A 288,358-nucleotide genomic window follows, 5' to 3' on the forward strand; every position below is an offset into this window, starting at 1 on the left:
TAAGGGTGACCCTTTAGATCAGCAAAGGAGAGAGTCTGTTTTGCTAGGGAGCTTTTGGTGAGCTCAGAAGCTCCTGGGACTTTAGGGGCCAGTTCACAGAGGCGAGAAAGCATTTTAAAAGGCAGCAGCACAGAAAGAGTTAATGCACCCCCCCACACCCCTTCCAAAAAAGAAGAGTGTCCAGCAGAAGGTCCTGTTTACTGTAGTTTCCCCAAGTCAGTCAAGTATTCAGGGACATGGGTTTCCATGGTAATGGGGCCTGTTCTTCAGCCAGCTGCAGATTAGCTCACTGGAAAGGAGTCAGGATGGGTCAGGCTAGGGAAGGGTGGGAAGAAAGTCACAGGGGGGGGAAGGGGTGGAATTAACGTCACGAGCTTGAAGAGATAGTCACAAAATCAGGAAAGAGGGGGGAAAGTAACAGAAGAATCTAGGGGAAATAAGCTCCACAAAAGCCAATAGGGGCAGGAAAAGGCTCTGTGCAAGAAACTGCTCTCCTGCTTGTGACTGGGGAGTGGTTGAGAATGGAAACTGATCTGTATGGAGCGGGAACGTGGGGCTTTCGAGTGAAAGGAAAAATCCTTTAGAGTGGATTGTAAGTAACTCTGCTAACAAAAGAGGGGGCGAGCCAGGGAGCCATGCATCCAGATGTTGCTGCTGCTGCTGCTGCCAGGCTGGAACTGGAGTTCCCCAAAATGAGAACTGAAGGTAAACGAGCTGCAGCCCAGCTACTGCCACTGAGAAAGGTAGGACTGGGGATGCCAGTGACAAAACTCCTCTGAAATTAGGCTTTGGGGTGGGGAAGGGGAAAGAGAGGGGATGGGGAGGAAGGGCCTGGTGTGGGGAGAGGATGGTGAGATAGAGGGGGAGCAGTTTGGGGATCCATTCTGCGCATGGCGTTGGAGCTTTGGAACAAACTTGTCAAAGCAGCTGCATTGATCAGGGTGTGGGGAGGAGGGAATATTGTAATTAGCTCCAATTGGTCCAACTGGTCATTGACAAAACAGATTGCAGTGCCCTTTTTTTTTTTTTTCAAGGGAGAAAATGCAATGATGCTAATAAAAAGGGGTCAACAGCCAGAGCCCAGGGTCTTGCTCACAGGTAGTTTGTGGGGAATCAGTAATACAGAGAGTAAAGCAGCCCCCCATCTCACCACTCTCTTTTCCACCTATAGTTGCCGTGCAGGGCTCCCAGGAATTTAGATCATGCCGCAGACTTACACATAAGAGTTTTCTTTCCTTTTTAGGGATCATTTAATGTTTTAAGGAGCCAGATGGAGGCTCAGTCTAGCGGGGCTGGAGCTGTTTAATGTCACTGCAACATAAGGCTAATGATATATGCACGTACACATACACGTCTCTAACTCGACCCTTTGATTTGGCTGGGAGAAGTATTTGCATTAGCCTCTTGGTTTATTTATTTTTTCCCAGCAATGAAACATAAATGGTTAAAGTTCTCTCCATTTCCCCCTCCCCCCAGCCCAAAGAATTAATTATCTGGAAAGCGCAGCTATCTAGAGAACTGACTGATTTCACACACTGCACTGCAGGAATGGGGTGGAGGCTGTGAGGAAAGATGATTAATTTTGGAAGGGAGCAAAGGTCTGTGAGGCTGATTTTCTTGTTGCTTGCGCCTATGTAAACCAGGAACAACTCAGTGGAAGTCCATCAGTTACAGCAACTCGGTGTTTGTGTGTGTGAAAGGGGGACAAGTCTCCCAAACATTTCAACATAGTTATCAATTGTAAAAGAATTGGTGTTGCAGCAAAGAGGAACAGACTGTTCCCTAAATCATTTTGAAAGTCCAGGTTGAAAGCAAAACAAAATATCAAAACCACTTGGGGGCAGCGGGGGGGGGGGGGGGGGATATGTTGGATGAAAAGATTGTGTAATGTTGCTGTCTTTCCCATCACACTTCAAAAGCACGCTCTCCTTCATAACAGACCATCATTAGAATTCCTGACAATGGAGAAGTAAATAATAATAATGAAAACAATTTCCCCAGCTCAACGACAGTTAGTCTCCCTTGGATGGAGAAATTGTAAGTATTCCATTGCCTTTATAATGCTTTTACATTTCCAGCAGCACGTTCCCAAGTGGAAAAACTGACAGGCACATTTTTCCTCTAAATTATAGGGGGGAGAGCAGTGATAAATAGAAAAGAAATAAAAAACGTTGTTGGGCTGTGTGTTGTAATAATGGCTGATCTTCACTCTGCTGCTTTAAGACCCATTCTGGAGTCAAAGCAAACTCTTTGCAAGTGATAAACACCCATTTTTTCATGGTTTGTGTGTATAAAAACATCTTCTGTATTTTCCACAGTATGCATCCGATGAAGTGAGCTGTAGCTCACGAAAGCTTATGCTCAAATAAATTGGCTAGTCTCTAAGGTGCCACAAGTACTCCTTTTCTCTTTGCAAGGAAACAACATTGTTGGGTTTTTTTGTTCTTAGTACAAGGAAAAGTTGTTTTAATTTCTGCTGATATACAGGAAAGAGACAATAGGACTTTTGCTTTCTCGTGGCTGGAGATTTTAGATAAAGGTGTGATTTAAAGGGGTAAAGCTGAGGGACTTGAGAAATTAGGTAAAAGCAGCAACGTGCAAACTGGTTTTGAGTATCACCCGAGGGAAGAGAAATGCAAAAAACTCAGGAAATTTTTGTCTGCTCAATTTTTTTTTATCTAAATATTTGCTTCTGATTTATGAGATAGAAAACAAAGGTGGTAAGCATATTCCCTCATAAGAACAGCCATATTGGGTCAGACCAGTGGTCCATCTAGCCCAGTATCCTAGAGACCAGTGCCAGATGGTTCAGATGGAATGAAATGAACCAGGCTATTTCAAATAATCCATCCCCTGTTGTACAGTCCCAGTTTATGTCAGTTCCTTAGCTCTGTACCGGTCTGCAGTGTACTTTTAATTCAGCATTTTCTTAACAAAAGCAAATTTCAAAAGAATATTGAGATCCAAAACCAGTCCCTTGTAGGTCACTGGTTTGAATGTAGCCCAGATAAGCTGTGACTCTCAATAGTAGCTATTTCATTATCGTTCAGTGAGACCTATGTGAAATAAATTGCTAGTCTCAGTCCAGTTCCCAGTGGACCAGTGTCTAGTCACAAAACCCACTACTGGACTGGCATTCGGCACAGGCATGGAATATTGAATAGACATGGGCACATAACTAGTTTAATTTCTCACCCCTAGAGGTTGCCCCTATTTCAGGGCTGAGGGCAAAGTGGGGAGCTTGCTTGGCAGCTATCAATGGTCTTTTCCTACTAAACAGGAGACTTCACTCTCTGGTGCTTTCAATCCTGCGCCTTTGTCTCGCACTAATCTGACTGTAAAAAATAACACAGTGATCACAATAAAATGCTCAATGAGCTAATTCTTAGGATGGAATCCTGGCCCCATTGAAGTCAATGGCAAAATTACCTCATGGGGTCAGGATTTCACTCATAATTTTTAGTTTGATTGGCTTTTTATTTCTTGGATTGCTTGAAATGTCCTTATTTGATTTACTATAGATGGAGCTATCAACACTAACTATATTAAGTGGCTCAGTAAACATGGCATCTGGTTTCTACCCTCGATGGTGACCCTGAGAGAACTCACCTGACCTTAGAAGGATGCTCAAATCATCTCCGTGTCATAGCGTCTTTAGATAATGAACATTAATTAATTAGCCATAGGGCTCAGTGGGAACAACAGCTGGGAGGGGAGTGGGAGAGAATTGACAGCTGTCTTTGATCCTCTGTTCTTGTGTTGTGAAATGCTTTATGAGGAACAAAATTTGTGAGGTGGCACGGCCTGTCAGACCCAGAGCTTCTGGTTCTATCTGTTACTCTAAGCTGTGGGGTGCCCAGATGCCACAGGGAGGGGTGCTATACAAGAACCTTAATAGAATCTAGGCATTTATACTGTGCTCATCACCATAGTACCTGAGTCTGATAGCTGGGAGCAGCATCTTCCCACCAGTACTTGTAGCACAAGGGAACAGACTATAGGCTTCTTTTACCTCCTAATCATAAACACTAAATAGGCCTTGCTTGGTGGCCTGGTGGTTAGTACTTTGCATGGCATTTCACAAGACCACAGTTTAATTGCTGGTCAGGTTGGCAGAGTCTAGAGACAGTACTTGACCCTGGGCAAAGCTTAGTAACTTGTGGCTCTATAGCAGCTCTCGCTATTAACGCAGGGGTATTGCTAGGCTCTTGAGACAGAGGCATCTAGGCTGCAAGACCTCAGCTGGGAGGAAGGCAGCATGGCCTTGGCGCTATGCAGCTCTGGTTCAATTCCCTGACACCAATAGCCTGCCCACAAATAGAAGGTCCCAGCCCGGCTCTCACCAGCCTCGTTACACTTTGCAGGGTGACAGGTGGCTCTGAGAGTAGGGGAGAGATGGAAGGGGGATCCTGAGGGCTCCAACAGGAATGCAAAGGTTCCAGGAACATGTGTTTACCTTCTCATCCAGTTGTGTATAATCCTGGGATAATATCTGTGAATGGACTGTGGTTCATTGCTGCACAATGATCTACATGCTTCTGGCACAGAGTTTTCTAACAAAGCTTGCGGGCTGCATTTCTGAACCACACGAAATTGAGTAACACCAAGTCAAACCAGCGCTTAGCTGTGTCGGAGTGGAATGTTTTCCCTTGACACTGAGAGCCTCTCATTGTAATCTTAGTTGTCATCATCATTATATCATTTGTGTTTTCACATCTGGTCTTGGCAATAATGAATTTAAAAAATTATACAAAATCTTGGTATGTCAGTAGGTCCTGACCATCATTGTTTAGTCTTTCAATATCTGAAAGTATTTAACTGAGGTGAAACCAAAAGATCTCCAGGACAACAGGCAGCTCTTAGAGGGACTGAAGAATAAGAACTGAGAACAAAGAGCGCTAGAGTGACCACAGAGGGAATAAACTAAGCTGCAGGTTTATAGCCCAAGCGGTAGCGCTTTTTGATGTCTCACACTGGTCCTTGGCTTTGCGCTCCGTGCTGACGAGGCCGTGTTAGAGATGGCCTTCTTCAAACTGAGATCTTAAAACAAGGTCCTTTCTGCCTGTTTGTAGTAGCTGTTGAAGATCCCATGGGACTGCTTGTGAAGTCAGGGGTAAACTCTGTGTCCCAAACATCATTCTCTGTCTCAGTTAAACAGATTCTAATGACAGCTGCGTCATTACAACTATCTAGCTCACTGCCCTGTATAGTGCTTTGGGATACCCAGGCTATACAGGGCATGGTGTGATGCTGACTATTCTGTTAAAAAGAGAGGGGCAATTGCATCCTCTGTATAGTGTTGACAGCATGCTCAATGCTATATGTAAAGGAAAATATGTTTCCTTCTCTGAAGAACTTACAGCCTAAATGAATAGGCAACATAAGATGCACTGGGAGACCCAGAGGATGATGCTAGCTTCCTTCTTACCTTTCCACCATGCCTGCCACATTAGTCAGTCCACGATTTTGGTATTAAAAAATAGAGAACAAACATAGATTACTTAAGGCACTGATTTTTGGAGGTGCTGCACACTTCCAACTCAAGCTGAAGTCAATAGGAACTGGGGGTGAGGAACTCTGAAAATCAGGCCATGATGGCACATAACTTATTTATGTAGATCAGAACTGAGGTCTCGTTGTGCTAGGCACTGTACAAACACAGAGGCAGACATAATTCCTGTCCCAAAGATTTTGCAAACTAAGAAGTACTTCAATCTGATTTGGGGCCCAGAAAGCCAGCTGGTTAAATACGGGTGATACGATGGGGTATTTTGAAATAACCTGAAGGATGTCACGCCCTCTTCGGCTCCCTGTGGATATGTTGCCATGTGCTTGTGTGGTTTCTGTTTCTTCTTTTGTAGCAGTTGGCACTTTCTGTCTTTCCTGAATGGTTGTGGAACAAAAGGAAAACATCACCCTGCCAGATGGAGGCCCAACTGGGAAGAGATAATTCTCCTTGTCCCACCCTTTGTGAAATCCAGGGCTGTTGGGAGGGGATCTAGCTGGGAGGTTTCTTCAAGTTCATTCAGTGGTGGGAGCAGGTTAATTCAGATGCTGAGAGGGGCTCTCAGCTAGTCAGGACCTGGCTATTAGCTCGTCAGGACAACATTTCTTAGTGTAAGGATTTAAGTTTTAGTGGTTGTTACAGCTTTTGACGGAATCCCAATTGCTGGCTTGAGGAGGGGTGGTGTTTGCATTAAAGAGTGAAAGTTGCCATAAGATTTGTCATTAACCAGCTTGTCAGTTTCCTAAGGACTGAAAGTCTACCCTTGGGGGGTGATGACCCTCAGGAGCTGGGCATTCTCTCCTCTCTTTGACAGCCTATTGTTACACAACTCTGATGAACTGAAAAATAAACCAGCCTCGATATTCACTAGATGCTGCCAAACTAGGAGGATACAAGATGGGCACTACTTTGTCTGTAATGAGATCCAGGGAGAGGTGGTATTTTTCCCGTAGAAAATGAGAGTGAATGGGTCAGGGCATACTGGTTCAGCACACATGGAGTTTTGCTTGTGGGATTTTTTTGTTTGTTTGCTTGTTTGTTTGTTTTGCATATATAAATAGTTCTAACTGTATATGTAAATAGCTGGAAGGTGACAGCTGGGATTAAACTGGATTCATCTACATGCTATTCCTTGTGCCTAGAGAAGTGCAAATGAGTTCAGTTTCATTCTAGTCGCTAGCGATTGGCTTTTTGTGTACCACACTATTCAATCCATGTTTTTTCTGTAGAGCCTGTGGCCATAGTATCTAAATAGTGGCTTCAGCAGGAGCTGAGGGTTATTGCCACCTCTGGAAATCAGGTCTTTTTTGTTTAGGTGCCCAGATCTAGATTTAGGCACCTAAGTTTGGAAATTCTGACCCAGATATGTGTGGCTAGTGGCATTAAAGGGATAGTCTGTTCCTGTAAAAGCCTGGTTTCTCAACTGAGGGGTCATGGCATTATGTCAGGGTGGCAACCTCCCTGCCCTTTCCATATTCCTAAACAGGAAGGGGGTTCTGGTTAGATCCCAGCTAGATATGAGAGGGTCCAGTATGGAACAGGTTGAGAACCTCCTCTGAAGTGTGTCTCACTGAGAGCTTCATAGAGAGACAGCCACGCTATGAAGTCATTTAGACAGGTATTTAATGCAAGGGCAAACCATCCAAGGCCCTGTCAGCACTGTGACTGAAACCACAATGGCCACAGCCGTGTGTATAGCATGGCTCTAGCATGCTTTCCCTGACTGTTGCAGACAAGGATTCTTTTCCTCTGCGAGAACCCTGGTGCATAGTCCAGAACAGTGGTGCTCTGGGATATCCCCAAGCTTTCTCCAACATGAGCGTAGCTATACACATCTCTCAACCAACCATGGCTCCAGTGTGGAACAAAACATGTGTGACCAAGACCCAAAGTTAGGGACACCAGAAATGATTCATGCCGGAAGTTTGTCACTCCTTCCTGTAGGGTAGGAAATATTTTTCGATAGTCTCTCTTTCATCCTTTCTGACGTAAATAATTTTCCATAACAAAATGGACTTGGACTCTAGGGCAATTTAAACAAATGGCATCCCTTGGATTTGAGATAGAGGCAGTTGTAATGCAATCCTCATTTAAAAAAATAAATAAAAAGCTCTTAGGTTAGGGAAGCCAGGCTAGAATCAGCCCAATTTCAACCCGGGGAGTTAAAAGAGTAGTCAGCAGTGTGGCATGACCACTGAAGTTCACTTTAGACTGATTAAGTTTGTTAAGAGAAAGGATTAAACAGTGAGAGCTTGATTCTCATTTACACCAAGGCCCCTTCACACTGCGAATCAGGCCCAAGTGTTACCTAGTGTGTTTAGTTCCTGAAAAGGTCTGTTAAAACATGACCTTTGCCATAGTGGTACGTGTGTATGCTGTGATTACCTCCCAAAGGGGTGGAGGATGCTAAGGCATGTGGGTGTTAGGGTGACCAGATGTCCCAATTTTATAGGGACAGTCTCGATATTTGGGGCTTTGTCTTATATAGGTGCCTACTACCCCTCACCCCTTGCCCTGATTTTTCACCCTTGATGTGTGGTCACCTTAATGGGTGTGCACATTGGAGCAGTTGGAGGGGAGAGAGGAGAAGCAGTAATCAGTGGGCAAGCTGCTGTGCTCAATGGAGACTGAGGGGGTTAGCGCCGGATCTCGCTCTAACTGATTCTCAGGCTCTCCTAACAGCTGTGGAAGGCCTTGCTCCGTTCTGTTCTCATGTGCTGGGAAGCAGCAATGTTTATGTGATGAAAGGGAACAGAAGATGGCTTTTCTTGACTGCTGCCTTTACGCGTACACACACTGGCCCTACGCCAGCCATGATGGAAACTCTCTCCTCCCGAGCAGAGAGAGATTGGTGGGGGGAAGGGAGAGGGGGCAGGGAAAGAGAGGCCCACAAGCAGAGGAACCAGAGGAAGTGAAAATAAAACCTCAAACCCAAGCACAGATCAGACAGTAACAGCTGCGCCAGAGTTCTCCAACGGGCCTTTTCTCACGTCAGTGGCTTCAGATACCCCTTCAACAATAACTCACTTTCAGCAGCAGGTAAGTTCAGTGTGGGATGCTGGCCCTTTAAATATATGAGATGGAAAACCAAAGTAAAAGCCAAAACGAGGCTAACAGGGATTGTAAATTAAGCTGTTGGAGGCCTTGTCTGCACTGGCTACAGTGGGCCCCATAAACTGGCATGGGTTTAGCACTGCTGGTAGTAGCGTTGGTGGAAGATGTAGTGTAGACAAGTGTCAGACATTTTTACCATGGTCTCCACTATAACTTCACCGTCACTAACACTGGGTGGAGCTGCAACCAGAGGTGAATTAATGATCTATTGTTTACCAGAGTAGATACAGCCAGTAAAAACAGAGAGTTAGAAATCTGACTTGGGAGAGACAGGGAGAGGGTTCCTCTCTCCACCAGTCAGAAATACACCCCCAGCCATGGCCTCCCCTCACAACCACCCTGCTATGGCCTCTCCTACTCTTCAACCAGCAACCCAACCGTGTGACTCACCAGCTGACAGTGCAATACGTCCCCCTCCTGCCTGATCTGGTGCCCCACTCTCCCTGCCAGGCTCCCCCACCAACTTCAGTGATGCCAGCTGGGTCCCTCAGCTGGTGCTGCGTTGGCAGCTTTCTGGCTGGGGCTGCAGCAGGAGTGGTGCTGGTAGCTATGCAGCCCAGTTCCCTAGAAGAAACACCGCTTGTTAGGGGGAAATAGAACTGTTTGGCCAAGTTACAAACCTGGGAGCCGAAAATTAGGAACATAGACCCAAACAATGACACCTACATAAAAGTGGCCTGGTTTTCAGAAGTGCTGAGCGAGCACCCATGAATCCCCAGGAAGTCAACGGGAACTCTGGGCGTTCAGCGCTTTTGAGAATCAGGTCACACTCATATAGGACCATTAATATAGATGTCAGCGCCGGTCGTTAGGTACCCAGGTTTGAAAAGTTTGCCCTTGGTTTGAAGATCTAGTGCCCGGCTCATCTTCATGGCTTCTCTTCATGAGAGAAGGCTGGTGTTTCCCTCCCCACAATCACAATGTACGCTTCCTGGGGGCTGCTTCACAGCAGTTGCCTTTGCTGTAGTACCTGCAGCGGAGCTGATGCATTGTAACGGAGAGATTAGTCCCGCCTACAGTGACTACCACAGCACCACAGCTCTCTTTCGAATCGGCCGTAGTGAGTGTGAGTGTGGAAGGGATGGCTCGGTGCCAAGCAGATGCATTAGTATTGTCTTCGTGGGGTCACAAGCGCAGAGCCTGCCAGCTGACTGAGTTCATCATTACAAGGAGGTGAATTCAGTATTGTTCAGGGTTTTGGTGTGATGGTTTAAAAAGCGAGATCCTGTCTGCTCTGCCTGGATTGGAGATTTGCAGTGAGATCTAGGGTTTGACTAGAATGACATAATAGACTTGTAGGTCAGAAGGTGCCACTACCTTTATCTTACCTCCTTTTAACACAGACCATACTAATGGGATGTTAAATATGCTTCTACACATTTAAGGACAGTCATACTTAAAACTGTGTCCTCTGGTTGTGGTTCTTGCCTGCTCTTAATATTGTGTTGTTAGTTAACTCCTGTTATAACCCAGTGTTATTTCCCAGTGTAGACAAGCCTTTCATAAGACTAGGATTTTGTCCTAGGGCATTTAGCTAAACTGTTCCTGCTCCCTACACTTCCACAACACTGCAGGATAGTTTCTCTGAGCCTGATGGCGACATTTCTGCACTCCTGTGTGGAAGTGGTATGGAGACCATTGCTCCAGGGTGCAGGTTGCATTTGTTGAGCTTTCAGTTATCAGCCTGAGGTTTGACTCAGGTGTGTACTATCTGCAGGACCAGAAGAGTACAGTGTTCTGAAAGAATGGGGCTGCCATTGCAGCATCTGCACGGTAGAGTTTCCAAACTCTACAGTGGAGTTTGCAATGAAGCTTCCATCTGTTTCCCATCCCAGGCAAGCCATCTTTGCCTGACCAGGGTCAGGGCTCCACACAGGAATTTCCAGTCAGTGCTCAGCATGGACCTTATGCAGTTCCCACTGAAATTAATGGGAGCCTTTGTATTAGCTTCAGAGAGGACCTGGACTGGGCATTGTGGCCTCAATTCTGCAAAGGCTCTTTATTTTTATTATTTGTACTATTGTAGCGCCTAGGAGTCTTGCTCAGGGGACAGGCCCCCATGGTGCTGGGCACTGGACAAACACAGAACAAAAAGAATGTCTCTGCCCCAAAGGGCTTACAATCCAAGTATGAGACAACAGATGGATACAGACAGATCAACGGAGCAGTACAAGGAAAGGATGACAGTATTGGTCAGCACGGCAGGCAGTGATCTCAGCACTTCAGCAGCCTACCCATTGTTATGTTTTTTGTAGGCTCATGGAGAAGGAGAGTTTTAAGAAGGATCGATTGTTTTTGTGGCTGTTTATGGGGAACTTCTCCCAAGCATGAGGGGCAGCATTGGAGAAAGCACAAACATGCTTGATGGAAAATGTAACAAATGGATGGTGGAAGCTGGCATTGTGGGCTGATCTGAGGTGGGAGTTGACTTTTTGATACTGAATAAGAGATGACAGGTAGGGTGGGGATAGGTCATGAAGGGCCTTGAAAATGAAGAGAAGTAGCTTATGTTACTCATGCATGTTACATATGCAAGTAACCCCACGGATGTGTGGAGTTCAGCATATGCCTAGCTTGCCTGTTGGATTGTGATTTATTAATGTAAATCCTCATCGCCTTATATATGAATCAATGGAATTTTTATTTGTAATGTTCTTTGTCATGTTTGGGCTTCTTTAACTGTTTTTTTAAACCAAATTAGTGAATAGTTTGTGTATGATTTATCTATAAGAGCTTTTCAAGAAAATAGTGATTAAGGCAGATGTAGAAATAGCATTTCAGAAGGTTTTTCTTTCTTTCTTTCTTTCTTTCTTTCTTTCTTTCTTTCTTTCTTTCTTTCTTTCTTTCTTTCTTTCTTTCTTTCTTCTATTAAAGCTTTATCTTTAACATTAAATGTAAATATTATTTTAAAGAACATTATTAGAAGGTTGTAGGTTTTATTATTTAAAAATATGAAATGAGGAGTTTAAGGTTAAAAGTGAACATCTGAAAGTCAGACAACTAAAATGCTGTATCAATATTTAAATAAAAATTCAGAGATCAAATTTAAGCCAGGACCAAAATGTTCACTCATGGGTGGCTATAGGCAAGACGCATCTCACTTCACCCTCCCCAAATGTCAGAATTGTATGTTCTAGTTGTAAAAATGTAAGCAAAAGATTGTGTTGTAATTCACATGTATAGGGAAGACTCAAATCCTTTCATGTCATAACTAGGCTCAGATTCAGCAAAGTGCTTAAGCATGGGCTTAACTTTAAGTTTGAGTTGGAGGCAATGGGATTACTCACATGTTCAGAATTAAGCACATGCTTAAGTACTTGCTGAACTGGGACTCAAGTGATTTTCTAGCTAGAGTTGGTTGCAGGAACTTCGATGGAGCTATATTCCATTGGAATATGTGGTTCTGTCAAAATCAAAACGTTTCGCAAGATCAGGTCTATGTTGCTGGAATTTAATTTAGAGGGAAGAAAAGGGCGTGTGGGGGGTGGCGGGGGAGAGGGAAGCTCAGACAATGTTAAAACATCTTATTCCAGCTTTTTTTAAAAATAACTAATATAATACCACCCACAAAAAAGTCAAAATCAAATCAAAATGTCAAAACAAAACATTTTGAATGACCTGAAAATGTTGTTTTAAAAATTTTCCTTCACAGCGAATTTCTATATTTTGGGTTTTGCTCTGTTCAGAATGAAGCTAAATTTTAAAATCTCACAATCCTTTACAAAGTAGAATTCCCATTCTCTGCCCAGCTCTAGTTCTAGCCTGCAACTCTGAGGGGTTCAAGACACGGCTGGCGTTGGAACCTTAATTGAGGATTTCCAGACTGTGGCATTTAGATTTGAGCTGCAGTGTTCTGCTTTCCTGACTGTTAAATGTTTGACTCTTTTAAAATACCAGCAGTGTTCTAATCACTTTGTGTTAAATTAATAGATATTTGCAAGCATAACTAAGGTGTGTGGGCTTGAGGCTTTTCTTGGTTTTGTCTGGGAATATAGCCAGTGAAGTGCTTTGGGGAGTAGAGTATTCAGATCTATGGCACTGGTTCAGGAAAACACTTCAGCTCATGTTTAACTTTAAGTATATACTTAAGTCCATTCCTATTTAGCAAAGCACTTTGGCCACTAATTCAGGAAAGCACATAATCAAGTACTGAACTTTAAACACAGGCTTAAGTCCTATGGAAGCCAATGGGAATTAAGCATGTGCTTAAAGTTAAGCACCTGCTTAAGTTCATTCCTGAATAAGGATGGACTTAAGCATGTGCTCAGGTCCTTTGTTGAATCCGCACATGTGTGCATTTCCACACTAGAGACATGCAGGAATGTTGCCCTCCTCTTAATATCCTGTGAGATTCTTTGCCAAGGTTGTGCTGACGAGCCACGTTACCACAAGCAGTTCAGGCGAGATGTGCTAACAGTGCTGGTATTTTGCTCGCACTGTGTATGACCTGCACATGTGAATGATTAAGTCAACCCATCAGAGTGTCCTACTGAGAGAGAAAAAAACGCTGAGCTTGCTTTGGGGAAGGGGTGGATAACATGCCCTCTGCATCTTTTGCTGAAAGGTTTCCCACTGCACAGATGTGAAGCTGTTGAGAGTCCATTGCCATAAAGCCACACAGAAGAGCAGAGTGAGGAGAATGCACCTGTCTTTTTCACAATGCAACAATGCAGGAGGCTTGGTGGGTCGTAATGCTGGAGGTTTTATTTTCATGGCAAAAAGTGCCAATTTTTGTGGAGCAAAACTGCAAATTTCACAGCGCAACATTAGGACTCATAAACACATATCTTAATACCCAGTATGAACCCAACAAAACTTTATAAGATACTACAGATGCTCCAGCACATACCTTGAGAAGGGATGAAAAATTTCCACTCACTTTTTCAGTTCTTGGAGATTTACTTTGAAAAGGTCTAAAAATCAAAAGATCGGGGGCATGTAATTCATTCAAAAGTGCATCACATTTCAAGGGTTAAACATCTAGAAATATGATTTCTTCTAGGAGTGAAGTGTTGGGTTATTCAGAGCACTGAGTTGCATGTTAGCAAGTGTAAATGCCTCCCCCAAATTGAGAAGGCTTTCTCTTCACACACGTTATGTTCTGCTTTTATACTGCAGAGTCAAAATCTGGCCAAAATAGACCCCATAGGTCTGATCCAAAGCCTACTGAATTCAATGCAAGCCTTTCCATTGATTTCAACAGGCTTTGGATCAGGCCCTAATTGAGAATCTGCTTTTGTCTGCCTTGCCACTTTAGGTTGTGAATTCTCAAAAGTGCTGAGAAGCGGCTTTGGGGTGATCAGTTTTGTTCTAAATTACACTGAGGGGTCATGCACTTTGTAGCGCGTAGGCCAAGCTTCCTGCACACAGCAGGGCTCCATGTTGCTAGGCTCAGCAGATAGCCAGGGCTTCATGTGTTCCCCCTTTTCTCCCTTTTGTTTTCCAATTTTACCCCAAATCAATAGGGTTCTGGTCACTGATGCCAAGAACATTCCCTGAAATGTTGAGATTGATTGGATGCTGTATTCGTACGTTACTGTGTTACAGACAGACAGACATACTGACTGATAAATGGAGAAATGCCTTCAAATTCAGCGCAAGGCCTTCACAAGCTTGACCAATAAGAATCCCTCCACCAAGATGGCTGCAACATTCCAGTCCTGCTAAGCACAGAGTAGGTGCATAGAGTCCCACCACCGGGAAACCAAGACTCAGTGGCTGTGTCTGCATTAGAATATTTTCCCTAAGATTTCCCACTGGTGCATTACAATCAATGACAGCAATAGTGGCACTAGTGTAGACATAGTTCTAGTTGGTTACTGGCGTTGAGTGATCCAAACATCTAGCTCCAAGCAATCCTAGATAATACAGTACTAAAAATAGTGGTGGTTAACTCCCACCATTGCTGTCACTGTTGGGCTACACAGCGGAAAATTTGAGGTAGAAAGAAAATCTAGTGTAGACCAGTGCAGTGAGGGGCCACTGGCTATTCTTGTTACATTCCTTAGCTGCCCAAAGATGCCAGGCAGCTGGGAGCTTCTCAAGAAAAAATGGGATTGGCTTTAATAGCCACAAATTTAAGCAAAAGATGCCAGCATTTCAGGAGCTGTTCTGTTTTTCACACTAGTAAATTCTGGGGTGCCTAATACCCAGCTTGTGTAAGAGTTTCTTACAACAGTGGGGAGAGATTACTTTTCTGAGCTTGAACAGTCTGGGGACTTTCTCAGAGACAAAGAACTCATTCCTCATGCACACCAGGGTTTTTCAGTGCAGACAGCAGTCACTGAGGAAATAAGAATCCCAGATCTCATGTACATACAACTGGAGCTAATTCAACAAGGTTAGGCTTCCACTCAAACTCTCATTTTTTTCGGGCTCTCTGTGAAGGATCTGCTCTTTAAGAAATCAAGCATGATCTTGAACTATGTTAGACTTTCTTTTTCCCTTAATAAAAGACATGTAGAAAATAGTCTCCAGAAATGGCTGGCACACAGATGTACACCAACCCTATTCTTCTTTCATGTAAGGACTTCTAGAATTAAGTTCGCATTATATTTTCCCTCTTTCTTTCCCCGCTTGTGGACAATCCTTTCTATGGAAGATGATTTTGGTATGATTTATAATGAATTAATTTAATCTGGAATAAAACAGAATGTTGTACTATGTGACTTTTCTTAAACAACTCCCTCAAAGAGCCAACAAAAATTGGTGATCTATTAGAAGTGGAGGACATTGGCTTGAATATGGAGTGGCCAATAGAGGCCAGGGTCAGTTCCTCAGCTGATGTAAAATGCCATAGCTCTGTTTGACTGCAGTTGAGTTACAACTATCTAAACAAGTTGATAATCTGGTTCCCAAGATGGTTTGCCATTTGAAAGACATTTCATGACCCATGTGAAATGAACTGGAGACAACCTGTGATTCTATTTCAAACATATTTCCATTGCTACGCTGACTTATATTCCCACACAAAGTACTCTGTAAACACAATTTTATGAGTATCTTAATAATACATTTGACATGGAAACTTCTTAATCCTACCGTAAAGTACAATATTATGAGAAACATCAATGAATATATTGTCAGAGTAAAGGTTGATTTCTTATTTATACTTCTATGTAAGTGTATAGCTCTTGGATGAAATGTTGGTGAAAGAAGTGATTTCTCAAGTTTGTGAAGTGGGTTTGCCTGAAGTTTTTCTATGTTTTTAACGTTCCTTTTAATTAGGAATTGACTTAGCTCCATGTTAACACAATTTGTGATGGTGGAAATTCTCTCCTCCTTTTTGTTTGGGATTGTAAATGTTAATGCAATTAATGTTAATGTTAATATAAATGTTAAAGGAAGCTGACGACAGATTTTCATTAAGTAAATACTGTCACATGTGAATGTTTATTACTTATGGAGGAGCTGGCAGGAGGAATGCATATTTAAATGCTAAACATATTTCTTACCAGCCAAGAAGTAGATCAAGTGTAAAATTACAAAAGCACTTTTGGGGACTCCTCTAGTGAAAAGAAGATGACAGGGGAATTTCCTCTTAGGTCTAGTCTACTAATAGTTCCTGTATAGACAATATCCTCAAAATCATCTTTATTTGCCACCACAGATAACTTAAACAACACAGTGCCGAAATAGAGTTTAACCATAGTTCCTTCCTGTTAAAGTGCATCGTTATGATGAGAAATGGATCTCCAAATTAGATGGACTATTACGTAATCTTGTGAATGCTGTTGAGAGTGTGTGCTCTTGTGGAAACCACTGTCTAGGCCGACAGACCTGGGACTGAACTGGGGACCTCAGAGCATGACTGCTACAGTTTGAGCTAAACCGCTGCACCTGGGGGTTATGAAAGGCTCCCATCCTCTGTGGATTGGTTATAGAGGGGGACCTGACATACACTGGAGAGGGGAAGGATTGTAAAGGTAATCTGTCTCCCATCCTAGACAGATTGTGTTTATCTCTCAGAGAGACCTGCGTGGGCTGTCTGGTTAACATGTTGGTAACACTTGTGGTACTTGTGATGTCAACAAGACATTATTAAATTGAACTGAGTGCAGTGTGTGTGGCAAGGGTATGCTCTGCCCCTGCCTCTTTTCAGCCAAGCAAACTCTTTGGAGACCTTCTTCAGGCAAAGACCCGGTGATTGATTTACAGAGTTCATTCCCACCACCTATACAGATTGTGGCAGCAGCTTGAACAGTATGCTGGGGCTCTAAGGCTCCTGAGCCCTGCAGGGGAGACATCCCGTGTCCTTGGCTCTACCAGCCTACAGCTCTTCCGTTTTCTCTCTCCCCACTTGGCACTTCCTTCCTGAGTCACTGAGGTAATTAGGCTGGGGAGAGTTAAAAGCTATCTTCAATCTACCAATTTAGCAGAGTTCCCATATTCAGGTATACGGCACCACTGATTGAAGTCACAATGATCAGAGTGCTGGATCAACTGCTGTTGTCAAGCACTCTGTCACCCCGTGCTCCTTTCTCTGGGAATTCCTGTCAGCATGAGGGAACAACTGCTTGAATGTGGATGCCTGATTGGGCAAGAGGGACATTAAAAACTAAGGGTGCAATGCTAGCTCCATTGAAATCAAGGGAGAAGTGAGGCAGTGGTGATTTAGAGGATGATGCCTGGAGCAATCAGTGGATCTGGGAGCTTTGGAGTCCCTACAAGGGACTTGACTTCAGAAGAGTTCTGCTTTGACATTTTGTCCTGGACCCTGTAAATCCTGACTACAATGTTGGTGAAATGCATTCTATGTTAGCTTCACTGTAGCAAATGCCTTCCCCATGCACAGTAAAATATCTTTGGGCCTGATTCAGAGCATATGGGGTGAAGGATGACCTCATGGGTAGGACATTGGAATACAAGATTGGATGTCTTTATAAAAAATGTACTGTAGCTCATGCACAAGATATGGGCTTGATGCAGGAATTACCGGGTGAAATTCTCTGGCTTGTGTTATGCAAGGGGTCAGACTAGAAGATGGTCATAATGGTCCCTTCTGACTTTAAAATCTATTAATCTATAAATTGTGAGCAAAATGTGTTTGTCAAATGGCTTGGCATAAATAACAGTAAACGCAAAAATGAAAGTTAATACTTTACTGTGTACATCTGAAATTCAGCACATCTCCCTGACTGGAGAAGTGATCAATATCTACATACTTGGTAAGTCTCAAGTTTCAAAGTTTTCAGAAATGAGGGACTCAACGAAACATTCCAACAGAAAAGCAAAAAGATTTCCAAATGAGTCATTTAAAATGTTTCTGGCTTTTAATTTATTTCACGGAATCACTTAAAAACCTTCACAGAAATTAAATCTGGATCCTCTTACTAAATGATGTGCATTTGGAAAGGAAATATTTTTCTTTGCTAATAAATCAATGGAATAAGTCTCCACTTTAACACTATTTTGCAATGCAGCCTTAATGATGGAATCATGACCAATGGCTCCATAACAGTTTGTAGTGCATTTGTGAGATTTGACAAGCAATTTGGAGTCAGCTGGGATATAAATGTCAAGAATACCATTATTTTGTATCTTTTCTTCAATTTGCTCTCATCTTGGCTGCCTCTCGTCTGCTCGCATGCCAGTTAATGTGAGAAATTAAGAAAACAAATAAACAAACCCTCTTGAACATAGAAACTTTTTCCATTTAAATACACACACACAAACCCAGGCCTCTCCTCGTAAAAGTCTTTCAAGAAGGGGAGGATGTGTGTGTCAGGTAATTCTGTATCACTCCAAACCTTGATGATCTTGTGACAGGGCATCGGACTGCACAGAGACACACATTGGAATGTGCATTCAGATTGCAAAGGAATCCGAATCAGCCTGACTAATTTGATGCTTGTTTTACTTAGGGTAAAATTTCAGAAGCAATTAACCTAAGTCCTATTTTCAAAGGTGACTTAGGCACTTTGAAGCATTGATTGTCAACAAGACTTAGGCTTCTAAGAATCTGATTTTTAAAGGTATTTAGGCACCGAAAGATGTAGATAGGTGCTTAGTGGAATGTTCAAATGTGCCAAAGTGTCTACAGCCCATTGAAATCATTGGGAAATCAATGGGACCTAAGTACTTTTGAAAACCCCATTAGGCACTTTAAAAATCTGGCTCTAAATCACGTTTGAAAATAGGACTTAAGCTAATAAGTCATTTAGTCACTTCTGAAAATTTTACCCTTGAGGTTTTTTATTTTATTTTATTTTTGCCTCCAAAGGTCTTTTCGCAGGGCAAAAGAACATGAGACATGGTCCTCTTGCTGTATGTCCACCATCCACTTACTAAACACCATGAGAAGCTCAGCTCTTTCATTATTTTGTCCCTATAAATTGCTGTGTGGTTCTCAAGCTATAAAAAAGTCAGTGAAAAATGTAAACACAAGCAACACAAATGCTACATCTCCTACACATGCAAGTGCACGCTTCACTGCAGGCGGAGAAAAGAGATTAAAGGCACTTTGTCTAAACTGTTTTTTGTTCAAATTGCCAAAGATCAGTGAAGGGCTCTACTGAGAGGAATTTCGAGGCATCTGAACAGTTGGATGTCAGATCCCAGAATCTTTTATTGTTTTGTTTTTAGCAGTGGTAGCATTTGCAGCTGCAGGTGGTAGAATTTGTATTTCCACAGGCCACCGTCTTCCTGACACTAGCTCTGTATTTCAAGGTCTCTGCTGAAATCCTCCAATAGAAACGTATACTTCCTTTGGAATTACTGCTCTCTCTCTCTCTCTCTCTCTGTGTATGTGTACATGCATGAGAGAGAGAGAGAGAGAGAGAGAGAGAATTGAAAGGGGGAAGCAGGAGAGGAAAGACTCTTTTTCCCAAGTGTTCTACTTAGACTCTTTTCTTTCTTTCTTTCTTTCTTTTATTGGCCATCAGTGCAATGACCCACTTAACCACATCATCTCAGCTTGCTCCCTCCCCCACACTTCCTTTACCCTTGCAGTGCACAGGCTCTCATATTTCCTCCCTCGTGTAGGGCGGATGGCGGCTCTCTGAGCTACATTCCTTCTATTACAAAAGAAAGGGAAAAATTTCTCTTCATGCAGGCAGACAGTCGACTGTTTCCTGGCAGCTCCAGTACAATATCCTTTTTCTATTGTCTTGACAAACCTACAAACACAGCAGCTTTCCCCCTTTAAAAATAAATAAATTCAAGTCCTTTCTGCAGAGCAATCTGTTTGGGCTTCTTCCAAACAAGGATGATGTGTGACCCTGTGGCTGATATCCTGGTTGGTTATCTCCTGGCGCTGGTCTCCTTTTAAGAAAGTTGAATTAAGGGGGTGCAGCACATATTGTTCCCTGCTCTGGGAAGCAGCATCTTTCTTAATTCTGCTACGTGGATGTGTGAGAGCTGACACTATGGGGACTGAACCAGAGATCTCTGGAGCTAAACTAATAGGCTGTTATGGCTTGAGCTAAAGTAGTTCTGTAGTAGAGCTTCTGTAGTTGGTTGCTGTCATAGCTCCAGCCTCCTATCCTCTGTGAATTGGCACAGAGGGGTACCTGTAACACAGTCTCATTACTGGGCTACAGATGGAGCCCAGATCCCAGGGTGATGAGCACCTCATGAGGGTGTTTATTAAATCTTGCTGGGAAGGAGAATGATTCAATGCTCAGTGCACTGCAGGGTAAAGGCGGCAACAGGAGAAATTAGATGAGGTTAGGGTTGTCTTCACTTTTCCCACCACTTACTCCCTGGTGATAATTTGTTTTTATCGCTTTGGAGAGGAGTTGGCATCCTCCACATTTTTGTTTCTTTATTTCACTTCTTTATTGAAGACAATCTGCCCTTCTAACCAGGGAGTTCTTTGTGGGGGGTCATTCGTCAACAAACTTGACCTGCCCGGAAGGGGTCACTCAAAGTCCCATCTGGACTGGAAACAGGGCTCAAGTCACACCACAGTGCTCCGGAACGCTGTGGTGCTGTTACTTACGAGTGATGGTTCCAGAAGCACATTCTAGCTGTTCTTCGTCTTAGGACTCACACATTGCCTGGAATAATATGGTGTTACCTAACCCATGTCCAGAACAGAGTCAAATATGGTTCATGGTTTGATCACCATCTTACAAACTGAGTTTACTCATCCTTATTGAAAAACTAGGCCCTCTACCTCACCCAGGATGACCTGACTTTCTCTTACGGCTGCACCCCTCATAAATTATGCAGACCATCCCAAAACGTCATTGTCCTGATTTTCAAGGGTATGGATGAGCATTCCTAACTCCAGCTGCAGCCAGTGGGAGCTGCTAGTGCTCAACGCTTCTGAAAACCAAGCGCCATGGCAATAAAACCTCTGTCCCATCCCATGCTCTCAGCCCCTAACCCTGCCACCTATTAGACTGAAAAAAAAAACATTTCTGGACCTGTGAAACCATTTTATTGGTCTTATCTCATATTTCCAGCTGAAAGGTCAGGCTCCCTCAGTAACATGAGGTCGACTCTCCAGGCCTTTTAGGAAGAGAGAAATACATGTTAGTAATCTGCAATTTAGCTAAGGCCCCATTTCAGCAATGCACATAAGCACTTAAGATCCAGTGAAGTCAATTGTCTTAAGTATGTGACTAAAGCTAAGGATGTTCTTAAGGGCTTTGCTGAAATCAGGCCTAAAGTAGCTTTGCCATATATAGTAATGTTGTGATTTGGAGCTCTGATATTTTGGGAGTCACCTGTGTGTTGCCTAATCTATAGCTTATGTATTAATTATAGTGATTACTTAAGAATTCCCAGATATTACTTTGAGGGTTGACAGGTTCTTGTCCGAAGATCAGGCCCAGTATTATTAAAATAACGATATAGTTGGGAACCCTGATGTGCACAGCTGCAACACTCACGCTATAGGAACTCTTCTATATTTACAAAGTCACAAACCCTCTAACTCAGTAGGGTAGATAGAGAGACTACAGAATGTACATTTGAACATCCATATGCTCATACCATCCCTTGCAGGACAACCTGAAATTTACCCATTGTCTTCCTCATCACCATCATCTTCCTCCTCATCGCCAGTGGCCATCATTCTGGCACCTCCCAAGAGCTACATGTCTCTCTCCCACTGCCAACAGGCTGGGATGTAACTTTTATAATACATTATGCTGACACCATGTCTAATGCATATTCAGTAGGGGTTTCTCCCCTCTTCCTTATTTGTATTTCCTCATTCTACTAATGTTGAGGTGTCCTTCTTGTATAGATTAGTATATTAAGGATTTCAACTAAATATCATATACGTCCATTTGTTGCCCTAGCACTTATGGTTGGATGTTCTTTCCAAAAGCTGGTATTAACTTATGGTTTTATGGTTGGCTGATGTCATTATGCACAAAATTCCCTGTTACGCTCTATTTCCAGTTCCTCAAAACTCAAGGGTTACTGTTGAGCTGTTTATCTATGCCAACGTTCATAGGCCTCAAGTCTCATGCTAACTTCTGAAGCCAATGCCTTACAGGATACAGGCCTGTAGGTTACTGCTGAATATAATAAAGGCAGAATATAATGAAGGCAAGGCAGTGAATATAATAAAGGCAAGCTAGCCCTATGGGCTACAGCGCTAGAGCTGAACAATAGCCTTATGCCAATGTAAAAAGACCTTGCAAGTTCTCTAATGATACTCAAGTTGCTAGCCCAGATGCTTCACAAGGTATCAGACCTTAAAACAGTCACTGTTCCAGAGCTGAATATGGCCCATTCTACACGTTAAGGGAGTATAACTACGGGGGAAAATTCTGCATTTTGAGGGAGAATTAAGAAAACCTTTTTAGTGGCAGGTTGTTTTCTGTACTGTCAAATATTTGGGTTCCTTTTAAACATAACCATAATGGTTTCTAATGGTTGGTATTTTTTTCAATAACTACCATGTTTTTGGATATTTGTTTATTTTTTCTGTTATTCTGAAATTACTGGCATGAAATTCTGGCCCGACTGAAGTCAATGGCAAAACTCCCGTCTACTTCAATAAAGTGTGGATTTCACCCAGATATTTCCTCTAAACTTTAACTCAGTCTTAAAGTTAACAAGATTTTCAAATTTAGGTGTTTAAAGTTGGGTGCCTACATTCATTTATAGATACCGATGTGGCCTGCTTTTCATAGGCGCTGATCAGTCAAAGTCAATTTTGTAAAGTGTGTGTGTGTGTATGTACACAATTAATAAATACACACAGACACTGTCTGTGTCTTGCCTAATGATCTGAGCACAGGCCTTGTAGTCAGACACCCCTGAGTTCTATTCCTGATTCTCTGTGTGCTCTAAGTCACATAACCTGTCTGCAACTCAGTTTCTCCATCCATAAAATGGATAATGGTACTTATCCTACCACGCGTGGATTTTGTCAGGTTTATACATCACTTTGAATAGGAAAAGTGCTCTGTGTTGTTACTGTTGGTTCATTAGGTATGATCATGTGGCATCCTGCTGTGAAATGCAGTGTGAAGCTGGAAATGGAGTGCTTCCATGTGACACTTCAGGGACATCCATTGCATAAATTCACTGACTTTTTATGTATATGACTTGGAGTTAGAAATCTACAATTAAGATCCTGCTGAAATGTAATGACAGGAGTTCTGCTCCGAGTTTCTTGAATCGACTTGGTCAGCAGAAGCCAGGAGCGCTATGCAGCTGGCACATTCAGCTCTTGGAAGGAGATGAATGCTTTCCATTGCTATCAAGTAAATGCACTGAGACAATGCTTAGAAAAGCACTGTGGGTTTCTACAGCTTGCAGGTATGAGGGTCACCACAGCATCGGGACTGTTATTCTGAATGGGTGAGGGAAGGAAATGAAGGTGACTCAGAGAAGCCCCTTCAATGTAGTTCTGAGGGTCAGCTATTGCTGACTATGGGCCTGATAAAAGCCCATTGTGGTCAATGGAACTCTTACCCTGTACTTCAATAAGCTTTGAATCAGGCCATAAATATCCTGTGATCAAGTGTCAGGGACCTCATATCATCCCATCCTTTATAAAACCCATTTCTGTCTCCTAACTGGTCCCTTGGTCCTTTGTGACCAAGATTATTAACCATGCTTTGCACCATAGAAGGGCACCATTGGGTCCCTAGAGTCAGCATTTCCTACCCACTGAGCGCTCCTGCTCCATAAGGGGAGTTTGCCACTTGGTTCTTCCTCCCATCTCCTTCGCGCCAGGCTCTGCCACCTTTAGAGCACTGGGAGAGTATATCCGTGCCCTGGAGACTTCCTCTCTGTTTCTCTGTGATTTGACGCAATCTAGGTCAAACTGCTGTTTGAGATCCCAGAGGAAATTAATTCTCTGACCTGTATGTGCACATGCATAACAAGAAGATTCATTTGAGCATTGAGAACCTGCATGCAGGCCACGCAGTGGACTTTGTGTGTGCGATTTCTTTTTCCCCTAAAGGGAAATAGCCTTTAAATAGAGTACAGGGTGGGGTGGAAGGGGTTTGAATTCAAGTTCCCAACTTTCAGCTCAGCCCTATTCGTGATCTTCCTGTTAGTATTTTGTCTTCCTGGCATCCTTCCTCTTCTTTATATATTGTTTGCTGGGTGTTGCCTTCTGTATGTTATATTTGCACTGTAGAACACTTTGAAGTTTGAAAGCACTATATAAATGCTATGTATTGTTGTTGAGTCTTATGGACCTGAATAAGAAATTGATGTGGTTTAGATGTCTTCAAATGTAAATGACTGGGCAGGGGGGAGAGGGAACCTTTTTGTGGGCATCTTAGAAGAGAAACTGGGGATTGTCCCTCCTATAATCTTTAGGTCTTTATACTCCTTGGGCAACAGTTTCTGCAAACTGGCAGGTGAAGAGCTCTGGCATCATTCTGGTGATGTGAGATTATTATTATTGTTATTTGTATTATTGTAGCATGTAGGAACCCAGTCATGGACCATGACCCCATTGTGCTAGGTGCTGTACAAACACAGAACACAAATGACAATCCCTGCCCCCAAAGTCTTGTAATCTGAGATATTGCCTTATCCCCTACCATGCTGGTGGCTGGCACTCCATTCCAGGTTACAAATGGCTAAGGTTCATTGTACAGTGAACATCTCTAAAACCACAAGGTCGTATGTGGGATTTGCTTTGTTTATAGCACCATAAACAGTGTAGCAAAGAGGAAGCCCTGAAAGGCTTATTGTGGTTGTTTGATCATGTTTGTGAATAGAAGCTCCGTGATGTCATTAGATACAGTGACTAAACTGTTTAATGTCTGGTTCTCCCATGGCTTACCTAATTAGAATTGTCCTACAGCTTTCAGGAATGTGTTTAGAAATCTGCAGAAGGTGAGTACCTACTCTGATAGCAGAGTGGGCAGATTAACACCAGGTCTGCTTCCACCTTCTCCACAATAAGTTTTGCTCATTTTCCTCTGAAAGATTTCTCTATCCTTTAGGGATAAAGGTAGACAACGGTGGTGGTGTTTCGGGATGTGAAGACATACCCACTAGGAATTGGGCTAAAACCAGATTAACTATTTCATCTAGGCAGCCGAACAGATGGTGGTGACTTCTAGCCATGTGACCTGGATTGGAATAGAATCAATGCCCAAAAGCAATCCTCCTACCAATCCCAATACCCTTGTCTTGCAAAAGGGAACCTTGCCATGATTGAGTAGTGTGGGATGGCAAGGGAGTGAGAACGTTTATTAGTCAGTCTTTTACTCCAGCCCTTAGCTTATCATCACCACAAATGAACCCCCAATACAGACACACATCTCTCAGTGGTTCATTGTCAGTATGCTTGCTGCTGGCTCACAAGGAGGTGGGGTTGTGGAAAAGCCTATGCTGTCTAAGATGATTGTTACTTGTTTCCATATACTACGGGGCTAAATTTTCAAAAGCTAACAGTGGAATTGGCGTACCTTTTTTGGGAGCCCTTTCCAGGACTGCTTTGAGGGCCCTGACTTTTCAGGAGGTGGGTGCTCAGCACTTTGTGAAAATTACCCCCCTGTTAAGATATCTCAAGTTGGGCACGCAAAATCACTAGTCCGTTTTGAAATGCTAAACCCTGGTTTCCCTAAAGCATCCAGCATCAGTAAAGAGAAGCATATGCTTTATCTTACTACTGTGTTTTGAGTGGGAGGTTGGGGAGAAAGGAAAGAAAGGAAAACTTAAATTAGAAGAAAACCAAACAGCGACTGCTGGTGACAGATGATTACAGCTCATTTCCAGGCTGTTTCCTGCATGCCAATGATAGATCAGTAAACAAACGCCTTGTTGCAAACACAAAGCAGGCAGGAACTCTGTTTGGAAGAGAGAGGTCCGGGCAGGTCTCACTCTGCCTGGCAGCAGGAAGTCACTGTCACATGACCCTGGGAATCGTAAGGCCATGTGCATGTGGGAGATATGTGGAGCGCCTTCTGTCCTGAGACTTTGCATCCTTCCCACAGTCCAGTCAACAGGTTTGAGAGCTTCTTCCCCTTCTTCTTTCCTCCCCTCCCGCTTCTGGTGGCATTCTTTTCCCTGATGTGTTATGAAATGGTATCAGATGGCTGCTTTGTTCCCCCAAACAATGGCAAAGATTTCTGAGTGCATTGTCAAACTGGCACTTGACATCTTGCCTCCCTTCTTGTCAATCTATGGACCATGATGGCCTGGTGTCCCTGTTCACAGAGTAGTGGAGTGCGCCCGAGCTCAGGCCTCTGTGGTCCCACACGTGACAGAGTCTTCTTTGGGTTTTGTTTTATAAAGAAAGTAATCATAATGCCCAGGGTGTGGCGCGGGCCAAAAGCAGCCCCTGTCCCCTCCCCCGGACCTCTCACCCAGGGCAGGTGGAGGACCCAGGCTCCCTACAGTGGCCCGCGCAGCTCTCCCTGACCTGGCTTCAGTGGGGGGGGCCTCGAAGCCGCAGCCTGGCCATGATAAGAGCCGCGGGGGACCTTCCACCTGCCCGCAGTGTGGGGGTCCCACCGAGAGCAGCCCCAGGCTGTGTCCCTGCCCCATAGCTCCTACCCCCAAGGCAGGTGGAGGGTAGGGTTGCCAGATGTCCAGTTTTCGACTGGAATGCCTGGTTGAAAAGGGACCTTGGTGGCTCCCTTTAAAAGTCTGTTTGGCGCAGCGGGGCTAAGGCAGGCTCCCTGGCTGCCGTGGCTCCACGTGGCTCCCAGAAGCAGCAGCATACACCCCCTCCGGCTCCTTTGCGTACGGGAAGGCAGGGGGCTCCACATGCTGCCCCCGCCCCAAGTGCTGGTTCCACAGCTCCCATTAGCCGGGAACTGTAGCTAATGGGAGCTGCAGGGGTGGCACCTGCACATGGGGCAGTGCACAGAGCCGCCTGGCCATGCCTCTGCCTAGGAGTGGAGGGTGGACATGCTGCTGCTTCTGGGAGCTGCTTGAAATAAGCGCCACCCAGAGCCTTCACCCCTGACCCCCTCCTGCACCCCAACCCCCTGCCCCAGCCCTGATCTCCCTCCTGCCCTCTGAACCCTTGATCCCAGCCCGAAGCACCCTCCTGCATCCCAAACCCCTCATCCCCAACCGCACCCTAGAGCCTTCACCCCCCAGACAGAGCCCTCACCCATCCCGCACCCCACCCCCGTGCCCCAGCCCCCTCCTACCCCCCAAATCCCTCATTTCCTGTCCCACACCAGATCCTGCACCGCCAGCCGGAGCCCTGCCCCCCACACACACCCCAACCCCCTGCCCCAGCCCAGAGCCCCCTCCCTCATTTCTGGCCCCATCCCAGAACCTGCACCCCCATCCCAGAGCCTGTACCTGCTCCCACACCCCAACCCCCTGCCTCAGCCTGGAGTCCCCTCCCATACTCTAAACCCCTCGGCTCCACTCCCCAGCCCGGAGCACCCTCCTACACCTCCTCATTCCCAGCCCCACCCCAGAGTCTGCACCCCCTGCCAGAGCCCTCATCCCCCTCCCGCACCTGAACTGCCTGCCCCAGCCCAGAGCCCCCTCCTGCCCTCCGAACCCCTCAGCCCCAGCCCAGAGCCCCCTCCTGCCCTCCGAACCCCTCAGCCCCAGCCTGGAGCCCCCTCCTGTACCCCAAATCCCTCATCCCTGGCCCCACCCTGGAGCCTACACCCCCAGACAGAGGCCTCTCCCCTCCCCTACCCCAACCCCTGAGCCAGCCCGGTGAAAATGAGAGAGTAAGTGAGGATGGGGAGAGCAAGCGACAGAGGGAGGCAGGATGGAGTGAATGGGGGTGGGGCTTCTGAGGATGGGTGGGGAAGGGGCCAGGCAAGGGTGTTCGGTTTTGTGTGGGTAGAAAGTTGGCAACCCTAGTGGAGGGGCCATGCCACAGCTGCCCACGCAGCTCTTACCATGGCCAGGCTGCAACTCTGATGTCCCCCCCACCCCCCGGCTGAAGGCGGGTGGGGAGGAGCCGCATGGGCAGCTGTGGTGAGCCAGCGTTCAGTCGTGGACCCTCCACCGGCCTTGGGCCATGTGGGGAGCCTGGGGTTGGGGACACAGGCCTGGGGCTTCCCAGAGCCCCCTGCACCGCAGGCAGGTGGAGGGTCCACACGTGTGTCTCCCACAACTGTCTGGGCTCCCTGGCTGGGCTCCATGCTGGCCTGGCCGGGTGAAAGAGGAGGGGAAGGGTCCGCCCTGGTGAAATGTGGGAGGGCCATGGGCTCCTGCCCCGCCCTGTTCCAGCACCACTGCCTGGGTGCCTACCTCTGCCTACCCTCTGCCTCCCCCCCCCCGTTATTTTCCACTCCCTGCTACAGGCCCGTGTGGCCAGGGAGCGATGTGCTGCTCTAGCCACAGGTTCAAGTCCCAAATATGCATGGGGCATTATACTCTCAGCTCTATCTCTGTGGCTAGAAGTGAACCCTCCTGCCTAGAGCAGCCCCGCTCACATGGTCACAGACTAGTGTCCCTCAGCTCCTAAGCAGGAGCAGTGCAGAAAGCAGCTACGAACAGGAGTCTCTCCTGGCTTTAGTGGGAGGCTGAACAGGTCTGCACCCTCCTCCTTCCCACCGCCAGTGATGATCCATTTCTTCTTCAGCCTCTCCTCCCACCTCCCACAGTGGCTAGTTTAGCAGTGTGCTTGGATCAGACGTATGACCCATGTTGACCACTACCACCCATGTTGACCGCTACTGCCCATCTGCCCACATCTGAATGCTAGCTGATGGACACAGCGGCAAAGCAAGGACAGAAACATGCATGGAATTAAGTGGCAGGCTGCAACTTTTATTAAACTTGAATGTAGGGGAGAGCCACAACCTGCCCATCACCACTACTCACCTATATCAGGCATTTAACTGGTTCCAGTGCGGGGATTACAGGGCTCCTTACCATATAACCCATAACTGGCGCCAGGGTTACAGAGCTCTTTACCATATAATCCATAATGCGGGGTGTTTCTCCTCAGCCTACCCCCCAGGACTCTGTTCTCTGTGAGTCCTAGCACTCGCCTCCCCCCGAGGGGGACAGAGGGTGCAGGAGGGTGGGGACCTCAGCCCACGAGGGCCACAAGGTCTGACCGTGGCCCACAAAGACCACAAGGTTTCATCCTATCATATGAGCCCAAGGCCAATCACCAAAATCCCAGGTCTTTCACCTCTGGGAACCATTCATTTTATTCTTTTAACCTCACTGGAAACCAGCTGCATGTTGTAACAAGTAAGCAGCACCATCCCAGTACCTCCGTTAGGTACTAAACACCTTGTAGATGCTGCAAGGAAGGCAAAAAACTCCCTGGTCCTCTGCCAATTGGCCCATGGGAGAAAAAATTCCTTCCTGACCCCTACACAGGCTAGACCCACAGCATCTGTCAGGCCGGATTCCCCTTCCTAGTTTAGGTGGGCAGGGTGGGCTGCGGGAATGGAGCCAAAAGAGGCTCCGGATGGTGATTGAATGAAGTGGTTATATATACCCCAGCCTGTATTATTATTCATAATGTGGTAGCTCCTAAGAGCGCCAGTCATAGACTAGGACTCCATTGTGCTAGGTGCTGTACAAACACAGCACAAAGAGATGGTCCCTGCCCCAGTGAACTTACTATCTAAGTGCAGAATAATCTCTGTTACAGCTTTGCAGAAATCTACTCACCCACTTGCCTGAGTGAGTCATTCTGTGGACAGAAGAATGAATGAGCTTTAGTTTTTCGTTATCCTTAAACATATCCCCTAATGAGTGGGTGAATAGATTTTGCTCCTTGGGCTGGTCAATTTTCCTGAAAATTTTGCAAGATTGCTCTGTCATTAGAAATGAATTGGGTGTTGTTCCAGCTACTAATGAGGAAGAGAAGCCCTGGGGCTTATTGCCTTGGAAAGAGATGACACGGTTTGTAATGAGTAACCCTGAACCTGGACTCATTGAGATGATCCAGAGTTCACTCTGTCTTACAGAATTTTGCCTGGGTGGGGTGAGAGCAGGGAAAGAAAACTCAGAAAAGAACAAGACTGAATTATTTCTATTTCTCTCTCTCTCTTTTCTTTAAAAGTATGTAGACCATGGAAATGAGAAATACTTTGTATATGTTCATTCTCTTGCAAAAGTCCTAGGAACTACTAACTTTACTGATGCGATTGGTCTTGCTGCCAAACTCCAGCCGTGGCAGGGGAGCATCTGATAGACCAGCCAAGTGGATAGACTCCAGAGGCTTTCAGGGTTTCAAAGTATTGTGTAAGAGACAATGAACTCCTTCCTGTCATTGAAATGCTTTTCAGTGGCTACAGATAATGCCCTCCTGAGAAGTCCTGACACTGCCTTGTGGGGTGGTTGGGCTCTTAAAGAGCCAGAGTTGGTTTTCAGGACAAGAGAAAAAGGAGAACATCTGTTGCACTGACTGTGTTGCAAGGGTGCGACAAGAGGATAGATTGACACCCCTACCCCACAAAGAATAGAAATCACCATGCAAAGAATAGTGGGCAGTGACCAAAACAACTTCTGCCATTTAAAGACCTTAGGCCAGGGATGCATTTCACCCTGACACCCTTGATTTCAGTGCATATAGCTCAGGGATGAATTTCCCCCCTTAAATTCCCAAGGGAGATCAGTAACACTCTATAATGACCCACTAGAGTGAGAATACACCAGGTGAGCAGGAACCTGAGCACAAAGTGACCATGGGGCCTACAGTAGTTTAATCAATAAACCTGGGTCTCAGTTGGGTACCAGTCCAAGAAAGCTGCCGATTCAGTGGCTTCATAAACCATGGGGCTGTTCATTCTCTGGATCAGACAGATTATTTTTAAAGCCCTTTTTAACTGTCTCCTGAGAGAAGACACATACCCAAGTGTTAGAACAATAATGTTTAGCTTTTATGTAGTGTTTTGCCTGTTCAAATCACTGTACAGCCATTGACTAGTTGTTATTACTAATCATGTTTATTATGGCAGTGCCTATGGGACCAGTTGAGACAGAAGTCCCACTGTGCTCAGCACTGTACAAACACAGAGTAATAGACAGCCCAGGCCCCAAAGACTACCTAATTCTCACAGCACTCTTGGGAGGTAGGTGGATTAAAATGATCATCACCATTTTACAGAAGGGGAAATGGAGGCAGAGAGATGAAGTGACTTGCTGCTATTATCCTACTAGATTTTCAGGGGCAGGTTGTGTGTGTGTGCTTGGAGAGAGGAGGGCCAGGGGAAGTTTGTCATGTTGGAACAGACAGTGTTACCTGTCACAGTTCAGGGCAACGGCACCTGTGTTCCCCCTCAGGAGTCCAGCCAAGGCACCCACTCTCAGGCCTCCAGCTCCCCAGCAGTTGCCTTTTTGGATGGAGACCTGTATCTCTGCCCTGTCTGACTGGGGTATTTGCAGGCTGAACAGTTCCCTGCCATCACTGTGGTATTCCCAGCTCAGACAAGCTGCCCTAGCATACCTGCTTGCTTTCTCTTTGGAGACAGTTAACAGCGTGACTGCCCATAGTTATAGATACCACACAGCTCTTCTTATGAGAGCCTATATTATTATTATGGTAAAAGCACTGTCGAGAAAACGTGTTTAAAACAATAGACAAACCTACCTGCTTGTCAATAAACGTACCAGACATTATCCTAACAAGGGCTCTGACAGGAGCAGTCCTTCTATACGCTAGCCGAGGAGTTTCCTTTGTAGTCACAAGTTCATTACAGCTTCAGCTTGGTACAGTAACTCCTCACTTAAAGTCGTCCTGGTTAACGTTGTTTCATTGTTACCTGGCTGATCAATTAGAGAACATGCTCGTTTAAAGTGGCGCAATGCTCCCTTATAACGTCGTTTGGCAGCCGCCTGCTTTGTCCACTGCTTGCAGAAAGAGCAGCCCGTTGCAGCAAGCTGGTGGGGGCTTGGAAGCAGGGTGGACCAGCAGCCCCCCCATCAGCTCCCCGTTCCCCTAAGTTCCCTGTGCGGCAGCCATCCAGCAGGCTATCAGTTGCCGGCAGTTCAGCTGTCCCTCCCCCCACTGTCTTGTGCTGCTCCTGCCCTCTGCCTTGGAGCTGCTCCTGGGAGTCTCCTGTGCGGGGGGAGGGAAGAAGGGAGCTAATGTCAGGGCGTCCCCCTCCCCCCTGGTCCTGCACCCCGCTTACCCCATTTCCGTAGAGTGGTTGCGGGGAGGGGGGAGACACACGACAGGGCTCAGGACAGAGGGAGCTTCCTGGAAGCAGCTGCCATCTCAGCTTGCTGATCTACTTAAAAAGGCAATGTACTTAGAGTGGGGTCAGAGTACTTAAAGGAGCAGTGCACATCTCTGTCTCTCAGACACACGGTGTGTGTCTCTGTCTCTGTCTGCCGTGCTGTCTCCCCTCCTTCCATTCGTGCTGCCTTGTAGAGTGGGAGGCTACATTAACAACAATGAATTAACCCTTGAGGGCTCAGCCGATTGCTAGTTCGTCATTTAGCAATAAGGCAGTCCCTGGGAAATATCCCACCCTCTGACTTCACCACCTCAACCAAGCTTCACAATCCTCATCGCTGTGTACCAGTATTAAATTGTTTGTTTAAAACTTATATTGTGTGAGTGTGTGTGTATATATATATATATAATATAGTCTTTTGTCTAGTGCAAAAGTTTCCCTGGAACCTAACCCCACCCATTTACATTAATTCTTATGGGGAAATTGGATTTGCTTAACATCATTTGGCTTAAAGTCGCATTTTTCAGGAACATAACTATAAAGTTAAGTGAGGAGTTACTGTACAAGTACCCAGTTTTATGGGGTCTCAGTAGGCCCCGTCCTTCCAACCCCACCATAAAGATTGGGGCCCTCCATGCACCAGAGTCCTGACTGTCTGCTGGACGAGGAAGAAGGCTCCGAGTCATTTTAAAACTAGACTGTTTATCCAAAGCCCCTTGCGCTGACTGTTGGTCACGGGAGAATCCCATTTGAACTAGTATATGGCACATCTCTGCGTGGGGGGGAGGGGCACTTCAAAGGGCTGATAACAGAGGCAGTACGTTAGCATCCCCCTTTTCCTAGAGACGGTTCATACAGTGCCCCCTAACACATACACAACTGCATTTTAATACAATGGAACCCGCAAAGTACTAACCCTGATTCAATCAGATTTAGCTTAATTCAGTAAAGTTTATCTTCATTCCATAAGCTTTGGTCAGGATCCTACAGGCTATTGTCAATCTGTCACAATACAGTACCTCTGATCATTGAAGTGTTGCTTTGACTTCCCCCAGGTGACCTGTCGCCATGCCAGGTGCTGACACAATGACAGCTAGCAAGGCAGCCGACGTGAGCAGCAAGTCTGAAAACGGTGTCTGCAACTCCATTGAGAGGTGAAAAGTCCTAAATTCTTGTTTTTCTTTTTCCCAAGGGCGGGGAGTGGAGAGGGAGTCATTACTTTCCATTGGTGCTCTCTCTCATAGCCTAAAACATGCCTCTAGCGTCAATATGCCTCAGCCGGTGTCTCTAGGCCATCAGGTTGTACGTTTAAATCCTACATCCTGATGGAAGTCTAATAACATGTGATGATACCACAGTGCACTAGTAGACATGGGGTGGGGGTCCACCCCATTAGAGGTGTCATCCTTTGTCCAAAAGGCTACACGAAAGTCTCTGCTCCCACTGAAATAGGCAGACGTTACAGGAGCATGAGACTTGGGGACAATGCTATCCTGGTTAGTATCTCCCTTCCCTTCGGTAACCGCAGATGCCAATGTCCGAGTCTGGGTGTTAGCTCTGGCTGGGCGCATAGTGGCTGCCAGGTTTGCTTACATGCTCACTGCACTACCAGCACTTCACCCCATTTACATGAATCCAGGAATTTATAGAATTAAACTAAACTGGGGTAAGTGCGTCTATGTTGGTTTAATAGGAGGGGGTCGCACTTCTGTAGCGAAATAGTTTTAAAATTGATCTACTTACACTAGTGCCATCTTTCTAGCATAGACAAGCCCTTATTGTTTTGCAAAGAGCTTTGGGTTTGAAAAGATTATGTTATAAATGTAAATGTCTTCCCAGCTGGGGCTTCATGGATGTTGATAAAAGCACTTTGAGATCCTTGGGTGACAGGTGCTGGGTGAAGTACATGTTTGTTTGATGCAGCCAGGTGTCATGTAATTAATTGGTTTTTATCCCTTGCCATGACAAGTTTCATTTAGGTGGTGTGCTCTGTGGGGCAGGAACTCTCTGTGTGTTGTGTGTCTGTACAATGGGAGCCTAATCCCTTTGTCGGTCCCCTAGATGTTACAGCTGTGCAACGGATGAATAATAATAATAAACATGAAAGTGCAATGTTATTTTGTTAATGGACGCTCTGGAAAAACTTGGAAGGTGAAATTATTGGAGGAGAGGATCACTATGGGTGAGGTTCTTTCTTCTGTTTCATAGATCTCCAGGCAAGAAGGGGCTGCTGTGATCATCTAGCCTGACTGCCTGTGTAGCACAAGCCATAGAATTTCATCCAGTGGCTCCTTCATCTAGCTCAATACCTTCTGGTTGAACTAGCTCTTATATTTTAGCACAACATCCAGCCTTGATTTAAAGACTCCAAATGACGTATTTACCACGTCCCTTGAAAATCATTTGCATTGGTTAATTTCCCTCCTTTTATTTCTAGTTTGAATTTTGGTAACTTCAGCTGCCAGCAACTGGAACTTGTTATGCCTTGTCTTGATGATTAAGCCAAATAATCTATTTAGAAAGGAGTTACTGGGTAGACTTTAGAGGAATACCTACTGTGTCCTAAGTCTACACGTCTGTTTGATAATCATGCGCTACCTACTAAATCTTAAGTAAACCAGAGTCCATTTTGACTTTTATTTTGATGCACCTGTCTTATGCACTAAGTAAAAAACCATACTATTCTATTTTAAATGCATACAAAAATACAAATTGACCTGTTCTCAGTATGAACACTCCTAATTTTCAAAAACTATAATCCCACCCACTCTCACCCCATTCCACTCCCTCAGAGAAAGCCTGGAATAATAGACAGGTCTTGCATCAAATTGGACTCTGTCATAGCAAGAGAGAGACGGAGTGCATTCCAGAATCCAGGATCCTCTCCTGAGAATGCTCTTCAGCAGCCCCCATCTTTGAGCATCCCTGCTAACCTCACTCGCTTCAATAGAGCATATGGAGCTGGTGTACTGATGACCAAATGATCAGGAAAAGTGAATTTTTCTTCTCTTTTGTCTTTGCTGTATAGGGTCAAGCTTGCAAGTAAAAATAATACAAACACTGTGAAGGAATTACAAAGACTTTGGTTTGGGTCTTCAAGTGAAAATTATTCTGAAGGTGCAAGTTTCACTCTGAGTCTAGGACCTAAAGCTGAACACGTTTTTTCTGTGGTGACAAGCCCATTGAAATCACTGGAGAACTTGATGCTGGATCCAAGGCTAGACTGCTTTCAGCAGAACATGCTGAGTCCCAAAATGATTATCAGTGACCCATCTGTGGATCTTAATGTCAAGGAGAGCAGCAAAATTATAAGGAGGCAGATAGGGGGCACTCAGAATTTACAGTCAGCTGGGAAAGTCAGTTTGAGGAATAAGCCCTTCAGTATCAAGGACAAGATTTCTGAATGGGAAGGGAAAAAGGAAACACCTTCTCCTCTGGTCAGTCAGAAGGAGGAAGAGCAAGGAGTTAAAGAGGAGCGCAAGATGCCATGTGCGGTGGAGAAGATGAGTGGGGAAGTTTTGGGGCCTAGGAAAGTGGACACCAAGAGGCTTATAACCTGGGAGTTGGAATGCAAAGGGACAGGCAAAGAGAATGAAAGGAGAGTGGGCACTTCAAAGGGCATGGGGCAGGGAACAGAGAGGAAAGTGGAAATGCAGGAGAAGGAAGAGGAGGTTGATTCCAGTGTTGGAAAATGCAAGGAGGTGAAAGGTGGTAAGTGGGAGGTCCAGAAAGAGAACCTTTCAGTACTGACTCAGGTCAAGAAACTGGAGCAGGCCTTGAAGGAAGGATCAGCAGAATTGCAGCCACAGATGCCAGGTACTTATTATTCCCCACACTGTCTGCAGGAGAAGGCAGATGAGGGACAAACCTTCCCAGAGGACCAGGAAGGTGTATGTGGCTCTGAACTCAATAAGAGGCTCCTCAGCTTAGACTCAGAAATCTGTGAGCCCATTTTTGGGACTCTGGAAGAGGTAAAAGCATCTCAAGTGAAATGCAAGGATCACAGCATAGAGAATGTGTACACAGAACCAGGGATACCGGAGAAGAAACCCTTCATCAACCCACTTCCAAAGCCCAGGCGGACTTTCAAACACGAGGGAGAAGAGGGATGGATTCCAGCAGCTAGAAATAAGAGAAACTTGCCCCCTCTGCCATCTATACCTCCTCCCCCTCTCCCTTCTTCTCCTCCCCCATCAGCTGTTAGCAGAAGACTATGGAATGGGAAACATAAGAATAATGCTGACCACAGGTATTCTCACTTTACTATTCTAATGCTGGTACAGGAGTTATTGATTAATTTGCTGGTGGTGTACAGTTCTGCTTCTAAAAAGGGCCTCCACAAAAGTGGCATCATCGGGGTCTATGTTTATTGGGTCTCAACCTTGTAAGTAAAAGGATGTCTTTCTGACTATCTGCTCCCTAAATTCACGCTGGGCTCTGAAAGTGCAGCAGTGTTCTTTCCGTCTCAGCAATGTCAGTGATCACGAGCCTGCAGGATATATTCTGCTCTGTTACACCTGTGCAAACACTGAAGGCCAATAGGTGTCCACAGGTGTAATGACTTTGACATGGAGATCCTATGATAGTAACAGTGAGTGAGAATGAATAATTCCAGCTTGACTCTCCAATCCCAGGACGAGTTAATGATGTTGCCAGTTTAAAGACAAAACAAAACAACCTTTTTTGCTTGCAGAATGAGCACAGCTGATCAGAAACCCCTGAGAGATGGTAAGGGAGGGGACCTTGCAATGCCATTTTTACCCTGTCACTTTTCAGAGTAGAGCTGCCCTTTCTGCTCAAGTCTGTTCCTTGTTTACTCAGGTTTTGCTGGAGGTGGCTCCTCACCCCATCCCCTTTTGTAAATCCAAATATTTGAGTGGGGGTGTGAGGGGGAACCTGACTTATAAATGTACTGTCCTTTTTGAGCCTATCCTCTGCAGTGGAGCTACCCTAAAAATAAAAATTCCTGACTTCATGTGGACTGGGAGAGACTTTACACCTCTCTGGGCTCGGCTGACTAGGATGCTCCACTGCTTTCCCTTCTCATTCAAGGTAGCGTATTGCTCTCCTGCACCACTCATAGGAGGCCTGATTTCTGACAACTCTTACCCATGTTGAGTAGTGATCAGTGGGACAGCTTGTGGAGGAAGACACGACTTAGGGTATATCTAGACCGCAGTCGGAGGCGTGACTGCAGCACAGGTAGCCATGTCCACACTAACTTACCTGCGCTAGTGTGGCTGGGGCGACACAGGCTTAGGGCGAGCTAGCAGGGCGAGTCGGTACCCGGGGTCCGCGGCGGGCTTGGACAGTCCACCCTGAAGACTGTGCTGCTCCAGCTACACTGCTATTTTTAGCTGTGCTAACGCAGGTATGTCTACCTGTGATGCAGGCAGGCCTCAGATTGCCCTGTAAACATGCCCTCGGCATTGCAGATCTTTTACATCTTCAGCGTGTGTTAGAATCATTATACAGTAAATGAACCATTGCAACCCTGACATTTGCTGACCAGCCCCAGTCTGGTAAAAACTGATTGTCATGTCGACATTGCTTTATACATTGTACGGGATGGATCTGTGAGGCACTGGCTCCCCTGTAGCTCATGTTGCTGACTGAGTGACTTGCTGGAGGCTAGTGAACGATATTGAATTATTGGACTTGTACAGTCTGTTTATCTCTATCACTCTCCATCCAATTTCTCCCCCTCCTCTTCCTCCCCCCCCTCCCCGAATGGCACAGGAAGTCCTATGAGTTTGAAGACTTGCTGCAGTCGTCGTCCGAGAATGGCCGGGTGGATTGGTACGCTCAGACCAAGCTGGCCCTCACACGCACTTTATCTGAGGAAAACGTCTATGAAGATATTCTGGGTAGGCGCTTCAAGAGGGGGATGGGGAGGGGTTGGACAACTAAAAAGACTTGGGGACCATCGATGAAAACGTGTCACAGTCCAAGGGCTCACCTAGAAGAGTGTATTTATTAGGCAAGAGCATACAGAGGTGTATCACACACAAAATATCAGCCAGCAGGAAGAAAAATATTGTGTGAATGGGTGGCCATGAAATTAAAAAATTGGGTCCCACAATCCCTGGGTTCGTGTTTGTGGCACCGTGATTTATTCCACCCTTCAGTGTTAGTGCAGGTGCCTGGGGATGGCTGAGATTCCATCAGCTCCATTCCCAGGAATCGGAGTAGCGGCCGTGTTAGTCTGTATTCGCAAAAAGAACAGACGTTCTCGTGGCACCTTAGAGACTAACAAATTTATCTGAGCATAAAGCTTTCCTGAGCTACAGCTCACTTCATCGGATGCATTCTACTGAATGCATCCGATGAAGTGAGCTGTAGCTCACGAAATCTTATGCTCAGATAAATTTGTTAGTCTCTAAGGTGCCACGAGTACTCCTTTTCTTTATTCCCAGGAATGTTAACTTATTATCCTACGCTTACATACACAGTGTTTTCCAGAACATAGAGCAGAACACATCCCGTGTGCTGAAGAGCTTTGAGTCTAGCTGTCGCAGAGCTAGAGTTAAATGAACCTCTTGGCAGAGTTTAGCTGGAGAGGAAGGAAATCAGTGCTGTTGTATCCTACAGAGGTGGGTCACGTTGTTTGGGGTGGGAGAGAGAGCCACAGGAACCAGCAGGGCATTGCCATTTTGATCCTAGCAAACTCTCATGGTGTTTGGTTAGAGAGGTCTCGCAAAGGTTACACATCCCCTGGGGGTTTGCTACAGATGTCCTGATTTTATAGGGACAGTGCCAATTTTGGGGTCTTTTTCTTATATAGGCTCCTATTACCCCCCACCCCCTGTCCCGATTGATTTTTCACCTTTGCTGTCTGGTCACCCTAGTTACAGACAAGGTGGAGATGCCCTGTCCTTCCCCCAATCAGAAGAGATTGGCATTAGTTGTAAATTTTAAAGCTGCCTGCCTCTTTTGCAAGAGTTAGGGGGCCCTTATGTGCCCTCTTTCCCCTTTGGGGCCAAAGGACAGGGGATGCCCTAACAGCTGCTGGTCAAAGCCACTATGTAAGTATGACCCTTCCAGCTGGAATAACAGGGATCACATTCCAGGGTTAAAGCACTGGCAAATCCCTCCATTCCTAAACAGCCACGCCTCTCTCCCCAAGGTGGCAAAGAACTCCCATGCCATGCTGAAATTCCTATTCTCTCTACCTTTTGATTGAAAAGGATAGCGGGAAGGATAATAGTTGGCAAGTGGGACACACTTGGGTTTTTGTTTGCTTTCTGTGTGCTTAGGCTCTGCCGGGCTTTGTCTGGAGTTAATGATCTTTAATTGACCCCTGCAGTCCTGGTGTGGTTGCCATGGAATCTGGAGGAGGAGAGGGCTGACGGGGATGGCTCCAGGAAAGCTACAATTTTGTATTTCATAAAAGCACAGACTGGGAGACGTTATAAAGGATACACAGCTCTAGCTGTGCATGGTGAGCGGGGTGTTTGGAATGATTCAGTCTGTCATTCTGCCACAGGGTGCTAGTGATGACCCTCGGATGATAATATGTACGAAACAGAGCACACACAGACACACACACACACACACTGGAGCTGTCAGGATTAGAACTTCCCCTTTTCTATATGTCTCCCAGCGTGGATAAACAGACCCCTGCTAGTGCACTAATAATAGCAATGTGAGTGGTGGCATAGGCTAGCTGCATGAGCACAAGCCCTCTGGGCCTTCTAGGTCTGAGCTCAGGTGACTAGCTCTTGCCACAATGTCCACACTGCTATTTTTAGCATGCTAGCTCGAGCAGAGCTAATGCGTGTCTGTCTAGCCAGGCTGGGAGGCATACTTAGATTGTCTCCCACCATGGCTCTCCTGTCTTGCTCAGCATTGTTTATGCAAAGCACTGGAATTCAGTGTAGGACGGACAAGAGGCCGGGTTTGCATGTAGTAGTGGGGGAAACCTGGCTGCCTCCCAGACCAATTCAGAGCAGACATAGTGCCAAAGTTTCTGCAAACAGCGCTGGCAGCAGGAGGAGAGCTGCAGTGTTCCCCTTGTCCTGAGTGCTAATTCTCACTGCTCCTGTCTCTCCAGTGTGTTAAATACTGATCCGATAATTACAATTGGAATAATTCACATCCTTGAAAAACCTACACCTAAACTAAGTTCTCTAGTTCCGGGGCAGTGTGTGGTTCTAGAACATTTGCATGCAGCTTTCTTTGGCAGACAAGAGTACTTTTACCTCCCTCACCTTGGTGAGTCCAGACAGTGGGTCACTCATAGACTCATGGAGTGTCATAGGAGAAGAGGTTGAAAAGGTCTTGTGGTGTTGTGTCCTTGTCTGATGACTTCAGCTGCGTTCCCCCCTCCCCATTGACCTCTGGCAGGGCAGGCTGTTGCGCAGCCAAACAGGAAATACAAACCATGTACAAAAAAAGAAAAGGAGGACTCGTGGCACCTTAGAGACTAACCCATTTATCTGAGCATGAGCTTTGGTGAGCTACAGCTCGCTTCCTCGGACGCATGAACCATATACAGGATCCAAAGCTAAGCCGCAGAGCCTGCCCCAGCATTACTGACCTCCTATTTTCATTCTCAGCTGGGTGTGTACGAGAATGCGAGAAAGAAGGTTGCTTTGCACTCATGGCTCTCTGTTGTGGTGCCATGACGGGATGCATAAGGAAAGGGAAGGCTCATAATAAATTGCCTGCCCATTCAGACACTTGGGCCTACATTTTCCATCACTGATTTTAAGTACCCAGACTGAGACACCGAAGGCCTGTTCTCTCAGAGGCGCTGAGTATCTTCAGCTTGCTTTCAAGTTACCTGGAGTTGTGGGTGCTCAGCATTTCTGAAAAATTAGGCACTAGCTGTCTCAAGGTGGGCACCTACAAATCAAGGCACCCCAAATTAGCAGCATGAGGCTTATGCACCACTTAAACCCACTTAAACAATATTTGGAAGGCTTACATGGGACTTAGATGGAGCACAGACCTTTAATTCAGAGAGAACCGGGAATCAGAAGAATGAAGACAAAGGATATTAAGGGCCATGGTGTATGAAAACCTTATGACTTCTCCATTGACAGGGAAATGGACTGGAGGACTTAATGGGTCTGTTCCATCTCTAACTTCTGTGACATAATTCTATGGCTGGACACATCCTCATCAGGATTTGGATGCAATCCAGTAAGCAGCTGGACTCCCAGAGCTGGAGAGAGGGAAAGGATGGCAAGAACTTTTGAGAACAGTTTTTTTTTTTTAACCTCCAGATGTGGGGGGTGGGAGAAAGAAAGCCACAGGATCCCAGCAGAGATTTTGTGGGACTCCTCCAGGATTTTCTGCATTTCTTACCTATAACGTGTGGCTCTTTGCTGCAGATCCACCATCGAAGGAAAACCCCTATGAAGACATTGAGTTGAACAGCCGCTGCCTGGGGAAGAAATGTGTCCTGACTTTCCCAGCATCCCCCACCTCCTCTGTACCTGGCACACCCACGAAGGTATCCTAGTTCAACCAGCATGACTTGTGTCCAGTTCCCAAAAGGCTTTGGGTGAAATCCTCCTCTCATTGAGGCCAGTGAAGTTTTACTATTGATTTTAATGGGGCCAGGATTTCACCTTTTAGGTTTTAGCTACTATTGAGGGGAGGTGCAATAGCGAGAATAGAGAGCCACGGGCACAAGAATTCCCATGTTCACCCTTTGGTACAGTTTCTTGTTTTCATTTTTCTCATATTGGGGTTAACTCCTAAACAGTATATCAGGAGCATGCATCTGGAACTCGCTCAATAATCCGTCATAAGATGTAAGGGTTTGTAATTGTCAGGGCTACATTAAGATTTTATGCGAGAAGGGTGTGATACTAGACATCATGTTTTGTTTTGGACAAAATCCTGTTTTGATCCATTTTCTCTGTAAATATGTGTTCCCAGTGAAGCCTCCCCATCATGCAAGCAGTTTTGGGGAGAGCAAACAGATCACAAAAGGAAGAGCAGCTGTTTGAGCTGAACCAAGATGGTAACTCATATATGGACAGACATGCGAAGGGCTGTGGTAGTGCAGTGGGCTCGTGTTGGCCTTTCACCTCTGGAAACCTGGAGTCAGATTTTTACTAGATTCCAAGGGAAAAAGAGGTGTGCTCTGATCTAGTCTCTACACGTGTCCAGCACAGAACTGATTATAGACCTCTGTTGCAAAATTTGGATCCAGGACTGAATTCTCCTGAGATTCAGGGGTGTTTGCATTTGGGGTGTTGGTTTGGGCCCATGGCTACAGAGGATCCACACCAGATGGCAGTCTCCGTTTCAGTCTAATGGAACCCCAGAACTGGAGAGCAGGGTGGGGTTCCGGTTTAGAGTTGAGGACCATTGGCAGAGCTACGAGGAGGAAGTTTTACCCATACTGGGCTGCTTTGTATTTTGCTCAGCCCTGCACTTTTAGCCCCACAATTTTGTGAGTGCTACATTCACTCACAATATTTAAATACAGGGAAAGGCCATTTACTGCTGCAGTGTAAGGTAGCCTCCTCCTCTTTAAAGTGGCACTGGAATGCTCTGCCAGTCAAGGCCCAGCAATCTGATCGGTATCCATGGGCAATATGTAATCCATTTTTGCAGCTGTTAAGAATTGTGAAGTGAAGCATCTATTGCCCCATCCATTAGGAAGGTCCTGTTGGATTTCTGTTGATAAGTTTGGTTAAAGGTAGCAACCAGCTCCCTGTGGTTTCACTGGGAGGCGCTTACTAAAATTCCTTGCTAGGTAAGACAGCCTTAACAAGTGCACCCTTGAGGTCCTACTTTCTTGGGGACTCCCCCATCTCATGCAAGCGCTGCAACTCTCAGTCTGGCGCTGTCTTTCTCTTTAGCAATGAGACCAGAGGAGGAGGTAAATATATTGTCTGAGCCCCTTTCTTTACGCTTGTGATCCAGCGAAGGGCATCCGGGCTGTCTGCCTCCTGTGTCTTTCCAGTTGCTACTTGTTCTACCCTTAGACCAGGGGTTCTCACAACACATTTTTTACTCTTGCTGGTGGCTGCTCTGACAATTTTTCCTAAAATACTTAATTAACTTTAGGAAAAACAAATAAACATATATACATCCAAATCATTGTAATTTATTTATGTAGGGTGGTGGGTTTTTTTGCAGACTCAATCATAAAAATAATGTACAGTTGTCTCTATTTTTTATTGGATCTAAACAGAATAGAAACACAAATAAGATGCTTTGCACATTCTTGTTTTGTTTTTGTTGTTTGGCTTTTTGGTTGCTTTTTAAAAAAGACTTGATAGCTAGTAAGTCTGCTGCTGCGAAAAGTAATATTTGTTTTTTTGTTAATATAATTTTTTACAGCATCCCAGCTAGCTAGTCAGTCTGTTGTGAAAAGTGATATTAACAAACATCCAAATATCAATTTTCACAGCAGACTTACTCAGCCCTGGCAAGCCAGAAGCCCTGGATGGGAGGGAGGCAGCAGGGTCCAGGAACGATGTGGGGAAGGATGGGCGACCGGTGAGGCAGCAGGGGCCAGGGGTGATGCAGGGTGTGTGTATGTGAGCCGAGGGCCAGCACCTCCGCCGCATGGACGGAGTCCAGAGCCAGAACCCAAAGACCCATGACCGGATCCTGCCGCCCTCCACCCCAGGGCTGAAGTCAAAACTCACTGCCCTAGCAAAGTGGGGAACTCACTGGTTGCCTGCTCCTCTGGCATTTGTGGCTCCAGCTGGTGGCCCTGGGGGAGGCTCCACTGCCTTGCTGCCCCATCCCCACTGTCCAAGAGGATGTCGTGGCTGCAAGAAAAGCCCCTGGTGGCTGCGGTGGCCGCATTTGAGAAACGCTGCCTTACACTGTCCAGGCTGCCTCAGGCTCAGACCATGTGACAGTAGAGGATCAGACTAGTAACAAATAATGTCGATAGCGGGGGTATAAACTCAATTTTCCTTACCAATGGGCTATCCAAGCTGTAGAAATTGTTATTAGGGCTGATTTAAATTTTTTCAAAATGTTGACACCTTTCCCCCCCTCCCCCCAAATATTTCTGTTTTTCAACCAGCTTCTAGAGTGATTGAGATTTTTAGAAAATGTGAAATTGCAATGAAATGTTCTTATGAAAATGTGTCTGCATTTTTTGATCAGCTCCTTAACCCCCAGAGATAAACCGCAGTGTGGATGTATAGCTAATCTCTTCATCACAGGTATTTGGGATGGAATTCACACTTGTGCAGAGGGCACATACAAGGACCCATCCACCTCTTAAGTCGCACTCAAGCTCTCAAAATGGGACTGAACTATTGCATAGGCCTTGTGCTGGCCCTCTGCATGGGGATGAATTTCATCCTTATGGAGCCCCTGTCAAGGTAGTATCTAGGAGCTGAAATAACACAGTTATACTGCTACATGGTTCTTAACACAAAACGTTGCTGTCAGCGTTGGTCAGGAGAAATGTGCTCTTAACACGCTGTGTGGTAGCCAGCATAGTTTCAACTATAGCATGAACCTTACTGGACCCAAATCATGGTAGTGCCCTGCCCCGTCCCATTCCCCCAACCCAGAACTGACTAGGAGTGTCGGAGAGGCCTCCCCACCCTGAAGACCCATCATAAATAAATTGAATCATTGGGTTGATAGAAGAAGCAGTGGAGACCAGTCTCCAAAGGAGAAGCTTCTTCACCCTCTTGGAAGCCGTGAAAAGGGAGACGGCTCATTCTTGCCCCCAATTCCTCCCTCCCTGGAAGGTGTTCCATTCCTGGGAGAGGAGGGCCGAGTAAGCACTTCAGGACAGAGATTGTCTCTGTGGGTGTACAGCACCCAACACAATGAAGAACTGATCCTGCTCTGGTCCTCTGGGTGCTGCTGTACTATTAAGAAGGAGAATGCAATAGAAGTTGTAACCGAGCGTCATTGCACTGAAAAGCAGCTTGCTCGGATTTAACCAGAGAGCTGAATTTGAAATCCATTTGAATTGACAGACCATTAGCTTGTTATCTAAACAGCACTGGCCTAACTCTGTGCCTGTTGAATCAATGGCAGAACTCCCATTGACTCCAAATGGGAACAGAATTAGGCCAACGCTGAGTGCGTTTGAAAATCCCGCTATCACAGGAGTGAGTTGAACTTGGACCCCTTAAAGGTCCAAGCTCACCCTGTGACATACCGACAGGAGAAATTGTAGGCACTGGCCAACTCTGACAACGTAAAAGTAAGCTGCACCTTCATACCCACACATAGGTTCCTCTAGTTTTGCTAAATAGAAAAGTTATAAATAGGGGAGGGATCATAACTGATGAGGAGAGAATCCTCCATGACTTCCCCCTGTATTCTCTCCTCTACCTCCTCTTCACGCTTCCCCCGAAGTGTCATTTCACAATGGCCCTATCTCTCTGGAGCTTCTCCCAGGAGCTGCTCCCTAGGATATCTGAGGCACTCCCTCCCCCTGAGTGTGCTGCTTTGGCACTACTCCCAGCTCCTTTGGGCTGGGGAATTTAGAATCTGAACATGGATACTGTAATATACCAGCCTTCTGGGCTGCCACTGGACTTAACCAACCACTTACTGATGGGGTTAGGAAGAAACTAACTTCCATTGCTGGCCATGATGGGGTTTCTTGCACCTTCCTCTGAAATATTGTCTTTAATTGACTTGCATGGTAGTCCTGTGGAAACTGTGACAGCCATGCAAATTTCTTGGTCCTATGAGAATCTGCTAAGCATACTGGTAAGCCGCATCTGCCTGTGTGCTAGCCATGTGCTCCAGCTCACCTAATTGAAATGAGTGCTGTCACAATGTTTCCTTGCGAAGTATATGGGGTGGAGTGCTGTGTTAATTTATTTCCTCTCCTCCATTCTGTCTCCCTCCCCAGTTGCTTTCCAAACCCATTTTCTTTCGACAAAACTCAGAGCGGCGGAGTTTCAAACTGCTGGACATACGGAAACTGAGCCGTGACGGTACTGGGTCCCCTTCCAAAATCAGCCCTCCCTCTACCCCCAGCAGCCCAGATGATACATTCTTCTCCCTGGGAGATGCTCAGAATGGCAAGAGGAGAAGGAAGATTCCCAAGGTAACTTCAGGGATTTTTTCCTCACTTACTCTGGCTTCTCATGTGTTGTTACATTGATAAGGATGATTTTTTTGTGCAATTTCCAGTGTCATGCCCATAACATTTAGGAAGAGTTCTGGGCTATGACTTGATTTCCATTAACCTTTCACAGTTAGTACTAAACATTTTTTACATCCCACCACCCTTTTTCTCATGGGAAAAGGGGTCCAAAGATCTCTGCAAGGTCTAAAGCAGTGGTTCTCAACCAGGCTCTCAATCAGAACTACATGTATCCCTGGGGGTACAGAGAGGTCTTCCAGGGGGTACATCAATTCCTGTAGATATTGGTCTAGTTTTACAACAGGTACATAAAAAGCACAAGTGAAGTCAGTACAAACTAAAATTTCATACAGACAATGACTTTATACTGCTTTATATACTATGGAAGTACAATATTTATATTCCAATTGATTTATTTTATAATTATGTGGTAAAAATTAGAAAGAAAGCAATTTTTCCATTATAGTGTGGTGTGACACTTGTATTTTTATGTCTGATTTTGTAAACAAGTAATTAAGTGTCATGAAACTTGAGGTACACAAGACAAATCAGATTCCTGAAAGGAGTACAGTAGTCTGGAAAGGTTGAGAGCCACTGGTCTAAAGAATGTATTTTTTCTCTCTGACATGTCCCACACTACTGTGAGGGATAAAACAAGTAAAAAAAAAATTCAGAATTAAAAATTTCAACTAGATTTTTTTTAATGAAATTCAAATGTTGATAGAAAATGGACGAATTTTTTGCAAAGATTACATCTTGGTTTCCAGCCATGTTTAGTGAAGGACATGGAGAGCAGTGGATCCTATGAAGGGCCACGTGTCCAATAGTTGTTACTTGGTGATAATATATATTTTCTTTCAAGATATTATTCAATCACTAGATGTCTCAATGTGCTGTAAGAGTTCCAAGCAGGGGTGTGATCCCACATAAACAAAGGAGACAAAGCTGGAACTCAAGCTGTGTAGAATCCTTTGTTTGTCTGTAGTTATTGGTGTTTTCTTTAACAACACTTCCTGTTTAAGATTGACTGTGATTTCACATATCATGACACTATTTTAGATTTAGATCAGGGAGTAGTTGGGTTCAATTCAATTGAGGCTGTGGATCACATATTGAATGCTTTCAAAACATGGTTATTTTTCCTGCTCTTAGCAAAGCTCTGGCAAAGGTTAGCAGTGCTAGGCTGTAACTGTGTCTCTGAGCAGACATTTTTCCTTTGGGAAAATGTGTGCTTGTGTGTATTTATGTCTTCTCATCCGTACAAATCTAATTTTGCATGCCTGTGTTGTACATATTGGGTCTTCACAATGTTTGTGTTCATGCCTAAAAAGAGATGCAGATTTTTCCCATGTGCCTGCTTAGCGTGCTTGTGTGTGTGTGTGTGTGAGAGAGAGAGAGAGAGCATTCACATTTCAGGATGTGCATGTGTGTACACAAGTTCACATCAAGTGTCATGGATGGGGAAGTTAAGGGGTGTGAACTTATTGGTGAGTATAGTGTTATGTGCCCTGGAATAAGATTTACTATGTACTTGATGTTGGTACCAACATGAGAACCAGGACAGACAGCTCGAGATGTGAAATAAATGATCTATCCTAAAGGCTTTTGTTTAAAGCATTTCTGACCAAATTTGTACTAAGTCAGTAAGTCCAGCATCTCTTTATCATTGTCGAATACACGATGGTTGTTCTCCAAGGTCACTCATAGGTGTATATGTACAAGCGTAGTAACAAACCCAAACTATTAACATAAAGCATTTCTGCTTCTTGTGGCCCCTTCTTTTGCCTCCCCCAAGATCCCACCTGCACTATATGTTGTGTCATGTTAGGCATCCATTTCATATTTAAAAATGTCAATAATTGAGCTGTGCCGCTGGGATGGATGGGATGGGATTTGTTTGAAATTGTTTTTTAAAACTCTCTGAGCTGGATCTTACGGTCTACCTGCGTGTAAGTTGCATTCTGCTACCTAGTTGCCATCCCACACCCAGGGAATGCTTTGGGCCAAGGTAGATCAGCCTCAGGTGCTCTATACACCCTAGGAGCCACTGGCGTTAGATGACAGCAAGCTCTGATCATGCCCCATTCATTCTACTCCCAGGACACCAACTGGACCAACTGACTGACAGGAGCCACCTGGCCTTGAACTGGCTATACTGACTTCAAACCATCTGGGGATGTCCCTACACAAGGGGAACCCCCATTTGCCCTGTGAGGGTCATTCTCTGCCTGCAGTGTAAAGAGGGATGATGGGCTGACCCCGTGAATCTACAGCCCTGACTAGTCTACAAAAGAGACTGTAATAAAAGACTTTTTTTACTCATTTTAACAGTGGCTTCAGTTAGCACTGATTTCCCCCCATGTGGAAAATGTTTAAAGCATCTGTCATAAATATAAAGGGAAGGGTAACCACCTTTCTGTATACGGTGCTATAAAATCCGTCCTGGCCAGAGGCAAAACCCTTTCACCTGTAAAGGGTTAAGAAGCTAAGAAAACCTCGCTGGCACCTGACCCAAAATGACCAATGAGAGGACAAGATACTTTCAAATCTGGAGCGGGGCGGGAACAAAGGGTTCTGTCTGTCTGTGTGATGCTTTTGCCAGGAACAGATCAGAAATGCAAGCCTTCCAACTCCTGTTAAGTTAGTAAGTAATCTAGCTAGAAAATGCATTAGATTTTGTTTTGTTTAATGGCTGGTAAAATAAGCTGTGCTGGAGGGAATGTATATTCCTGTTTTTGTGCCTTTTTGTAACTTAAGGTTTTGCCTAGAGGGATTCTCTATGTTTCGAATCTGATTACCCTGTAAGGTATTTACCACCCTGATTTTACAGAGGTGATTCTTTTACCTTTTCTTTAATTAAAATTCTTCTTTTAAGAACCTGATTGATTTTTCATTGTTCTTAAGAGCCAAGGGTTTGGTTCTGTGTTCACCTGTACCAGTTGGTGAGGATTATTATCAAGCCTTCCCCAGGAAAGGGAGTGTAGGGCTTGGGGGGATATTTGGGTGGAAGATGTCTCCAAGTGGTATCTTTCACTATTCTTTGTTTAAAACGCTTGGTGGTGGCAGCATACTGTTCAAGGACAAGGCAAAGTTTGTACCTTGGGGAAGTTTTTAACCTAAGCTGGTAAGAATAAGCTTAGGGGGTCTTTCATGCAGGTCCCCACATCTGTACCTTAGAGTTCAGAGTAGGGAAGGAACCTTAACAGTGTCTAAAGCATTTTTTTGAATAAGGTTCTCAGTAACCTAAGTAGGTTTTCAAATCTTCAGTAGGTCTCTAACATGCTTTCTGTAAGAGGTGTTGAGAACAGTTCAACCATAATCTTTACTGGTGATCTGTTGTTCTCGAATCCACTAGAGTGGGGAGGGCTGGTCCAGGGGATGGCTCAGAGGGACTCATAGTCAACAAAGGGTAGACAGGGTCACAGTGTTTATGGTACCTATAGGGTCTAATGGTGGGAAGGCTGTTGACCAGTATTAGGAAACTAAAAATTCCCTCCAGAACAAAAACATTTTCATCTCCCTTATTGGGGAAAGGGCACTAACCCTGTTTTCTGTCTCCTGCTTGCTGAGCAGCTGGTATTGAAAATCAATGCCATTTATGAGGCCCGAAGGGGAAAGAAACGCGTCAAGAGGCTGTCCCAGTCTACAGAGAGCAATTCAGGGAAAGGTAAATGAACATGGACCAAAGCATGTTGCTGCTGAATCTTTCTGAGAGTTTCTGCCTGGCTTGAATTTTTTACTGTGATGTACAGTGTGTTTTCTAATACTTTGTCTGGTTCAGTGTAAAAAGAGTGGCTGGGGCTTCCTTTATGAATAGGGTCCTACTAAATTCATGGTCCATTTTGGTCAATTTAACGATCATAGGAATTTAAAAATCATAAATTTTATGATTCCAGCTATTTAAATCTGAAATGTCATGGTGTTGTAATTGTAGGGGTCTTGACCCAAAAAGGAGTTGTGGGGGGGGGGTATTAGCCCCCTTACTTCTGCACGGCTGCTGGCGGGGCGCTGCCTTTAGAGTTGGTCACTCGGCCAACAGCTGCCACTCTCTGGCTGCCCAGCTCTGAAGGCAGTGCAAAATTAAAGGTGGCAATACCGTGACCCCCCCCCCTTAAAATAACCTTGCAACCCCCTGAAAGTCCTTTTTGGGTCAGGACCCCCAATTTGAGAAATGCTAGTCTCCTTCATGAAATCTGTGTAGTATAGGGTAAAAGCACACAACAGACCAAATTTCACAGTCCCTGACACGTTTTTCATGGCCGTGAATTTGGTAGGGCCCTTTTCATGAAGCTAAAGGCTAGTCCACTATCTAAGGCTATGTCTACACTGCACACCCTACAGTGGCACAGCTGTGCCAATACAGCAGTGCCACTGTAAGGTCTCCTGTGTAGCCACTGTTTGTTGACAGGAGAGAGCTCTCCTGCCAACAAAATAAAACCAGCCCCAACAAGGGGCAGCAGCTTTGTCGGCGGGAGAGCATCTCCTGCCAACATAGCACTAGCCACACCAGCGCTTTTTGTCAGTAAAACTTTTGTCAGCCGGGAGGGTGTTTTTTTCACACCCCGACCGACAACATTTTACTGATGAAAAGGTAGTGTAGACATAGCCTAGGAGCTTTTACTGTAAGGACATTTCCCCCCGACTCAGTTTTATTCCATTATTCCTAATGGTAACCTCATGGGTTGCACTGAACAATTCCTCCCCTTCTTGGTGTTTCTTTCTCACAGATGCTTGTAGATGTTTGTCATGATATATATAAAAGCTTGTGTTTCGGGTTTTAAAACAATCTCTTTTAGGGATTAGGAAGAGACCTTAATGGGGGCAGATTACTCCACATTGACCTGCTGTGGGGGTTTCTTGCACCTTCCTCTAATGCATCTGGTTCTGGACACTGTCTGAGGCAAAATACTGGACTAGACAGACCATGCATCTGATCCAGAATGGCAATTAACTGTGTTCCCCCATCCCTCAAGTTATTGTGTAGCAAGAGAAGCATGTTAGATCCACATTTTGCTCTTGGTTACATCCATACAACCAACTGAATGTCCATTGAAAATTTCTGGATTTTTCCATTCGCTCTATACACATAATTGCTTTTGTTGCTCTTTTCTGAATGCCCTCTAATGGACAGGAAGGTATCAAGAATGGTGAGCTAAGGCTCCATTGTCATGGGCACCCCTGGGAAGAAAGAGCCCTTGTGTGCAATACATTCTGCCTCCTTAAGTGGTTAAGTCTGGTTTTATTCTGCCATCCATAAGAAGTGCACTGTTTTTAGACAGTCTTTATTTCATGTTTCCTGGTAGTTACAGATGAGAACAGTGAATCGGACAGTGACACCGAAGAGAAACTGAAAGGTAAGAAAAGTTTGCCCTGCCCACACACATGGGAGATGGTTACTCACAAACTTGCACTTGATTTCCAGGGGTATATTAGCTCTTTCCTCTTCTCTTTGAGGCACTTAGAGAAGAGACTCATTTCTATTCAGAAAAGAGAGAAGTCAAAGGCCACAGAACCGCAGGAGAAGCTTAGTTTGAGACACATGAAAGCCCGAAACCAACCGAGAGCCCGTTCCAACTCCCACAGAAGTCAATGGGAGTTTCTAAACTGACTGTCATGGGAGTTGGCCTGGTCACTGAGGCAGTTCAGAAGAGGTTTCAATAAGTAAAGGGTCACAAATGTGTGAAGAAGGCTGCCAGAGGCAGCATGGCAATGTGACAGCATAAGCATCGTCCAAAGGGCGTATTGCACAATCACTTGAGGAGCAAACTATTGCAGTGTAGGCACTCTGGGTAGCTCAGTAAAGAGATTGAGCTGCACTACATGCTCTGCTGTGAAACTCCTGTGTGTCTACGTGAGGTTGTTTGCTCAGCCCCAGAGGAACTATGTGTTGTATCAGGGATTCCTCCAGAATCTCCTTGAATTCCCTGCCCTGGTTATCACTCCAGCACTGTGACACTGTGATTATGTTTGGATTTATAGCCGTAATTAGAAACCAGCCGAAACTGGCATTTGAAATCTAAGCTCCTCCAACTATAAGGGTTTTCAGATTCCTGTGCAGAGATACAACCCTAGCCCTGTGGTTTGGGGAACAGGGCAGTCAGATCCTGGTGCAGGGCAGGGGTACGCAGGTGGCATTCCTGCTCTGTTTCTCACACAATGCACTAGTACTGGAGATGACCTAACCTTACCCCTTTTGGGGGTTGCCTTAATAGAAAAATTAAAACAAACATAAACGTCACCCTGAGCATCCTCCTGAATTTAGCTGTTAGCAGGGTTTTTCCCTGCAGCATCCTTCTGTCCCTGACTCAACTTACCTCTGCGTCAGAAGGTATGTCTACACTGCAATTAGACACCTGCGGCTGGCCCATGTCAGCTGACTTGGGCTTGCAGGGATTGGGCTAAGGGACTTTTAAATTGAGGTGTAGATGTTCACGCTCAGTCTGCAGTCCTCCTACCTTGCAGGGTCCTAGAGCCCAGGCTCCAACTCCAGCCTGATCCCAAGCGTCTACGCCACCATTAAACAGCCTCTTAGCCCAAGCCCCACAAGTCCAAGTCAGCTGGCATGGGCCCGATGCGGGTTTTTAATTACAGCCCTTTTCTGTTCCTGGACTGGAGTTAATATGAACTGTCTGGTCTGGCTGCCAGGGTGAATCAGCTCAATAGGCCTGTATCTCTGTGCAGGGTCCTAGCACCTGACCGCTTATCACAGGCCGGTTACCCACTTTGCAGTTAGCTGAAATCTAGTGAGGACAGCTCATGAGACTTTTGTTTGAACCTGAATTAGAGCCCTGATTGGGCCTCAAACCTACTTTTAATCCAGATCAGGGTTCAGACACCACCTCTTTGGCTCATATGTTCCAAGACAATGTGAGAACAATTCTACTGAAATACTATATAGCCATTGCCCAATCACTACACCAAAATCTTCCAGTAAAAAATGTTTGTGTGTTACCACTGTATCACGGTGCTAGAGTGGTAAAAACTACACTAGCTCTGTGTTACCATGTGTTCATGTTCTGAAAAAGATTGTAATTCTACACATGAGTGGACATTCCATGTGTTCAACAAGAGCAAATTTTGGGACTTTCTTCTCCTTGTTTCAACAGTTCTTTCTTCCATTGCTAGTTTGCTTTTCCTATTCATGGAAAGTGCATATCTTTGGAGATGGAATCTGCCTGTTTTAAGAATCCAGAAGGGAGGATTTTGCTTTCCCATGAGTAGGAGCCAGTTAGTGCTGCTGCAGGGAAAGACTCCAGCACTGGGAAGCTGGTAGAGCCTTTTCCTAGTGACGGAGTCTTTAGCTGCGGCGAGGAAAAGCTCTGGAAGGGGGCAGGCAGCAGCCTTTCCCCACTGCCTCTCCCCTGCCAGATTCTTTCCCCAGCAACCGGGAGGCAGTGGGGCACTATGCTGCTAAAAATACAGTAACTCCTCACTTAACGTTGTCGTTATGTTTCTGAAAAATGCAACTTTAAGTGAAACGATGTTAAACGAATCCAATTTTCCCCATAAGATTTAATGTAAATGCGGGGGGTTAAGTTCCAAGCAAATGTTTTGGGGGCAGACAAAAGGCATTATATACTGTACTGTACTGTGATGGGGAGGTGCCCCTGGCTTACCCCACACAGGCACAGCCTGCTGCAGGCAAGGACGCTAGGAAGCACCTTGCACAGCAGCAGCGGCAGCTTCCCCCCAGAAGAACAGGCGCCGACTTTGCAGGGGGATGCTCCAGGCCTGCCTCTTCCCATCACAGTTCCACTCCAGGCTCACCTCTTCCCATCCCCACTCCACCTCCTCTCTGGAGCCCGACGCGTCGCCGCTCCTCCCGCTCCCTCCCAGAAAGTCCTAAGCGCCGCCAAACAGCTGTTTGGCAGTGGGGGAAGCGCTGGGAAGGAGGCGGAGAAGAGGAACTTGTGCAATGCTCCCTTGTAAAGTCACTGCTCTTCCACAGAATCTTACAAGCAATGGACAGAGGAGGCAGCCAAACGACGTTATAAAGGAGCATTGTACAACTTTAAACGAGCATGTTCTCTAATGGAGCAGCGACATAACTTCGAAACAACGTTAAGCGGGAGGACGTTACGTTAGGAGTTACTGTAGCGGTGTAGATGGGGAGGCACTGCTTGAGTGAGTGGAGAGGCATGTAGTGTATGTTCTCACATACATACCCACAGCCTTCAGGCATGTCTGAACCGACTCTCCTAAGCTGTGGCTCATCGTTTTATTCTTCTGTTTATACCTGTGCTAGGGGGACTATGCACGTATGTACACTACATGCCACCAAAAGAAGGGTGCAGTGTACATGCATTCTTGGGGGCGCGGGTGGCATTTTCAGAAGCACTCAGCCTACTCTGCTCATGTTGAAGACAGTAGTAAAAGTCCCATTAGCTTCAGAGGGAGCAGATTTAGGCCAGTGCTGAGTGTTTTTGAAAACCCCGGCCTTAGACAATAAAGAGCCTTAACCCCCCCCCCACACACACACACACCTGTAGCCAGGCCCTGACTGGTGCAGGTGGGATGGGGATAAAAGATGATTATAAGCTATATTTCCAGTCCCCTTATAGCCTCACCAGACATTTTTTCACTTCCTGGTGTAACTTAGACGAGCCATAGGACTGCTGTCAGTTGTATTCAGCTGGAATCTATGAGCAGCACAAAGCAACCTAATGGGGGGCCAAGGATCTGGCCCAAGGCATTCATATAAGCCTTCTTGGGCAGAGCTCTTGTTTGCATTCACTTTATTTGGTGCTGATCAGTTTCCAGTACACCATCATGGATTGCCCCTGTCAAACTTGGGGGCATCACTCTGCCCCCCAGCAGCGCAGGGTGCCTGGCTGTGAAGTGCTCTGCAGTCTCATCTTGCAGTTTACTTTTACGGGGGGAGGGGGCATTTTTGGAGATTTACTTTGAACCTAACTATAAAACTACAGGGGAAAAATGTTCCGAGGGAATCTTGTCTAGCCTCTCTCCAGTGGGTGGCTTTTCATTACTTTCCCGATTGGAGTGTTTATTGTCCCATAGTTTGTACATTGTGGTAGTCTCAGACTGCTCGTCAGTTTTGTCCTTTTCCCAGTATCTTTGGGTGAACTTGGCTCTTGTTTTAAAAAATAAAAGTAATTGGAGCTCTGATTAGCTTCAGGCATAGTATGGGCTGGCATCAGGCAACCTTTTTCACTCATCCCTCTGCCAATGCATTTCATTCCTGGCCTACAGCTTCCCCCATCACACCATTACAGCCCTGGGGCCATGACATTACTCAGCCTGTCTTCTGACCTACAGTATCCCCAGCTACTCTAGTTCTGGGCTTCAAGTGCTGCCAGTGGCCTCTATCCATCAGTCACACGTGCTGGCTTTGACATGTAGATGAATGGACGAGGATGACCCCAGGAACTCTCTCTTTCACTTGCTACCCAATTTGGGTCTCCCCGTCTGAAAAGCCTACCTATTAAATCATTGTGCCACCTAGACCCCATAGGTTGCAATTTGGGCACCCACCCTCTTCTCCCCTCCTCCCGTGTGCTTTTGGCCAGTGCTACACACCTGTGTTGAAACAGTGCTCAGATTACATACTGTCTAAGCCATTACAGCTTTTCCTTGGAAGCTGTATCGCACAACTTCCAAATGTTTCTGCCTCTCACTCAGCCCTTGGGAAAGGAAACACACTGCAGTCACGGTGAGCTCACAAGAGGTCATTCCAAAGCATGGTGGGAGCTCTATCCAAAGTCCAATATCAAATGACTCTCTCTCTCGCTCTCTCTCTCTCTCTCTCACTCTTTGTAGCTCACAGCCAACGGCTGGTGCATGTTAAGTCCCGCCTGAAGCAAGCCCCGCGGTATCAAACCTTGGAGCGGGACTTGATCGAGTACCAAGAGAGGCAGCTGTTTGAGTACTTCGTCGTGGTATCGCTGCACAAGAAACAGGCTGGGGCTGCATATGTCCCTGAAGTCACCCAGCAGTTTCCATTAAAGGTTCGGTGCCTGGGCAAAGGCCTACTGGTGTAGCAGTGTTATCATTTAGGCTCTTCAGCCCCATCTGGAACCCACTGCCCTCCTGGCTAGCATGCTGCAGAACGCATGTTTAAACAGGAGACCCTCGGGGGAAGTTAGAGCTCTCATGTTAGCCCATAATGTAATGCAGGATAATCCCCTGCTGTGCCATCGTTTAATAGGACAGAGGATTTGGAGGTTGCCCTGCCCTCCATGAACTTCGTGATGTTCTCGAATGCAGATGGAGCAGCTGTGTGGATTCTTCACTGCCCAGGAAGAAAGTGTGTAAAAAATTCTTCCACCACTTATCTCGGTAAAAGGGAAGCAACCTGGTATTGCTAGGAGAGACCAGCGGCTGTGATTCTCAGGGTGAAGAAAACGGTCATTGCAGGGAGAGCAAAGCTATTCCTAGCAGGTCTCTCTTGGCAGGAGGCATGAGACACAGGGCCAGCCGAAAACGTGTGGCAGTGCATTTTCCAACATGGTGTAACAAGAGTTTGCTGTGGGCTTTATTCTGCACACACGTCCCCGCACAGATAGCCTCCCCCCTTTACTGAGCTCTTAGCTATATCACAGCAGGGAAGAGAGACCCAGCAGGGACAGACAAATGCAAAAGTAGAGTTTGGTGCGGAGTGTGTGAGGGGAATTGCTTAAAAAAACGCCTCAGGACAGGTGAGCTAAGTAGAGCAGCAATTTTAATATCTTCCAGGCAAAAGCTTAGTCTCTGTCACCGCCTCTCCATTTATCACAGGACAAATACTCGAAGCTGTTCCATCCCCACGTGACTAATTGAAAACATGCCCTCCTTCTCTTCTCCACTAGCTTGAGCGTTCCTTCAAATTCATGCGAGAGGCAGAGGATCAGTTGAAAGCCATTCCCCAGTTTTGCTTCCCTGATGCCAAGGACTGGGCGCCCATCTACCAATTTGTCAGGTAGGCGGGTGTCTTCCTCCCCCATGAGAGCTGGGTTTGTACATATCATTCACTTAGCCATGGGAGCTATTACGGCAAAGAGAGAGAAACCCAGGGGAGGCGGAGACACTCCTGGAGAGTCCAGAAGGGAACAGCGTGAGAGGGGAAAGGTGGAGATATGAAAGGAGTAAAGTGTTCTCTGGGCGGTGGAGTGGGTGTGTGTACGGTGTGTTTCCTAATGTGACCGTTTTTTTTTTCTTCATCTTCTTGTCTCTGTTCTCCCTACTGCAGTGAGACCTTCTCCTTTGTCCTGACTGGTGAGGACGGGAGTAGACGGTTTGGATATTGTAGAAGGCTACTGGTAACTATTCACCATTCTGTTCCCTAAAAGGGTCCAAAGGGGGAACCCTCCTCTGTTGTGTTTGTCTTGCTGTCGCCAACTGAAGGTGGGGCGTGGCTTCCGCTGTTCGATTCAGCGAAGAAGCAAAAGGCACAGAAGAGGGGACTCTCCAGCTTTCTGCTTCCCTCTGCTCTGTTTAAGGTTCCTCTTCAGAATCCATCCCCTCACTCCAAAATACAGCCCCTTTTCGCGTTTCTCATGGTTTCACAAGGAGAGCTTCTTCTGTTTCACCAGCCAGCCCCTGAGGGACCAGGCCCCAAGCAGCCCAGAGAATGCAGCCGCGTGCGCTCTGCCTCGGTTGAACTAACTGCCTTTTTTTGGTTGTGTTTGTGTTTCTCTCTTGAAAGCCCAGTGGGAAAGGGCAGCGTCTCCCTGAGGTTTACTGCATCGTGAGCCGCCTTGGGTGCTTCAACCTCTTCTCTAAGGTGAGGGGGAAAGGAGGGACAGAACCTGCGCTGTGGGCAGCGATGAAGCTGAAAGCAAAATCAAGGCTAGACGAATGAGGTTCAGTAAAGTGGAGGGCTCAGACTTGAGACTGGAAGACGGCACTGGGGGCGGGAACACGCACTAATTACATGAACTTTGCAAACAGACTATGAAAAAGCAAATTGCATGAAAATATGGACCAGCAAACATTGGCTTGTCCCTTTAATAAAATGACCAGAGCAAAGAAATTCCAAGATAAAGGATGAAATCCTGGTTCCACTGAAGACAGTGGGTTTTACCATTGACTTCAGTGGAGCAAGGATTTCACCCAAGGTTTCTACTCTAGTCTCTCTTGCTCACTCCATAGTATTCTGATACTGCATATTTGGGCTCCACACAAGCTGGGGTAAGGAGGGTATGTAAATGCGGTTGTATTTTATTCTCTGTCTCCCTCTCGCCTCCTGTTTATACATCTGTGTCTTCATGTTCTTTCTTCCAGATCTTGGACGAGGTTGAGAAAAGACGGGGGATTTCCCCTGCTTTGGTGCAGCCTCTCATGAGGAGTGTCATGGAGGCTCCTTTCCCTGCGCTGGGCCGGACCATCACAGTCAAGAACTTCCTACCAGGCTCAGGGACTGAAGTAAGGACACCACCAGAGCTGGAGGAAGATGGGATGATAGGACAGGCCAGCAAGCACCTGCTGGAATAATAAGTCAGGCCTACACCTGTAGTGCAAGGTTGTGGGAATGTGCAAATTCCTGTGAAGTGGAGGCTCAAGTTTAGAGTCAAAGGGATTGGTTCTCAGTTCCTCTGTTCTTGAGTGTGGGGCAGGTGTCTTCAAAAATCCTACATGCTCCTGGGGCTGTTCAGGGCCACTAATGGCTCTAGTCCTCTGTGGTCTGCCTCTTCCCATGACTCAGCCCTCTAGCCAGGTCACTTTAAAGTCTCTCCCTTTCCAGGATATGAGAGTCCCACTGTCCTCTGCCTTTCTAACAAGATCTTCAGCCCCAAGTCTTGGCCTTGTTGTTCTCACCCTTCTTTCAGGGCATTCCACTCTCTTTATCCCCTTCTCATGGGCCAGGATTTCTCAGGGCTCTCCTCTGGTTCCCCTAATACAAATCCCAAACTAAAGGGGTACAAAGTCAAATCAATTCCTGCCCTCCTTGGGCTTCACATTTATCCCTCTCTGCTGCTCTGGTCCTCCACTGAGCACTTCCTAGAACTCTTTCCATGGTAGAGTCCAAATCCTGCCCTTCTATCAGGGCTTACCACTGAAGCCTGCTCCACTCCCAGTGGCTGTTTTATCTCTCTCCTGGCTTCTGCCAGAGCTCTCTGTTTAGAAGAGGATCGCAGCGCCAACTCTCCAACCCTAGGCTTCTTCCTTGAGCCTTTTCACTCTGTAGTCCCAGAGAGTGATTGCAGACTCTCTCCCTGCAGCCCCCTCCTCCTTCATCGTTTTGGGTTTTGTGGCACAGCAGAGTCACTTTCTGTGTGTCTGACTGCCATGCACTGGGCTTTGGAGGTAGATTATGACTTAAAGTCTGTCACCTTTCCCAGTATTCTTAAAGAACTGCAAAATAGCTTTTTTAATTGGGCCCCCATTTTCCTTGTATTCTGGACAGGAGTGGCAAAGAAAAATTTCTTATTTATATGGAAAACTCAGAACCCTTAGTATATCTCCTTTCACTGGTACAGTTTTTACAATTCCATGAGAGATGATCCATCATTTGCTGGACCATACATGTTTCACATAGTCCATCCTTTTGTTTGTGTATTGGAAATAAGTTACTGTTTCATCCACAAAGACCTGTTAACATTTTGAATAAAGCCATTTTGCTCTTAGAATCATAGAAGCGCAGGACTGGAAGGGACCTCGAGAGATCAGCTCGTCCAGTCCGCTGCACTCATGGCAGGACTGAGAATGTTCATCTCAGGGCCTTGGACTATATCAACATTTTCAACGACTGGGCATAATTCACGGAATTTTTTCCCTTTTATTTCATGTGCTCACAATTCTTGCCACTCCTTCCTTAGTTCATTTTTGATTAAGTGCTTAAATTCCAGTTTGCTTAATGGGATCTCTAGGTCAACTTGTACGGCCTTAATAGCATTTTTTGTCTCTTTGCCAGTTCATTGCCAGCTAGCCCTACATGTGCCAGGATCCATGCTCTTATTATAGTCACATACAATTGGGCCAATTCAGCTGTTAGCAGTAATATTTCATTACATATATTGTTTCTGCTGTCAGGCTTGCCATTATGTAGTGTCTGCAGTCCTGATAAGGTATCAGACAGGGTGGCCATGAGAGCTGGCCGCAAAGCTAGAGCACAAGTTAGTGCCAGCAAGACCCCTATTAGCTCAGCCAGAGATAAAGGTCATGAGTCTGATGGCTTTCTTCTGTCTGAATGTGGGCGCCCAGAAAGCTATTCCCACTCTACCCGTTCCTTCCTCTATGGAGCCATCAGTATGCATCTGACAATAGTGTCCCCACTTATCACAGATACATTGATTTGCTATATCTTGTATATTAATCATTCTTCTCCTTTTGTTCATCGTATAGTTCCATATCTATCTCAAGGAGGTGGTTCTCCAGAGATAGAGTATTTTCCCAGAGCTAGAGATTTTGGCCTCTTTTTTAAGCCTTTATTTTCACAGAGATCCTTTATCCACTTCCTTACCCTACTTACTGAGGAATTTTGAGTTTTTGTCCTACCTACTCTCCACTTAATTCCCTAATTAATACATATTAGCTTAGTGTTATCTTCACTGTTACCTAGTACTTTGGCCCTAAAGGCTAAGCCTCAGAGCTTCATTTTGAGAGTGATAGGCATTTCTCCAGCTGCTATCTGCGTTACATACAGAGGCGAGGTAATGAAAGCCCTGCATGCAGTATGCAATGCCTGTACTTGCATACAGTCTAGTTTTCTCAGATTTGTTTTCGATGCTGACCTAAAGGCCTAGCAGCCATACTCAATAATAGGTCTGATTATCGTCCACCATTTTCTTAGTAAGTTTCTCCCTTTGCACTTACCTATAATGTTTTCAATATGGTCCTGTCCCGGGGTTCACAAGTCACTGCTAGAGGCGCCTCCTCCTGGCCGGTTTGGGGATTAGCTCTTTTGGCCAGAGGCCTCTTCTTATGGTTTCTCAGCCTGTAATCTCACTCTGTCACCCTGAGGCCCTTCTCTTACTCCTCAGCAGCCGCAGCGCCTTGTCTTCATGGCTTGCATCTCTGGCCAAGTCACAACAGTCCTCCCCTTCTGTGGTTCTATCACAGTCTTCCACAGCATCCCAGGCAGTCCTTAAGTCCACTGCCCTGGCTAAGTAACTCCCTCAGTGACGGGGATGGATAGTTCCGGATGGTCCTCAAGATCACTGCCCAGAGTGGGCCACTAATTCAGTGGCTGGTAGGGGAACCCAGGTCCACTCTCTACCCTGGGTTCCAGTCCAGGGGCCCTATCTCTGGCAGCCAAGATCTGTACTACCCCAAACCTTCCTACATCTCTCTTGGAGTACTTCGTGCATTGCCTCTCCCAAGCTTTCATTCTCCACCCTTCTAGCCGAACCCTTTTCCTCGGGGTCTGCTAGACAAATCCTTCCTCTAGGGTCTAAATCTCTTGCTCTCCCTTGTCCCATGAAGAGTGACTGAAGCCCTCTTCCTGGCAGCACCCCCTTCCACTACCAGCTCCCTGGTTTTATAGAAGACCGGCCTGTTCCTGCACAGGTGAGCTTCCCTTAATTAGGGCTTTCCTCTCAGCTGAAATGTCCCCTGGTCTGCAGCTTAACAGGTTAATTGGCCCACCTGGCCTATGTTAACCACTTCAGGGCAAGTGGAGGAAGCACACTTCATCACAGGTCCCTCCAGGTGAGCTTGTTATCAAATATCATACCTAAGAATTTGACCTTTTTCACTATATTTATCTGTTGGTCATATATTTATATAATTTCTGAATCTTCCATGTTGTGCAGATCATTCATTTAGTTTTGTCAGTGGAGAGCTTGAAGCCCCACCTATTTCCCTGTTCTTTATTCCCACAAAGTGCATCACTGATTCCTTTGGAGTCCCAGGTTTCTGCTTGTGGTCCATATGGCCTGGTCATCAGCAAATCATCTGATGTCTATCCCTGCACTCGTTTCCTTTGGAAGGTCATTAATCATGATGTTAAAAAGGGCTGGGCTAATGACAGTCCCCTGTAGAGTTCAATTTGTAATGGAACATACAGTGGAAAAGGCTTTCCCTACCCGGACCCATGTAGTTCTTTGGGTAGGAGATCCCTTGTCCATTTGTATATTCTTCCTACAGTACCCAGATGGTTGCCACTTTATATAATAGTCTCTCTCTCCGTAACACATTGCAGGTTTTTTCTGTGTCCAGGAAGATTACTATCATGTATTCTTTCGGTTTTTGTGCTTCTGTGTCTATCGATGTCAGTTGCACCCCTGCCATCTGAACCCACATTATGTTCCCTCTGTGAGCCTATTTCCTTCTGAGTGTGCTACTCATCTCTCCATCCCCAGTCTTTCCTGGTTTTGGCAAACCATGCTGTGAGAGCAATGGGTCTGTATGCCTCAGGTCTAGAGTGCCTCTTGCCAGGGTTCCTCACTGAGGCAATAAGCTCATGTTTCCAGTCCCTAGATATTTCCCCTTTTCTCCGTATGCTATTCTGTCATTTTAGTATTATACTCAGGCTTTCATTGCCTAGGTATTGGAGCAGTTCAAAGCTTACTAGCCCCCTTCTGCTACAAGCTTCCTCTCTTTATGTGAGCCAGCCTGTTCCTGCCCAGCCCTGGGCTTCGTGATCAGTTAAGCCTGGCTCTCCCTCCAGGTGTAGCCTGCTATGTTAATTGGCCACTCAGGCGCACATTAACCCATTCAGCGTTGTGTGGGAGTGAGCCTTGCTTAGGCCTGAGAGTAAATTTAAGTGGCCTCAGGGTCTCTGGGAAACCCATATAGAATATCTGTAGTGGAGCATGCCCAGCCACACCCTCAGTCTGCCGCCTACACCAGAGAGCTTCACTGCACAGGGGTTATTCTTAGGGGGCTGTTTCTGCCCACTTTAAGGCCCTTTAAGCTGCCACAACAGCACATAGGGGCCTTTGCCTATCTGAGAACCAGGTCCAAAGTCGAGGGTGGGTCATGTGATGTACTGTGGAAGAATAGGCCAGGTGCTTTGAAGCTGGTTACAGAGGAGGAAAAATGGTCTCGTGGTTACAGAACTGGCCTGGGACATGGGTGACCTGGCTTGAATTCCCTGCTGTCACAGACTTCCTGTGTGACTTGGGCAAGTCACTTTGTGCCTCAGTTCCCCCTCTGTAACATGGGGGTGATAATACTGCCCTATCTCACAGGGGTGTTCTGAGGAGAAATACACTAATGGCAGTGAAGTGCTATGGTGAGGACTGTATACGTAGATAGAAGCAAAGAAAGTAGTCTGTGTTGTAACTGATACCAGAGAGGACAGTCTACAAGTTAGACCTTGCTCCCCTCTCCTTCCCGTCCAGATTCTCATAGTGAAAGTGATCCTGGCTGTCTGAACTGGATGAAGAATTAGAAACATCCCCTGCCTCCATCCTTCTCCCTGTGCCGTACAGAGTGCTGCCCAAAATCCATTCCTGATGGGAACAAAATTCCACTCCCTGGGACTGCTCCATGTCAAAAGACTACGCATAAAAGTCTGCTTGGGCATCACACCCGTGGAGAGGGAGCTCCCTGTGCCTAATTCAGTGGGAGAAGCTGCAATGGATTTCTGCACCCACCTGGAATGGACTCTGGATAAAGCCCCTGGGAGAGTTCAATCTGAACCGTTCCTGTGGCCTACTAGAATATAGGACCTTGCCCAAATTGAACTCCTGGTTCTACTTGTTATTAGCCCTGTCTGCTGACCCTCATGTTGGGAGAACCTATCAGTCTATGATAGCCTTCTGCTTCAGACCTCCTCACCATCACTGCTCAAGAAGGGTGGGGAAAATATGGTGAGAAACCAGTGCTGGCCTTCAGCTTCATTTGCAGGCTGCATTCGTGGCTCCTGCGGAAAGACTAATTCTCCAGGCGTGCCACTCACTAACATAAAGTCTCCTTTAGCCCCAGCAGCAACACTGTTTCTTTTGGTTGAGAGGGTCCCTGGTTGAAGTCCTTGGGGAGTCTAGCCCCTTGCCTGTCAGTGCACTGATTGAGGCCGTGACCTGTGTTTTGCTTCCTTCTGGCAGGTAATTGAGCTGCGGCGGCCTCTGGACTCGAGACTTGAACATGTTGATTTTGAGTCCCTGTTCTCCTCTCTCAGCGTCCGACACCTGAGCCGAGTGTTTGCATCCCTGCTTCTGGAGAGAAGAGTGATCTTTATAGCAGACAAACTCAGGTACCCACCTTTGCATCTTTCTCTTGTGTTCTTTTAAACCAAATGTTAGTTAAGGAGAGACTGAGAAGGGAGTACTGGCCCCTCTGTGTTGTTCTTTTGTTCTTCTCTGTTATTTCCCAGCAAGTACAGCCAGTGCTCCCAAAGGGCAGGAGCTCTGACGAGGTGACACACCCTCTACTGGACATGCTGCGAGAAACCAAACTCCTCAGCCCAGCTCAAATAAATAAATTCGTTAGTCTCTAAGGTGCCACAAGTCCTCCTTTTCCTTCTGCGGATACAGACTAACACGGCTGCTTCTCTGAAGCCCAGCTCTGGAGCTTGCAAAAACTGAGCTTCCTCTGGTGCACAAAGGAAACCAAGTTCCCTTTACTCAGAATCTCACCGAGGCAGAGCTCCTTGCAATAAGAAAGCAGAACCCCTCCTATTGCTTGGGAGGGAAACAATGTTCCCTTTTCAGCCATGCTCTGGCAGGCACAGGATCCAAGCCCGGGGTGGGGGGCAGTAGAGAGGGAACTCAGTGACTCTTAGCCCTTTCGCTGAGGTTCTCAGATTCTGTTGACTAATTTTTTAATATTGGTTCTTGAGATTTGGGGTTTAAACTGATTCACTCCCACAAGTTCAGCACAGGGGTCCAGGTCTCTTTAAGATTTTATGCAGCTGGTGCCTGGCAGCTATCCAGCCCTTAAGCACTTGAGGATTCAGAGAGAAGAGTTCTCAAAGCTCAGTGACGGAAAAGCTACAGATGAGTAATGACACTTATGAGCGTGATCAGGTTTCAGCAGGCGTACAATACCCCCAAGCTGTCTGTTTTCACAGATCCCAGCCAGCCAGGCTACAGCCCTGGGACTGGGGGAGGGAAGGCAAGCAGAGAGGCCCCTTTTATAGGGAGCAAAGGAACAAGTCGCCCTGCAGGGGTCCAGGGATTTGTAAGGGCAGAGCTCATACAAAGTCATCAAACCAATGGGGAGGCTGGGTGGGTTGTAGCATACAGGCTGCAGCTCCCCACTTTCACTCCTTTACTGCTGCTTTGGGTCAAGGAGGGGAGGATCTATTCGGTTACATTTGCTTGACATGTTACATACATAGATTTTTTTTCATATCCTCTTAAAAGTACATCAATATGCAAAGCATGAAAGCACTGATGCTGCCCTTTACCTGAGACAATCCTATATTTCCCATGTCTAAACTACACAGATAACTTTGGTAATCTTTATAATGACAAGATTTTCTCTGGGAGGTTTTTCCTCTGATACAGGATAAGCGCAGCATTATGACTGGATTCATTAGGGACAGAGGCATAGATTAACCTTTACATGATGATAGCCAGTGAGAATATGTGATGCCATGCAAGGATTTTATTGGTATAAGTTTGGAGTCAGTACATTGTTAGGCAGATCGCCCCAAATGAGTGCCAGTAAAACCCTTATATCATATTGCACCATCATGTGGCATGTCCAAAATACATGTGTTGTAGAAAATATTGCAAAAATGTTTTCTATTAGTATTCTTCTGACAGTAAAGCCAGGTGCCTTAGTACTGAGTCCAACTGTCCAAGCCTTGGAGAAGGAGAGAAAGTATTAAAAATTGTAGAAACCTCTAAAAATGATATACAATAACTTTCCTATACATAAAGGTTTTAAGGTCCAGTGTCTATGAATCTACAAGGGCTGGAATCAAGTACTATGTGCCGTGTTGCCAACACTCATGCTTTTATTGTGAATCTTGTTATATTTGTTATTTCTCTTAGAGCCCCATCTCCTGGAGTCAGTTATTTCACGAAAATCTCAGCTTTCTTTTTTTGCCATCAGCTTAAAATAAGTTTCGAACCCACATAGTTGTGGCGACAAGTTTGAAAGCATGACCCAAGAGTGCCTTAAAGGCTCAGAAACCAAAAGTCAAAGAAAATAACCCAACTGTAATATTCAAAACAAAAAATCCATGGTTTTTAAAGCCGATCTCATGATTTTGGGGACCTGACTCATGATTTTGGAACATTTGGCATTGGCAACACTGTAGTGTATCACAATGGGAAGCTGAGAATCTTCTCCATCCATTGGTGGAAAGCTCCTGTTCCTATCAGTGATGGCTTTTGAGATATTGGACTTCAAATCTATCACTGATTCAAGGCTGACTGTCACTTGTCCTGGAACAGGGGACAAGGAAATTGCCAAGTATTAAATAGTGTTTACTTTGGGAATGGGAATTGCACGTTTTGGGGGAAAGAAAACAAACATTTATCTGGCAAATAGATTTTTTTTTAAAAGTAGAAAAAACAGCTGTTTGAAGCTGCTCAGGGGGTTGGAATGCTAGTAGGAGTCCAGGAGGGATGGATTAATGGTCAGAGTGCAGGTGAAGTGGTGAAAAGTGCATGATAAATTGCATTTATCGTACACCACTCTAATTTGTCATGTGGATGTTATCACTGTGTTTATCTGTACGTGTACTTGTTTGTGAGGGTGTGTATGTATATATTAATATATATATAGAGAGAGAGAGAGAGAAATGATACACACATAGTTTATTTATGTGTTTTAATTGTTACAAAATCTGAAGTCTCTGTGAAAGGAAGTGGAAAGGACTCTTGCCAAGTACTGTCTGAATTATTAAATGTTTTCAAGCTGAGCCAAAAACACATCTAACAAGTGTAAAGCAAGTGAAATGCTTTTGTCTTTTCCATCTTTGGAATGAATATTGAGTGTTTTTTAAAAATCTGTTAATCCAAAGCTTGGCAGTGGACAAAGAGAGAATTTGGTTGTTAGTTTTATTCCCTCATGCCATAGCAACAAGAATAAACATTCCCTTTCAACCCAAAAAATGACTACCCCAAAAAGTGTTTCTTTACTGAGATCATCTTTCCCCAGCTTTGCTCAGGCCTGTACAGGCCTTCATGCGGGTAGGGGAAACACCAGTACTTAAGGTCTGCTATGTGACACAAATGGATTAGACTATCTTTGTAGTGAGATATTGTTTTCAAATCAAAGTGCCAGAGTGACAGTCCTGGACATTAAAGACCAAGATTTGCACAAACAGATGTCTCAGAGTCAGACTCCTTAAATCCAACCTAAATAGGTGGCCTGATTTCTCCAAAGTATTAAGAATGTGGCAGTTCCATTGGGCTGAGTGGAAGCTGCTGGGTACTCAGTACTTTAGAGATCAGAACACTTATTCAAGAGCCTAAATATGGATTTAGGAACCTATCTTTAAGGCACGATAGGTTTTGAAAATCTTGGTCTAAAGTCCTGTGAGGGCCTGGAGGTTGCCCTGGTGTGCCCCCTTTTGGTCAGACATGGCTCAGGCATGGCAACCCCGTCTCACGTCCCTTCCGCTGGGTTATAATCAAGTCCAGACGGATCTTTTTAATCAAAGACCACGCTCCTTGCAAGGGTCTCATTTATTAGTGACGGCCACAAGCACAAGTAGAAGCTCATTCAGGTACACCCAGGGATATTTGTTGCCTTGAGCTTAGTCCAACTAGCCGTCTCTGGCTCCTTCCTTCAGGAGACTCTTCATTCCTGTGCCAGAAAATTGCCTCTGGTCCAGCAACCCTTCTTGGTTCATTCTCAGGGTTACCCCTTTTCAGTCCTTCCTTAAGCTGGAATCCTCAGCTCTCCTCCTGGGAATTGGGCTGTATGAGTTAATTCCATCCTTTCCCCTCACCTAGGAGCCTCACCAGCTCTCCTCGCTGGAGCTGGGCTCTATTAGTCTGATTTTGTGGTCCTTCCTAAGCAGGATTCCTCAGCTGTCCTCTCTGGAATGGAGTCACGGATTAACCAGCTGTGAGACCTTTACCAGCTTCACCCCCTGCTGGACCAGCCTTTCCCTACTGGTGTCACCTACTGTCCACTCTGCTATGAGAAAGGAGGGGGCTTTTATGCTGTTCCCCTTCTTTCAGCTCATCCCAATTGGGTGCGGGAGAGGGGAGCCTTGCCTCATTCTCTCTGCAAGGCTTCTTGCTCTGTGTCCTTAAAGAAACAGTAATGGGATTTCATCCCGAACGCTTTTTACTCCTGGGACCACTTCCTCTCTCAGCGTGTCTCCCAAGTCCCTGTATATATAATCAGACCTTTCATCCTCTTAAAGAACTAGGCCATGTGATGGGGTGGGTTGACCATTAGGCACCACTACCCTTAAAGGACAGATTACCTGGTCACAAGTCCTATAGATCCCTGCTGGGGACTGCAGCTGTGTCAACAATGCTTCGGGATCAATAGTATCAAAGGCAGATTTAAAGAATCAGCATGGACACTTGATTTTGATCATCACCAATAGGAGACGACAAACTGACAAGAGCAGCAAATGCTCCATGCTGTACCTAGGTCTAAAATCAGACTGATCAGGACCCATGCCATCTGAGCACTCTGGAGTTGCTTTTCTCTCTTCTCCCTAACCTCAGCCTGAAGGAGATTAGAGAACAGATGATAGCTGATAGGATTCCCAGCCTAGAGAGTATGTGCCTAAAAATCATCTCAGCATGACATGCTGCTAATTTGCCACGCCAAAGGGAGGCATTGACAGTCTCCACAAATAACGGACCCTTGTCTTCCTGCTAGATTTAAATCGTTCTAAAGCTTCCATTTTGCAGTTGAAAGGCTGAAGTTCCCTGAATGCATCCAGTACCACAGCGAGCAATATTGGCTGAAACTCAAGCAGAGGAGACTCTACACTTGTATTCTCCCCCACCCCCCTACTCCCCAAAGCAGCGTCTCTGCACTCCTGAATGCTGATGGATCGGAAGCTAAGCAATCTGATCCACAAAGTAGACTGACAATTCCACAATGGGAGAAATGAGCGCAGATGACCAGGATTAACCTGGGAGAGTTCTGGTGACCAGGACTTCAGAGATGCTATGGTGAAAGGGAAGGAAACCTTCTTTGCTTCCTGAACAGTCACAGCATACAACTTCAAAACAAAATTTTGTCATAACCAACGCAACTGGGTCTGTGACCTCCACCAGCTGTCCTCCCAAGCGTCTTCCCTCCCACTTCCTCTGTCACATGCCCTCTGTATTCCACTATGACTTGCAAGCAGGGGAAGAGGGAATGGAGAGTCACTGTAATGCTGGTAGAGGACAAAATGTTTTAATATCCCACTAGCCCTCAGGTAGAGTAATGTTTTGGCTGCACAGTGTTCTTCCTTAGAGCTGTCTGGAACCAGACCAGTTAGTTCCATTAGTCACTAAGGCCAACCTTTCACATCAGTTCCTATCCCTGGATGGAGGAGCTGGCTGTGCCCTGAAAATGAAGGAGGCAGAGGTTGGTTCACGACAAAGATATAACCTCTACCCTTGCCACCTGCATTCCAGCTCAAAAAAAGGAGCTCCAACGCTATTCTCAGAATAATCCCATAACGCTACTGGCAATTGGTGACCGTGCTTCCACACAGACACTGCTATTATTTCTGCAGGTTATAAAATTGGGGAGGTGAAAAATATGCTAGGAAACAAAGGAGGAGGAGGAGGAAACCCCTGCTTTTCAGTCTCGGATAATGTTGGCCACAAAATGTGTGAGGGAAAGCAAAATCTCCTAAAAGGAGACAGTTTTAAAGGGATACAGTCAAGCTGATTTTCACATGGGAGGCATACTCTTGTTACAAGTTTGCTGTAAATGAACGCAATCGAAGAACGTTTATTTTTCACGTTGTTTGCCTTGTGCAATTGACAGGACTCTGTGGAGAGTCAGTATCAGTATCTGTGGTTGGTGCAGGACTTGCTGGTGAGAGCAGAAGCAAAATGCAAGTGGAGGTGAAGGGGCAGCAGCCTGGAATGTGCACAGAGAGCAAGAATGGGACGGGAACATGCTTTAGTGGTTAGGCTTCTGCACCCTTCTAAAAATCAGCTGGAGAGTAGAGCCCTCTGCCCTTTTTTAAAGGACCTTTTAAAAATCCAGGAGACTGTATTTAAAGTGCGCTCCATCAGAAATGTCAATTTTTTTTTACAGCTGACAGTTAGAAACAAATAAAGTTGACAGTGTCCCTTTAAGCAAGGAAATGAAAATCTGGGACTCTTCTATAAAGAGAGACTTCCTCTATGTGTAAGTCCCTTGAAGTAATTCCCTAGTATATTCTCTTCACCTGTTAGAGTCACAGGTAAAGCCTAAAGAATAACAAAAACCTAGCGCTTATATAGCACTTTTCATCAGTAGATCTCAAAGCGCTTTACAAAGGAGGGCAGTACCGCTATCCCCATGTTAAACTGAAGTGTTAAATGGATTCCTCTCTCTGCCCTAGGATCAGAATTCACTTATCCCCTGGCTGGCATGCACCTCTGTATAAACTGCTCAGAGCGCTTCTTCACCTGGTCACAGTGATGTCCCAACAGCAGAAGTCACACTCTGCCAAATTGAATTTATCGAGTGAAAAGCAGCCAAAACCTGTAGCCCAACCATGATATTCTCCTAAACCCACTCTAGTGTCATGCTGGAGGGACTCAAATTTACCAGATATAACTGGAGCAAAAAATCAAGCCTCACTTTCTGAGCAAGCACAAGACCACATCGACCAAACCCTCTTCTCTCTCTCTCATTACAAGTCAGCAACAGCTGCCAGAGCCACATTTCTCACTGTAAATTCCACCCATGGAGTTTAATACAAGCCAGCTGTGAGTGCTTTCCTGGCCATGTGATTCCTTCAGGCCAGACTAGCCTTTCTACCCTCCCCCATTCTTTCAAGAGCTGGATGCTAGTAAAACCGAAATGACGTTATGTACACAGCTTGTTATGGCGAGCCTCCCCATCCCCTGACATGCACAAACACTTCCAAACCCAGAACAGATGAGTAACCAATGTCCCACAGTGTGCTCTGCATAGCCCCGTGAAACTGACCGCACGCCCCGCCCACCTCTCCTTCCAGCGCTCAGAAGAGTTCTCTGGCCAAACCTTCTTGGAAGTCGTTTGTGAAGAAACTTTCAGCAAAGTCGCTGGTAGCATTTGAATGGGGAAAGCATGAACTGTATCTCCCCTACCCCAGCTCCTCAGGGTATGTCTGTACTGCAATTAGGAGGTATGATTTCAGCACTGTAGGCATCTAGCTAGATCAAAGCTATCCGGAGTAACAATAGTGATGTAGCTACTGCGGTATGGCATGGCTGGTCACTTGCGCACATGCTCCAGGTCCTGGATGGGGTTGCACTCAGGAGGTAGCCCATGCCACTGTCCAGCTGCCACGGTTACCCTGCTCTTGTTACTGAAGCTGGTTTTGATCCAGCTACATAAAGGCAACTCAAGTATGTCTACCCTGTATACAATCACACCTCCCAATTGCGGTGTAGACATACTCGCAATCTAGTCCCTCCCCTCCATCCTCTTGGGTCAGCCTGGACTTTTGAGGCCCTGTCCTGAGCAGGACCTGTGTGGTAGTGTCATATTTTGTCCTGGTTTCTATTGAGTATTTAGTCTGTTTTCTCTGAACAGTTCATTATATGTGCATTGATACCCTTTTCCCCTGCAGCCTTGTTCTTCGCTGAGGTGTCAGAAAGAGAAGATGGTGTTAATTAAAAGAGTGTCATTGGGCTGGGAGAGAATTAAACATCAAGACAAGCTGTGCCTTCAATATTGTATCTCTGCTCTCTAAAGAAAGCAAAGTTGCACTGTTAGCCACTTCTGCGTGTCCTTGTCAAGCATGTATAAGTATAAGTAGGGGCATAGCGAGCAGATCAAGGGACATGATCGTCCCCCTCTATTCGACATTGGTGAGGCCTCATCTGGAGTACTGTGTCCAGTTTTGGGCCCCACACTACAAGAAGGATGTGGATAAATTGGAGAGAGTCCAGCGAAGGGCAACAAAAATGATCAGGGGTCTGGAACACATGACTTATGAGGAGAGGCTGAGAGAACTGGGATTGTTTAGTCTGCAGAAGAGAAGAATGAGGGGGGATTTGATAGCTGCTTTCAACTACCTGAGAGGTGGTTCCAGAGAGGATGGTTCTAGACTATTCTCAGTGGTAGAAGAGGACAGGACAAGGAGTAATGGTCTCAAGTTGCAGTGGGGGAGGTTTAGGTTGGATATTAGGAAAAACTTTTTCACTAGGAGGGTGGTGAAACACTGGAATGCGTTACATAGGGAGGTGGTAGAATCTCCTTCCTTAGAAGTTTTTAAGGTCCGGCTTGACAAAGCCCTGGCTGGGATGATTTAATTGGGGATGGGTCCTGCTTTGAGCAGAGGGTTGGACTAGATGACCTCCTGAGGTCCCTTCCAACCCTGATATTCTATGATTCTATGCACAGCAGCCACTGGAGGCAGTGGAAAACTGCCCCGTGTCATGTGACAGAGGAATAGCTTCCTGTAATCCTGACCCATTCCATGTGTCTTTAGACCAGGAAATAAAAACTGGGGACAAGAGTTTTGAAAATGACTCGTGACTGTGGGTGCCCAGCTTGAGACACCTGAAAGGAGCCTGATTTTCAGCAAGTGCTGAGTGCTCACCCTCTGCCTTGCCTCTACTGCTGTGTGCTTTGTGTTGTCTTTTAGCACCCTGTCGAAGTGTTGCCATGCCATGGTGGCACTCCTCTACCCCTTCACCTGGCAGCACACCTACATCCCAGTGTTGCCGCCTTCCATGATTGACATTGTGTGCTCACCAACCCCCTTCCTGATTGGCCTGCTCACCAGCTCACTGCCCCGCCTCAAGGAGCTACCCGTGGAAGAGGTGAGACATGAACTCAGATGAAATGGTTGTTTTTAAAAGCCACAGGCGTTGGCTGCACTGTGTTGTCTTCTCACCCAGAAGGGTTTGCCTCTTAGACTTAGATTGTGTCACTGTTTTAAGGCAGGGTGGCATTGTAACTACCTGTGGCTGCAGAAATACAGCTATCCCAGTTGTCAGTGAACTGCATCATGAATAAAACCCGTAACCTTTGGCTCCAAGACATACAGGCTGCTACCTAGTGAGCACGGACTTTGCTGCAGCTGGTAGGGGGAACTGACATAATGACCTTCATTTTTCCTTCCTGTCCCACAGGGAGTTGGGAGAAGGGCTCCAGTGGTGATTTTGCTGGTGGGCTTTATTATTAAAAGTTTTGTTACAGTTATAGTGCTGCCAGGACAGTGCGGAGAGTCAATTGCTCAGTCTGTTATGTATGAATTGTTCTTTTTAGAGATTGTCCAGGGCCTGGGATGGTTGTAGTTAGTACGGTTTCAGAGTAACAGCCGCGTTAGTCTGTATTCGCAAAAAGAAAAGGAGTACTTGTGGCACCTTAGAGACTAACCAATTTATTTGAGCATAAGCTTTCGTGAGCTGCTGTAGCTCACGAAAGCTTATGCTCAAATAAAGTGGTTAGTCTCTAAGGTGCCACAAGTACTCCTTTTCTTTTTGTAGTTAGTACAGGCGTCTGTCTGACTGGCTGTATCAATCTGTTGTCTCTTGTCTTATACTTAGATTACAAGCTCTTTGGAGAAGGACTGTGTTTTAGTTCTGTTTGTACAGCACCTAGCACAATGTGGTCTGGTCTGTGACTGGGGCTCTTAGGTGCTCCCAAATTACAAATGAATAATAATTATAAGCAGACCTGTAAATAAATGAATAACTCTGAACAGTGGTGTGCCAGGGCAAACACACACACACAGCGTGACAGATCATAACATTTTCAGCCTCACATCCAAAGTGTTCCTAGACTCCAGTGCAGGAAAAACCTTTGGTGGGCTACAACCTTCTGCCCATTAGTGGCACTGATGGTGGTAAGGTGTTAAGGGAAATAATCTTTTAAAGACAAGCTAAGATCAGCGACTCTGTTTTTCTCCCCACTTCACACCTGCTCTATAACTACCAACACTGTTCATACAGAGCTGATCTTTGCAAAGTCATACTAAGCAATTACTTCCAATATTCCTGTGGCAATGAATTCCACAGATTACATATGATGTGTTTAGTTTTTTTTAAATTGCATTGCTTTGTTTTGTGCGATAGGGTAAATACTAAGTAGGAGTTAATGATAAAGCCCCATATTATTTTGGTCCCTCACTCATCATTGGCTGTGTAAAATAGTCTGTGGCTTCTTTGTAAAGCTTTTCGCTTAGACAATAGATCTGACTGTGTTCTAGTCTAAGGTTTTGGGATATGTGGGGGAGAAGTGAAGGGAGGAGGGTTAGGGAAGGCCAGCTTCTTTCAGTTCAAGCTGTCATTTTGTGGCTTGTGGTGAAGTGGTCAGAAAACCACAACAGGGGCCCTGCTGTTGACCAGTGTTTTATATCTCTTCCTGCTGCTGTGGTTCTGTGAGAGGGGAGGAGTTTTCCTGGAGAGCCAGGAAGGCTTGGGATAATCTCTGGTAACAGGAAATAACAATTCCCCATTCTCTCTTTGGTAGGTCCTTGTGGTTGACCTTGTTAATAACCGGTTCCTCAGACAGGTGAGTAGAGCTGTCCCATATGGGGCTTTTTTCTCCCACTTCCTCCATCTCCTTGCCTTGACCTGTATTTGCTTATTCTGCTTGCCCAGGCTGGGAGGCAGGATTTGATGGCAGGGGCTGTTTAACAGTAATGTCACAGTGCTTTGTGCTTAGGTAGCACCTCAAAGAATCTCAAAGCACTTTACAAACATTTAACCCTCCATAATCCATGCGAAGTAGAGAAGCATTATCCCCTTTTAACTGATGGGAAACTGAGGCACAAGGCCTGCAGAAGTGTGTTGTCCAAAGCCACAGAGTGAGTCACAGCCAAAGCTGGAAATAGACCCCCAGAGTCTCGACACTGTCCTTTGCTCTAAGCACTGGTCACCACTACCTTCTAGCGTAATATCTGCACCTTCCAGTGAAGATTGGTTTTAGTAGATCTTTCATTTTCTGTCTTCATTGGTCCCTCTCATGTTCCTCCCTGTCTAGTCCTTGCATTACTAGACCATAGTGGGAAGACAATAAATGGGAATCTGGACATCATTTTGCAGACAAATACGCCTCTTCTGATTCCCTTTGCCCTGGAGCAGAGGAGCACGAATTTTGGGGTGTCCTGGAACGTATTCCTAGACCCGGAAGCCAGGTGGTTTTGTTCGTTTTCTAAGCAGAATCCAACTCCTCTGAATCACAAGCGCAACCCACAGAATTCAGGCTAGGTCAGGAAATCAATTGTCTGGTTAAGACACTGGACTGGTCCAGGAGCACCGGGTTCAATTCCCATCTCTGCCACAGACTCCTTGTGAGACCTTGGGCAAGTTGCTTTTCTCTCAGGGCCATAGTTCCCCATCTATAAGTGGGGATAATAGCACTGCCCTACCTCACAGGGGTGATATGAGGTTAACGGCTGTTTCTTATCTTTCAATACAGTTTTCGTCTGTCAGCCGCTCTGGCTATAGAGCCCTCTTGCAGTGGCTAGACCGTGGCAAACCCCTCCCTTCTGACTCCCCACTCTCAATCTGTCTGTGCCTCTCTCTCAATCCTTACTGCTCAATCCGTCTGTGCCTCTCCCACTGCTCCCTGCATGTCACTGTACGGGGCTGGGAGGGGGTGAAAATCACCTAGCCATATGCAAGTCTCAGCCTAGCCGCTGTGCCTGCCTAGCTGCTTGCTGGCATTGTTTGGCTGACTCCTGCTCCTGATATTATCAGAGCAACACCATACCTCCAGCAAGGCAGTGGGGTCAGGGCCGGGAGACGGGCGACACGATCGCAGATCTAACAGCTGAAACGAAAGGTTACAAATCCGTCCAATGCGAGGTGGTAGCTGGGGGTGAGACACCCACTTTAGTGCTTATAGAAGGGATGGGCAGCCCCGAATGGAAGGCACTAGAGAAGCGCCGAGTATTGTCCTTCTTGCTCTCCTGGTTTCGTAACAGATAACCTTCCGTGTCCTTGCCCCGTCTCTCCCTGACTCCACCGGAGCTAGCTGAGGAGAAAAGCAGGTTCCCGGAGCCAGCACAAGCCCCACCCTGAGAAGGTCCCTGAGTGTGAGCTTGTGTTTTCTAGATGGAGGACGAGGACTCCATCCTGCCTCGGAAGCTGCAGGTGGCGCTAGAGCACATCCTGGAGCAGCGGCATGAGCTGGCTAGCGACAAGGAGGAGGGCTCTCTGAATGGCAGACACGGTACAGCCTGCAGCCTGTCTGCTCGTTTCCATCGGGTGGGCCCGGCGGCCCTTCAGTCACTTCCCCAAAAGGGACGGTTTTCATCCCCTGGCCCAGGTTTGAATGGAAGATGCAGTTCGGTGGCTAGAAACTAGCTGAGGCTTTGCTAAACTCTCCAGTGCGCTGGTGACCTTTGCTATGTGACTGACTTCCATGTGGTCTCCTTCAGCCTCCGCCCCATACATCCTCCCTACACACACCTGCCTTCTCCACAGCCAGGCTCCTTTGAGCTGAGGAGGTGGCTCTGGTGTCAGTCCTGGGAGTGCAACCTTCCCCTCCAGCCGGGCTGAGCCTGCCGCCTCCACAGCACCCCCAGCTCGGCAAAGCCTGCTGGACTCAAACAGCCCCTTGGAGAGGAGGTGGATGGGGGGACACACTGAGGTTCTGCACCTTGTGCATGTGCCACGCTGGATCACCTGCCAGGGTCCTACAGCCTACGTAGTGCTCCTGGGAGCAGCGGCAGGCCGCTCCTAGCCTTTTGGTGGAAAGTACGTGCTGAGGTGCTCTCTCTCCACAGCTGCTTCTCACTCTCAGACCCGTACAGGGCACAGTTCCTAAAGAGGCCGGCAGGGCTGGTAAGGTGGTGTGGAACCGCAGCCAGGAATGCAACTTCAAAGTAAACCAGTGTGCAGCCCCTGACTGCCCGGTGCATCCTCACAGTTCCACCATCAGCACCACCGTCACCTCATGGCTTTCTCTGCTTCTCTCCTCCTCCCCCGCCTCTTCCTTAGAATCCAGCCCCTTGAATGAAGTGGTGTCTGAAGCCTTCGTTCGTTTCTTTGTGGAGATCATGGGCCACTACTCCCTGTTCCTGACCCCCAGCGAGCGAGAGGAGCGGACCCTACAGCGGGAGGCCTTCCGCAAGTCTGTCTCTTCCAAGAGCCTTCGACGCTTCCTGGAGGTCTTCATGGAAACCCAGATGTTTGGGGGATTCATTCAGGAACGGGAGCTGCGGAAACAGGGGGTCAAAGGTTAGGGGCTCTTCTTCTTATTCCAGCGAGGCTTTTGGAATCTTTGCCATCCATCCCCTGGGAGTGGTGAGCAGCCAGCATCGTCCCCTGGAGCAGCACTGGCTGTAGCTCTGGGGTGAGGCCATGATGACCATGTGTTTTTGAAAGATTGCAGTGATCCCATCCCCCTTTGAGAGAGGTGTGGCCTGAGTATAGAACCAGGCACCGATAACTCCTGGGTTCCATTCCTAGCCTCTATCTCTGGTCTTGGATAAGTCACTTAAATTATCCCTGCCTCAGTTTCCCTATCTGTAACGCTGGGGGAACTACTACTTACCTCACAGTAGTGTTGTGAGGCTTAGTTCATGTTTGCAAAGTGTTTTGAAGTGATGAGCATTATTAATGAAAGCTGGGAAACAGTAGCAGTTTAGAGGTGCTTCTCTTAGCTTGTGAGCACCTTCTCATGATGTGTTAAGCAGCATAACTGTCTTCTGTCACATGTGGTTTCCCTCCCATTCTATCTTGAGTTTTTGTCAGGGATGCTACAGAACTAGCATTAGCTCCAGTGTATTGATATATAATGTATTTACTGTTGTTATGCCTCCTTCTGGGGATAGACATTTGAGAGAAGGGTGTCGAGGAGCTCATAACTACTGCCCCATGGCCTCTAAGGTTCCACTGACTTGAGGGGCCTGTCTCATCCGAACAGCTGGTCAGTGCTGGTTCAGCAAGCTCCTCTAAAGAGCTAATGACCAGTGGACATTGGAAATGGCAGAGGGATCAAAGAGCTTTTCCTAGAAGGTGAGAATGTGGCCCCCAAATGTTAATTCCTCAAATGGCCCCAGATTTTAGTCTCTGTACACTCCCTGTCAGAATTCTTTTGAAAAGATTCCTCCATTACCTCCACGAAGCAAAGATGATCAGTCTGGCTAGTCATGCCTGCATGAGGAAGCAGTGTGGTCTAGTGGATAGAGCACTGGACTGTGGCTCTGGAGACCAGGTCTGCCACTGGCCCGCTGGGTAACCTGGGGCAAGTCAGTGTCTGCTCTGTGAGCTGCAATTTCCTCCTCTGTAAAATGGGGATAGTGGGGATAGACTCATCTCCTTAGTAAAGTGCTTTTAGCTCTACTAATGAAGAGGTCAGTATTCTTGTTATATATTTGGAACCAAAAGGATTGTGGGGTTTTTTTTTGCCGCAGGTCTGTTTGAGGTACGTGCCCAGGAGTACCTGGAAACGCTCCCTACTGGGGAGCAGAGTGGAGTCAATAAATTCCTGAAAGGACTGGGTAAGATGCCAGAGCAACCATTGTCTTTTCACAGTGGTTGTGTTGCATGTTACTCTTAACACCAGCTCAGTGATTTGGCAACAAAGATGCTATTTTAGGTAGCGCCACTCTCCCGAGGGTTGTATCTGCCTTCCCCTGGTATGTTGCTGTGATGTGCCATGGGGCCTTCAGTCAGTGGTCAGGATTGGGCCATGTATTAACGTGCACGTATGTCAGTGGGACTGGGAGCTGCATTGCCGGGACCCTGAGCTCACTGCCTGACTCCCAAAGGAGGAAAGCTGGTCTTGTGGGCTAAGGCACTGGGATGGACTGGATCCCCACATGGGCAAGTCAGTTAATCGCCCTGTGCTTCCGCCACTCCCTGCTGAGGCGAGGATGAGGAGACTACCTCCCAGCCCTGTTGTGAAGATAAAGCTGTTAACAGCTGTAAGGTGCTCCGCTATAGCGCAGGCCATATAAGTACCTAGGGGGGACAGAGCGAAAAGAGGACTGGAAGTCCTTTGAAAGCACAACATTTAACTCCTGCCTAAGGGGGAAGGAAGGAGAAGGCTGTATCTTGTGTCCCTTTCAAATTGCCACTGGCTGGCTGACACATGCAGTGCTACTGTGCCTAGCTCCAGCAGGAGCCAATTCCTTCCTTTGGGGCGGGGGGGAGGGGAACTTGCTCTTGAACTAGATCCAGCATTGCTGGGGGAGAGGGGGCGGTGTGATTCCGAGGCAGCAGCTCTCCCTCCGTCCTTGCTCCAGTTGGCTCTGGGGGTGAGAGATGGAGCTCAGACTTTCTCCACTCTACATATCGCTGTGTAACGGCTGTTTTCCTCACTTCCTCTCCATCAGGTAGCAAAATGAAATTCCTCCACAAGAAATAAGAGTCACGCACGCCATCGTTCCATGGAATAGAAGGAGTTTACAATTCAGCAGAAACAAAATGAACTGTTACCAACCATTCCCACTTAGCCTGCTCCCAAGGGGGTAACAGCCCTGGATGCTGAGCGCTGGAGGCAGAAAGGCCAGGGTTTGCTCTTGTGTGCAAGTGGCCCCATGAGATGAACAGAGGGCGGTAGAGCAGCCTGGAGAGGTCTCTGGACTCCTACAGTAACATGCACTGGACCAAGCACTCTAAACTCTGCAGTAGCATTTTGCAGACCTCCAAATGGATTTGATTTCTTAGTTATTATACTTTTTGTTCTATTTATATTGGGGTTAGGAAAACTATTAACCATTGACACATGCCCTGCCTCCTTTCCGAGTGGCACTGCTGGATGTGATAATGGGGACTGGGGGGAAAGGCTGTATTACCCTGGCCTGAGAGCGAAGGAGGGGAGAAATAGAGGAAACATATGAAAACAGGTCTTGAGAAAACCGAGGACGCTGAGGACTGCAGGGATGCCAAAGGACACGGGCAGGGTGTGCTTACGAATGAGGAAAGGAGGTGGAGGGGGAACCACTAAACCTACTGATTTGCCAGCCAACTAATCGACCGCTATGCTCTGCAAGGCGGCTGTGTCAGCCTCGTGGAGAGGCCTTTCCTTGTATTGTCTAAGTTGAGAACCTTACACAGTGTAATTAAAAGTGAGTGGCATAAAAAGAAAACGAGTTGGGAATTATTGCTGAGAATTATAGATTTTTTTTTAACCCGCTGCTTCACTTATAGATTTTTTTTGTCTGCCTCATTTTGTATGTGGGTCAACAGGGCCATCTAGTGGTCAAATAGAATAGTTGTTTATCCGCCCACCCAGCCACCCACACACTCTGACGTTCCAGCACTCTTTCTGTTACAACTCTCTTATGTCTCTCACTTTCATATAATGCCCACCAAAGAGCTCTCCAACATGAGCCCTGCCCAGTGTACAGCTCTTAGAAACAGGCTTCCAGAAGTTCAAGTAGGTTTCCCTTTTCCAGACCCCAGCTTTGACTGGGGATCAGCTCAGGCTCAAAATATGCCTACTCAGCCAAGGCTAAAACTCTTCTGCTCTGATAAGACATGCAGTGTCTGTGGTAGTTAGCTTGTGATGCTGGTGAATTCCTGAATGGTTCTTGCATTCTACATGGGATCGGACTTCCATGTTCTGTGGAAAGTTACCATTTTTAATATGGGTGGTTAATTATTAAGTGTTACACAGTGTTTGATTGGCAGTGGTGGCCTGGCAGGACATGGCTGATGGCAAAGAAGGGGCACTGCCAATGGGTTCACCACCTCGGGCACACCTGGAGAGAACAGCCAACTGTGTCCAAGGCAAATTAAAAGTTTTAGGACTCACCCTTTGAAGGCAAGGTGTTGTGATGTTAGAATTTGTATTTCTTCATGTGGGTCACTGGTAAAAGCGGTTTCATGACCCCTTTAGTTCCTGGTCCACTAGAGTATAGCAACTTATTACTGCTCCCAGCTAACGAGGTGGCTCCTTTTGTGGATGTGGTAGAGATCTGTGCTGCAACATTGAAGGTTCTCTGTGCAAACCCTGCTGAGGCTTCCCCGTGCCGGTGCTGTGCGGGGCTTTGGCATGTGCAGGGCTTGGCTCCTCTTGGCCAGCACCCCGAACCAGAGGGTCTTGGGCTTTCCTGGGGCACCGGCCCCGCCAGAGGCAGTGGGGGATGGAAGGAGCCTGCTGGCCAGGCTGTTGGTGAGCTCAGTGCTCTGACCAGGGGCTGGTTCTTGGCACAGCGCTAGGAGCGGCATGCACGCCGCTGGAGGGGGGGAGGGCGGTAGGAGGAGCAGCAGGGCTGGGGGGATGAAGAGGAAAAGCAGGGAGAGGACAGCGAGAGGGGGAGCTTGTAAAGGGCCCATGTGTGGGCAGCAGAGGCGACACTTAACTGCCTGGCGCCTGCCCGCACTCACCAGCCACCCCAGCTTGCAGCGTGCATCAAGTGCCGGCCGGAAACAGGACAGGGGGTGGGGCCCTGCTGGCCGAGAGCCAGCACGCAGCGGGGGTTGGCTGACAGAGCAACTGGCCCTGTGCACGGCAACTTTGTCCTGCCACCAGCCTTGCACAACCACCCCCATTGTGGGCCACTGGACCCCACCACTCACCGCCGGTGGGCGGGCAACTGGCGAGCAGAGATCCGGCCAGCAGCAGGACCCACCAGTACTGATGGGGGGGTGGGGGGGGAGACAGAAAATACGGGACAGTTTGCCCGTTTTTAAGAAAAAGTCGGGACACCTGCAGGAGGGCTTAAATACAGGACTGTCCCTTTAAAAACAGGACGTCTGGTCACCCTACTGATGACTTTTGGGGCTGGGGGTTTATTACAGGTCCTCCCGTTCCCGGTCAGAACCCTGGGGATCTCCTCACTGTTTCCTTGTGCTTTACACCCGCCACCTATATGATCTCACATAAAACAGACCCAGGTAGGATTCCTTCCAGAGCTTGCACAAGAGCAAGGTACTGGATGGCTCAGTGTGAAACACTCTGTCTGTGGGTGTTAATCAGAGAGCTTCTGCAGCACTCTCACCCTCTGCTAGCCAGGGAAGCAAGCGTGTAGGCCCAGGAATCAAACCCAGGCCTCTAATGTGGCAATATAGAACATTAGGAGGACACTGTCAGACTTAAAACCATATTTTAAAAAAGAAATTGTTAGCAATGAAAGAACATTATGAAAGCGGGAGGTATTTTATAATCTAATTTGCTTTCACTGTTTCTAGTGTTTATTTTCTACATTACGCTCAGTTTGGACAATGAAAATAGACAAGCCATCTTCCCTTTTGTTTAGAGTTTGTTTAGGGTTTGGTTTAGGGTTTGTAGTTAATTTCATTTTTAGGCCCTAGCCCAATGCTGCAATGTCGGACTGCAAACACTGCTGGGGGAGTGGCAATACTTTTTAGCAAATTGTTTTCATTGGATATGCTTATTTGATGCAAAATGTTTCTATTGCTTTTTTTTTAAAAGATCAGTTTTTAAAAACCTACATTTGGGGTCTCATTTGACCCAAAGTGTCCCTTTAGCCATCAATGCAATGTTTGAAAACTTACAAGCTACAACTAGGGATATCAAGGGAGAAAAAATAAAATTAACTCCACCTGCACACACTGGACTAGGAGAGCTCTTTGGTGGGACCGAGTGGGAGAGTTTGTACATGACTTACGTGACTGCCTATTTTCACCTAGGATTTTGAACCTGGTCCCAAGTACCAGCCTAGCAGCTAAAAGAAGAAAAAACATGTTTAGCCTCACCACCACGAGGGGGAGCTGTGAAGAATGGGCAGGAGCCTGGTAGCTGCTTCCCGATCTTCTCCTTGCTCTGCTGGCTCCAGGCAGCAGCTGTTCCCCTCCTAATCATCTGCTGCAGTGAGCCATACTCCATCCTACCCTCTCTCTCCAGGTTGTGGGGGAGGGAAGCACAGGAGAATACAGGGCGTATAGCAAAGCAGATGTGTTGTGGGAATGTGGGGCTGTGCTCCCCCTCCACGGTTAGAAGTTCTTCCCTGTCTGGCATGAGAGCTCCCCTCTCTAGTTTGAGCATTGGCCTGCTAAACCCCGGGTTGTGAGTTCAATCCTTGAGGGGGGCCATTTGGAATCGGGGCAAAAATTGGGGATTGGTCCTGCTTTGAGCAGGGGGTTGGACTAGATGACCTCCTGAGGTCCTTTCCAATCCTGGTATTCTATGGTTCCTCCTTCAATATCTTTTCAACCCCTGTTCATGAAGACACCCAGATGAGGAGGGATGGGGAAGTCCTGAAGCTCACCTGCTCCCTGGAGAGAGCCCCAAGCTTTCCTTTGGGGAAAAAGGAGAGAAGCCCCACATCCACCCTCAGCGAGAAAGAGGGTGAGTGGAGATCTCCTGAGGATGCACGCAGGTAAGCGGAGCTTTAGGGATGGTGGAGTTTGGGGAAGGTGGATTATGGGGGAGGGGGACATCCCTAGAGTCAGAAAAGCATCCACATTCCTGAATATTCATCTGACACCCCTCCCCCAGACCATGGAAGGGCCTTGATAATACATATATTCAGCTTAAGAGCTGCCTACCTTTCACCAGAATCATGCATATGAAATTCCCCTCTCAGCACCTAGGGGACTGATGGCCTTTGATCCTTGTGTACTGGAGAGTTGTACCTGGAAAACGTCTTCAAATGTTGGCCCCTGTCTTAGAAGGAGCTGTGGTGGGTGCAAAGAGTGAGTGGTGGGCAGGGTGGACAAGTGCCTTTCAGAGAGATGGGTGATCATTTATTAGCTAATAGCTGTATGGTGCTTATCAATTTATATATTCACTGTGTTTGTACAGCGTGTAGTATAACTGGGCCTCCCTCCTGGTTGGCCTCTGGGCAATACCTCAGTATAAATGTGAGATAATCATAATATACAGGTATGATTATTATGGGGACAGTGGTAAATAGACAAACTTCCTTCAGGTCCTACGAGCTGCAAAGTGGAACCCTGGATGTCAGGAAGAGCTAGAGCAGCAGCAAAACAGGGTTTAAGACTCCCAAAGAGCCTTCCCCCGGGAGACTGGGTTTGCAGAGGTAGTTTAGTAACACTAAATATATCCAAAGTTATTGACTTTTTACCAAACTTGGTACAATACTATTTCATTTATCGGGGTCTCTCTCTCCAAATGCTTTACTGAGTTAGATGAGAAGTGGAAGACAGAAATTGAAGCAAGCGTAAGGCATATGTTTTTGGATGGTATAAAACGAGGGAGCGTTGAGGCCACAGAGAAACTGTTCCAGACAGTAGGAGTTGCAGAGGAGAAGGCTCTTGCATCAAATGCAGTAGGAATGTGAGAGGGAGCTGTTGCTAGATGTGAGAAGGGAATGGGCAGAGAACAGGCCCCCTGAGGTAGTCTGAAGCAAGACCATGAGGGGATTTAAAAACAAGGCAGGTGATTTTGAAGGGAATAGTGAGCCTGTGGGATTGTTTGAGGATGGGCATGATGTGGCTCTGCTTTGTTGTTCAAGTGAGAAGACTGTCATCAGCCTTCTGCATATGCTGGAATGGGGAGAGCTGGAATTAGAAGCCTGCAGTCCAGGCTCAAAGCTGCTAGAGGCTTGTCATCTTAATCACCCCCTCTGCTTTCGGTGCAGCTATTTTAGGGTGCCCGAATTGGGACGCTCGGCACCTGGCTCTCAGAAGTACTGTACACTCCGCTTAAACTCAGTGCTACTTAATTTCCAATTTTCCACAGAAGCCAGTAGTGACATCCACAAAAAATCAGTGGGGCCCGCTGCATAATGTAAGGTTAATTGTGTATAGGGGTTTTTGTTTTGTTTTGTTTTTTTAAACCTGTTTCCTTCCATCAATTACAAATTAAATTGAATGTGCTTTGTTCTTGAAGCGGGTAGAGAGGAGAACTCCACTGATCTTCTCTGTTCCATTCGTTATTTTATGCACCTCGATCGTGTAACAGCCCAGTTTCCAGTGGGCAAGTGCCAACATCACAAACCCCGCCGCTCATTTGTGGTTTGCTGGCTGCCTTGTCAGTAGCCTCAGCAGACAGGCTGATGGGGGCAAAAGGAGAATGGAGATTCAAACTCCCCTTTCTCTGCTAGGTGCCGTTCCTCCAGAACAGGGTTGAATCGATATCAACTGCTGCTGTCTCTGATCTGCAGATAATTTCTGTTTCTAGAGCTGTCAGCATAGCACCTTTCACCAGCATTAAATTCACTTAATTAATGTAAAATAATACAGCAAGTGGCAAGTATCATTTTGCTTTATTTAGAAGCTTTCCCATAGACCTGGACAAATCCATGCCCTGGGTCTTCATGTCAGATTCCACTTCCAAGTACTGTCACTTACAATCATTCTGTATAGGACAGATAAGCTACATATCTTCTACCTGCCATTTGAAAATCAATGACATTTGCAAGCAGTGACTTCTAGTGGGTTAGATGAATGGCTCACTTGAAGTCACTGATTTTGTTCTGTATTGCAAGAGATGCAAGCTGTCCACAATAATGCAATCAAACAAATAATCAGGAAAAAAAGTTAGAGACAACTGTGGGCTATAACATCATTTGCAACGGCCTGAAGAGAGTCCCCTGTTCATTATAAACCAAAGAAATCAAGCATTCTTGGGATTGTTTACAGTGTACTCATTTCTAGAGTCAACTACAGGGAGACCTCAACCATTTTAGTCCAAATATCCTGAAACCTTGTGTATGTTGACAGGTGGTGGGGTGGGGCTCAGAATCCAGATCTGTAATCAAAGTGTGTGACTACTGCAAGGACTTGACAGATATGAGCAATGTGTGAATGTACACACACAAAGCAGGGATGAGGCACTAGGAGTCCAATCCACTGTCCGCTGAAGTCGGTTGGAAAACTCTGACTTACTTAAGTGAGATTGGATCAAGATTATGGACCTTCTTCATCCCCAAGAACTCTCAGATTCTGGGACTTGTAAAGAGTAATTTTGGAAGCGATCAAAAGAACTTTGCAGCTACCAAAAATCTTGGTGGACTCCTGCTGTGGCGATTTCCACTGAAAAGTTTATCCTCACTAACCTAAAGCTGTTTCTCTATATTTAAAAAAAAAGGGTCAGGGAAATGTAGTGATAGATAAATGGGGAGAAACGAGTTTTTACAGGCCCCAGGCCAGCCAAACACTTACAGATGCAGTAAAGCACATGGCTAACCCACCCCTGTGCAGTGCAGTGTTCTATTCCCCTCTAGGGCCACATAGGGCGGTTGATGAACATGCTAGGGCATTGGTGAACAAATCTGGGTCTCTTAGAGCAGGTAACAGAGGCTCATGCTGTTAGACCCCCCAGGTCTCAAGTTATGTTTCCGCTCCCAATGGCACACCCAGAGTTGCTGCTAGACATCACAAATGCTTAGCTGAGTAAAGTACATTTGAAGTCAGTGGGACATAAGCACGTGCTTGGGTACTTTGCTGTACTGGAGCCAGAGTGGGGGAAGAACTAGGAAAGTTTCCAGACGTGTTCAAAATGCTAACTGCCTTCTAGATTCATGTTTATTTTGCAGATGGACATGCTGAAACTGGTGGTGTGAACCAGGCAGCTTTTAGCAAAACACCCCTGACAGCAGCCAGGATAAAGCAGGCCATAATTGACTCCTGGGGGGTTTCTGCATGACTGTGCGCCTGCAGAAAACGGCAGGGAAGCCGTGCGGAGGGTGGGGGTGGGACAACCATGGGCACAGGTTTTGGGGGGGAGGGGGATTACCCCCCCCCCAAACAGAGGTGAGGCATGGTGGGGGCACACAGGGTTATGTGCCACTGCCCCCCCCCCCATTTCTGCACAAGCAGAGCTGTCCAGCTGAAGGAGGCTGCCTCTGCACTCTGCTGCCTCTGCAGCTGAACGCCGCCTCCTGGGTCCTAGTGCAAGTTGTGCTCCCCTTCTGTGAGGTGGGCGCCTTCCTGTTTTCTCTGCAACAGTGAGTGCCAGTGGTGGGGCTGGGTAAGCGGAGGGGTGGGGGGGAAGAGGGAAGGGAGGGTGAGGTGGTGGGCAGAAGAGGCAGTTGGGGAAGGAAGGGGGTGGAATAGGGTTGGGGGAGGGGAATGTGGGAGTGAAGGGAGGGGGATGGAGAAGAAAAGGGGATAGAGGAATTGATGGGGGAAGTGGGAGCCCAGCAAGCAGCATCCCCTCGGCAGCAGCTGGGGCTCCCCCGTTACGCAAGCCCATCGAACCCTCACCTTAGGACAAGCCCTACCACTGACCCCTCCAATGAGCCTTCCACACCCCACTGAGCCCCAACCAACTGCACCTGGACCCTCACCCCATCAAGCCCCACTCTCCCAACACCCGCAGCCCACCACTAAGCCCCCCACACCCAGACCGCCCCCCCCCACTGAGCCCCAACCACCTTCACCTGGATCCCCTGCAGAGTCCCATTGTGCCTGCACCCAGATACCCACAACTAGCCCCTGTTTATCCTAATCTTACACTGAGCCTCCCGCACCCAGATTGCCCCACACAGAAACCTCTCAACCACCCCTGGATCCCCCCACACTAAGCCCCTCCACAATTGGATCCTGCTGGGTTGAGCCTGCCCACCCACACCTCGTGCGCCTGGTGCAGAGGGACCGGGCCCCAGGGTGTTTCTGGGGCTGGCCCAGCCCTTGCACTGTCAGGGTCAGGTGAAGCCTCACTGCCGAGTTCCTGTACGGGAGAGGTGGGGGCTTTCGGGTGATCTCCCACCTCAATGCAGCCAGTGGCCTGTGCTCCCCACTGCCATGCTGGAGCCACATTTATTTATTAACAAATATAATTTGCAGAATTTTAAGATATTGTGCACATAATTTTTATTTTTTTGGTGCAGAATGCCCTCAGGAGTAATAATTACAGCCATGTTCCTCTTACTTTGTGGCCTATGTTTAGCAAGACTAATGTAAATGTGCTCCTAAAGCCCAGGGGCTCAGTAGCCACTGAAATAGTTTCATTGGTAGACTTAAGGAAAGAGCTATTCAAATCTATGTACCATATGCAATGTTGAAGACTGTGAAAAGCAAGACTGTGAAATGTTTCTTGTATGGAATTCTTACAGCTTTGAAGTTTTTAGTTCAACATTTAAAATGAGAGCTATGAAGAAATACAGAAAGTTTGGGGCTCTAGGCTGCAGTACGACTTTTCTATCTTGGTATCGTGCTGTGTCATTCAAGGGTTAGCAGGATCAAGTACCTCAGGTGTTTTGTATGCATTGGTAGAATCCACCTACAGAGAAAAAAACACACACAAAGAAATAAGCATGATGAGGAATTGATTCGCTATAATCTCAGTTGTATTCCTCCTTCAGGCTTGGGGCTTGTATTGGTTTGTTTAGAGCTAACGGAGCTGCCAGTCAAAGAAACAGAAGCAGTCAATGTGTAAATAAGTTAAAATTTAAAAAATGAGCTCTAGTAACATCTATCCTTAATTAAACACCTATAGCAAATTCATATAGACAACATTTGTTTGCTTCTGTATTCATAATACTCAGCATTTCTATAATGTTTTCCATCCCCTAATCTCAATTTGCTTTACAATCAGTAATTAATTAAGCTTCCTACCATGCAGTAAGGTAGCTTTTATGTTCATTATGCAAATGAGGAAACTGATGCACAGAGCAGTTTCCCAAGTTCACACAAGACACCTGTGCAGATCTGGGAATAGAGCCAAAGTCTCCTGACTGCTACTCCAGTGTCTAAACCTCGAGACCATCTTTCCTCCTCACCTTGCTTACACTGACATGCTTAGCATCTTGTGATGGGATGGAGGGTCAGAGGACAAATCTGAGATCTTATTACAAATCTAAGGAAAGCAGCAGCATCTTTCCACAGATCTTTTTTAAAAAATTGATTTATATGGCACTAGGAATGTTTGGGGCCCTTACAGAATATATATGTGCTTCACAGGTCCCTGCCTGTGACAGGCTATGCAGATCTGGTCCAGGGGTTGATAGGGAAGGGGTTTCATGTTAAATAAAGGATTGCAGTTCTGCTGCCCTGAGTGCAGACACTTGCAAGGCGAGCAAGGTTGAGCCAGCTCTGGGGAATTAATCAATTCCCTCACTACCCTTTAATAAGGATATGCTGTGGGAAATTGAGCACTGAGTTTGCCAGTGAGAGTCAGGCTGTTTAGAGAGGCTGGGGGCTTAGGTCAGATCATGCCCTCATCCCCTCTGGAACTTGACTGAGAGGAGCTGGCCTTTAGATCTTTCTTTGGACTTGGTTGCAGCAAGCCAGGCCTTATGCCATCAGTTTAGCTGAGGAAACCCCTGTTTTGTGTTTGGCCTTCAAAGGGACAGGACACTCTTCACATGTACTTTTCTGTAAACACCACAAGGCTGTGCACAGTCCACTTAGCCAGGCAGAGTCTTCCTCTGCTCTGAAAGTATGTCTACACTTGGAGCTGGGGTGGGGGTGTTTCCCAGCTTGAGGAGACATACTTGTTCTAGCTCTGATCAAGCTAAGCTAGCTAAAAATCGCGTGGCTGCCAGCAGCGCAAGTGGTGGGATGGGCTAGCTGCCCTAAGTACTTAACCCATCCAAGAGGATAGGCATGTACTGGGGGTGGCTGCCTGCTGCGCTGCTGCAGCTATGCTCTATTTTTAGCGCACTAGCTCTGATCAAGCCTAGCTTGAGTATGTCTCCCCAAGCTCCAAGCGCAGACTTACTCTAGCTGACCTATTAAATTGCCCCCAAAAGACTGCCCTCTAAAGGCACAAGTCAGGACTGCACCACACACAACACTAAATCGCACAGGGTGAGGACTCAGCTTGAATAATCTAAGTTAAAGTCTAAAATGCAGCTACTTGGAGCTTGTCTACATGGGAGAGTTTTGCCATAGTATAGTTATACTAGTATAAACCCCTGTGTGTGGACACTCTTATTCCAGTATAGGAATGGCTTTTTGCTGTTTAGCTTAATCCCTTTCTAAGCGACACAAAGAAAAACTAAAAAAAGGTGCTCTTATGCTGGAATAAGACTGTCCACGTGGTGGTGTTATGTCCATGTAACTATACTGGTTTAAGTTCAGACCTTAGGTTACACAGAAAAATTGTTCCTACAGAAAACAGGTTTTAGAATATCCAAATTTTATTATGACAGTAGATAGATATGCTGTTTAAGGTCTCCCAATGTTGTTCCTATGACTTCACAAAGAACACTTACACTGGGATTCTGTTGGTCTTTTGATGTTCTGGACTAGAGTGTCCACACAGGGTTTTGCACTAGTTTCATTAAATCTGTTTAAAATCACTCCTATGGCTTGTCTACACTACAGATGCTACAGCAGCACAGCTATGGTGCTGCAGCTGTGCCACTGTAGCACCATAGCGTAGACACTTGCTGCAGTGATGGGAGGGTTTTTTCCGTCATTGTGATTAATTCACACCCTCAAGAGGTGGTAGCTAAGTTATTGGAAGAATTCTTCTGTCAAGCTAACGGTGTCTAGGCCAGGGCTTAGGTTGGTTTAGCTATGTCTGTCGGGGGTGGATTTTTCCCAACCCTGAGTGACGTAGCTGGGTTGACCTAAGTTTTAGGTGTAGACCAGGCCTTAGTATACTTCTGAGTGTAAACCAGGCTCAGGAAAAAAGGTGGTGGTCTGTTTGATTGGAGGGTTTTTTTTGTTTTTTGTTTTGTTTTACTTACCCCAGGGTAACTAACCCCATTTGAAACACCAATTAGCAGCTAAGGCTAAGCTAGATGCAGTGTAACACATTTACAATCATGTTAGCTAATGTAGCAGTCAGCCTGAGGAAAAAACTAGTATGTGATCCTAGTTAAAAGCTGTATCTTAGTGCACATAGGCTCAAGGGGGCTTAATGATGGTTGCACACGCCAGCTTAATTCTGGCATTTCCTAACTTGAGTGCTTAATTTTGCAACCCAAATCACTCAGGGCTTGTCTTCACTACAGAGTTAACGGAAGCTAGCTAGGGCCCCCCATTACTGCCCTGCCTGTAGCTCACTTGCTGAAGCTCGGAGGAGCTGCTATGTGCGACACGAGGAGAGGTTTTGAAAAAGTCCAGTGTGGCATTTTGGCATTGGGTTTTTTAAGTGACATGCGTAAAGCCCCTACCATCTGGTCATCTGTAATGGGCCCCTGACGCATTCATTGCTGCATTGGGCTGGCTGACATGGGAGCTGTACAGTACCTGTTTTCCTGGAAACAGCTTTCAAACCACACTTCCCCTGAGGCAGTTTGCAGGTGTAGAGGCCAAGGCAGCCATCACAGTCTGAGGGTTTCTGGCAGGTCTTAGCCTGAATCCCGGAACAGGAATACTGGAAGGAGAAAGAGAGAGAGGCTGTCACACCAACCCACTCCCTCTGCAACCAACTCCCAGCCCAAGTGATCCCCACACCCTCAAACTATACTGAACTTTAATTCAGGTTTCTAGTGGTTGCACTAGTAAGTGCACTGAATTCCCCACAGTTGAGGGGAGGGTTATCTCTAAACATAAACATTGCCTTTCTGCATAGGCCTGAGCCATGAAAGTGTGGATCCTGATCCAAATTTCATTTCCTCCTTCTACCCCCAGTATTTGGCTCCGAGGGTTTGGTTTGGCTTGCTCTAGCACTGAGGAACAGATAGGACATCGGGATCTAGAGTCAAATTCCAAAGCTCCCTTCACTCCAAAGTTTGGGGTTTCCACAGTTGGAGGTTTAGTTAAGACCCATCTCTGCACTTCAGGTTAATATTTAAACATTTTGAGGTGGAACTGAGCCCCTGATTCCTCCCTCCTCCTCCTTGGTGGTGCTCACTTTCTTCTTAAACTCTCTAATGTTGCAGGGTGAGGATTTCAGAGTCCTCAAAACCTGGATTGATCTGGGCCAGGACTGTCTTTTTGGTAAAGTGCGCATGGTGCCTAGTGCTGTGGGGCCTCTCGGAGCTACAGCAATGCAAATAATAATTCATCCAAATAAAGTTCTCCTCATCTCTAGGCATAGCTGCAAATCAATAATAGGGACCAATAAGGCTAGCGCCACATGGACTTCATAAAAAACCAGCGCCTTCCTGTTTTTAATTTAGCAAATTATATAACAGACCTATCTTGTGTAGGTGGCTTAGCTACTACCACATTTAATTACTTGCCCCAGGGCTGAAACATGACAGCAGCTTCTCTTAAAGCTAACTACTTTCCTGGCAGAGGCAAAAGGGTCGATTTTTCACAGGCACAAAGGGCAGGTGGGCTCCTAATATCGACCCTAAAGCCACTAAAGGGAGCTTCTGTTTAAAGCTGTACGGCTACTGTGCCATTACTAATTGTGGCTGGCTTCTAAACTGAGCTGCGCAAAGCCATTCAGTTCATTATTCAGTTTTATCCGTGTCAGTGAGTCAATCTCCAGGATTGCACTTGTGCTGGGCCATTGTCTCCAGCACTTGCAAGTTGACAGCAGTAGGATGTTTGGAAATTAGATGAGCTCAGAAGATCCACTTAATCTCTCCCAGGCAGCTGGAGGGATCTTTAATGAATCCAGGAGAAAATGAGCCAAGTTGCAAAGTTGACTGTGCAATAAGGTGATGAGCATTTGCTGCCTGTTCTGGGCTCCTCACTTTATTGTTCTTAAATGGTCTGGATGTACAATCTACATTAGCTAGGCCTTGGCTCTATTTAAGAGACAGAAAATGGTAGATTACAAGGATCTAGAAAGGTCTGGGGGCTTCAGTTCCCATTTTTATAAACAATATAACAAGCAAAAAAAAAAATTCTAAAAGCCATAACTCAAATGAGGCTGAAGGAAGGAGCATGGTGCTAGATCCCTGCTCTCTCCAAGAGGCGTAGCTCTCTTCCATCAATACTGTGCCTCCCAGCGCACCTCGCTATCTAGTACAGCCACATACCTTGTGCTGTGGTGTTGCTTTTTGTGATAAAACAGTGTGCCTATAGAGAGGAGTTATCATTCTCTCTCTCTCTCTCTCTCTCTATATATATATATATAACCTCATCCATTTGAAATTTGCTGGAATGAACCTGCAAGAAGAAACCACCCATTTCTCTATAGCGTTGAGCTCCGATGTAGAGAGCTAGGAGGAAGAAGTCTGAGTAGGCCTGGATGAACTGAAAATACTACATGTGGACACCCAGAGCAAGGATATGGACAATGAGCTGGTTTGATTAGATAAGAAACAGTCCCTTCCAGGAAGGAGGACATGCAATTGTGGGAGACATTGTTGATCAGCTCTCTCCTGGGCACCTGCCATTGAACTGGGGAGGGCAAAGGGGGAAAAGCAAAAGGTGCAGACAGGGGACTCTGGCTTGTACAGTTACCTCTACCACCCTTTAATATTTGCAATTACAACCCATGGCAGCTGGGTTTGTGCAGTCATTACCTAGACAAGGTTCAAGGAGATCCTTTCCTTATCGTATTTCTTGGTTTATCCATTTCTTCGTTCCCTTAAACAGTATCCTGTTTAAATGCAACTCTAATTTGACTTTGACTGTTAATACTGAGTAGGATAAGTTTGATCTATTGACAGACAGCAGAGGCTGTGTGTCACTGATGCCTCCTCCTCGTCGTGTTGGGAATTAGCTTGAGGCCAATGCCCACGTCCATGGTGTGCACACCAGCACTCTGTCTCTGCTTCTGACTATGGCTCCTCTCTCTGACTATGGCTCCCAAAACCACAGCATCCTCTCTTCAACTCAGCCCCCCAGTTAGGTCACCATCCACTTTTCCCCCCTTCTGGGATGTGGGGGAGAAGATTATCTCTGTCCAACAGTCCCAACACTTCCCCACTGGTGAGTGGGTGGGGGGAACTAGTCACTGCCCTGTCCAAGGTGCTTACAGTTCACTCAACCATCTAGGCACACAGTCCTTACTCCCTTGGCTCTCAGCAGCAACTGCCCCTACCCTGCAACTTTCTTTTATATGGACCTTCTGGGCCCTGATTGGCTGTCCCTCACAGTCCCTCTCCTATTGGCTGTGTCCCACACAGCCTCCCCAGGGCTCTGTTAACCCCTTCTCTGCCAATGTGGGATGGTGGCTCCATCACACTATGTCATAGGGTCTAAGGAGGAGCTGTGTTTCCAGCCTTATGATGAGGCACTGATGGAGGTCCATACTGGTATAAAGCTAACCCTGTCACTATAGATTGGCCAAGGCTGGATGACCCACATTACACAGATACCAAAGTTTAAAGTGGCCTGGGTGAAGCTGAGTGGCAGATGTGAGACCACTGTGGTGAGATGTGATGCAAGTCAGGTATTCAATGAGTCCATAGTAGCACCGCGATTGGAGATGGAGCTCAGCCCCCAGGGGCTACAGCCCCTATAAGCTACCTGCTCTGTCAAGATGCTATTTTTAAACTTAGATGCTTAAAGTTGATATTTAGCTGCCCAGGTCCAGGCACTTGTGTTTTGAAACTATGTTGGTGAATGGTACCAGCAACGGTGCCATAATTAGCGTGAGGTGAATTTTTTTCAACCAATAGTAAATTTGCCAAATAATGTTTTATTCAGGGCCCCAAAACTGTTCATGAATTTGGGGCAAAGTCAGTGAATAGTTTCAGCTGAAAAAAAAATTTAAAAATGTTGAAAATTTCCTTCTGACATTTTTCAAAATGAACTGTGTCAACATGTCATTTAGGAAATGTTGTTTTGAAGCGACATTCAAAACGTTTCATTCGACCTGAAGAAAATTTATGTTTTTGTCTTGTTTTGGCAAGGGAACACTGGGGGGAAAACCCCCGTTTTGGTTTAAAACAAACTGAATATTTTGAGGGGGATTTTTTTGGTTCAGCCACCAAACCGAAAAATCAAATTATTCACTCCGTTTTAATCATAACGCATTTGTTTAGATGGGAACTACTGGCCTGGGAATGAGATTTCTGTACACTTCTTCTTGCATTTCCAGCTTAGAACTGGGCTTGTCTGTTTATGCTGGACTCTAAGAACAGACAAGCTCTGCTGTGTCAGTGCTCTGCACCCATCCCTGGCTGACCTACAAGCCGGGAGTAGAGGTTCCTGACTGGCAAAGATAGGCCATCTCACACTCCTATCTGAGCTATGGCTGCTGTTTAGTATTAAAGTATTAATCTCCCCATCTCCCTAGAAATACTGAAAAAAAGCTGTAATTTGATTATGAGCTAGTGAATGACAGACCCAGATCTTCGGTGAGACCACTTTAAGCCCTGCAGACAGATTAACTAGACTGGATCACAACACTGTATGCGCACATACCACACAGACTAGGAGAACCACTTGATGGCTTTAGTTGATCGTTAGGCAGGCACAGAGACCCCCAAGAACTCTTTCGCTCTGACTCTCCCATACAAACCCTCAGTATGCTGGCTCCTTCAGGATGGGATGGCCGGGAGGACAACCATCAGCCATCCTATCCTGTTGTCTCTCCAGACCTTAATCATTGGTTTTTATTTCACCTTCTGATGAGATGAACCAGGGCCACCTCCCCACCACCCCAGAGGCAGCTGTTAGACAGGGACAGGTTCTGAGGTGGAAGCAAGACACAGGCTGGGGGCAGTGGTGTGGTGTTATACTCACAGTGTCAGTATTGAATTTCCCATGGCCTTCCAAGTGGTTGCTGGATGCTGGGCTCTTGCTCTTGGGGGGCTGCAGCTTGCTAGTGGCCTTCTGTTTACTGCTTTCTCGTTGTGGCTTGCTCAGCAGTTTGCTGTGGGACCTGGCTCAACTCCATCTTCTCCTGCCTTCTTCTGCACTCTGGCAGCAGGCTGACACCTCACTGAGCTGCCTTTTGGAGCTTTCTCTCCTCCATCTGATGGCTGAGGTGCTTTTCTCCCTCTCTCAGCCCCCACCTGCTTCTCTGGAGCTACCAACCCTTTCTCATCCCCAGCCTGAACCAGGAACGAGAGCTGCACCAAGAGGACAGCAATGGTGGTCACTGCATAAACCTTCATCCTTGGGCTCTGGCTTCCTCTCAGCTACTGTGTGTTCCTGTGCCCAGCCCAGGTGCTTGTAGGGAGGATCAGACCTGCCTCTTGCTCAGTGTTGGTGGCTGAAACCCTTTTATAAAGCAGAGATCTCCCTCCACCCCACCCCTCTTTCTGGGTGTCAATGACACTGAAATTCTAGCTTTCGTCTTATACCTGCAAACCTGGCTGCTACTGCTGGGAAACTCCCCCTCCCCCAAACTCTCTCATAGCCCTCCCATGAGCAACACCCCCTCCCTCTTTCCAAGGGTATCTGTGTGTGTCTAGTGTACTCTTTCCCAGTTGTGATCATGGCATATTTTGGCTAAACTATTTGCAGGCAGGATTGAGATAAATAAATGGATCTGCTGGCAAACTGTGCACATCAGGTGTGGGGAGGTGCATGAGAGGAAAGGGTTAATTTGGTCTCAAAGGCATGTTTTACAACCATACATTTTTAAATACCTTAGATGACTGATTATGCACTTTCACCACTGGGATGTTGGGGTGGGGGCATGTTTCTTTCACTGCTTCCAATGGAAAGACCCTTGGTACCCCCACTTTTTGGTTAGGCTGAGGTTGCCCCCTGAGTACACAAAGGTGGTGGGAAAAGGTGTTAGCTCGATGCGAACTGATGCGAGTATGTGTACACAAGTAGGGAATCACACCCCCAGCTCGTAGTGTAGACATAGCCTTAGTGAAAAATGAATGTTTCTGAGACTGTATAACAGGCAGAGAAGATTCCTGCTTTGTTTCCAGTGGTGCAAAACACAACCTCCAGTACTTACAGGTGAGAGAAAAGCTAGTCATCCACCTTAGCTGGCCTTGCTGCTGAATTTAGCCAATGAATTACGAACACCACCTGCTGGTTTTGAAGAGGAGGAAGGTTGGGCCACTGTAATACTGGAGGGCTAATGCTACACACACACACACCAACTGCTCTCTATCCATAAGGGTACCAGTGAAGGAGGTTTAATTGCACAGACGACCACCAGTCCATTGAACTCTGAAGCTGAACATTGAACAACCCCAACAAGCAGTGCTTAAAGTTGCAAGGTTGGGGGTTCTAGACCCAGTGGAGAAAAAATCGAGCTGGATCACTGAGGGGCACACACACACTTTAAGCATTGTCTTACCACAGCTGCTGCTCCCAGCTTATGTGAAACCTGCCACTTTTTTAAGACCACTTTAAGCACTGACAGCAAGTTCAGGCTGAAACCGCAATAGGGTATTTCGCTAACCATATACTTCCATCTAACTTGTAAAACCCCATGGGTGTCTTACAAGCATTTGGAACTGCAAGCACACGGACTTGCATAGTGGCTCTTGTGAGGTGAGCTAGGAACCGGGTTAAAATCATCACCTTCAGTGTCACTTGTGACCTGATCATTGTTTGAGTGGTGATACCCAGCCCCAGGTCCTCCGAGGTATTTAGGCTCCTGTGACACAGAGGCCCAGTAGTAGTTGACTGCTCTGTCTCAGCCTCATACACCTCTCACACCAGTTATATTTACATAAAAGGTGACATGCCATATATCATTTGAAATCTACTAACACACTGGTCATTAATGTCACTGTGAAATGTTTGTAACAACACTGTAGGTGAGATTATAGATCCTTTCTGATATTATGTCTTGGAGACTGAACAGACAAAGGAGATAAAACAGATCTTTTTTCCAAATGAAGGGAACAGAATATGGTGGCAGATGTCCCATTCAGGAAAGGGGGGGTCTGACTTGCTGCCTCCGGGTCAGCCAGTGGCTAACCCTCCTACAGCTTTATAAGTGGGGGGGATGTGATCCTGAGAGCACCCCAATGCCAGATGGAATAAACTTACTTTTCATAGGTTTGTTTGCTCAGTGGTCAGAGGATTAGCAACTTGCCAGAAGCTGAAGGACGGTATCTAATTTGTATTAATGGTACATTTTGTTACTGCCTCAGTAATAAAAAGCTGGATGCCAGAAGAGCCACAGGTAGAAGAATGGTCTTGTGGTTAAACACTGGGCTGGGAGCTGGTAAATCTTGGTTTGGTTCCCAGCTGTGCTACAGACTCACTGAGACCTTGGGAAATTCACTTAATCCCTGTGCCGCACATTTGCCATTTGTAATACAAGAACAGCGCTGCCCCACCTCAGCGAGGAGATGTGAGGTTATATTCATTTGTGTTTCGGAAGCACATGGACATTGCAGAGGGGCGATAGAAGTATCTAGATATTTAAGTCCCAACATACAATGCTCCACTTTGATCACTGGGCCATATCATAGAACTGTGTGCCAGTGGGTTGCTGTTTGGCAAGCCCATATGTAATAAGCATATTGTCTCAGATATCCATTGTTTTGCTGAAGTAGTGGCTGAGCAGGGCTGTTGAAAGGAGTTTGGCGTCTACCCTATGAAGATGGGAGGAAGAAATACAAGCTTTTTCAGGAAGGTGCAACCCAAGCTGTTTAAGCACCCTGTTTTTTTTTTTTTCTTTTTTTTTGCTTTCTGGGAGATATTGGCTGTGTGGCATTGGGGGATTGACAGTGGGGGGTGGAAATCTGAAGTAATGTTGCACTTCAGGTGTGGTTGGAATGGAACATCTGCTAGAGCTCTGGAGCATAAACTCTAATTCATCTTCCACACCTTCACCTCTGGCCAGCTCCTAGCCTTGACCTGTTCCAGGTTCACGCTGACAGTACTGATCTCCTGGGAGACGGGCTCGTATGAACGGAGGGAGAGGCAGGCAGAGAGCAGGCCCATCCGGACGCAGGTATCTGTGTCGTGCCCAGCAAGTAGCCCAGCGATTATCCCTGCCATTAAACTGGGAAGAGAAAGAAAAGACAGCTTCGGACATTGGGGAATGGTTTTGATTCTGCAGACCTTGCCATCCCAAAGAGACACTAAAGTATCTCTATTCACAAAACAAAGCTAAAAGCCAAGGGTCCCTACAGCAAATCAACCTACAAGCAACAGAAACTGGGATGGGGGAAAGGAGGATCTAACAAGGGGTCTGAGTATCCCTAAGGAAGACTGAAAGTCCCCTCTCTTGTCGTGTCCCAACCTCAGGACGCTGGGTCACAGACATTATCCTTTTAATGGAGAAAGATATCATGTCCTGGAGATGTCCCTTCCCAGGTTCCTGACAAGACTTTAAAACAGTGAGTGCCCCCTCATTTTATTCTATCCCAGCATGCTTTGGAAATAGAGTTGCCAACCCTCCAGGATTGTCCTGGAGTCTCCACGAATTAAAGATTAACCTTTAATTGAAGATTATGTCATGAGATGAAATCTCCAGGAATACGTCCAACCAAAACTGGCAGCTCTGTTTGGGAGGTTAGTCAGTGCGGCATGGCTACTCAGTGCAGATGTGACCAGTAGAGCTCAGAATATGTAGCACAGGTGCTGGAACTGGGGGTGCTGCTGCACCTCCTGGCTTCAAGTGGTTTCCATCATATCCAGGGTTTACAGTTTGGTTCAGTGGCTCTCAGCACCCCCACTATACAAATTGTTCCAGCACCCCTGATATGTAGCTCACTATTGAGCCTCAGTGCCTGAATTTAAGAAGCTCCCAGTATCATTGGGACGTAAAAAAGGAGACAGAACTTCCTTTAGAGACTCTAAGTAATGTTTCTTACCATAACAGAGGAGTTAACAGGAGAGATTCCTTCCTCTGTCATGCGCACAGCCAGGCTACTCCCAGTCTCCTGGGGTAGAGTGCCCTGCCTCTGAGATGTTTGTGAAATTGTTTTTAATTTTCTGAGACAAGGTGGGCGAGGTAATATCTTTTATCGAACCAACCTCGGTTTGTGAGAGAGACAAGCTTTGGAGCTACACAGAGCTCTTCTTCACATCTGGGAAAGGTACTCCCAGCATCACAGCCAAGTACAAGGTGGAGCAGACTGCTTAGTGTAAGGAGTTACCACATGTTGCAAGAGACCATTCAAAGATCTTTTCCCCTCTAGGCGTTTAACAATGGGGGTGGGGAATAGTTAGGATAAAGGTAGGGAATTGTTGGGAGTTAGAAGATAGGGGATGGGAGCATGAGCTTCTAAGCTTCCTGACTTGCTGGTGGCTGGTTCTATTGACTTCTGCTGCTGCATGTGAGACATTCTGGGTGATGTATTCAAGTTCTATCAAGGGGACCTGGGTATATGGATAGAAGCCTCTTTCTAGCATTTATACACATCTAAAGAAATAAGACAGAGGAAACAGCAGTGAAGATGAGGAAAAAGGAAAGACGAGGAAGAGAGAAGGTGATGGTGATCATAAGAAGAGAAAAGGGATGGTGATGTAAAGGAGATGGAGAGTGGGTAAGACTAATGGGAAGTTCTAGGAGGATGGAGGCGATGTTTAAAAAAAGCAGAGAGATAGCGCTAATATCAGGGGAGGGGCTTAGGGCTCTAAAACAGAGCTCCCACGTTGGCAAGGGGAGGGAGTCCTCTTCAGATAAAGTAGTCTTGTCAACTTTCAGCCAGCAGTTCATCTAAGGTCTCTGCAGGCTTCATCTGCCTAGTAAAGGTTACAGCAGCTGCAGGTGGCATTGTAGTGCTAGGGCCTCCTCGGGTCTGGGGAGCTGCACTTAGCTACCCTTGCCTTGTAGCTATGGGCCAGCAGAGATTTACACTCAGTACCAGCATGGCCTTCCACTCTGAAGAGCGGCTACTGCCGAGAGCTTCCAGGTGCTTCTCACTACATCCTAGGGGTGCGAAGGAAAAACTTCCATTTCTTACTTAGACGAATTACCTCAGTTTCTGCTTAACAAAAGGCACAGAACATTGTGGTTTGTGATGACCTTTCAATCTCTCAACAGCTCCTGAGACTTGGAATAAATATTTGGAGGGGATTATTCCTTAGCAGTGCTGTGTACGTGCATACACTGTTATGTTGTTACAGCAACCAGGGTGCAGGGAGCAAACAGCTTCCACAGACTGACAATGGACCCAGCCATCTGGGCAGGGATTCCAGAGAACCTTAAGATACAAATGAATTGCATGCTCCTCTTGAGCCAGTGCCCCTACCTACCCCCTTCCCTCCAGTGGCTCCTGCTGGGAGAGACTGAGACTGGAGTAGCTCTAAGCACCTTCCCCAAGCCACAGCTTTGGCACCATTAACTACAGCACAGTGAACCTTGATGGATCCGAGCACAGCATTTGGAAGGTGAAACTAACTGAGACATGAATGTGTTGGCTACTTCTGGTTAGATTCCATTGTTCAATCCCTTGAAACTGCTCACGGCCACCCTGTATGCCGTGAGTGTATGCAGCTTTGGTTTCTCAGCACATGTAGCCTGTGTGAGCACTGGTCTTAAAGGTCTCGCAAGGAGTCTGTTCTTGCATCCAGCACTGTATGAAAAAGAGGATTTCTGCAGAGTGAAGGAGCAGCCATGGGATAGCAGGAGAAGGAAATTACCTAAATTTCAGGAAACTGAAAGATTCTAAGAAATGCCAAATGGACTCAAAGAAACTGAGCTTCGTGAGAGCAGATCAATTTAAATTTAATAGGACTACAGTAATATAGGTACTAATGGGCCTGAACTTTCAGGGTCCTCTAGGAAGAAAAAGTTTAGTAGTCATCAGACATATCCTGGACAATGTCTGGCAGGGGAGCAGCTTAAAGCAAATAGGAAGCTTAGGTAAAATTTAGAAGAGAACAAATTATAAGCTATTAGGCCACGTATAACAATTATTCTGGAGGAGGCTAGGTCATTGTTCAATGTATCGTGCCCAGTTGTGATCACCCCACCTTCAATATGTGGCTGAGATTGAAAAAGTCTAGAGAAATGCAGTGCTGAGGGAAAGAGATATGGCAGGATTTACATATGAGGAGTGATCGGAAACACTGTGATTGTTTAGTCTGGAAAGGAGAAAGTAGAGGAGTGTTGACTGAGGTACTCAGAATTACTAATAGCTCACCTTAAGTGATCACTCTGGTTACAGTGTGTATGGTAACACCCATTGCTTCATGTTCTCTATGTATATAAATCTCCCCACTATATTTTCCACTGAATGCATCGCTGAAGTGAGCTGTAGCTCACAAAAGCTTATGCTCAAATAAATTTGTTAGTCTCTAAGGTGCCACAAGTCCTCCTTTTCTTTTTGCGAATACAGACTAACACGGCTGCTACTCTGACACCTGTCATTGTGCAAGGCACTGCATTTAGCTGTATGGAGTAAAAATCTATCAACTTCATGAAAAAACTCATACAGATACAGACAGACATCATCTTCCTTTCCAAATGCAAACGGATGGACATCGTACCAAAAGGACTGAAGGTAAAAAATCCATTACAATCTACATACCACACACTATGCTGACAGCTTGTGCCACACGCTCTCAAAGAAACTGAGGAATCACCTGATCAACATCCTCTACAGCAAACAGGGAAAGATTAAGAATGAGCTCTCAGAACTGGATACTCTCATAAAAAACCAACCTTCCACACAAACTTCCTCGTGGCTGGACTTTATAAAAACTAGACAAGCCATTTACAACACACACTTGCTTCTCTACAAAAGAAAAAGGACACTAAACTATCTAAACTACTACATGCCACAAGGGGCCACAACAGTGGTTCCCTTAACCCGCCCAGCAATATTGTTAATCTATCCAACTATACTCTTAGCCCAGCAGAAGAATCTGTCCTATTTCGGGGCCTCTCCTTCTGCCCCACCAGCCCCACGAACATGATACAGTTCTGTGGTGACCTAGAATCCTATTTTCAACGCCTCCAACTCAAGGAATATTTCCAACACACCTCTGAACAACATACTAACCCACAGAGAGCTTCCTACCAAGACTACAAAAAGAAGGATTCTGGGTGGACTCCTCCTGAAGGTCGAAACAACAGACTGGACTTCTGCATAGAGTGCTTCCGCCGACATGCACGGGATGAAATTGTGGAAAAGCAGCATCACTTGCTCCACAACCTCAGCCGTGCAGAACACAATGCCATCCACGGCCTCAGAAACAACTCTGACATCATAATCAAAGAGGCTGACAAAGGAGGTGCTGTCATCATGAATAGGTCAGAATATGAACAAGAGGCTGCTAGGCAGCTCTCCAACACCACTTTCTACAAGCCATTACCCTCTGATCGCACTGAGGGTTACCAAAAGAAACTACAGCATTTGCTCAAGAAACTCCCTGAAAAAGCACAAGAAAAAATCCGCACAGACACACCCCTGGAACCCCGACCTGGGGTATTCTATCTGCTACCCAAGATCCATAAACCTGGAAATCCTGGATGCCCCATCATCTCAGCAGGATTGTCTGGCTATGTAGACTCCCTCCTCAGGCCCTACGCTACCAGCACTCCCAGCTCCCTTCGAGACACCACTGACTTCCTGAGGAAACTACAATCCATCGGTGATCTTCCTGAAAACACCATCCTGGCCACTATGGATGTAGAAGCCCTCTACACCAACATTCCACACAAAGATGGACTACAAGCCGTCAGGAACAGTATCCCCGATAATGTCACAGCAAACCTGGTGGCTGAACTTTGATTTTGTCCTCCCCCATAACTATTTCACATTTGGGGACAATGTATACCTTCAAATCAGCGGCACTGCTATGGGTACCCGCATGGCCCCACAGTATGCCAACATTTTTATGGCTGACTCAGAACAACGCTTCCTCAGCTCTCGTCCCCAATGCCCCTACTCTACTTGCGCTACTTTAATGACATCTTCATCATCTGGACCCATGGAAAAGAAGCCCTTGAGGAATTCCACCATGATTTCAACAATTTCCATCCCACCATCAACCTCAGCCTGGATCCACTTCCTGGACACTACGGTGCTAATAAGCGATGGTCACATAAACACCACCCTATACCGGAAACCTACTGACCGCTATTCCTACCTACATGCCTCCAGCTTTCATCCAGATCCATTGTCTACAGCCAAGCTCTACGATACAACCGCATTTGCTCCAACCCCTCAGACAGAGACAAACACCTACAAGATCTCTATCAAGCATTCTTACAACTACAATACCCACTTGCCAAAGTGAAGAAACAGATTGACAGAGCCAGAACAGTACCCAGAAGTCACTTACTACAGGACAGGCCCAACAAAGAAAATAACAGAATGCCACTAGCCATCACCTTCAGCCCCCAACTAAAACCTCTCCAACGCATCATCAAGGATCTACAACCTATCCTGAAGGACGACCCATCACTTTCACAGATCTTGGGAGACAGGCCAGTCCTTGCTTACAGACAGCCCCCCAACCTGAAGCAAATACTCACCAGCAACCATGCAACACACAACAGAACCACTAACCCAGGAACCTATCCTTGCAGCAAAGCCCGTTGCCAACTGTGTCCACATATCTATTCAGGGGACACCATCATAGGGCCTAATTACATCAGCCACACTATCAGAGGCTCATTCACCTGCACATCTACCAATGTGATATATGCCATCATGTGCCAGCAATGCCCCTCTGCCACGTACATTGATCGTACTTTTCTATGTAAAAGAATAAATGGACACAAATCAGACGTCAAGAATTATAACATTCATAAACCAGTCGGAGAACACTTCAGTTTCTCTGGTCACTCGATTACAGACCTAAAAGTCGCAATATTACAACAAAAAGACTTCAAAAACAGACTCCAACAAGAGACTGCTGAATTGGAATTAATTTGCAAACTGGATACAATTAACTTAGGCTTGAATAGAGACTGGGAGTGGATGGGTCATTACACAAAGTAAAACTATTTCCCCATGTTTATCCCCCCCACCCCCCACTGTTCCTCAGATGTTCTTGTCAACTGCTGGAAATGGCCCACCTTGATTATCACTACAAAAGGTTCCACCACCCCCCTCCCTTCCCCCCCCCCCGCTCTCCTGCTGGTAATAGCTCACCCTACCTGATCACTCTCATTATAATGTGTATGGTAACACATGATTGTTCCATGTTCTCTATGTATATAAATCTCCCCACTGTATTTTCCACTGAATGCATCCGATGAAGTGAGCTGTAGCTCACGAAAGCTTAGGCTCAAATAAATTTGTTAGTCTCTAAGGTGCCACGAGTCCTCCTTTTCTTTTTGCAAATACAGACTAACATGGCTGCTACTCTGAAACCTAGAATTACTAAGGTTTCCATGAAACTAATCAGTCCCTTTTTATGCTGTCCTCTAGCATGAGAAAGGGGGAGGCTAATCACTCCTTTCAATTAGTGGCAAATAAATGTGGAAAAATCTGCCTCATACAGACTTCCCAGACAGTTCACTGCAGTAAAATATCAGTCATTGCAGCTTATGAAAAAAGGTCTGGATAATTATGTCTGGATAATTATGACTGTATCACATGTAGTTATACAAGACAAGGAGGATAATAAAGATGTCAGCTGATCACTATGGGGTCAGTAAGTAATGCCTGTCCCCTCCGACCCCAGTGTACAGCATTGCATCAATGATTAGGTAAGGTATGGTGAGAACTCAAAGCATAAGGTACCAGCCACTCCCACAGGCAGAAAACTGGACCTGATGAACTGAACTTATATGGCAACTCCTGCCTTTAAGGCACTTCCTGGCCTTTTAGCAAACCTTACAACGAAGGTTAAGTCTCACTTCCACTGGAGAGAAACTGATCCAGCTTTGGCTTAAGGTAGTTTACTTTATTTTGACTACTGCTGTAGTACTTCAATAGCCACTAACGTCAAGAAGTTTGACAGCCCAGCCCAGAGTAATTCAGAACTTGTGGCTGTACTGCTGGGACCTTGGATGCTGTAGCATATGTTCAAGACGGTTCTGGGAAAAGGAGGATGAGTGGCCAGATGGGCTTCAATCGATATTAAGCTGTTATGGGCAAATTCTTAGTATGCGTTGTGGAGAATGATGTCCCTTACTCCTTATTGGGTGGATTTAATGTTTAATTCCCAAGCAGAAGAGTGAAATCTGTCTTCATGGTAGTGTTAAAAATTCCAGATAGGAATTCAGCTGCAGAAAATAAAGAAATCCCATAACTGCATCTTTTCTCTGGGTAATTAGTAATATACCTGTCACCCGCTCCTGAGACATTCACTATCTCTTCCCTGGAGATGGGGATTGCTGGGTAGTGGGTGGCACACAGCTCGCCGGCAGCATTCTGTAGAGAGGGAGAGGAGGAGTGACATTACTGGGAATTCACCGAATTCTAGAAGCAATATTTGGACCTGGCTGATCTTGCCCACAGCTGCCTCAATACTTAGAGTCCAAATAATATTTTTTTACATTTTGAATCACATTCACTTTGTCTATGTTTGCGCCCTTTTGGGGTTCGCTTTCCACCAAGACTTCTGCAACTGAGAGCGTGTATGTTCGTGGAGAGTGTGTTTTAAACTTGCATTCTTAATTACTCAGGGAAAAGCACATTTTAAATGTGCTTTCTGTGATCACTCCACAGATATGAATCACTGTATCACAGGATGGTCCTTCCTGGAGCACTCTCCTGTGGCAAGCTACAGCATGACTGAGGCACCTGCCTCAGTTTCCCTTTCAGAGTCCCCAGTAACTCCTTGCAAGCTTATCCTCCAGTCCTTTGATTTATTACCAGAAACATATTTCAAATCATCCAAATGATAATGAAAGTACTATACATAGTCCATTTCTCACATCCCAGCACAGAGAGTCTTTACAAATCCAACGACATGGCACCCCACATACTACACTCCAGAGTTTTCCACCACACCTAGGCTTCTTGTCAGTCCTCCTCTGTCCTTCTGCTAAGAAAGCCACCCCAGCCCTTCCCACAAGAGTAAGTTCTACTCTCAGGGCTGGCTCCAGGCACCAGCGAAGGAAGCAGGTGCCTGGGGCGGGCAACAGAAAGGGGCGGCATTCCGTCAGTTATTGAGGCGGCACGGACAGGTCTTCGGCGGCACTTCGGCGGCAGCCCAATCGATTTTTTTTTTCGCCGCTTGAGGTGGCAAAAAAACTGGAGCTGGCCCTGCCTACTCTCCCCAGCAGGAACCCCCAGAGCCTTACCAGGGGAGCATCCCACACTTCCCCTGGCCCTCTCACTGCTTCCCTGGGGCCAGCTCTCCAGTGTGGAGGGGAGTAAGCCCTGCTGCTCTTCCCATCTTCAGCCCTCTCCAGTCCTGGGCTGCAGCTTAGACATCAGCAGGCAACTCCCACTGCTGCTCTCTGGCCTTCAGCCTTGGCCCTCTGGCTTGGGGACATGTGCCAGCCACCAAACCCCTCTTGCTGCTCTCCTGTCTAGCCTTTTCCCAGGAACCAACTACAGCTTCCTTCCAGGATCTTCCACCATCCCCCTGGTGTGTGGAAGCTCTCACCTGACCTTTTCCTGACTGACTCAGTCTGTGCTCTAAGACCTGGGCTCACCCAGTCTCCCTCCTCTTTCAGTTTCTCCTTGATCCTTTATAGTTAGGGCCCTACCAAATTCCATTTTGGTCAATTTCACAGTCATGGGATTTAAAAAAATCATAAATTTCATGATTTCAGCTATTTAAATCTGAAATTTCATTATGTTGAAATTGTAGGGGTCCTGACCCAAAAAGGAGTTGGGGGGGTCATAAAGTTATTGTAGGAGGGGTTGCGGTGCTGCTACCCTTACTTATGTGCTGCTACTGGTGGTGGCTCTGCCTCAGAGCTGGGCAGCTGGACAGCAGCGGCTGCTGGCTGGGAGCCCAGCTGCGAAGGCAGAAAAATCGCCAGCAGGAGCACAAAAGTAAGGGTGGCATGGTATGATATTGCCACCCTTACTTCTGCGCTGCTACTGGTGGGGTGCTGCCTGCAGAGCTGGGTGCTCAGCCAACAGCCACTACTCTCCAGCCTCCCAGCTCTGAAGGCAGCGCAGAAGGGTGGCAATGCTATGACCCCCCTAAAATAACCTTGCAACCCTGCTGCAAATCCCTTTGGGTAAGACCCCTAGTTTGAGAAAGGCTGGTCTTCCCTGTGAAATCTGTATAGTATAGGGTAAAGACACACAAAAGACCAGATTTCACAGAGGGAGAGCAGATTTCCCAGTCCAGGATGCATTTTTCATGGCCGTGAATTTGGTAGGGCACTATTTATAGTCCCAGGTGCTGCCTTGGCCTCTTAACTGGCCAAACTGAGAGCACCTGCTCTGGCACAGTGGACCTGGACCTGCCTCCTTTACCACCCTGTGACACCCAGTGGCATTGGAAAGGAAGGCTCAATTTCCATTATTAATCTGCGGAGCCAGCCAGTCCTCCAGGGTCAGGTATATGGATAGCAGCATTAACCTTGGTGAGAGAGGCTTGAAGAGTCACTACTATGCTGGTGCTCCCAGGCACAAGGGAATGAGAACTCCTTGCCACTCAGTTGGTCTTCCTGAGCCTCCTACCTGTTTGTGAGTTCCAGGGCACAGTGAGACACGCCCTTCCACTCTCCTGCCACACAAGAGGACTCCATGCATGCCGAGTGTCACCACCACACAGTGCAGTTGTGTCAGCAAGGGGCGGGTCAGGGTCATCGCAGTCCTGACAACATCCTCCAGCCTGGACGGCAGCTCTTTAGACAGCAATGGAAGAAAAGCCGTGACATCACTTCAGACCACAAAGCTGCTGACTTGAGCTTTCCATGTCACCGGGATGTTGGCCTATTTGTGAGTGGTTTTCAAGGTCTAGCTGGGAGTTTACAGTGCTCTCGGAAAACGCTGACAGCATGAGCACAGGCAGCCACAGAGCTGATATATTGTGCAAACTTCCCACTCACAGTTCCCCCCTGTGCTTCTCATTCCTGACCTGCAACACTCCCCATCCCTATTCCAGTTCTGGTCTTCCACGTAGCCTCTCCAATGCACCTCCACTCCGAAATGAGGATACCATCTCTCATGAGTTTACACCTGTGTGTGTGTGCAGGGGACAAAATAACTGTGTCTGTGTCTTAATGTCATTGCGTTGGTGTCCGCATAGGGCGATGTTTCATTTCCTATAGAGACAGCATCACAGTCTGAAGACAAATACCATCATACTGTGATGCTTCATTGGGACATCTGAAATAAACTAGTGATCCTATTTGCTTGGTTGGGCTTGTAGCGTGCATGACAAAAACAGTGACTCAAACTCTAGAATATGTAGCAATCCGAGACCTGCAGCAGTCTCTGCTGGACTAGTTTTTTGCCTTATCTGAGTCAAGTTTCTGAGCTTGCGAAGATTTTGTGAGGTGGTCTAGATGCCTCATTAGTTAACCACGGTCTTTAGGTTCAGTGCATTTATTTTAACACACACACACACACACACACACACACACAACCAAAGGGGGACTGAAATAGAAATTAATTAAAATACAAGTCTGTGTACTAACCATAGAAAATCCATGTTCTTTCAGGACACACAGAATGGTTACCAGCTCCTCTGCTTAGTGAACTGCAGCTTCTAAGCTAGTTCATCACTCCTCTGCCCAAAGCTGGCCTTCCCTGCTTCTTGGGCTTTGTAAAATCTCCAGCTGCTGTAGCTGTTTTGGTAACCTAAGTTAACTCTTCTGGAGGCAGTACTATGACAAACAGCTCTGCTGTTTCTAGAAGTGCTGGTTCAGCATAGTGAGGGACTTGCGGTCAGTGGAAGCAGTCAGTCTGGAATGGCGGCAGGGGTGGGGAAAACGCAGCTCCCTGTGCAGTGTCTAGGTTAATCTGAAAGTATTGCTCTCTCGCTACCACATCACTGTACTGTACCTGCCGGCACAGGGTGCCCGAGGGTCCGATTTATTGCCCTTAGTTCTCGCAGATTGGGGGAGATGTAGGTCAGCGCTCTCCAGCTGTCTGAAAGGAATGGCTTAGAAGCCTTGTTCTCATCTGTCGGCTCATAGCACACTTCAAAACAAAATTGTAGTTGGTTAGCCGATATAACAATCTCTCTGCTTCAGGACAGGCAGATATTTGGAATGCTCGCTGTGATTTTTACAATGTTTGGTATCTACACTTTATTTTAGTTAGCTATCTCCAATCTCCCTTTCTGCTGCAACAGTAATGATTCACCTGCTTCTGGCTCTGGGGTGATGTGATGAGAGGCAGATTCAGGAATGGGCATTTAGTTTGATAGACAGGCCAGTGAGCCAGCCAGCCAGCCAGCAGGAACTATCTTTGTAGTCTCTGCTCACTGGCTGAATCTAGAGAACTGTCTTCCCCTACAGAGCTTACTTCTGAAGAAGATGAGGGAACAATTCTGAAGTCTGAAGATGGGTTGTGAAGAGTCTTCAGCAAACCAAGAAGGGGCCAGTGTATTTCACAAGAAGCAGGGGGGCAAATCATTTTAAAAAATAGGTAAGTTAAAATGTATTGCTTTGCTGAATGCCACAAACCATGGGAGACATACAGCATACAAGTCTGTGCCTGCCTCAGCTTTCAGCTTAGCTTTTCAGTTCACCTTTAACCTTTGCTGGTTTTCTGTCAGTGCTGGGGCAGTATAGGTTACCCTTATAAAAATCTGATGTAGCTGCAGAATAAGAAAAACTAAAAATATATGAAAACATATTTCATATATTTTTTAAAAACCATGCGGGAGGAGGGGAATAACTTGAGATGCAAGATAGTGTTGGTGCGTTCAACTCTCAGTCTCTCATTGAAGTTAGCAGGAGCTGAGGGTGCTCAGCACCTTGCGGGTCATATTTCAAAACATGCACGATTATGCCCCAAGGGGTCCATTTGCAGTGAGTTCTCCTTACCTGCTACCTGGTGCTCTCTAGCAATTTCACAGACGTACTGAATGGTGGCAACTGGCACGTTCCCATCAATACATACCAATGGGGCCAAGCATAGACTCTCCTTGAACTTGCACACCTAGTGAAAATACAGAACACAGAACAGGGGCAGCTTGATCCAACTTGATCCAGCTTGACACGATTGGACAAGAATGAGATTTGCAAACCTAGCGCATCTTGCTGATAGACTCAGGTGGCTAGGATGTATTTGAAATATCAATTTTTGCTGAAACTCTTAGATGCAGGCTTGACGTGAACCAAGAAGAACATTTTCCGAGAAAAAGCAGGTTTTACAGGTTCTCAATTTTTTTCCTTCTCTTTCCCATCCTCCACTACCAAGCCTTGTACCAGACCAGCCTGTCCTCCTCACAGAGGAAGGTTGCTGGTGGCTCCCCCTCAAGATCTTTACTGCTGCTCCTATATCAACTGAAGGTCTCTAGGGAGCAAAATGAGATGCTTCCTCCCCTTTGAGGTCCAGTGGGGTGCCTCTGCAGGGCTCCCAAACTCTGCTAGGCCAGGGAACAAGGGACTACATCTCATTCTCAGATCCCCATATGTCAGTCCATTGCAGTACCAACACTAAATTGCAGGACTATCTTGGAGAGGAGCTATTAATACTTACAATGTGTCTCATAGTCAAGCCAGAATGATTAGAGAGGGCAGTTTATTCAGACCCTTGAAAATATTTTATTTCAACGGCAGCTAGACACCTAAATGCCTTTTGAGACCTGGCCCTTTTTCAATAACAGGTCTAAACCAAAACAATAGAAATAACTGGCCACATTCAGACCTGATCTAAACAAATGCACCGGGTCTGAATTCAGCCTAACATGTATCTCTCTGAAGCCTTGTGAAGGTATAAATAGAAGATAGGAGTACGAAGGAGACAAAAGACTGATCTGAGTTAGAAGAGGACATCCCAACATATAATGGTGACAGAGCCGTCAGTCTAGCACCAGATTCCTTTATCATAATGAGTACCTGCCACCCAAGAAATCCTACCAAATGCACTACCTGCATATGAAGCCTGTGCTGAATGTCAGAAGGAAAAGAGGTTAGCATTCAACCCATTTGGGGAGAGGAGCTAGCTAGAAATTGCCTGCACACTATGAAGGCCATGGAGAAATCACCAAAACCAGACCAACTTTCTAGCCAAGACTTTCAGAAGTGGGGTGCCTAAAGTTAGACTCCAAACGCCATACTTAGCCCATAGGAGCCTCTAAGTGCTCACTACCTTGGAAAATCAGACAACTTTTTAGGGGCCTGAATATGGACACAGGAGCCTAACTTTAAGCACTGTCTTAAGCCTTTCAGCTCCTATGTGTGTTGCACTGAACATATCCCACTCACAGGCCTTCAAACTCCAACATTCATACTTAACCCTCTATATTCCTGGATCTTCAAATCACTCCCCTTCTTTCTGTGTTTGTGTCTATTACTCCATTTGCAGGCCTTCAAATGCCCCCAATTTTTTATGCATAACCTGTTAACTGGCCTTTAAACATCCATCCAGGAAATCTTATTTCCCCTCTGCCTTTATCTCTCAGGTCTGAGGCTTTACCTCAATGCAATCATCTTTCCCTCCAGTGAGAACTGAACTGAGATTCTCTTCAGCATGCATCATCTTTGCTGCTCCCTAATTACCCAAAGGGGTCACAGGTGTGAAATCAAGTTTTCTCTCTCCCAGGGGCTGAAGATACTGCCTCTATGGTACTTCCAGATCTTGACCACTTGGGCGGTGAATGGCAGCAGAGAGCAGAGGGACTGATCACTTAAGTAAGCAGCCCAGTATTTCTTGTTACTCAGCTAGAAATATTAAGGTACGACATGTTCATTTTAGCTATCACAGTAGTCATCTCCCATAACCATGGCATCCCTGAGGCAGACGTGCAGAATTCAGAGACACTGTGATAATGTATGTCCCAGCCCTGTTGTGGCTCTTTGTGGCTGGCGTGACAACACGCTGCACAAATGGCTGCCACGTGCCGTCGACTTCCATCCCTACTCCAGCAGTCTCTCGCTCTCTCACATGTCTCTGCTAAATTTCCTTGAAGTAAACATCACCACAATGCAGCTTTCATCAGTAGCTAGGCTCAGAGTTTCCATTGGTTATTTTGCAAAGCTCCTGAGGATTAACCCATCATGTAATGGTTTTGTTTTCCTGTCTGATGCCAAGGTGTGGGGAGGGGAAAGGTGGAGATGGAAGTGGGAGCAGTGATCACTTTTTCCCCCTAGGAATTCTGAACCTCCTGGGGGTCCCGCTGATAAGTAAATTACACTTGCCTTCCAAATCACCATCAGTTGTTAAGTACAGGCTCTTGTTTGGTCAACAGTGGAATTAGTGGTGGAAGGGGGTAGGGCTGTGGGGGTTTGTTTGTTTGAATCCATCTTTAATCATCACTTCCGTTAGTGTCCTGAAACCTTCCCTAACCACCAGGCTGAGAAGCAGACTCTGTTTAGCTGTGTTTAAATAGCTCAGCATGTAGAAACAGAGAGGACGGGGGAGTAGAGAGAAGGTGATGGGACAGGAAAATGGGCTTTCGGGGCCTTATCCATGCTTCCTATTTTGGTTTCCAAAGGAGAAACACCATCTCCAGGTCGGTGGGCATGAAGTTACTGAGGGCTCAAAGGGGCCTTGAGAAATAGGCTGCCTTGGATTAGTTTTCGAGAAGTCTGTGGCACAGACGTTGTGGATAGGGCAGCATTGATGACCCTCAGTTGGGAAAAGAACGTTTTCTGTTTCCATCTGGCTAGCTGGAAATAAGTAGCTTTGGCTGGACAGCAGCTTGCTGCAGTGCCATTTCACTGACCCAAGTTTGAGACTACCCTTAGGCTTCCACAGGTTGATGCTGCTTTCAGTATGCCGCCACTTGCAATGTATAATTATGTTATCTAGGCATCCTCCACCCACAAGCACGTGCACTAGATACTTGCAACTGTCACACATCCAGGCTCCTCCTTATGAGTGAAGGACTACAGGTCAGAGGGAGTCCTTACATGTTGCTCCGTTATCTGCTGGTGGATGTCCATGTCTCCCAAGCCAAGGCTGAGCTCCCCGCTGCCTGTAATCACTGCACAGTAGGTGGCTGTACTGTGCCCCGCAAGCTGAAGGACTCCTGCCATGTCCTAAAACAGGAGGAAGAGTCATAAATGGAGTAAATTTTCCTTCTCTATCACACTCAGCTGACTTCAGGTTTCTCTTCCCCCAGCAGACAGCCTCATGGCAGCCCACCTATCTGTTCTCAGTTTCACTTCCTCCCTGTCTTGAGCTGAGCAACATCAGTGAGGAATCCCACAATACCCAGTGTGGACAGTACTGGTTGGTGGTTTGTTTTTAATGGGTGTAAGGCACCCAGGCTCCATAGAGATGAGTACCTAATACATTATTTAGTAAATGGAAGTGACAGATCTCTCCAATAGAGTTTGGTAAAGCCCTGCCTGCACCCTGCCCCCACCTCTTTCTGATGCTCTGCCTGAGGAAGGAAGGGGGTCTCCGACTTCTCGTATTTATATGGATGATAAGCCAGACACATCCCACTGATGCACAATACAGTCAGTAGGTTGAAGAAAGCCAGCTAGTTCCCTCCCAGTCCTGCCAGTTTTGGTCCAATGTTCTAATGCAAGCAAGTACCACTGAGCTATTATCCTAGGTAGACTTTTTCTGCCTGCATTCAGGAGAATGATGGCACAGGTTAGAGAGCTGTGTGCATTTAGATGATGTAGGGGATTATACACATGCAACTCTGGGGTTTCTGTACACCAAAGAAGTTCAATTATCATCTCTGTTCCTCTGAGGAACTGTCATTGCATGACCTACCATGTGGTGGCAGTAACGCAAGATGGACTCTGAATATTCATCCTTCCCCAGAGCTGAGATAAAGAGAGGGATCTTCCCCAGACGGCTTAAACAATCTAAAAACAAATGGCAAGGGAGCAAGATTATAATCCCAGCAGAGGACAGCATGCTTGAGCGCAAATTCCAGCCTGTGAAGGGTGAAACCTTTGAGCATTTGTAGGAAGGCTCTTCTTGGAAAAACCGGTGCCCTTCTCCCCATCTACCAGTCCCTTTCTAGTATGTCTTCAGCAGAACGCTCTATCAGGGCTCCCTGTGGCTGCCCATCAGTCTGTCTGGCATGGGGAAAAGACAAGTTTATATGCTGGTCTTCTGCCACAGAAACTTTTGGCTGTGTAGCTAGTTTGGTTTGGTAATGGGGGAAGTGGAAAGGTGGGCAGGGAAGAAACACCCGCAAATAACACCTTTCTTCCTTGGGATCCCACCTACAGAATTGCAACCCAGAGTTTCCCCCCATCATTTCTATGCATGGACTCTGTGGGTATGTCTACACATCATTTTGGAGTGAGCCTCCAAGCCTGGGTCGACAAACTCGGGGTAGTGCTTTAAACATGGCAGTGTAGACAGCACTTTGAAGATGCGGCTTGGATTCTGAAGCCTATGGAAGTGGATGGGCTTCAGAACCCAAGTTCCAGCGTGAGCTGCACCTTCAGAGCGCTGTCTACACAGCTATTTTCAGAGCACTAGCACAAGCCCCGCTAACCTGAATCTATCAACTCAGGCTGGGAGACTCACTCCAAAAAGCTGTGTAGACATACCCTATCACCGCTAGACTTCCTATTCCACTGCTCCAGCTGTACCTTGGACTAGAACTGACTCTGAGAGGAGAATGAGTTTCCCAAGCTATCACAAATATTTCACTTGCATGGACTTGTTTTTTAAAGCCCGTCCGTTCCTTGCTCTGAGGTGATGGCAGATTCACATTAGCAAGCTTTGGGGACTGACCACAAAGCTTAAACTCCAGGGTTCACAGATTCCAAGGCCAGAAGGAACCAATGTGACCATCTAGTCTGACCTCCTGTATAACACAGGCCAGAGAACTTCCCCAAAATAATTCCAGGAGCAGATCTTTTAGAAAAACATCCATTCTTGATCACAGTCTGTAAGTACCTATGTGGGGAACAAATATTTGGTAATGGGCTCTTCAATCTAGCAGAGAAAGGTATAACAGGATCCAATAGTTGTGAGTTGAAGCTAGATAAATTCAGACTGGAAATAAGGCATAAATGTTGAGTAGTGTGGGTAATTAACAATTGGAACAACTTACCAAAGGTTATGGTGGATTCTCCACCACTGATGATTTTTAAATCAAGTCACCCCTTAACCTTCTCTTTGATAAACTAAATAGATTGAGCTTGTTGAGTCTATCATTATAAGGCACATTTTCTAATCCTTTAATCATTCTCGTGGCTCTTCTCTGAACTGTCTCCAATTTATCAACATCCTTCTTGAATTGTGGATACCAGAACTTTGTACATAGTATTCCAGCAGCAGTCAAACCAATGCCAAAGGCAGAGGTGAAATAACTTCTCTGCTCCTACATGAGCTACATTAGGGTTTTTTCTGTAAACCTTCTCTCCTTTCCCCAAATTAACAACATTTCAAGCTCTGCTCATTACGGCACCAGTAAACCTGGGCTACTGGAGTGGTGCCAATAACTTTACAGCACATATCTTATGATGTCACCCTAATGATCACAGCCTTGAAGGTCCCTTTGTCTGCTTCTCCCACAAATATTTCCATGCTTGCCCTTTATGCGTGGAAATATCCTCCCTGAGTTAATCTCTAAAGCTACTGTGGCTCCTGTAGGAAGTCAGCTAATAACTGCTGCAAACCTGGTCAGCATTAATCAGGGAAGACTGATGTTTGTTGGTTTAATTCTGATTTGGAGCCATTGCACTGTGAAATAGTTACTGCATGTAATTACAAGACCTTATTTTCATTTCCCTTGCCTGCCCTCCAGCCCTCCCCTTCTATTTCTTGTAATGCCCACTTGTTGCATCTGGTTTCCTAATAGATTGTAAGCTCTTCAGGGGAGGGACTGTGTTTGTACAGTGTCTAGCACCGTGGGGCTCTGATCCTGATTGGGGCTTAGTCACTCCTGCAATACAAACAATACACAATAAACCATTACTTACATGACCCCACAAACAAAACCCACCACTAAGCACCTGCCAGGTTTCTCCCCACACCTCCAAAAGATTGGCTCACTTGCCCAGCATTTGTCTGTCCGCCAGCCTGCAAGAGTAAATCGGAAGTTAGTAGAGTTGGGAAAGTTGAATAGAACAGAGAGAATTTCTCTGAATATGTTTAAAGTGAACTGAATGCTTCTGAAATGGTAGGCTTGACACAGCTGTGGAGACTGATGTCCTCTAGCTTCAGAACAAAAAACAGTGCAAGCTTTCCTATCCTATTCACCTGCTTCAACTCTGAGCAGAAAGGACCACTTCGGGGGGTTGGTCGGAGGGCAGTTCATGCTCCTAGTTCATTGAATATTTTGGCCTTATGTGCTGAGATTACTTATAAGGATGCCAACTGTAGTGTTTTATGTGATCTGAACAGTTCTATACTAAGATAGTGACCAACTCAGACTAGAGTTGAACCACTGGGCCTTGGGCAAAAGGCCCTGTATTCCATTACCAGCCTCCAACCCATTCAGTCCCTCATTTAAGCAGTGTAGAAATATCATTCTTAAATCATTTAATAGATATTGATGTCTGCCTATGCTGTGCATCCTTCTCTCTGTCCCCGGAAGTGTCTGCTTCACAATCTACATATCCTTTCCCTCTCCATTCTCTTCCTAAATGTCTCTGTCCTCATAAATGCCCTTCTGTCCCATCTGTCTGGCTGCTGCTTTCTCTCTCCTCCTGCCCATTCCTTCAACTTTCTCTCGCTTTTTTTAAAGCGCTCTGTCAGTCTGTCACATACATGACCAGATTCTGGACTGTGGAACAAACTCTGCTTTCCCCCACCAGTACATTACCTCACCTGGCTCTTGCTGAGATGCAGCAGCCCCAGATTCTTCAGCTAGAAACAGGACAGGCTACTTGCCTCCCCTGACCTGGCAGGTGAAAGATCTCTCTCAAGTCAGTTGAGGTGTCATCGCTTATTATCAAAAGGTCTTAGAGCTCTTAGCGCATGAACCAGAGAAAGAACGTTTTTCTGTTCTGCAGTAGGCTTCTATCCAGGGAGGTCGTGAGGATTATCATTGCTCTGGAAATCCCAGAGATTAACATAAGGACATAAGAATGGCCATACTGGGTCAGACCAAAGATCCATCCAGCCCAGTATCCTGTCTACCGACAGTGACCAATGCCAGATGCCCCAGAGGGAGTGACCCTAACAGGTAATGATCTCTCTCCTGCCATCCATCTCCACGCTCTAACAAACAGAGGCTAGGGACACCATTCCTTACCCATCCTGGCTAATAGCCATTAATGGACTTAACCTCCGTGAGTTTATACAGTTCTCTTTTAAACCCTGTTATAGTCCCAGCCTTCACAACCTCCTCAGGCAACGAGTTCCACAGGTTGACTGTGCACTGAGTGAAGAAGAACTTCCTTTTATTTGTTTTAAACCTGCTACCCATTAATTTCATTTGGTAGCCCTTAGTTCTTATATTATGGGAACAAGTAAATAACTTTTCCTTATTCACTTTCTCCACACCACTCATGATTTTATAGACCTCTATCATATCCTCCCTTAGTCTCCTTTTTTCTAAGCTGAAAAGTCTTAGCCTCTTTAATCTCTCCTCATATGGGACCCATTCCAAACCCCTAATCATTTTAGTAAAAGATTTAGTAAACCTTTAGTAAAAGATTTAAAGGCAGGGAGGAATATTTTCCAAGCATAGGTTTAAACACGGGTGCCAAGTGCCAAAATGCGTCCCCAGCCAGCCCCCGGTAGGTGCCAGAGACGGGGGCAAAAGGGCCACTGCCCCCACCCCTTTTAAAAAACCTGAAATGCTCATAGCCAGGGGCACGATTTAGGTGGAAGGGCAGTTGCCCCCCGCCCAGTGATCCTGCATCCTGGGGAGTCCTGACTGAGGTGCAGTGTAGCTTCCCTGGGTTGCAAATAAACTGCATCCCTTTCCCCTTGAGCCGAGAGGACAGGCTGCAGCTGGTGCGCTAAACTGACCCCAGGGCTGCTCCAGAGCACTGCCCTCACTCGGAGAGTCATGACTGACCTCCCCACGTGGAACCCCATGTGCCTGCAGCATCTGCAATCATTCGAATCTCTGACTTAACAGAACAAACTAGAAGGGTCATGCTTTCATAAATATTTATGCCAACTGTACTGTAAATCTAAATGGGGAAACATTGTCTGCAAAGGCTCAGACAAAGAGGATGACCTGAAGGACTAATAGTCAGACTGCATGCAGCCCACAATGACGCAGAGACAGGCAGTTTGCTGTATATAAAAGTGAAATGAGCAATCGAGATCCAAGAGTCCTGAAGATACTCAGTCATCTTCATACCACCGTGTCTTTGCCACCTGAGAGAGAATTCCAGTGGAACACCGCCACCTATTTCGGCTACATAGCTGTTATCACTAACAAAATGAACTCACACAGCCTCCCAGTGGCTGCTGGAGATGCTTCCAGTCAGAGAAGTTACTAGACACATTTTCTGGCAATGCCATCGGAACCAAACTTTCTGATGTCACATAAGTAGCCTGAAAAATACCTTTGTAACAATCCTCACATTGGGTCATTTGCATGGATTGAATCTGGAGCATCAGCACCAAAAGCCAGGCCCCTACCACATGAACTATACATATAATGCCATTAGCTGGTATTACAAGTAGGGTTTTATCTTGTAAACGCCTATTAGTGCTACCAACTACCAGATTTACTCATTTAACTGGTAGAGGAGCAGTAGACTCATCCTCTATGTGGAGTAGTCATTAGAGAGGGACAAAACATAGCCCATGTGTTATACCTTTAGTATGTGGTTTAATACAAATCCAACTTACTGTATTCAAGGAAATATTTCCAAATACAGAAAGTAATATTATGGATTATTTCCCACTGCAGAATGCCACCTATTCACAATAGCAACTGTAGTTGTTGAGAAATGTATTGCTATGCTATAGCTCACAAAAGAATCTTACGATTTAAGGTGAGACTAGACAACATACAAGGAAAAGTGGGCTTTAGAAAAATCTACTACTCACAACATATAATTTCAAACTAAAATACAGACACAGAATAATTCCAGCCTTCCAGGAAAAATATCCCAACAGAAATCAAGGCCCCATTGTACTAAAAACTAGACAGGAGAGAAAGAAAGGCAGGAAGAAAGAATTACTATTATCCTCATTTTAGATCAAGGAAAATAAGCACAGAGAAATTAAGTTTGTGTCAGACTCCAGGAATTAAACTCTTATCTCCTGATTTCTAGGTCAGTGCTGTAATCACAAGGCTACCCTACCTTCCCAAGTTTTTAGTCACCTGCATTTCTGCCTGCTACTTATTTAGCAGTTCATGCTCTATTGCACTATGCATACTGGAAGCTGGAAAAAAGCCAGTAACAATAAATTGTTAATACTCTGGGGTTACTACCTGTTCTCATCATTTAGTTGTGTAACTGCCTATATAGTCTGTGAATCTAACAGCTTTCTCAGTTGTGTACAATTCTGTAACACACAGCGAAACAGTTATTTAAAAGGAAAGAAACTCTTGTCTTGTCCATAGCATATACCAAACAGCAAATGCTCATTTTGCCTAGCTGCAATGACCAACTCAGCAATGACCTAATCCTTTGGCATCTATTACATCTTTGTATCTTTTTTATATTTTGACCCCATTTTCAATAAAACTGTTTTATGGTACTATAAAAGAAAGTGCTGGCACTTCACTCCTGCAGGGAAATGGTGTCAGAATGCAGGGCCCATTGATGAGAGATTTACACTTTTTCAGTTGTTCTGGGCCAAGTCTAAAAGTGTTGCTCCTTTCCTCTGCCCCCCCCCCCCGCCCATAAGACTGGGATGTAAAAGTATTGTCCCTGAGAGCACCAGCATCGGATCTGGAAAACAGTCAAAACTTCACATATTCACAAATGTGCATTGAATGCTGTCCCAGAGATCATAGAACCTTATATAAGAGGACTCTTGTCCCCTTACTAAAACTCAATGGGGGTGTTTTGGTTGGCTAGCTCCCAGCACCAAAAGAAAGGGGAAGGATCTATGGGAAATGAGGACCCTGAGACTGACAGTCCCCAGGAACAATGGGGAGAGGCCAATGCTCCAGGTCAGCCTGATTGACAGGGTGGGCAGGCTAATCAGGGAGTCAGGAGGCAGCTGGGGGGAGAAGAGCCCGTCCTCTGTGTGAGCTGGATTTGCCTGGGTCAGACAGAGTGGGGCTGAGCTAAGGAGGTAGCACGGGCCCAAGCTGAGCTGGGGAGCAGAGCTGTTCCAGATCCGGGGGGGGCCAGAAAAACAGCCCAGGAAGCAGGTCAGTGCTGGGAGCAGAGTCACAGAAGCAGCCCACAGAGCAGACCTGTCCTGGGAGCAGAGCTGCAGCAACCAGAGCCAGAGGGGCCAGAGAAGCAGCCCAGGGAGCTGGAGGCAGAGTGGAGCTGGAGCTGGAGCAGTCTGGAGCTGGGTGCGGTGAGCAGCTAGGGAGAGCGAGGAGGATCCTGGGCAGCAGGCCCAGCCCAGGGAGACACCCCCAGCCAAGAGGCCTTGCAGGCCAGGCAGGGCAGGGGCTGGGAAGAAGGGTCCTGCCACCTAGAGCCTGAGGGTGTGTGGCCACCGCCAGAGCAAGTGTCTGACCGCAGCATCCCTGCAGCACAGCCAGGGCCTGGGTGGGAGGCCTGGTACTTGTAAGGAACAGACTGAACTTCCCTTACATTCCAGATATGCTGGTTGTGATGTCCCTGTGCCACAGAGCTGGGTTCTCTGTTTTGGTTTCACCTTTCCCATTTTTTCCTTATTTTTTTTAATTGATTGCTGTTTAATAAACTATATTTGCTTTTAACTGTATGTAATGACAGTGGGACAGGGAAGCATCCAGTGTAGAGAGAGCACCCCAGAGTGGGGACACCCTAGCCCCTGCCCTAAGTGACCACAACGAGGTTGGGGGGTCGAGCCCCCCAGGAATCCTGGGCCAAGCCTTCTTGGGTTTATGAGGACTCTGCCACACAGGAGAGTGGAAGGGGAGCCCTTGAGGTCAGGAAGGCCTCTGGGTAAAGGGAAAGTTCCCCATAAGAGCGGGACCATTCCCCTGCTTACACTTAGCTGATTAGTATAGAGAAACACACAACTGAGTCAAATCAAAATGGAAACATTTTATAACAAAGCACCTGGGTATCCCTTCAGTCTTTCTCCCCTCACCATTGACTGTTACCCCTCATTTACTATTGCCTCTGGCGTTGACCCACCTGGCCCATAGGTTAAATTTGTCAGCAGTACCTGTGAATTCCTGCTTGCTTTCAGCACTGCCAGGAGTAAAGAATTTCCCCCTCTGCTTCCCCTAATTGCTTGCCTATATGAATGCTGCAAGGTTTACACAGCCCCATTTGACAGCAGCTGATTTTCAAAGCACCAAGCTTGGCTATTTTTACTCTGACACCCACTGTCAGCAATAGATGTAGCCTCAAAAAATCCCACCAAGGAGTTAAAAGCCAGAGTGCCTGTCTGAGTGAGTCAAAGGCACTGCTTTGAAAACTCATCCCTATGTTAATGTTAAATCAACCTGCTCACAGCGTGAGCACACTGAAGAGCAAATAATCCATTTTACAGCAATCCCAGTTACATAGATTTCAAAACTGGCTCCAGTAAGAATATTGAAAGGTGCTCATGTAACCCACACACCTCCTGGGTGTGGCGTTCTGTCCCATCTAATGGCACCTAGACCACTTAGAGAGAGAGATAAAATGAATCTGCTCTACAGCCTTAGCTAACTGCCAGTTGGCTTTTAGCTCATGCGGTAGAGACTCATGCACCAAGCTCCAGAGATCCCAGCCTGCCTATGGGCGACCGGGGTCTGTCGACATTACAAGTGGGGGCTCATCCGGGATTTCAACTGGGAAGTCTCTGAAGCTCGGGATGTGCTTCCTCAGCTAAAGAACTATATAACCCACACACTGTCGGCGTTACAAGTGGGATTGACCTGGGGACCTCTGGAGCTTAATGCATGAACCTCTACTGCATAAGCTAAAAGCCAACTGGCTGTTAGCTAAGGCTGTAGAGCAGACTCATTTTCTCTCTCTCTAAGTGCTCTCGATGCCATTAGATGGGACAGAACACCACACCCAGGAGGTGTGTGGGTTACATTCACACTCCCTGTTCTTCAATCCCTACTTCATTCTTCTCATCACAGCAAACCCTTCAAATTCCTGGTTGTTCAGTCTCTTGAAACAGAGTGTGGCCACTACAATTCTTTTACCATCACTTTGTACATAGATCAGAGCATGTGAAGCTTTGTCGCCCCCCTAATGTTGGTCAGGAGTACAGCAATAGAGAGAAATTAAACAGAACATCTGTTTAAAGCAGCAGGTGATTACAGTTATGGAAAAACTAGCAACCTGCTTTCACAGCAAAAAGAGGTGACTCCATGTGGAACAGTTTCTGGATCTCCTTGGACAATTATGCAGGTGATACTCAGCTCTCTCTCTTTTTTGCTGAGCCCAGACAGAGCCTGTTTCCTTGTGTTTTTCTAAGATAGAAACTGGATAAAAACCTGCTCACTTGAGCTTATTTAAGACAAGACAGAGATGATGCTTGCTGGCAGGAGAAAGCATTTTGGGGAACTAAATAGGGACTATGATTTCATTGTTGTTGAGGGTCTTTATCCACCTCTTGTCAAGGTGGTATGCATTCTTGGAGGGAAGAATAGACTCTTCTCTGTTCCTGGATTTCCACGTACCATGGTAGCTGCATTGCCTCCCCCTGTATCTTTTTATCTGGCCAAAAAAATGTGGCCTTTCTGCGGCAGGCTAGATTACTTTCCTTTTCAAGTGCTCTATTTTGGGCTATCCTTGAGAGCCACTCAGAATCTACAACCAGTACAGAATGCAGCTGTCTTCTTGTTAAAAGGGACAGCATGATGAGAGTGCATCACACCAGTGCTCTGATATGAATCGGCAATGCAGAACAATGAGAGCTCTTTTAAAAATCTGGTCCTAAAAGCATAAATAGACTAGGGATCTTGTATTTTACAGATGGCTTCTTCCTCTGTGCCCTCTCACAGCTGCTGTCAGTAAGGCTATTTTTGTTGTCAGTTCGCAGTTAAAACTCCTGGGGACCAGAAACAGGGTGTTCTCAGCTCTAGAATTCGCTCTCAGTGATCTGGCATGGCCCACATCTTATCACTTTTGTGTTCATTATAACCTCTTTGTTCACATTCCCTAGCTATGAATGCTGGATTCCTCCAGCAATTACTCCCCTGCATAGGTGTGGAGAGCAGGATACCATATTTGAGAGCAGGATTTTGCCCCTAGTCCCTAATTCAGCAATCAGTGCATTGTAATTTAAACCAGGCCAACCAGGAGTCCCACTCAACCTCACTGTGGTAAATCCAGGAAAAACAGCTACAAAAAAGGGAGGGGTAGTAATTAGTCCCAGGGGATTAAAAAGCCTCTCCCTGTCCACTGAGGAGATAACCACAGGGAAATAAGGTTCAGCTGGAAAAGGGGTTGCTAGGGAGCTAATTAGGTTCAGCTGGCTCCAACTGGTGGAGAGCTTTTTAAACCCTTCCCCGCGTGGGAGTAGAGAGTGAGAGAAGGAGGGAAGCTGCCAGCAGGCTAAGGGCAGCAAGACACCAAACCCTTTGAGGAAGGGAGGCTACACTCCCCCGCCCCAGAAGGGAAGGAAAACAAACACAAGGGACTGATCAGGGAAAGGAATAACCGGACCCTGTGCTACCTGTAAGGATTTGCCTTGCCCAGGCCGGTGTCTCCACGGCTAAAAAGGACTGAGTCTGCTGAGGAGAACAAGGTACTTTGCCACACATGGTGTAAGCAGTGGGATAGTGAGTGAGTAAGGCTCGGTGGCAAGCCATCTCAGGGCAGGGTTTTAAAAAAAAAAATGGAGGATGTAGTGAAGGCATTGATACAGGCCACTGCGGCCCAACAAGAAGCTCCGAGGGTACAGATGGCGACCCAACAAGAGGCAGTATGTGTCCAACAGGAGACGAACCAATTACTGATGAACCAGGTGGCCCAAGATCGAGCCACCCTTACTGAAGTAGTAAACCAGTTGAAAGCCCTGACGCACAGACGCCAGGGGGCCCGGCCGCTGCAGGCAAGCAACTATTTACAGAAGATGACAACAGACAACGATATAGAAGGATATCTCTTCGCGTTTGAGAGAACGGCACTATGGGAGGCCTGGTCCCAAGACCAGTGGGCAGGGATCCTGGCTCCATTTCTGAGCGGGGAGGCCCAGAAGGCCTATTTCGACATGACCATGGAAGCAGCTATGGATTACTCCCAGCTGAAGGTGGAAATCTTGGCAAGGTCAGGCGTGACGCCAGCCATAAGGGCCCAACGCTTCCACGAGAGGAAATACCGGGACAACAAAGCGCCAACGTCCCAGTTTTTTTACTTAATTCACCTCGCCCGGAAGTGGCTCTGCCCCGAGACCCATGGGCTGGAAAAGGTAGTGGAAATTCTAGTGTTGGACAGGTACATGAGGGGGTTGCCGCCGGACATATGAGGATGGGTCCGTCAAAATGATCCCTCCTCCTATGATGAACTAGTTGCCCTCGTAGAGAGGCACTTAGCAGCCCAAGAACTTTCTCGGATCACCGGGGAAGGAAAGCACCAGAATCGGAGACAAGTCTCCATGCCGAGGCCCCGGTTTGTCCTAGCGCCAGGCCGGATAATGGAAGGGAGGAAGGAGGTGGAAGAGCAGCCGGCAGTCCCAGAAAGACTTGAGGACTGAGGGAGAAAGACTTGGGGGATAAAGCCCAGCAGCCCGAAAGATAGGGAGCTGCCCTGAGCAGGGTACCGATGTTACGCCTGTGGTGAATTAGGGCCTATCGCTGCCCAGTGCCCGAATCTAGAAAAGCCCATGTAATGCGAATTGGGAGATATAGGGGGACCATGTGATCTAATAGATCTAGTTGGGGTTGCGATGGTCCCTCATAGGTACACTAGACCCATTAAGATGAATGGTATAGAGAGCACCGCGTTAGTAGACTCGGGGAGTGTGATCACGTTGGTCTCGGGGAAGCTGGTAGGGCAGGACCAACTATCCCGGGCCAAGTGCTCAGGAATATCCTGTGTGCATGGGGATGTCAACTATTACCCAACCATCCCCATAAAAATAGAAGTTCGCAGAAACCCCGCTAAGGTGACGGTGGGAGTAGTTCTGAAACTCCCCTACCCAGTCCTTATCGGATGAGACTTCCCAGAATTTGATAGCCTTCTCTCCGGGGAGAACGTAGAAGAAAATAATGACTCTGGGACCCAGGGGGTGGCCCTGCTAGTTAACCCCACCCCCACCCCGGCCTTCCATGAATTTGACCAGGATTTGTTCTCCCTGCCGGGGAAGACTCGGAGGGAACGGAGGGAAGATAAAAGGAGGGGGACGAAGATCCTGACCCAATACCAGAAGTCTATGCTTGTAGGGGAAAGAGGTGGCTCAACCAACAGCGGGACTGGGCTGGCGATCCTATCGCCGAACTGGGTTCCCCAGGGGCTTTCCCCAAATGGGAGACTGAGGTAGACCCCTCCTGAGTTTGGACAAATGGGGATCGCACTCGGGAATTTTGGTCAGGATCAGGCCAATGATCCAATATACAACAATATTCATAAAGAAGTAGTTGAGGTAAATGGGGTCCCCGTGGAGGGGAAAGTTAAGGGCCCAGGGCCATGTTATGTGATTAAGAACGATCTGCTATACAGAGTAGTCTGGGTCCAAGAGCAAGTCGTAGAACAACTCTTGGTCCCACAGAAGCATCAGAGGGGCGTGATGGATCTGGCCCATAGCCATTTGTTCAGGGGCCACCTAGGGGTCAATAAGACTCTTGATCGGATCCTGCAGAGGTTATTTGGCCTGGCATTTATGCAGCGGTCCGACGATATTGTACATCCTATCCGGAATGCCAGATACATGGGCCCCGACCACACTAAAGGGCCCCTTTGGTACCTCTATCAATTATTGAGACCCCATTTGAGCTAATAGCTATAGACCTAGTAGGGCCATTGGAGAAGTCAGCCAGGGGCCATCAGTACATTCTGGTAATACTAGATTATGCTACCCAATACCTTGAGGCCGTACCCCTGCGGAATGCCCTAACCAAGACCATAGCCAAAGAATTAGTCCAGATTTTTTCCAGAGATATCCAAGGAGATCCTGACGGACCAAGGGACCCCCTTTGTGTCTAAGCTGATGAATGACCTATGTACAATGCTCCACATACGGACCCTCAGGACATGGGTCTACCATCCCCAGACCGATGGTCTTGTCGAACACTTCAATAGGACATTGAAGAACATGTTGCGGAAAGTGGTTAGTTGCGATGGGAAAGATTGGGACGCTCTGCTGCCCTACTCGCTGTTTGCCGTAAGGGAAGTACCCCAGGCTTCTACGGGATTCTCTCCCTTCAAGCTGTTATATGGTCGCCACCCCAGGGGCATACTGGACCTGGCTAAAGAAGGCTGGGAAGAACAGCCGAACCCAGAGAGAAATGTCATTGAACATGTGTTACAGATGAAAGACAGGATAGCCCAAGTTGCCCCCCTTGTACGCAAACACATGGAGAAGGCACAAGAGACACAACAGACATACTACAATCGCCAAGCGGCAACCCGGAAGTTCCAGGTGGGAGACCGGGTAATGGTGCTCATACCCACGGTGGAGAGCAAGCTCCTGGCCAGGTGGCAGGGGTGATACGAAATAATAGAAGCCTTAGGAGAAGTCGACTATAAGGTCCGACAGCCAGGCCGCTGGAAGCTGGAGCAGATCTACCATATAAATCTGCTGAAACCTTGGCAGGATAGAGAAGTTCCGGTGGTTGCGCTGGGGGCGCCATCCCCTAAAAGCAACCAGCCCGACCAGGTGGGGATATCTCCGGGGTTGACTCCAGAACAACGATCGGAAGTGATCAGCCTGATCAAACGCAACCAGGATGTGTTCTTGGAAAAGCCAGGCAGGACTACGGAGGTTCATCACCACATCCTCACAGAGCCTGGAGTGAAAGTGAACATCAAGCCATACCGGATCTCGGAGGCCAAAAGAGAGGCAATCAGGACACAGGTCCAGAAAATGCTGACCTTAGGAGTCACTGAAGAATCTCATAGCCAATGGTCAAGTCCCGTGGTATTAGTGCTTAAGCCTGATGGCAGTATGAGGTTCAGCAATGACTTCCGCAAGTTGAATGAGGTATCCCAATTTGATGCGTACCCTATACCCCGGATAGATGAGCTAATTGACAGACTGGGAAAAGCACGATTTATGTCTACCCTTGACCTGATCAAGGGCTATTGGCAGATCCCACTGGCCAAGGCCAACAAAGAAAAGACGGCCTTTGCAACTCCAGAAGGTCTGTATCAGTACACCGTCCTCCCCTTTGGGTTGCATGGTGCTCCCGCTACATTTCAACGGCTCATGGACAAGCTGTTGCGACCCCCTGGCAAGTACATGGCAGCCTATCTCGACGACGTCATTATATATAGCCCCGACTGGGAGATGCACTTGGAGAAGGTGGAAGCGGTTCTGGACACCCTGAGGAAGGCGGGGCTGACGGCGAATCCCTCCAAATGTTCGATCGGGTTAGCTGAGGCCAAGTACTTCGGGAAAATAGAGGGGAGGAGCATGGTGAAGCCCCAACTCAACAAGTTAGAAGTTATACAGAAGTTGCCCCGATCCCTCCGGAAAAAACAGGTCAGAGCCTTCTTGGGACTAGTGGGGTGCTATAGACGGTTCATTCCCCACTTCACCACCAGGGCATGCCCATTAGCAGACCTAACAAAAGCTAGGGGCCCAGACATAATAAATTGGTCTGCCGTAGCTGAAGGTGCTATTGTGGATCTGAAGACGGCCCTCTGCACAGACCCCGTACTTGTAGCCCCAGACTGGGGGAAGGAGTTTATCCTGCAAACCGATGCTTCTGAAGTAGGGTTGGGGGCGGTACTTTCACAAACGGTCAGAGGCGACTAACACCCCGTCCTCTTCCTCAGTAGAAAACTCCTGCCTAGGGAATGGAAGAACGCTGTAGTGGAAAAGGAATGCCTGGCGGTACAATAGGCCGTAGAAAGCCTACTCTACTATCTACTAGGACGGAGGTTTACCTTGTCACGGACCATGTCCCTCTGCAGTGGACGCACCAAAACAAAAGACAAAAATGCGAGAGTAACGAGCTCGTTCCTGTCGCTTCAACCCTTCCACTTCACAGTACAACATAGGTCTGGAATCCAACATGGCAATGCAGATGGCCTATCGAGAGTGCACTGCTTTCTGACTCAACTAGCCCAACCCCATAGTGTTGAGTGGGGCGGGGGTGGGAGGGGAGAGAATGTGGTAAACCCAAGAAAAACAGTGTGGTAAACCCAGGACAAACAGCTACAAAAAAGGGAGGGGTAGTAATTAGTCCGAGGGGATTAAATAGCCTCTCCCTGTCCACTGAGGAGATAACCATGGGGAAATAAGGTTCAGCTGGAAAAGGGGTTGCTAGGGAGCTAATTAGGTTCAGCTGGCTCCAACTGGTGGAGACCTTTTTAAACCGGTCCTGGCATGGGAGGAGAGAGGGAGAGAAGCTGCCAGTCGGCTAAGGGCAGCAAGACACCAAGGGAGGAAGGGAGGCTACACTCCTCCGCCCCAGAAGGGAAGGAAAACAAACACAAGGGACTGATCAGGGAAAGGAATAACCGAACCCTGTGCTACCTGCAAGGATTTGCCTTGCCCAAGCTGGTGTCTCCAAGGCTAAAAAGGACTGAGTCTCTTGAGGAGAACAAGGTACTTTGCCACACTCACATAAATGCATAACGCCATATTCAGCTGTACTGTACACTACCTCCCATCAGAAAACAAAAAAATAAAAAGTACATGTACACTTAAAAGGCAAGCAGGCATGCTTTGAAATGGAGATGACACAATTCTGCTCCAGACAAAACTCTTGAGACACCAAATAGATTTTAAAAGATACTTCCTTTAAAAAAAGCAAAAAAAAAAAAGCGAGAGAATGAGTTGCTGGGGACATTTACCACTTTATATTTTTTCTAAACTACAATTGATTTCCCATCCAAATCCAAGTTAGTTAAGCAGATTGGCTGTAACTGTAACACCGCAGCTTTTGTGAAAGGCTTCTTAAGATTTGTTTCTGCGCAGATAGGAGTTCCCCCTACGTAAATGTTCTCTAACCATACCCACATGCTTCCTATACACCCCCCCCATAACTGCATTATACACTCACTCGCCACGCTGTATTCTGTACAGTTTGACACACTGACATGCGCTATACACACAAACAAAAATAAACCTACCCTCAGTACTCTACACATAGACATTGGACCAGATTTTGGCTCCTGCTCCCATTGGTTTGTGCTGCCAACCATAGCGATGCAAAGGACAAAAAACTTCCTCTTGGGAAGTGCCTCTGTATAAGGGTTATCCTAGGGTGCTGCAGAAGTAGCTGTTCCATAACCTCACTTCTAGCATCTGGTACCAGGGATGTGGCTGGAGAAAAGGGGAGCCTGGCTGGGCAGCTCTGTGCATGAGCTGGTCTACTAGAACAGCCCCTTGGGATTGGGGGCAGCTGGATGTAAATTTGATCAGCCTTAACTTACACACATGGGTCAGAGCTGCCTCCAGAAGACAGCCCCTGAACATGAGGGCCACAAAGGTGGTATATTGCCACTTTTGTACCTCCTCTCCTGCCATGAAGTGCACTGAGATCAGCTTGGATGCAGGTCAGATTAGGTTATTGTGTGTGCCCACATACACACATTACACCAGAGGTAGTCAGTTATCTTTTGTCAAGGTCCCAATGTCTTGGTCAAGGTATAGTCAATGTCTAGACTTAAGAGAAAATAATTTTAAAAAACCCAATGATGATGATAATAAGTAAATAAAAATATTCCAGAGTCCATTCAGAAGCATCTGGTGGTCTGTATTTGACCCTCAGTCCGCCTATTATTGACTACCCCGTATTACACCAATACATGACACTGTACCCTCCCCAAATATAAAGGCACATTAGGCACCCACTCTGCACTTCCATATTCAGATACACCACACACACCCACACACACATTTTTTGGCTTGGAACTTGTGTGAAAGTAGTTGAGAATGGTAGTGTCTACGAGTGCTTTAGATATAGTACCTGTATGGTGGTATTCCTTGCCTTGGCTATGAAGTCCACGTTGATGCCTCCAATCACCACCTTAATGGGGGTGGGGTGGGGGGAGGAGAAAGTAGAGGAAAAAATTGGCCAGAAGAAGTGCTGAGTTTTGTTTGTTTTTCTCAAGCTCACTCTCCCACCAACCTATCAAAGTAGATGAAAATCATACTGTGAAGGCTTGATCTTATCTGGCTAGGCCAGACCAGACAGTCCTTCCACAGAGTGCCTTTGGAAAGAAAGGAAAATCTATTCTGAATTCTACCCTCTGAACTACTCCTCCTTACAGCTAGCCGCAGAAGAAGAATAAACTTCTTGAGGCATGCAGGGTATTAGACGCACACGTGTACACACAACACCAAAAGTACAAAGTTTCATTGGCATAGCTATGTTGGTTATGAGTGTGGAAAAAAATAATTTAAAAACCCCAAACAAACAGTGTAAATGCAACTTGGCTGACAGAACAGTGCTTCTGTCAGCCTAGCTAATGTTGTTTGAGGACGGGGTGTAGCTATGCCTGCAGAACTCTTTCTGCAAGTTTACACTGTGCCTACACTAGGGGGCTCTGCCAGCATAGCTATATTGGTCAAGGCTCTGTAGTGCAGACATGACTTTACTTTGCATTGACATCAACTAAGTTGACGTGTTGGGAAAGGTATATATGTGCTGGGAAGGGGAGAAATGTGAAAACAAGGTAGAACCTTAAAGGGATTTGTAGGAAACCCAAGCTGAATGTCCTAGGGATCCACTTTGATGACTAAGACCAATGCCTCTGCTAATCACTGAGGACTTTGGCTCAGAGAAGCTTTTAGAAAGAGGGAATGAAAATAAAGAATGAAGAGGATTTAAAAAGCACCTGAGGGAAATTAGAGAGTGAAGAAAGAGAGACTTTCCAGCTGTTTACAGCAGAATGGATGGTCCTTGCCCCACAGTGGATAGAGTTACCATGTTTTGGACACTGGCTGTGAACTTATCTATAATGCTATTTTTAAATAGGCACTATACACGGAAGAGCAGAGGACTCACAGGCCTAAGTGCAGTTACTTTCTCACACTGAGGCAGGTTGCCCTTCCCTGTGGCAGTCTGGATCTTGCACAGGGCCACAGCTATGCGGCTGCCCACTCTGGCATTGTTCTGGATCAGAGCGATGTCTGAATGGATATTCTTTTTTAAAGAAATGAACAGCAAGAAACTGTCCTGGGAGAAGCCTGTGTTGGAAATTCCCTTCCCTAAGGGGGAGAGAACAGGAAGTGGAGACTGGGACAACGAAACAGGGGGACCTCTTGGTCCTGATTCACCCCACTCTAGTTATTGTACATATGCCAGATTCCCCTAGTGCGTGGACACCTCACAGTCTTTAAAGGCATTTATCTTTACTATGCACCTCGGACGCAGGGAAACGCTATCAGATGGGGAGCCTAACAGTTAGGTGCCTAAATACCTTTGAGGATCTGGCCCTACGTGGCTTGCCTAAGATCACACAGGAAGTCTGTAGTGGACTAGGGAATTGAATCCATGTCTCCCAAGTGCACTTCCTAACTGCTGGGCCATCCTTTTTCCTCACCTGTACCAAGTAGACTTACACACTGATGTGCTGGCACTTAACTCTCACTTTGCATCAGTGTAACTGACTGAACAAAGCAGTGGGGAATCAGGCTCCCTATGCAGGGTGATTGACCACACTCCAGTACGCTCAAGCACAAATGCTACTCAAGTGACATATAATAATGATGCCCAGTCTTCTCTCTAAGACTGACAGAGCCTGGCAGCTTGGGTGTTTGGTGTACTGCCTGTCCTGAAAATTGCAGGGGAGCCTTGGCTTTAGAACTCTTCCTCTCTTTGCCAGTCACTAGTTCTTACAACAGAAGTTGAGGGAGACAGAGTGTTATTAACAAGCTTAACAACTATTTCTGTGCGTTCAACTGTTTTGAAATGCTAAAGTTTTTGTGCTTTCAAGTTTCCAGATTAGCAACAGTGATGGTATTTTGTGGTCAACCTGTACAATGACATTTTTTGGAGGGGATTGTGGAATATTTTTTTTTTTTTTTTTTAGTAAAAGGATACTGGAGTCCAGCGATTTTTCACTAGTCAGTTCATTCACCCTCTGTAACATAAAGGGAGTCAGCTCTTTCCCAATGATCCCTTTTGACCTGCAAACAAAAAAAAAAATGCCTTGTGATAGGAAGAAGTGAGCTAGCAGGGCATCAGAGTGGATGCACTGGTTACTAACAGATAATCTAGCTATATAACTGCATGCTGTCTAAGGCCCAGTAAACAAGCCTCAGTACACAGTACATAGAACTATACTGAAAATCATATCAAGGAGTCACCCAGACCTGAGATTAAGGACATAGTCTGCACTATATCCTTGTTGCAGTGTAGTCTGGAGAAATGATCACAGCAAGAATAGTCTGGGGCCCCTGAGATCTGCAACATAATCTAAGTATAGATTTTAAATTACTACTCATTTTTCAAAGCGAAGTAGTTAGAATGATATTTCTTCCTTCTACTTAGCTGCTAAAAATTTGTTCTGGGTTTCCCTCACCCCCAGAGAACAGTATTTTTCTGTACCTCCTTAGCTTGGGCTTAGGCGTTATTACTGATGTGCAGTGAAATTCACCTCTCTCTGCAGAAGAGGGTTCAAGTATTCCATAGATCTTGTTTTGGCCATCTGCACAAGGGTGAATTTCACACACAATTAATAGATGCAGGGAAAAGTGAAAGGGAGAGCTACTTTTTAAATCATTTTTGTTTTGAAATACAAATGTATTTACAGTTTCTTTGTCTGCTCATAAATTCTGATTTAGCAGAGGAGATGGAGATATTTAATTTTTTTTAAGGCAATGCTGTTCTCTTTTAAAATGCCCATCCCTGGTCTGTGCCAAGGCATTGATTACAAAAAATTAAAATTAATTTAAAAAAAATTAAATATCCCCAACTCCTCTCCTAAATCAGTGCTGGAGCCTCTTATGTGGTCACTATCACAGAGTGAATTAAGGACAAAGTTTGGAGTGTTTCTCACCGGGCGTTGCTCAGAGCTTCTTGGATGGCATTTTCAATGACCTGTCCTGAAGCAGCTTCCTCCTCAGGGCAGGGCACTGCAATCAGCACTCCACTGCCCATGCCCAGTGCCAAGGTGCTGGCTGAGAGAGGAGAGACAGCTGTTAGTTGTGTCTGTGTGAGCTGAGTAATCCAATCAAACTGTGAAGCACCAAGGCATAGGAGAGAGAGAGAGAGAGAGCGTACGCGCGCATAAGTGTGATGGAATGTTCCCTGACATCAAGGATTGAGCCAGTGATCTCCAGAGCTGAAAGCACAAGTCTCTGCCGACTGAGCTAAAGAAGAATCAGGCCTCGTAGCGGGGGGGGCTATAACACACACATCCTTTGTGGGTTAGGCACAGCTGGGGACATGTAAATTACAAGAGCCTGTAGGTTGTATGTGTAAAGTCTGATGCGGGGAGGGGAGGTCTGTGTATAAGTCAGGTATATGTGTGAGGAAAGCAGTGATTTGAAGACAACATTTTAAGAAGGTTTCAGAGTAGCAGCTGTGTTAGTCTGTATCTGCAAAAAGAAAAGGAGTACTTGTGGCACCTTAGAGACTAACCAATTTATTTGAGCATAAGCTTTCGTGAGCTACAACTGTATAAGCTTATGCTCAAACAAATTTTTTAGTCTCTAAGGTGCCACAAGTACTCCTATCTTAAGAAGGGGCTCCCTTGTTGTCTAGACCTGATTTGAGCAGGGTTAGACGAGTGGGTGGTGGTAACGTCTGTGCTCTGTCTACACTAGTGCTCCCACTGTTGCTGCCAATGGTTGTCCTGCAGCAGTGGGAGATTTCCCGAAAATGGCTAGTGTAGACATATTGCCTAAGCAGTTCCCCTGCCTGGCAGCTTGTCCTCACAGTGGCAGTGCTGGCAGGCAAGATTTCCTGTGGCCTTGATTGTGGGATGGTTGAGTGGGTGGGTAGCAGGTCCCTGCTGGCGGTGGGCTGGGTAGTCAGTTGGGGAATAAGTTCCTTCTGGTTTTTAAGGTGGGCAGGTCTCCCCTGGCCACTGGAGGTCCCTCCTAGCTGGTTTGTATGTAAGCAAGACGGTCTCCCCAATATGGTGAAGTATGAGGATGAGTGGGAGAACATGGCTCCACACCTGCACCTCATACCAGCTCTTCTGACTTCAGGCTGGGACTGGGCAGACACACAGTCTCTGGCCAGAATAATAGGTTGCTGTGGCCACAGGACTCCCATATAGTGCTGTAGCAGCTTGGCCTGTCTCCTCATCCACTGTCAGGGATGGTCTAGAAAATGTGTGGTCCTGTCTTGAGTGCAGGGACTAGATGATCTCTTGAGATCCCTTCCAATCCTACGATCCTATGATTCTATGACTGCTTATGGAAGTTTGGAGGGGCTGCAGGGACCATGTGGGGTCTCCCCAGTGACAGGGAACATAAGGAAGGAATTCCCTTTGCAGTAGCTGCAGTGATCGCAGCAATAGTGGTTGAATTCAGAGAGGGCTGAAGATTTTAACAAGCACAGCCAGCTTCATGCTCCTGGGCAGATTGCAAAACAATTTCTTGTCCCCTTATATGTAACCAGTTTCTTTCCAAAATTATACCATGCACAGGGCTACACTGAGGATTTTGGGGGAGAGTTAGAGAGATGATTCTTCAGGATATACCCAAACTAAACTCCAGAGCTGTGCTGAACCCAGATTTTTCATTCCAGGGGGAGTTTCACGATTTCAAAATTGTTTCATTCCAGAAGGGATTGAAAACAAAAAACATTCCCTACAAACAAATACTCCAAAAAAGAAAAAAAGTGTTTTGTTTTGATAAAGTGAAATAGTTTGTTTCTGATTTTGACTTTATGACTTTTTGTTTCAATTTTTTTATTTTCTATTAGACTTCATAAGAGAAAATCAAAAAAATTGAAACAAAAAGTCATTTTGAAACAGCAAATCAGAACGTTCTGTTTTGAAAAAATCGAAATGGCATGTTTCAACCTTATTGAAATGTTTTTTTTCTATTTTTGTCTCAAAACTAATTTTCATCAAAGGTGACATGATGCATTTCTACAAAACGTTTTGCTTTCAGCAAATCAATGGGAAAACATTCCATCGGAAAATTTCCAGAGCCTGCTCCAGAAGTGAAGACCGTGTGTGTGTGTGGTGGGGGGAAAATCTGTTTGTCTTCCCAACCTGCTCCAGAAGTAGAGACCAGCTGCATAGTGCCTTCAGCCCTAGCAATCAATTTGCACCAGCTTATGTTTTCAAGTCCATCTTTGCAATGAAAAGGGACAGAGACTTTTTTTTTTTTTTTGGTAGGGAAAGCTGTGATTCTTCTTCCTGAGGTCCAGAGGCCAGCTTTGTTAACAAGGGGCTCACCTGAAACCCCTCCAGATCCTCAGAGCAGGCAAACTGCATGTATGTGAGAGTGCCAGGGTGTGTGTAAATAATTCTATGCAACTCAGAGCATAGGTGCTGAAACTGGGGCTGCTGGGGGTGCTGCTTCACCCCCTGGCTTGAAGTGGTTTCCATCATACACAGGGTTTACAGTTTGCTTCAGTGGGTCTCAGCACCCCCACTATACCAGTTGTTCCAGCACCCTTGACTCAGCGCATATGTAACTTCTGCTTAGTTGGTTCCATCTAAAGGCTGAGGCTTTTTTTTCTGGCTGCTTCCAAAGCAAGGGGACAGGAAAGCTGTTCTTCTGGACAGCCTCCTCGCCAGGTGAAATTAACACAGAAAATAAATCATTAAGACAGAGCAATTTGTATGAACCTCTGCCTTCTGATCCAAATCTGAACTTCACAGCTTGGGCCTTTCACCACTGCAAACTCACCAATAAGTTTGGCAGCCTCCTCCTCATTCTGCACCTGACACGGTGCTTGGAAACCACTCTGGCGGGAGAAGAAGGCAGGGAATTCCCTTGATTCCCCAAAGGCAGCCACGCACACACCCTGAGTCTCCTACAACAGTGAAGATGAGATGAACAAATAATCAGCAGATGGAATGAAGAGCCACCAACAGTGGCTACTTTCCCACCTACCCAGCTAAGAATTGCTACACTGTAGAATAGAATTTGGTTAGTTTTACACATCCTCTTTTCTAGTCTAGATATTGCACAGTAATTTTCAAAGCAAAGAGTCAGATACGTAACTGTGGAGGAAAATGCAATGGCCTTAGAACCTGGCTTGGTGAGACAATGTTGGCAAGAACCGTGGGGCTATTGGGGATTGACTGGTTCTCTGCCTTCATTTTCAGCAGCCCACACAACAACTTGTGCTACCTACCAGGTATTCCAGCGTCCTACCAATGTCCAGAATAGACTTAACACCTGCGGAAACCACAGCAACTGCAGTGCGTCCTAGCTCGGTCAGGTCAGCACTCACATCCATAGCTGTTAAGGGACAAGTAGCCTTTGTGTTAGTGAGAGTTGCATTCCTAATCGTCATGCTCTCCTCCCTTGCTGGGGAGATGGAAGTGAAGAAGAATGTTGTGTCCAATTAAAATTGCAGTGCAAATTTTACATAAGAGGAATATAATTCTCTAAATTTGGACATTGGCCAGAACACGATGAGTGATACCCCTTCACTTGCAAAATGTGCTGTGGGATCTTTCTTGACCGTAAGGGATCATGGTCTTGGTTTTACATCTCATCCGAAAGGCAGCACTTTCAAACTGTGCTGGAGCACTTGGTTTAGTATTGACTCAGAAGGGAGAATGCCACTAAAAAGTCATATTCCTACAGCATCCTAGGTTGTCCTTTATGGGTCACCCATCCTAAGCACTGACCAGGGCCCAATCCTGCTTGCTTGCAAGAGAGTCTCACCTGAGTACAGAGAGCGAAGCATATTTATCAGTATCCCCAATAACTTCAGCTTCCCTGATAGTCTGTATCAGCATAGCTTGCTACTACAAAGGTTGCAGCCAGCTCCCATTGGACTGAATTACTGGCTAGCAAGCAACATCAAATGGTATACACACCATTCTGTGGATGGGAGAAAGGTCAAGAGAAGCTACCATCTCCCTTGGGAAATATAGGTGTTCCAGAGGAAGAAGTTGAGCCTTGTGGAGAGAAAGAATTGGAAAGAAAGGCAGGTGAAATATCAGAGGCCCTGACGACACTCATTCTGAAACCATGCTAGCATCAACTATGTGTCTACAGGCACGTTCCTGGTAGGGTTCTTGTAAGATTTCCCTGACCAGTGTAGTCAGGGATATTTTTCTGAGAAGTGTGCAAATTAAACTTTGTGCTATAGATACCAAGCATAGTGTGGTCAGAGCCTTAGTGTAGATTTATCCCCATCTTTGGAATGAGGCAGGGGGTGATTGTTCTACTCTTCCCAGCAGGAGAATACTGTGGGCCTATACAGACTAATCAGGAAAGAGAAAAAAGGTGGACATAAACAATGAAACTTTAACATTAATTCAACAACAAAGAGACAATATGAAGTGCAATGCTCCTCTTACTCTTCTCTCCTTCGCGATGGACCCCTCCAATTCCTCCTGTCACAAACACGGGGATTCCTGCTTTGTGTGCCACAATCATCGTCCCTGACACAGTGGTACCGCCAGACAAACCCTGTCATGGAACAGCCAGTCATAATCCACACACTATGTGACCAGGGGAACTGTATGTTCATGGACGAACTACCAGCAGTTGCAAAACATTCTGCTGTGCCCAGTTTGCGGGTAACAGAGTACTGCTACAGTATTCTTTTTAACAAACCCTCAGGGAAAACCAAGAACATTCATTTGCAGTAATAAACAATAAGGCCATATTCAGAGATGCTGAGTAAGGTGGAATACCTTAAATTCTCTTACGCAGCCTGACTCCTCAGGGCACTCAAATAGTACAGGGGGTGGGTGTGTGCAGTGTAAGGACTGGGATGGAAAAGTAAGTGCTGAGGAAACTTATTTTGATGTAACTGACACACTGCAGAGTGTCTTTAACTTCCACATTCTTGCACCTTGATGGTTGTTGCTTTTCTTGCTATAGGGGACACTAACAGGTAAGCTTGTGCTCTGGATAGCAGTAGTGATTACCTGGTTAATAAAAAGGTTAATGAGGCATGATTCTTACAAGAAAAGGAATGATTGTGACTGCTATGAGATAAGACACTGTTAGATATTGCTGTTGAGATATGGAGTAATGAAATGATGTGGCTCGCAAAGGGTAGCATTACGTGGATGCTGTTGCCAGAGGTATCAGGCCAAATGGAATCAGTGGGGCTGTGCCCATTCACACCAGCAGAGAATTTGATCCATCATTTCTCTGTCAGCCATCCTTTCTTGTCAGTGTTGCGATTCATGGGTACAATGGTCTCTAGATATTCATGCAGGCAGGTGCATTGATGTTGGGCTCCAGAGGTCAGCAGTAGACACATGAGCCATAATAACACCAGGAAGAGAAAGGAGAATCTCTCATCATGAATGGAGATGAAGTCTCTTTAGTCTTCCTGTATAGACTATTCAGATAGAGCATCTGTGTCACAAATCTTTGTCCAAGCTATTTGGAGGGAAGACAAGCAAGAAGCCCCAAATTCATGAGTTTATACTGTAAATATTTGTTTAAAAAATCTTATTAATGGTTGGTCACCAAGCTGAATCCAGTCCAGACAAATAACAACCTAAAGTCATTGCTGTCTTATTGCTGTTCATTGGCCTATGCAAAATGAGCAGATGGTCTCAGTCTGATTCCTACTGGACAATCATCCACATCATAAAAAAACAAAACAAAAAACCCACCATAATAATTGGCACCCTTGTTAACAGTCCCAGCAGAGGGGGCAAAGAATGAACTCCCCTTCATTCCTGGAAGTGTTCCCATGATCCCAGGATTAAGGCATGTTGGCAAGTCTTGTACTGCTGCCAATTTTGCAATGCGTGCTTTGCTGATAAACAGAAGATTTCAGGCACCGGGGTTTCAAACTGGCAATTCTCCTGAGCAGTTGAAGTCACTTCAACAGTTGTGTGCATGTTTAAAGTGTATGGCCTATCATTGTAGTTGCATTGACCATCATTTGCAGCACACCAGTGCTTTTTCACTATAGTGTGCATACTCTAAGCCAAGCCTCACTTTTCATGCTATGAGCCAGCAAAGAATGATTTCCTTGGGGAAATGGCTATTGAATTGTGGTTTCCTAGCTCTACTAGTGTGGAACCTAGTTAGGAACATGTTTTGTGAATATGTCATCTTAACAATAGAAAATTGTATATGACATCTCCAATACTCTGAGAAGTACTTTTCCCACCTGGCTTTAGGCTAGGGCAGCATAACATTGCTATAAAGAAAACTTGATGACAATGAATATCTACATACAGTACCTGGCTGAGAACGTAGGGAAGGTCCCTCCGAGATACCTTAACTAAATTTTTGCTCTTTGCCAGAAACTGAAGTTCCTCATCATTAAGGCCGATGTGGATCCTGCCATTTAAAATGCCCACGGTTGCAGGTACTGACCCATTTGTCCTTACAATCTCTTCCACCTCTCTAGCCATGCTGGAGTAATACAAACAGAGCAACAAAAAATAAAACAGAAAAGTGAACAGATGGGAAATACCTTCAGATCTCTTTGCCACCATGTTCCAGTTGCTACTTTATAGCATTCCCTCAACTTCTGCTAAATGGGGGTCCCCTCCTGCACCTAACAACTAACAGAAGTCTTTGGATCTCATTGCCAGAGTGCAGATCTTCCCCCGGCTCCCATTGCCAATGCTCAGTAGCTCTGAAAATCGGGCCCTTCATATGTTTAGTTTCCAGTGGGTGTCTGAAGGTTTGACCTGCCTGTCTGTGTTGCATAGATTAGAGATATGATTTGTGGTGGAGGTTTTTAATTATAGTCTTCCCTCCCTAATATGCAGCCATGTCTATTCTGTGGCCAGTGAGCAAAAAAGTGCTGTATGTCCCAAGTCACTTATCAGTTCTGACTTCATCCTAAAGGGTAAACCAGGGCAGGTGTGGGTGGAAGAGACTGAGAACTCTTCCTAAACTGTGACATAGATTATTTGTTTAAAAGTGGCTTTCCACATGGCAGAGCAAACAGGTGTGGATGGGATTTGTTTCCATTAACTTGATTTACTGTACCCTGCCAGCTCTTCTCTCCACCAAACAGCTGAATGTGAATATCATGGAGAAATGAAGGGCAATGATTTGGTATGTTAAGGAAGCAATTACAGATAATCTGGTATGTGTTTATATTAGGTACCTCCATGTCTGCCATGTTTTGTAAGACCTGAAGATGTAGAGGCCAAGTGCTGTCAGCTCCCTGAAAAGTGAGGGTATTTAGTGTAAATGATCCTCCTGAAGGATGGGATTGCTTTTTATAAAACATTTTGTATCAACTGGCTAATGAGTCACAGCTCATTCACCTTTACTGGATAGTTACCTATTCCAAGTCTTCATTAAACACTCAAATTCCTGCTCTCATACTGCTGACTTTAGATGTGGACAGTGACAGGCATGGGATACTAAAGCGCTGCAAGCTGGGGATTCGTCATCTTTGCAGGCTTTTTATTTACTGATTTGTGAGACTACTTCATTTTTTGTTGAGCAGAATGCAGATTTGGCAGGTCCTTCTGCCCCGCGGCTTCTGTACCTGCCCTAAACAGCCTCAAGCTGTCTTCTCACAAAACCAGAACTCACTGCATTCTGATCTCTAAGAAACAGCACCAGAGAAAAATAATGGCTGTGTAAGAAAGAAATAGAAAATTCAGTACAGTAACCTTCCTGTGCCGTGGCTCAGTAGCTAAGCAAAAGTATGGGAGATTGCTTACATTTTTGGCAGTGCCACTCAGGGGAATACTGATATAGAGGGTACCCACAAGTAAAGGGTTGGTTGCAGAGATGGGGTTCCTTGGCACAGTGCTGTCTTAGCATAGGCCAGCAAGAGAGTCCAGCAGAACATTGTAGTGGCATTTACAGTCAATGTTCTTACGGGTACAGATGAGCAGAGGTCATCACTGTATTCTAGTAACTTTTACATTATAAAAGATGTAGCCAAAGAAACTTATGAGTACTTGCAAGATCTCCACAAGCCATCCAGCCACAAATGCCAGAGATCTCTATCCAGACAAGGGAATGTCATCATTTGCTGCCACTTTGTGAAGAAGGCCAGGGATTTGATGCTACAGATGGATATGTATAGTACATGTAAATCTGGGGTTTGTCATGTAGTTCTGCTATCTTTGGAAGCCCAGATGCAACTGTTTTGTAACTGAGGTCATATTCTGCATGCGTGTCACACCCTCAGTTCCCACTAATTGTAGTGGCAGCTTTGGGTGTACCACAAATACAGAAACAGGCCCATAGATTATCAGACACAACCGTACAGTTTTGCTGCACTAGGGTCATCAAATCATCAAATCTACAACCTCAAATTCTGGGGATAGGGCATGCCATGTGTAATGATGGTGCTCTCCAAGGCTACGATCGGTCTGCCATCAGCCAGAGCTTCCGCCACAGAAGATGAAACCCTGAAATGAGTTCCTAGGAATAAAATATAGGAAAATCATTTATATTTTAAGGCGGCAATAGACTTCTTGATTTATCAAACTGATATACATTAGGCAGTGTGGGAATAACTATTCAGGGAGTTGGAGGATCACACTAAGATGAGCACACAACCTAATTTTTATGGGACAGTCCCAATTTTTGTGGATCTGTCCTGTGTCCTGCAAAGCCATTGCAAGAAGCAAAGCCTCCTGAAATGATTAAATCATTTGGGTAAGAAAAAAAAACGTTTATGCTTTGCAGCGTAGTTTCGTCCCATAATCAGAGTGTTTTTCTCTTCCTGCAGAATGATATGGGAAAGGTGGGAACACACCAGTATTTGGAATCCTGAACGCTCTGCCTCTCTTGAATATACCAAAAGCCCAACAAAATCACAAAGGGCTGAAAAGAGAGTTTTATTCCATATTTCCAATGGCATCAGATTGTAAAAAGAGCAAATGTAGAATTGTTTTGCATATGGTAAATTCAGTATGGAATTTACAGGATTTTTTTAAAGATAAATGGTTTAAAAAAATTATTCAGACTTTTCAAGTAAATATACTACTTAGTGCCACAAACCAGAAAAGAATTAATCATTTTGAGACCAATTTTAGGGGAAATTTTGAGAAGAGAATGCTGTGAATTTATTCTATATCAGCTCAGCACCTACAGCGCTCACCAAAGGCAGGAATTCAGATAGCCCAAGTTTAGATCTATGCCCAAGGTGTCATCAGATTTAGACAAACAATTTTATTAGGAGTAATGTAGAGCTTGAAGAGTGATTAGGATCCTTTTAACCCTAGTATTATTGTTTTTTGTATTGCACTAGCATGGAAGGGTCCCAGTCACGCCTCTCCTGAAATCTGAACTGTGAAGTCAATTGCCAATCAATTTCATATTGAACATTATGGGCCTCATTATCCTCTCCCTCCAATTTTACAGCTGTGTAACTCCAGGGACTTCAAGGAGCTAATCCCAATTTACACTGGTGTAAGTGGGAGGAGAACTGGGCTTTGCAAGTCTGCTGTGATTTGAGAAGGGTGTGCACATTAAAAGAGTGGAGCTGTCAGTGCTAAAAATATCACCACAGCCAAGATATTACAGTATCATGCACCGAAGTTCCCTTGCCCATATATTTTCCTATAAATGCCATAAAACAGAAGCTCTCTGTGAAATGAGTTTTAAAAGGCCTCGGGCTACCTTGGGTAAGCTGCCTCAACATTGTTCCCAGACGCTGCCAGTTCAGGATCCCGGCTGCATTCCGATCACAGGGACTCTTTCAGAGGACACTACTCACCATGCAGGAATCTTCTCATCTGAATGATTCTAGGAGCCACAGAAGCTGTTTGTCTTCCCAAGGTACAGGCCAGATTTCCAATCATGCTGTGTGGAGGGATGGCACAGGAGAGCAATGTCATGTCAAATGAAAGTAGTATAGAAGGCAGTGTTTCCCAAACTGCTTGTTAATCATGAACTGCAGCCTGACTCCCTGTGACCTCCAGACTGAGAAACCAAGTTGTATGTGTTGTAGAGGATGGCCTAACAGACAAAAAAATCCTAGGTATAGATGAACTGGGGTTTTGGGTGCCTTAAACAAGATGGTAAGCAGTATGGTAAAATGTGCAAAGAAACAAACCTGCAGACAAAGAGAAAGCCAGATGGCAGATAGTAAATATGGAGAGACAGACTAGCTTCCCCAGAAACCAGAGGTCTGACTAATCTCTTACTTTATGTAATCATTACGTACAAAGGTACAAAGAGCTGGAAATGGGGAGTTTCAATTCAACTCCAGCAATAGCTCCTTCAATCCTTCTCCAGAAGCTATTCTTTTCTCTGAACAACTTCTGTTAATGTCTGTGAAACTATTCCTGGGAGTCAGGAAGTCTTCCTGTGTGACCCAGGGCAAGTCTCTTAACCCTCTGGGTCTCAGTTTTCCAGCTGTGAAATGGTATAATACTTCCTTTGTCTGTCTTGTCCAGTTAGGCTATACATTCTTTAGGACAGGAAGTGTCTTTTTACTATGGGTTCATGCAGTGCCTAGCACAGTGAGGCCCTGTTCTCAGTGAGGCCCTGTTGGGACCTCTAGGCACTACTATAATAGAAGTAATTAATAATAATTAGTATTTACACATTCAATGATTTTTTCTAGAATCTCAGAAATCCACGTGTAAGGGAGAGGTGGGTCTGTTTGATACAAAGAGGGGGAATAGTTCTTATAGACATCCTCTCTCAAGCCACCAAACAGCAGTTGCCAAGAGAGATGAGACACTACTGACCTAAACAGTGGGCCAAACCCAGGTGTCCATACTCCTTTTTTAACCTGTCCTTACTAAAACAAAACCCCCATTTCATTAAATGTTTGGAATCAGATATGATCCATAGGTAGCAAAACCCCCCTTCTGTATATGTGCTCTTTATTAGATCTGTGCTAAACTCCAACAGTTTGGGCTCCCCAAGGGTTTGCACAAACTTTCTAGTTTTAGTTGTGTGAGCCTGCCACCCACAGGCCAAATTTCAGCCCTCGTGTAACTCCTTTGAAGATAGTTTGGTTGATATTGGGTCACTCGAGTTTCGTGCTGAGTTTCCAGTTTTAAACAAACCCACAAACCGAATGTGAAACATCAGCTGAAATTGCCACGTTGCACCTGTTTGTGGATCAAAACCAACTTGTTTCCACCCAAAACCCTACATTACCTCCAGTTTACTAGAAACTACTCAGCCAACATTCACTTAATATTCAGCCTAGGTTTCTGAGAGGTTTTTGAAACTTGGCAGATATTTTCGCAAACCCTGCCTGACCTTTTGGTTTTTGACAAAAGATATGGAGTTTCATTCCAAAAGTTTCACACAGTTCTAGTTCAAACTAGTTTTTTTCCAAGTAACCTTCCCCCACACCCTCCAAGCCAGAAGCCCTTTATTACGCACCATCAGCATTTGATTTCGTTAAGTGGTGGACTGGTATATTATCAGTCTCTTACCTCTGGGTTTCTGTCTGACATACATGGGCTGCTGTCTGCACTGAATTTTCACTCGAGCAGCTCTGCAGGGAGGTGGGACTTGCAGCAGAATTGGCTTGAGCTGTTCTACATTCCAGCCACATGAACATGTCTATCTATCATTAACAGCATAAGCAGCTGGGGCTGGTCCCTGCGTAGGGGATAGGAGAGGATTTTACAACTGGATGGGGATTTCTTTTGCTAACTCGGTGCCAAATATTTTTCCCTATTTTCACATTACTTTTTTCCCCACTTTTCATGTTCCTTTGTTCTTTGTACTAGGTTTTAAACATGAACTTAGTGCTGGTGAAAGCCACTAAAGAGAGATCCCTGGAGATTTAAGTTCTACTTCTTTGATCCACAGACAACAAAGAAAGTAGCAGTACAAGCTTCCTTTACAGCCCTGCCAACATGGGAGGTGTTGAACCCACCTTTGGAGGAGCGCAGGTAGTTCACTCTAAATGCCCATTCAGTCCTTGGAGGCTCTGCAAGGAATGCCGCTGGATTTAGTGCCAGGTTTGGTCATGCTTTTTCTGACGTGGATACCTGTCCCCTGGGACATTTACGGAGAACACAAGCTCATTTCACAAAGGCCACTGGATAGCTCTCAAACTATAATTACTTTCAGACGCTACTGATCTGAGCTGGACTCAGACTTGGACCTAGAAATGAAATGGTCTTTATCCCCTTTCCAAAAAAAAGCTTATATGTAGCTGTCTAAAACACAGTGTTTGCTTAGATGAATCAAATAAAAACCTCTAGAAAGAACTAAACAATTAAAATAAACAGTATGTCATATTTTCAAGAGATTATATCAAATTTAAGGTCAGGGTGGATCTCATAACTTCTACAAATGACTCCGGGTGACCTCTGAGTCAATCAGCAGTATGTCTTTATATGCATCCTTTCTTCCCTTAATCCATTCTGACACTGAAGGTGCAGATTTTTTTTCTTCCATCTCCTTTGTCTTGCTAAAGACAAAAGGCATAGTTAATGGTAGTCCCAGTGTCGCTGGCCACCCGTTGCATTTTCACACTGATAGTTCATCCATTTAATGTTGGTTTTTGTGTTAAGATTGTTTAAACCCACTCAAAAGAAGCTGAAAACTTTAAAATTCAGTGGGAATTTAAAATTCTGTCATAAGCAGGTGTAGCTCCCATTCATTTCAAGTGGAGTTGAACCCACTTACACTAGGAATTAGTTTGCCACACATATCTTACAGCCTGGGGCCCTGATCCTACCCTGAGCTCTGTGTGGGTGAGCACTTGCAGGGAGCCCCACTGAAATCAACTGGGATCTGTACAGTCAGAGGGGTCCACCCATGTAGTGCTCAGTAAATTTCACGTTAAACTTCCACTTTATAAAACAAGCAAACAAACAAAATCGAAACCTTTGGGAGGATACAAATATACAGTCACCCACACAAATTCTGCCCTACTGTACCTTCCTGAGAACAAGTGACTCTAAGTCAATCTTACTCATCTATATCACAGGTTCCTCTTATTAGCGACCACCGAAAGGACCTTAACAGAGTCCCATATGATCAATGATCCAATCCCGAGCTATTAGGGTAGAGGAGGTTCTACACAAGCTGCCTTATCTTTTTCTTCTGTGTACTTTTTTCTGAAGGGGATGCTAGTGTGCAACCTAGGGTAAAACATATGTTACAATCCATTACTTTTGTTGGCAGTCCTTTTATCTGACATGAATTATGATCTCATGGGATCCAGTACAGCCACAATCTTTCTGTGCAACTTCCATGCGTAACACAAAAGTAACTAAAGTAATCAGTAACCTATTATTTCTATACCAGAGTAATCAGTAATATGTAACTGATTCCACTGAAACCTAGTAATCAGTAAATCTTAGAAGATTATTTTGGAAAGTAACATTTATGCCTTGCAGTTACCCTTTCCAAATTGACCTTTCTACAGTTTTGCTAAGCACAGCATTAATTATAGCAGTAGTGTTTCCTTCTCCCTCCACTGTTTCAATAAAACACCTCAAGAAAACTGCATGCAAAGCATGCAAAAAATATGTACACAATCCAATTCTGACTTGTACACACTGCAAGGGAATTTATCTGCAGGGAAAGATAAGGGAAAGGTGCCCACAAATATAGTAAGTGGGGCTTTGCACATTTCTGGAATTAATGTCATCTTTTGGGGGGGGGGGGTATACATAGTACAAATGCTTTATTTTACTTTATTTTATTTTCAGGAAGGTCTTCTGGGAAACACTGCAGTACTGAAGAAACTTATCTGGGATATCACTTTATTTTTTAGAGACACCAGGTGGAGGTCATATCTTTTATTGGACCAACTTTTGTTGGGGAAAGAGACACACATTCAAGCTTACAAGGAGCTCTTCTTCAGGTCTGGGAAAGGTACTCAAAGTGTCACAGCCAAAATCTTTGCAGGCTACCATACAAATCAATTTGGTAATCAAGCTGCATACCCAGTTGTTGACCCCTGTTTTAGTAAATTGACACTTTTAGCCAAGGATAGCCCAGGCCGTTCTCATTCAGTGTGACCTCAGCATGCAGTTCACCATATCAGGAAATCCAAGTGTAACAGTTCCGAAGAAAATGCAGCCTTCGGTGTATGTTTTCTTCTGTTATTTTTCTCCCCAAACCAAATGAAAACCATTCTCTCTGTGGGTGTCAGGATTGCAGCTCAGCTCTGCAACTTAGCCATGTAGAGCACAGGTGTCACTATACTACCCTGGTCATGTGCTGGTAACCTTACACTTCTTGTAACCTTACACCCAAGATATCTGGAGTACATATTTTAGGTTTGCCATAACGAACATATGAACTTTCGTGAGCAATACACCAAGACCAGTTCTTCCCTCAGTTCAGTTTAAACCCATTAGGCTCCATAATCAGTGAAAGAGAATAAATGACTTTGATACTGAATACTCCCCCATATAAGAGGCAGACTGGCAGCAATGTTCTAGAGAGAACAGAAGCTTCTGGAATGGGGAATACAGTGAGTAATGTCAGAAGGACCAGAGATAGGGGCAGGAGTGGTGTGGGGAGTCCAAAATACGGTCACAGCTGGAGTCAGTCAAAGAGAGGAAAACTCACCGTCAGTTGGGAGCCAGCAGATCAGACTCTAAACCAGGGGTGGGCAAACTTTTTGGCCCGAGGGCCACATCCGGGTTGCGAAACTGTATGGGGGGCTGGGTAGGGAAGCCTGTGCCTCCCCAGCCTGGCCCCCACCCGCTATCCGCCCCCTCCCACTTCCCATCCCCTTACTGCCCCCCTCAGAACTCCCAACCCATCTAACCCCCCCTGCTCCTTGTCCCCTGACGGCCCCCTCCCAAGTCTCCGTGCCACTAACTGCCCCCTGGGACTCCACCTCCATCCAACCTCCCCTGCTCCCTGTTCCCTGACTGCCCTGAGCCCTATCTCCACCCCTTGACAAACCTCCCGGGACTCCCACGCCTATCCAACCACCGCCCCGCCTGCTCCCTCACCATGCCTCTCAAAGCAGTTGGAGCTCGCAGCCACGCCACCGCGCTGTCCGGCAGGAGCAGTGGGCCAGAGTGCTGGCAGCGCGGCGAGGTGAGGCTGTGGGGGAGGGGAGATGGGGGACAGCGGGGCAGGGGCCTGGGGCTAGCGTCCCTGGACGGGAGCTCAGGGGCCGGGTAGGATGGTCCCATGGGCCGGATGTGGCCGGCAGGCTGTAGTTTGCTCACCTCCGCTCTAAACTGAAGTAAGTTGTTTCCCAAAGCCTTAGGGAAAAGGAGTTTGTAGCTAGAACTGGCTGGAAATTTTCTGAGGTGTTTGTTGGAAAATGACAATTCATTGAAACCAAAATGTTTCACAGAAATTAGGGCTGTCAAGTGATTAAAAAAATTAATCGTGATTAATTGCGCGATTAATTGCACTTTTAAACAATAATAGAATGCCATTTATTTAAATATTTGTGGATGTTTTCTACATTTTCAAATATATTGATTTCAATTACAACACAGAATACAAAGTATATAATGCTCACTTAATATTTATTTTTGATTACAAGTATTTGAACTGTAAAAAAACAAAAAAATAGTATTTTGCAATACCTAATACCTAATACAAGTACTGCAGTGCAATCTCGTTATCATGAAAGTTGAACTTACAAATGTAGAATTATGTACCAAAAAAAACCTGCATTCAAAAATAAAACAACGTACAATTTTAGAGCCTTCAAGTCCATTCAGTCCTACTTCTTGTTCAGCCAATCGCTCAGACCAACAAGTTTGTTTACATTTACAGGAGATAATGCTGCCCACTTCTTGTTTACAGTGTCACCTGAAAGTGAGAACAAGCGTTCTCATGGCACCGTCGTAACTGGTGTCACAACATATTTACGTGCCAGATGTGGTAAAGATTCATATGTCCCTTTATACTTCAACCACCATTCCAGGGCGCATGTGTCCATGCTAATGACAGGTTCTACTCGATAACAATCCAAAGCAGAGTGTACTGATGCATGTTAATTTTCATTATCTGAGTCAGATGCCACCAGCAGAAGGTTGATTTTCTTTTTTGGTGGTTCGGGTTCTGTAGTTTCCGCATCGGAGTGTTGCTCTTTTAAGATTTCTGAAAGCATGCTCCACACCCCGGCCTGATCAGATTTTGGAAGGCACTTGAGATTCTTAAATCTTGTGTTGAGTGCTGTAGCTATCTTTAGAAATATCACATTGGTACCTTCTTTGCGTTCTGCCAAATCTGCAGTGAAAGTGTTCTTAAAATGAACCACATGTGCTGGGTCATCATCTGAGACTGCTATAACAGGAAATATATGTCAGAATGCAGGTAAATCAGAGCAGGGAACACACAATTCTCCCCCAACGAGTTCAGTCACAAATTTAATTAATGCATTATTTTTTAGATGAGCATTATCAGCATGGAAGCATGTCCTCTGGAATGGTGGCCAAAGCACAAAGGGGCAAATGAATGTTTAGCATATTTGGCACTTAAATACCTTGCAATGCCTGCTACAGAAGTAGGAGCGTTGCCAGAAGATCAAGGGAAGTGATTATTCCCCTCTATTCAGCACTGGTGAGGCCACATCTGAAGTATTGTGTCCAGTTTTGGGCCCCCTGCTACAGAAAGGATGTGGACAAATTGGAGAGTCCAGCGGAGGGCAACGAAAATGATTAGGGGGCTTGAGGACATGACTCATGAAAAGACGCTGTGGGAACTGCGCTTATTAAGTCTGCAGAAGAGAAGAGTGAGGGGGGATTTGATAGCAGCCTTCAACTACCTGAAGTGGGGCGTTCCAGAGAGGATGGAGCTAGGCTGTTCTCAGTGGTGGCAGATGACAGAACAAGGAGCAATGGTCTCAAGTTGCCATGGGGGAGGTCTAGGTTGGATATTAGGAAAAACTATTTCACTAGGAGTGTGGTGAAGCACTGGAATGGGTTACCTAGGGAAGTGGTGGAATCTCCATCCTTAGAGGTTTTAAAGGTCTGGCTTGACAAAGCCCCGTCTGCGATGATTTAGTTGGGGTTGGTCCTGCTTGAGCATGGGATTGGACTGGATGACCTGCTGAGGTCTCTTCCAACCCTAATCTTCTATGATTCTAAGAGGGCAGCATTATCTCCTGTAAATGTAAACAAACTTGTTTGTCTTAGCGATTGGCTGAACAAGGAGGAGGACTGAGTGAACTTGTAGGCTCTGAAATTTTACATTGTTTTGTTTTTGTACACTTTTTGATTTCAATGACAACACAGAATACAATATATATGAAAATGTAGAAAAACATCCAAAATATTTAATACATTTCAATTGGTATTCTATTGTTTAACAGTGTGATTAAAACTGTGATTAATCATGATTACTTTTTTAAATTGCAATTCATTTTTTTGAGTTAATTGCATGAGTTAACTGCGACCAATTGAAAGCTCTAACAGAAATGTTTTGATTCACTTCTGACGAAACACATGGAGGTGTCCATAGGTTTCCTGCTAGTTCACAAGGGCATCCAGGCGTGCAGGCTGCCCCAAGGTCAGGGATCCCAGTGATGCCAGATCTTCCAGGATCCCATTTCTGTGACAGAGAATCTGGAAGCCCAGGGAACCCCAGGTCCCAAGTTCCGAGGCTTCTGGCTCAGGCATGGCTTGCTGGGCTTCTGGGCTTCCAGCTCCCCATCAGTCCACGCAGCCAAAGACTAGGGAACTTAGAAGCCCCAGAAGCCATGACTGAGTCAGGAGCCTCAGAGCTTGCCTCCCTGGCTCAATTTTGTTTCAGAACTTTCAAAATGGAAAGTTTCTAACATTTCTAAATGATTTTTTTTCAGATTTTCCCTTCCACAAGAAATTCTGAAAATTCTACTTTTGGTTCAAAAGTGGACTGGATCTTTCTGCAGAATTTCTTACAGAATGTAAATTCCAACTTTCAACGAGCTCCAATAACAGGAGAAAAGGATTTTTAAAGCATGACTGTTTCACCTATAATCGTAGGTAGGCCTATCTTAACCCAGACTTCTAATCTCTGGGGTTTGAATGTCAGCAAGTTCCCCAACAGTCTCTGCTTTCCCCAACCGTACCCCCACCCCACCCCGCCGCCCTCAGGGATTCCTTTGGAATCCAGTATGAGTCCTTTGTTCTCCTATGTTTTCTGAGCCTGGTTAAACCAGTCAGGTGACTCAGTGGAGTGTTGGAATAGCAACATTAAAGTCAATCATCCTGGGACTTCACTGAGATGCTGTTATTTAGGCTATTGTCCTCCTTCCTGCCTGCATTTCCTGACCAACCTGCTATGGCACTGACTTTATATATGCATACAGCAGACATCACAATAAACCACTCAACATGTAACATTGATAAATCGTTACAGCCACTTCCAGATCTGTCACACACTCAACATTCATTTCCCTCTCCAGCTCAAAATTGACTGCCTTATTTTTAAAAACGTTCATTACCTAATGGACCTTGTATTTCTCTGAATCCTCCTCTGCTTCCTCTGCTCATTCAGCACTAAACTGTTATCTGCCCCTGTGGACAAACTCACCACTGTTGATGCAAGAGCCTTTCCTCTGCAGCTCCTACTATCTGGAACAGCTCCTCTGCATTTTTCCGTCTTACTAACTCCCCTCTTTTCAAATCTAATTTCAACGTGTTTTCTCCCTTGACTGTACCTCTTCTTTTCTCCTGCTATTGCTATGTAACTTTGTAACTGAATTGTTTTAACTCTGTACACACTTTGAGATACAACTTGCATGAAAGAAACTATGAAAATAAAGTAGCGTGGTACTGTATTATCATCAGATGACTAAAATAGAAAGGCTGGGTTAGAGGCCAGTTAATTTGGTCATTGTTGTTTTGAGGGAGTAAATTTAAATTTGACACCCTCCCAGTCCCAGATGGAGTATAAATCAGAGGTTGACAACTCAGCACAAATTTTAAACGATCTTCACCACAGAATAACTACAACCTGGTCCTGAACAAGGTATTTGACAGAAAGATGAAATGAGCAGTATTGCCAACCCTAAATAATAAAAAATCATAGGTCAGATGCAAAAAAATCTTGAGGCTTAAAGCAAAGAATACATTTAGGGGTTTTATTTGCTCCCTTTATTTATTTATTTTTTTAAAGGCCTTTAAGATACACTTGGGTCACATGTTTGAGCTTTTCACCACAGCTGTGAGGGCTATAACTTGGGTGGGGGGGCTAATGAAAACTGAGATTCTCAAATATTCATTTGTCTCCAGGAGCTGTGGCTTTTAAGTAAACCAAAAACTATTGCGAGATTCATAATAAAATTGCAAAGTTGGCAACACTGACATGGATAATATACATTGTTCTTCAAGTTCCTAATTACTGCAGTAGGGAAAGGACTTAAAAGAAAAAAGATAAAAATTTGAATAGCAATTGGCTGCCAGTGTGCTGAAAGTACTGCTTATCATGCTGACTAATATTGTCTCATTGTTTTCATGTACTCCCCCTGTTGATCTGTCTATATCCATCTCTTTTCTCTTGACTTGTACTTAGATTGTAAGTTTTTGGGAGCAGGGATTGTCTTTTTGTTCTCCGTTTGTACACACCTAGCACAATAGGGCCATTGTCCATGACTAGGGCCCCCGTGTGCTATGATAATACAAATAATAAATAATACCAAGACATGGATTGAGCAGAAAGGTTTACTTAGTGGCCACTCAGATTCTCTCTGGGATGGCTAATTTGCAAAGCATAATTGGGGTAAAAGAATTTATCTTCCCTGATTTAAGTATTTTCCTTCTTGCCCCTGCATATTTTTCAAATTATGAAATCTTTTCAAGTACATAAACAAAGTGCCCATATAACTGTATTGTTATAACCCGCATCCTCCTTCACCCTGTCCCTTCTGGTTTGTCACCTGGACTTCTTAGGTTACATCACTGTAAACTCTTTGTCGGGTGGACCATGCTTTCTTATATCATCTGTGAAGGACTTAGCACACATTTGGGCACTATAAAGCAATCATAGATTATAAGATTGCTTCTGGGTCTTAAATGAATGTGCTTATATGAATGTCTGTGGAAACAGAATTGCCAGTGCACATCTCAAAAATAAAACTTGGAAGTAAATAGACTCAGTAAATTTAACATATTTATTACAGACAGGAATTGGCATCCCCCGTATTTCAGCCTCTCCTGGAAAAAAACAAAAGCCTGTGGATTAAAATATCAATAATGTATCTGAAAAGAGCAAATGTCATTAAATTATTGAACTTCTATTCAAACTTTTTTTTTCTTTTAAGCCATTTCATACCTTTGACATATCCCCTTTGACATATCCAATTACTTATATAATATAAAAAGTCAAAGAAGGGTTCTGAAGCGGAACCATTCCGTTCCTAGGGATGCTAGGCAAATCCTCTTGCTGTTCTGAAGAGATTTGCCCAAGTTTCTGAATCTGCATAGACAAGGGGAGAGGTCAGGAAGCCTGCACATCACATGAGCTAACTCGAAGAGCAAGTTTATAAACCTTAAAGAAATGAAGATATCCATTGTCACTGTGGGCATTTCAAGGGTGTGTGTGAGGGAGATTGAGAACATTTCAGTTGTGTGCATGTCACTGAGGCCATTTCAGTTGTGTCTTGTGTAGGTGGACATTTTGTGTGTGACCAAGAATGTTTCACTGTGTGCAGGAATTTATTGCTCATGACAGCTTTACTGGCTTGCCGGCCCTGAAGGCCTCTATTTATGCCCTTGTATTTATACGTGTGGGCTTCCCAAATGGCTGGCCAGTGTGCCTCCCCAATTCTAGGGTGAGAGGATTGTGATGCTTCTGTTCCCATGGAGGCCGGGGCTTCCCTGATGCTGTGGGAGATCCCTGTCTCGCAGCTGCATGTGTGCCTGGCAATGTGGCATCTCCATACTGTGGTGTACAGCACCGTGCACAGAGCTGACCACTGGGGCCCCAGCAAACATAATGTGCTGGGCCTCAAACTGCCCTGCAGCTCCTGAGCCCAGCCACTGGGGCCACTCCCTGAAGCAGCCCCTAGCCACAGGCTCAGCCCCATCCTGCGGCTGCTGCTCTGGGGTCGGGTCAGGCGGCCACAGCCAGGCAGGCAGTGAGGGAGCTCGGGGCCCAGCAGGGGGAAGCAGGCTACGGAAATTGCCCAACCCCTTCGCTCTCTGGACTCCCGCGGCTTCCATTCTTCGGTCAAGTGGGCGTGGCCAAGTGACTCTAAGCGCCCCGCCCACCGAGCTGGTGACCGGGCCCCCGCAGCCTCGCACGTCGCGCTCCGGAGTGGGCGTTACTAACGAGCCTATCCACCAATCAGCGCTGTCCTTCCGAGTGGGCGGTACCACGGGGGTGTTCATCCCGAGTCTACGCCTTCCCGGCGGCCCCCCCCTCCAGCCCCAGCCGAACAAAGGGGCGGGGCCACGAGGGGTCCCCTGAGGCCCTCCCGGCTCGTCCCTTCGCCCTCCCTCCCCCCCCCGCCTGACCGGAAGGATGTGCTCCCGGAAGTTCCGGTGCCGTCGCTGTGTGGGATAAACAGTAATGGCGGAGGCTGCGGCTCCGGGAACAACAGCGGCAACACCGGGAGCAGCGGCCACGGCCTCCAGCCCCACAGCCGCGCCCCCCGCGCCGCCGCCGCCGGCCGCAGCGGGGTCGGGAGGAGGGGGCGGCTGGACCAAGCAGGTCACCTGCAGGTAACGCGCTGCTAGGGGAGCGGAGCGACACCGGCGACCCCTCGGGGCTGCTGCCCTTTCCCCGCCTGGGTCCCCCGGCGGCTGCAGCCCGGCCGGCTCCTTCCCAGTCCCTGCCCTCGCGTCGCCTCTGCCCGGACCTTCCCGGGCAGCGGTCTGGCCAGGGAGGCATCGTCTCCGTGTAGATTTGCACCCCCGTGGCTGTGCCCAGGAGGGGCCCCCGCCAGACCGGGCTCCGCCTCTAACCCAGCCGCTCCCACCCCTCCCGGCGCCGCCCCGGCCCGCTGTACAACTGTTCAAACTTTTTATGTTGTTGTGAAGAAGCTGGAGCTGCCTGCCCTCTGGGCGCTGCCGTGTGAACGAGAGGGAGGACTCGGATGTGGTCTCGGAGGCTGGGGGAGGGTGAGTTGTGTGGGGTTTTTTTTAAACGCCTCCCTCCCCTCCAACATCACAGTGACCCAGATTTGCCAAAGTGACTAGAGATTTTGCTGGTCCAATTGGAGATCTCTTAAAGAGGCCTGTTTTTTTTTTTTTTTTTTTTTTCGGAAAATGTTGAGCGTGCATGCAGTCTAAAAATCCGGCTCTTTTAAGATCTCTCAAGTTGGGCAACCAAAAATCAAAGCAATCCAAATGGCTAGATGTGATGAAAAATCTTAGCCAGTGTGTTTGGATTTTGTTCTTTTAAATCGGAGGCAGACCTTATCCTACCTCATTCAAGTTGGAGTGGTGGGAGAAAAGTAGGATTGCCCAAGCAGAAAATACCAGTTTATGTGAGATACATTTAATTTCAGCTTCTTCCAAATGGAAAATGCCGAAGGGTGGATAGAACTTGCTGCAGCAGATGGGTGGGGAAGGGTTGAGGGAGAGGGTGTTCTTCCTGGCTGCTGGCTTACCTTGTTCAACTGCAGGAATGACCTATTCTGAGGATCTTTTTAAAGTGTCTAGACAGGTATTTGCATGGAGAAATGACTGTAGTTGAGCCAATTGGCTGTTCGTGCTTAGACACCAGGAACTCTCTTGTTGTGTGGGATTATGTCCCACCAATGGTGGATGCACATAGCTGTCAGAACACAATGTGGAAGACCCACAGCGATGTTCCAAAGAAGATGATAAATTCAGGAAGTGTAAAATGTGAGAGCGTTACCTTCTCAGTTTCAGATATAAATAATGTAGCATTTACTAAAATATTGGATTTATGCCCAAAGTTTGACATTTAATAAACAAGGACACAGGAGAAAGCTACAAAAAAGTAGGGAGATTTCTCACTTTTGTAGTACATTATGTAGATCTTTAACACACTGTATGATTCTTTTATATAATTTTGCTTCCTTCAAGCTTATTTTATTTCTGCAGAACCATCAGAAATAACAGAGGTTTGACACATTCTGCTGAGACTTTCTCAGTGTACAGAAATCTGCAAATCATAAACTCTACAGGGCAAGATTGGCAGGTTGGGCCACTTTTGAACCTTATATTGGAGGGGTGTTTGCAAGTAGAAATAAATATGAAATATTGTTGTATTGATTCACAATAATTAAGCTAAAATCAGGTCATACTGCAATCTGCAATAATTCAAGTACTACAGTATCACACAGCAAACTGAAAATTCAAGCTAATATCTGGGCTCAGTTTCTTGGCATATAAATATGTCGGACATTGCAAAGGTAAAAAAGTATCCCTCTTTTGGATTAAGAGGTAGATCATGTCATTCTGCAATACCATATGTCTTGTCGCTTTGTACAGCAATTAAACAAAAGATTTGTGTGGCCATTCTCTAAGCTAGAAGACATGCAACATTGCAGTTGCTATCAGAGAGTGTAGCTTGGAGTATTTTGCCTGTTTATAACAATAGTTCTGTAAACGTACATAGAGCTTTACAAACCATAAAGATGCTTCAGGTTCCTGACCTGAAGAGTTTATAATCACATTCTGATAAGATATACAGGATGACAGTCCAGTCATGAGCAGGTCTATGAAAATTTTCTCTGCTCTTTAATCCTTAATGTTTTGTTTTGATAATCAGAATTGATATGAGTGGATGTTCTTCTAATTCTTATGCGAAGAGGAGAGAGAGGGGAGAAATATATTTCATTTCACAAGCTAATTTTTCAGTTTTGCTGACTTTAAAATCTGTCTAAGTGAAACATACAACACTTGTTTCATTAAAGAAGGGGTGTGACAATTCGACATATCACATTTTACTGTCACTTCTTTAACTATAAGTGGGATTACCAAAAAAACCTCACGGAAAACTGAAGAGTATTTTGACAGAGATAAATAATTTTCTGTCTTGAAAGTCAACTGCTGACTCTACTAGAAAACATTAAGTAATTATATCAGGCTTTTAGAAATTAGCAAGAGAAAAACTGTCAAGAGTTTGATCTAAACATTTAAATAAAATCCATTGTTTAGAAAGTAAAAATGTCAAGTTACATAAAGCATAATTAAGGAGCTGCTCATCTTGCAGGCAAAATCTGTGTTGAATTGCAATTAAAATGGACATATTTAATATACTATCGTAAAAATATTCCAAAACCACTTGGGGAGGTAAAATAGAGAAATATTCTTGGGAGGAAGTAGAAAGAACAAATTCTAGCTTTGAATCGCATACTACATGTCTTTTCTCCTGTATATCCTTCTAGTAGAGCAAATGCACCCTGAAATATTAAAACCATTATCTGAAAGTAATACAGTAGAATCTCAGACTTAAACACTTCCTGAGTGGAGGTTGTTCATAACTCTGAAATGTTCGTAACTCTGAACAAAGCACTATGGTTGATCTTTCAAAAGTTTCCAACTGAACATTGATATGATATAGCTTTGAAACTTTATTGTGCAGAAGAAAAAGGCTGCTTTTAATCATCTTAATTTATTTGAAACAAGCACAGAAATGGTTTCCTTACCTTGTCTTTATTTTTTTTAGTACTGTACAGTACTCGCTTTTTTCGTCGCTGCTGCTGCTGATTGCATACTTCTGGTTGCAAAATGAGATTTGTGGTTCACTGGTCAGTTCATAACTCTGGTGTTTGTAACTCTGTGGTTCTGCTGTAAGAAGCTAGCTAGGAAGCTGGCTGGCCATGTTTCAGATGTTTGCTCATTTGGATGTGGCCTGGAGTGTCCACAGCCTGCTATTATAAATGGTGTGGATATTTAGGATTGGATATCTCCATTCTGAGTGATGGTGAGCTGTAAAATGATGTGACTGTTTGGACAAGGAAAGCTAGGTCCTGTAAGAGAACTGACAAGCTGGAAAACTGGTCTATTTAAAATAGTGTGAGCCATGGTCATGCCTGGCACCTTGGAAGGTAAGAGATTGTCTCATTTGTGCTATTAGTGTAGATACTTTGGGGTGGAAGGAATCCCAAATTTGATAAGATTACATAGTGGGAAAACAGATTTTGAATTTTGGGGGAATATTGCAGCTGGCTGGTGCATTTTTGTACGTGTGGTGTTAGCATGGACCATTGGGTCTACTGTACTCTGTTCACAAGTGAAACTCCCATGAATCTCGAAGGCAGTAAACCACACTTATAGACTCAGTGTGGAGCTGTTGAATGTGAAGCAGCAGCAGGAGGAGAAATGGCTGAGAACTGTGCCTAGCTATGTACTAAGTAGACTGGAAGAGAAGAAAACAGTTTGTCTTCAGTACACAGAATGTAGCTGTCATAAATATAAAGGGAAGGGTAAACAACTTTAAAATCCCTCCTGGCCAGAGGAAAAACCCTTTCACCTGTAAAGGGTTAAGAAACTAGGATAACCTCGCTGTCACCTGACCAAAATGACCAATGAGGAGACAAGATACTTTCAAAGCTGGAGGGAGGGAGAAACAAAGGCTCTCTCTGTCTGTGTGATGCTTTTTCTGGGAACAGAAAAGGAATGGAGTCTTAGAACTTAGTAAGTAATCTAGCTAGATATGCGTTAGATTCTGTTTTGTTTAAATGGCTGATAAAATAGCTGTGCTGAATGGAATGGATATTCCTGTTTTTGTGTCTTTTTGTAACTTAAGGTTTTGTCTAGAGGGATTCTCTATATTATCCTGTAAGGTATTTACCATCCTGATTTTACAGAGGTGATTCTTTTACTTTTTCTTCTATTAAAATTTTTCTTTTAAGAACCTGATTTCTTTTTCATTGTTCTTAAGATCCAAGGCTTTGGGTCTGTGTTCACCTATGCAAATGGGTGAGGATTTTTATCAAACCTTCACCAGGAAAGGGGGTGTAGGGTTTGGGGAGGATTTTGGGGGAAATACATTTCCAAGCGGGCTCTTTCCCAGTTATATATCTGTTAGACGCTTGGTGGTGGCAGCAATAAAGTCCAAGGGAAAAAGGAAAATAGTTTGTACCTTGGAAGTTTTAACCTAAGCTGGTAAAAATAAGCTTAGGAGGTTTTCATGCTGGTCCCCACATCTGTACCCTAGAGTTCAGAGTGGGGAAGGAATCTTGACAGTAGCCTATTAATTTGTTTCAGAGTAACAGCTGTGTTAGTCTGTATTCGCAAAAAGAAAAGGAGGACTTGTGGCACCTTAGAGACTAACCAATTTATTTGAGCATGAGCTTTTGTGAACTACAGCTCACTTCATCGGATGCATACCGTGGAAACTGCAGCAGACTTTATATACACACAGAGATCATGAAACAATACCTCCTCCCACCCCACTGTCCTGCTGGTAATAGCTTATCTAAAGTGATCATCAAGTTGGGCCATTTCCAGCACAAATCCAGGTTTTCTCACCCTCCACGCCCTCCCCCGCTCCCCCCCCCCACACAAACTCACTCTCCTGCTGGTAATAGCCCATCCAAAGTGACCACTCTCCCTACAATGTGCATGGTAATCAAGGTGGGCCATGTCCAGCACAAATCCAGGCTCTCTCACCCCCCCTCCCTTTTTCCCAGGGATGGACACACACTCACTCACTCTCCTGCTGGTAGTAGCTCATCCAAACTGACCACTCTCCAAGTTTAAATCCAAGTTTAACCAGAACGTCTGGGGAGAGGGGGGGTAGGAAAAAACAAGGGGAAATAGGCTACCTTGCATAATGACTTAGCCACTCCCAGTCTCTATTTAAGCCTAAATTAATAGTATCCAATTTGCAAATGAATTCCAATTCAGCAGTTTCTCGCTGGAGTCTGGATTTGAAGTTTTTTTGTTTTAAGATAGCGACCTTCATGTCTGTGATTGCGTGACCAGAGAGATTGAAGTGTTCTCCGACTGGTTTATGAATGTTATAATTCTTGACATCTGATTTGTGTCCATTTATTCTTTCACGTAGAGACTGTCCAGTTTGACCAATGTACATGGCAGAGGGGCATTGCTGGCAAATGATGGCATATATCACATTGGTGGATGTGCAGGTGAACGAGCCTCTGATAGTGTGGCTGATATTATTAGGCCCTGTGATGGTGACCCCTGAATAGATACGTGGGCACAGTTGGCAACGGGCTTTGTTGCAAGGATAAGTTCCTGGGTTAGTGGTTCTGTTGTGTGGTATGTGGTTGTTGGTGAGTATTTGCTTCAGGTTGGGGGGCTGTCTGTAGGCAAGGACTGGCCTGTCTCCCAAGATTTGTGAGAGTGTTGGGTCATCCTTTAGGATAGGTTGTAGATCCTTAATAATGCGTTGGAGGGGTTTTAGTTGGGGGCTGAAGGTGACGGCTAGTGGCGTTCTGTTATTTTCTTTGTTAGGCCTGTCCTGTAGTAGGTAACTTCTGGGAACTTGGCTGTAGATGATGGATCGTGTGGTGTGGTCAGGGTGAAAGCTGGAGGCATGTAGGTAGGAATAGCGGTCAGTAGGAAAAGAAGCCCTTGAGGAATTCCACCATGATTTCAACAACTTCCATCCCACCATCAACCTCAGCCTGGTCCAGTCCACACAAGAGATCCACTTCCTGGACACTACAGTGCTAATAAACGATGGTCACATAAACACCACCCTATACCGGAAACCTACTGACCGCTATTCCTACCTACATGCCTCCAGCTTTCACCCTGACCACACCACACGATCCATCATCTACAGCCAAGCTCTGCGATACAACCGCATTTGCTCCAACCCCTCAGACAGAGACAAACACCTACAAGATCTCTGTCAAGCTTTCTTACAACTACAATACCCACCTGCGGAAGTGAAGAAACAGATTGATAGAGCCAGAAGAGTTCCCAGAAGTTACCTACTACAGGACAGGCCTAACAAAGAAAATAACAGAACGCCACTAGCCGTCACCTTCAGCCCCCAACTAAAACCCCTCCAACGCATCATTAAGGATCTACAAGCTATCCTGAAGGATGACCCAACACTCACAAATCTTGGGAGACAGGCCAGTCCTTGCCTACAGACAGCCCCCCAACCTGAAGCAAATACTCACCAGCAACCACACAACAGAACCACTAACCCAGGAACTTATCCTTGCAACAAAGCCCGTTGCCAACTGTGCCCACGTATCTATTCAGGGGGTCACCATCACAGGGCCTAATAATATCAGCCACACTATCAGAGGCTCGTTCACCTGCACATCCACCAAAGTGATATATGCCATCATGTGCCAGCAATGCCCCTCTGCCATGTACATTGGTCAAACTGGACAGTCTCTACGTGAAAGAATAAATGGACACAAATCAGATGTCAAGAATTATAACATTCATAAACCAGTCGGAGAACACTTCAATCTCTCTGGTCACGCAATCACAGACATGAAGGTCGCTATCTTAAAACAAAAAAACTTCAAATCCAGACTCCAGCGAGAAACTGCTGAATTGGAATTCATTTGCAAATTGGATACTATTAATTTAGGCTTAAATAGAGACTGGGAGTGGCTAAGTCATTATGCAAGGTAGCCTATTTCCCCTTGTTTTTTCCTACCCCCCCCCTCCCCCAGACGTTCTGGTTAAACTTGGAGAGTGGTCAGTTTGGATGAGCTATTGCCAGCAGGAGAGTGAGTGTTTGTGTGTGTGTGTGTGTGTGTGTGTGTGTGTTTTGTTTTTTGGAGGGGAGTGAGGGAGTGAGAGAACCTGGATTTGTGCAGGAAATGGCCCACCTTGATTATCATGCACATTGTGTAGAGAGTGGTCACTTTGGATGGGCTATTACCAGCAGGAGAGTGAGTTTGTGTGTGTGGTGGGGTGGAGGGTGAGAGCCTGGATTTGTGCTGGAAATGGCCCAACTTGATGATCACTTTAGATAAGCTATTACCAGCAGGACAGTGGGGTGGGAGGAGATATTGTTTCATGATCTCTGTGTGTATATAAAGTCTGCTGCAGTTTCCACGGTATGCATCCGATGAAATGAGCTGTAGCTCACAAAAGCTCATGCTCAAATAAATTGGTTAGTCTCTAAGGTGCCACAAGTACTCCTTTTCTTTCTATTAATTTGTGAAGACCAAGCTGGTTACATTAAATTAAATAAACTAGTGATCTGGTGTATGTTCGTTTTTGTTGCAGTTCGCTCAGATGAATGGATGAGTTATCTAGTCCTGTCATTTTGAAAGCACCTACTACCATGGTACTTAAGTATCATACCTATCAGTGTCAATATTGCTCAGCCTAATGACCATACATAGTTACTTGTATGTAAAGGTATTCAAGCCCACAGAATTTTGCTGAGTGTAGTAGAATAGACATGGAATTATAAAATTTATCAGACGTATGCAACCCCAAGTTAATAGTAGGCTGTCAAATTGCTCTTTGATAACTGCTAACCTGATGTGCACTAATGCAAGCTTTGCAGAAAAACTGTGATATTAGCTGTGGAGCCAAAGAGTGATGGGGAGGAATTCATTCTGTTTCAGTAACTTTCTAGTTACCTGGTGGTGGTGGTGGTTGGTTTTTTTTCTGGTGAATTTCTTGAGTCTGACGGATTCAATCGACTTGAAGCACTGATTTTAAAGCTAACTGTACGTTGCAGTTCCGAGCTGTTGTGAACGTGTGAAAAGAATAGTTTGCCTAAGTTCAATTTGCTACTAGGGTTCAGTAGTAGAGAATTTTTGTTGCCGTTGCTTTGAGAGGTTTTTATTGTACCTTGTTAATTGGGGTAAAAAGGCTTGGTTCTTGCTATGAAGTTTTATTTTGGTTCTAGTAAAACAAGCCTGAATCTTACCATGAAATGTGACAGGACATAATAGTCTTCCTAAATAAAGATGATTACTGGCTTGTCTCAAGAAGCAGCTTGTTTGATCTTAAATCTTAAATACTCATGAGAAATGCTTCTCCTACCCTGGACGTCCAGAGCAAGTAGTTTGCTCTGACAGATGTTTTAATCTCTTGCATCGTGTTGAAGAGCTTAACTTCAGATGGATATCAGCTATTCGGCAGATGTTCTCAGTCCGTGGTACAAAGTGTAATATTGAAACGAAGACGGGAAGATTCTTGAGGTTTTAATATTTTGAGATTAGGGAGCAGGAGGAGGAAGAAACAAGGTTGAAATATTCTAGATGAGTTGTCAGTGTTGTCAGCAACGCTCTTCAGTCGCGTATGAGACTTTGGGATGGTTATCCACAGAGATTCAAGAGTTGTGTATAGGGAATTCTCCCTCTACTTTGCAGCTTGTGGTAAAGGCTTCCAGTTGTTGCTTTGGAATTTGTAGTGGAACTGCATCTATCTTAACATCTTCTCTGTGTAAGACCATATGCCCTGTAGATCTGTGTTCTTTTTGATGTTAGGTAGTCACTAAAATGCTTATGGGTGGAAATGAAAGGAATAATGGTTACTGTGACACACTGTACCTCAGAATGACACCCTGTAACCCCCATATCAACCACATATGAATGATGAATATTTCATACAAAGCATGCCATGTGAGTTATTGTATGAAAGGTCATGATCTGCTGAAACCTGTTGTTCTGTCTAAATATGTTTATCACTAGTGTGTATACAATTATGAGATTGTGCTGTATTGTTACTGATATACACTGTAAGTTTGCTAGTGGCACACAAAGGATCCCTAGCTAGTGGGTGTTGACCGCCCATTAAAACTGTATGACTCAACTATGCAAGTACCACATAATGGGAACTGCACTGTGACCTGGGGGCTGCTTGTTCACTGTGACTCAGCAAAGCCCACCAGGACATGCCTGGCCTAGTGTCTGCCAGGCACATGGGCCAAGGGTATAAAATAAAGAACTGTTGCAGCGTGAGGCGGCCTTTCTCCACCTATGCTGGAAACAACAGGGATGCCGAGAAGATGAAGATCGTCTGAGGAGACTGGTCCAGGCTTCAGGAGGGAAGGCTGTGCATTAGACACTTTAACATGCAGGGGGGTGAGAACATTGCTTGATCTAAATACTGTCTGGTATGATAAGGTTTACTGTTTAGATTGTGCACTTATTTTTATTTGGTAACCATCTCTGTCCTTTCATGTCTACCACTTAAAATCTATCTTTCTGTAGTTAATAAACCTGTTCTATATTTTATCTAAAACAGTGTATTTTGCTTGAAGTGCTTGGGAAACCTTTACTCAGTGTACAAAAGCTGGTGCGTGTCCTCTCCACATCGAGGGAGGTATGGGCTAGGTAATAAACTTACACTGGTCAGGTTTCTGACCAGGGCAAGATGGTACAGCTCTGGGGTCCTAGGCTGGGGAGCTGGGTGAATTGGCTGGTGCCTCTCTATATTGTTAGTTCATGAGTGGCTGGAAGAAGTATTCCTGGAACTCAACTGGGTGGATGTCTATGTACGTTCAGTACCTGGAGAGGTTCGCAGCTTGTTGCGCATCACAATGTGAGAGGGAGCCCAGGTTGGGAGGACAGAGGCTTCAGCGGTCCCACAGTTCAGGTTGCATCATGGGGATCCCGTCACAGTTGCACTTCAAGTTTTGTTGGATAATCAGCTGCACCCAAATCATTCTAGAGGGGGAGCGCCACAGCAATTTTGTCTTGGGAAGAGATTGAATTGTGCCCGCATTAGTATTGTTTGTTATGCCATCAGCAGCCAGGGGCTTGTTCTTGCAAGATGCTCAGTTCTTTGGCTCCAGTCACAACGCAATTAAGCACCTGCTTAACTTTAAGCATGAGACTAATCCATCTTGCAGGATCAAGTTCTAGATCACAAGTGGGATAGGAATTTTTTAAAATAAATACATAAATAAATTTAGTTGGATGCCTTCCATAAACAACTTGTTCTTTGACTCTGAGAATTTAAATTACCTCTTAGGCACGCCAAGGAAAACTGATCTGCCACTTGACTAGAACTAATCAAATAGAGGATGCTTTAGACATGCTCCAATCCTTTGAAGTTTTCAGTAAAACTTTCTCTTAGCTATAGAATATTTCTTAAACCCAAATATTTGGAGCAACTTCCTTTCTTAGTAATAGTGTGACTCTGTCACCCGACAAATACTCTGCCTGAATTCTTGTATGTTTTTTCAAGCAGGTTTCTATTGTACTACTCTGTGCTGATTTTTTTGAGGTGGGGCAGTTAAAGCCTCTATTATAGATTCCCTAACTAGCCATAGGTATGAAGAATTTCCTAACTTTAAATGACAGGTTTCAGAGTAACAGCTGTGTTAGTCTGTATTCGCAAAAAGAACAGGAGTACTTGCGGCACCTTAGAGACTAACCAATTTATTTGAGCATAAGCTTTCGTGAGCTACAGCTCACTTCTGTATTTTCCACAGTATGCATCCGATGAAGTCAGCTGTAGCTCACGAAAGCTTATGCTCAAATAAATTGGTTAGTCTCTAAGGTGCCACAATACTCCTGTTCTTTTTGCTAACTTTAAATGACATTGTTTCATCGAAAAAGGTGGAAAGTGCCTAGAATGGTGGACGAAATATTCATGTCACTTGGGTATGAAATGATCACTCATCTGAGTTTTCACCTCTCCTTTGAATGTATGATTTGTTAATCTGTTAAATACTCAGCCATGGTATATTACAAGTGTGGTGTCCATTAGATGATTGTGGGGAGGCAAGGTGAACAGGGTGAAGAACCTTAGTTTGTCCCTTTTATTCCATTTCTGCGGCTCTTCCGCTTATGTATTTCTGGAACCAAGACTGAAGGAACACTGAAGGGGTTAAAATTATGTATTAACTGATGATTTGACCAATTATCAGAAACAGAAACTTACTGTGGAGTTTCTTCTTGTTGGTGGTAATACTACAAGCAGTGCACCATAAATCGAGGGGTACTTTTTTTGTGCAAAAAGTAGAATTTCTTAATGAGTCCCATGAAATGTTTCTCTTAATCTCAGTTTACAAGAAATATGGCAGAGTCTGTCAAACCATATGATAGGAATATAGAAACAAATATTAACTGTACTAAGAGCTATTGTCACTTAAACTGCACCATTTTTATATTTATAATTTTTGTCCTCAACTTTTCTTTTTCTGGAAAACTACCACCATTTGTTAATATCTTCCAACACTTTCACAGTGCAATATGAATATTGGTCCTGTTGCTCCTTTTATTTTGAGGCATCCCAACTTAATCATTAGATAAGGATATGTATTGCGGTGTCTCAAACTTCTAAATTTTCCTGTCCTTTTTTCCATAAGCAGACTGGAGGACTTGAATGAAATTGATATGATGGCTTCCTAGATCACTGTCAGTAGTTTGCACAAAGTGTTCTGTATGTTAAGAACAAACAATTTTCCATTTCTACCTTGAGTAAATTCTTGCATACCCTGTTGGTAGTTCTTGAGGGGAATGGAGTAGAACAAATCTAGCATTCGCTCTTTTTAATAACAGCAGCATTGACTGCTGTTTGGCTGCTTCCTTAGACAGTGTAAGACTTGCAGAAGAATGACAACTTTTTGGGGGGGGAAACAGATGGACAATTGTTAGATGAATGACTTGGTATCTTGGTAATAAATTATAATATCTAGATTTTATTAGTTACATATCTGTATTTGAATATAGTTTTTCTTTGTGAATAACATATAACCCTCCCATTCAGGAATTAATTGTAGCTTCTGAATAAAGAGAACTCCTAAAACAACTGTATTTTAAGACTGTTTTTACTGAGTATCCTGATCCTTCCATGAAATGCTGTCTTCCTGAAAGGAGAATACTAGCCTTTATTAAACTCATTTTGTTTTTCTTTTATTTTTAGAAGGATAACTCTTTCAAAGAGTGTTCAAATGACTATAGTAGATTTCTAATTGACCTGGATTCTTTGATTTAGGAATTGTAATGTTAACTTCAAATGTATTTGTATGTTCTCAGATTTCTTTATTGGTTTCCCCCCCCCCCTCCCAACAGATTACTAACTCAATTGCTTTGATCCTAGTGAAGTCTTGTATTGCTACCTATAAAAATTATATGAACTGGCTCATAATGTCTTTTGAATGACCTGTATACACATACACATCTCAATTCACCATTTTTGCTGAGAACTTAGACCGTTTATTTATGGCTTAGAAGCAGCTGCCTAGCTAGCAGAGGGAACTCTGTTTAACTAATGAATTCTGTCCCTGGTATCTGTTACTGGAGTACAGTGAAGTGGCCATGGAGCCTGGTTAGCTTGTTACATTTTTCTATTTGTTTCAGATTAAGTTATTTTTTTCAGGTGGATAAAAGAATGGAAGAAAAATATTTCAGTTAAAACATAGATAGTATGTCTGGAAATAAAATGAGAGGTTTTTTTAGTTCATATCAAGCGAGTAAGTTTCTCTGAGTCCCAGGACACTAAACAAATACAAATGAGCATGATCTGACAGCTTTGTGTGGCTTTTTGAGATTAAAGATTGGCACAGTCCCCAGGTAGCATCTTAAAAATGTCAAAAGGTGCTAATAACAATTGTATACGTATTTTCTCCTTAGTTGGCATTTGGGCATCCTCTGAAGAGGAAATAGATCCATTTTCACAGGGCCCACATAGAGGTCAACATCACTGAAGTGAAAAGGGTGGAGGCAGTGGCCGAATAAACAAAATGGAGCTATTTGGAGACAAAATGCAGTACACACTAAATTCAGAACTGATATACTTGAACAGACAAATCTATTAGAAAGACATTACAAATCCATGGAAAGGAAATGTTGCATATTGACTTGACTAATAGTTGTACTATTGATAAAAACATTTGATGTATAACAGGAGTTACTGGAAAAGCAAATAGAAACTTAGAATTCAAGACTATGATTATCTGCACTCAAAGGTGACCACTTTTTTGGAACAGTGGGTTACAAACATACTTGTTCTCCTCTCAGGTGAGCTTTAAGTTAGAGTTAAGGTTGTAAATAATTCAATTAAGTGAAAATCTTCAATAGAATACTTCAGTCTTATATCCAGGCAATTCACAGTTGGTTACACTTAAAATTTAAAAAATTGAAAATGGAAGTAGAGTACAAATAGGAATGATAGAGTAGGTCATATTGGTGAAGAGGTCATGCTGGTAAAGGAGTGGCATTATGCTTAAAAAAAAAAAGGTCGATTAAAATCTTAAATGAATTAAACTGTACCATACAATCTCTGTGGATAGAAATTTCACGCTTGAATAATATGATTATAGCAGTAGGATTATACTACAGATCATCTGATCAGGATGGTGACAGTGGCTGTGAAATGCTAAGGGAGGTTAAAGAGGCTACAAAACCAGAAAATGATATTATAATTGGTGATTTCAACTATCCGTATATTGACTGACAGTCACCTCGGGCATGATGCAGAGATAAAATTTCTAGACACCATAAATGATTGCTTCTTGGAGCAACTAGTCCTAGAACTCACAAGGGGCGAGGCAATTCTTGATTTAGTCCTAAATGGAGCACAGGATCTAGTGCAAGAGGTAACTGTAGCTGAACAGCTCGGTTATAGTGACCATAATATAATTAAATTTTGCTTAGCATCCTTTTGGGGAGGCACTACCAAAAAACCTCACCACAATGACATTTAACTTTAAAAGGGGGAACTATACAAGTATGAGGACACTAGATAGGCAGAAATTAAAAAGAGCAGTCACAAGGATAAAATGCCTGCAAGCAGCATGGAGACTGCTTAAATGCATAATAGCGGCTCAGACTAAATGTATACCCCAAATCAAAAAGATGGTAGGAGGACCAAAAGAATGCCGCCATGGCTAAACAGCTGCATAATGGAGGCCATTAGAGGCAAAAAAGCATCCTTTAAAATTCAGAAGTCAAATTCTAGTGAGGCTAACATTCACAAACTCTGGCAGGTTAGGTGTAAAAATATAATAAGGCAGGCCAATAAAGAATATGAGAGGCAGCTTGCCAAAGACACACAAACTAACATTAAGATTTTTTTTTTTAATTTTCTTTTAAATACCTCAGAAATAGGAAGCCTGGAAAACAGGCAGTGGGGGCCACTAGATGACCAAAGTGTTACGGGAGTGCTCAAGGAGAACAAGGCCATTGCAAAGAAGCTAAATGAATTCTTTGCTTCAGTCTCCACTGCAGAGGATATGAGAGAGGTACCCACATAGAGCTATCCTTTTTGGGTGACACATCTAAAATGCTGTCCAGCAATGATGTGCCAATAGAAGAGGTTTTTAGAACAAATTGATAAATATTAAAAGTAATTCATCAGGAACAGATGGTATTCACCCAAGAGTTCTGAAGGGACTCAAATATGGAATTACAAAACTAATAACTGTAGTATGTAATCTATCGCTGAAACAAGCCTCTGTAACAGATGACTGGGAGGGAACTAATGCAATGCCAGTTTTTAAAAAGGGTTCCAGAGGTGATCCTGATAATTACAGGCCAGTGAGCCTAACTTCAGTACCAGACAAATTGGTGAGGCATGATTTTCTTTTACAAAAGCCATGTTGACTCTTCACCAACAATTTGAGTTTATGTATGTGTCTAATTCCTTTTTTCCCTATAGTTTCAACCAATCTATTAGTATTCTTTTGAGGGAGTCAGCAAGTATGTGGATAAGGGTGACCTACTTGATGTGTACTTGAATTTTCAAAAAGCCTTTGATAAGGTCCCTCATCGAAGGCTTTTAAGGAAACTTAGTAGCCAGGGGATAGAGGGAAGGTCCTCTTATGGATCTGTAATTGGTTAAAAGATAGGACACAAAGGGTAAGAATAAATGGTCAGTTTTTACAATGCAGAGAGGTGAACAGTGCAATACACCCAAGGCTCTGTACTCTGTTCGACATGTGCTGTTCGACATGTTCATTAATGACCTAGAAAAGAGACTGAACAGTGAAGTGGCAAAGTTTGCAGACAGTACAAAATTATTCAAGATCGGTAAGCCCACAGCAGACGGCAAGGAGTTACAGGGGGATCTCACAAGATGGTGACTGACTGGACAACAAAATGGTAGATGAAATCAGTGTTGATAAATCCAAAGTAATGCACACTAGAAAGCATAATCCCAAGTATACGTATACAATGATGAGTCAAAAATTAGCTATTACCACTCGAGAGATCTTGGCGTCACCGTGGATAGTTCTCAGAAAAACTTCTACTGCACAGTAGCAGTCAAAGTCTAACACTATGTTAAGTCTTGTGAAAAGTGGGTGAAGTAGAGATCAGGCTTTATAGGTGATATGCATGTGGATTGCAGATGGAGTGTGAACTATTTCTGGAGCATGGTGCGGCATTTGGCTCATGATAAAATAAAGCGAGGAAAATAGTCTAAGGACAACACCAACAATTCAAAATTTAGAAGCAAAGTCTTTCTCTGGGGTGGATGTAGGGCTTGTTTTTTCTTCTGCTTTTTCATTTTACATTGCTGCAGGCATTTGAAATGTCTGCAGAATTTATGTCCAATATGCTGTAGAATATAGAAGGACCATCTCACTATGTTTGGTTTGCCATATCTTCATTTCTAAACAGGCTTCACAGGAGATGAGCATGAATGAGCTGGCTACTTGCATCCTCCATGTTCCAAATTGGGCTGATACAAGTCTTGGCCACTGCTATGTGACATGCTTTCTCTCTTTGGGATTAGAGGACCCTCTTCAGTGTGCAAGGGATCACTTTTTAAATCCAGTTTAAAAAAAAATTGTTATAAACAGCTGTAGAAACCTGAGACTTGGTCCTGCAAGATATTGTGTTCTCTCAGCTCCCATTGATTTCAATGGGAGTTGAGAGTGCTTTGCATCTGACAAGTTTGGGCTTTCCTCTCTTAAGATGAATTCCAGAACTTGAATAATTTTGGTGCTTAATATGGAGTTGTTGAAACACCGACAGTTACAGTTGTACACGCTCTGAACCTTTCCTGGTAGCCAGTTCCAGTTGGGCTCTGGTCATTTCACATATTTCACTCTGGCCTCAGTCCTGGCCATCCAAATTACTCAGTTGAGTTTTGAGTATATTTTCAGTTTTCCTCTCCATGTGCTATTGTGTCCCATGCAGCTTTTCAAGCCAGTTCTGCTTACTGTGACGCAGAAAGAAGACTGGCTCAAAGATGGAGTCTGGCCTTTATGCTGGGAATCAGAGGGGTGAGCTCCTAAAGAAATCTGCTTGGTCCAGCTACTAATTCCAACTGTGCTAATTTCCATTTGACACATCAGCAAAATCTCCCACAGACCTTGATGATCTGTTCAGGTTTCATAAAACATGGTTAAACTTGAAAGGACACGAAGAATCTGTATTTGAATCATGTTACAACCAAATTAATTAGTTCTCCGTGTATGTGTAATTCCAACCCTTCAGAAACAGCTGTTGCTACAAGGCAGTGTGTCATTAGGGCTAACTTAGAATTCAGGGGCACCCTAGGTAAAATGATTAAATTGGTCTTTGAAGAAGAAGGATCATATGAGGATTCATTGCTATAAACCAACTTGTATATCTTGATCCTGAGATGGTAAATTGGGGGGGGCGGGTCCTCAAATTTATACCTTCTCTTGAACGTTTCTGATTTATTGACTTTCTCAAACATATTGAATATATTGAAATCAGTATAGTTGTTGAGTTTGATAGCTAAAGTTTTCTGATAACTAAATTTGAGAAGCAACATTACTTATAAAATGTAAGAAGTTTGAGTGGCTACTTTTTCCGGTTCAGTCTCTCAGGATGTAATAGTGTTCTGTTTAGCTTATTGCTTCCAGCTAAATTTAAAAGATTATCTTACCTTTTAATATAAATTTTATAAATGCTCACTTTGGAATCTGAACACTTGTGTCATGACTTAATTTCTAGTATCTGGAATATGAATCTATACTTGTGTTTACAGTTTGAACCATAATGTTATCTCAAGCTGCCTTTCAGGGACATATGTAGGCATATGTAAGCACCATATATGGTATTCTAAAATATGTGCAATGTGACTATTATGCAGTGAGAACTTTGAATTTCCTGACTTTTGAATCTCAAGAACAATGTTGCGTTAAGTTTAATTGTGTTTAATTATAACCATGATATTCAAGTGAATTTCGTTTACAGTATTTAAGTTAACTTTGAGAGGGGACATGATAATACTTTTCAAGTACATAAAAGGTTGTTACAAGGAGAAGAGAGAAAAATTATTGTTAACCTCTGAGGATAAGACAAAAAGCAAGGGGCTTAAATTGCAGCAAGGGCAGTTTAGGTTGGACATTAGGAAAAACTTCCTATCTGTCAGAATGGTTAAGCACTGGAATAAATTGCCTATGGAGATTGTGGAATCTCCATCATTGGGGATTTTTAAGAGAAGGCTGGACAAACACCTGTCAGGGATGGTATAGATAATACTTAGTCCTGCCTTGAGTGCAGGGGACTGGACTAGATGACCTCTCGAGGTCCCTTCCAGTTCTGATTATCTTTAAAGGTTGAGTGAAGAGCTTCACTATCTGTATGGGGTAGGAAACTCAGTTTCTTCCAAGTCATCCAGCAAGGAGCAGGATTGCCATGGAGTTCAGCAGTCTGAATTTACTGATGGCCCAAAATTGGTGCTGATTTCATGATGCTTGCAGGCAGCAGACACGTATTGTTGAGGCAGAGTATCTCTGCAAGGTTCCTTCGGATCCTGACTTCACTATGGCAGCTTAGCTCCTTCAGAAACTTTGCTGATATCATCTTCAGTGACCGCACTGAAGGCCTCAGTGGTAGAGATTGTATTATTAGAGGTGGGTGTTACTGTTTGTACAACCAGCTGTATCTTTCAGGTAGACTTCAGCCCCCTGGGGAATATGTTTTGGCTTTTCCCTGGCCCAGAGCCATCAATGGGCTTCTGTGGTACTTGGGTCAAAGTAAGAGAATAAACTGCTATTCTCCTCACAGAATTGGTGTTCCAATTTCCTCCTCCTGGGTTTTGCTACCCTCTGCACCAGAGTGTTGGGGCAGCATGTGGCTCACTGGCTTTTTTTTCTTCTTGGCAGTCTACCCTTGCAGTCTCTCAACATAATCTTAAATTTAGAAGTACAAACCAGGTGCATTTAAAATGGGGTACCTCTCACCATGATTTATTCTTAATCACCTTCATTTAAACTTTATTTATAGCCTTACATTGGCATGTGGTCCAGGAGCTCATCACTCTCTAATACTGAAGTTCTTATTAATTCAACATTGCTTTCATTTCATTTACATTTACATTTACTTTGGATGGTAATATATCTGAAAATCCTAATCTGCATAGCTCTTCCATTGGTCCACTTCTGTAATCTTCTGTCTTGCAGGTATTTCATGCATGGGGTTTGCAAGGAAGGGAACAACTGCCGTTACTCCCATGATCTCTCCACAAGTCAGTCTGCTATGGTGTGCAGGTATTATCAGCGAGGATGCTGTGCTTACGGAGATCGTTGCCGGTAAGGAAAGATTACTGAATGTTACTTCTTTGAAAGAGGGACTTTCATCCTCAAGTTCCAGTGTGTCAGACTCAATGGAGGATGTCTATTAATGGGAGAAAATAAGAGAGAAAACAAAACTTGAGCAATATTTTCCTATATTCCATTGAAACTGCCAAATTGTTTTAATAAGAATCTCTCCTTCACAACCCACCTCCTCCTTTTTGCTGAGTCCTACAGTGATGTCTCAAATGTATTGCTTACTTCACAGCAGGAATAAACAGGGAAAGGGAGGGAGGAGACCATTGTTCAGATACAAGCAGAATTCAGATCTGGCATGTGTGATAACAATTGCATAATTAGACCTATTTGTCAAAATCTAGATGACTTTTTCAAACTGACAGGGCTGGTGCGATAATCAGTTACACTTGGTAAGTGGGTCGTTATCTTCAGAAATAACTGATTCCCCTTTCATCTGTGCTTCTGATTGTACCCATAGCTGTTGAAAAGTGAGCATGTGACGCTTTTAAGGCCCTTTCTAGGGAATATAACTTTGAAGTATAGTAGCGAGGCATCTAAAGTATTTTCTGTGCAAACAGGTGTGAACTTGCTCATGCAAGCTTAACCTTACTTAAAATAAGAAGCCTGTAACTCTCTGACAAGAGGAGTGTGCATGCAAAGGATTTTGAACTTGTCCCAATGTGGAACAGGTTTAGCAAGGCTAAACAGTCATAAATTGAATAAACTTCAAAGGCTACTCTTAGGTCTCTGACTTAACATCCTAGTTAGTGAAACCTGCATATAGTCAAATATTTATAGCATGATTGTATACAGCTGCACACTGCAGGAACACTAATGATATCAAAATAAAACCTAGTACAAAATCTAATCTTTTTTTCTCTCTCATGGGTAGTGGAATTACTATTATATGAATGTAAACCTGCGGAAATCTCTGAACAGCCATTTTTATACTCTGGCCTATACCATTAAGGGTATATCTACACTATGAAATTAGGTTTATATTTTTATAGAAGTCTATTTTTAGAAATTGATTTTATACAGTTGATTGCATATGTCCCCACGAAGCGCATTAAGTCGGCGGAGTGCGTCCTCACTACCTTGGCTAGTATCGACTTACAGAGTGGTGCACTGGGGGTAGCTATCCCTCGGTTCCCGCAATCTCTGCTGCCCATTGGAATTCTGGAGTAAGTGCCCAATGCCTGATGGGGCAAAAACATTGTCGCGGGTGGTTTCGGGTGCATGTTGTCAGTTGCCCCTCCCTCCGTGAAAGCAATGGCAGACAATCGTTTTGCGCCTTTTTTCCTGGGTTACCCGTGCAGATGCCATACCACGGCAAGCATGGAGCCCACTCAACTCGCCATCACCGCTGCTGTTGTGAGCATTGTAAACACCTCGCACATTATCCTGGACTATATGCAGAGACGCCAGCATGAGGAGGATTTTGATGAGGACATGGACACAGATGTTCCTGAAAGCACGAGCTGTGGCAATTGGGACATCATGGCAACAGTGGGGCTGGTTGATACAGTGGAATGCCGATTCTGGGCCAGGCAAACAAGCACAGACTGGTGGGACCACTTAGTCTTGCAGGTATGGGATGATTCACAGTGGCTGCAAAACTTTCGCATGCGTAAGGCCACTTTCCTGGAACTCTGTGAGTTGCTTTCCCCCACCCTGAAGCGCAGGAATACCAAGATGAGAGCTGCTCTGACAGTTGAGAAGCGAGTGGCGATAGCCCTGTGGAAGCTTGCAATGCCTGACTGCTACCGGTCAGTAGGGAATCAATGTGGAGTAGGCAAGTCTACTGTGGGGGTTGCTGTAATCCAAGTAGCCAGTGCAATCATTGACATTCTGTTATCAAGGGTAGTTACTCTGGGAAATATGCAGGTCATACTGGATGGCTTTGCTGCAATGGAGTTCCCTAACTATGCTGGGCGATAGATGGAATGCATATCCCATTTTGGCACCAGACCACCTTGCCAACCAGTACATAAACTGCAAGGGGTACTTCTCAATGGTGCTGCAAACACTGGTGGATCACAAGGGACTTTTCACCGACATCAACGTGGGATGGCCGGGAAAGGTGCATGATGCTCGCGTATTTAGGAACTCTGGGCTGTTCAAGCAGCTGCAAGAAGGGATTTACTTCCCAGACCAGAAATTTACTGTTGGGGATGTTGAAATGCCAATAGTTTTCTTTGGGGACCCAGCCTACCCTTTGCTCCCATGGCTCATGAAGCCTTACACAGGCAGCCTGGACAGTATTAAGGAGCAGTTCAACTATAGGCTGAGCAAGTGCAAAATGGTGGTAGAATGTGCCTTTGGACGTTCAAAAGCTCGCTGGCGCTGTTTGCTGACTAGGTCAGACCTCAGCACAACGAACATACCCATTGTTATTGCTGCCTGCTGTGTTCTCCATAATGTCTGTGAATAAGGGGGAGACATTTATGGTGGGGTGGGAAGTTGAGGCAAATCGCCTGGCATCTGATTTTGAGCAGCCAGACACCAGGGCAATTAGAAGAGCACAGCTAGATGCGCTGCGCATCAGAGAGGCTTTGAAAACTAGTTTCCATGACTGGCCAGGCTATAGTGTGACAGGGGTGTGTGTGTGTGTGTGTCTCCTTGATGCAAACCTGCCCCCTTTGCTGATTTTAATTCCTTGTAAGCCAACCACCCTCCCCCCTTCTAAATAAAGTAACTATTGTTTTGAAACCATGCATTCTTTATTAATTAAAAAAAAAGAGAGATAACGGACAAAGTAGCCCGGGTGGGGTGAGGGAGGAGGGAAGGACAAGGCCACATTGTAGTCACACTAACAATCAAACTGTTTGAATGACAGCCTTCTGTTGCTTGGGCCATCCTCTGGAATGGAGTGGCTGGGTGCCCGGAGCTTCCTCCCCCACATTCTTGGGCATCTGGGTGAGGTGGATATGGAACTTGGGGAGGAGGGCATGCGGTTATACATTGGATGCAACTGGGGTCTGTGCTCCTGTTGGCTTTCCTGCAGCTCCAACAGATGCTTTATCATGTTTGTTTGCTTCCCCATTAGCCTCAGCATCGTGTCCTGCCTCCGCTCTTCATGCTCACTTAATTCTTTCCTGGCCTCTGCCACTGAATGCCTCCATGCATTAAGCTGTGCCCTATCAGTGCGGGGGGACTGCATGAGCTTGGCAAATGTGTCATTGCAAGTGCGTTTTTTTCGTCTTCTAATCTGCGATAACCTCAGACACGGAGATGGTAGGGGGAGCGTAGAAACATTTGCACCTGGGGGAGATAAAAAGGGAGAGTAAAATTTATGATGATACATTTCTGAGAATAAAAGGGAGACTCTTTCACAGTGAATCAAGCAATTCACAGCAGACAGCACATGTGCTTTAGGTACAAGGTTGCATTTTGCCTTTTATATTGAGCGCCTGCTGGTAAAAGCTGGGCAACAGAATTCCAGGCAGCCATGGTAAGCCTTTTGGTACGTGGGGTTGGCTTTTTACGCCTTTATAACATGTAGGAATGTTTTCAAACTGCAGCGCCCTCCTTTTCCATAGCAAGCAATGCTGGTTGGGTTTCACATTTAAAAGGAGGGGCTGTGGTTTTTGAGTGGGTGTGCAGAACACACGTCCCCCCACCCCTCCGTGTGGTTATTCTCTGGGATGATCCCTTCTCCCCTCCCCCCACCGCGTGGCTATTCTCCGGGATGATCCCTTTTTAGCCAAGTGCAAACAGCCCAGCATGAACGGGGTCCTTTTACTGTTCCCTTACAAAAATTCCCTTATTTCAACGAGGTGACCCTGAATGATATCACTCTCCTGAGGCTAACAGAGAAAGATATAGACCGAATGTTGCTTGAATGCAACCAAAACCCAGGACCATTCACTGCCATGGTTTGTGCTGCAATGATTCCCGAATACTTGCTACTGGCTTGGCGTGGTAAAGTGTCCTACCGTGGAGGACAAAATAAGGCAGCCCTCCCCAGAAACCTTCTGCAAAGGCTTTCAGAGCACCTCCAGAAGAGATTCATGGAGATGTCCCTGGAGGATTCCCGCTCCATCCCCAGACACATTAACAGACTTTTTCAGTAGCTGTATTGGCCGCGAATGCATCCCAGTTCTTCAGGGCAAATCAAACATTAAACACTATTGCTTTAAAACCCTGTACTTTAGTGACAAATGTGCACTCACCAGAGGTGCCTTCTCCAGCTTCAGAGTCGGGGATCCCGCCTTGGGAGGGTATTGGCTCCAGGGTGATGAAAAGGTCCTGGCTGTCGGGGAGAACGGATTCACCGCTTGCCTGTTGTGTATTCTCCTTCTCCTCCTCTTCCTCATCCACAAAATCCTCCTCCCTGTTGCGTGAGACCCCCCTCCCCCTTTGCAGGTGTCCACGGACAGTGGTGAGATAGTAGTAGGGTGTCTCCTCCCCCCAGAATGCCATGCAGCTGATCATAGAAGCGGCATGTATGGGGCTCTGACCCGGAGCGACCGTTTGCCTCCTTTCTTTTGGTAGGCTTGCCTGAGCTCCTTAACTTTCACGCGGCACTGCTGTGTCCCCCTATTGTAGCCTCTCTCCAACATGCCCTGGGAGATTTTGGTGCATATATTTGCATTTCTTCTTTTTGATCAGAGTTTGGCCTGCACAGATGCTTCTCTCCATACAGCAATCAGATCCAGTGTCTCCTGTTCAGTCCATGCTGGAGCTTGTTTGCAATTCTGGGGGGACTGCATGGTCACTTGTGCTGCTGAGTTCGCCATGCTGACCAAACAAGAAATAAAATTCAAAAGTTCCCAGGGCTTTTCCTGTGTACCTGGCTAGTGCATCGGAGTTCAAAGCGCTGTCCAGAGCAGTCACAATGGAGCACTCTGGGATAGCTCCCGGAGGCCAATACCGTCGATTTGCGTCCGCACTACCCCAAATTCGACCCAGCAAAGTCTATTTTTAGCGCTACTCCCCTTGGTGGGAAGGAGTACAGAAGTCTATTTGAAGAGCCCTTTAGGTCAACGGACTGGGGTTGGTTGTGTGGAGGCAGTCATTTTTAAATTGACCTAACGTGGCTAAATTCGACCTAACCCTGTAGTGTAGACCAGGGCTTAGTCATCATCCATTTGAAGATGTGTGAAGGCTTAAGATTCTCAATTGAAAGAGCAAGGGAACCATGCTGAGAGGCATGGTTGACTTCCCTTTGAGAATGTTACTGATTTACACAGAACTAGGATGCCCACTCCAATCAGACTGAGTACTTCTTCGCCTTTATGTTTTAACAATTGTATCTTCTTCATTACTGTTCTCATCAGTGTAAAAATCTTTGGCAAATATCTCTGAAATATTAACAGAAAAATAAATCGCAGATCTGCAAATGAAACTAATGTTTTAGTCTGTGGAGCCTGATGGCTGTCAGGACTTGGACTTCTAAGGAAGCAACATTTTCAGTCTCTTGGTGCATAGGGCATTAAGGTCTCTCATTAGGAAATAGTGACACCTTTTGTGCTCATCATGGATGTAAGGCCAGGGAGTTTGGATGGGGAAAGTGTGTTTACTGAGTCAGAGTAGCTGTTTGGTTTTTAATGTCTGAAGTTAGACAGAAGGATATTTGAATGAGGCACAGTGATTAATGTTGAGCAAGTAGGAAGTATTCAATAATAGCATATCTGCATGTGCTTTGAAAGGGCTAGCTTCAGATATGGTTGAAATAAGCTGTTGTAAGAAGCACGCAGGCAAATTTGCTGTGGACTGCTTCATCTCCTGCAAAATCACCAATAGCTACTGTCCCCTTAAACAGTGCTGGTAGGTTTTAAAGTAAACTGTTTCTGTTTATGTAAAGGATTACTTTTCTAATCTAGCTCTGGGATATTTAGGGCACCTCTGGTATTATGCCTCAGTGACTCCATTTCCCTGTGCTTGTGTATCAGTCCTTTGTACAAGACTGTTGTATGGGTGACTTCTTACTGAGTTCACATGCAGCATTTAATTTGTTAGATATGAACATACCAAGCCATTGAAGCGGGAAGAAGTGACTACTGTGAATCCAGCTGCAAAAACTTATCCATCAGCATCTTCAGACCTCCCATCTCTCCCTGAAGCACTTGAAGCAAGCACTGGTGAGACTGAAGTTAAAGATACAGATCTGGCAGCTACAGGAGCAGGTGCTGAAGACTGGGTGAATGCTGTAGAATTTGTCCCTGGGCAGCCATATTGTGGACGTGGTAAGCTGATCATGGGATAACGGTAATTTTCTTTTGTGGGTTCACAAATTACATGCAGTGTGCAAACTACTTCAGTGTTTTGTCATCTTAAGCCATCTGTAATGAGGAGTGTGAATGTTTTGTTTTTAAAGTGGAATATATTCTTCATGAATTGTTTTTAGTTGATCCCCCTATTCTGAAGTTGGCTCACATACTCTTGCATGGGCAGCACAGTGATTCCATAGCAGTTATTGGGGGTAATGGAGCACCTGGGGCACGGACCCAAATGTTCTAGAACCTGTATAATGAAGGGCTCGCCCTGTAGTACCTCCATTCCCTTTTTTCCCTGGTCTAAGTAGGTTGCAGAACCTTCTCCTTCAAGTTCCCTCTCTCTCCCCTTAGAGAAGCGGTGCATGGGTGTGTTGTACATATACAATTTTTTAATTGAAACAATATTAGATTCTTTTCTTTCTAGTGTTTATCTTTCTATAATTGACTTTTCATAGGACACCATGGATGATGTTGGCAAGAAATCAGATTTCAAGAGGGTGCCCCTCTTGTTACCAAAATATATGTGATCAGTACATCTGTTGTCTGGTCTGCCTTGGAGAATCTTTGTGTTGCCTTTATTCCCAGGCCCAGGAGGAAACAAGCTGGCTGAAAATGCTTACTTAAAAGAGGTTCTACTGCCTGGCCATATAGCATCCGTGAATCAGGGCAACAAAAACTCCAAATAAGACCTTGGAGCATGAATAGCTGTTACACCACACCATCATGGCTGGGGTGGAGGGAACTTTGGTGTTGAGTCAGTATAGTTCTGAGATTATTAGACGCATTCTGTTCCTGCAGCAACTCTTGATGCCCTCATATCTGCATACTGAGTTCACCATCTACCTCTACTGTTGGTGTGAACAGAGAATAATTTCACAGTTAAGACTCCAAGGAAAGGGCAGCTTTTGGTGCTGTTTGATTTTGAAGGCAGTCATCTTGCAGGCTGAATTCTGTTCTGGAGGTATCAGAATTGGTGACTGTGATAATCATTTGGTCTGTGTAGCTTGGATGTTCCAGTAGGTCCACAGGAATAAAGATCCACCTGTTTTCCCTTACTGTGCTTCTTCTCTAGTGACAGTATGCAGATCTCTGTTTTCACTGGGGCAAAGGGGCACATAGTTCAAAAAACCTTCTGCTTGTGAAATCAGTTGAATACTGGATCTAAGAGCTTTGAAGTTTTTGAAGTTTTGAAGTTTCTTCTTCAGTGCCTTGACATTTAGGAATGCTGTTTGGCCAACACTCTTAACTTGCTTGGTCTTACTGAGGCTGGGTCCTCTCCATGCTTGGTCAGGGACACAATTTATGGAGACTCAGGGTCACCAGAGCATGAGTCTAACAAAGCTGAGAGGCATCATCAATACAGAGGAGGAAGAATTGGATGACTTTGAGGACTGGAGTAATAGAAATTGAATTAAAATTAATAGCATAAAGTGCAGGGTCATGCATTTAGGGACTAACAAGAATTTTTGCTATGAACTGGGGTGTCGTCAGGTTAGGGTGACCAGATGTCCCGTATTTAAGCCCTCCTGTGGGTGTCCCGACTTTTTCTTTAAAATGGGCAAATTGCCCCATATTTTCTGTCTCCCCCTGCCCCCCCACATCAGTACTGGTGGGTCCTCCCGCTGGCTTGATCCCTGCTCGACAGCCTCCCGCCCAGCGGTGAGGGGGGTGGGGTCTAGTGGCCGTTGATGGGGGTGGATGTGAAAGCCTAGTGGTGGGGCGAAGATGCAGCGCGTGGGGCTGGCTGCTCCCCCTGCTGGTCCATCAGCGCAACCCCTGCTGTGTGCTGGTTTTTGGCCAGCAGGGCCCCGTCCCATTTCATACTGGCTGTGCGCTGTGGTGAGTGTGGGGAGGCGCCAGGCGGCAGCCAGTTACATGTCACCTCTGCTGCCCATCCACTGGCCCTCTACATGGTCCTCCTCTCGCTGTCCACGCCCTGCTTTGTCCCCCCAGCCCCTGGTCAAAGCGCTCAACTCACCAATAGCCTGGCTGGCAGGCTCCTTCCTTCTCCCACTGCAGGAAAGCCCAAGAACCTCCGGCCCGGGGTGCTGACTTGGAGGAGCAGAGTCCTGTATGTGCCAAAGCCCCGCACAGCGCTGGCACAGGGAAGCCTCTCCACCCCTCAGCTAAGCTCTGGAGTGAGAGGGGGGGAAGCGATTTCCAGCCTGTTCATGCCCCTAACCTGCAGGCTCCACAGCAATCCCGGGGCAGGGACTTAGCACCCTCTTCACCCACCCTTTCCATCACCCTGGGTCTTGCCCCCAGGGAGTGTGGCTGCTCCATCCCCTAGGCATCCTCCCCTGCTGAGCCACCTCTCTGGACAGGTTCGCTGAAGCCTGTGCAGTCAGGTTCCCTGGGCCCTGGTGCACAATGCATTCTTAGGGCTTAACCCCTTCCTGCCCATGCTGTAGCCAGAGGCAGCTGGGTTATGTTGGTGGCCAGCAGCAGCCTGGAAGTGTTAGCTGTCTTTCGACACTAATGCAGGCAGGAAGGGACAAGTTGCTTCCATCTACATGTGGGGGGTGGGGGGAGAAGAGATGAGCTCTGCAAAGACTCTACAGGTCATCCCTCCCCCACCCCTACCCCTGTGGCTGGAAGCAGCTCCCGTCCGTTCCCTCCAACACAATGCCAGAAGGCTGCTGCTGGCCACATTCTGGTGTGAACCCTGGCAGAAATCTGGGGAGAGGAGTATGTGACCCTCCATGCCTCCCCACTTGTTGCCTCGGGAAGACGCAGCGCCAGGTACCAGGAGAGGCAGGTCCATGCCGGAGGCCCAGCCAGGCAAGGAGGGTGGAGAGCGATGGGCAGGGAGGGTCAGGTCAGTTGGTCACCATCCCTGTGTGAGAGAGGTGTACGGGACTGTGTGTGCCACCCCTCCCCATGTGAACCTTAAAGATAAGAGGGTAAATCAAAAGAAGGCAACGATACAGGATTTCTTTTTAACGGGCTCAGTCAACTTGTTTGTTAATTTGAATGTTTGTACTGCATAGTTCTGATTTAATTGCCATTGAACTCGCTTGAATATGAGTACCTTTGCCAAGTGTCCCGTATTCAGCATAGAGAAATATGATCACCCTAGATCAGGTGGAAATGATAAAAAGGCATGTGCGTGTTCGTCAGTCACAGGATAACTGAGCCATCAGTGTGATGTGGTGGTGAAAAAGGCAAATGCAATCCTAGGATGCATCAGGGAAGGTATTTCCAATAGAGATAAGTATTAATAGAGGTGATGGTAAAACCTTATCTGTACTATGGACAATTTTGGTCACCCATTTTAAAGAAAAAAAATTAAAAATTGGAACAGGTGCAGAGGAGGGCTACCACGATGAGCAGGGGAATGGAGAACCTAACTTAGGAGAGGAGACCAAAAGCATGGCTTGCTTAGCCTAGAAGAATGAAGGCTGAGAGGGGTTATGATTGCTCTTGAAATACATTGCAGGTGCTGGGGGAGTTAAACAGCAGAAGAGCTATTTAAGCTAAAGGATAATGTTGACATAAAATGAATGGATAGCTCTGCCCATAAATTCAGGATGGAAATTAGAACGTGGTTTTTAGCCATCTGAGGAGTGATGTTTTGGAACAGCCTCCCAGTAGGGAGTTAACAATGGGGACTAACAACCTAACTAGTTTTAAGATGGAGCTTGGTAAGTTTCTGAATAGAATTATATATGAGAGGGTTGTCTGCAATAGCGGGGGATTGGCTTCGACCCAGGAGGCCTCTCCTAGTCCTATGTTCCTAAATAACTTTGTATTTCCCCCGGTCTCATTCCACATCCTTTTATTTAAAAAATACTTTCTATTCCTTGGAGTTCTTCAGGGTGTTTATTTTTAATTTATAAAAGTTACTTCTAGGGGAATTCTGCAACAAATTAAAAATTCTGCGCACAATATTTTAAAATTCTGCAAAACTCTTCATATTTTATTTGTCGAAATAACACAACATAATCACTCTGATTTCAATTATTTTGGTAATTTATTTAAACTACAATAAGGTGGATGGCGAATGACAGTCAGGAGCAATAGAGGAAATCCCCAAGACCCTTGCCAAATAGTAATGTAGCTAGGTTTGACCCTTAATTTCTAGTTATTAGACAACAAATATATGCAGCCATATGCTCGGTGTTACCTCATAGGCAACAGACGAGCAAGTGAGGGCTGGGGAATCAAACTCGCAATTTATATTGGCTACTGACCATCTTCAGAAAGGTCAGTAGCAAACAGTTCATGGAGCACATTTTGATAGGAAATTTTTTCAATCCAAAAATGTAGACCAGTTCTAATCATGAAAGCACCATAAGTATTTATAAGGCCATACTGTCCTTTACAGTAAGGCCCCTGGCAGGCCGGACCAGTTTATTTACCTGCCGCGTCTGCAGGTTTGGCCGATCGTGGCTCCTACTGGCCGTGGTTCGCCGCTCCAGGCCACTGGGGACTACAGGAAGTGGCGCAGGCCAAGGGACATGCTGGCCGCCCTTCCTGCAGCCCCCATTGGCCTAGAGCAGCAAACCGCGGCCAGTGGGAGCTGCGATCGGCCAAACCTGTGGACGCAGCAGGTAAACAAACCGGTCTGGCCTGCCAGGGGCTTTCCCTGAACAAGTGGCGGACTGGCTTTGAGAACCACTGCTTTACACCACTCTGGCAATGTGAAAGAGCCTTAAAACTTTTATCTGTTTTATACTCCGGGGGAATTCACAAAGACAATGGGAACAATTCACTAAGCAGGCAGGCTGCTACATTCTGCTCTGCCTGAGGGGACAGAGCCTGCCCCATGCCTACCTCCTCAGAAACACCCTGAAGCCCTGCCCCTCCATGCTGAGTGTGCCGCAATAGCGAGTGAGAGGGACAGTGTATCTGTCCGTCTGTCTCTCTCATTTGCACAATTGTCTCCCTCCCCTGGCGGTGATTTATGTCTCTACCGGCTGCTCTGGGACCCGAGCCAACCTGCCTGTGCCACCGGGGAGGGGCGCATGACCGCTCTTGCAGCTTCCCTTTGCTTTCCCATCAGAAGTCCTTTTTCTGCGGGGAAGCAAAGAAATCTGCTGGGGACATGAATTCTGTGCGTGAGCAGTGACGCAGGATTCCCCCAGGAGTAAAAAGTGCTCATCGGTCACTGGATTCTGAGCCATACGGGGGGTAGGAATAATATACTAGCTCCAGGGGAGATTTCTCCCGAGTACCTACGAATTAAAATGACACTTTGGAATAGGAGGGGAAGAGGAACTCATGACTGAGGAGATTCCTTCCGTGTTCCATGAGGAACACCTCTCAGCTTCTTCCTATTTTAATACATGCCAATCACACTAGACTCTTGAGAACTTTTTGTATATGCAGTTCAGGAACAGACAAAATCTTTAGTATGTTGGGAGATTTTTTAAAGGTATCCAGCACATAAAGCTGCAGATAAGCATCTGGTGGGATTTTCACAGAGGACTATCTGCATTTTTAGGTACCAAGACAACTTTAAAAGATAGCTAGCTTTAAAAATCTAGCCCTGGGAATCAAAGGAGGGAAATAGTACTGTATTAGTGTGCCTTATGGAGTCTACAAAAAAAGCTTCTGTTGCAGCTAGCCATTTGTTTCAGTAGCAAAGAACCTGATGGGCTTTTTCAGGGCCACAAGGACTTCCCTGACTCCAGGTTCTCATTTGGTTGTGACAGCCATTATTTGGCCCAGAAGATCAGGTCTTTCAAGGCTGTAAGTTCAGCACCTCTGGACAGTAATTCAAGGACACCAGGTCAAATGGATAAGAGCCAAGGCAGTTGTTCTTTTTTTTGGTTCTTAATGAAGATTGTCATTTATCCGTGTTGTGGCAGAATTATGATTTGCACCTTTAGTCCAGGCTCCTGCCCTTCTTGGAATATTATTGTTAGCCAAGAGAAATGAAAGCTGTTGCTTGGGAATGTCAAGAAGCAGCTAAAGATAATGTTGTGTGCTGCTAACAATATATCTGATACATGTGATGTTCTGAAAGTGACCTTAAGAAGACACCTGTATCTCAGAGCTTTCAGGTTGTTTCTGTAAAGTTCAGATTCAAGCTTTCATGGAAAATTATGCACAATAACTTGAAAAGCAACAATGCTTTTCCTCAAGATTAGTCTGGAAGCCTTGGTCTTTGAGTTGTGTGCTTTGTGTATGTTTGGAGTAACAAACACCCAGGAAATACTCTTGAGGTTCAAGCTTGGCAATTCACTTCCAGCACTTAGGTATAATCGGCAAGCCAGACTAATCTCTGGAATGGCTGAGAAGAACAGCCAAGCAGTGTGGAGGAGAAAACGTCATGATCCAGAATCTACCCCATTTCTCCATTGTAAACCTCTTGAAAGCTGCTTCCTTCCTTCCCGTGATGCAGATGAAAGAATAGCTTGCAGGCTTACTCAACAGCCTGCTGGACCAATTTTTTTTTTTTTGCTCAGTCAGGAGAGTTACATGTACTCTGGCAACCAACGGAGGTCCCTTCATCCCAGTGTAGTGGTATCGTGATGCATGGAGGATTGAAGAATGGGAGCAACTGGAGAGCTTTCTCTTTGTTGAAAAGCAAGTCTTTGGGATTAGTGAGTTGAGAATTAAGTCATTCTTTTGTCTTTCGCTTGCCTGGGGCAAAAAAATATCCATAGCAAACAAGCTGAGCCAGGATCAATATGACTGAACTTTAAAGTAAGCCTTTTGTGGTTCAACTTACCTCAAAGTGGGGGCATCCAGAAATACTTACTTACTTCTGCAGAGTATACCAAATGCCTGACAATTTGCACAAAAGCAGTGATGCTTGTCCCATACTTTTCTGCTCCATGGGGGTGGAGACCTTATTTTTCCCCCTCTTTTGCCTCTGGTTCTTGTAGAGAAGATGCAAGAGGCAACACACAATTCTTGTAGTACCAGATTATAAATGAGTTCTGGTTCTAGGCCTCATTCTGGCAGAGGAGCAACAGGTGATTCTTCTCTTCTTTTCCAGACCTGTTATCTCACAAGGGAGGATTGAACCTGCACCCAGATCCATAGTTCCTCCCTATGGCATTTTACATCTTGGAGTTTAGTAGATGAAGACTGCTCTTGGAAGAAACCCGGCAAATTACATTAGAATCTTGTAAGCCTTCCATTGGAAATCTTATGCCCTAAAGTGGAACTGTTTCTCATTCCTTTAAGGAAAGAGCCTCCAGATCCTGTCCTCGTTGTTTTATATTGGATTGTTTTTTCTTTCCCATATCAAATCATGGATTATCTTTCCCCACAGTTAAAGTAAGCCTTTAAATTAAGCATCTATTAAGCCTTTAAGAATAGTTGTCTTTTTTCACCTATCTGAACCTGGTGCTCACTAGGTCAACAGAAGATCCATTCGAACCTAGACTGTTTTCTTCTTTGCTTATTTTGTAATGTTGATCAGAAATGCAAGGTGCCATTGCTGATCTTCCTTAGTGTTCAATATGGATAAACTTAAGTTTTGTCCTCATGCCAAAGTGGCATCTCACTTGTCATTTAAACTGAACCATTATCTTTCCTCGGCTCATGACTGAGTTGGTGAGGCTATTCCATAATTTGGATGATAAAAGGAAATTCAGTTATACCATTTCACAAATCATCCTGTAGGTTCCTGGCACAGAGGGAGAAATCTCAAGAGGAATCCATCTCGGCCCAGAGGGAGTAGACAAATGGATAAGATTTTCAGCTCAATTTATGACCAGGCAGGGATCCTGTTAATCAAAAGCTGCTGGCACTCCTTTGACTAGGGTTGCTGCAACACTGCCAATTTAATTTAGAACTGTCTGTAGACATATCTAGGAACTTGGAGAGCATTTTCTTTAAATTTAATTCACAAACTTACTCAGTGTTCTCTTGATGACCAGGACAAATCCTATGGCTGATTAGGAACAGAAGTCCTTTAATCACTATTTCAGCTAGTTCCTGGGGGACTAATATTGCTAGTTCTTCTCCCCAGAATGAAGAACAGCCGAGGCAATTTATGAAGAGGAAACAAAGATTACTTATCTGTGATCAGAATTCTCTGCAGGTATGATCTCAACAAATCCACGCTCGTTATCCCGCCTTACACTTCAGAAGGGGGATTTGAGATTTGCCAGAGAAGTAGTAAGAGACTTGGGCAGGGTTCTTATCCTCTGTTCTAGAACATTCCTGTGACTCCAGCAGTGAAAGCCACCCCAGCAACTAACTGCTTAAGAACTGCAGCCTGTGCAACAGCATGCTAACTAACATGACTCATGAGCATAAGAATCTGTTGAGGCAGTATTTTTGTAGCTCCAAGTTAGTCCTCCTGGTAAGTATCCTTCCTCTTCTACAGGGCCTAGGTGTTGGCTGTATAGGGACAAAACACCAGTTTTAGTGGCTGAAGCACAAGAGTTTAACCACCATGTACTGAAGCTTGATTCAGCCCATGTAAATCATGTTTGAACTGATTCAAAAAGCAGGCGGGACAGGGTTTTTAACCTACTGTCAGCATGATTTAATTCAGTTCATACTTGAACCAAACCTTGTTACAAGCATGGTTGAACCACAAGAGTATTTACCCGCTTTCAGAACTGGTCAGTTTTCTTAGTATTGACCTTGTCCTGTTGGATAAGGTTGACTCTCACCACTAATGCACTGATTGCCTTGCCTTGCTTATATTGAAAGCTGAGAAAATCAGAGTTGAAACTACTTCCGCACTTCCTTCTAGGGTGAAGAAATTGCTACGTCATTTCAGGGCGAGGTTTTGAGGGCTTTATTGTTATGTTCCTTGGATAAACTGAGTTGGTTTGCTGAAAGTTTTTATAGCTGAAAAGCATGCATTGCAAACCCTAACACTCAAATGTAACACATTTACCATCTCTAACTTCCCCCTGCAGCTGCCCCTTCCTGCATCGAAACACCTTTGCAGGGAATGGTAATTGAGGAAGAGTATGAAAAGCAGCAAGCAAATGTGGAGATGAAGAAGCAACTGTGCCCCTACGCTGCAGTAGGAGAATGTCGTTATGGAGAGAACTGCGTGTATATCCATGGGGATGTGTGTGACATGTGTGGGTTGCAGGTTTTACATCCAGTTGATGCTGCCCAGAGATCCCAACACATAAAGGTAAGGATACAAATGGCTTGTGTGTTGAATAGCTTCAGGTTACTCCCTTGCCTTGTACAATCACTTGTCATTCATTCCCTTTCTTCTGAAGTTGACTGCATGCAAGTCAGTCAGTTAACAAGAAGGTCCACATTGCAAACTGAACTATTTCCTGTCAAGGCTGTTTTCAAAGCAGCCTTGTTTAAAAGAAGCTGGACGCCGTCTGCATTGAGGATAAAGTCTGTATAATTGTACTAATGCTTGTTTCAAACACTCAAATGTGGGTAACTTAGGTCAGTTTTCGTGAAGTTTTAGTTCAGCTATTTCTGCCTGGGTTCTTGGAAAAGAGCCTGAACTTGAAGTTGACCATTGCCTCCTATTACCTGAAAGATTGTTTTTTGACAACCTGAACCTTCCAGATGGTTTATATCCTTTTTAGTGTAGAATGTGGGGAGAATATATTTAAGATGAAACTAGTGAGTCAAAACGTATTAAATAGTGCACAGGATTACAGGCTGGTTTTCTCTCTCTCTCCTCTTCAGTCTTGCATTGAGGCTCATGAGAAGGACATGGAGCTCTCATTTGCCGTTCAGCGTAGTAAAGACATGGTGTGTGGGATCTGCATGGAGGTGGTATATGAAAAAGCCAACCCCAGCGAGCGCCGCTTTGGGATCCTCTCCAACTGCAACCATACTTACTGTCTCAAATGCATCCGCAAGTGGAGAAGCGCTAAACAATTTGAGAGCAAGATTATAAAGTGAGGCACTTCCCCATCTTGACTGTGCTTTGTTACGTGGGAAGAATTTAGTATCTTGTGACAACTTGCAACAAAGTTCCCCCACAAAGACTGCATTTAATGCATCCTAACTAACATTAATCCAGAACTGAAGTCATCTTCCAGGGGTAGCATTTTGTTTGTATTACAGTCTGACCTAGTTAATCTAGATTAGTTTGCAAAATCCACTTATTTGGATGAAAGTCATGTTTTGTCTTCAGTTAGTTACCGTTTAAAGGTTTCAGGCACCCAGATTAGATGGTGAAAACAGATTAACCAGTTCTGAATGTATGTTTCCTAACTTTTCACTGCCCTTATTAGCCAGCCAATGACCCATACCCTCTTTGAGGCGTTCTAAAGAAACCCAAACAAACAAATACAAAAACCAAACAAAACTACAAAAAAAATAAATTTATCTAAATCTAAAGAAAAAGGAGTCTGTGTGAAATGTTTTTTTCCCCTCCCCCCCAAGTTCTTTGGAGACAAAATGATCAGCTGCTGAGTTGAGTTCTGAAAGAAGAGGAAGAGTTTAGGTTGTCGTCTTGTGCAAAAGAGAACGTAGATTGAAAAAGAAGTACAAAGTCCTGGCAGTAAGTGCCCAGGCACACTAGGATATATCTTTAAAGATGGGATATGTGCTGTGGTATGTTTTATAATGGGACAGAGCGCCCCTGTAATGTGGAATTTTGCAGTGCAGTCTCTTCGTTCCCCAGGTCCTGCCCAGAATGTCGGATCACATCTAACTTTGTCATTCCAAGTGAGTACTGGGTGGAGGAGAAGGAAGAGAAGCAGAAACTCATTCAGAAATACAAGGAGGCAATGAGGTACGAGCGCTGCAGCCTTTTGTCAAGTTAAGACTGCAGAGATAAGGGCACACCTGGAGAACAAGGGTGTTTATCTAAAGCCCTCTCATACCTCCTTTCCACCCCCACAGTGCATCCTTACTTATCCACCCACAGATGCATGCATCCACACAGTCACCTAGCTTTCCTATGTACTTATTGACCTCACAAGCTTTTTCCTTACCCACCCAATACATAATTGATACAGTCATAAGGTGGTAGACTTGTGCACTGTGAGTCATCAGCTTCCCTATGCATGCATCTACCCACGCACACATCTGTTGGGTATGCACATAGTGTAATACATCATTTCTGTGTATGTATTTTTATTGATAAAATGGTGTCAGCGGCAAATGGTGCATATTTAAAGAGACCCCCTGGACGATAGGCAAATGCAATACTGAATTCTGACTGGCTCTGCTGTGAGTAAGGGTTGCGATATTTTCCTTTCCAGCAACAAGCCATGCAGGTATTTTGATGAAGGCCGTGGGAGCTGTCCATTTGGAGGGAACTGTTTTTACAAACATGCATATCCCGATGGTCGCCGAGAGGAGCCACAGAGACAGAAAGTGGGAACATCGAGTAGATATCGAGTAAGTCTCACTGCTTTTGCTTTCTAAAACAAAGGGGTAGACTTTTTGAAAGAGAGAACGAAAAGGTGTGAATACCTCAGATTTGCTTATCTAGTAAAACATACATAGTAGATTGGAGGGGAGAGTGGTCCGAAGACGAAGTGATGGAGGGCAGACTGTGCAAGAGACATATTTCCTAATGTCACCTGTATCTTGAGGCAGAAATGTTGGTGGTGGTCAGCTATAGCAGGAGTAAATGCAGATCCCATTGTGAAGCATGGCTAGCTGCATGTTATATACCTGGGAGCTGAGCATTGTAAGCCCCAGGAGCATATGTATCTTGTAACTCTCGGTCACACAAGAGCAATAACTGTGTTCCCTTTGCAGGCCCAGCGAAGGAATCGGTTCTGGGAATTCATTGAGGAGAGGGAGAGCAGCGACCCCTTCGAGAACGACGAGGATGAGGTGGTGACCTTTGAGCTCGGCGAGATGTTGCTCATGCTTTTGGCAGCAGGAGGCGATGATGAGTTGACAGACTCCGAGGACGAGTGGGACTTGTTTCACGACGAGCTGGAAGATTATTATGACTTGGATCTATAGCACCTGTCAGCGGAGTTTGGACTGTCTGCTCGGCATCAGGCAGTAGCTCTTTCCTGTGGCGTGGCAGTGCCTGTGTTTCTCCTAGGCAGGCCTATCAATTCCAGGTGCTGTTGTAATAACTTTGACCCAGGGTCTGTCTCCTCCCCTCGCCCCAGGAGTGTTTGTTTTTCTCTGTTTAAACAAATAACAAGACATCTTTAAAACGTTAGTTTTTGTAAAATGAATTAACTGTCAAACAGTTAGCTTAGGTTTGTTGCTTCATCTGTGTTCCTGACGGGATTCACCCAGTTCCAGGGTTAAAGTGTTTACAGGACTTCCACACTCATCTTGAAGAGCCCAGATACAAAAATGAGAGCAGTGGCCATGCAGTGGGGGGGTATAAATTGGCCAGTGGCCTTTTTCTGCTGTGGACTTCAAATCAGTACTTCCGATTTCAGGCCAGACACATGTACTTCTTGCTGGCTTCAGCTCTGTTCCAACCCCTGATGTACACATCTTCATTTGTGGTTTTGGTCTCTTGTTTACTTGCACATTACTATTACTACTGTGTAACCAGAACCAGGTGCGACTGTTCCAGGTTTTTACTGTGTTTAGCATGAAAGGAAAATGTGTTTGTACGTGAAAGGAGTACTTTCAATGTGTATAAACAAATAAATGCAGAGTTGGATCTCAAGGGCTGGGAGACTCTCTGTATATGTTTTAAAAAAACAAAAACCAACTCTCCTCACATTTTGGTGCATGAATTGTAATCTCCAATTGGACATGAAACTGGTTTAGTGGTCTCAGCCCAGTCTGTGGCAATGATCTTAACCATCAGATATAACTTGGCATTCCTTAATACATCAGCTCTCTCTAATGTATATTATAGGGGCTGACTAAAAGTAGGAATCTGGTTAGCCAGAAGAGGGTTCTCACCATATTGTTATCCAGTAGAACATCAGGTCGGGATCCCTTACTTGCATTGCTCACATAGTTTTATACCATCGATAACCACTCAAGCCCATGAGCTTATCTAGGAAATCATTATACTATTTAGTTGGTTCAAGGCACTCCTGGCTCATATCCCATCTGAATTATGCAGGTTGCTTGGAAGAGCTGCAAACTTGTTGTGAGTTATTGGGTTACCTAGCGAATAACTAGCTGTCATGCAATAGCAAGATAGAATCCCGTTGATAAGAGCTCATATTTTGCCACCAAAGCTCCAATGCAGGAATTTTAACCTTGTGTTAAATTATTGCTGCTCTTTTAATGACTCATGGATGCCCCATGATCTGTTTTGCTGCTTCTCTTGCCTGAGACAGCCTCTCCTTTCACTTTTAAAATGGAATAAGAAGTTGTTGCTGAGGTCTATGATGTATTGTTTTGCAGCTGCCTTTTGTAAGAAGCACTTTTCCCAAATAAAAAACAAACAATTAAACAAGAAGTCTGTTCTTTCTTTAAGCTGGGAGTCTCTTGATCTCAGCCTCTGTTTGTATGCCCTTAGTGTAAACTAGTCTGGTTACTAGTAATTACTGAGTCCTGTGCAATGCCATAGTCATGTTGCAGCATTAATACACAACTGTATCTTGTCAACAGCCTTGTGCAAAACAGGAAATTCTATAATATATAAAGAGAGAACATTTTTATGAACAAAGACAGCTGAGACCACCAAACTATGAAAGTGCTTGGGATTACCACTGAGTGATAACAGAGGTGGCTTTCCTTCTCAGAGTTGAGGTCTAAGACTGGCTCAATTCTGTCAGTTTGTTCTGGGCTGTACATTTTACAACATGCACATCAAATATTGCTTGTGGTGTCAGTGGATAACAAACGCCTCCTATAATACTTCGTACTTAGTACTGTTTATCCAGAGAACTCAAAGCACTGCTGTAGGCTAACTACTTCCTGGTGACCACACCCTCCTTTATGGGCCACTGTGTATATTACACTGTAAAGTGCCTTTGTCACTGGGAATCAGGAGATATTTAAGTAAACGGCAGTGAAAATGTTTTCAAATAGACTGTGGGGGCAGGGATGAAGGAAAAGGTGAGTACTGTTGAAACTGGTCTTAGACTATCCAGATACCTTATCCTGCACACACACATTGTGGTGGCTAGTAGAATGCACAGATCCCAAATGGGGAGAGAAGTGTGGGGGTGGAGAGGCCAGGCAGAGTGGGGGGGAAAAGGATACAGAGCTAGGTGCGGGAGACTAAAGCATAGGAAAAATAGGGAAGGATGCAGCGAGAGAGTAACAACCGTTTTGGAAGGAAATGGGAGAGGAGGAAAACAAGGGTTAATGAAGAGAAAGCAGAACCAAACATGATGGACAAATTAACTTCCCTGTAGAAAGCTCGGTGCCAAATCATTTACAAATGTGCACATACTGTTTAAATAACAAAAAAAGTGGTTCTGTAGGATATTTTGTGGGAGAGGAGGAAGTGTTGAGAGGGAAGGGAGGGAGGTAGCAGACTTGGCTGTGCAAAGGAAAGGAAAAGGGAGCCCAATGTTCTCTGTAGGGGTTAGGGATAGAATAGTATGCTTCATCTTCATTAATAAGCTGTGCGCACTGAAAGATGTTGAATTTGGCTTTTGAAAATCTTATGCACTGTTTGTTTCTGCATCTGATGTGAGATGCAATCAGGCACTTGGGTTATTCTGGGTGCTCATTCATTGGTGTATCAACAGAATCTAGCTGGCCACAGACAGGTTCTCCTAGTACAGAATTACAGCTCAATACAAGGTAGGCACTTCTGTTCTTTGATTTTTTTTTCTTATGAAATGTTCCTAAATTTTTTAAAATGCAAGAAATTGCACCTCTCCCCCCCCCCCCACCCACCCAAGGGGAGGTACCTTCCTATATCATTGCACAGCCTCTCCACTTGAACTTGGCTGGCTATGGATCTGATTATTAATTAATAAACAGACTTGTTTATAATCAACTCAGATTCTGAAGGGGTTAGCAGTGCGACAGATTACATTTTAGAGAAGAGGCTAAGACGATATTTGAGCAGTATACCAAAAAAAAATGGTATAATCAATCATTGGCTTCTGCGTGCCCTTTCTTAGCATACAAGAGTAAGAGGAAGTTAAATATGATTGAAAGGCAACAGATTTTGAAATGCTAAGCGACAATGTTTGCAAACAAAATTGATCTGTGAAATGTGCTACTACTGTGGTTTGGGGTGTTTGTTTTTTTTTTTAAGCTTTAGATTCAGAAATAGATGAGATTAATAACATCCACAGTAATTTCAGGATAAAAATGTATAAAAGATGTATAAACTCTCATGCTTCAAGGCATAATCCTGCCAAAGAAAACTTGGAATTAGAAAAACTTCTCACAGCCATGTTCCTTCTTCTGGCATCTTGGATTAGCCCTTGCTAAATTTCACCTCTGCTAAAGAATTATGCAATGGAAATTTACATTGGTTCACTTGACTTTTGTATCTTATGGTAGTGCAATGGGTCCACACAACTCATCCCACATAGTATAAAGTTGTTCATATGTGCTCACACAGCACTCCTTCTGCTGTTGCAGTGTGAGTAAATATTCCAACATAAGTCCTGGCGCAGTGTTCCCTCTAATTTTTTACGTCCATGTGTGGACTGAATTTTGTTATGTGCACCAATATGGAGGTGATGTGTGGTAGGGGTGCGGTCAAGGGGTTTGGAGTGTGGGAGGGTGCTCAGGGCTGGGGCAGACAGTTGGGGGTGTGTGGGGGGGGTGATGGTTCTGGCTGGAGGTGCAGGCTCAGGGGGGAGGCAGGGATGAGAGGATTGGAGTGCAGGTGGGGGCTCAGGTCTGGGGAAGAGGGTTGGGTGCAGGGGGTGAAAGCTCTGGGATGGGGCTCAGAGCTGGGGCAGAGGGCTGGGGTGAGGAGGTGTGAGCTCTGGGGTGGGGCCGGGAATGAGGGGTTTGGGGTGCAGACTGCCCCAGGGCTGTGATGGGGAGAGAGAACTCCCCCAGGCCTCTCTTGCCACAGCAGCTCGGGGCTGGGTGAGAGATGCCTCTCCCCAGCTGCGGCAGCTCTGGTGGGGCTGGGCTGGGCCAGGGGAGGGGGCACCTCTCACTGCCTGCTGCGGCAGCTCTGGAGGGCAGGGGGGGAGGGGCTCCTCTCCCTGGCAGCTTTGGTGGGCAGGGCTGGGCCGGGCTGGGCAAGGCACCTCTCCCTGCCTGCATGGCCCCTGATAGCCTGCTGGTTGCGTGGTTTACAGGGAATTTAGCTCCTGGGAACAGGATTATTTGCCATAGCAAACCACAGTGGGACAGGTGTGCTATATAATATATATATAACATTTTAACATATTAAAATACCATGCATTTTGTAAAATGAAATGATATTGTATAGCAATATCCTTTATTTTTAAGCAATAAAAACTGGCATGAGTTTTCTTTTATAAGTAGCAATGCATACATACAATGACCAGCACTGCAATAGCTCAAACCTGGAAAGATCATCAGAATGGGACTTAAGGCAAAGAGCAAAGACTGCAGAGATTGCTGGAGCCTTGTTGGATTGTGCTGTAAGGACCACTTGCAACTGTGCAACTGCAATGCCCGTTCTTTCAGTCTAATTGAATTAGAATGGTGTAGTAACCTCAAGCATGTACATAATTGTGGTGACTCTCTGCTTCCAAGCAAGTAAAATTGCAACAGCGATGGCACAACTTGTGCATCATGGTAATTTGTTTTGTGTGTGAACATGAGCTGAATCACACTCAATTCCTGGAATACTCTGCAGTAAACTAATCTTAATTCTGGCCCAAGGTTCCTAGATTTTTTTGGGGGGGGGACGACACTTGGTGTGGCAGACAGGAAATTATATGGCAGCTACCTTTAAATAAAAAAAAATGATTTAATTAGATAAAATTGACAATGCAGTCACTAAATCCTTTGCAGTCAATCTGGGTTCGGTGTCCAATCAATAATGGTTCAGTTTCATACTATAGACAAGATTGATGCAGGCAAGTGTAATGGAGTACAGCCTTAACTGCAGCTACCTTTTAGAGTAGCAGATGTGTTAATCTGTATTCGCAAAAAGAAAAGGAGTACTAATTTTATTTGAGCATAAGCTTTCGTAAACACTTCTTCTAGGAAGTGGTCAATATTGCTTTTAAAAATCTCATTATAGGTAGTGTTTACTCTTTTTATACCATATTTTATAAAAACCTTATTACTGCCTAATAATGTAAGATTAAAATATTGACTTGCAGTGATATTTAGGCTCCTAAATGCCTTTTGAAAAGGGAGTTAGGGTCCTAACTCACTTATGTGCCTTTGAAAAAAATTACCCTTAGGCTCTCTAGTTCAGGTAAAACAGAGCAGTCATGTAGAACTGGGTTTTGATGGCCTAACCTGTTCGTACTGAAAATTTCAAGATCGATCCTGCTCTATGCTACAGGTGTAACCAGTTCTAAACCCTGTTAATTTCCCAGTGTAAACAGACCCTAAAAGCTCAAGGCCCCTGTCTATATGGGAATGTAAAAGTGTTTGTCATCATTCCTTTTAGAACCTTTTAAAGCATGACTCTGGATAACATTTGAACTCTCCTGTTGACTGGCCTTACCTGACTCTTGCATTTGGAAGAAGAGTTGTAGTGTTTCTAAGTCTTGTAATATTTTATGTTTGACAGCCCCAGCTCTTACAGTGATTACATGAAAACCTCATCTTTCATTATAAACCCCTCTTTCCCCATCCTTGCCCCCCCAAAAAAGTTGTCTCTCATGTTTGTGGAAAAAAAACTTGAAAATATGAGCATACCCTAAAGACTCAAAAGCCAGAAGGCAAGTGAAAAGACCCCACGTTTAATACTTGTGGCTTTTAAGCCAATCATATTTTGGGGGCCTGACTCACTTTTAAATGCTCATGATTGGCCAGACTGCAGTTGACCTGTTATAGACACCACTGATAATCATAGGCTTGTCTCAGACAGTCTCATCTGACACTAGTGTAAAGGTCTGATGTTAGTAAGTGTAACAACCATTTGAAACTAGTTTTATGGGATTTTAAAGGCTCCCTCCATATTTTTGTAGCTAAGAGATTTTAAATAGAGGACATGGAATACCAGCAAGCTTGTGAAATAGCACAATGAAGATCTAGCCTCATTTTCTACCTGCTTGTTAATGGAGATGTTAAACAATACAGTTACAGATGGTAGGGGTTGGAGGTGGAACAAACAAATACAAAGAATCCCATAGCAGTTTAAAAAAAAAAAAAAAATCACCTTGCCTTGGCACAGGCTATATACCCCTGTGCTTTTTAGTGAGACACTTGCTAGATAGAGTTAAGTTTTTCTAATTTAGCAGATGGGTATTTTTCCTGTGGTGGTGGCTATTTTGTGTCCCAGAATCTAAGCTTCCATTTTCAATGAAGTTTCTCACTGTTATGGCTTAATTTACACTGGAAAAATATTCTCGGTAATCAATATTGCCCAGGATACTAGAGCTTCTGCATTAGCAATCCTAATGCACTTTTCTGTGCATTCACACATAGCAGTGTAGTAAAGTGGTGTTAAACACATTGCCCCTTGGCCTCTGACCCAGCATGATTACTTTATTCAAGGGCTTGGGAGAGATTTCAAAAGGGAGTCTATGAGTAAGGGTTCAGTGGAATTGTGGGAGATAGGATCAAACTCCTAAAAGTCCCAGGGAAGAGTAGCCTTTTCCTTAATATCATCCCAAAATGGAGGCTAGTCTGAATCCTCAGTGGTAGGATTATTTGTTTGAGCTACTGAAGATTTGCTAAGAGCCCCCCAGCAGGAGTTGACATGCACTCACTTCATGCAAAAAGGCTCTGTTCCCTCCTCTACAAGGTAGAGGGAAGGGGACCTGTGCCAGGTCAGTCGGTGTTCTCCACATGGTGTATGGAGTAATGCTGCAGAACCCCTTGATGAGAGAAGAGACTACCCTTGATAGCTCATGTCTCTCAGGCAAAGCAAGCACTGTGGAAGCTGCCTACACTGGACAATTACTGGTTAGTGGAATATCAGGTTGGGGAAGTTACAGTAGGTCCAGTAGTGCTGGAGGTGTTTAAGGACCTGTAATTAACCTAGCAAATGGACTGATGAACATTGAAGGGCTTCTCTAACAGTCCTGCAGCCTTTGGTAGTAGGTACCTAGTCTCCACCCACTCTATCAACACAAGAGAAGCATTAGGAAAGGCTACTCGTGGTAACTTTCATGGACTGGCTCATCAGTTGTGGCTATCTAAAGAAAGAGGCCAGATAATGTGCACGAGAGTAAATGGTTTTTGGTTGTTTTTAATATTAAGGCTGTTTTAGGAGGGAAAGTTGCTTTCAAGGAGGGATGATGTACAAAGATGTAAGTGGACTCTCACATGAGTAAGATTTGGTTTGCATGCAGAGCATGAGGGAATACTTTAGTTAAAAAAAACAAAAACACTTACAGCCCCTGCCTTTACACTGTTAATTAACAATGTCAGAGGAGCAAGCATCGATCACTGTACCAGCCCAAAAACTCCAAGTGGTTTTTGGATTGTTAAAACACCCCATTACAGCAGACAGAGCAGCACTATCTCTCTGTTCAACTAAGTCTACGTTTGATTCTAGGCCCCTAATCGCCAAGAAGTTAAATAGGAGGGAATGGTAAAGAGGAATAAGTGATTAAAGGGGCTGGATAGACTAATTGAAGCAGCATGGTTGGTGTAACTAATTGACAACCAACATAGGCTGTAACTTTCCATTAGGTCTACCCACCTAGGGGGGAATAGAATTATGCAGACAAGTATGGGGCTGACAAGGTAAATGTAGGCTAAATAGCAAGTGGCAAACGTGACTGCTCCAGCTGTAGCCAGTGGTAGGAATCCCCCATTACTTCAGATCTTAGCTGCCATGCTGTTCTATGAACTAACATTAGGAACATTAACAGTTCTGTTTAACAAACAAGAAGAAATTGGGCCAGAGGAAGTTTCACTGGGTTTAAATGTATGACCAACAAACCACAAGCCTTCAATCTAACAGTCAACTTTTAAAATTCTTTTTTCTTGATCAGACAAGCCTTTTCATAAAGGAGAGATTCTGCCACCTGTTATTCAAAAGCAGAGCAGAAAATGTGAACCTTAAGCTACCAAGGGCACTTTACCACACCACTTTCTAGGACCCCTGTGCATTATAAGCAGGCCTGTATTTTATTCTAATAAAGTGGGAATTCTAGCTTGTAATTCACCAGTGACAGCATAACTAAAGAGGTATTTGAGTAGAGTACAGAGGGACACAGTTAATGTTTTTTAGGGCCATGCTTTGAGTATCCCTTGGGCAATCTCATCAGAAAGGGTTACAAACTGGTATTGTCTCACCTCCCCCAACCACTAGTTTGATATTATGGAGTTAAAGGAACAGTTTCCTGAAGGCTTCCACTGAACTGGAATAGGAGACCCACACAAGTAGAAGCTTCTTTGTCAGGAATGGCAGAAATGTGTGTACGGTTAACAACATTATAGCAGCTCTCCCCTCAAATTTCTCATGCGACTTCTCCCAAAGCAGTGAAGAAATTCTGGGTTTACAGAGAAAGCTAGAATCAATTTGCAGACCATACAGTTTTGAAATGTCATGACAGGAAACACTGACACCCACTTGCTGAAGATAAGCTTCACAATACAAAAGTTTGATTGAAACCAGTATTGGGGCCAGCTTTTGGTGGACAATGTTTTACTGCAAAAATGCAATCCAATAGCAGTACTAAGGGCATCCCCATCCTCTTTCATTACTGAAAATAAATTATAGTGAGCCATTCTACCTGTCTAACCAAAAGCCTGAAAGCTCTCTTTGAGTTCTAAGACTAAACTATGGTGTCATTTCCACAACCTGAACAGCAACGGTTTTAGATGGGATGATTTTTAGTCAATTCCTTTCATTTTAAGCAAGGGATTAGTAAGAAATAATAGGGAGTCTTTCAGCTCTAATTTGAATTATGAACTGCAACCACCAAAAAGTGGCCTTGGTACGAGTCAGTGTCAGCAGAAAGACCAAAGAAGATTGAAGGCAGCTCTTCTCACCCATTGAAGTTGGGAAAAAGTCTTGGGAGTACCCCTAGGGCCACTCACATACCAGTCAGATTATTCTGGCTGCTATATAAGCAATAGGGATGGAGGCTAAGTTGTGTGGCAAAGGGAGGACGATAGACATGGCAGTACTGTCTACCTGATCAAAATACCAGTAATAAGTTATGGCGCTGTATCTGCCACAGATCTGCCATCAGCATCACCCTGAATGGAGATCTGAACACTTGAGTAATGCAAGCCAAACAGCCATGAATAAAAAAAGTATAAGTACGCGTGTCACACATTGTAAAGCTATTTATGAAGACCAAAGAATTTGATCTACAGCAGGATGTGTATCCTAAAGGAAACAGCACAAAACCTGGTTACAGTCAGCCTCTGGCACAGCCAGAAGACTATTCAGAGAGTCTATTCAAAGGCAGTTTCACAGTTCTCTTCAGGCTAGCAGCACCTAGTCTTTGCTTAAGTACCAACAGCTGCCATGTTCAAGGCAATCCAGCACATTTGACTATTGCAACACCTATCTCCTGGAGAGTGTTACACGCCAAAACGGCAAGGTAGTGATACATTATAATGATGGTTTGAGGCCAAACAGGAAACATATGGAATCATCAGCCACACCTTCACAGCTTTTATGATTGAGATATCTCATCAGCAAGAGCACTGGGACTTCTCTGTTCTTGGACTATCAATCACCGGCCTGGAATCCAGATAGATGCTGTTTGGAGGATGCTCCCCATGAAGCTGCAAGGTGTTGCGGGCTATCAGCTCCTTTGCCATCAATGTAAACACCTCATCTACATTCTGGGCCTCTTTGGCTGAAGTCTCCAACACAGCCAATAGCCCATGCTTCTCTGCCAGTGTACAGGCATCTTCAAAAAGGACTTGGCGGTTCTCCGCTACATCCGATTTGTTCCCTTTAAATAAAAAGGCTTCCATTAATGGTCTGCATTCTAATGTATGAATTGCAGACAATGTTAGTTTCCCAATATTTTTATTTTTTTTTAATATTTATTTTTTAAGAGATTTTGTGCTGAGGAATAAAATTATGCCAAACAAGATTTCTAGTGAGCAGAACATGAAACACTAAAACCAAGAAAGTTTCATGCATGGAAACATCAACTTTTTGGGGCCTGTGGTGAAGGTTACCAAATTCATGCTGCAAATTGTTAATACATTTTCTTGCTCATGGATTTGCTTTAGGGAAATGGTGCCAAAGCACCGACTTGGAAAGAATTAGATTCACCTACTACTTTGTAACTTCTTAGAGGTTTTGCCGAGTTAGATAATTCAGTTTAGACAGGTGTTTTCTAATGTGGCTATTTTTTCTTTCTAGTTAGGTTAACTGTTAAAGTGATCTCACACAAAATGCCAATATATTGTGCACAATATAGCTCCTTATAAAACACATCTCCCACATGTTCCAAATATCTCTGTTAATTTTCTCATCAGTATCAAATGTCTATTCAGAAGACCATTAATGGAAGCCATATATATTCTGGTACTACCAATTAATTTGGCCTATATCTTTAGGTGGATGCTGAGATCCCAGCACCAATACTGGGATATTGCTGGACTAATTCAGGTCTCCTATGTGAAAACAGGAACGTTTATAGCCTCAGCCCGTGGTAAGGACTACCTTCCCAGTTTTGGATATTAACAAGATCCAGTATTACAATTAAGGAGTTTTTAGGTAAAGTCAGAAGATACATGAACCTATCACTGTTGGCTAGCTTAATATGGGCTACAATTTAAATATAAATAAGCAGCAACTTTGCATAGGCAGACTGACTGTATAACAGTTCTATCAGTATAAATCAAAATTTAGTCCAAAACCAGAATGCACCTCAAGCTAATAAATAGGCTTGGAAGGATTAGATTTATCAGTAAGTGTCATTAAACATCAATTTCACCGTATACACACAAAATGAAAAATATTTCCATGGATAATAAAAGTCTACAGACAGACAGAGTAGGAAAATTGCTGCTTGAGAACTTATTAGAGTTTGATTTAAGGCTATTTAATTTATATATCTATATTTGTTTTGACAATGTGTGTTTTAATGGTTATAAAGTTGCATATCCATCCAAACACAGAGGCTTCTTATAGAACAGATTTTCCTCCCCTGCCTGAACTTCCATATTCTCCTGGCATATACGATATTTTACTAGTGGTAAGTTTCAAATTGCTCAAGGATGTTGAAACTTGTCTTTTCAGCAAATTCAAAACTTATACTTTCAGAAATCATTTTTCTAGAGGGGCTTTATAAAAAAAAAAACAAAAAAAAAATCCCACACCCCAGCTTCATAGCATATCTGTTTATTTTCTTACATGTCTCCTCTCTGTCCCCACAACCCATTTCAGATGTGAAAGGTTAGGAATCATAAGTTATTTTGCATTAGAAATTTATACTAGAATGAATTATTATATAACTGAATAAATGGGAAAGGTTCAGACAGTTTGAATAGCAAGTAAAAGCTAAGCAGTACCAACCTTTGAAATACAGAGTCAATGTTTTATCCTGAGACAATGAATCTATACTGGACAATTTCCAAAGGGTTTAGGGCTTTCTTCATTTGTTTGTTGAGCGTAATAGATTGTGTTTCCATTTCAGGAAAGAAATAAACAGACTAAGGGCTATAGAGTTCAAATGATTCCTATTCCCTTGTTGACACCAAGATCTACAGCTCCATACAAATCAGACCTTTTTTTTCATGTCACTTCTTCAGAAGAGGACTAGGAAGGACTTACCTATTTATGAAGAATTAGGAGTATAGTATTTTAAAGCGTATGTTAGCAGGGACTCACAGCTCCCAGAGCCACAGCTACCAAGCTTGGGGGCCCAGCCTTGCCAAGCTACAGGGCCAAGTCAGATTGTTGTTCTGTGGCTTGTATAAATATGCTGCTGTCAGCACTGTGCTGATAACAGAACAGGCAAAAGCGGCAGGCTCTCTCACTTTGCCAGCTCAACCCCCTTTCCTGTGGATGAGAAGAGCAATAACTACAACTTCTGATTGTAGGAGGGAGGGAAGGGAGGAATAACCCTGCTTCCCATCAACCACTCTCCTTGTCTTTGGAGAAAGAAGGTGGGGAACAGGACAGGCAGCCTTCCTGCTCTAGAAGAAGGTCCCCATTGCCAGCCTGTTTCCACTTAGGATCAGCCCCCCTGGGCAGTAGAAGCAAGATCACATCAGTAGAAAGGACACCAGAAGGAGAACATATGGAATATCAGAAAGGGGTTTGAGATGGGTGCATTTTTGCCCCTTGACAACTTGTTATGCTCGTGTGTATTGGAACCATTGGGCCAAATTCATCATTTCTGAAAGTGGGCCCATGTCCAGTGACCTCAAGAGAGTTGCCCCGATTAGACTAGCAGTAAGTTTGTTCCATTATAATGGGGCAAAAAACAAGGAATAGGATATGAACACTTGAGGTTGTGAGGGCAATCACTTAATTCCCATTTCCAGCTTAAAAAAAAAATAGCTCAAGTTACTACACTCATTCTGTTCTATGTATTTTGAAAAATTGATGTAACTAGAACCTGAGATGAAGTGGGGGGGGAAGGGGGGGGTTAAGGCTATGTATCAAAAATAAAAATTCAAATAGCAAAAAGTTTGACTCCTACCAATTAACATCAGGACTAAGTTAGCAGCTCCATATTTTTCAATTTCATGAATCCAATGAGGAATAGATTCAAATGTGGACCTCTTGGTAAGGTCATAGGCAAGGATGGCACCATGGGCACTGCGATAGTAACTCTGAGTTATCGTCCGGAAGCGCTCCTGGCCTGCAGTGTCCCATACCTGAATCTGGAGGAGGAGAGAAAAAAAGAAGTAATGCCAGTGAAGTCTGAATGCCACTTCAGAGGTTGCACTGGAATTTATGATATTCAATACTCCTAGGTTTTATCTACCCTCAGGGTATGGCTACATTGGAGATCTTACAGGAGTGCAGCTCCACTGATGCAGCTGCACTGCTGTAAGCTCTGTAGTGCAGACGGTCTAGGCCAATTGGAGAGAGCTCTCCCGTTGACTTAATTAATCCACCAGCAACCAACAGCAGCAGCTATGTCAGCAGGAGAAGCTCTTCTGCCGACATAGTGCTGCGCACATCAGTGCTTAGGTCAGTGTAACTTAGGTCACTCGGGGCAGGGTGGCTTATTTAGTGACATAAGTTTTGCAGATATATGTGGAAGTGTAGACAAAGCCCAAGGCTACAACTGCTTTAGTGAACCTACTGACAACATGGTTTGGTTTTGCCGGTGTACATGTGAAAAACTGTTATAACCAAGGTGCAGCATGGTTATAACACAGTTCAGGCTGGTCTGTGCAGACAGAACCAAACCATGCTATAATGTGGCTTGGACATTACTCCAGAGGAATTATATTCCCTAACTGATTTGTAACTGTATTATGGAGAGGGCTAACATGTTGTGGCCTTAGGAGTGGGAGGGAAGAAAAGAGACAGTATCTTGTGCAGCCCAGGTATGGAAAAGGATGAAATCAATCAGTCTGTTCTATAGCCAAATACCCTGGGCTGAGCTGGGAGGAAGCTGTGCACTGCTCCTGTAACCAATAGGAAGCTGGGGGGGGGGGGCAGTACCTGGGGGTAGCAGCCCACCAAGGCCCCCCAGCACACCCTGCTTAGAAGCCCCAGGTAAGCGCCACACCCCCTTCCAGAGCCTGCACCCCCGCCCCTTTCCCACACCCCCCTCCTGCTCCTAAACTCCCTTCCAGAGCCTGCACCCTCTCCTCCTGCACCCCCAGCCCACACACCCCCTTACACTGCCAAGCTCCCTCTCTCCGCACGCTAAACTCCCTCCCAGAGCCTGCACCCTCACCCCAGAGCCTGCACCCAAACTCCATCCCAGAGCCCAACCTCTCACCCCTTCTGCACCCAAACTCCCTCCCAGAACCTTAGGCAGGTGGGGGGCAGAGTTTGGGGGGGGGCGGGTTCTGGGCACCACCAAAAGGTCTACAAATCTGCCGCCCCTCCTCCTTCAGTGCTGATCAGGATGCCGAGTCCTAACTGTCCCCTGCTCTGGGTCACCACGGAGCCTGTGACTGCCACTAACCTTCACCTTCTTGCCATCGATCTCCAGCGAGCGCACGGTGAAGTCCACCCCGATGGTGTTCTGCTGCTTCTCGTGGTACTGCCCCGACTTGAAGCGGTGCACCACGCAGGTCTTCCCCACGTTGGAGTCTCCGATCAGGATGATCTTGAACAAGTAGTCGAAGGCTTCCTCCGACTCGGAGCTGGAGAAGGACATCATCCTCCTCCTCCCCTCAGCTCAGCCTGACCCCCCTGGGAGGGAGCACAGAGACGGCCTTCAGAGCCCTGAGCGCCCCAGGGCATAGCCACCCGTGTTGCCCGTGGGGCGAGAACTGCGGCGTGCGGCTTCCCCCACAGGCCATATAAAGCGCAGAGCCCGCGGGCTGCTCCAGAGCCGCTGGCACGCGAGGGACACGCCTCTCTCGCCGAGCAAGGAGCCGCCTTTCCTTCCCCTTCCCGCCAAAGGCTTCTGCCTGCTCCCTCGGGAGTCGCTTCGTGTGTGTGTGGGGGGGGGGGGGGGAGTTTAATGAGAGCTGCGGCCTGCCCTTGTAGACAGGCGGGAAAAAAACCACGCGCCTGGCGTGGCGAAGTGGCTTAAACACCCAGAAAGTCAGAAAAACCCCCACCCCGCCCTAGTTCCGGAAAGCGCAGCTTCACCTCCACATCAGAGTGTGCCGAAGCCACGTGTCTTCCCCGCGCCCTTTTCCCCCACGGCACCGAGTCCATCTTAGCTTGTTTTCGTCCACAACTTCTCCTACCCGGCGTTGACGTTAGCGCCGGCCGGCCGGCGACCCGCTCTGCCTTCTCCACCGGGACCAAGCGGGGCTGGGAGCTACGGGGGCGTTGAGCCGCCCGCAGCGCCCCAGCCACCTGCTACGCGCAGCGGTTTACTCACCTGTTACTCACCCCGTTCTCTTACCTGTGCGAACAGGTACCGCTGGCTCGCTTTGTACCCTCGCCCGCCCCTTCTGGCCTTTTCCTCACTGCCTGCCGGGAAACGTAGTTCGGAGACAGGCCGAGCTCCGTCGGGCAGCCTCTCTCGCCACCCCCCAACAAGGTGCTCAGTGCCCCGGAACAGTGGGAGCGAGCGAGCCGGTGCGGAAACAGGCCGCCTGCCAAGTCTCCCCGCCCCCCGGAATATTTCTGCTGCGGCGTGCGGGCAGAATAGGGGGAAAGGAGCGCAGCAAAGGCTCACAGAGCAGCCCCCATGTGCTTCTGTGGCAGACCTCTCCCCTCCCTGCAGATGTCAGAGTAGCAGCCCTGTTAGCCTGTACCCGCAAAAAGAAAAGGAGGGCTTGTGGCACCTTAGAGACTCACCAATTTATTTGAGCATGAGCTTTCCTGAGCTACAGCTCATGTATCAGAGTCTTCTTCAATGGCCTTCGCTAGGGGCTCCGTGTGACACGTGCGAGGGGCAATGAAGTGATTAGCTCGGAGGGTCGCCGGGGTGGTCCCTTTCTCACAAGGAGAGGGGCGGTAAAAGGAGAAGGCTCTGGGTGGCAGGGCGGCGCAGGGCCGGCGGCGAAGTGCTGAGCCGGGGAAGGGGGCCCGGGGTTGTTGGTGGGGAATGGGGGGGCCCGGGCTAACCGGGGCTGCCAGGGGCTTGCCGCCGGACGAGGTGTTTCTGCCGTGACGTCATTAGCCGCTGGACACTGGCTTGCCCCCCCCCCCGCACAGCTGCCCGCTGGAAAGCGACTGTGTGCCGAGCTGCCGTGGCAACGCGGTTATTGGGTCACGCTTCACTCCCCAGGCCTAAGAACCGGGTTTCCCTTAAACGTGGCCCGGGAAGTTTGTCCAGCTAGCAGCCCTCCCAGACTACAGCGGTCCCGGGGCTTTATCGTCTCTCCCTTTGGGGGGCCCAAACCCTGCCCGCGCTTTCTAAAAGGCTCCGCGGGGGTCTGGTGGGAGGAGAAGGACTAAAAATAACAGTCCCATGGGTGTGCACGGTGCGGGACGTGGGAGTGACACGGGGAAGGGGATGCAGCAGCAGCCGCCACACAGCCCGTGGGCAGCTCGGTAGCGTGCCCGCTGTTGCCTGCGTGCGGGGGGAGCTCAGCCGGGCGGAGAGCGATGTAGCTGGGCAAGGACTACAACTCCCAGCATGCGCTAGGGTGGCGCGGGTGGCCTCCCCCCCGGAAGAGACGGGGTCACGTGACTTCCTGTAGCTGGCCTGGAGGTGCTGGCAGGTGAGCTGCGTTGACGTGGAAGGAGTCGGTGGGAAGCTTTTGAGCGCGTGAAGAGGGAGGTGAGCGCCGGGCCTGGCCTTGTGCCTGGGGGGGGGAAAATCCCCCCCCCCGTTTCACTGCACTCAGGGAGTGGGTGGGGGGCGATCTGCCTGCAGCTGCCATGTGGCCCCTCTGCTTCCAGCCGGGGCTGAGCCTCACCCTCTCTAATAATGGACTTCTTTGCCCAGGGTGGGGTAAAGTGACCAGACAGCAAATGTGAAAAATCGGGACAGGGTGGGGGATAATGGGAGCCTATATAAGAAAAAGACCCCAGAATTGGGAGTCTCCTGATAAAATCGGGACTGCTGGTCGCCCTCGACGGGGGGGGGGGGGTATTGCTGGTCGCCCTCGACGGGGGGGGGGGTATTGCCAGCTTTTCTCCCAGGTGCCATCTGGGAGATGATAGCTGTTCTGTTGCTCCAGAGCCATGGTCTCCTTTGTCTTCTCTTCAGCCAGATGATCCGTGCTGTTTTTGTTCATATCAGTTGGGCTCCCCCTTATTTCCACGTGTGGGGTTTAGGATCTGTATGGCTCAGGAGTTGTCATTGTTTTCAGGTTTGGAAGAGTGGGTTTGGGGATCCTTGATCGGAAACAAAACTTGCTTATACTCAGTAGTGTCTTCCAGCTGAGAATTTTGAAGTGCTTTGCGAACTGTAATGCTTCATGAGTCCTCTGAGGTTAAAAAAAGAAGAAAAAAGCAGTACTCCTGCTCCTAATGCACACATTCAGAACCTTTGTGTGCAGAAATGCAGGCCCTCTGCTGCAGGTGTGAAACCAGAGACAATGCGGTATCCTTTGGAATTTAGGCTAATGACCTGTGTTCTGCAGCAAACTGCTTTAACAGGAATAGTGCCAATGCTAAACGGTTATAGCTGATTTTGAAAAAGTTAATGAAATAGCAAGTAATGATGCTATGCAAATACTGGTAATCAAACTCAACAATCACTTTTTACTAATAATTCCTTAGCATTGGCTGTTTCAATGAAGATTTTTTCCAGTAAACTCAATTGTTAAAATAGTCAAGAACAGTGAACAGTTAAAAGAAAGTGTTCAAAAATTTGAGTGAATTCACTGACTGTAGCAGTTATTCATCTCTACTTAGGAGTCACTGTAGATATGTGAAGAAATCTCTCCCTTTTGGAATAACAGTTAAAGCAATTAGAAAACTTGGATGTGTTAAAAATTGAAAATAATCTGGCTTAAGAGCTGACCTGCAAATGGCTATAGAGAGATTTGCTCTTGTACCCTTTTTTTGTTCTTTAACATGTGGCGAGAGAGAGAGTCTGAAAAGACTTTTTTTTTTTTTAGAAAAAAGCTTTTCTTCTAGTTTTTCACCTTGGAAATATGAAGAATATTAACTTGGGTCTTCTCTAGCTGCTTTGGAGGATCACTGGCTGGTATCAGGAATGTTTGAGTTCTTAACACCTTAATTGAAGTGGGGGAGGAGGGTGTTGAGTCTTTAGCAAAGGCTTATTCAGAATGTTAATTGGTTGAAGTTAAGTATGTATAAACAAACAGACAAGACCATTTTAAACAGTCTTAACTAATACCGTCCCCTCTTAAAGGCTTAGCTTTCACTTACTGGGTTCCTGTCACTTCACTAGTTTGCTCGTCACCATAGTATTTTCTAGCCTAGACAGGGCATTAATTCCTAATGTGTAAAAGTCAGGAAAAAACTTGGTTTAAAAAAAAAGCTCAGACCTTCTTTTATACATCATAAAGTATGTTTCCCTTGCCATATACCTGCAGGTCACCTTCAGGAAATGTAGCTGGGATTGAAAAGCTCCAGAGAAGGGCACCTTAGATACAATTAAAGATATGTGCTCTATAAATACTGTAGAGGCCACAGGGTCAAAACTGTGGCTAGATATTGAAAAGAGTGAGGCAACTCTCACCAGTAAGATTTGCATTGGTGTATGCTAAAGCAGTATCAAATAATACTCATGTTTCAGAGCGTAAGCCAGAGTAGTCAATAGATCAGGGGTGGGCAAACTTTTTGGCCCGAGGGCCATATCGGGGTGTGAAATTGTATGGAGGGCCGTATAGGGAAGGCTGTGCCTCCGCAAACAGCCTGGCCCCCGCCCAGTATCCAGCCCTTCCCACTTCCTGCCCCCCTCAGAACCCCCAACCCATCCAATTCCCCCACCCCTCCGCTTCTTGTACCCTGACTGCCCCCTCCCAGGACCCCCCGCCCCAAACCACCACCCTGGGACCCCACCCCCTATCCAACCCTCCCTGTCCCCTGACTGCCCCCCTGATCCCTATCCACACCCCTGCCAGGCCCCCGTGGATCCCACCTCCTATCCAACCCCCCCCCATCCCTGACTGCCCCAACCCCTATCAACATCCCCACCCCTGACAGGCCCCCCGGGACTCCCACGCCCTATCCAGTCCACCCTGTTCCCCGTCCCCTGACTGTCTTTCCCCACCCCTACCCCCAAACCTTTGCCCCATCCAACTGTCCCCTAACTGTGCCCTGGGACCCCCTGCCCCTTATCCAACCCCCTTACCATGCCGCTCAGAGCAGCAAGAGCTCATAGCCCCAACACCTGGACGGAGCCAGCCGCGCTGCCCGCGTGGCGGCCTAGCTGCACAGGAGGAGGGACAGCAGAGGAGAGGCCAAGGGCTAGCCTCCCCAGCCAGGAGCTCAAGGGCCGTGCAGGACAGTCCCGCGGGCTGTAGTTTGCCTACCTCTGAAATAGATGGACTGAGGGTCAAATCTGGACCACCAGATGCTTTTGAATTCTTTTTATTTACTTATTGTTATGTTGTTTTTTATTTTCTCTGAAGTCTGGACCTTGACTATACATTGACCAAGAAATTTGGATCTTCACAAAAAAATAATTGACTATCCCTGTAAACTGATCACATCAGGAAGGATTTTTTTCCCTCTCTGTGCCATTGACAAATTGCATTATAGGGAGCTTAGGTTTCCTCTAAAGAACTGGGTATTTTTCATTGCTTGGTGGCTAGGTGGGTGGATGGACAAAGATGTCAGGATATCTAATTTGATGTATGTGACGTTATTGACTTGAACTGGGATAGAACATTGTTGCAACCAGGGTCCTGTAGTGGCACCAGATCTTGTATAAAGGGGGTCAAATAAGGTATCTCAGACAAGGTTATGTCTTGCTGGTTACGATTATGCTATCTATATGTGTGTATCATTTTTGTAGTTAAAGTTATGAATATTGTGTCTGTATTTCAAACTTATGCTATTCTTCTGGGTGACACCCCAGACAAGTTGGTGTCAGCTCTGCCTAGCCTGCTGGATGGCCCATTATGGACCATCAGATATACAAATGACATATTGAGAGAAGGCAGACACGCCTTGCATCTTAGCAAGATATGCAGGGACGTGCCTACGGACAGAACTCTGACGGACGTTTTTCCATGCCATGTGTGGGACAACTTGTCTTTGGAACAAAGAAAGAACACACGGCAAGAGAATATAAAAAGCTGCTGCTGAACTTTGCTACACTGAAGCTTTGAATCAAGGACTGAAAGACCCATCCCAGCTGTGTATGTACTCCAGAGACTTGATTTGAACCTGCAGTTTATTCTATCACTGCTACAAGCCTGAACCAAGAACTTTGCCATTACTGTATGTAATTGATTCCATTTAACCAATTCTATCTCTCATCTAGATCTTTTCCTTTTATGAATAAACCTTTAGATTTTAGATTCCAAAGGATTGGCAACAAGCGTGATTTGTGGGTAAGATCTGATTTGTATATTGACCTGGGTCTGGGGCTTGGTCCTTTGAGATCGAGTGAACCTTTTTCTTTTACTGGAGTATTGGTTTTCATAACCATTCATCCCCATAATGAGTGGCACTGGTGGAGATACTGGGAAACTGGCGTGTCTAAGGGAATTGCTTGTGTGACTTGTGGTTAGCCAGTGGGGTGAGACCAAAGTCTTCTCTGTTTGTCTGGTTTGGTTTGCCTTAGAGGTGGAAAAACCCCAGCCTTGGGCTGTAACTGCCCTGCTTGAAGCAATTTGTCCTGAATTGGCACTCTCAGTTGGGTCCCGCCAGAGCCAGCATCAATAGTCAGTGGTGTGGTTGGCAGGATCCACAGAACCAGGTCAATTAAACTTTGGGTCAGAATCCCACGCTATCCAAATTTGAATTTTGATATTGAGAGTTTGATTGGTTAAAGAGCAGTTACAGTGGGTGAGCAAAGAGCATATGAGGGCCTTGGCAAAAAAGCTCTGGAAGATCTGTGTTCAGAAAAGGGGATAAGCTTTAGAAAGAAAGCTACAAATCAAGAACTGAGAAATCTGTTCGTGGCCAGTAATCAGGAGGCAGGAGCACAGCCCTTACCTGAGGCTACAGAAGCTGCAGAAAAAATTAGAGTAAAATTAAATTTTCCACTGAATCCATCTGATGAAGTGAGCTATAGCTCACAAAAGCTTATGCTCAAATAAATGTTAGTCTCTAAGGTGCCACAAGTTCTCTTTTTGAGGATATAGAGGAGTTTTTGTCTACCTTTGAACGGCTCTGCAATCTGTACCAGATCCCCGATGATCAGCGAATGCCTGTCCTGCTGACCAGACTGACTGGAAAAGCCAGGGAGGTATTTAATGAACTGGGGGAACAAGAAGGCTTGGATTACGAGCGGTTTAAAGATTCTGTGTTGAGGCGGTTCAAGGTTACTCCCGATTCTTACAGAGTTAAGTTTAGAAAGTTTAAAATGTCTAATGATTGTACTTTTGTAGGTTTCAGAGTAGCAGCCGTGTTAGTCTGTATTCGCAAAAAGAAAAGAAGTACTTGTGGCATCTTAGAGACTAACAAATTTATTTGAGCGTAAGCTTTCATGAGCTATAGCTCACTTCATCGGATGGATTCAGTAGAAAATACAGTGGGGAGATTTATATACATAGAGAACATGAAACAATGGGTGTTACCATACACACTGTAACCGGAGTGATCACTTAAGATGAGCTATTACCAGCAGGAGAGTGGGGGGGGGGGAAACCTTTTGTAGTGATAAGGTGGGCCATTTCCAGCAGTTGACAAGAACGTCCGGGGAACAGTGTGGGGTGGAGGCGGGGAATAAATATGTGGAAATAGTTTTACTTTGTGTAATGAGCCATCCACTCCCAGTCTCTATTCATGCCTAAGTTAATTGTATCCAGTTTGCAAATTAATTCCAATTCAGCAGTCTCTCCTTTTGAGTCTGTTTTTGAAGTTTTTTTGTTGAAGTATTGCCACTTTTAGGTCTGTAATCGAGTGACCAGAGAGATTGAAGTGTTCTCCGACTGGTTTTTGAATGTTATAATTCTTGACGTCTGATTTGTGTCCATTTATTCTTTTACGTAGAGACTGTCCAGTTTGACCATTGTACGTGGCAGAGGGGCATTGCTGGCACATGTGGACACCATCGTAGGGCCTAATCACATTGGTATGTGCAGGTGAACAAGCCTCTGATAGTGTGGCTGATGTGATTAGGCCCTACGATGGTGTCCGCATGTGATATATACCATCATGCGCCAGCAATGCCCCTCTGCCATGTACGTTGGTCAAACTGGACAGTCTCTATGTAAAAGAATAAATGAACACAAATCAGACGTCAAGAATTATAACATTCAAAAACCAGTTGGAGAACACTGCAATCTCCCCACTGTATTTTCCACTGAATACATCCGATGAAGTGAGCTGTAGCTCACGAAAGCTTATGCTCAAATAAATTTGTTAGTCTCTAAGGTGCCGCAAGTACTCCTTTTTCTTTCTACTTTTGTAGAATGTTCTCATAAGCTGATGGGTTTTGTTAAAAAGTGGGTTGTGGGAGCAAAGGTGCAGGGGAGTTTTGAAAAACTGCTGGATTTAATAACTTTGGAACAGTTCTTAGACATTGTGCCTGACCATGTGAGAGCAGACTGTGTGATAGGGACCCTGAGTCAGTCCTACAGGCTGCAGAGATAGCAGATGCCCATACCCAAAACAGGGCTCAGGAAGGGTATAAACCCCAGGGGAAAATTAATCACCAGGTTCCCCAGTTCAAGAGGAGGGAAGGATTTAAAAGTAAACCTGGCCCTGACTATTATAAAAGAGCTCCTGGGGGCCCAGAGGGTAGGAACTCTCACCACGAGAATAAACAGGCTGAATGCTATCACTGTGGTGTGCTTGGCCACATGAGACCAGATTGCTCAACCCTGAAGGGCAGCCCAAAACCAGCAACCCCAAATGCCGTGGCAAATGCTAATCCTGTTGTTATAAACTCACAGGCAAGCCACACAGAGCCCAGCGCTGGTGCCCTGTGTGCAAATGATGTTTCTGTGGTGTCTGAAGAATTTGACCTTAAAACTCATTAAAGCTAAATATGGGAAAAATAATGCAGATTTTATTAGCAGTGCAGAAGTGAATGGAGTAAGGTGTATGGCATGGAGAGACGCCGCAGCAGATATTACTTTGGTTAAAGCAAGTCTTGTCAGGGAGGAAGATTATTGGCTAGATGAAAGTGTAACTGTTGTAGCCCTATATGAGTATTCTGTTAGGGTGCCTTTGGCTAAAATCCACCTTAAATGGAAGGGATTTGAGGGCACCATGGTTGTAGGAATGAAGAACACAATCCCTAAGGATCTTATGATTGGAAATGATATTAAAGCTATGTTCAGTCAAGTTAACACAAACCAGGCACAGGAGAGGATTAATCCTAAAGTTGTGTATATGGAGGGCTTTTCCAAAAATTTGTCTTTGGAAAGTAGCTGTTTGTCTGTGAATGAAGTTTCTGAATGTCTGTCTAATATCTCAGAAGTGAATCTGGAATTAGATCAAGCACAGAAAGAACTCATTGGTCAGGACAATGTTTCTCAGGAGCAGATTAAAGTGGATGGTCAGGTTGAAGCCCTAACTGAGGAAGGAAAGGGTAGATTTTTGATGGGTGATGGATTGTTGGCTAGTACAGCTTGTAAAAGTGAACCGGAAAAGGGTACCTTTGATTTGCTGGAAGTAGCTCAGGGTAGTGAGAAGAGCAGCAGTTTATCTGTGGGGAGTGGCAATGTGCCTGGTAAGGAAAGTTTGGATGAGCCTAGGCAGCCTTATGGGCTGATGGCTTTGTCTAGTCAGCAGTTTGGGAAGGCGAGGATAGTGGAAGATGAGTGTCCCTATACCTTACCTGTTAACCTGTATGGAGAATTGTGACAGTGAAGGAACTGTGCCTGTGTCTGTCAGGGGTATTGACTTGCCTATGGAGGGAGCTACCCCAGTCTCCAAGCAGTCGTCTGTGTACAGCCCTGTGTGCTGGGACAAGGGAAATGAGATCCCACATTTGCGGCACTTGCAGCCGCATTGGGAGAGGTGCATTATGGGCAGCTATCCCAGCATGCAAGTGACTGCAATGTGCTTTTCAAAGAGGGGCGGGGTGTGGAGTGTGACAGGGAGTGTGTTGTGTGTATGTGGGGGGAGAGAGAGTGGGTTTTGGGGCGGGGGCTAAGAGCATGTCCACATGCTGTCTTGTAAGTTCAGACAGCAGCAGACCTGCCCCCCCTCCCCTCCCCACCTCCCTCTCTCACACACAGCATTCCACAATTATGGTTGCTTTGTCTCGGAGCAGATAAGCAGAAATGGAGCTTTCAAAGGGCCTATCCGCATTCCTGCAGCGATTCCAAAACAATGAGAAGAGTGGCCACTTGACTTAAGGGGATTATGGGACGCTTCCGGAGGCTGATCAGAGCGCAGTAATGCAACACCTCGTTCACACTGACGCCCGGGCATTTCAGCCAAGACACAACAAGTGTTAATCTTCTCGCCGAAGTGGAGTACCAGGAGCGCTCTAGCCATGGAGTCAGAGCGCTCTACGTGCCTTGCCAGTGTGGACGGATAGTGAGCTAGGGTGCCCAGGGCTCCTTTAACGTGCTCTAATTCGCAAGTGTAGCCAAGCCCCAAGACTCGCCCAATAGTCTGGTTTGAACCAGAATTTCATGTCTGAGGTGAGTGCTCTCACTGTCAGGCTAATGGCTATTCTGAGGCACATGTACACACTGTATCCTTCCATCTCCCCAACCAGCCCTAGTTATAACCTGCAGGTAGATTTGCAGTCAAAAGATGGTTGTTGCTGTGTATTTCTCTTCTTCCACTATTCCCAGGGTAGGTGCTTTGCCTATTTAAAGAAACGAACCAACCCCAGAACACTTTGCCATTTAACATCCATCAGCACTTTTAGTGGCTATAGCATATTTAGTGCCAGGCATGTCTGCCTTAGGAGACCTTAGCAGTAAGATTTTCACTGCGGAGGTTCATTTAATGGAATCTTTTTTTAAAAAAATATTGGACAGAAGAGGAAAAAAAGAACCCGTGGAGTAACCATGGGATGGGGATTTCCATAAACATTTTGCTTTTCTGCCCTAGGGTTCAAGTAAGAAGTAATGCATCAGCCAGTAACCCAGAAAAGAGGGAGGGAGACAGACTGGGTGGTGAGCATTAAGCGCTCCAAATTGGATTGTGTGGCTGAAAATTTGAGATGCGTCCACTTTACTTTCGTCCTGTCAAACATACAAAGCATCACAAAGGCATCTGCACATGTGAAGAAAGACAGAGGAATTCTGTGTTTCTCCTGTCCCACTAAGTTCTCTTTGGTAAACTGGCTCACAGCCCAAAGGAGGAATGTTTCCATAGCTGGAATTCAGAATGTGTGGTGGGTTTCAGTGCTGTTTTGCAACACTGCTCCCACTGAATGGTTTTCTAGTTTGATTTGGCTAGCCAATGTTGACACGGCTAAATCACAAGTCTTCCCACCCATGCAGTGTTTTAAATGTTTGTATAGCACAGTGTATTGACACTTTTTTTATTTGCATAAAAGAAACTGTGGGAGGGAAAGGGAGTGTTAACTAGCTGAAAATTGGCTGGTAATACTAATAGCTACTGTTAATATTCCCAGAGCCAACTTTATAGCAGTGTCAAAGATATGCTTTCTAGAGAACAATTCAGCCCGGGTGGGGCAGAGGGGATGTATTAGAGCAGTATTCACCAACCAGTTGATAGCCATTGACTGGTTGATCCCGGAGACTCTTCCGGTTGATTGCGATCTCTGGCCGCTAAAAGTCTGGTGGCGCAGCAGGGCTGCAACTAGGGCAGGCTCCCTGTCCACCCTGGCCCTGTCCACCCTGGCCCCATGCCGCTCCTGGAAGCGGCTAGCATGCACCTGTGGGGAGGGACAGAGGTCTCTGCTTGCTGCTCCTGCCTACAAGCACCACCCCCACAACTCCCATTGCAACCAATGGGAACTGCGACCAATGGGAGCCGCAGGCGCAGTGCCTGCAGAGAGGGGCAGCACGCAGAGCCACGTGCCCCTCCCCCACGGGCTGCAGGGGGGAGTTAGCCCCTTCCAGAAGTGGCGTGGGGCAGGCAGGAAGCCTGCCTTAGCCCCACTGCACCGCCAGGAGCTGATCGAGGTATGTACTGCCTGGCAGGAGCCCAGCCCTGAGCCCTCTCCCGGAGCCAGCACTCCATACCCCTTCCTGCACCCCGAACCCCCTCCTACATCCCAATCCCCTGCTCCAGCCCTGACCCCCTCTCCCGGAGCCAGTACCCTGTACCCCTTCCTGCACCCCAACACTCTGCCCCAGCTCGGAGCCCCCTCCTGCCCCCAAACTCCTTCCCAGAGCTTGCACCCCCACTCTCTCCTGCACCCCAATCCCCTGCCCCAGGCTCAGCCTGGAGTCCCCTTCCAAACCCCTCAGCGCCAGCCCAGAGCCCACACCCTCTCTCGAACCCCAACCCCCAGCTTGGTGAAAGTGTGTGAGGGTTGGGGAGAGCGAGCGACTGGGGGTGGGGAAATGGGGGGGAGGGGCCTCGGGGAACAGGTAGGGTAGATCCTAGGTTGCAATTAAATTCAAAAAGTGATCTGGTGCATAAAATGCTTGGCGACACTGTGTTAGAGCTAGTAGATGTTAGTTAACAGTAACTTCAGGGGGATTTTTCTTGGTTGACTTTGCAGCTGTGAATAAAGGCGATCTTACAGTAGGGAGTCAGTCTCACCCTTCATAGCTTCTCTAGACCAAGCACTTTGCTCGCACCATGGGCTCCTTGCATTCTTCCATTCCCAACCACAAACTCCCTGTGCACCACCTTCCCATCCCCTCTATTCCCTGGGCACCTCACAACCTCCCCACTGGCAGCAGCTCTCTGTGCGCACCAATTCCCCATAAGGAGTTGTGTATCCCATTGTTCCCCATTGCATGATTCCCACACGCTCACTTGCCATAGGGGAAGTCTCCTCTGTAGTGCCTCCTGCTGGCCGAGCAAGGCCCTGCAGGCACATTTTCCTCAGTTTCCTCGAATGGGGGTTTTCAGAAATAGCCACTCGCCTCCAGAAGCTTTACACAATATACCCCTTCTCCTGGGTTCGGTTTATACAGCTTTTCCCAAAAGCACCCCTTGTCAGGGGTCTTCCCAACCTTCCTCCTAGGGGTTGGGGTTTTCAGTCGGGGCATGCCCTTTGTTTCTTACCTCAGGCTGGCTGTGACTTTCCAGCGGCTCCTTCAGCCAATCCCTGTCTCTAAGCAGCCCACCAGGGTTCAGCGAGTAGGCTGCCTCCTCCCGCTGGTGTCTGTGCTGAGAGCTGAGTCAGGATGTATGCATACAGCCCTCTTTCCCAGAGCTGGCTCTGGTTGCTTGGGAGAGAGGGGAGCTGTCTTGCCCTCTTAAAGTAATAACAGCACAGGTTTTCCGCAAACACAGACTTCCCTCAGGACCACTTCCTCTCTTCCCATACCTGCCTCTGTCATTTTCCTAGACCTTTCCATTCTAAACCTTAAAGGGCCACACTACAGAATGGGTGGGATGACCCTTAGGCCCTACTATCCTTAAGGGTTCAGATCCCACATCACAAAGGTCCATGGCAGGGGCTCTGTGTGTGCCCTCCATCCCTCTCTTTTCTCCCATTCCAGGGTCACATAATCTCCCTCCTTGCCAAGGGTGCTCTCTGCCCCATTCCCTCTCCCACTCCATTCCCACCTTCTTCCCAATATCAGGGCTTCTGTGTAGCCTCTATTCTCCCATGGCATGTGCTCTGTGTATCCCCCATTCCTCCTCTCTGCATAACAGGGTCCCTTATTCTCCCCCCAAGGTGGGGACTCTATGTGAACCATCTTCCTCCCTCCCCCCCCCCATTTGCCTTGCCTCCCACATCAGGTTCCCCAGTCTCCCCCATGACAGCTCTGGCTGCCCCCATTCCCTGTTCACATCTCCGCCTGTATAACAGGGGCTGTGTACATGCTCCCCCTCCTTGTTCTTCTTGGTGAGATAAATCAGGGTATCAACATGTTAAACTCTTTCGGGAGAATGTGTGGGGTGTTATGCAGGAAGGCACTAGGAGGTGTCATTAACCAGTTTTTTGATCTAAAGACAATGGCAGAGGTGTTTGAAGCTGTGGCTGTGCTAATCAAATGGCAGGGGCTCCATTTGTCCCCCCCTTCGGTTCTATCTATTGATGCCTAAACTATTCCCATACATTTTGAAATAGATCGGATGTGGAATTCACAAGTTACTGTGTTATCTACAGACAGGCAAACACAGAACTGCCATTGAGTTGAGTTTAAGGCTTGGCCAGTGACAAAGTTGGAAGGAGCCTCTTGAGTCTAGTCCAGTGGTTTTCAAACTTTTTTTCTGGGAACCCAGTTGAAGAAAATTGTTGATGCCTGCGACCCAACGGAGCTGGGCATGAGGGGTTTGGGGTGTGGGAAAGGCTCAGGGCTGGGGCAGAGGGTTTGGGTGAGGGCTGTGGGGTGGGGCCGGGAATGAGGAGTTCAGGGTGTGGAAGGGGGCTCGGCTGGGGCAGGGGGTTGGGGTGTGGGAGGGGGTCAGGGCTCTAGGCTGGGCGTGCAGGCTCTGGGGTGGGCCTAGGGATGAGGGGTTTGGGGTGCAGGAGGGACTCTGCGTTTGGGGGGGGACTCGGGGTTGCGGGGGGTCAGGGCTCTGGGCTGGGGCCACATATGAGGGGTTTGAGGTGCAGGAAGGAGTTCCAGGTTTGGGGGGGCTCAGGGCTTCCAGGTTTGGGGGGGCTCAGGGCTGTGGCAGGGGATTGGGGCATGGACTTACCTCCGATGGCTCCCGGTCAGCAGCGCAGCCAGGGTTCAGAGGCAGGCTTCCCGCCTGTCCTGGCACCACGGACTGCGCTGCACCCCGGAAGCAGCCAGCAGCAGGTCCGGGTCCTAGGCGGAGGCACGCAAGCGACTTCACACGACTCTCGCCCACAGGCATCACACCCCCAGTTCCCATTGGCTGGTTCCTGGCCAGTGAGAGTGCAGAGCCAGTGCTCAGGGTGGGGGGCAGCGTGCAGAGCCCCGTGGCCCCCCTGCCTAGAGGCCAGACCCGCTGCTGGCCGCTTCCGGGGCGCAGCGCAGTGTCAGAGCAGGTTGGCACTAACCTACCTTAGCTGAGCAGCACCGTTGACGGGACTTTTAACGTCCTGGTCAGCAGTGCTGACCAGAGCAAGGCGACCCATTGCCGTACATGCCGCAACCTAGCACTGGGTCGCGACCTACGGTTTGAAAAACACTGGTCTAGTCCATTCCCCTAGTTTTTAGCAAGCACTGCACACTCCTTCCTTGCTTTGGTTTCTCTGATCTAGCTGTAAGTCTCTAAGTAAACTGTTACATTCTTTGACTTGACCTTAGTGTCAGAACCCTTTCACTAACCATACCTTGCAACTGTAGAAGGGGGAGGCATGGGCAGGCATGAACATCAGTCTGCAGATGGGGATGGTGAGGTGCAGAGAAGCTAAGTGGCTTGCCTGATGTTGTACATCACAACTGTGGCCAAGATGGGACTAGAATATAGGGCACAGGACTGGTAGGCAGGAGGCCCATCTACTGGACCTCACCACCCCATAATTTCTAAGCTAAGCTTCCCCTTTTCCAACTGTGTTTCCCTTTTTCCAACTGTGTAAGTCCACTTTTTTTTGTATATGGCCTCTCATTGACATCTTATTGGCAAAGGAAGAGCCATTTAAATTCAAAATCTCACACTTGGCTCCAGCAGATGCTGGCAAGAGACAGATATGTGAACGTGAACTATTGCTTTAAGATCACTGGTGCGTGTAAGTCATATGCCAGCAGCAAGTAAGATTCTTGTGATCAGTCTGTATGGTGCAAAATAGTTCATTCACTGAGCGTCTTGCAATCTAAGTTGGACAAATATGAGTAGGGGATGGATGACAGGTCAGGGAGTGGGGAGAGAGACGCTTGGGGAGTTTGTCTGCTGATGGGCACCCTTTAAGAACCGAGACAGACAGGACCTAGGAAGTGCATGTGAAAGAAGTAGGATTGTGAAGGTGCTTGGGGCATGAGAAAGACTGTTCCAGGCATTACTGGTGCCGGGGAAGGAGAAGCTGATAAGATGGGCCCAGAGATGTGCAGAACATTAAAGGTGAGGTTAGAGACTTGAACTTCACTGGGAATGAGTGTAATAGCATTGTACCACTTGCTGCGTTCCAGCTACTTGCTGAACATTGTTTTATACGTGAGCTTTTCTTAAAATGTTTTTTTTCCCTCTTTCCTTTTAAGTGAGAAGAGAAATGACCTAAACTAACTTCCAGCTTTTGAGGCCAAGGGCCAGAAGGAGGGCGAGGCCAGAAGTATGGCTATGCCTGGGATTTTGCAAAGGCAGCCTGCAAACAGGTCCCTTGTGTCCCATTGCACTCATCACCACATTGCTGTGTTTCTGCTTACCTTCTTCAGGTAGGTTGGCCGCTCCTGGATCTGCATGACATTTGTCCAGTTGCGTTTGGGGGTGCATGTGTGGAGGGAAAGGAAAGGAGAATAATGAGAAGATCTGACCATTGGTTCTATAAAAAGCCAAGTAGTAATGATGTGTGGAGGGAGGCACAGTGTCAGTAATGTTGTGCCGGGGTTTCCTGTGCATTCAAATAACTAAATGCATATTCCCTGTGTGAATACTGACATAAATCAGTGGTTTTCAACCTATGGTCTGTGGACCCCAGAGGGACCGCAGGCTGTATCTAAGTGATCCATGAAAGGTGGTTGTTACCATAGAATAGTGGTCTTCAGGGCCAGCTAAAAACTGTTTGTTTGTTTGTTTGTTTGTTTTTGGTGGAAGTTGAAGCACCCTAATGTGCAGTTAGATACTTTTAATGCCCCTGTGGTCTGTGGCCCCTGGGGGTCCTCAGACTATTTCTAGGATTTTCATATGGGAGCGCAGCTCCATTCAAAATTTATTAGGGGTCCACAAATGAAAAAAAAGTTGAAAACCACTGACATAAATAGTACTCATGATGGACTTCTTTGACCCGTCCATCTCACTGCATGCAGAATTACACAACAGAAGAGTGGAAGCAAGTGGAGCCTTCCAAAAGCAGGGGAAAATAAACCCTCAGTCCCAACAATGAGCACATTTAATGAGCGCTCTAATCAGTGGGAAGTGCTCTGCCATTGCTGTTGGTAGCTGTCTTCTCCTCACTGCATTCTACACACAGCGATTCATGCAGAGTTCTGGAGGAGAGAGGATATCTGATGTGTCTTTAAACAAGAACTTGTGGTGGTGATTAGCTGGGAAAGTGTGTGTGTGTGTGAAGTGTATAACCATTGGTGAACATTTCATCTCCCCCCACCTTAAAAAAAAAAAAAAAAATCCGTCCCTCCAAATTGAGACACTGATCACACTCCTAGGCCTGGTATTCCTCCCCAACTAACAACAATCAGAGTATGTAACTGCACATTAGGGTGCTTCCACTCCCACCAAAAAATAAAGAATAGGTTCTTGGCTGGGCCCTGAAGCAGACTGTGTATGGAATTTTGGGTCCCTTTCGCTTTCTGCTCCAGTGAAGATCTGTCAAAATTGTGTGTGTTCACTCTCTGTCTTGCAGTTACTCCCTGCTCCATGCTTCCAGAAAGACATTCAGCAATGTTAAGGTCAGCATTTCCAGCCAATGGACTCCTTCCTACCTAAATACCACGGCCCTTGAGCTCCACCCATATGAGGTGAGAACAGTCAGGACTATCAACCTAGCTGGCAAGTTTTAATACAGACACATGAATGCTAGTATGTGAATGGCCCAACTCAAACTCTGGTGCAAAAGAGATTTCTTTTTTGCCAGAGATACCCCTGGCTACTTGAGTACTTGCATAGGTGGGAGTCTCAGGTGACTTAAAACAGTAAATCCCACACTATAGTCCTTGGACCACCAGTGGTCAGCAGAGCCTTTCGTAGTGTGCACAGAGTGAAACTCCCATTAATGTGCAACACAGGCGGGATAGATCTCTTGTATTAGGAGTGCAAGAACTGCCCTATTGGATCGGACCCGTGGTCCATCTGATCCAGGTTCCTGTCTCCAACAATGGCCAGCACCAAATTCTTTAGAGCAGTGGTCTCCCACCTGGGGTGCGCGCACCCCACTTTGTGCACAAGACCATCCCTGGGGGGTGCGCAGCAGGAGGAGCACTGCCGAAAGTCTTTCCCTGCAGCTCTTTTTTTTTTTTTGATTCCCTTGAGCTGGCCCTGGGTGTGCGCGCTCCAAAAAGTTTGGAGACCACTGCTTTAGAGGAACATGCAAGAAACCTTATAAATAGCCTGCACATAAGGAAAACTACTTCCTAACCCCATTAGTTAGAGGTTGGATATTACCCTCCAAACCTCTTGGGTGTTGTTGTTTCTTTAAATCCTTGCTACTGCAACCTTGAATGTTCTTACTATAGGAATGTCCGTTCCTTTGTTGGATTCTTGGCTAAAGGATAAACCATAAAAATCATAGAAATATAGGACTGGAAGGGACCTCAATAGGTCATCTAGTCCAGTCCGCTGCACTGAGGCTGGACTAAGTATTATCTAGACCTGTGGTTTTCAACCTTATTTCATTTGCGGACCCCTAAAAAATTATAAATGCAGGTGTGGCCCCTTTGGAAATCTTAGACATAGTCTGCGGACCTTCAGGGCTCTGTGGACCACAGGTTGAAAATCACTGATCTAGACCATCCCTGACAGATGATTGTCTAACCTGTATTTAAAAACCTCCAATGATGGAGATTCCACAACCTCCCTAGGTACTTTGTTCCAGTGATTAAATACCCTGACAGGACGTTTTTCCCACTGTCTAACCTAAATCTGCCTTCCTGCAATTTAATTCCATTACTACTTGTCCTGTTCTCAGAAATTAAGGAAAACAATTTATCACCCTCCTCTTTATAATGTCCCTCCTCGGTCTTTTCTTCTCCAGACTAAACAAACAGTTTTTTCAATCTTTCCTCGTTGGTCATGTTTTCTAGACCTTTAATGATTTTTGTTGCTCTCCTCTGCACTTTCTCCAGTTTGTTCACATCTTTCCCAGAGTGCAGTGCTCAGAACTGGACACAGTATTCCAGCTGAGGCCTTATCAGTGCTGAGTTGAGTGGAAGAATTCCTTCTCATGTCTTGCTTATAACACTCCCAGGTGCAATCCAGACCTGTCACTTCCTGCCCTGCAATCTTGGGTGCCTCACAGTGCTTTGCTGTTGTAGCTCCCAACCTGGGCCACTCACAAACAGCTAAACAGCATTCAGATCACACTCTGTGTGTGTATAGCTACAGCCCTGGTCCAGCAACTCTGACTCCAGTAGCCTGTCAGCAACACACCAGCCACACTCAGGCTTCTACCAGCCTTGGTTAACATGTGCAGGGTGGACCCCAACATTCCCCCAGTCCTGAATTTTCCCAAAAACTTGCGTTCTGCACTGTCCAGCCTTCTCCTGGGCAGTTCAGAAATTAGAGGTTTGTTGCACCTGTAAGGGGGCTTTATACAACAGTTTGCTACTTTAACTGGAGTTCCCCAAACAGTTCAGTTTAAACACAGCACTGGATTAGTTTTGATTTTAAAAAATAAATAAAACACGTTTGTTTAACTACGAAGACAGAGATTTTAAGTGAGTACAGCTATAGGGTATTAAAGTCAGAAATGGTTACAAGAGAAATAAATATAAAACGCTTCCTAGTAGCTAAGACTTAACAAACTAGACTTGGCTCCAGGTAATATCTTTACCACATGTTCCAAGCAACATAACTGACCAAATTCTCAAGGCAGGATTTGCCCCCACACTCCAAAGGGCTGTTTCCTTTGTCATCTTAGGTGAAAGAGTGCAAGAGAGGGGGAGGGAGAAAGAAAGATAGAATCCGTGAGGTCTTTTTGTCCCTCACTTTTATAGCCCAGAGTAGCCTCAGTGTTAGTCTGTAGTCGCAAAAAGAAAAGGAGTACTTGTGGCACCTTAGAGACTAACCAATTTATTTGAGCATAAGCTTTTGTGAATGATGAAGGGAGCTGTAGCTCACAAAAGCTTATGCTCAAATAAATTGGTTAGTCTCTAAGGTGCCACAAGTATTCCTTTTCTTTTTATAGCCCAGTCACCCTTTGAAGTGCATTTTCATGAGAGTTACGCTAGATAAAGTTCCTTCTCCCTGTGAAGAGGGAGACATGGAATCTTGTAGTGAAAAAAGTTCCATGTTGTTTGTTAAAATGCAGATCAATCTTTTCCTGCCCCCCTTCATTGCCAAAGAACGGCCACTTGACCAGTGATTGCCAGTGAGATTTGATGACACCCGCTAGAGCTGTCAGCTTCTCCTTTGTCTTTGAGAATCAGGATTTTTCCAGACTTGTCTGGTAAATGCATTTCAGTCATAATTTCAGTTTACATCCATAACTCTTAATATACGCGTTTTATAGATATACATTTCACCATGATATTATTGACCCATGAGTTACTACTTTTCAAATGATATGAGGAATATTGTGTACAAAGATTATTACAGTGGTGTGATTATAGGAATTCATTCAGTCGCAACATCTCAGACAGATATATATTTTTGCAACAGTATTATAATTTTGACTCTTATTTAGTTTGTGATCCCCTATAACCCTCAGATCCTTTTCTGCAATACTCCTTCCTAGGTAGTCATTTCCCATTTTGTATTTATGCAATTGATTGTTCCTTCCTAAGTGTAGTATTTTGCATTTGTCCTTATTGAATTTCATCCTGTTTGTTTCAGACCATTGCTCCAGTTTGTCAGGATCATTTTGAATTCTAATCTTGTCCTCCAAAGCACTTGTAATCCCTCCCATCTTGGATGCCTTTGTGTAATAAGTGTAAAATGTAAAGTGTAAACTTTTGGATTGCAATCTGTCTGGTACGGGGACCTTAGGTTTTTATTACGTTATCGTAAAGGGTCTAAAACACCTGTGGGTGCTGTAAAATGAAGTATTGTGGATATATATTCTACCCATTAATCAGTATTTAACCACTCGTTCCTGATTTGCTCAGCATTCTGAGCTAGCAATATAGTTTATTAATAGACTGACAGATGGCAGTCTGATGCCACTACTGACCTCTAGTGGCAGCAGTAGTTTTCTTCAGTGGCTTTACCTTTCATTATTACATATTTTTTACACACTGCATTATTTTGGAAAACATAACTAAATAGAAGACACATCTGTCAGCTGCTGCCTGGTCAGATCACGTAAGCTGAATAAGGCTAGGTGTGACCAGTACTTGGGTAGAAGGCACTCCAAATACAGCCAGGCCTGTCCTGACTGAAGGCAATGAGATGTGTGGAAGCATAGCTGTCATTTATTATTACAATAGTGCTTAAGGGCCCCAATCATGGATCAGAGCACCATTTTGCAAATGCATAATTAAAAGGTGGTCCCTGCCTTGAAGAACTTGATCTATGGCAAAAACTGAAATGGAGTTGATGAAAGTTGAGCATAGGAAATGTCCCCTTTAAGGTTGATTTTTTTTTCTCTTTCTCCCCTTCCCCCTTAATTAATTCCTTCTTCTCTTCCTTCAAATCCATCTTCAAAGCTTGGTACTTTCAGCTTGTGTTCCGTCACTAATCTCAGCTCTGGGACTACTGATTCTCTCCCTGTGTCAGATCACTTTGAAACTAAAATTGAACTCCAGTTTAAAAACAAAATTGGAACAAAACAGGTAATCTGAATGCTCTGTAAATATCACTTTCCCAAGAACAGTGTATCTTTTCCCCCTGATTCCTCTGTTCTCTCCCTCTTCCTGGTCATTTCCTGTTGTGTTACCCGATTAATGTAGATTGTAAGATCCTGAGAGCAGAGGCATTATATATAAAGCAGCATGTAGATTAGCAACATTGTTACCATAAATATTAATTGCAGTGTTTCTCACTGGTGGTGTGCTAGAAGTTAGTTGAGGTCTCCAGCAAGAAAAAGATGCTTTTCATAGAATTTGAAGTGGAAGTTCATCCTGACTCAATCAATTAGCTAAAGTATTTCAGAGATGGGATATTACTGGAGCAAGGTATTTCTTGTGTATTATAGGATGAGATCTGTCTCTTTCGAAGACTCATGATTCAATTGCTTCTCTTTGTAGCTCTGGAACAGTAGCCATTTATTTCCCAATGCAGAAGATGCCACTCTTTTCCTGGGGACGTTGGACACTATCTTTCTCTTTTCCTATGCTGTGGTGAGTAAAACTTAATCACAGCTGCCAAAGTTTGGGTGGGAAGGATGGTGAGGGTGACCCATCACGTTTGAGAGTGGAGGGACAGGATCTGCTCTCTGCTCCTGACTAACACTAAGGGTTTGGGAAGTGAACAGATTCCCTTTGGCTGCATTATTTTTGCCCTCACCTCACACTGATATGTTACATCTTTTAAGGGGTCTGCAAATAGGTTTAAGAGAAATCCATCTACTTCAGAATTACATGCTGAATGCTCCAAATAGCAATGGTGAAAGGCAGTCAGCATATAATCTGCTTTAAATTTACCTTCTCTGTCCTCCCAACCGCTTTCAGGTCTCCTAGAATCCAGCACAGTCTCCAGCACCACACGCTAGTGGCATGTCACATCCACCACGGAAGTCTGACATAGCAAGGAGCCAGACAATAGAGGAGTTTGGGGAGGAGGGTTGTAGGATCAAATAAATGCCTTTTGCACTGGTGTGTTGCACAGATTTAAGGAGGCTTTTTCAAGTGGTTTTGTATCATGCAGGGTAACAAACACTGCAAAACACACTTCCTGGGCACTTCCCCCAATACTCTGGCTCCTTACTGAAGTCTGCTGTAGTAATGATGTGACATTGCTGTAGTAATGATGTGACATTACATGTACATGTGGTACAAGCTGGAATGTCTCTCAGGTGCATGGCAATTTGTACTTCAGGAGGCTTGAAAGGAATGTGGAAGATGGGGAGCCTATATTTAAAGTAAAATATTTCCTGATACATTTACCCTTGCTGTTTTGGGACACTTATTATATCACTCTAAAGTGGATAGCTTTTTCTGAACCTTTTAAGTCATATTTCTAAAATTAGGCAAATTTCTTTACCTGTGTTGTTCATAACACCTTAGATTATTAAAGCTGAATTTCTAGAAATCTAAGCTTTCACTGTTCTGTTTGCTTTGTGTTTATCTACAGTTGGAAACCAAAAACAGACTTGCAATTTTCATTCTGTTCATAGTCCAATCAGTGTCACTTTCTCAATCTAGTACAATGTTGTCATGTTTGCATTGCAAATGTTGCAGGAGAGCCTCTGTCAAAACAAAGTCATTGTCATTGAAATTTCAGGAGCATAAGTTCATGGAAACACTTCTGTTTGTATGAGATCTTGTAAAAATAAATACCGCCACCAAACTTCTACACACCTGTACTTGGGGTCAGATTTGAGCTCCCAGCATTCCTTCAACTCTTCTTACAGATCATGCTGAAAACAAATGTAAACTATGTGGCTTTGCTTACCATACTTATCTGTGTTCTTAGGGTCTCTTTGTCAGTGGCATAGTTGGTGATCGCCTGAATTTACGATGGGTCTTGTCTTTCGGCATGTGCTCCTCTGCTTTAGTGGTAAGTTGAAAAATGTCTCTGCTTTGATGAAGCGTGATTACTGTGATTTAGAAACTCTCCTTCCCTCTAAAACACTTGGCTTTTGTTTTTGTTTAGATTCAAATGACAGAATTTATCTGACCCTAGCCTGGCGCTGTGGGTGCTGGGGCTGGCATAGTAATAATACTTGCCCTACACCCCAGTGCTTCCTAAGTAGTGTTGTTAGGGGAGTGCCATGCTAAGCTGTTCAGAATGCTTTTTTTGTTTTGGTTTGGGGTTTTTTTTGAACTTTGTGGCAAAAATGGCTCGTTTATGGAGTTTGGCATTGGGCCAGACTTACTGTTTTGTATCATGACCAGAGTCTGAGGCCTACAGAAGAGTACTCCCAACCCCCTTAAAGACTTTGTGGCAGTATGAATTTGTGGAGACGTTTCTTCAAACAGATGTTGTGACCCTTCTAAGACTTGAACAAGAGTTGCTTGAGTACAAGGGGCCCAAATCTGGGCCTACACGTTCTCTTCTTCCGTCTGTTTTCTGTGTGTATCAGGACTGTTTTCCAAACCCACATAACTTTTTAAAATGGCTTTCCTTCCAAACAAATCCTTCCTTTCTTTCCTCTTACAAGAAAACACTAACATTAATAAACTAGTATGAACTTACTTGATTTTGCAGCTGGCGGTGGGTGAAATAAGTCAGAAGGAAATATCTGTAAGGAAAGACTTCTTCAGTTTCAAGCTTCCATGGATAGACACTGAATGTATTTTGTCATATTGGGTTTTTAATCATTAACATTACATGGATATGCCCATATCTTAACTCATCCTGATAACTGGGAGACGTATTGGTGAATTATTACATTTCGGAAATATCGATAAAAGCACATGCATAAATCAAGTATATTGCATCACAAAGCGTGCTTTGTTTATCCTGGATAGTGTAGGTTAGGGCTAAAGTTTCTGACACAGTCCCACATGACATTCTTATAAGCAAACTAAGGAAATACGGTTTTGATTAAATTATTGTAAGATGGATGCACAACTGGTTGAAAAACCATATTCAGAGAACAGTTACCAGTGGTTCACTGTCATACTGGTTCCCTGTCCAAAGGGAGCAATAAAAGAGGTGTAGAAAACATGGCTTATGAGGAAAGGTTGAAAGGACTGAGCATGTTTAGAACATATCTACACTATAAGTGCTACAGCAGCAGCTATGCTGTTGTAGTGTAGACACTTGCTACAGCGATGGAAGGGGTTTTTCCATTGCTGCAGTTGATTCACTCACTCAAGAGGTCAACAGAATTCTTCCATTGACCTAATGATGTCAATAATGGGGCTGAGGTCATCTTAACTATGTGTCTCAGGGATCTGAATTTTTCACATCCATGAGCAGTGTAGCTAGATCGACCTAAGATTTAGGTACAGACCAGGCCTTAATCTAGAGAAGACTGGGGGTCTGAGAGGGACTGTTAATCTTCAAATACGTAAAAGGTAGTTATAAAGAGGACAGCGACCAATTTTTGTTCCTCGTGTTCACTGAGGGCAGGACAAGAAGTAATCAGTTTGAAGTTTACTTCTTCAAAACCGTCCCCCTCTATTCGACACGTCCCCCTCTATTCAACATTGGTGAGGCCTCATCTGGAGTACTGTGTCCAGTTTTGGGCCCCACACTACAAGAAGGATGTGGATAAATTGGAGAGAGTCCAGCTAAGGGCAACAAAAATGATTAGGGGTCTGGAACACATGACTTATGAGGAGAGGCTGAGGGAACTGGGATTGTTTAGTCTGCGGAAGAGAAGAATAAGGGGGGATTTGATAGCTGCTTTCAACTACCTGAGAGGTGGTTCCAGAGAGGATGGTTCTAGACTATTCTCAGTGATGGAAGAGGACAGGACAAGGAGTAATGGTCTCAAGTTGCAGTGGGGGAGGTTTAGGTTGGATATTAGGAAAAACTTTTTCACTAGGAGGGTGGTGAAACACTGGAATGCGTTGCCTAGGGAGCTGGTGGAATCTCCTTCCTTAGAAGTTTTTAAGGTCAGGCTTGACAGAGCCCTGGCTGGGATGATTTAATTGGGGATGGGTCCTGCTTTTGAGCAGGGGGTTGGACTAGATGACCTCCTGAGGTCCCTTCCAACCCTGATATTCTATGATTCTATGATTTACAGCAAGGGGGATTTAGGTTAGATATTAGAAAAAACTTTCTAACTGTTAGGATAGTTAAGACCTGGAATAGGTTACCTGGGGAGGTTTTTGGGAACAGGTAAACCAAACACCTCTCAAGGGTGTTTTAGGTATACTTAATCTTACCACAGTGTGGGAGGCTGGAGGTTCCTTTCAGCTGTACGCTGCTGAGATTCTATACTTATTATAGACGGTTGTGTTCTAGTAAAAGTACAGTCATCATCTGTTATATTGGTGAAGATTTTGTAATTTGAGACCTGATTTTAGCACTCTTTGCTATTAAGTGTTTGGTAATAAAGACCATGAAACCACTGTAGGTTTTTTGCAGGGGTTTATGCATCAGTAAAGTGGGAATTAGTGAGACTTTTCTGTATTTCAGTATTGTTGCATATTTAATATGACAGGTGTTTTGTCCATTAATCTTTGATTAAAGTTTTATTTTTGTAAATTAGTGGCCACCATTACTCCTAGGGTGGGCTGTAACTAAGCTGGGTACCACACTTGGGAGGGAGGCATGTTTAGATGTTGCAGGACATGCTGTTGGTGACTCAGCAGGTGGTGCTGTTACCTCTGAGTCATCACTGAACATTGCCTGAGCATGATATTAGGAACACCTGAGCTGCTGGAGATGCTGTCATTTGAATGAAATGGAAAACATAGGCCTGGAACCACTTCCTCTCTTTTCTTTTTTTTCCCCTTTCAATTTTCCATTGACATTTCCAGTCAGCCTGGAAGATTTGTACCAGGATCACAATTTTCCTCTCTTTCCCCACAGGAGTTTGTATTCGGCACTCTCACAGAATGGCTGCATTTCTACGACAAATGGTTCTACTGCTGCCTATGGGTTGTGAATGGCTTGCTGCAGTCCACTGGCTGGCCCTGTGTTGTTGCCATCATGGGCAACTGGTTTGGAAAAGCTGGGTACTTGATATTTCTCCTTGGTTTAATAGCTTATCTGTGATGCAGAACAGCAGTCTCGGCTGAATTCCCAAACCAAAACACTTCTCTGGCAAATCCTGTTATGGTGGCTAAACAATAACGTACTTACCTATTGTAACCTGAGCCTTGACAAGCAGTAAATGAATAGTGAACAACACAAATCTTACATGTCCCAAATAAACAGTAAACGAAGTGCTGTTATCCGATATAAAATACAGTAATGCGTACTTCTTCACTATGTAAGAGCTTTAACTCTGACAAAATAGTTTTCATTTTGGGTCAGATTAAGGCTGTTGTATTGTGCCAAAACTTGCATTACTTTGTTTCCCCCTTGTAAAATGAGGGTAATGATATTGACCTCCCTTTATAAAGTGCTTTGAGATCTGGGGATCAAAAATCTTCTATAAGAGCTGGGTATCATTATTATATGTTTTCTGCTCTTTGTTGATTTGGCCATTGGCATATATAAAACTCAGTTTGAACGCACAATTGCAATGACTGTGAGCACTCATAAAGTGCACAACTGCACAGCTAAGTTATTGGAAAATCTTGCCCATAAAGTGTTGTCATTAGATTTAAGGTTTCAAACATCTCAGAAGGCTGTTTCAGACCACCTAAGGTAGGGCAACAGCAAGTCACATTAATAAGGGCTAGATAGAAACTTTGACCTGTTGTAGAATCATAATTTGTCAGATTTATGTGGATAAATGTATCAAGTGTCCTGTGGGCTGGATCTGGTCTGGGATCTTGACATCACTGACCTAGATCTTAGTTTGACTCAAGTGAAGCAAAATGGGACATGATAGACAAACTTGTCTATCATGAGCTGATTATTTTACAGTATGATTTATTTTAAATGAAGCTGTTTCTGTGTGGGGAGGGAGTGGAGAATTTAATACTATTACATGTCAGTTAAAGCCAGTTCTAACTCTCTATCTTCTCCCCCTCTCCTGCTCCATTTTGCTGTGCTTTCTCAGGAGGGGTTTTGTTTTTGGACTCTGGAGTGCCTGTGCATCAGTGGGGAACATTCTGGGAGCGTTCCTTGCCTCCTGTGTTCTGCAGTATGGCTATGAGGTGAGTAGTTGCTGTCTGATTTGGAGTTATGCGAAGGGCTGTCTTATCCCAGGGAGTCTTTTCCTGTCTCTGGCCCACTGAGACCAGATAAATAAAGTGTTTTTCTTCTTTCTCATGTCTATGGGGGAACTCTGCTCCCTATACCTTTGTGGCAACAGAGCATAGTAATCCTCTCCATTCCTTCTCTACTCCAGAGAGTACAGAATATTGCATGAGATTTGGAGGGGCTCTATCTCTTTAAAACTTACCCATTTCTGCTGAGTGCCTATGTCATGGTCACCTACCGTCTTCCTGAGTTGGAGAGGATAGAGTGCTGTTTGGAGCCAAATCTAATGCTGCACGTCAGCTGGCTGACAGACACTGCTGTTAAGCAGCGGTGAGGCACGGACAGGGCCGGATTAACCCATAGGCCCTCCTATTTTTAGGCCCTCCATTCCATATTGAAATAACAGCTGAGTGACGGTAGTGGGGCCATCGGAAATTTTTTGTCTCATTGGATATTGCTTTGTACAAATTAATCCATCAAGATTGTGAATTCAGTTTATGGTGGTTGTGATTTTGTCTTTGTGGACTAAGTAATTGTTTGTGGGCCCAAGCAATATCGAACTCTATACACAGTAGGCCTACACTGGACAGTAGAAACCATGTCAAAGAAAGGAGGATGGCAGAACTTGAAGGAGGCCAAAGAAAGACAGCAAAGACAAGACGTAGTACTGAAACGTTCTCCTTCACTCCTAATGTTTTTTCCTCCTCCTAAGTCTGGTGGTGAGGAAATCCAGGCCAATACCAGCCCAAGTGAACCTGCTGTGTCTGATGAAAAGGAGCAGCTTCCTGTGACTTCTGTAGCTGCAGTCTCACCCCACTCCTCTCAAGACTTTCCCAGTGATAGTGAGACAAAAAAAATCCTTCTCCAACAATCCAGGCATGTAGGATGTGACTTCTCAAGATCTCATTGCATATTGGACTGAGAAGGGCCCACAGAAATGCCAGAATCTAGATGCTGACTTGTCATTGACAAAGCGAGAGTACACCAATCAGAATAGTTATCTGACCAAATCAGTGTCTGAATATGTGAACCCTAACAAACAGATTAGATGAGCCATTCTCGCTTGCCATTCGTCTTCTAAGAAAGTGTACTGTTTTTATTGCCACCTGTTTTCTGAAGTGGGGAATGTTCTGCAAAGGCTTCAGTGGTTGGAAGAATACTGCATACATTACCAATCATGCAATGAGTAAGCAGCATACATTCTCAGTTAGCAGCTACCACGCCCGACAGAAAGTTAGTGGCAGAACTGATACCCAAATGGAAAACCAGTTTTTGGAAGCTGATGCTTATTGGAAGAACATTCTCAGCTGTGTAGTTGAAACCATAGTTTTTCTTGCTGAGCATGGTCTGCCATTCCGTGGCTCAGATGAGACTGTTGGATTGAAACACAATGGCAATTACTTTGGCGTTCTAGAGCTAATCGCTAAGTTCGGCTCTTTCTTAGCTCAGCACATCAATGAAGATGCAAATTGTGGAAAAGGCCATACCTCATATCTATCAAAGACAGCAGTTTTCAAACTTTAGCAACCTGAGGACCCCCACTGTAATTTAAAATTTTTGGGGGACCCACCAAGACCCCCACTCAGCCCCAGGCCCTACCCCCACTCCACCCATTCCCCCCCAAGAGACCACCCCACCTCTTCCCACCCTTGCCCCTCCTCATCCCCACCTCTTTCCACCCCCTTTCCTAAGTGTGCCCCATTCCCGTTCTTCCCCCTTCCTCCCAGCGCCTCCTACGGAGGTTTGCAGGAGGCGCTGGGAGGGAGGGGGAGGAGTTGATCAGCAGGGCCTGTGGACCCCCTGGAGTACCCTCAGGGCTCCATGGACTCCAGTTTGAGAAATGCTGTTGTATGTGATGGATACCCCTTCATCCAGGGAGTGCTGCACCCCTAGTTCCAACATCTATGCATAGAAGTGATAGACACAGAGAATTCATCCAGAAACAGTGGATAAATGGCAAGACAAGTTTAATTTTCCTTTTATCATAAAAAAAATCCTTCTATGACAGTGGTTATCAAACTTTTTTACTGGTGACCCCTTTCACATAGCAAGCCTCTGGATGCGACCCCCCCCTTGTATATTAAAAACACTTTTTAATATATTTAACACTATTATAAATGCTGGAGGCAAAGCGGGGTTGGGGTGGAGGCTGACACCTCGCAAACCCCCCATGTAATAACCTTGTGACCCCCGAAGGGGTCCTGACCCCTGGTTTGAGAACCCCGATCAAAGACTATTTGTGATGAATTCATTGCACTGCTGGCAAAGAAGACACTATCAGCCATCGTAGATGAGATCAAAGATGTGGGATATTTCTCAGTGTCCGTCGCCTCAACACCGGATGTGTCACATGTAGATCAGCTGACTGTCATCTTGCATTATGTGCTATCCAGCGGACCAGTTGAGCGTTTTATGACCTTCATAAACATCACCAACCACCCGGGAGAAATTTGCCTCGTACCTACTCGATTTCCTCACCGAAAATGGGATTGACATCCGCCTTTGTCATGGCCAAAGCTATGACAATGCAATGTCATAGCTGGCAAATATTGGCAAATGAGTGGCAAATATTCAGGGATGTAGACAAAGATAAAAAAGCGCAATTGATTACATACCATGTGCTGCTCACTCACTCAGCCTTGTTGGCCAGTCTGCTGTGGATTGTTGTGTTGAAGAAGTTTCTTTTTTTGGATTTGTCCAAGAATTGTACAGTTTTTTTCTCTGCATCAACCAGTCGTTGGATGATTCTTAGAGAGTGACTACCAAAGCGATGCCCAGTGCCCAGTCACTCTCAGGGACATGGTGGAGTGCCAACGCTGAAGCTGTGAAAGCAGTTGTTCTGGAATACCCCAACATCCGTGAAGCGCTAGAGAGCATCAAGGATGATGAATCTCAAAAATCAGCAACAAGAAAAGATGCGAAGATCCTGAGTGATGCAATGCACCCTTTGGAAACTGTTATTTTGTGTGAGGTCTGGAATGATATACTTCAGCCATTCAGCAGGTGCAGTCTAGGCTTGCAAAGTGCTCAAATTGACCTTTCCACTGCTGTAAACCTAATGAGGAGTCTTGGAACTGTTCTTCAACAAATACAGGATAGTTTTGATGAGTATGAAATTCAGGGGGCTGCAAGGACTGCTAACCATGAATATAAGTCAGCCAAATACCGCAAAAGACAGAAGACATGCGACGATGCAGCTTCCCACTCATTCAGTGACCAGGAGGCCTTCAGAGCTAATACCTTCATCACAATCATTGACAAACTGAAGAGTTCATTAGAACATCGGATCAAGGCTTACAAAAATATTGACAAAACCTTTAGTGTACTGACAAATTTTTTGCCTAACATTTCAAGTTCCAAAGTCAGTGAAGGTATCAGACGTCTGTGTCAGAAGTACCCAGATGATCTCCCAATAGATTTTACTAAATAATTTCTTCAATTTGTTGAATGTGCATCACTCTCAAATATAGAGAGAAAAGGTGACGAAAGTAAATCGTATTTGGACGTACCGAGTTGTCACTGAATCCAATGTGATAGAATGTTTTCCAAATGTTGAAACTACATTATTTGCCTGTATTTGTCACTAATGATTACTAACTGTAATGGAGAACGTTCCTTCTCTCTTCTAACCAGGGTCAAAAATGTCCTCCGATCCACCATGACACAAGAGCATCTCAGTGCTTTGTCCCTCTTGAGCATTGAGAATGAAATTGTCAGGTCTTTGAATTACAATGACATCATTCATGACTTTGCCACAGTTAAAGCTAGGGGGGAAAAAAAATTGTGTGAAGAATTGAGTGTAGTCAGAGTAGAATAAACTTGTTAATTTTACATAAATAAATATGTATATAGATAGATGTTTGACTTCATAATTTTTTTTGTAATATGTATTTCATACTTAGACCCTTCTCTCCCATTAGCCTTAGCCCTCATAACCTTAATCTGGTCCTGGGCACGGATATCCATCAGGTGTGGGGATGGGCATGCCACTGCTTCAGGGAGCATTTAACGAGGATTAGCAATTAATACGGCTTCTTATAGAAATAGACCCAAATTGTGTTCTAGTTAAGGTAGCAAAACTGCTTTCATTATAACCACCTGTTTTCAGCCACTGTCATCTTCCCAAAACATACACCTTTTGGGATGGAATTGTCTATTCTTCCTCCTGGAGGTAAAAACTATTTGAAAGTTTGAGTAAAATACCTTCAGCTGTTTTTCTGTTACGGACGAGTAAAAAATTCTTTTCCCACTACATATTTTTATATAAACATTTAAAGATGCTAGGCCTAAATAGGCTGAAATTTGAAATGTAGTTCTCGCTATGCAGTTTGTGCTTTCCTTCTCTTTTGGGAATGGGATATAAAAATAATCCGTGCTAAGTAGGGTGACCAGATAGCAAGTGTAAAAAATCGGGATGGTGGTGGGGGGTAATAGGTGCCTATATAAGAAAAAGCCCCCAAAATCGAGACTGTCCCTATAAAATTGGGACATCTGGTCTCCATAGTGCTAAGGTCAATCTGACTGTGTTCAATGAACATCTTGTATGATTTTTAGCAGAGCAGGTGCAGTCTGGTGCTTGAGAACAATAGTATTGTAGTTAAAATCAAAACTCCTCCCCCCAACTGCCAACCATCACATGGGTAAAAATAGTTTCATCAGGTAGACATATTTATTGATTTTGAGTTCTATAGGATAACAGAGCTGCTATCCCAGGCTCTAGGTGTTCTTGACAATATTGAAATATACAAGTGTTATAAGTTACAACTTAATCTCCAGCACTTCTCCACTCAGCAGTGGCCAAGCAACAAAAAGGAGATGTTAAATCTACCTTATAACCAAAGCCAGGGAGAAAAGAAAAGGGTTTTGCATCGTGGCTTAAAGGCCAGACGTGAGCTGTTTTGGACCAAGTTTGGGGAAGAGCTCCGAAGTCAGGGACGCTTCACAGAGAATCTCCTGTTGGCAGCCTTTTCTCTCTCATACCGAGGGGGCTCCAGCTTGAGCATGTCCACGGACTGCAACTCCAGTCTTCACCTTTTGGACAATACAACCTGATTTTAGGACGTTCTCTCCTTGTCCACCCATCCCTGCCCCTTGTAAAGCAATATTGTATAGCTAGTGACTGAGAACAAGGCAGTATTTATGGACTAAATACACACATTTCCAGTATTCACTCTCATGGAAATCTTAAATGCAGCAGAGTGTAAAGGGAGAAATGTTCATGCGCTCTGCTCAGGTGCCTGCAGGTCCTTATTGCACAAACTTGAAAAATAGTATAGAAATACAATAGCTTATTATTTTAATTTATTCCCCTGTGCCAACAGGAGGCTAAGCTCCAGGAACATTTGTTAGGATTCACCCTTCTGAATGGTAGATGCCTGTACTTACTCTGCTTTGTTACCACCAAGAGCAGTGAGGTGCCAGCTGTGGCCATTACTGTAAGACAAGATGTTCATTATCTGCCTGCATTAAAGGGAAAGTGAATAAAATCTGGTGTTCTGTGTCTAAGCTCCTTCCCCACTATGATATGTCCATTCCAGTGCTCCCCCTCCAGTGAGATAAACAGCATAGTGTCTACTCCAGAGGCAGGGGTGACTGTTTCTAGGTTTTATGGAGATAGTCTGTGTTGGTATGGCTTACTCTTACACAAAGTTGGGGTACAGAGAAATTGCATGTCTCATTGCATAGAGACCCTGTGTGACTGAAAGTTGTTGGAAAAATAGAGATGAATGTTTAATTTAGAATAAGATGCCAAAGAGCAATGTGAAAGATAGTGCTTTTATTCTCTCTTCTCTCCAGTATGCCTTCCTGGTGACAGCATCAGTGCAGTTTGCTGGAGGAATCATTGTCTTCTTTGGACTTCTGATTTCCCCGAAAGAAGTGGGTAAGTAAGAGGTCCACATCATCTTAAACCCTAGTCAACAAACAGGTTTGCAGATCCCCCATGTTGCATTAAAATGTGGTTAACTTTGCCACATCACTTTAAAAGCCCAACTCCTGCTGCTAAAAGTTTGTGTCACTGACACCGTTCGAAACTAGTGGCTACCTGAGTGAACATTTTCTTGGCCTGCAACACGCTAGGTGCAGACAATGTTATTCACATGGACAGAGTGTCAAAGAGGGGTCCGACTCGTGTGCAAACCATATTCCTTAGAATGCACTCAGTTCCCAAATGTCCTTCCTATGGAAACTAGGTGTTTTTTCAAGCATTAATAGAGGAACATATAAGTGACTACCATGGGAGTAAATTGTGTTGAGCACTAGGTTCAGAATCCTCTCCATCCCATGAGGGGAAAGAATGCCTTGGGTTTGCAAAACTCTGCCAGCTGATTAAGGATTGGCATATGGGCTCTGAAGGGGGCACAGGCCTTAACTGAGAAGATGGTTGACAAGGCAGAGTCTCCAGTGTGAGTAGAAAAGAGATCTTCAGGGCATTGTCAGGGACATGGTGGAGTCTCCTAGGTTTTTGGGGAGGTTGCAGAGGAGGTAACTGTTGACATGCTGGAGTGAATATAGGAATGTCCTGCAGGTCAGACAGCCTAGGATAGCTTCTAGCAAATCCACCATACGGAGTCTTCCTGTTAGTTCATCTGTCAGGACTGCTTCTGGTACATGGTGAGCATCCATGTTCAAATACTGCCTGAGATGATGTGTGCAGGACCTATGCACAGGGAGTCTAGCCACTAAATAGGGGGAAATGCACTAATTTGTTGTGTCTTCCAACTAATGGCCAGACACTCAGAACAGACAAAGCCGACGCCAGGATCAGACAGAATACTTTCAAGAGCGCTAGAAGACAAGGGGTAGTTTCTACTGGCGAATCTGCAGAGCACCATCTAGAAGAGTTTCTAAGCCAAAGGAGGATGGAGGTATGGGAGAGCAAGCGGGGTATCAGAAGGGAGAAATGCTTAAAAGGAGTGAGCATGGGTTTTGTGTGGGGAAAGAATGGTGTTGTCCTTTGTTTCTAGTGTATGTTCTCATGTGTTATAGGCCTCCCTGAGCTTGGAGATGAACAGGACGGCAGTGCTGAAGAAGATGCAAACAAACCCTTAATCAGCAATAATGAGGAGGATGAGGATGATCAAAATTACTCTATTCAAGCACCTGATACTATCAACCAGCCCAAGCCCATTGGCTTTTTCCAAGCTTGTTGTCTACCAGGTGTTCTACTGGTAAGGACTCAGAATTGTAAATTGATGATTTACAAATTTAAAAATTTCATTAAAGCTAATGTTAAAATATATAGGTTGAGAAAAGTGTCTGTACATCTGGGTATAGTACTTAGATTATCCACAAATATGGAGTTAGTTTTTAAAAGTGATACGATATATAGAGTGCATAATCAGCAATAACCCAAATTTAGGTGAATAGATTTAACAATAGTTTAGATATTAGAATCCGAATACGCGGGTACATCACTCATGAAAAGTTGTACAGAGATTTGGTTGTGGAAAGCAAAATATATCAGCGAGTGGCGATTGTCCCTCAGTAATTGAGAATTAGGTTGGTTGTCCATTTAGAAAATACAGTCCATGAGGAAAGTATTTGTTACTTTCCTGACTGTGCTTCTCATCAGCAGTCCAGCTCACCCCTCCTGGTATTGCCAATGTCCAGTGAAGAATACAGATCACACTATCATCATTCTGAGAGCTAGAACCATGCTAGAGAGGACCCTGAAGGATGCCATCCACCCCCAATACATGGAAAACCTGAAACGGAAGCCAGACCTGGGCAAGGCATTTGAGGTGACGTGCAAGTGAGACACCAGCAACCACTTCCTCCCCAGGACAGCTTCACCCGATTTGATGACTGGAGGTTCATCCACAGGGCCCAGCTTAACTGCATTCCACTGAATGGAGCTGTCCACCACAGGAATCGAGACAAGCGATGCAGGAAGTGTTGCTACGCCGAGATGCTACCCCATATCCTTTGTAGCAGCAAGCCCCATTTGAGAGGTTGGCAGCTGCGACACAATGCCATCCAAGATCGCCTGGCCAGAGCCATCCCTCAACCCCTAGGGAAGGTTGCCGTGAACTCTGCCATCCTCGAAACCAACAGCCAACGGTGACTAGACATCATCATCACCAACAAGGACCGGAAGAAGATCGTCACAGTGCCCTTCGAGAACAGGTCCCCAGCCTTCCACGATGTCCAAGATCGAAAGGTAGAGAAATACGCACCTCTGACTGAAATCTTGAGAGCTAAGGGTTACCAGGTTCAGACACATGCACTAATCGTCAGAGCCTTGGGTGCATGGGACCCCAGTAACGAGCGAGTGCTGAGAGAATGTGGAATCTGTCAACGCTACTCTCAGCTGATGCAGCAACTCATGGTGTCGGACGCCATCAGGTGGTCGAGGGACCATCTACAAAGAAGACATAACAGGACACACACACAAACTGTGTTAAAAGAACATTGTTAAGGTTGCAAAATCAAGCACTCAGAAGTTAGGAAATGTCAGGATTAAGGTTACCTATGCAACCAGAATTGACTGCCACACAGGCGGATGGGCAGATATGGAAGTGAGGGGGGGGACAGGATTAATTAGAATGTTGAGGCTTGGGGAGAAGCTGGGAACTCCACACCATCAGGCAACAAGCGAGAGGTCCTGCAGTGAGGGCCGAAATTACCTCTCCCCATAACTTTGGGAGAACGAACATGCGTGTGGCAGGCGGGGGAGTACAAAAATCAAGAAAGAGCAAAAGCCACGCTAACTTTTTTTTTTGGTCATGATTTTGAGGGCTCTGAGTCATACATATCAAACTTTTGGGGTTGGCAATACTGCCCTTGTGTGTATTCATTATAGTAGTCTTTAATTACATGATTGCAGTTTTTCCCCACAGGACACCTGTGTCATTCAGTGCACAGGATGGACAGAGCTCAGTTAATGAGTAGCTAGTCAATATTTTGTTTTATCCTTGTTGTTCAAGGTATGGCCCCAGACCGTATTTCCTACACACTATTCAAACCCTGCTCTGAATACAGAATTTTAATTTCCTCATGGGCTTTCCAATGGCACTTATCACTACAGTAACTGAATGCTTCACAAATAGTAATTTATGTTCATAACAACCATATGCGGTGAGGGGTGGTATTATCCTCATTTTACTGATGGGGAGCTGAGGCACAGAGAGATTGAGGTCAAAAGTGCCCACTAATTTTGGGTACCCAATTTGAGATGCTTAGGGTCTGATATTTTTTTTATTTCCGAGTACTTGGCGTTATATGTTCAAAGCACAGATTTTAGTTGCAGCTGAGTGTACTCTTCACTTCTGTAAATCCGACCCTTAACGTTGCACCCTTAATGTTCTTTTAACACAGTATTTTGTGTGTAATTTCCTAGGTTTTTATTTTAAGCAAACTGGGGGAAAAAATCCATCAGGTGACATCATATTGACATCCACATGGGTAATGGACAGAGGTGGAATTTTTAGATCCACTGAAGAGCTAACTGAGTAACTGGTAGCAGTAGTAGGTTGTTGTCATCCTCCATGTGGACCAGCACTACAGGGGGCTGAGACATACTTTGCCAGGGAATTTCACAGATGTTTACTGACAGCCGAGGAACGGTGTGGTCTGTCTTGGGTTCCATTCCAGGTTCTGGAGAGGAGTGTTCTAGTGGGCACATACCCTTCTGTTCCCTCCACTCCAACCTGTCCCTGTCCTAGTCCTTTCTCTTATCGAGTCCTCACTCCTTGTCCCAGTCCCCATCTCCTTCCCTACCCACTTTCAGGCATCTCATCCCAGTCTTCATACTCAGCCAGTCCTAGTGTCCTCCTCTGGACTCCTTGTCTGAAGCCTCATTTCTCTCTCTCCTTCCCTCTCCTCCGCCCATTGGTTTCCAGTTATTCAAAACACCCCTGCCCATCTCACAGTCCCAGTCTCTAGTTCAGTTTCTCCCCTGCCGCCTTGCTCCTTGTCAGATACGTCTTGCTGTTTTTCCCCTTCACCTCATACCCCAGTTCCCAATCTCCTTGTCCAGCCAGTCCCAGTCTCCGTCCCTCCTCTTAGCGCCTCATCCAATCTCTGGGCTTGTCGACCTTTAAAACCACAGTGGCACAGCTGCAGCGCTTCTGGGTAGCCATTACCTACGCCGACAGGAGAATTCCTCCCGTTGATGAAGGTAATCCATCCCACTGAGAGGCCGTCACTAGGCGAACTGAAGAATTCTTGCCTCTACACCAGCGGTGAGATCTTTGTAGCTATGTCTCTCGGGGGGTGTGAATTTTTCGCACCTTTGCGTGACGTAGCTATACCGATGTATACCAGTGTAGACCTGGCCTCAGTGTTCGACACATCCAGCCCCACTCAAATGACTCCCAGTCTCCTTCCTCCAACAGTCCCAGCCTCTCCTCCACCCTAGCCAGTACTCCTCTCCCACAGCTCCCAGTCACAGTTTTCTCTCTCCCTCCTTCTCCCAGTCTCACCAGGCTCCTTGCCCCCATTCTGCTCCTTTCCCTTCTACAGGTTAAGCTCTTGTCCCCTCTGCATTTGAGTCAGGCAGCTTCCTCCGCCATGCTGCATTGGCGCCAGCAGGGTGGCTCTTGAGAGCACAAGAGAGACGGGCTCCCTGCCCGGTTCTGGTGCCCAGCCCTAACCTGGAGCAGCTGGGAGCTGCAATTGTAAGGAATGTCTGGCTTTGCCTCTCTACCCCTGAGCTGTCGCATGCACGATCCAGTCACACGCAGCAGTTGTGAGGAGACGCAGCATGTTCCATTACTCTGTGGGGATGGCACATGTGTAGTCTGGTCAGTGCTGGGACCTGTGAGGGGCTGGAGTGTGCTCAGTGGCTGCTAACTTTGAAAGGCAGGTACAAACATGGACTTTTTTCCCCCAAAGGCTTATAACTTGGCAGATATTCACAGGAATAGCAAAAGGCCCATCCCTGATCCTGACACACATGCCACCCTCTGTGAAGCATCAACTTCCTGTTCCAAGTGTGGAGCACTAGAACTTTTCAAAGAAATTGTCAGAAATGTTTTTAACATGGGAAGGACAGAGTGAGTAGCAGCCTTAAGCTGACTCACCACTCTGGGCACTTGGTAAACATTCCCACATGGGGCACGTTAGGGAGATACTTGGTTAAGGACACCAGGTGGCTTAGGATACCGGCTGAGAACAGATAAATGCCAGACAGGAAGAGGGGAGGGGTAAGCTGGAAGGGCCAGAGAAGCCCAAGATCTCTTCCCTCTCACCTTGTGCCTAGGGAGAATGTATGAACCCTCAGCTGTGGGGAACTTGTTCTGTTTTATTTACAATGTGACTATAGCCCTTTTAGTTGGACTTGTCACTAGCTGTGTGTGAGGACTATTTGCAGACAGGAATCTAGGGTGAAGGAACCCTGCCCCGTGACAATGGGCAAAACAACCTTGTTCTCACAAATGGCTAAACAATTTTGACCTAAACTTAAAGGCAAAACCCCACTAACCTGAGGAGCACACCTGGCATGGAAGACTTCACTCCCAACGTTAAAGTTTGGCAAAGTTATAAACAACCGAAGACAGGGTTTTATACTGTAACATGTTTGACGGCCTTAATAATAGGTGAGGTGAGCACTGCCTCTGCTTACAGTAGCACCTAAAGGCCACAGTGAGAATCGGGCTGCCACTGGATAGGGTATTGTACAGACCCCTCTGTCACTGAGGAATTCCATGTATACAGCTTGGTGAAGTGATGACTAAGGGGAACATAACCCCCTTGAGCTGTGTAAAGGCCATGCAGGAAGAGGACTAATTTTTGGTGGGGCGGGGGGAGGTTCTGGGAGAAATGGGATAAAACGCTGAATGAAGTGGAAGCTGAATATCAGAAAAAAGGTCCTGATGGTGTGATCCAATGGTGGAATAACTCCCAAAGGAAGTAGTGGAAGTCCCCTCTCTTGAGCCCTGTAAAATTAGGTTGGTCAGAGTGCTAACAAATACATTGGAGGAACAGTCCTGCATGGCCAGGGCAAAGGACTGGAAGATCAAATTGATCATCTACCTGTGTTGTTCCAGAATTACTTCGTTGCACTAATGGGGCCTTATGAGCAGCTTGGATGTGAGACTGGAAAGTGAATGTGGATGCCTGAATACAAACAAGGATAACTTCCAAGAGATAGATACACTTATAAAGCAAATCAACTTTTTTCCTACTCTGGTTTTCCTCAGTTTTTCCCCTTCTCCAACCGAACAAGTGCAATGGAACTGTCTTTACACTGACAGCCTTCCTCTCGGGTCTCTGGAGATTAAGAATGGCTAATCTCTCAAGCAATCTAGTCAACCATTCTGAAGTGCTTTGTAATAAGCAGTGGGCTTGGTAAGGCCCAGTCCTGCTCCACCTGAAGAACTCTTGCTGACTTCAGTGGAAATCCTGCTCAGAGGCAGGTAGGCTTGGGCCCTACAAGACAGGAGGCTTAAAGGGAGACAAGCCTCCATTGTTCCGCTTGCTCATCAAACGCCTGCCGAAGAAGTGGTCTGTGTTCGGAGGCATTTATTTTTATATCAAAATGTCTCTGGCACTAATCAGTGTATCACCTACGTCTCTTACCATATTAAACCAATCTGATCATTACAAATCCACAATCTATCCTCTTGGGTACCTTAAAAAGCTACGGCACTTGCCACTGAGCATTGGAACTCTGCAAACATGGCTCCCTTCTACTGCGACAGTGATGGTCAGCCAAAATAAACATACCTTACACCTGCCCTGAAAGCTGCTGAGCATGGGCTCTGAGCTGCCTGGGGGGAGTTATTTCCACAGGTAAAGACTCCACTGAGAGCGTCCTCCTGAAAGCTAAGGCAAGTTCACTCCCCAGAACCATAGCAAGAGAACCACAGACAGTCTCAGCTGTCAGGAGACATGGTGCTCTCTCAAGCATGCCCAGCACTTGTGTCTTGAGCTCTGGGATACAAATGTTTGGGTATTAGGAGGAGTTCTCTGTAGGGTGCTTTGAGAATGTAGCAGTATTCTGAATGGCACACCGTGATGCAGATAAATTGTGCTTGCCGTAGTCTTTCTCAGCGTAGTGCACAAATAATGAAGAGCCCCTGGCTTGCTTAGTGTCACATGGTTCATCTCCTCCAATCTAGGAGATGAACGAATTGTTTTCCTCTTCACAAGCTTGTGCTTCAAGTGAAGCTGCTGGAAGAGTTGGTGTTTCAAGCCATTGTGTCCAATGAAAAGAACACTAAAAATAGACATCCTGGTTGATTTTTTTTCTCCTCCCCCCAATCTGTCCCTTTGATGTTCAGCATTAGGTTTTCCTGACCTTGCATTCTCATGTGAAATGCAGAAGCACTTACCCATGGGTGTTTCAGCTGTGGGCTTATTGGAAGGAGGAGGAGTTGCTACTTGTGGTTTTTCTAATGCTAACTGCTTGCTGGTTTTTTGGCTGTTTTTGTCTTAGTATTCCTTGGCCTATGCCTGCTTGAAACTAGTGAATTACTCCTTCTTCTTCTGGCTGCCGTTCTACCTCAGCAACAACTTTGGATGGAAGGAGGCTGAAGCTGACCAGCTTTCGATTTGGTACGATGTGGGCGGAATCATAGGTAGGTGCAGCAAGCAAAACACGTCTTTCTTTGGTTGCCCAGCTCTCCTTTAACATGAAGGAACCACATGGGCCCAGTGGGGTCTAAGTAACAGTTTACTGAATGTGCCCCGCATGCAAGGCCTGCTTACATGCACTGCTTCTCTGGCTGCATTGTAAGCCGTAGGATGCAGTGAGTACCACTAGAGAGCTCACAGACTGTTTAAAGGGGTACTACCCTATTTCTGTACAGTTCAGCAATAAGAGCTTTTCTTCACTTGCTGTGAATGTGAGAGTATCCTACTCAAACAGATGTCTCCCTGGTTTCCTGTCCTACTTCCCACCAGAATCCCTGAGCGAGAGGGTAGGCCTGGATTAGGGGTACGTTCTACCCTAGAAGCCGTTTCCACATTGCTGCAAGCAAAGGGCTCAGTTCAGCAGTGCGGTGAGCGGGCACAACTCCATTGTCTTCAATGGAGCCAAGTGTAGTTGTGCTTGTTTATGCCAGTGGTAAAATCTATCCCTGTGCCTCCTAGCCAGAACAAAGAGAGCCTCTCTTTATGGCTAGAGCTCTGCTATCCCATGTTCACCGTTTCTTGGCTTGGTAAGTAGTCCACTCTGCTTTCCTGCAAGACACTTCTGAGTTTGCTTTGCTGCCTCTCTAGCCTTGTTTACACTAGGATTATTTCCTAATGCATTAACGGCAGTGCAGCTCCACTAGTGATTGCAATGATATCTAGATCTACTCTGAGCAGGGTTAGACAACAAAGTGTTAACAGTGTCACTGGGGTGCCTAGAATCGGTTCTGTGCTCCCGCCAGCGGAACAGAGCCATTAATAGGAACAGTAGGAAACTCTAGGAGACGGCCACGAAGTGTTACATTGCACAGACCTGAACTGCGATTGCAGGAAGGGTGTGTGGGGAAAGGAACGAACAGCAGAAGCACTAACTGGCTACACGCAGAGAGAGCGAGACATAGTAATCAATCCTCGCTACTGTGTCCTGAGCACCCTGATCTGATATTGCCTTGACTGTGTCTCAGGCGGCAGTGAGAGTTTTGCCTACAGTAGAGGTGCCAAAGGTAAAGATAAAAGAAAAGACCCGAATTCAGTAAGTGCAACAGTGTGCGTGTTCCATATGTTAATAGGAAGGGCACGGTGAGCTTTCATTTTATTTTTGCAGGTGGGACAATCCAAGGCTTGATTTCTGATATGCTACAGAAGCGAGCTCCAGTGCTAGCGATCAGCTTGCTTCTGGCTGTAGGGTCTCTCTTTGGATACAGTCGTGAGTATATTTTGCATCAATGCAGGGGGGGACCTTTTGGGCCAGATTGATGGACGCCTGCCAGTTTCTATGCCTTGAACCTGTTTCTGGTTCAGGATATTGCCCTTCAGAGTATATTTCTGGGCCAGTCACACTCTGCAAGGTTGTGTTGCGCCAAGAGATCATGGCGTCTGGGAAGAAGTCTTTCTTCAGATTCTGGTTAACGATGGGGAAAGATGTGGGTTGAGTGCTTGGGTTTCTTTGTGCCAGTGAGGAAGCTGGCATTAGATGTGCTCCTTTGGCTGCATTTTCTAGCATTGCCAACATGTCAGAGTTACAACCCATAAAGCAATAATGCTAAGGTGCAAACATCTTGAAAGAGGAAAAGCCAATGGGTTGGTGGGGGCAAAGAGTGAGAGAAGATCTAGGAAAGGATGAGATGTCAGAAGCTCTTAGGCTTCATGCCATTTACAGAAGCACTCTAGCATCTGGCAACCAATGGGATTTGGAAACAGTCTGTTAGGACAACTAATTAAAGGACACATCTAGGCTCAGCAAAACAGTGGACTTGGGAGCCATCATAAGGTTGAAGATCTCACGTCTCCATATATACTCTCTGGCTGCACCAAGGGAATCCTTTAATTGGGTGACCTTGGGCAGGTTACTTGACCACTCTTTGCCTCTGTCTCCCCATCTGTAAAATGGGGGATGATGAAGCTGATCTCCTTTGTAAAGTGCTTTGAGGTCTACACATGAAAAGCTCTGTATAAGAGCTAGATATAATTATTTATTATTTTATTAACACTCCTCTTTTCTATCTGTCCCCTGGCAGGTTCTCCAAACAGCAAACCCATCAATGCGTTCATCATGGCCATTACAGGTGTGTCATATAAACGCCACTTTCACCCCAAAAGCTGTGTAGACAGAAAAGAAACAATAACACTGCTGTAAAACCTTACTGTACTCAGGTGTACTGCCTTCTCAGCTAAATGCCGTGGCTGCAACAAGAGTGACTGTGAAGGTCCGACTGTTTGGTTGTGGGTTTTGGGGTGTTTCTTTTAGAACACCTTTTTAAGAAGTTTTCACAAACAGAGGTGTAGAATAAGGAATTATGCTGCAGACTAGAATAGCTCAGATGGCAAATGTCTCTTGTGTTCTTTACACTATGAGAAGCTGTAAGCTTCCTCTGCCACCAAAGGTGCATACCCGGGAGCTTCCCATGATGTGGACTCTGTATTAACCTGAATGAGTGAGGGTCCTTGGTTTCAAACACCCATATTTTAGGGATTTCTGTGAATTTCCCCCAACTTCCTCCCTTAGGCGCACAGAGAAGCACATGACAACACGACACCTACCGCTGTGAGGGATAACTAAGCCCGCTGGGAGCAAAGCATTCTGCCCCCTACTGCAACCTGTTCCTATAACTGAGACTTCCATAACATCCCCAGCCTTTGACATGTGGGTTGCAGAAACTCTCTGCCCTGTGAAACTCTTGGGTTGTGCCAGTGGTATCCTCCTTGCAGTGCTATAATTGGAGGATGGTCTTTTGGTGCTTTCAGGATTTTTCATTGGAGGCCCATCTAACATGATCAGCTCGGCGATTTCCGCTGACCTGGGACGTCAAGAATTGGTCAAAGGGAACAGTGAGGCTCTGGCAACAGTCACAGGAATTGTGGACGGAACTGGGAGCATTGGAGCTGCAGTGGGCCAGGTGAGATTACCAGAGAGGGAATGTGCCTTTAAAATTCTACATGGGAGTGACGTAGAGGCTGGCAGTGGGGGGAAAGCTTCCAACCCCAACTGAAACATTTCTATTAATCTTTTTTTTAATTTCCAATGGAAATAGTGTTTTTTAACACACAAACCTTCTCTGCAGAGTTTGTAATGCAAATATTATGGCAACAAACTTTGAGAATGAAGAAAAGGAGTACTTGTGGCACCTTAGAGACTAACCAATTTATTTGAGCATAAGCTTTCGTGAGCTACAGCTCACTTCATCAGATGCATACTGTGGAAAATACAGAAGATGTTTTTATACACACAAATCATGAAAAAATGGGTGTTAATCACTACAAAAGAATGAAATGCGTTTAGACAGTTCCATAACCTGAGCTGCTGAGAAATGGAAAAAATGTACACTCCATAAATAGTGAAAAGAAATTTGGATTTTTAAATTTATTTTCAGTTTTTAAATAATCTAAGGTGGTGTTAGCAGCCCCAGTGAAGAAATGTATTTACGAAATACTGTTTTTAAGATGAATGTCCCCTTTAAATAGAACATAACAAATTCTTATGTTAGACTAGTTTGAGTGTGATTCTCTTTATCTAGGGCAGACTGCGCATCCTGTAAGACTGGTATCACTTACTTTCATCTTCCACACTGGGTGCTGTTATAGGAATTGACCACGGATTGTTACTGAAGCAGAAGCTGAGGGCATTGGCAGTAGGAACATACTTGTTATGCAGAAACAAAATTCATGCACATGAAAGAACATAGTGCAGATTTTTGGGTTGGGCAGGGCCTGTGATGTAACTGGCCCCATACTACTAGTGAGAGAGAGTGTAACATCATGAAATACCAAGATGTATGTAGGATTGGAGTCCACACCCCCATTTCCCAAAGGAATTAGGGTTCATAATTGGCACTTATGGGTATATTCCTGTGAATATCAGCAGTGCTGATTGCAGGCAGAGAAGAACTTGTTAACTACTGACTGAGGTGGATCTCCCCAGTAAATGAAATGTTCATTCTTTCTCTCTGAAAGATGCTGTCTTAGTTTTCCACATTTAACAGGCGGCTAACACCTTTCAAATCTTATTTGGAAACAAATTTCCCAATGTACCATGCTTCCTGCATCTTCCCCTTTCCACACACGTACCCACTTCTTAAGGAGAGTATCATGAAAAGTGGGTCTCTCTTTCTGAAAAGTTCTGCCTGCCACTGCTTCCCTATCTGGGCTTGCAGTCATCTCAGTGGGAATGGCTGCTGGGTCACTCCAGGTGGGGGAATAAGCAGCAGAAGCACCAGGAGTGCTTCTGAAATGATGATCCTGTTTTTGTGCCAATATGCTCAGTAGTAGAGAGGTACAGAGGCCCTTTAAGCAGAGTTGTATTCAAATACTGCATATAAGGGATAATTTCTGCCTTTACTTGAAGATTACAAGGCCCTCTTGAGCTCAGGTTGTAAATCAGTGCAGAAGCTTGAGCATCTTATCTGCATAACAGGGTACTGGAAAGGGTTAACTAGCTAATGCTTGTATAGCTGCTGAAAATGCGTGTCCTTTTTAAGTTGTACATCTTCCCAGAGTGTTCAGCTTTTCTGAGGGTATTTATATTCACTTACGTAACTATGTTCTGTGCAATAAAATCCTTTGTTCAGTCTAGTTGAATTGTCACCCCTTGAAGTGGTATTTAGTTTTTCTCCTCACTGAACATAGTTACCTATAAAGCTTCACGCTGGTATCTCTCTTTCACCTATCTTGTATGGGTTTCTATGGAAGGATTAAGGCAGCAAGTCTCTTATTACGCCAGGCAAGGAGCAGCTAGATACTGAAAGAGAGGATTTGTGACTGGCTCTTTTTTCCTCTCTTCAATAAATGCCCACAAACTCAGGGAGATGCAAATGAAAGGGTGACACCAGAAACACACCCCTCACAGTTGTGCACGTGTTGATTATCTAAATATCCTATTTTGTTTCCTTACAGTATCTAGTTTCCTTGATCCAGGACAATCTGGGATGGATGTGGGTTTTCTATTTCTTCATCCTTATGGTAAGAGGTCTTTTCTTCTTTATCTTTTTCACCTGTGTTGAGTCTGCAGCTAAAAAGATTTTCTGAACCCTAGAATAATGAATAATAGGGTTGTTTTTGTGAGAGTTTAAAGTAATGACTTTCACACCTTAAACAGTTTCTGCCACACCCATTAGTTATAATGCTGTTCCCAGAGCTGATGTAAGGCTGGTGCACACCAGGAAGTGTGATCTAAATCAGCCATGGTGATATCGGTTCCTTCCACCAATCAAAAAACAGATGTTGAATTATTATTGCCAAATGAACAAGAATAGATTTTTAAAGCAGGTTTTGTAAGTGATAGAAAGAGAAGCACTTGACATTGCCCCTTTAAAAATTTTTGTATCTGGTGTGCAACATTCATTTTGGTTGAATTTCACTCTAATTTCCAAGTTAAGGTTCTGCCCCCTCCAACTCCACTGTGTGCAAGTGCATTCAGGGTTTCCAAGGAGCTGATAGTGAGCCGGTAATTTGTGGAGCCCTTTCTTTTGGGTTGGTGGGAGGGATGATCAGACATTGAGGGGCCAAAATGAAAGTGCTCTATAGGGCTGGCCCAGTATGGTGGCAGCACAGTGCTTCTGTCTAGGAGATCAGAGTTCACATCCTGAGCTGCTCAGGTTGGTAGAGGCTGGGAGTGTTGCATAATCCACTTGCCTCTCCTTTAGGGCTAGAGCTGGGGTGATACCTTGCTTTGCTCTGTGATTCCTTTTTGAACAACTGAAAGAGCTATTTGATAGGGTCCAGAGAGAGCAGTGCAAAGCCATTGAGTTGAGGGAAAAGCCTTAGCTTATTCAGAAGTTTTCCTGAAAGTCTAAGGCCAACTTTTGTCCTTCTGATAGGCAAACTTTGACTTTCCTATTTCACTTCCAGCTTTCAGTGCTTACAAATGCCTCTAAAATGTGTTGGAGGGAAGATGCAGCGGCATGTACATGTGCTAATTGTCCTTCATGCTGTTCCTTTCCACAGACCAGTTCAACAATCCTGTTCATCTCACCCTTACTAGTGAGGGAAATTAGATTGCTCCTGCATGAGAGACACTTGCGTATGCGGACTGGGTGACTGCCACTTCCCTTCAGAGGGACTGTCCAAGGAAAATCAACAACTGGGAGACAAATCAAAATTCTGGGAGGTTTATGTTTGTTTTCTTTTCTCCCTCTCCTGCCCTGCAAGTTTGGACTAATTCAGAATGTCCCACAAGGTTTTGCAGAACAGCCTTTGAGAACTTGCTGTTGGAATACTAAATGCCCAAATGGATTCAGGCCTTCTGCAACATGGAGCTGCTGTTCCAAGATAGAGGAATTAATCAGTTTGGCTGTAGTCCCACCAGAGCCTTTCAAGTCAGCAAGTGCACTCTTTTCTCCTGGTTTGTGGTCCCATTGCCATAACCTATACTGATTATTTCTGAATGTCTTGGCAAGTGTCAGATATTTAAAACCTGAAGATGGGGAGTCAGTCTTACAGTGAATGGTGAGACCTCGTTATGCTGGGGAAACCATAAACCCCACTTCATGAATATTCTGAAGTTCTTTGTTGCTTTGGTTTAGAAGAATGGGCAAAAAGTTTCTTTGAAATCGGATGCGTTTGTGCTGTCCAGGTGTCCTAAAAATACCTTTGCCAAATCTATACACAGATTAATCTCTACTATCCTTGGTTAATCCTCCCATATACGGATAATTTCTCCATCAGAAGCTAACACCATACTTGAGCTATTTATTATTATTGTTGCAAAACCCTGCAATTTCTGAATATTTAAGTAGCTACATGTTGTAGAAGAGGGGGATACTAATCTTTTAACACTAATTTTCAAGGAGTGTGGTAAATGTTATAGATCTAACAGTGGCCACTTAGATAGCTTTGAGGATTGGGACTGGGATACAGATTCTTTCTACCAGTTGGCTGTCAGATCAGTTGTGACCCAAAGTTATTGCTCTCTGCATTTGATGGCTATTTAGATGACACTTCTGAAAAAAGCTGGTGTCATCAGTCCTGTTCTCTGTGAACAGTTGACCATTTATCCTTCCTCGGCAGAGCAGACCCAGGATTTAATGAAGTGAGTCTGAACTATTCCACTGCCTTTATATGTGATGCTTCTGGGTTAGGATTGAGGCACATTGGTGGAGTAGTGTGACGAAACCGACACTGCTATTGCCCAGGCTTTACTGACACGATGAACAGACAGGCAGGCTCCAGGGCTGTCAGTCTGATAACTCATTAGAAAAATAGATGCAAGCCAGCTACAAAAGCATGTGATTCTATTCTATGCTTAACACCATTGCCTCTGAGCACCTTTCCATCGTGCATTAAGCAAGTGACTAACATCTGTCACACGTTCGTTAATGAAGTGATCTGAATCGTTTTACAACCTCTCAGCTGCTTTTTATATTTTTTTCTGTCCACTGCCTTGGGTGACTTTTCTTGTATTCACAGAGACACTTTTTAACCATCAAGATTTCTGATCAAATATTTGATCCAATTAATTTCCTGGATGGAAAAATTCTTCCGTAACTGAGAATTTGGGGGTGGGGGGAAGGAACTTTTTAAAAATAGAAAAATTGCCTTTTCTTAAACTTAGTGTACAGCCATTTTTTTTAAATGTCTGAAAGTAAATGTTTAATCATGTGATTAATGTGGAACGTTGTTAGTGCCTTATTGTATTGAATTGTTGCTCAGAGATTGTTTGCTGATCCTGCAGTGCCAGCTGTTTTCACAGCTTCACTTACTGGGAGAACACGGTTGCTCTGTTTCTGCTATGGTTTCTGAAAGTCCTCCTCCTTTGTCTGAGATGTTTCCTGCTTTTAGATCTCTTCCTCTCTGCTTTTAGTTAACCTTCAAACAGTCCAGTGGTTGGGGAGAAGGCACCATTAATCATAAGGGACCCATGTTCTTGTCTCTTCTTCCCACCCTTATTCCAATTTTTGCCATTTTAATTCGGGATGATCCTGAGGAGATGCTGTTCGGGGACCTACCTTGTGCCCTCAACTGATTGGGGGCACTTAGCTTAGTATTCAGATCCCAACCCAGTCCTTAGTCCATTTCCAAATGGAAGCAAACTCCTTGAAATTCATGTTGGTGGCACTGTTTGCCCAGTCTGTTATTCATGTGTCTGAGAATGGAGGTTTTGGATTCCAGGCTTTGGTGACTGTTGAGGTGCTGAGTAAGTTCTGAGGGAAATGAAGATTGCAGTCTTCAGTGCAAATCACTTCATGTCAAATTGGCTGCAAACTCCATCTGCACGCTGAGCTGCAGAGCACGTGCAACTGTTCAGAGGGTATTTTGGGGCACGGCATATTTATTGCTAATACTTGATTGGCTGTGCATTGTTTCCCCTACCCAAGTCTTAATATATTTATTTTTACACTAGACCCTTTGGCTGGTGTGTTTCCTCAAGCAGTGGCAATGAGAAATGTTTTGATTCTGATAATGTCAAATCAATGTCATCTGAATAAATTATTATTTTTGGTGAACTGATGTGGAATTCTTTTGTGTGCTTTATTCCACTCCACCCACCCTTCTAAAATCATAAAGTTCATCAAAAGAGCTCTTCCTCCTTTTATGGCTAGTTCCCAGTTACAGGTGTAATAGTGTTGTTGCAGTTGTTTCCCTAGTAGGTAGCTCTGAAGAGCCGGGTCTGCACAGCCCTCGCCTGCAGTGTATGCCTCTTTCTCCTCGGTGTTCTCACTTCCTAACCCTTGCGAACACTTGCAACAAACCCCCATCCCAACTAGAAAGAGGCTACATGTTGCTGTTAGTCAGTTTGGCTCACTTCCTGATCAGTTTCATAAGAAGCTTTGTGAGACTCCCTGCCAGAGGCACTGAGAACAGTAAAAAGAAAAGGAGGACTTGTGGCACCTTAGAGACTAACCAATTTATTTGAGCATAAGCTTTTGTGAGCTACAGCTCGCTTCATCAGATGGGAACAGTGTGATGAATGGCCTCTGAGAAAAGCCACACATACCTTTTTTTTTTTCCCCTCTGAATGTAGAAGCCCTGTGCTACTCCTTCAGTATTAAACATAACATGTTTGCTGTCCTTGCTAGGCGCCCTCTTTGCTCATTTCTCTGAGCACAAACCTGAACTCGCCCTGGCTCCTGTCTTTAGATGGATACAGTGGGGAGCTGTTTAATTGTGCTCTTGTTTCACAGCACACTGTAAAGTCGGATTTGGGTGAGACCTTGGCTTTCTTGAGACACCCAGAGATCATGGTCATGGGCCTGGCCCCTCACTACCTACAAGAAAACTATATAGCAGTAATTTTTCTAAAAACGTCGTGATTATCTCATTTCTCCCTCTGCTTCCATGTTTCTGTGAATGACTAGGATCAGAATATCCTAGCCTCTAGGTACTCTAAGAAAACTTTCTTTCGCTTTAATGCACTGGAATGCCCTGGGTCTGTGTGATCAGACACGGCACATTTCTTAGCTGGATATCATCTGCCATTGCCATCTCCAATATGGTAGGAACCTGATTTTGCCTTAACCACTGGGGACCTATAAAGATCCTATGTAATGTATTTTTTTCTCCTGAGTTTTTGGGGAGAACCTTTGCTCTAAAGGGGAAAGTGCACTTTAAATATTCTCCTTCAACCCATGTATCCATTTCCTCTTAATCTCCCTTCCCTCCTCTTCCCTCCCCCCCGCCATTAAAACATCTGATCCTTTTAAAATGGCCTACTATTCTCTGAAAACCTGAAATACAAGCAAGATTTACAATTCCTAGACACTTCTCTGGTGGTTGGATTCCTGGTGTGACCAAGTACACTGAATGTGCGACCTTTCTCTGTCTCCTAAGCTTAGGGTAGATTCATCTATATGGTTACTACAATATTGAGTAAGAATTGGGAAATTGATTCTGAATGTTCTCTTGGACTCCCATGCAGCCAGTGCTTCTCCCAAGAGTCCATGTGTTAGAGTACTGATTCCAGAGTCTCTGTGATTTGGCAAATGCCCTTTGAGGATGCTACAAAAGGAGGGGTGTCTATGAAAACCATTGCCACTGTGAATTCCAGCGTTTTCATCAAAGTCCACTGATGCTAGTGGACTCTGTTTTGTCCTTCCAATCTATTTCAAACTATTCAATAGAGAAGGAGGGCTTCTGTCTGAGATCAGTTTAGTAGGGTTCCTACATAGTCTATCTTCTTAGGAAAAGCTGTTTTATTTCAAGTAGTCTGAATGTTAATAAGCACTTGATAGACAAGTAGCTGATCTGGTATGGCAAATTCTGCATTCAGACCCTTGAATTCCTCTGTGCGCTGTCCTTGATCAGCCATCTATCGAGACCTGGGAACAACATGTGAACACCACCCAGATTCTCATCCCATATGGATTTAGGGTGACCAGTTGTCTCAATTTCATAGGGACAGTCCCAATATTTGGGTTGTTGTCTTATAGAGGTGCCTATTACCCCATCCCCTGTCCCTATTTTTCACACTTGCTATCTGGTCACCGCATATGGATTCATGCTTAGAAGCATATAAGTGGCCCTCAGATCCAGAGCATATAAGTCCTCTGCCTTCTTACAAGAACAGGATTATTCATACACAGTGTTTAAAACTTCTCTTTTGTAACCTATTGGTTGAAGTCTCTGAGATTCAGGATGAGTTGTAATGCTCTGGATTTGTGGACTCCAGATGCAGCTGGAAGAAATCCTGTTCCCCTTATTTGTCCCCAGTGGCACAGGTTCACTGGCTTTTTCAATCTGGCAGGTGGGATGGGCTTTCCGAAACTATCTCTTCCTGATATTGCTGATCTCAAGTACATGTCTGAGGGGAGCAACGTGTCTTCTCAAAGCTAGATGCTTATATGCATCAAATAGCAGAGTAATGGTTACAGAAGTTCTTACCCCAGATTTGTTACTGTGGGGAAGAGAGGTTCCGCAACTGGATGGAGGTTTGGGGATGTAATGGTCACAGGGGTTGCTGCTCTCTCTGATCTTTACTCTTACATCAAAGCATTCCAATACATCTGCTTGGAACTGGTCTGGTCTCCTACTCTTCATCTCTCCTACTTCATAACAAGCACAACACATGAAAGCAGGTGACTGCATTTTCAGTCACTGGCGTGTGAAGAAGCAGCTGTACGAGGGACCATACAGGTGAACGTGTTACTGGAGTGTGGTGTTGCAATGATATTAGCCCCAGCAATTAGTAAAATTAGAGGTACATGAGGTCCGCAAGCCCCCTTTTGGCTCTCTTGGAAAGTGTAATGGAGCACAAACTCTGAGGTGGTAGGCACAGCAGCATGGCTCTTTGTATCTAGTGCCATGTGCATGCACCTACACAAGATTTTTCTGGGGTGGGATGTACTGCTTGATAACGAGGACACCTTTTTATACCACTGCCTTCTCTCTCGAAGCTCACGCACCGGCTGTTCTCAAAGACTGATTTCCCTGAGGAAGGGAAGATGTTGTTAAAGCATGACTGCTACTCAAGTAGCATCCAAAATGTGTTAGATGTTGTCCAGATATACAGGGCAGATGGTCCCTGCCCCAGTGAGCTTAAAATATTCAGGCCGGTTCATGTTTCTGCCCTACTACTAAATACGCAGGTCCGACTCCAAATGCATCCCTATTGTAAGGCCCTTGGATGAATTTAGTCCACAGCCTTTTTCTTCCATCCTCCCCCCACTACGTTGTCAGGCTGCCTGGGAAGGAACCGGCACATCCTGTACTAACAAAGTGAACGTTGTAATGTAATCACGGTATGGGTGGATGTGAGTGATGAAGGATATATTCCTTCTGATAGGATGCGGATTGGAGCCCAAGGTGACTTTGGAATTGCATAAATTCACACTCAACTTCCCTAGAGAATTAAAAGGGGGCGAAAAAAATGTGCTAAATGAAGTGTCGGAAGTAAATACATTTACATAGTATGTGCTAATAAAGCATAAATATTTCCATGGTGAGGAGCCTCCTTCAGAGCCCAGGATAGTATCTATGTAGAAACAATGTGTTCAAATCAAGTAGAAAAAAACCAAGATTGTTTAGGTGAGAACATTTTAGTTTGGCTCTATAGGCCACAATCCCAACTCAATGGTCCAGGAAGATGGGTTAGTGACCCGCGATGTGGCCCATGCAGTTTAGTTGGCCTCTTGGTAAAATACATTCCTTGCTCACTTAACAGGTGAAAAGGAGGAGGGGAAAGAGCCTTTACTACAGAAAACAAAGTTGCTCTCTACCGGTCAGGCTGATCTGCTGTTGAGAAATGTTTAGCTGGCATTGCCTGCACTCTGCAGCAGTGGTCCCAGCTGTATTAATTCCTTTTAAATCTATCCTTAGTCCAATTTCCTGAGCCCTCCCCCATTTATAACCTTTGGCAAAGTGGTTTAACTACAGTAAAAAGAAAAGGAGTACTTGTGGCACCTTAGAGACTAACCAATTTATTTGAGCATAAGCTTTCGTGAGCTACAGCTGTAGCTCACGAAAGCTTATGCTCAAATAAATTGGTTAGTCTCTAAGGTGCCACAAGTACTCCTTCTCTTTTTGCGAATACAGACTAACAGGGCTGTTACTCTGTAACTACAGTAAATCCTCCCTGGGATGCTTTCCTTTGCAACTGTTACCTTCAGAATCTCCATCTGAAACTGATGCATGTTTTTTGTTTTGCCTTTACAAAGGGAGAAGAATGTTGTCACCTCCCCGTTTGCCTGCAAAAACGTGCGTGGGTGGCTGGATCGGATATGTGTAGCGTCAGAGCAAAGTATTCAGACTGTTAGACGCTACTAAACACAGGGTGTTTGCCTCTCCTAGTGCCTTCATCCCATGATCTTAACATGCCCTGCAACCACCCTGTGGATAAACAGGCACAGAGTAGTTGGGAGAGTTGGCCAAGGCCACACACTGAGCTAGGAACAGAATCCAGGAGTTTCAACTCCCCCTCCCATGCTCTAATCATCAGACAATACAACTACCCTACTGTCACTAGAACTACAGAGCCATAACCCAGCCTGCAGCTACTCTACACTGCAGACAAAAGTCTGTGGTGCAATCATGTGACAAGCCTGAGATGTCAAGAAGAGAAGACTATCTTTTTTACCAGAAAATCTGGCCTGGCCCAGCTGTTTAAATTACCAGTCCAGGGGGCTTTCAGGTGTGGTCCCTCAGCTCTCTGAATGGCAGTGTTAGAGAGCACTGCAGAGAAAACACCAAACTTCTGGATGGGAATCCTTCATCTGAGCCATTTCCCTCTGGCTGACCAAGGCGCAATGGTAATAGGATCTAGTGAGAGCTACCCCGCCAGTCCTTTGCAACCAGAAGGGAAGGGCAATGTGAGGCTTTTGAAGGCAGTGGGAGGGAGGATCTCACGGAAGATTTTCCCCTCCACCAACAATCTGCTTCAGCTCTCATACCAGCACTGGGGTTTTGGCTGTCCTGCTGGCAGCTGGGCTTTACTGGCTTTGATAGACTCAACAGTAGAGCGGAGAGTGAAATGGTAACTGTATTCAGAAGAAACACCTCTAATTCTTATAGGACATTTATACTTGTTAATGCAACAGTGCTGTTTACACTGAGAAAAATGCAATTGTTTTAAGTGAGCATTTTACAGCTTCCTTGAGGAAGTGGGGTCCTGGGGAGACAGCACTGGCCTGGGCCTCAGAAGGTCTGGGTTCTACTCTCACAGACTTCCCGGCCAAGTTGCTACATGCCTTGGTTCCTCATCTATAAAATGGGGATAATACTGTTCTCTTCCTCCTACCCTTTGTCTTGTCCATTTAGATTAATCAGTTTCTTTCTATGTGGGGTACAATTATGATCCCCATTTCCGTAGCATTTGGGTGCCTCACAATCTTAATGTACTTCTCTCATCTCTCTGTGGGGCAGGGAAGTGGTATTATCCCTATTTTACAGATGGGAAACTGAACCCAGACATTTAGTGACTGGCCCAAGGTCATATAGGCAGTTACTCCTGGGGGAATTCTGCACCACTGTGCAAGTGCAGAATTTATATCCCCCGCAGATTTCTTTGCTTCCCACAGAAAAATGACTTTCTGACGGGGAAGCTAGGGAAGCCACAAGAGCAGTCATGCGACCCTACACAGTAGTATGTTTTGGGTGCCCAGGGCAGCCGGCAGAGAGGTTAATCACTGTGGGGCAGGGGGCCGGACTGGGGAAGACCTGGCTGATGGCTCCTACCCTGTCGGGATCAGCTGCTAGTCCCAGCTCAGCTGGGGATGATGGGACTTCCTCTTCCCATGCACGGCATCCGGGGCTGAGTCAGATTTCCCCCACTCGCTGGGGGAAGCTCTGCAAACTCATGCATGCGCACACACACTCACTCACTCTCTCTCTCTCTCTCTCCCCCCCCCTCCCTCAGCTGCAGAGGGAGGGATTCCTGTACAGGGAGCTGCTCCCCATCTGGCCAATCCCTGTGCATCCAGACCCTCCTGCTGAACCTTGCCCCCCCCACACCTGCACCTGAGCCATCCACACCCAGATCCCCACCCCCCTGAGCCCCAACCAGCTGCACCTGTATCTCCACCCACTGAGCCCCCTCTTCCCCCAGCATCTGGACCCCCACTGATCCCCAGGCTGAGCTCTATCCCTTACCCAGAACTGCCCCCCCCCCGCTGAGCCCCAACCACCTTTACCTGAATCCCCCTCCAGAGTCCCCTTACGCTTGAACCTAGAACTGCCCAACAAGCCTGTGCATCCGGTTCACCCGCTCAGCTGCCTGCACCCAGATTACCCCACACAGAACCCTCTCAGCTCACACCTGGACCCCCCCACACTGAATCTCTCCACACTTGGATCCTGCCTTGCTGAGTCTGCCTACCCGCACCTGGCATGGAGGGGCAGGGCCCTGGCGTGTTTCTGGGGCAGGCCCTATCCTTGTGCTGTGTCAGGGTTGGGTGCAGCCTCACCACTGAATCCATGTCCTAAGCGGGGAGCTGCACAGTGATCTCCCACCTCTGTGAAGCCAGTGGCCTTGTGCTCCCCAATGCCGTGCTGGAGCCTCCACATTTATTTGGCAAATAAAATTTGCAGAATTGTGCAGAATTTTAAAATATTGTGTGCAGAATTTTTAATTTTTTGGCACAGAATTCCCTTAGGGGTAAGGCAGTCTGTGGCAGAGCTGGGAATTGAAGGAGGATCTCCCAAGTCCTAGGCTAGCTGCCCTAACCATTGGATAATCTCTCCTCTACCTTTGGAGTAGGGACTTTTTGTTACAGTTGTACATACCTAACACAATGGGGCCTGGATCTCAGGCTGGGCCTCTCCCCATCACATTGCGACAAATACAAAATGCAACAAGCCCCTTTCAAATGAAAGGAATAATTCTTTTGAAAGAACAAGCTTCCAGGGCTCCAAAAGAGAAGATGCCATAGCAAAATGAACTGGTGTAGAAATAACACATAAAATCATTATAATCTAGACATTTTGCATACACTTTGGTGCTAGCAGAGACATCCTTTGAGAAGTGGCTTGTGCAAGTGCAGCTTATGGAAAGGTTCTACTGGTGTGTACAACTCAGTGTATACTGCTTCATCAACACAAATATCACACACACAAACTGCACCAAAGTGCCTCTTTCTAATATAGATTGGTATTAATTACTTATAATGTATATGTTGTGTTAGCAATTTAAGAGCAACACAGAATTCTGAGCTCTGTCAGGCGATACACAGGATAGATATAATATCGAAAATAAAAATGATACCTTGTTACAAACTACTAAATGAATCTTTACAAGATTATACTTTAACATCTGGTGACTACAAAATACGACATTTAGCTCTCCTTCACTTCTGTCATTACCTTACAGTCAAATATCGATTCGCATTTGAATAAATTGCCTAGGAAGGTTGTGGAATCTCTATCATTGGAGATTTTTAAGAGTAGGTTAGAAAACACCTGTCCAGAATGGTCTAATACTTAGTCCTGCCATGAGTGCAGAGGACTGGACTAGGTGACCTCTCAAGGTCCCTTCCAGTCCTGTGATTCTGTGCCCTATCTCAGAAATACTAGCTTGAGCCTGAATATTTTTTTCTGAATTTATCCAACTCATAAATAATATTATTTTCTCTGCAATGTGATATTCTGTATCAATCATTTAAAAAATCCACTTAAACTTGGATATTGGATATTGTTAATTTGGAAAACAAACAAACCAAAAAACCCTCCAAAAACCTAGAATCCAATGAAGTGAACTGTAGCTCACGAAAGCTTATGCTCAAATAAATTGGTTAGTCTCTAAGGTGCCACAAGTCCTCCTTTTCTTTTAACCTAGAATCTAACTGTCCATCTTCATTGGCCTCAGTCTATGGCAACTGACAAGAAAACCAGAATATAATGGTTTGATAAGGATTGGGTATAACTGAATCTGGGCAATTAATAAAGCAGAATGAAATATTGTCAGTGGACGAAATTGAGAACTAATTCAGATTACCGTAGTTACCTCTCATTGCTGAGTGCTTAGAAATACCATGCTACAAACCAAAGAGGCAATAATTTGAGCACAATGAAATTGAGAGCTTCAAAACTACATGAATAAGTGTCAATACTATGTGAATAATGAAAAAGTCATACACTTTTGTATGTATGCAAATGTCCACTATCTACTTACTTACCCTTGAAAAATACCTATGACACTGTGACAGAGGTGGATTCATGTTCACAGACATAATGACTCTTGGCCTTAGGTACACAGAGATTAGTCCAATATTTCAATCTGTACTTCTCACTTTACCACTCAGTATCAGATTACGCAGTGTATCTTGCCCTCAAGGAAGTTGTGTATGATGGGAGGAGTAGATAACGAAACACGCTGGAGAAGAGATGGCTCTTCTAATTGTCTTCACCAGGCTTGGGTGAGATTGCCCCCAGAGCCAGGAATTCCAGAGACTAGAAGCTGAATAATGGAAATTTATCATCAATGAATGTATCCTGTTGAGTCTGAAGTTAGTATTGTTAGGCTAGGATGGCAACCTTTCTAAACAGACATGCTCACTAGATAGTTTTGTTCCTTAGGGACTTGCATAGTAAACTGCTGCTGAGTGCTGAAACCCACAAGCCTCTTCAACAGACAGACTAATGAAGTTTAGGAAACGCTGCTCCTAAACAACAATTTGAAAATAGATACACATAACAAATACCTCATTAAACCAGTGGTTTCCCCTGAAAGGGAAACCTACATAAAGAAGCCTTCTATCTTTGTCAGTTTTTCACCTTGTTGTCCTTAGACTTTATATAAAATACAGAAAAGGACCTATCTGCTCTATTCCCAGTGAGGTGGCTGGTTTCTTGTATTCTGTAAAGAAAGATCATTCTTGATTTATTATATTTTTGTAGATTGGTGCTTTGCATCTTACTGTACCCCTTTCCCTATTTTGTGAGTGTGTGTGTGTGTGCTTGTCTGTGTACTGTACAGCCGACTTACAATAAACTTTTAGTTTTAAAACAATGATATTGGTGTAATATATGAATCCTGTGTTTCTACAAAACACTATCTCCTCTGCCCAAGAATGTATAGTGTTCTGAAAGCATATATCTGTAATATCATTTTCCTTTCATCTGATGGAGGCAAATATTCAAAGGCTTTCTGCTGAGTCTGTATTTCCCTAATATTGAAAGGTCAACAACTACCGTATGTATGGCCATTATTAGCACAGATTTATTTCCCTAATTAAACTGATACACTGGGTATAATGCCAATATAAATAAGTGAGGCCCTTTCATTAATTTAGTTCCGTATGGAAGAATCAAACAGGGCTTACGTTTAACAGTGTTTTGATTTTCATTTGCTGACGTTCTCAAGAAAACTGGGAAATGAAGCTGTGCATGCATATGTGGGTGTGCACTTGTGTTAGAGTGTGAGAGCTGGTGGAGCAAGTTTAGATGATGATCCTGGGGCAGAGAAGGAAGTGGTTTAGGGAAATGAGACTGTGAGTAACACAATGTGGAGTGACACATAATTGTTCTCACGCTAGAAAACAATATGTACAACACTGTAAGAGCAAGTGACACACCTACACTACTGAGTTCATACACTGCATTTAAAGGTAGCTTTTTTTTTCAGATGAGTTTACGACACAAAATGTAGATTCACTTTTCCCTAAAGTTTGGTGGTGTCCTAGCTTTCAAAGTACGTTAGGATGATAGGTACTCTGACAATATAAGGGTTTTTTTTATTATTATTGTTGATCACTTCCCTCAGATCCCTTGGGGGCAATGAAGTACAGTATAGGTCCCACCTTCAAACATGGAAATATATAACACATGGCTGTGGGCTAAGTGGAAAGGAATGTTAATGATGCCCTCTTTCCCCTGCCTTTACCAATGTTGCTGTTATCAATCCATAGAGGAAAAGTGCTATGGGCCTGATCCAAAGCCCACTGATGTCAAATAATAAGTCTTTCCACTGATTTCAGTGGGGTTTGGTTCAGACCTTTTAAGTATTTATTCTCAAGTATGAGCACAAGGGCAATTCTGATTGGACAGGCTGGTTTAAATCAAGCAAAGAGCATCTTGCAGGTGAGGCAAGTTTACTATAGTCCTGGGCACAGGAGGACACCTTTTGGCTCATGTGATCCAGCAGCTGCCAGCAAAGGACCAGGGACCCATTTTGACTTTTCGCTGCTTTGATATATTAACAGGTGCCTCTGCAAGGAAAGCAATGGAGCTGAACTCTTGATCCAATAAAAGGATGAGTATTTCTTGAGCGTGCACTGTTAATGACTTTTGAAACGTTAGTACTGAGTCATTTTGTTTCTAGATTTCAAAAGGAATATGTTCAGAGTAAGGGGTCAAAGCACACAGGAAACTTTCGTTGCAGCTCCTGGGAGTTGTGTGTGCAGGTCAGCCTTTCCAGGGACTAATGATTAATACATAGCGGCTTTCCCCTTTTAAAGCACTGTGCAAAGATTAACTAATCCTCTCAACTCCCTGGTGAGGGAGGGAAATATTGTACCCCTTTTACAGGTGGAAAAACTGAAGAGGACAAGTTAAGTGACTTGCTCAAAGTCAGAGAGGGAATCAAAACTGGGATTAGCAGTCAGGAATTCTGTGTTTCTTGCCCTGTGCTCAGATCACTAAACTGGGCGGCCTCCAAGCAGATTTTTGCTTTAGAACATCTGGGGTGATCAATGAGAGGGCCAGTGAAACCCAAGAGGACGCCCCAAAAGAGCAAACAGATTGTCATTTGTGCATGAACATACTGCAATTGTAGAAAACTGCGGTACTCCAGGTACATTGCAGGGTCACCAACGAGCCTAAATAAGACTTAGATGTCTATTCAAGTTGGGTTTTTGTTTTGTTTTTGTGTTTTTTTTTTTGGTGGGGGGGGAACTAGCTTTTCAGGAATCATGAAAAATACAGTACATGAAAGGCCTCATTCCATTTTCAAGGTCAACTTTAAGGCAATGCTTAGGTATGAAGAGTAAGCTGTAGATTCCAATAGTGGTCCCATTGCTCACTCATAAACCTGAGACCGCTGGAAGAGATGCCTGTCAGGGGGCTTATCGCCAAGCAGCCATGCTGCAAAATCGGTGATACATGTTGTCTGCAGTTCTGGGTTTGTTTATTTTTAGGATTTACATAGAAGATACAGTGACAGGAGGTCTTTTGTTTGAGGATTTAGAGGGAAAGCTGAGAACTAACTCCAGTCGGTCGGAACTGATAAAAAGAGTTTGTTTTTAGTTTGGTTACCAAGCTGTGGCTACTATGAATTTGGCTTCCAGCAGCCAGTGGGCTATGTGAGGAGCACCCAGAGGGTGTACGTGGGTATGGGGACAAGGCATCATGAAAGGGTGGGTAATTATTTCTCTCTCTATCTTTTTTTAAAAGGACTTAATGAAAATGTATTTTCAGGTGTGGTGTTCGATGGTGTGTGTGTGCTCTATGAAATTTTCCAAGAATGCCCTTCTAGGCTGGGAGTTCTGACCACATTCCGGTCTGGCTGTTGTTTCGTTTCACTAAACTCATCGTCAACTCTCTCTCTATTCTTCTTGGAGCTGTTGCCACCCCTCCTTTCTGGTGCTACTTTCACAAGTTTTACTACCTTTAATTTTATTTATTTTGTTATCCAAGGCCCTGAGCCTTACCCACAGGAGTAGTCCCACTTAACTCAATGGAATTACTTGGGTGTAAAGCAACTCGCAGTCTTGTTTGCAGGGTCAGGGCCTTAGTCTGGGGCTATAAATGTTGGTAACATTATCTAAAGGTATCACTGGAAAAATGTAGGAGGGAGGTATTTACGAAACTGTCTGCGATGTTCTGTCACTCAAGAGCAGTTGCCAGTGGAGCTGGAACAAGTTCTAAAATGGGGGTGCTGAAGGCAGAAACCATGTCTACTGGGTTGTTATTACTACTTTACACCAGAACCCCCAGCACCTATAGCAGTTGCAGTCAGTTGGATTGTCCTTGTTTATCACCGAGGATTCATTCTGGATTAGATAGGCAGCAGAGCATTGTCTGAGGCACTGCCTCCTTTAAGGACGCCCATCAGGCGCCGTCTGTTTTCAGAACTCCCTGGAAATGCCTTTCCATTTGATTCAGTTTCTCCATCTAATGTCCCTTCTTCCTCTGGATTACTCTGCTGTGGAGGGGGGATGAGTGGAAGTCTGGATACAATGTTTAAGTAAACTGGGACACTGGGGCAGATTTGTGGGTTTTTAACTAAATTGCTGTACAGCCCCCAGGTGTCTTTTCTGCAATGGAGGCTTAATGTATTACTTAAATAAATAAAATATCCTCCTGATCCCGTGTTAGGGCTCCATATTCCAAGGGCGTGAAGGTTGTGAGCTTTAGTTTAACACATGTAAAGCACATTATGAGCCTTAGATGTGGAATGTTGTAGAAATGCTGAACATTATCTGCCCTCTGAATTGTGGTGATGTTTTTATCTCCTAGTTCTTTACTTATTAGCCAGACTAATACACACTGTGGTCTGTCTCTCTCTCTCTCTCCATCTGCTCTGACTTTAGTTTATTCACTGGTCTGTAGGTATTATTCAGTATTCCAGTCTTTTAGTTAACAATTCCTGGGGAAATTTTCCCTTTGATGGTTCTTTTTCATTTTCTAGGTCTCCTCAATAATCAGGTGCCATGCATATGTTTCCAGTATACTTTAACCATTTGCTGTATTTCATCTCCATGGTGTCCAGGCCAAATTCCAACTCTGGTAATTACATCTTGCCTGCCTATGTTCCCTCTGCAGTTTTAACCAGCTCTGATGGCTCTTTCACTTTCTGCCCTAAATGGACTATGTAGTTTTGCTTCTGCATTTCATTGCAGCAGTGATGGATTTGGTGCTTGGTTTTCAGTAACCAATGAAGTGATCAGTCTAAAAGTACCTTCATGGGGAAGAGGTTTCTGAAAGTAGACAAGTTTTTCATCAATCAGAAATAGGCATGAAAAGATTCAAGGGCTGGAAGCTAAAATTAGATAAATTCAGATTAGAAATAAGGTGTAAATTTTTATCAGAGAATGTTATTAACTATTGGAATAACTCACTTATGGACAGTGATGCTGGAACAATTTGTATAGTGGGGTTCTGATGTAACCCACACACCTCCTGGGTGTGGTGTTCTGTCCCCTCTAGTGGCACCAAGACCACTTAGAGATGAATGAGTCAGCCTGCTACACCATGATCTAAGAGCCATGTGGCTTTTAGCTCATGCAGTAGAGCAGGGGTGGACAAACTTTTTGGCCTGAGGGCCACATCTGGGTTCCGAAACTGTATGGAGGGCCGGGTAGGGAAGGCTGTACCACCACAAACAGCCTGGCCCCCGCCCCCTATCCATCCCCTCCCACTTCCTGCCCCCTGACTGACCCCTCAGTACCCTCCACCCATCCAACGCCCCCTGCTCCTTGTCCCCTGACCACCCCCTCCTGAGACCCCTCACCCCTAACCACTGCTGACCCCACCCCCTATCCAAACCCACCTGCTCCCTGTCCCCTGAATTCCCTGACCCCTATCCATACCCCCACCCCCTGACAGGCCCCCAGGATTCCCACGCCTATCCAACTGCCGCCTGCTTCCTGTCCCCTGACTGCCCCCTGGGATCCTCTGTCCCTTATCCAAACCCCCCTCCCCACCCCCTTACCATGCCACTCAGAGCACCAGGACTGGCAGCCGCGCCACCCGGCTGTAGCCTGCCACACCGCCAGTCTCTAGAGCACCGGGACAGGCTGGCGGCTCTCACAGCCTCACTGCCCAGCAGGAGCTCGCAGCCCCGCCGCCCAAAGAGATGGTGGCACAGCAAGCTGAGGCTGTAGGTGGGAGGGGCTGGGGGCTAGCGTCCCCAGCTGGGATCTCAAGGGCCAGGCAGGACGGTCCCGTGGCCACATCCGGCCCACGGGCCGTAGTTTGCCCACCTCTGCAATAGAGGCTCATGGATTTAGCTCCAGAGGTCCCAGGTTCGATCCTGCCCGTTGACGATCGGGGTCTGTTGGTGTTACACTGAGAGCCACTGCACCAAACTGTAAACCCTGTATAGATAGAAACCACTTCAAGCTGTGGAGTTGTAGCAGCACGCACAGTTCCAGCGCCTACGCCTATGGCGGATGTGGTGGCTTCTCCATCACTTGTAGTCTTTAAATCAAGACTGGATCTCTTTCTCAAACATATGCAATAGCACAAACAGAGATTATTGGCTTCATGCAGAAATAATTGTGTGAGGGTCTTTGGAGGAGGTCAGACTAAATAATCATAATGGGGTTCCTTAAAATCTATGAATCCTTGAAAATTAGTCTAGGGCCTGATCCATATGGATGACCTTTGTGTCCATGTGACGCTTCATTGATTCCAGTGAGGATTTATGTGTGTGGTACAATATGCCAACTCCGATCCAATTGCACAGTCAGGGCCTATTGCTCTGCTCCTCTATCACTGGAGCCAATGTGAGCTTCACAATTCATTCAAAGGGGTAGAATCAGGCCTTATAGTTATAAATGGCTGTGGGAGTGAAAGGAATGTACTTGTTTGTTTGTTTTTTTTGTTTTTTTTTAAACTTGGCTCTTGTCTTTGAAAAGTTCTACACTTTAAATTAAAGTGTATTTTTCAATGCTGTATTTCTTAGTATGGAAAAATCCATTCCCCAGACTTTCAAACCTATTATTCTGGTGGGTTTTAATGCCTCAGGTAGCTGGGAGTGGGCTGATGGCATAGAGGCACTGTACTGTGTGGTTTGTCATCTCTGGCTATGATTCTTTGATAGTAAAACCCTAGTCAAGGTGGGATATTGAGTCAGGTACTGATGGCCATGAATACTCAATGTCTGATGGGTATTTATGCTCTCCCTAGGTCTATTGCTTGTTGATGGTTAATAATTAAACTAATTGCTCTTTTATTATAACAATCTTGTTCAGGTTGGAGTAAATAATTGAATCCCCCCACCCCAAAATGGTTAGTTTGTTAACTTGCTCTGTTTGTACAGTTTGGGATGACAGTTTTGAGAAATTCCCTTCTGATAATCTTCAGGAGTGAAGTTTACAACACAAATCCAGAGATTTCTCCCTCCCATTAATGTCCTTAAGAGCATTAGTAACATGCCAAATTATCTGTGGAGGCAGCCACTCTTCAGGCTTGCAATCCAATGAGTATGTATTTATTCTACTTGTAGGCAATTTCTATGGTGCTCATCACCGTAGAAACTGAGTTGGATGAATAGTAACAATTTCTTTTTTGAAAGGGATAGCTGAATGCTCGAAGCATCAGGTCTGAAATTCCTCGGCTTCTCAAAATCTAATCCTGGCTGGATTGACTCAACCCCCTTCATTCTCTGAGGTAAATACATTGAGGTCCTTGCAGATTACTGTGGGAGAGTCTTTTGGAGGATGAGACATGAAAACCAAAATACTGTCTACTCTGTGTGACTAATAAAGATTGTGGGGCATTTTTTGTAAGAGAAAGGTTTTTCCCTGGAGTCCTGACTAAAATTTCCCTCTGCTTTCCCTAGTGTTATGCAGTATGTTGGTAGTTTATCTGGCCGATGTCCTCCACTCCAAGAGAGTTTATCCATAGTCATTTAACCTCTTCTATTTCCTTTCCATTTACCCTTCTCTGCAGATTAGGGGATGGGCTGGGATTGGGATTTGGGTCTGTTTTATGCTTTTTAACTATTGGTTATATTTAGTAGAATGTCCAAGTGCCTTTTTGGTTATTGACACTGAATAAATGTATTTACATATTAACAAAGCATGTTTTATTTTCAAAGCATTTTACAGATTTTACATTAACTGATACTCCCAACACCCCTGTAAGGCAGGTAGATTAGGATAATAAAAACTAATAATACCTAACAATCCAACAAAAAGTGCTATCTTCATTCTACAGATAAAGTCTAAGTGATTTGCACAAGGCCACAAACAGAGACAATGTCAGAGCAGGGATTATAATTTGCAGCACCCATTACCTTGTGAGCAAATTCTCTACAAGACCTCAAGCACCTTGTAGTTTCAGTGGGTTTGGAATACCAAAGAAGGAAGTGGGACTGTGGGAATATTCCAGCTAAGATTGCCACAAAAAGTCTCTGGGTCTCCACCAAACCAGGGAAAGAAACTCCTGGCCTTGTCTCAATAGAATTCCTCTTGCTCTTTCCTGTATGGTAGTTCCTGGCCTCCCTTTGATACTATTAAGATGCCTACTCTGCTGCTATTTTGCAGTTAAGGATGCTATTTTAGCTCAGATGGTTTCCTCTATTAAGCAAGCAGAACAACCAGCGTCTCAGGGGAAAAAAAAAAGACAAGACTTTAGGAGTGAATGTATTAGACTGCCTACCTTAGCAATAACACTGTATCAAAGTGATTTGAAGTAGGGTGACTGACCTTGTAGGTTCCCATCTGATCTATGTTCTTTGATTATTTGTATTCCAGCAGTGCCTACAGGACCCCTCTGAGATGGCAGGCCCCATTGTGCTAGGCTTTATAGTGCACACAGAAGAGCTTGTCCCTGAAGAATTTAGAATCTAAATACACGAGATAGGAAGCATTATGGTTCCATTCTACACATGGGAAACAGATTAATGGCTAGCCTTTGAAGGTATTTAGGTGCACTAAAGTTGCAGATAGGTGCCTAGTAAAGTTTTCTTAAGTGCGTAGGCATTTAATTCCCAATGGGACTCTGAAGGGAGCTTCCTCCAGGCCTCCTCTGCTGAAATGGCCCAGGGGTTCACTGAGAGAAATGTGCAAGAGGAAAGACTCTGGGCCCCATCTATACTATACAAACTAAGTGTAACAATCAGTTGGTTGTTACCCAAGTATGATGTAAAATGGTTCAGCCCAGTGTGGAAGGGCCCAAATTGTTTTAGAACTGGACTTTTAACCCCTCCTGCACGCTCTGTCCAAAGTTTCCTTGGGCTAGAAGCTAGTTTCTGAACCCCTATGTTATAACATTGTTAGGCCTCCTCAATGCAGGCCAGGCCAAACTATTTTAGATCCTGCTTAGACAGCAATTGCATTTAACAGCACTGCTGATCGTTGTGGTTTGTGTGGGGCAGACGGAGCCTTAAGCTTGCAGCGCCAAAAGCCAGTCTCCAAACAGCAGAGCTGTTCAGTGCACCTAAGAGTTGAGAAGTAGCAGAGGTGCGAGCTGGCGGAATGATAACTGGAGTCACTATTTTACTTCTAGAACAAGTGTCCCTGTAGCCCATGACTGGGGTCTTGCCAACACTGGAGATTTGCCCCAATTCCACTGCAGTTACATTGTGCTGGTGCTAATAGTGGCTTTGCCTGTCTGTGCTATGAGTTTGCCTTGGTGCAGCTACATTGGCATCTGGCCCATGAAGGTTGAAATCAGGGCAATTCCCCAGAACAGACAAGTCCATAGACTGCAGCTTCCTCATTTGCACTGTAATACAGCTGAATGCCAGTGATGGTATTTGTTGTTCCAGGTCAGATAGCAGGACAGCAGTGACTTGCTGATTCTCTTCAGCACCTGAAGTGTTTAATGATCAAATTATTTCTATTGTTTTTTTTTTTTGACACATTCCAGGCCAGTGCCTTGAAGGTGTTGACTTTGTAACATGACCTGTGCTTTGCAATTCACAGCTGACACACAAGCCCTAAGCACACATGTAAGGCCCCTGGGGACTCTGTTCAGCTACTACTCCCAGCAGCTCCGGATTAAAAACAACAAAACAAACCTCGAGGTGGCAAATTCCAAATCCTGCATTTTCAGTCATAAGCATGGACGTGGTACGCCATTAACACCAGACTTTGCAGAGAATCCATCAAACAGCATATCTGTGCAAGGCGTAAAGGATTTAATATCCAAGATGCAAAAAGAAAAGGAGTACTTGTGGCACCTTAGAGACTAACCAATTTATTTGAGCATAAGCTTTCGTGAGCTACAGCTCACTTCATTGGATTCATACCGTGGAAACTGCAGCAGACTTTATATACACACAGAGAATATGAAACAATACCTCCTAGTGGAAATCTATCAACTGCATGAAAAAACTTGTACAGATACAGACAGACATCATCTTCCTTTCCAAATGCAAACAGATGGACATCATACCAAAAGGACTGAAGGTAAAAAATCCATTACAATCTACATACCACACAAACTATGCTGACAGCTTGTGCCACACGCTCTCAAAGAAACTGCGGAATCACCTGATCAACATCCTCTACAGCAAACAGGGAAAGATTAAGAATGAGCTCTCAGAACTGGATACTCTCATAAAAAACCAACCTTCCACACAAACTTCCTCGTGGCTGGATTTTACTAAAACTAGACAAGCCATTTACAACGCACACTTTGCTTCTCTACAAAAGAAAAAGGACACTAAACTTTCTAAACTACTACATGCTACTAGGGGCCACAGCAATGGTTCCCTCAACCCACCTAGCAATATTGTTAACCTATCCAACTATACTCTCAGCCCAGCAGAAGCAGCTGTTCTATCTCGGGGCCTCTCCTTCTGCCCCTCCACCCCCACGAACATGATACAGTTCTGTGGTGACCTAGAATCCTATTTTTGACGTCTCCGACTCAAGGAATATTTCCAAAATACCTCTGAACAGCATACTAATCCACAGAGGTCTCCCTACCAACACTACAGAAAGAGGGATTCTAGGTGGACTCCTCCTGAAGGTCGAAACAGCAGACTGGACTTCTACATAGACTGCTTCCGCCGACGTGCACGGGCTGAAATTGTGGAAAAGCAGCATCACTTGCCCCATAACCTCAGCCATGCGGAATGCAATGCCATCCACAGCCTCAGAAACAACTCTGACATCATAATCAAAAAGGCTGACAAAGGAGGTGCTGTCGTCATCATGAATAGGTCGGAATATGAACAAGAGGCTGCTCGGCAGCTCTCCAACACGAGTTTCTACAAGCCATTACCCTATTATCCCACTGAGAGTTACCAAAAGCAACTACAGCATTTGCTCAAGAAACTTCCTGAAAAAGCACAAGATCAAATCCGCACAGACACACCCCTGGAACCCCGACCTGGGATATTCTATCTACTACCCAAGATCCATAAACCTGGAAATCCTGGGCGCCCCATCATCTCAGGCTTTGGCACCCTGACAGCAGGATTGTCTGGCTATGTAGACTCCCTCCTCAGGCCCTACGCTACCAGCACTCCCAACTACCTTTGAGACACCACTGACTTCCTGAGGAAACTTCAATCCATCGGTGATCTTCCTGATAACACCATCCTGGCCACTATGGATGTAGAAGCCCTCTACACCAACATTCCACACAAAGATGGACTACAAGCCATCAAGAACACTATCCCCGATAATGTCACGGCTAACCTGGTGGCTGAACTTTGTGACTTTGTCCTTACCCATAACTATTTCACATTTGGGGACAATGTATACCTTCAGATCAGCGGCACTGCTATGGGTACCCGCATGGCCCCACAGTATGCCAACATTTTTATGGCTGATTTAGAACAACGCTTCCTCAGCTCTCGTCCCCTAAAGCCCCTACTCTACTTGCGCTATATTGATGACATCTTCATCATCTGGACCCATGGAAAAGAAGCCCTTGAGGAATTCCACCATGATTTCAACAATTTCCATCCCACCACCAACCTCAGCCTGGTCCAGTCCACACAAGAGATCCACTTCCTGGACACTACAGTGCTAATAAACAATGGTCACATAAACACCACCCTATACCGGAAACCTACTGACCGCTATTCCTACCTGCATGCCTCCAGCTTTCACCCTGACCACACCACACGATCCATCGTCTACAGCCAAGCTCTGCGATACAACCGCATTTGCTCCAACCCCTCAGACAGAGACAAACACCTACAAGATCTCTGTCAAGCTTTCTTACAACTACAATACCCACCTGCAGAAGTAAAGAAACAGATTGATAGAGCCAGAAGAGTTCCCAGAAGTTACCTACTACAGGACAGGCCTAACAAAGAAAATAACAGAACGCCACTAGCCGTCACCTTCAGCCCCCAACTAAAACCCCTCCAACGCATTATTAAGGATCTACAACCTATCCTAAAGGATGACCCAGCACTCTCACAAATCTTGGGAGACAGGCCAGTCCTTGCCTACAGACAGCCCCGCAACCTGAAGCAAATACTCACCAACAACCACATACCACACAACAGAACCACTAACCCAGGAACTTATCCTTGCAACAAAGCCCGTTGCCAATTGTGCCCACATATCTATTCAGGGGACACCATCACAGGGCCTAATAACATCAGCCACACTATCAGAGGCTCGTTCACCTGCACATCCACCAATGTGATATATGCCATCATGTGCCAGCAATGCCCCTCTGCCATGTACATTGGTCAAACTGGACAGTCTCTACGTAAAAGAATAAATGGACACAAATCACATGTCAAGAATTATAACATTCATAAACCAGTCGGAAAACACTTCAATCTCTCTGGTCACGCAATCACAGACATGAAGGTCGCTATCTTAAAACAAAAAAACTTCAAATCCAGACTCCAGTGAGAAACTCCTGAATTGGAATTCATTTGCAAATTGGATACTATTAATTTAGGCTTAAATAGAGACTCGGAGTGGCTAAGTCATTATGCAAGGTAGCCTGTGTCCTCTTGTTTTTTCCTCCCCCCCCCCCCAGATGTTCTGGTTTAACTTGGATTTAAACTTGGAGAGTGGTCAGTTTGGATGAGCTATTACCAGCAGGAGAGTGAGTTTGTGTGTGTATGGGGGTGGGGGGATGTGAGAAAACCTGGATTTGTGCAGGAAATAGCCCAACTTGATTGTCATGCACATTGTGTAAAGAGTTGTCACTTTGGATGGGCTTTCACCAGCAGGAGAGTGAATTTGTGTGGGGGGGTGGAGGGTGAGAAAACCTGGATTTGTGCTGGAAATGGCCTACCTGATGATCACTTTAGATAAGCTATTACCAGCAGGACAGTGGGGTGGGAGGAGGTATTGTTTCATATTCTCTGTGTATATATAAAGTCTGCTGCAGTTTCCACGGTATGCATCCGATGAAGTGAGCTGTAGCTCACGAAAGCTTATGCTCAAATAAATTGGTTAGTCTCTAAGGTGCCACAAGTACTCCTTTTCTTTTTGCGAATACAGACTAACATGGCTGTTACTCTGAAACATATCCAAGATGGTGCAGCCATATCGCTTTTTTTCAATCTTCTAATCCCTGCCCATCCCTATCAAAACAATAGGCAAGATGCACATGAGGTGGCATAGGCTACCAGGGTCTTTGGTACCAGTGCACAGATCTTTTGGGTGTGCAGGAAAGTTGTTGGTAGTGATCTTTCTCCCCTCCTGTTCCCTTCCCACCAGCAGGATCACGAGAAAGGGAGGCTGCTGTTAGCTATCATTCCCTCCTCCTGAAGACCAAGAATGGAGCTGGCTCCCCACCATAATCCTGCCCCAACACTTCTCCAAGAGAAACTTGCTCTCTCATGTGCACAACCTGAATCTGCTGGAGCAGAGATGGAATAATATGACTTGTACACATCAGGTGGCTGGAAAAGAATTGTCACCCCGGTGTGTTTGGTCTGCTTTAGCTAGTCCAAATGGAAGGCTTTCCTGATCATTCTTGACCCTACTACCCTGTTAAATATGCAGTGTTTCTGATCTGATTAAATTAGTCCTAAACCTGAAGTCCTTTAGGATGGACATTAATGCTGCGATAGGCTGTTCAAGAGAAGACAGAAAAACCAAACCTTCAGAGCAATAGCACTATATGTCTGCTTACCAGTATCCCCTGTGTGGTGTTCCTTCTGTTAAGGTCACCATGGTGAGTGTGAATACTTACAGGGAGAGCTGATTTCAGAGTAACAGCCGTGTTAGTCTGTATTCGCAAAAAGAAAAGGAGGACTTGTGGCACCTTAGAGACTAACCAATTTATTTGAGCATGAGCTTTCGTGAGCTACAGCTCACTTCCTCAGATGCATCCGATGAAGTGAGCTGTAGCTCACGAAAGCTCATGCTCAAATAAATTGGTTAGTCTCTAAGGTGCCACAAGTCCTCCTTTTCTTTTTAGGGAGAGCTGAGTGGCCCAACTCAGAATTAAGTATGTCTGCATAATAATTAGTGTCAACCACTGCCTTGGGTCACTTGTAAGATGTCTGCACCCATTTAAGAAAGCTGCAGCCAAATGCAAAGCATCTATAAACCTCAAAGTAAGTAAATGCTCCACGGTATCAAAAGTGCCGTTAATATTCAAAGAGAGAGCCATCCTAGCTGTCCCCCCATCATAGACAGCTCAAAACATGGAGAAGTCTCCTAACACTTAGGGTACTCCCGTGGTGCTCTATTACAAACGCCTTCCAGTATTTGCCCTCCTAATCGTGAGAAGAAGAATATCAGAACAGGAGGCCAAAATATTTACGGTGAGTTCAATATTAAAATGAATGAGGGAGATAGTTTGGTGGGATGCACAGCTCTTTTGGTTTCAGAGTTACGGAAATGCATACTGTACTGGAGAAGATTGGGGTGAATTGTGTTCAGAAGCAAGGTCAAGAAGCAGTAAGTTTTTATAAAACTCTATCAGAACCGCCTGAAGACCTAGTCTTGCCCAGCCTGAGGCGAGTGACTGAGGTGAGAATACTTAGCACTATACAGTGTTCTACATTTTCAAAGTGCTTTGGAAATGTTCAAGTGTGATCCTGCAGATGACTTTTGTTGTTGTTCTTTCTGCTGTTTTATGCTGTATAAAGAAGGCCAGCATTTTTTTTTGTCAAGGGTTTTCCGCCTTCCGCCCCCTCTTGGAATATCAACTCTGTTTTTGCCTGAAGTCCTGTTGGAAGTCTCAGTGGACGTGTATTAATAGCTCTCACATCTTCGCTGAAGGGGCAGCGTACTGAATTGTAACAAAGATTTCCTTTCTCCACAATGTTAATTATTCACTGAGGTAAAAAAGGTGCTACAAAAACCCAAGATTTAAGCAGCTGAATTAAAAATCCCTTTCAGCTTCCTCCCTTGTGATGTCACCATTTCAATAATTCTCCAGTCACCATAGAGTCTTCCAGGCTAGACAGGACCTGACTTTCTAATGTAAAAGACAAGTAGAACCTTCTCTACGCCTCACTTTTCTTTTCGGGGTGGGGATAGACAGGGGTTTGTTAAAATGTTTCAGGTATTCTTTATCCCTCATAAAGAAGTAAAAAGGGCACACGCCAATTTCTTCTTATGCAGATCACCTTTAACTTGTAAATTAATCTAGTCAAAGGAGGTGTCTCTCTCCCCTCAAATCCTTTATTGCTTAAAATATTATATAAGTCTAGCCTAGACTGAACCCCTGCAGCTTTTTTGCTTATCCAAATGGAACAGGTTCTGTGTCTCTATCTTGGAGAATTCAAAGATATCAAGGCTCTCTGACTGCCCTCCACATTTCTTATCTTCAGCGTTTTCTGAATTTTCTTGTGCTGTCCTTTCCACTCCTCCCCTCCCCTCCCCTCATTTCCCAGAGACTGAATCCTTATTTGAGGTCAAAGCTCCTCTCTCTTCTTCCAAAGCCCTGGCAAGCAAGCCTATGTGGGGAGATCAAATTAACAAAACAGCCTTTTGTAGGTCCTGGAACACGGCTGTAGAAGAGTAAGTCAAATCCTCACTCTGATTTATACTTCTCCTTAGAAGTGCCGGGGATAGGGAACACTTTGTCCCTGCAGACTCAAAGTACAATTAGAAGTGTGATGAATATGTTATAAACCATCCCCTTAACAATAGACATAGAGAACACAGCTTAAAGTCTTTCCCCCTAGACCTGGCAGGTGATTAAGAGTGATTAAAAGTCCACATATTATATGCCCCCAAGGGCTTGGAAATAGGCACCCGAGTAACTATGAGTGCAGTTAGCACCTAATTTAAACAGGACGAAAGCAATGGCCCCTAGTGGATCCAAAGTAAATGAAACTTGGACATATTAGTGCCACCAAAAAATTGTTAAAAAGAATATTAGGCTGCCTAGGTGTGCACTCAAAAATCAGGACCTGCCTAAGATAAGGTTACATGTTCACCTTTAACTCTATCCTTCCGCATATATGCATTGCAAGAAGCTTTTCCTTACATGAGATATCAGTATTTTTATAGAAGCGTAGACACGTGTAGTGTTTTGTAGGGCCGTTGACTGCTCTGCATGCCAGACCAGCAGGATCCAATGAAAGCTGTTTGTGTACAAGATGCACAGTGAATGAGGACCTCCACAAGGTGGATGTTTGTGAGGCTGTAGAAAACTGTATGACAGTATGGTGTACTTGAGAATACCCTTGGTATATTTGTATCCTAAGCAGGTTCCTGCACAAGGGGAGAGAGTTAAGCTTGTGTGTGTGGCCTGAACATTGGCATTTCCAGAGCCAAGGTGATAAAGCTGCAGAGCATAACACAACGCAGGGACAATAAAGCAGGACAATCACAATTCAGTGACCCCTTAACACACACAGGGCCCAGATCTGCCACCCTTACTCACGCTGAGTAATCCCTTACCTTTGAGTAGTCCTGTTGAAGTCTATGGAATCAGTGTGAGTAGGGCTGGCGGAATCTTGCTCTAAGGAAGGAGGTGAAGGTACTGGACTTATCCTGCATTCCAGTTCTGTTGCTCCCTCTCTTAACTGCCTGAAGGAGAAACTGGTTCCCCTGCTTCAGACCAGTGAGAGGACAGCAGCTTGGGCTTCTGCCTTGCAGAAATAAACTCTGCTAGACTCTTCAGGCCAAGGACTTAAACGATTACAATAGCTAACTTTTTGGTGTAGTCCCAGTGCAGTAATAGGAGCCAGGATTCAAAGCAAGAGATCCACTCCTTGACTGTGATCTGTCAGAGTCTCCTGGATACACAAATTTAGGCTTGCAGCTTTGTTCTTCTTAAGTCCCCGGTAAATACTCCTCTTTAGAATATCAAGTTCACAGGTCCATCCTTTAGTGAACCGCAACTAGCTAGTCTAGCATCCTCCTCTCTGATTTGGTTAATAAGTAGCCTATTGCTACCTACATTCCTCAGATTTATCACTTAGAGGAGGTAACATTTTTAGTCATTTTGTTAATTACCTGTATTGCCATCATGTGTGGTGAAAAGAAACTGGAGGTGCTGATAGTCTGTTTTGTCCTGTATTTGCCTCCATTCACTTGGGCCATTCATTTTTATTCCTTTCTTGTACTCAATCCCGTGTCTTTTTGAACCATTTGAATTAATGTATCGATACACACTGCTGTAAATGTCCAGGAAAAGGTAGGTGAAAATAATTTGCACTTACCTAGTATCTTTCACCTGAGGAATTGGACCCAGATCCACAAAGACACTTAGGTGCTGCAAAATCACAGGAGCAACACTGCAATCCACAAAGCCTGAGTTAGGCACTTAGGCTCTGATGCTGACAAGATGCTGACAAAAGAGCCCTGCGACCCAGCACTCCACAGGGCCAAAGCTAATGAAACCTCACTACTCCCCTGTTAGGTAAGTACTGTTATACCCCCAAGTGATAACAGATTTCTGGAGTGGTAGTAGGGCTTATGTTCTTTGTAGGCTGGAACCACTACCGTGTGGCATGATCATACTATCTATAGTTTGTGATGCACTATTTAGCCACTAGAGGGTGACATGGTCTTTCTGGCTCTCAGACAGGTTAGGGATTCCATCCAGTAGCAGGGTAATCAAATTGTAAAGCACCCCCAAATTATTCTTTTTCTTTACCTATGAAGGAGTCATTCCCATTGGCTTAGTGGTCAGTACAGTATGTAGACATATGTAGTCTCTGATCTCTTAGCTCTGAGTTTCTAAAATAAGTAAACCAGCCTGTGAGGATTTAATGTACCATTAGGTTACTGACTACAGGAATCACAGCTGGCTTCTTGCACATGACAGCACAGACTCCTGGGAGAAACAGCCTGTTCAGCCTCTTGATCCGATATTCAGGTCTGTGCTGGCTAGCTTACCAGTCCCTACTCATGCAGTGACAAAGACATTGTTTTTTCCAAGTGACATAGTTTGCTGAACATTTCTGTCTCCAAATTAGGGTGCTGGATACATAGTTCTATTTAGGGCTAACAACTAGGCATAAAGGAAATATTAAAAATGTACAACATTTCCAATTTGACAAATCCGCTCATCTGATTCAAAACCAAACAAAAACTGCCTTTTAGACTGAGAATTTCCTACTGATACCATGAACTGCTTCATGCTTTAATGAGGTGCAAAGCTGCTTTGTTGTGAGAGAACAGGGATCCAGTGACACATGCATTGGATGTACCGGCTGATGTAAATGACTCCAATACCACTAGTGGAAGCAGATTACATCTGGGGATGGCTAGGTAAATAAACAAGATCAATTTACAGCACAAATAGGAGGTTGTAAATTAAATGTGTCTAGGGTAGTGGGGATGTGGGAAGGTCGTGCTTTCTCCCAAAAATCTTTTTTATTCTTTGAAAGCTGGTGCAATGTGCTTTTCAAGTCTCAGTTAAGACCTTGATGAAAAAAGTACGTAACATGCTTTACTTTGATCACAGGGGTATTCACATTGTTACATTTTAGTTTGAATTTTTAAAGAACTTCACTGAGAAGTTTGAATTTTAGAGTAATAAGCACATCATCTCTGCTTATGTGCTTGTTACTTCTATTCCCTTGTTTTTTATGAGGTGGGTGACAAAAACAGAATTTTTCACAGTTTCTTCTTTCTCGTGATGCTTAATTCTGAACCAAAATCATAACCCGCTGTGACATTATAGCTGGTTGCTATGGAAAGGCTTTGAGGCACAAATGAAGGATTGTAGTTGCATTATTTAATTTTTATAGTTACTTAAATATATTTTCATGTAGCTCAAAAGCAGGAAGAGAAGCTGAACTTTAAATCAGAAATCCTGATGTAAAATCCTTAGTATAAAAGAAAAATCTGCAGGGAAAAAAAATCTCATGTACCTGCAGAATGATTTCTAGGAGAAAATTTTAAAATGCCCTTTTATAAAAGCATGAGATATTCTTTAAATAAACCTGCTCCGCACCATATAACCACCCTCACCCCCCTGTGTGCCCTTCACCCCCTGTGTTGGCCTGTAAAAAGAAAGTGAGTAGTCTCAGACCAGTTCCTAGTGCACAAGTGTCGCAAAACCACCATAACTGGCACCCCATCAGAGATGGTGTTGGAGACCAAATTGCCGTCACACTCAAGCGGGTAGGTAGATATATGCGATGTGCTCCATCATGTATTGTTTATCTAGAGCAGCAACATTTCCTGTGGAGTCTGGCAGGTTCTTCTAAAATAGGCCCCAGTCTTTTAACTACTTAAGCATGCAGATAACTTCATTCATGTGAGTAGGTCTACTGATTTCACTGAATGAAGATGTCGAAGAATTAAGCATATGCAGAATTGGGGCCTTTTTGATTACATAGCATGCAATAGCCTACTCTAACAAATACTTGAGAGATTGTCATGTTGCAGCCAAGGCTTGATCCCTAAAGATGGCCTTGCAATTGTGGCTCTGTGCTAGGACTTGGGAGAGCTGGGTTCTACTCCCAGTTCTGCCACAGACTTTCTGTGTGACCTTGGGCAAATCACTTAATCTCTCTGTACCTCAGATCTTCATCTGTAAAATGGGGATAATACTTCCCTATCTCACCAGATTGTTGCAAGGATAAGGCTATGTCTACACCACCACTCTTGTCAGTCAGGGGTGTGAAAAAACACCCTTCTAACCAACATAAATTTCACCGACAAAAGCACTGTGGACAGCACTATGTTGGCAGGAGATGCTCTCCTGACGACATAGCTACAGCTGCTCATGGCTGACGGGAGAGCTCTCCCCCGCCAGCATAGAGCGGCCATAAGGGAGACCTTATAGCAGTGCAGCTGCACTGCCATAAGCACCAACTCCGTGGGTGCTGCGGGGCTGCAGCACTCACAGGGAAAAATTAGCGGGTGTTCTGCACCCACCAGCAGCCAAGCTCCCCCACCTCCCATCCCGTCCTCGCCGCCTCCTCCCCCGAGGGTGCCGTGTCTCCACTCCTCCCCCTCCCAGCACTTCCCACTCGCCGCCTAACAGCTGTTTGGTGGCGCTTAGGACTTTCCGGGAGGGAGGGGAGGAGTGGGGACGTGGCATGCTCAGAGGAAGAGGAGGTGGTAAAAAAGTGGGGCAGAGGTGGGGACTTGGGGTAAGGGGGTGGAATTGGGGCGGGGTGAGGGTGGTGCAGGGGCGGCCAGGGATGGGGCTAGGGTGGGTGGGGGTCGAGCACCCATGGGGTAGAGGGGAAGTTGGCGCCTCTGTGCAGTGGTACAGCTGTGCCACTGTAACATCTGTAGTGTAGACATAGCCTTCATCTAGGAATATGTGGGAGATGGTCACATACAGTGGTGCTGTGTGGGGTGTCCTATAAATAAATCAGGCCTAATCTACACCTAAAACTTAGGTTCACCTGAGAGACATAGTTAAGCTGACCTAAGCCCCAGTGTAGTCTAGTCAGCATTAGGTCAACAGAATAATTCTTCCACCAAAACAGCGACCGCCTCTTGGAGAGGTGGATTTACAAGAGCGTCGGCAGAACCCCTCCCATCGCTGTTGTGCCTGCGACACAGAAGCGCAGTTTCAGTGTTTCCAGTGGTGACAACATGCCTTCAGATAGCAAAGGGATCAGTGTGTGTAAAAAAATTTCAAACTGCTTGATAACACCCCACTCTCATCCTTAGAAACCCTCCCCCCTTCCCGGGTCAGGACTTAGGTAGAATCATAGAATATCAGGATTGGAAGGGACCTCAGGAGGTCATCTAGTCCAACCCCCTGCTCAAAACAGGACCAGTCCCCAACTAAATCATCCCAGCCAGGGCTTTGTCAAGCCTGACCTTAAAAACCTCTAAGGAAGGAGATTCCACCACCTCCCTAGGTAACCCGTTCCCGGGTACGTAGCCATGGCAGCATGGGAAAGCTTGCACTACTGCAGCCTTTGCTCTACCTGTTCCTTGGATAAAAAGAACTTGAGCCTTTAGGGCGGATGGAGTGTACCCGACTGACAGCTCTGAATTCACTATTTAAAAACATGTTTTAACAGAGGGATTTCCAGCCTACCTCAGCCTTTCACATTTGCCTCACTACAGTCTTGTTTCAGAAGCACAAAAGAATAAAAAACAGAGGGTCAAAAGAGAGCATTCCTTAAAACTCTCTTAGCAAATAAATTAGCTGGTTTTAAATTAGCTGCCTCCCTCCTTTTTGGCAGTTACAGTGGCCTCCTTCACATGGATCCTTTGTACCTGCTGTGGCTGTCTGCCAAGGGTGAGACAGGCAGGTGAGTGGTGCACAAGGGAGGAGTCTGGTGACATGCTATAGCAGATGCATATTAATAGATTCCCCAGCCTGTCACCAGGCTTTTGATTTGATTCACTCCACCCCCCCACCCCCAGTCTCTAGGGCTACTGTTTAGGCCTGGGATGAGGATGATGCCATTGTCTGCTGGATCTTGGATGGCTGCTGCTGCTGCCACCTTCACATCTATCAAAAGACTTTGCACCTTTGCCCAGTGCCTTAACTTCCTGCCTGGCTATAAGAGGTGTCTGTGTTTCCACGGCAATAAGAGGAGGAGCCTGCCAATCACTAGACACTGCACGTGCTGCACGTTCCCAGCCAGGCCAATGTCTTTGCTGCTGCATTAGACTCAGCAAAGGAAAGAAGCTAGGCAGGCAGCTTTCCAAACACGATGTCTCAAAGAGCAAAAGCAATTGTATTCCAGTTGTAACGTTCTGCGTTCAAAAAATGTTTCCTGTGTAGATGGAAATGCTCCCATATCCAACATTAGTGGCATGGAGAAATAAAGTACATTAAATCCTTTCAATGGGAAAAATGACATATCAGGATCCAGTGATTTTATAATGTCTCAAATGTTTTGGAATTTGAACAAACCTAAAGATACAGATTGTGATAAGAGATTAACCAAACACAAATGGGTCTTTCAAAGGTAATGCAGGTTATGAATCAGATTTGTTACTACGTGCATGGAAAGTTAATGTATGTTAATAATGATGAAAATAAAAAGTTAAAAAACAGAAACTTCCATCATGATTGCAGAGTCCTTGATACTAAATTCTTTGCTATGAATGGGATAGTTTACAGATTCATCAGACCGTCTTCTGTTTCCCCCATCCCAAAACACACATGCTCTTAGCTCCTCCAGGAGCTGTTGATATTTGGGGAGCAAATGTGCTTGAGGAAGTGGGAGCAGAAAGACTATCCTGGAAAAAGGCTGACGACGGAGAGGATCCTGCCTCCTGGGTGTGCGTACAGGGAAGGGCAATTCAGTGCAAAGCCCTTGAACACTGGCATTTCGAGTGTGACATTTCATTTCTTATGGCGCTCATAGAACAATGTTAAGTATGTCTCATAAAAAATTTCCTGCGGCACTTTCCTGAAAATTTTTGCAATTTTGTTTTTATTTTTTATTTGTTTTTATTTTTTCCATTTTTGACACCTCCACCTTGCAATTTCCAGTTTTAGATTTTGGTTTTTCAATTTGCCTCCCTCCCTTCTCTCCCCGAATAAACTAAAAGATGAATTAGCTGAAAAAAATTAAACATTTTTGCTTTTTTTTGGTCAAACTGGAACATTTTGAAAAAGTAAAATTTTTGTTTTTGATTTTTTTAAAAAATATAAATCAAGGGTTGAATGAAAAAATTGAATGAAAAACTTCAGTGGGGTTCAATTTCTCAGAATAAACACAGGTCTGCAAACCCTGGGTTGGATAGGTTTTGAAATGAGCAGGCTGACTCATTGAATTCCCTCCAGACAGAAGGGCAAACTGTACTAATTTAGACCCCAAGCCTACACATGTTTATGTTTGTGCATAAGTTTATTACTGTGAATACTACTATTGCACGCAGGTTGGTAAAGTTAAGCATATGTGCGGTTGCAGGATCGGGGCCTTGGTTGCCAAGGCATTATAAACCAAGTTTCATACATTTTAATGTGTAGTTTGTGTGCCTGTATGCAGCGTGAAAAATTGCGTTTTGAGAGATGTAAATCCTCATTATCCATCATCTTCTATGTTAACTCTGGAGCCTAATGAGGACAGCTGAAAACTCAGCTTTCACTATTTCATTGTTGATTATTTAAGTAATCCAGTGGAATAGAAAAAGCCAAAGAGAAGCGTGAGTAAAGAAAGCAGGGGTGGCAAAAACATGTGGCCACGTCTAGATTCCTCATCAGATTACATTTGTACAAGAAGACACACTTAGGAAGCAAACTGACTCTCATATGTCAACTACGAGGGAGGATGCTGACAACAACAACAACAACCACCCTCTCTGCAAGGCTGGAGACACTTCTTGATTCTTAACTGACACAAATATTTCCATGGACTTAAAAATATTAAAACTCAAGACCTGTGCTTGCCACAGATGAGGACAGTATGAGATGCAGAGGCCTTCGGCTGCAGCTGTCAGTGAAGTCTGGAGAATATGAGCCTTTATTTGCAGATTCTAGAGAGCGGAGTGAGCATTTGTAGCTGCCAGGTGAGCAGAGGACACCTGGAACTGAGAGCTTATCTTTGATGGACAGCTTCAACCAAATGGCCTTTCCCATTTTATAAGTTGCCAATAAATGCTCAAGAAGTATGTGTATGATGGTTGCCCCTTTGGTAAATGGATCAAGAAACTACAAGATTCATTTGCTCAACCATTTAGGGGTTTTCAACAAGACAATATGTTCACCTGCTTTCAGCTGAAACCAAAGAAGTGGAGGTCAAAGCTCATTTAGAATCAATTGATTTACTGTGTTAGATCATCTCTAATTCAGGCTTCATGAAGGAAACATTTTGCTTGCTTAGTGACAAATTCAGAATTATTGGAGAGGGCTATTTTTATGCAAGCTTATTTAGGAGTCTCTTGTATTTGGGGATATCCTTTTGTATGTTATGAATCTGAACAAATCAAAACACTGCAATTGCCTAACTGCCAGCCTCAGACCTTCACTCTGTACTGCATGTGGTTCTTGAACGATAAATCAAGAATTTGGTTTGGGAGAAGTAGTGCCAAGCTTCCTGTTCATGCTTCTTCCTCTGCTGCCCACAAATCTTGTTCTGTCTTTCTGTGTGTCCTGTGAAACTGTTTATGCTTACAGCACTCTGTAACTAAAACATAACTGGGTGCCTTTTGCTCTGATTAAAATCATGCTATGTAAAAGGAGATACAAATTAGGTGCGGCCCTTGGGCTCCTGACAAGTTTCATATGCAGCTTTCAGAGCTGCAAATACTTCATAATTCTGCTGTACTCAAAGCACCATTTCCCCTTCCCTCACAAGCCGGAAGTGGCTTATGCAGAAACTTGCTTTTCTCATTAATATTTCAATACTCTCCTTCCATTAAAGGAGGAAGTGTTCATTCTATTAACAGACTGAACTGAAAGAACTTGTTTCACCTTGCTCGGCTAAAGTAATTAATGTAATATTTTACCTAGGAAGAAGGTAGAAAGCAAGTAGTTTCCCTTGTTAATTATTTACTAGTCAAATGCTGACATTTGCACAAACACTCCCAAGTCATTATACTGTGATGACTGACTTTACACTGAGAGATACTGAAATGACATGTAGTATGGCCATAGTGTTGCTTTTAGTACCTAAGATTTCAGTTCAGAGGAGCAATGCTGGGCAACATGGAGATGTCTGAAAGAAATGGGTGCTTTGGTCACCTTTTAGGCATTGTTCCAATTTGCCAATTCTCCTGGATTTAGATGTACAAGACACGTTCTAGTTTGCCTTGAGGATTTGAATAAGTCAGTCTTGTAGAATCCATGACCTTGCTCAGCTTGCCTTATAAAGTTTCAAGAGTTTGTCTTAATCTCACATGAAGCTGCAAGTAACATGTTAATTTGTGGCAAAAAGCATTTAAGCTGCTTCCTTCTGGGCACACCCACCAAACACAATCAAGACTCAATAGTGAATGAGCTTAAAATGACATTGCCAGTTTTAAGTAGTGTGTAGGCAGAACGTGGGTGAGGGTTTCTGTGCACTGGGAGTTCTCTAAAGGTCTCTGAAGCATGAGGCATGACTGAATGAGTTGTATTTTCTTCAAATGACGTGTGGGTGAATCTTTGGGCTGCTTTTATTTTTGTAAGACTTGTGTGGGAGGACAACATGACTCAGTATTTTCCTTTGCAGATGCAAAGATCACATTGCCAATTTTGGGTAGATTCATGCTGAGATCCAGGAAATTTCAGAGCTTTGCTTTTTGCCAGCTTGAAACTTCTTGATTTAAAAAAAAAAAAATCAAAATGAAGTAATTTGCAAAATGTGCAAAAAAATACATTGAAAAGCTATTTAGGACTGT

At 45.2% G+C, this 288,358-nt stretch overlaps 5 protein-coding genes across 18 annotated transcripts; 3 read left to right on the top strand and 2 right to left on the bottom strand.

Annotated features, from left to right (window-relative positions):
• Positions 1–360: 360 nt before the first annotated feature.
• On the top strand, positions 361–80,168 carry DENND2A (DENN domain containing 2A). Of its 4 annotated transcripts, none has more exons than XM_084634790.1 (20): positions 364–743; positions 33,186–33,284; positions 35,159–36,379; positions 37,870–37,997; positions 41,469–41,590; positions 45,944–46,141; positions 49,754–49,847; positions 51,484–51,534; positions 55,958–56,145; positions 56,986–57,095; positions 57,366–57,435; positions 57,822–57,899; positions 58,400–58,540; positions 64,108–64,256; positions 72,720–72,897; positions 74,552–74,593; positions 76,141–76,258; positions 77,029–77,268; positions 78,447–78,533; positions 79,371–80,168. In XM_084634790.1, the coding sequence occupies exons 2-20, from the start codon at positions 33,199–33,201 to the stop codon at positions 79,400–79,402; spliced, it is 3,333 nt and encodes a 1,110-aa protein (XP_084490916.1). In that variant the 5' UTR covers positions 364–743; positions 33,186–33,198; the 3' UTR covers positions 79,403–80,168. The 4 variants fall into 4 exon arrangements, with proteins under 4 accessions (XP_084490919.1, XP_084490916.1, XP_084490917.1 ...); XM_084634791.1 differs by having other exon boundaries at positions 364–705; XM_084634792.1 differs by lacking the exon at positions 364–743 and adding an exon at positions 1,964–2,037.
• A 7,541-nt stretch (positions 80,169–87,709) lies between these two features.
• On the bottom strand, positions 87,710–145,616 carry LOC311512054 (uncharacterized protein; the record flags this gene model as incomplete). Of its 4 annotated transcripts, none has more annotated exons than XM_084613070.1 (22): positions 87,710–88,135; positions 91,057–91,183; positions 98,413–98,590; positions 105,781–105,869; positions 108,087–108,253; positions 109,416–109,553; positions 110,405–110,519; positions 113,438–113,566; positions 114,258–114,352; positions 116,465–116,531; positions 130,564–130,623; positions 131,605–131,729; positions 132,643–132,728; positions 133,601–133,721; positions 136,416–136,542; positions 136,867–136,973; positions 138,047–138,158; positions 139,904–140,078; positions 140,785–140,844; positions 141,950–142,064; positions 143,365–143,450; positions 145,495–145,616. In XM_084613070.1, 21 exons carry the CDS (start codon positions 143,447–143,449, stop codon positions 88,104–88,106), a joined length of 2,310 nt encoding a protein of 769 aa, XP_084469196.1. In that variant the 3' UTR covers positions 87,710–88,103. The 4 variants fall into 4 exon arrangements, with proteins under 4 accessions (XP_084469196.1, XP_084469194.1, XP_084469195.1 ...); XM_084613068.1 differs by lacking the exon at positions 145,495–145,616 and adding an exon at positions 145,046–145,167; XM_084613069.1 differs by lacking the exons at positions 140,785–140,844; positions 145,495–145,616 and adding an exon at positions 145,046–145,167.
• Positions 145,617–154,946: 9,330 nt separating this feature from the next.
• Positions 154,947–192,549, top strand: MKRN1 (makorin ring finger protein 1). 3 transcript variants are annotated; one of them, XM_084627751.1, is made up of 8 exons: positions 154,947–155,200; positions 173,694–173,822; positions 179,787–180,013; positions 188,878–189,104; positions 189,626–189,840; positions 190,572–190,615; positions 191,155–191,293; positions 191,660–191,874. In XM_084627751.1, the coding sequence occupies exons 1-8, from the start codon at positions 155,049–155,051 to the stop codon at positions 191,742–191,744; spliced, it is 1,218 nt and encodes a 405-aa protein (XP_084483877.1). In that variant the 5' UTR covers positions 154,947–155,048; the 3' UTR covers positions 191,745–191,874. The 3 variants fall into 3 exon arrangements, with proteins under 3 accessions (XP_084483877.1, XP_084483875.1, XP_084483876.1); XM_084627749.1 differs by having other exon boundaries at positions 154,952–155,200; positions 190,572–190,682; positions 191,660–192,549; XM_084627750.1 differs by lacking the exon at positions 154,947–155,200 and adding an exon at positions 159,072–159,091 and having other exon boundaries at positions 190,572–190,682; positions 191,660–192,549.
• An 8,599-nt stretch (positions 192,550–201,148) lies between these two features.
• On the bottom strand, positions 201,149–207,482 carry RAB19 (RAB19, member RAS oncogene family). Of its 5 annotated transcripts, none has more exons than XM_084627770.1 (4): positions 207,237–207,482; positions 205,942–206,171; positions 204,493–204,676; positions 201,149–201,783 (listed from the first exon to the last, which is right to left on the bottom strand). In XM_084627770.1, the coding sequence occupies exons 2-4, from the start codon at positions 206,137–206,139 to the stop codon at positions 201,518–201,520; spliced, it is 648 nt and encodes a 215-aa protein (XP_084483896.1). In that variant the 5' UTR covers positions 206,140–206,171; positions 207,237–207,482; the 3' UTR covers positions 201,149–201,517. The 5 variants fall into 5 exon arrangements, with proteins under 5 accessions (XP_084483896.1, XP_084483894.1, XP_084483895.1 ...); XM_084627768.1 differs by lacking the exon at positions 207,237–207,482 and adding an exon at positions 206,839–207,001; XM_084627769.1 differs by lacking the exon at positions 207,237–207,482 and adding an exon at positions 206,826–207,001.
• Positions 207,483–208,031: 549 nt separating this feature from the next.
• Positions 208,032–255,157, top strand: SLC37A3 (solute carrier family 37 member 3). Of its 2 annotated transcripts, none has more exons than XM_084646663.1 (15): positions 208,032–208,105; positions 221,651–221,824; positions 222,970–223,084; positions 227,468–227,560; positions 228,855–228,938; positions 231,870–232,015; positions 233,011–233,107; positions 238,950–239,034; positions 240,141–240,322; positions 246,535–246,676; positions 247,837–247,938; positions 248,750–248,797; positions 249,477–249,628; positions 251,622–251,687; positions 252,672–255,157. In XM_084646663.1, the coding sequence occupies exons 2-15, from the start codon at positions 221,724–221,726 to the stop codon at positions 252,762–252,764; spliced, it is 1,506 nt and encodes a 501-aa protein (XP_084502789.1). In that variant the 5' UTR covers positions 208,032–208,105; positions 221,651–221,723; the 3' UTR covers positions 252,765–255,157. The 2 variants fall into 2 exon arrangements, with proteins under 2 accessions (XP_084502789.1, XP_084502788.1); XM_084646662.1 differs by having other exon boundaries at positions 208,070–208,164; positions 252,672–255,156.
• Positions 255,158–288,358: the final 33,201 nt, after the last annotated feature.

This window comes from Lepidochelys olivacea (genome assembly GCF_965140295.1).
Source record: "Lepidochelys olivacea isolate rLepOli2 genome assembly, chromosome: 1".
NCBI lineage: Eukaryota > Metazoa > Chordata > Testudines > Cheloniidae > Lepidochelys > Lepidochelys olivacea.

Excerpts from the sequence above, each read along its gene's own strand:
- DENND2A (XM_084634790.1), top strand. The coding sequence starts at position 33,199 with ATGCCAGGTGCTGACACAATGACAGCTAGCAAGGCAGCCGACGTGAGC. Across the intron at positions 37,998-41,468 it reads CGTCTATGAAGATATTCTGG|ATCCACCATCGAAGGAAAAC; the intron begins GTAGGCGCTTCA and ends TCTTTGCTGCAG. Across the intron at positions 77,269-78,446 it reads GCGGAAACAGGGGGTCAAAG|GTCTGTTTGAGGTACGTGCC; the intron begins GTTAGGGGCTCT and ends TTTTTGCCGCAG.
- MKRN1 (XM_084627749.1), top strand. The coding sequence starts at position 155,049 with ATGGCGGAGGCTGCGGCTCCGGGAACAACAGCGGCAACACCGGGAGCA. Across the intron at positions 180,014-188,877 it reads GCAGCCATATTGTGGACGTG|CTGCCCCTTCCTGCATCGAA; the intron begins GTAAGCTGATCA and ends TTCCCCCTGCAG. Across the intron at positions 189,105-189,625 it reads AGAGATCCCAACACATAAAG|TCTTGCATTGAGGCTCATGA; the intron begins GTAAGGATACAA and ends TCTCCTCTTCAG.
- RAB19 (XM_084627770.1), bottom strand. The coding sequence starts at position 206,139 with ATGATGTCCTTCTCCAGCTCCGAGTCGGAGGAAGCCTTCGACTACTTG. Across the intron at positions 204,677-205,941 it reads TCGATGGCAAGAAGGTGAAG|ATTCAGGTATGGGACACTGC; the intron begins GTTAGTGGCAGT and ends CTCCTCCTCCAG. Across the intron at positions 201,784-204,492 it reads CTTAGTCCTGATGTTAATTG|GGAACAAATCGGATGTAGCG; the intron begins GTAGGAGTCAAA and ends TTTTATTTAAAG.
- SLC37A3 (XM_084646663.1), top strand. The coding sequence starts at position 221,724 with ATGGCTATGCCTGGGATTTTGCAAAGGCAGCCTGCAAACAGGTCCCTT. Across the intron at positions 233,108-238,949 it reads TTCTGCAGTATGGCTATGAG|TATGCCTTCCTGGTGACAGC; the intron begins GTGAGTAGTTGC and ends TCTTCTCTCCAG. Across the intron at positions 247,939-248,749 it reads GTCTCTCTTTGGATACAGTC|GTTCTCCAAACAGCAAACCC; the intron begins GTGAGTATATTT and ends GTCCCCTGGCAG.